At 50.6% G+C, this 275,267-nt stretch overlaps 15 protein-coding genes, 2 long non-coding RNA genes and 2 other non-coding genes across 44 annotated transcripts; 10 read left to right on the forward strand and 9 right to left on the reverse strand.

Annotated features, from left to right (window-relative positions):
* The first annotated feature begins 7,506 nt into the window (after positions 1 to 7,506).
* FURIN (furin, paired basic amino acid cleaving enzyme) lies at positions 7,507 to 20,650 on the forward strand. Of its 3 annotated transcripts, none has more exons than XM_043489895.1 (16): positions 7,507 to 7,530; positions 11,795 to 12,135; positions 12,529 to 12,627; positions 12,740 to 12,835; positions 13,141 to 13,269; positions 13,356 to 13,432; positions 13,713 to 13,801; positions 14,758 to 14,930; positions 15,451 to 15,663; positions 16,640 to 16,740; positions 16,860 to 16,963; positions 17,054 to 17,171; positions 17,280 to 17,459; positions 17,885 to 18,009; positions 18,122 to 18,232; positions 18,472 to 20,650. In XM_043489895.1, the coding sequence occupies exons 2-16, from the start codon at positions 11,959 to 11,961 to the stop codon at positions 19,080 to 19,082; spliced, it is 2,403 nt and encodes an 800-aa protein (XP_043345830.1). In that variant the 5' UTR covers positions 7,507 to 7,530; positions 11,795 to 11,958; the 3' UTR covers positions 19,083 to 20,650. The 3 variants fall into 3 exon arrangements, with proteins under 3 accessions (XP_043345830.1, XP_043345829.1, XP_043345828.1); XM_043489894.1 differs by lacking the exon at positions 7,507 to 7,530 and adding an exon at positions 8,117 to 8,310; XM_043489893.1 differs by lacking the exon at positions 7,507 to 7,530 and adding an exon at positions 8,667 to 8,974.
* Positions 20,651 to 21,572: 922 nt separating this feature from the next.
* FES (FES proto-oncogene, tyrosine kinase) lies at positions 21,573 to 33,039 on the forward strand. Of its 2 annotated transcripts, none has more exons than XM_043490387.1 (19): positions 21,573 to 21,776; positions 22,274 to 22,495; positions 22,678 to 22,851; positions 24,401 to 24,497; positions 24,627 to 24,810; positions 26,779 to 26,916; positions 26,991 to 27,110; positions 27,255 to 27,377; positions 27,505 to 27,691; positions 27,827 to 27,910; positions 28,345 to 28,554; positions 28,919 to 29,041; positions 29,667 to 29,720; positions 30,506 to 30,624; positions 30,944 to 31,038; positions 31,132 to 31,255; positions 31,483 to 31,640; positions 31,756 to 31,878; positions 32,674 to 33,039. In XM_043490387.1, exons 2-19 carry the CDS (start codon positions 22,283 to 22,285, stop codon positions 32,814 to 32,816), a joined length of 2,469 nt encoding a protein of 822 aa, XP_043346322.1. In that variant the 5' UTR covers positions 21,573 to 21,776; positions 22,274 to 22,282; the 3' UTR covers positions 32,817 to 33,039. The 2 variants fall into 2 exon arrangements, with proteins under 2 accessions (XP_043346322.1, XP_043346323.1); XM_043490388.1 differs by having other exon boundaries at positions 21,573 to 21,734.
* Positions 33,040 to 40,024: 6,985 nt separating this feature from the next.
* MAN2A2 (mannosidase alpha class 2A member 2) lies at positions 40,025 to 59,455 on the forward strand. Of its 8 annotated transcripts, XM_043434563.1 has the most exons (25): positions 40,261 to 40,628; positions 40,914 to 41,118; positions 42,321 to 42,474; positions 43,014 to 43,271; positions 43,346 to 43,490; positions 45,490 to 45,661; positions 46,099 to 46,226; positions 46,441 to 46,614; positions 46,959 to 47,145; positions 49,359 to 49,536; positions 49,837 to 50,039; positions 50,230 to 50,412; positions 50,585 to 50,699; positions 50,929 to 50,996; positions 51,147 to 51,312; positions 51,805 to 52,041; positions 52,269 to 52,391; positions 52,685 to 52,799; positions 53,042 to 53,175; positions 53,347 to 53,488; positions 55,000 to 55,133; positions 55,435 to 55,509; positions 56,960 to 57,154; positions 57,384 to 57,494; positions 58,224 to 59,455. In XM_043434563.1, the coding sequence occupies exons 3-25, from the start codon at positions 42,343 to 42,345 to the stop codon at positions 58,374 to 58,376; spliced, it is 3,528 nt and encodes a 1,175-aa protein (XP_043290498.1). In that variant the 5' UTR covers positions 40,261 to 40,628; positions 40,914 to 41,118; positions 42,321 to 42,342; the 3' UTR covers positions 58,377 to 59,455. The 8 variants fall into 8 exon arrangements, with proteins under 8 accessions (XP_043290492.1, XP_043290497.1, XP_043290498.1 ...); XM_043434557.1 differs by lacking the exons at positions 40,261 to 40,628; positions 55,435 to 55,509 and adding an exon at positions 40,025 to 40,135; XM_043434559.1 differs by lacking the exon at positions 55,435 to 55,509 and having other exon boundaries at positions 40,262 to 40,628; positions 58,319 to 59,455.
* Positions 59,456 to 62,164: 2,709 nt separating this feature from the next.
* On the forward strand, positions 62,165 to 62,271 carry LOC122419957. Its single transcript, XR_006263157.1, has one exon. It is a non-coding gene; the product is annotated as a U6 spliceosomal RNA (small nuclear RNA).
* Positions 62,272 to 67,531: 5,260 nt separating this feature from the next.
* On the reverse strand, positions 67,532 to 69,163 carry HDDC3 (HD domain containing 3). The gene is made up of 4 exons (XM_043434575.1): positions 69,009 to 69,163; positions 68,640 to 68,695; positions 68,292 to 68,532; positions 67,532 to 67,990 (listed from the first exon to the last, which is right to left on the reverse strand). The coding sequence occupies exons 1-4, from the start codon at positions 69,118 to 69,120 to the stop codon at positions 67,860 to 67,862; spliced, it is 540 nt and encodes a 179-aa protein (XP_043290510.1). The 5' UTR covers positions 69,121 to 69,163; the 3' UTR covers positions 67,532 to 67,859.
* Positions 69,164 to 70,625: 1,462 nt separating this feature from the next.
* Positions 70,626 to 72,086, forward strand: LOC122454946 (protein shisa-like-1a). Its single transcript, XM_043489597.1, has 3 exons — positions 70,626 to 70,728; positions 70,928 to 71,138; positions 71,891 to 72,086. The coding sequence occupies exons 1-3, from the start codon at positions 70,626 to 70,628 to the stop codon at positions 72,084 to 72,086; spliced, it is 510 nt and encodes a 169-aa protein (XP_043345532.1).
* Positions 72,087 to 72,161: 75 nt separating this feature from the next.
* UNC45A (unc-45 myosin chaperone A) lies at positions 72,162 to 87,855 on the forward strand. 2 transcript variants are annotated; one of them, XM_043434565.1, is made up of 20 exons: positions 72,162 to 72,295; positions 72,530 to 72,691; positions 72,878 to 72,914; positions 73,194 to 73,369; positions 76,303 to 76,395; positions 76,893 to 77,060; positions 78,205 to 78,373; positions 78,640 to 78,810; positions 79,884 to 80,055; positions 81,038 to 81,338; positions 82,541 to 82,635; positions 83,052 to 83,193; positions 83,551 to 83,691; positions 84,186 to 84,313; positions 84,487 to 84,553; positions 84,958 to 85,071; positions 85,275 to 85,390; positions 86,705 to 86,822; positions 86,929 to 87,084; positions 87,240 to 87,855. In XM_043434565.1, exons 1-20 carry the CDS (start codon positions 72,290 to 72,292, stop codon positions 87,495 to 87,497), a joined length of 2,790 nt encoding a protein of 929 aa, XP_043290500.1. In that variant the 5' UTR covers positions 72,162 to 72,289; the 3' UTR covers positions 87,498 to 87,855. The 2 variants fall into 2 exon arrangements, with proteins under 2 accessions (XP_043290500.1, XP_043290499.1); XM_043434564.1 differs by having other exon boundaries at positions 72,224 to 72,340.
* Positions 81,337 to 97,476, reverse strand: LOC122419755. The gene is made up of 3 exons (XR_006262979.1): positions 97,359 to 97,476; positions 92,082 to 92,085; positions 81,337 to 81,530 (listed from the first exon to the last, which is right to left on the reverse strand). It is a non-coding gene; the product is annotated as an uncharacterized LOC122419755 (long non-coding RNA).
* Positions 88,973 to 114,545, forward strand: RCCD1 (RCC1 domain containing 1). 5 transcript variants are annotated; one of them, XM_043434572.1, is made up of 8 exons: positions 88,973 to 89,622; positions 90,971 to 91,252; positions 91,338 to 91,722; positions 91,906 to 92,027; positions 94,438 to 94,533; positions 95,176 to 95,346; positions 95,984 to 96,013; positions 96,169 to 97,588. In XM_043434572.1, the coding sequence occupies exons 2-8, from the start codon at positions 91,078 to 91,080 to the stop codon at positions 96,237 to 96,239; spliced, it is 1,050 nt and encodes a 349-aa protein (XP_043290507.1). In that variant the 5' UTR covers positions 88,973 to 89,622; positions 90,971 to 91,077; the 3' UTR covers positions 96,240 to 97,588. The 5 variants fall into 5 exon arrangements, with proteins under 5 accessions (XP_043290507.1, XP_043290509.1, XP_043290508.1 ...); XM_043434574.1 differs by lacking the exon at positions 96,169 to 97,588 and adding an exon at positions 114,497 to 114,545 and having other exon boundaries at positions 88,975 to 89,622; XM_043434573.1 differs by lacking the exon at positions 96,169 to 97,588 and adding an exon at positions 107,655 to 107,738 and having other exon boundaries at positions 88,975 to 89,622.
* On the reverse strand, positions 102,655 to 125,133 carry PRC1 (protein regulator of cytokinesis 1). Of its 4 annotated transcripts, none has more exons than XM_043434566.1 (15): positions 124,977 to 125,133; positions 119,570 to 119,702; positions 119,094 to 119,216; positions 117,344 to 117,577; positions 116,589 to 116,759; positions 116,003 to 116,152; positions 114,972 to 115,119; positions 114,068 to 114,204; positions 111,613 to 111,708; positions 109,851 to 109,997; positions 109,524 to 109,634; positions 108,192 to 108,302; positions 106,943 to 107,119; positions 106,575 to 106,616; positions 102,655 to 104,875 (listed from the first exon to the last, which is right to left on the reverse strand). In XM_043434566.1, the coding sequence occupies exons 1-15, from the start codon at positions 124,985 to 124,987 to the stop codon at positions 104,804 to 104,806; spliced, it is 1,863 nt and encodes a 620-aa protein (XP_043290501.1). In that variant the 5' UTR covers positions 124,988 to 125,133; the 3' UTR covers positions 102,655 to 104,803. The 4 variants fall into 4 exon arrangements, with proteins under 4 accessions (XP_043290501.1, XP_043290503.1, XP_043290502.1 ...); XM_043434569.1 differs by having other exon boundaries at positions 104,741 to 104,875; positions 107,020 to 107,119; XM_043434568.1 differs by lacking the exon at positions 106,575 to 106,616 and having other exon boundaries at positions 107,020 to 107,119.
* On the forward strand, positions 111,073 to 111,179 carry LOC122419941. The gene has a single exon (XR_006263141.1). It is a non-coding gene; the product is annotated as a U6 spliceosomal RNA (small nuclear RNA).
* A 3,611-nt stretch (positions 125,134 to 128,744) lies between the features above and the next one.
* Positions 128,745 to 145,123, reverse strand: VPS33B (VPS33B late endosome and lysosome associated). Its single transcript, XM_043489529.1, has 23 exons — positions 144,654 to 145,123; positions 142,541 to 142,621; positions 142,100 to 142,161; positions 140,349 to 140,398; positions 140,098 to 140,165; positions 137,833 to 137,878; positions 136,705 to 136,799; positions 136,306 to 136,410; positions 135,827 to 135,923; positions 135,528 to 135,605; positions 134,785 to 134,858; positions 134,409 to 134,495; positions 134,161 to 134,251; positions 133,679 to 133,753; positions 133,364 to 133,428; positions 133,225 to 133,279; positions 132,076 to 132,122; positions 131,343 to 131,475; positions 130,633 to 130,706; positions 129,891 to 129,992; positions 129,634 to 129,709; positions 129,402 to 129,518; positions 128,745 to 129,112 (listed from the first exon to the last, which is right to left on the reverse strand). The coding sequence occupies exons 1-23, from the start codon at positions 144,747 to 144,749 to the stop codon at positions 129,033 to 129,035; spliced, it is 1,854 nt and encodes a 617-aa protein (XP_043345464.1). The 5' UTR covers positions 144,750 to 145,123; the 3' UTR covers positions 128,745 to 129,032.
* A 4,212-nt stretch (positions 145,124 to 149,335) lies between these two features.
* Positions 149,336 to 153,961, reverse strand: NGRN (neugrin, neurite outgrowth associated). The gene is made up of 3 exons (XM_043489530.1): positions 153,651 to 153,961; positions 153,164 to 153,274; positions 149,336 to 150,388 (listed from the first exon to the last, which is right to left on the reverse strand). Exons 1-3 carry the CDS (start codon positions 153,812 to 153,814, stop codon positions 149,800 to 149,802), a joined length of 864 nt encoding a protein of 287 aa, XP_043345465.1. The 5' UTR covers positions 153,815 to 153,961; the 3' UTR covers positions 149,336 to 149,799.
* Positions 153,962 to 163,665: 9,704 nt separating this feature from the next.
* Positions 163,666 to 176,398, reverse strand: GDPGP1 (GDP-D-glucose phosphorylase 1). 6 transcript variants are annotated; one of them, XR_006273623.1, is made up of 6 exons: positions 175,975 to 176,398; positions 169,837 to 169,893; positions 167,100 to 168,382; positions 165,724 to 165,817; positions 164,466 to 164,733; positions 163,666 to 163,931 (listed from the first exon to the last, which is right to left on the reverse strand). XR_006273623.1 is itself a non-coding variant. In XM_043490224.1 (3 exons), the coding sequence occupies exon 3, from the start codon at positions 168,371 to 168,373 to the stop codon at positions 167,216 to 167,218; it is 1,158 nt and encodes a 385-aa protein (XP_043346159.1). In that variant the 5' UTR covers positions 168,374 to 168,382; positions 169,837 to 169,893; positions 175,975 to 176,398; the 3' UTR covers positions 164,766 to 167,215. The 6 variants fall into 6 exon arrangements, 1 of the variants encoding a protein (XP_043346159.1); XR_006273624.1 differs by adding an exon at positions 174,363 to 174,386 and having other exon boundaries at positions 165,724 to 168,382; XR_006273622.1 differs by lacking the exon at positions 165,724 to 165,817.
* A 106-nt stretch (positions 176,399 to 176,504) lies between these two features.
* On the forward strand, positions 176,505 to 179,757 carry CIB1 (calcium and integrin binding 1). The gene is made up of 7 exons (XM_043490226.1): positions 176,505 to 176,743; positions 176,886 to 176,920; positions 177,954 to 178,062; positions 178,686 to 178,836; positions 178,973 to 179,091; positions 179,175 to 179,263; positions 179,502 to 179,757. Exons 1-7 carry the CDS (start codon positions 176,693 to 176,695, stop codon positions 179,521 to 179,523), a joined length of 576 nt encoding a protein of 191 aa, XP_043346161.1. The 5' UTR covers positions 176,505 to 176,692; the 3' UTR covers positions 179,524 to 179,757.
* An 858-nt stretch (positions 179,758 to 180,615) lies between these two features.
* SEMA4B (semaphorin 4B) lies at positions 180,616 to 222,539 on the reverse strand. Of its 2 annotated transcripts, none has more exons than XM_043490180.1 (15): positions 222,463 to 222,539; positions 207,144 to 207,412; positions 192,004 to 192,167; positions 191,777 to 191,839; positions 189,710 to 189,808; positions 188,926 to 189,037; positions 188,591 to 188,704; positions 188,295 to 188,446; positions 186,844 to 187,025; positions 186,585 to 186,735; positions 185,145 to 185,355; positions 184,941 to 185,056; positions 184,564 to 184,730; positions 182,585 to 182,664; positions 180,616 to 182,307 (listed from the first exon to the last, which is right to left on the reverse strand). In XM_043490180.1, the coding sequence occupies exons 1-15, from the start codon at positions 222,522 to 222,524 to the stop codon at positions 181,577 to 181,579; spliced, it is 2,673 nt and encodes an 890-aa protein (XP_043346115.1). In that variant the 5' UTR covers positions 222,525 to 222,539; the 3' UTR covers positions 180,616 to 181,576. The 2 variants fall into 2 exon arrangements, with proteins under 2 accessions (XP_043346115.1, XP_043346116.1); XM_043490181.1 differs by lacking the exon at positions 222,463 to 222,539 and adding an exon at positions 221,853 to 222,030.
* Positions 222,540 to 229,386: 6,847 nt separating this feature from the next.
* LOC122455255 lies at positions 229,387 to 270,078 on the reverse strand. 2 transcript variants are annotated; one of them, XR_006273627.1, is made up of 6 exons: positions 269,700 to 270,078; positions 247,067 to 247,192; positions 241,757 to 241,866; positions 241,226 to 241,418; positions 237,627 to 237,711; positions 229,387 to 229,446 (listed from the first exon to the last, which is right to left on the reverse strand). It is a non-coding gene; the product is annotated as an uncharacterized LOC122455255 (long non-coding RNA). The 2 variants fall into 2 exon arrangements; XR_006273626.1 differs by lacking the exon at positions 229,387 to 229,446 and having other exon boundaries at positions 237,048 to 237,711.
* LOC122455253 (60S ribosomal protein L26-like) lies at positions 249,448 to 249,975 on the reverse strand. Its single transcript, XM_043490234.1, has one exon. It carries the CDS (start codon positions 249,930 to 249,932, stop codon positions 249,495 to 249,497), a length of 438 nt encoding a protein of 145 aa, XP_043346169.1. The 5' UTR covers positions 249,933 to 249,975; the 3' UTR covers positions 249,448 to 249,494.
* On the forward strand, positions 251,288 to 253,559 carry LOC122455254 (60S ribosomal protein L30-like). Its single transcript, XM_043490235.1, has one exon. The coding sequence runs from the start codon at positions 252,680 to 252,682 to the stop codon at positions 253,016 to 253,018; it is 339 nt and encodes a 112-aa protein (XP_043346170.1). The 5' UTR covers positions 251,288 to 252,679; the 3' UTR covers positions 253,019 to 253,559.
* Positions 270,079 to 275,267: the final 5,189 nt, after the last annotated feature.

A 275,267-nucleotide genomic window follows, 5' to 3' on the forward strand; every position in this document is an offset into this window, starting at 1 on the left:
GACCACCAGGGAAGTCCCTGGTCTCCCGTTCTTACCCACCTGCCCTGATGTGTCTTCTCTCCTACAGCAGTCAGAGGGTCTTTGAAAAAGGCAAATTAGTAAAATTTCCCTCAGACTGCCCACTGTTCAGTTTAGTGTCCCATCCAGCCCGCTACACGCAGCGTGGTCTAGCCTTGCTGACCACTCTCATCCCATCTCTTCATTCTGTCACTCTCTCCCCCAATGCTCCGGAGAAGTGTCTGCTCTCCAAGTGCACAAGCTTACTCACCAGGCCCGTGCACTGTTTTCCTCCACTCACTGCCTGGGACGCCCTCTTGCCAGATCGTCACACCTTTATCTCTTGTTTGAGCTTCTGCTCAAATATCACCTTCTCAGAGAAGCCTTCCCTCAGAGAAGACCGCCCCAGGGATAGTACCTTCTGGTCCTCCAGGTACTACTACACCACCCCCTGTTATTTTGTTTCTGAGTACTTACCATGATCTGAACTTCTTATTTACTTACTGAGCTGCGCTGGGTCTTAGTCGTGGCATGCTGGATCTGCAGTCTTCAGTTGCAGCATGTGAGATCTAGTTCCCTGACCAGGGATTGAACCCTGGGCCCGCTGCATTGGGAGTTTGGAGTCTTAGCCACTGGGCCACCAAGGAAGTCTCTCAAGTGCATTTTAGCTGATGGAGACCTCCACTGAAGTTCTCAGAAGCCTAGAGTGAGGAGGGGGAGCAAGGACAGACCTTTGCAACGGGGATGTTTTGTGTGACCATAAAAACCTCCGTTTGTGGAGGGTGATTGTGCTCTGGGCATTTCATTCCTTCCTTCCTCGGACATTGATTGAGCACCTGCTGGGTGCAGGATCCCCTCCAGTGTTCCAGTTGTGAGGGTGCCAGAGAGCAGGCTAACTAAACCAATTTATAAGAGAAGCTCAGGGACTTCCCTGGTGGTCCAGTGGCTAAAACTCCATGCTCCCAGTGCAGCGGGCCCAGGGTTCAATCCTTGGTCAGGGAACTAGATCCCACATGCTGCAACTAAAAGGACTCCCCATGCTGCAAGGAAGACCGAAGATCTCCCATGCCACAACTAAGACCCAATGCAGCCAAGTAAATAAATACATTTTGGTTTTTAAAAAAGGAAAGGCACTTGAACTGTTGCCGAGATGCCCCTCACTGTTGGCCATCCCCAGCTCTTCCTCCTGGGCACCTTGGCACCCCTCCCTGCCGAAGACACTCCCTGGGCACAGTGGCTGCTGGCACCTTTCCCGTGCAGCCAGCTCCTGTAAGGCTTTCTGCTCCCCAGCTGCGGCAGCCCCACTGAGGGATAACACCCGCCCTCCTCCAGGTATTAACTGGCTTTTCCCCCAGCAATGTTTGTTTTAGGGATTAAAGGCAGTGGAGGAGCCTGTAATTTCCAGATTCATCTGTTCCTTTCCTGGCAGCCAGCACTAGAGTTGTTATTTCTTTTCCCCAAGCCCCTGATAATACCGTTCCAGACACGTTGGTCTGATAGCATCATCCAACGGAAAAACTCTCCAGTGTTTCCTCTAAACCAGCGGACAGGCTCTCGCTGGCTTCATGTAAAGAAGCTGGAGCTGAATGTTCTTGCCATCATTTTTCCCTCCTTCCTTAGATGTGCCTGCAGGTCCATGATCATTTTGTCCTTCTTTTCTGTTTCCTTTTTAAGGACTACCGTGACTGTTCCACCCCACCATTCATCTGGCACAGTCAAGATATGGCTACTTCATGATAGTACATTTCCAAAATCATGCTTTTCAAGCACTAAAATGTTAAACAATGAAATACATTTTATTTTTTTTAATTGGGTATTCGTTGCTGTGCATGGACTTTTCTCTCGTGGCGAGCAGAGGCTACTCTCTAGTCGCAGCGCTCAGGCTTCTCATTGCCATGGCTTCTCTTGTTGCGGAGCACGGGTTGTAGAGTGCGCGGGCTTCAGTAGTTGCAGCACGTGGGCTCACTAGTTGTGCTGCAACCTGGCTTAGCAGCTCTGTGGCAAGCGGAATTTTCCCAGACCAGGAATTGAACTCATGTCCCCTGGATTGGCAGGTGGATTCTTATCCACTGAGCCACCGGGGAAGTCCTGAAATACATTTTTAAAACAACTTTATTGACATATAATTGACATATGATAGACTGCATGTATTTAAGACATGCGACTTGATCCATTTTTGTTTGTTATTTTTGTTTTTCTTTTTTAATTCTGATGACTTGATCCACTTTGACATTTGGGAATACCCTGGAATCATCACCACAACCTGGGTAATGAACAGATCTGTCACTCCCCAAAGTCTCCTCCGCCCCGCCCCTCTTCCCTAAGCCACCACTTTTGTCTGCTTTCCAAATACATATTTAACGCAGAGCTGTCTCACCCGCTTCCCCACCTCAGTAAACAGAGTGTGATGGTTCCTCTCCTCAATTCAGCATTATCATTAACGTTCTTGAGAGCCGTGTCCTCAGATGTCGGGGAGATACAGAAGATTGTTTGCCCTGCACCCTAAATGGCCCCATTGTTGCCCTGCCCGGCCAGGTGGTTTGGGGTTTGGGAGTTTTCTCTCTTGCTGCCAGCTGTCTCGTTGCAGTTCCCAGCACACGGCCCCTGCTGCCCGCAACCCTGGCACACCGACCCTCTCCCGAGTCACTCCCACTTTTCACTCTGAACCAGTGGTTCTCAGCCGGGAGCAGTTTTGTCCCTCCCTGAGGGGACATTTGACAGTGTCTCGAGGCGTTTTAAGAAGGAAATGGCAACCCACTCCAATATTCTTGCCTGGAGAATCCCATGGACAGAGGAGCCTGGCGGGCTCCAAAGGGGTAAGTTAAGTCCGTGGGGCCGCAAAGAGTCGGACACGACTGAGCAACTAAGCATACGAGACATTTTTGGTTGTTATGATGTTGCAGGAAGGGGGACCCCTTCCAGGGCCTGTGAGGGGGCTTCTAACACTCGGAAGTGAACTGTCCAAGGAGACACATGAGCTGACAAAGTGAGCGGCTATACTGGGAAGAGGGGGCCGGGTGGAGAGCAGGAGGGTGACGGAAGCCAGGAGAACTGCTCTCCCACGTGGCTTGTGGTCTCGGGTTTTATGGTGATGGGATTAGTTTCCGGGTTGTCTCTGGCCAATCACTCTGACTCAGGGTCCTTCCTGGTCGCACATGCTTTGCTCAGCCAAGATGCATGCCAGCGAGGAGGATTCTGGGAGATGGAAGGACATGTGGCATCTCCTTTGGCCCTTTCCCGAACTCTTCTGGTTGGTGGTGGCTTATTAGTTCTGTGTTCCTTAGCAGGACCTCCTGTTGTAAAATAACTCACGCAAATAGTTACGATGGTGCCTGGCCAGGGTGGGCAGTTTCAGCCAGTGTGCTTCCCCTAACAATAATGAGGGTGGGGGTACTACTGGCCCCTCGTGTTCAGAGACCAGGGATGTTGCTAAACCATCCTAGCATGCACAGTACAGTTTCCCAAACAAGAATAATCTGGTTCAAGATGTCAATAGTGTCGAGGCAGAGAAATCCTGTTCTGATAATAGAACTGATAGGAAAATTCAACAAGAAGTCATGTTAACTGATTGTTTTTACATTGTTGTATCAAGAGAGAGAAGGAAGGGCAGAGCTTTTTGGAACTGCAAGGCCAGAGGGAAGGCGAAGCTTCAGGAAGCTCCTGGTGCATATCCTTCTATCTCTCCCAGGGGTGGTTGTTGGCTTCCTAAAGACAAGTCCTAAGGGGCTCAGCTTGAGGTTCCAGGGCTCAGCATTCAGACTGCACCCAAAGCACCTATTTGTTGCCCAGTCATGGGCAGCACTGGCCGGGCAGTGTGGGCAAAGCAGAAGACACAGAGCTGGCAGGAGGGAACCCTTAAGCTGAGCAGTGACTTGGGGATGCGGCAGAACCTGCAGGTAAAAGGTAAGCATGGACCTAGCCTAATAATTAGGACCAGGAGAAGGGCCGGTCGAGCTGCGATCCTGTCCCAGCGTGACCTGATACATCACCGCCACATCACTCCTTGCTCCTCCCCCCACCCACACAGACACCCAGTTTGCCTGTCGTATAAAGGAGGTTTTCCCAAAGCGGTTTAGCTAGAACTGGAAGGGCCCTGCCCTGTGACGGGACAGGAGGAGCCTGACTGTTGTCTCAGCAGCGTTCGGGATGGACCCCAGGTGTTCTGGAGCTAGTTGGTGAAGTATGGGCATGCTTTATTCAGTTTTGCATGACTTAAACATTTTAATTATCTTATTCTAAAAGTTATTGTAGAAATTTCTGAGCGTGCAGGTAAGCAAAAAGAAAACAACAGAAAGCTTTCAAATCCTGCTCTTTTAGAGAAGAGAAAACCCCAATTAAATGTTGCTGTCTGCTCTTCCACGCATGTGTGGATGTAGTGGGTGTTGGTGGAGGTGGTGGACTTCCCTGTCGATCCAGTGGTTAAGACTCTGAGCTTCCACTGCAGGGGGTGAGGGTTCATCCCTGGTTGGGGAACTAAGATCCTGCATGCTTTGTTTAATCCTGAAGGCTTTGTTTGAGGTGTCTGAGAGAGGAGGGAAGAGATTTTGAGAGGAAGGGGCGCCCGGGGGCACTCCAAGGGGACAACGGGAGTGCCTGAGGTAAGGGTGAATGGGTGGATTTTATCACAAGACACCAGTTGCTCTTGGAGGTCTCCCCAGATTGCTCAGTTGTGTCCGACTCTTTGTGACCCCCAAGGACTATAGCCCAACAGGCTCCTCTGTCCATGGGATTCTCCAGGCAAGAACACTGTAGTGGGTAACCATTCCCTTCTCCAGGGAATCCTTCTGACCCAGGGATCAAACCCTGGTCTTCTGCATTGCAGGCAGATTCTTCACTGAGCCACCTGGCTGTGTATGTGTACTCAGTCGTGTCCAACTCTTTGTGACTGCATGGGCTATAGCTTTCCAGGCTCCTCTGTCCATGGGATTCTCCAGGCAAGAATACTGGACTGGGTTACCATGCCCTTCTCCAGGGGATCTTCCCGGCCAAGGAACTGAACACGCATCTCCTGTGTCTCCTACATTGCAGGCAGATTCTTTAACCACTGAGCCACCTGGGAAGCAGAGCCACCTGGATGGTTAGCCTCAAATCCAGGGATAAAGAAAGGCCTGGTTGGACACTTCTTACAGCCCCCTGCTAGGAAGGTAGGAACTACTCACAGCCCGTTCCTCCCTCAGGCCTTACCCACGAGGCCCTGCGCAACCCCACAGGTTGTCCCCCCAGCCCCATTGCCGGGCTTCGGTCATTTGGTGCCCCTGTTGTAATAACCGCGTGTAAAACTGATAACTATTGTCCAGAGGCCCGTGAGCTTACTGAGGCCCCAAGTCAGAGGGGTTTAGCAAGCAGTTTAGCTCCTTCAGGCCTTAAGCCTCAGATAAATTCTTGGGAGTGATAAAGAGAACAAAACCTGCCTTTAGGACTTGCTCCAGGAGATGAAGTTGACTAGCAGTCACCAGCTGTGGCAAGGCGGGATTCTCTCCAGAAGGTTTTTCTCAAGGGGAGTGGCTTCCATTCTTTTTTTTTTTTTGGCCTGGCTGAGCAGCTTGCAGGACATCTTAAGTTCCCTGACCAGGGATCGAACCTGCATCCCCTGCAGTGGAAGCACAGAGTCTGAACCACTGGACCCACCAGGCAAGTCCCTCCCCATTCTTTTTTAACAACCGAATTGCTATAAAATACAACCCTAAAATAGGAGCGAGACTAAGGTGGGGATGCCCTGTGATAGGCTCTCAGTCCTCTTCTCCCCTCGGAGATGCCCCTCTGAACAACAGTTTAAAGAATTCTCCTTATGCCAAAGGCAGCATTGGAGGCGCAGGCTGGTGGGAGAAACTGGGACGCTTCAGCGCCCCTTCCTCCTCCTCAGGCCCACTGCAGCTTCCCTGGGCCAGCCTCCAGGACGGGCGGGGCACTGAGAGGCAGACAGCCCTGCTTTCTTTCCGGGCTGAATTTTCTTGTAGGCCAGGGGACAACCGGGAAGGGCACAGAGGGACTCAGAGGCGAGGTGGGGCCAGCCGAGTCCCTGTTTCCCCTCAACAGGGTTGTCTTGCTCACAGACTTGGGAAGAACCGTGACTCACTTCCTGCCTAGGTCTGACTGCAGAAGCATTGTTTTCCCTGCTGCAGCTGGGGCTGCTGGTTGGGGCTACCCCGGGGTGGCCCCGAAGAGTCTTTGCTCCCTGGTGATTGTGGTGGGGAGAACAGTTCCCATTCAGAAAGAGGACCAACCCGACTCACCTCCCTGCTCAAATATCAGGACCCCAGATTCTTCCCCAAGTTTCTGGTTTTTGTGCTGTTTATCTAGGTACCCAAATAGTATGTTATCTCTCTGGTTCAATATTATCCCCATTTTACAGAGGGGTAAATTGAGGCTCTGAGAATTAAGGTGTTGTCACTGTCGTTCAGTTGCTAAGCCAAGTCCGACTCTTTTCGATCCCATGGACTGTGGCATGCCAGGCTCCTCTGAACTACAGTATCTCCCGTAAAGTAAAAGTGTTACTCACTCAGTTGTGTCTGACTGTTTGCGACCCCGTGGACTGTAGCCCACCAGGCTCCTTTGTCCGTGGAGTTTCCCAGGCAAGAATACTGGAGTAGGTTGCCATTTCCTATTCTACCTCCCTACTATCTCCCGGAGTTTGCTCAAATCATTGTCTAAGGTTGGCATAGTTTAAAATAGTGCTGCTGCGACTTGAACTCGGGTTTGGGGGTTGACTGTCACCTAGTGAGTTACTTTACAAATGCTACTAACTTCTCTGGGCCTCAGTTTCCTCCTGTGTAAAGTGCAGATAGTGATACATGAAAGCTGCCTAAAGGAAAACTGTATCCACCTTGCAGGATCCATGGTAAGCATGGAGCAAGTTAACACATGGGAAAGAGCTCAGAACATCCTGATCCGTTTTCCTCATCATCCCCAAACCTGTACTGAAAAGGTCACAGGATAACACTGTTCTGCCAGGTTATCTCAAAGGGGGCAGGAAGGGATGGGCAGAGACCGCTCTGTGACCTTGAAATAACCCAGCCTGTGGAACTCTTGGCCACACTTCCCCTCTTTTCTTTCTCAGCTCAAGCAGTGATGGCCTCAGCCAAGTAGCACGGACGTTTTCTAGGGCAGGGACCCAGGGAGGGAGAGGAGCCGGGTGGTATATTGCAAGGAGCTCAGATTCAGGCTCTGCCAAAGCCCCAGATCTCTTCTGGGATCTGAGGCCTGTTAGTTGTGGGACATTCAGCAAGTTATTTAAACCTTGTGCGCCTCAGTTTTCTTATCTGTAAAATGGGATTAATAATGTCAGCATGAAAGGATTATGCGGATTAAATAGTGTACATAAGAAGGAGATAATATAAAGTGATTGACCTGGTGCCTCGCAGGCAGTTGGAGTTGAAAAAAAAAAGTTTAAAAAAATTAAAAGGGGATGGGCTAGTTGTTCTGCTCATCCACCTGTCTATATAAATGCAAATAAAGTCGTGAGTCTTCTAACTGTAGGCCACGAGGAAGTTTGCCCAGACGCGGTGAAGCCCGACCTCAAGGGGGGTACTCCAGGTGCGTCATCCCAGGGCACTTAACCCGGTCGTGCCCAAACTCGTGGCTTAGGAGTGGGGAAGTGGCGGGGGTGGGGGAGAAGCCCAACTCCCCCAGAATCCGGCCGAGACTGGGCTCAGAGTGACGCCTCGAGTCCTTCCCAACCTCTGCCCGGGGTGCCGAGTTCAGGTCTCCTCGCCCACCGGCCCGGGGAGATCGCGGGGCTAACAGCCGAGCCCGGGGGGCGGGGGCGCTGGCAGTGGGGCCTGGGGGACCCGCCGAGCGGCTGCGAGGGCTCTGGGATCGCCGCCCCACTTCCTACCTCTGCCCCGAGCTGGAGCCCGAGGCGGCAGGCGCCCCGGAAGGCCTCGGGGCCCCGGCGCTCCCGCTCGGAACGCGGGCCCGGGCCCCGGGCCGGGCGGCATGGGCGGCGCGGCGGGCCGGGCCGGCTGGGCGGCGGCGGCGGCGGCCGGGAGCGCGGAGGTGGCGCCGCGAGGGGGAGGGGCGCGGCGGCGGAGGAGGAGGAGCCCGGGCCGCCGCAGCCGCTGACAGCGGCCCGAGTAAACAAGCCGCGCCGCCGCGGCCCGGCCGCTGCCCCCGCCCGCGCCGGAGCCGGAGCCGGAGCGGAGGCCGAGCCCTGCCCTGGTCGCCGGCCCGGCCGAGGCCCCGGTGACGCTGCTGCCGGGCGCGGGGACCGCGCCTAGCCCAGGCCCCCAGGAGCCGGGCTCTCCGCTCGGCCGAGGGGCGCCTGAGCCGCCCCGGCGCTCGCCTGGAAAAGTTTCCCCGCCCGGGCTCCCTAGGGTAAGCAGCGAGGGCGCGGGGCCCCGGGGGGAGGCAGCGCGCCGGGAGCCGGGCCCGAGGAGACTGGGCCGCTCTGCCGGAGGAGCGGGCTCCGCGGCTCGAGCGCCCAGGCCGGGGGAGGGTCGGGGTCGCTGGCGCAGAGGCAGCCCGGGCCCAGATGCCCGCCCGGCTTTCAGAACTGGCCCGCGGGCCGGTGCGGAAGGTGGAGCCGCGGGGAGCAGGAAGGGCATCCCGCAGCCCACCTGAGCGTGCCGGGCCCCGCGGGTGCCGGTGTTCTTCCGCTTGGGGCCGGGGCGAGCCCTCTGACCCCAGGAAGCGCCCGCGGGGGCCCCCGCCGGGGGCGGGATGGGGAGAGGATTCCAGAGGCGCCGGGTGCTCCCGCCTCCTCGTCGTCCTTGGGGGCAGCCGCCGCCGGCTCGCCCACTCCGTGGCTGGGGAGGGCCTGCGCTCTCGCCGGGGGAGGGGCGGAGCGGCTGCTCGCGGCGGAGGGGATTATTCACAGCCTGGGCCTCGTCCCCGCCCGCACACCTGGGCGGCCAGACACTCAGGTGCGGGCTCTGCGGGCGCGGGGAGGCTGGCTCCTGCGAAGGCCTGGCCGAGGCCCTTGCTGCCCCCGTGGGGTGGCCTGCTTGCCAGACAGGTCTTAACAGCAGTCGGTTGTCAGGTCAGTGCCTCCTTCCCGCCGTCCGCTCACCCCTTATCCCCCGGGATGCAGACCCTCCTCCCCAGGAGGGTGTCGAAATTCTTTCTGCCTCGGGAAGTGGGAGGGAAACCCAGGTGATGTGGCCTAGTGAGGGCTGGGCAGCCGCTGGCCAGGTGTGGAGACAGCCAAGGAGAGGAGCCAAGCTTGACTCCTGTTCTAGAGCCGCCCAAGTTGATGTCCTATATTGGGCTTCCACGTAAGATTTGATTTTTCTTTTTTTTTTTTTAAAAGAGGATTCTGTGGCTTTCAAAAAAAGTTTGAAAACCTCTGGTCTAGCAGTTTTTACCACCTAGGAAAACTGAGGCCCAGACAGAGAGAGGAAGTGACCTAAGATCACACAGCAAATGAGTAATTGAGCAAAGGCTGGGATTCAGAATTTCAGGGGAGCCATCAGTGCCTGCTACAGGAGCTGGTTTGGTGTCTCTGCTGGAAAGAAGGAACCAGTCTTCCCAAGCAGCCCTGACCACGCCAGACCCCCCAGTGTCTGGGAAACAGCAGCCGGACCTGGGTGAGGTTCAGTGCGGATGCCCTGGAGAGGCTGGCTGCGTCAGGAGATTCCTGGGGCGGGAGAAGAGAACACAGCCAGGAAGAGCACCCACAGGTCTCTCTGTGGCCAGGCCTGGAGTAGAGCCCCATAGAGGGCTTCACAGGAGGCTGGAAATATGGCAAGCCTACCGGTTTAAGCCGAACAGGGACTCAGAGGGTGAGTCAGAATCTAGGATGGGGGTGGGGAGAAGCAGCCCATTCATTTATTGTTCTCAACGCCTGTTCTTTGAGGTGGGGGCCATCCTCCCTGCTTCCAGGATGCTGAGGCAGGGCTGTTTGGGGCTTCAAGCTCTGTGGAAGAGAGACGGCTTCAAGCGGTCATATCCACGGCTCAGTGTGTCTGGGGATGCTGAGCAGATGGAGGCCAGTCCTTTCTTGAAGGATTGTTTGGTTGTGCCTGAAGCCCACTTCCTTTTCGGGTGCTGCAAGGTAATTAAATAATCACCTTTATCACCAAGCAGCTGCGATTCCACCCACAATATGCCAGAACTTGGGCTAGACCCAGATGAACCCAGTCTTGATGTGTGTGTGTGGAGGGGTACAGTATGGCTCACAGCTCTGTGGTCAGGAGGTGGCCTTGCTTGACGTCTGAACCTAAGAGGCAGTTCTGGTGTCAGGAAGGGGAGACGAGAACTTGTTTCTATAAGGCCCTGCCTCTAGGGCTCTACATCCTCTGGTAAGTGAGGGGCACGGGGCCCCTTCAACCCCCGCCTCCAACCCTCACCCTCCCCAAGGGCTGCCCAGCCTTTGCTCAGACCAGCTCTCTGGAACTTGGTCGCGCAAGGCATCATGGGGCAGTGGCTTCCCGGCCCGTCCGGGAACTCTATGGACTCTGCCCATCGGGGGTGAGGAGGAGCTGCCTTGTGGGTGCCTCCTGCCATCAGCTGTCAGGTTATTTTGGTGTAAACTGAAAATACTCCAGGAATTGTGAGTTGAAGCTCTCCAGCCTGCAGGGTGGGAGTACAGGAGGAGCGGGCAGGGAGGCTGGGGGTGCTGAGGGCAGCCCCGGGCAACGTGAGTTTTCCCAGTGGTGAGCCCTCTGGTCCGCCTCCCCAGGGCCTGGATGGGCTGCGGAGCTTCACTTTGCTGTCCAGCAGAGTGACGTCCTGTGGGGCTGGGCCCAGGAGGGGTGGGGGCAACCAGGGCCGTGTGGGCAGGCTCAACAAGCTTGGCGCTGAGGCGGGACACCTCCAGGACCTTCCCCAGCTTCTCCCCACCCTAGGGGTTAGGCTTCTGGCTAGCCAGGGGCCCTGTGTGGGGACAGTTATGTGGCCCCAGGCGGAGAGGTCCCGCTCTCTGTTTGCTGAAGGAGGAAAAACAACATGCGGACTATTGATTCAGCCTCACCTTAGCGCTCCTGGCTCAGCAGCCAGTGTTTGCCCTGGCTGCCTGGGCTCAGATGACGCAAGGCTGGTGGGCGTGGAGCCACCAAAGGGGGCTGCTGGAGGCCTCCAGGCCAGGACTGGGTGGCCCTGTCGTCTCCCAGGAAACTGTGTAAAAAGAGAGCCTGAGCCCCCTGACTTTGCTGATGGCCTGGGCCATAGAGGGAGGGTGAAGCCACTGCGATCCCCCTTTCCCTTGCTCAGCCCCCAGAGCCCACACCCCATCTTAGGTGACCCCCTCTTTCTTGCCAGAGGCTATGAGTCTTTGCAGGTAACTCCCCACGGCTGGGTCTGAACCAGGAAGCCCTAGTGAGCTGTGTAGGTGCCGCCCATTAAAAAACTTTAAAAGTCAACATTTTACCCTTTTACAAAATATACCTGAGTCATTTGGAAAACATACAGCGACACGAAGAAGAAAATAACCGTTACTCGTAATTATCACCGTCTTGAGAAAACCGTTGTCAGCATGTGTCCTTCCAGATTACGTCCTGTGGTTTTATATAAATATACGTGTATGTGTATAAATAGTTTCTTTCAAAACAAAAACGGGATTGTGGGTACCTGCTGCTTTATACCCCACCTTTTGGACTTAGATTCTGGGAAGCATTTATTCCGTGGTTGCTTCTGGTTTGCAGTGACTCGAGCCTTCATCCTCATCTTCCCACTTCCGTATTCCTGTGTGTGGAAGAGGTCCATTGCTCCATCTATCTGGCTGTTGGGGGGCCAGGTTTTCACCCCTCACCCCCCAGAGGCCCTTTCAGGCCTGGAGTGAGCTGAGGGGTGGGAAAGCAGCTTTAGTGCGTGCCCGCGGGAGGGACTGACTCTCCACCTTTCCCTCCCTTGCTTCCCTCAGAGCCGGCAGCCTGCCTCCTCCCTGCACAGCCCTGCCCGTCTCGGCCCCATGCCCCCACCAGTCAGCCCCGGGCCACAGGCAGTGAGCAGGTACGCCGGAGCCCAGGCCCTGTGACCAGGCCAAGGAGACGGGGGCTCCGGGGTCCCGGCCACCTGTCCCCCCCCATGGAGCTGAGGCCCTGGTTGTTCTGGGTGGTAGCAGCAGCGGGAGCCTTGGTCCTGCTGGTGGCCGATGCCCACGGAGAGAAGGTCTTCACCAACACCTGGGCTGTGCACATTCCTGGAGGCCCAGCCGTCGCTGACCGCGTGGCACGCAAGCATGGCTTCCTCAACCTGGGCCAGGTAGGTGTTGCTCCCTCTGGCTGGCCTTGGCGCAGGACATCACCTAGGGGTGGGCCCGTGGGGGCAGGGTTGCTGGCACCTGGCACGGGAACTCAGGGGCTTGTCTTCTCCGGGCCACCTGGGTAGCCAGCGGGGAGAGTGGAGGCTTGTCCTGCCCTTGGGCTTCTAGCTTAGGTTGCTCAGTGGACTGGTGTGTCCCAGGAGGTGAGGGTGGGTGAGGCCCCCTCAGCCTCACCTGCACCTTCTTGCTGGGTCCCGGGCAGGAAGCGGATGCCCACCACCCAGCCTGCCATTCTGAGCCTCCCCTTGCAACTGGTTGTCCACCCCCGCCCCCTCGCCTCCCCAGGGACTGACAGATGGAAAGCCCAGCTCAGTCTCCCTGCTTTGTTACAGATCTTCGGTGACTATTACCACTTCTGGCATCGAGCGGTGACAAAGCGGTCCCTGTCTCCTCACCGCCTGCGGCACAGCCGGCTGCAGCGGGAACCTCAAGTGAGTGCGGCCTCGGCCCCTCCCGCCGCCAGCCTTCCCCTTCCATTCTCCGGAGGCCCGCTCTCTTTCCCTCCTCCCCCTCCTACACCGTCTCCCCCTCACTGCTTCACAGGTTAAGTGGCTGGAGCAGCAGGTGGCAAAGCGACGGGCCAAACGGGACATATACCAGGAGCCCACGGACCCCAAGTTTCCCCAGCAGTGGTACCTGGTACGTGGCCTCCCCGGCTGCCTCCATCCATCCATCTCTCCACTCAGGGGTCCCATGTGCAGACAGGGCTGACCCTGAGGCTTCCTGTCGGTCTGCCTCTGTCTGCTTCTTGTCTCTTTCTTGCCCATCTTGCTAAGCCTTGGGGAGTGCCCTCCCAGAGTTCTTGATAATTCCACGGAGCCCAGTGGTGGCATCTCAGGAGCAGGGGCAGGTGGAGAAGGGGCTTGTGGAGTGGCAAAGGGACCTCACCCAGCAACCAACCTTGTCTCCTAAGCGCTGGGTGATGGGGGTGGGTGTCTCTGCAGTCTGGCGTCACCCAGCGGGACCTGAATGTGAAGGAGGCCTGGGCCCAGGGCTACACGGGGCGCGGCATCGTGGTCTCCATCCTGGACGACGGCATCGAGAAGAACCACCCAGACTTGGCAGGCAATTATGTGAGGAGGCGGGGAGGGGAGTCCAGGGACGGTCCTGCTCTGCTGGAGTGTCCAGGCTGACCCTATGATGGCCACCTCCCTTCCAGGATCCTGGGGCCAGCTTCGATGTCAATGATCAGGACCCTGACCCCCAGCCCCGGTACACGCAGATGAATGACAACAGGTAAGAAATGGTCCCTGGCCTCTGTCTCCTTTCTCATTTCCACCAAGAAAGCAGATCAGCCCCGTCTGAGAGGCTGAAGTCTTTTCCACAGTCCTGGTCTGGCTGGGGCGCTGAGGGAGGGCCTGGGCAGAGTGGAGAGTGTCTGTGTGTGTGTGGCGGGGGGTGTCTGTACAGACGCGGGCCAGCAGGCTAAGGTGGAGGGGCGTGTGGCCCCTCCTGCTCCGCAGGCCGCCCCGCCATGCCCTGTCCACTGCTAACGCTGTGCTCTTGACCCCGGCAGGCATGGTACACGGTGTGCGGGAGAGGTGGCGGCGGTGGCCAACAATGGTGTCTGTGGCGTAGGTGTGGCCTACAACGCCCGCATTGGAGGTGGGTGTGGGCCTTGGCCACCCTGTCTTCAGGACCACCCTTTCCGGTGGGATTCTTCTTTATTCACTTCCCATCCAATCAGTGTTCCTCAGTTCCCTGCTGTGCATCCTTCTGACCACATGGCTCTTCTGTAGAGGGTTCTTAGCAACTCAGAGGGGCTTCCCAGGTGGCTCAGTGGGTAAAGAATCTGCCTGCCAATGCAGAGGATGTAGGAGACTCAGGTTCGATCCCTGGGTAGGGAAGACCACCACCCCCCCCAGAGGAGGGCATGGCAAGCCACTCCAGTATTCTCGCCTGGAGAATCCCATGGACAGAGGTGCCTGGGAGGGCCACAGGGCCGCAAAGAGTCACAGCTCAAAGAGCTGAATGCATCGCCTTCTGCTGGTGGCCCTGTGCTGCAGGGCGGGAGGAGTGTTTATTTGTTTTTAATATTTATTTGACTGCATCAAGTCTTGGTTGTGGCACATAGGATGTTTCCTGCAGCACACAGGCTCTGGCTGTGGTGTGCTGGCCCAGTAGTTCTGGCGCACTGGCCTAGTTGTGCTGTGGCATGTGGGATCTTAGTTCCCCGACCAGGGATCGAACCCATGTCCCCTGCATTGCAAAGCGCGTTCTGAACCACTGGACCACCAGGGAAGTCCCGGGGGGATTGTTTCTTAGTGGGAGTTGCCCTAAAACCTCACCTTCTACTCTGAAGGGCCTTGAGCTCCGTGCTCCTTTGAGACCCCAGAGACTTGTCCCAGTTCAAAATGTGTGGTTGAGGGCTGGAGAGATCTCTCCTTTCCCCTGGGTCTTGTCTTCAAAAGGCAGAGGCCACCCAAGAAGCCAGGGGCTCAGGGTTTCCCAGCACCAGCCTCTGTCCTCCCCCCCGGGTGCAGGGCTGGGTGTGCCCCTGGGGGTGCCCCCGACGGCTGGACCCACGCAGCCTCTTTCTCCGTGCCCCGCTCCGTGGCCAGGGGTGCGCATGCTGGACGGCGAAGTGACGGATGCGGTGGAGGCACGCTCGCTGGGCCTGAACCCCAACCACATCCACATCTACAGTGCCAGCTGGGGCCCCGAGGACGACGGCAAGACCGTGGATGGGCCAGCCCACCTGGCTGAGGAGGCCTTCTTCCGGGGGGTCAGCCAGGTGAGGTGGGGGTCCTGGCCAAGCCCTGGAAACCAGGCCCAGCGTCAGGGGGCAAAGTAGGCACTGTCTTTGCCAGGCTTTCTTCTTTGTGTTTTTCTGTTTCTATTTATTTATTCTTGTGTTTAATTTATACAAAGCACGTTTATTAAAATGTTAAGGACAGGAAGAGAAAAGTAAATGCTAATTGCCCATAACTCCCACTCCAGTATTCTTGCCTGGAGAATCCCCATGGGCAGAGGGGCCAGTCCATGGAGTCACACACAACTGAGTGACTAAGCATAGCATGCAGCACCCCTGTCTGGAATCACCACTCTGAGGAATTTGGTAGTGGACTGGGTCTCTTTTTGTGTAAAAAGAGATGAGAGAGCTCTACCAGGGATTTCCCTGAGGGAAGGGGCTGGATAGAGAGTCGCTGGAGAAGGATGCTCCAGCCTTCCTAGTCTCAAGCAGCATCTTCCCACCAGGCCCCCCCCTCCCCTAAGTCCTGTTCTTGTGTGACCCCAACCCGCTCTGTCCACAGGGCCGTGGGGGTCTGGGCTCCATCTTTGTCTGGGCCTCAGGGAACGGGGGCCGGGAACATGACAGCTGCAATTGCGACGGCTACACCAACAGCATCTACACGCTGTCCATCAGCAGCGCCACTCAGTTCGGCAACGTGCCCTGGTACAGTGAGGCCTGCTCGTCCACACTGGCTACCACCTACAGCAGTGGCAACCAGAACGAGAAGCAGATCGTGAGTCTCTTCCCAGGAGGGGGCTGGGGAAATGGGGCTGCTCGCTTTCTGGCTCTGCCCAGGGCCGCCTTTCTGACCCTACCTGCCTTCTGCCCACACGTGGCTGGGCGATGGTGGTGAAGGCATCATGGTGTGGGAGCTAGGGGACCTCTCTAAGATTCTTGAGGGTCACGGAGCCACTGGTGAAGCCCCTGATAAAACTCTCCCTAAAAACATGCATCACACTCTTTCTTTGTTTGTTTTAACAATCTATTTGGGCTTCCCTGGTGGCTCAGACAGTAAAGAATCTGCCTGCAATGCAGGAGACATGAGTTTGATCCCTGGATAGAGAAGATCCCCTGGAGAAGGGAATTGCAACACACTCCAGCATTCTGGCCTGGAGAATGCCATGGACAGAGGAGCCTGGCAGGCTACAGTCCATAGGGTTGCAAAGAGTTGGGATACAACTGAGTGACTTATATTTTCATTTATATATGTGTTTTTGGCTGTGCTGGGTCTCTGTTGCTTCTCTGGCTTTTCTGTAGTTGTGGCACGCGGGGACTACTTTCTAGTTGCCATGGGCTTTAGGGTGCTTGGGCTTCAGTAGTTTGGGCATGTGGGCTCAGTACTTGTGGTGCACAGGCTTGGTTGTTCCTGGCATGTGGGATCTTCTCGACCCAGGGACTGAACCCATATCTCCTGCATTGGCAGGCGGATTCTGTATACCACTGAGCCACGAGGGAAGCCCTGCGTTGCTCTCAGTGATCTCCAACCCTTAATTCAACCCTGTTATTCTTTGGGAAACAGGCCTAGAAAGAGCCAGGCATTGGCCTGTTGGCAGTGAGTTAGCAAGGCAGCAAGTGGGAACGAGGCATCTTGGCCCTGGCTTCCCATGCCATTTATGGTGCTCAGGGCCTGTGGGCAGAGGGAGGGCAGCCAGGTGGCCCCTCTGGTGTCCTCCCCATGTCACATGCCCGATGTCATCATCCTCCTGTAGGTGACCACTGACCTGCGGCAGAAGTGTACAGAGTCTCACACGGGCACCTCTGCGTCTGCCCCCCTGGCAGCAGGCATCATCGCTCTCACCCTGGAGGCCAAGTAAGTGGTGGGGACCGAGGGGCCAGCCTGTCCCCGCCCAGCGCCCCCTGCAGGGCAGCCCTCAGATTCCAGCTGGAGTCTCTCGGAAGAGACTGAGCCTTTCGGTCCCTCCTTTGCAGTAAGAACCTCACCTGGCGGGACATGCAGCACTTGGTGGTCCGGACCTCAAAGCCAGCCCACCTCAATGCCAATGACTGGGCCACCAACGGTGTGGGCCGCAAAGGTGAGGGCACTGTGCTTCCTGGGCTGGATTGAGGGTCCTGGGGGGCCACTCTGCGCCCCCCCAGCTGACCCCGTCCCTCTTGCCCCACAGTGAGCCATTCGTACGGCTATGGGCTGTTGGACGCCGGCGCCATGGTGGCTCTGGCCCAGAACTGGACGACGGTGGCCCCCCAGCGGAAATGCATCATCGACATCCTCACTGAGCCCAAGTGAGGGCTGGACCCTGGCTGGGAGGAGGGGCAGGGTGGACCCAAGGGTCGCTGGGGTGCCTGCTGCACCCCCACCCAGCCCAACAGCCCATCACGTGCTCCTTGCAGGGACATCGGGAAGCGGCTGGAGGTGCGGAAGACCGTGACCGCCTGCCTGGGGGAGCCCAGCCACATCACGCGGCTGGAGCATGCTCAGGCGCGGCTCACCCTGTCCTATAACCGCCGCGGTGACCTTGCCATCCACCTGGTCAGCCCAATGGGCACCCGCTCCACCCTGCTGGCCGCCAGGTACTTGCCCTCTCTCCCACCCAGCCTGTCCTGTCCCTTGGATCCACACGCATTCATTCATTGACTCACACAGCCCCGATGGTCCACAAATACTTCTCCATGGGGTAAACATTGACATTTTTGGGAGGGATGGTTTTTGTCCTATGGGACTGTCCCATATTGCAGGAGTTCCTGCATCTGCCCATTACATGCCACATCTGTGTGCCTTCCCATGAGTAGTCTGCATGTAGTTTTCCCTTGCATGTTTCCAGAATGTTCCAGCTGAGAACATTTGGCCTCCTGGGAAATAACCAGCAGGCCTTTCCAGCCCGGCGGGGTTGGTGTGGCACCAGGGGAGGGTGTGTGGTCCGTGTGCTATGGGCTTGGCACCCCCTGGCTGGGGCCCCCTAGAGGCTTCAGGCAGCTGGGTGCACCTTCCTCCCCAGGCCACACGACTACTCTGCAGATGGGTTTAATGACTGGGCCTTCATGACGACCCATTCCTGGGATGAGGATCCCTCTGGCGAGTGGGTCTTAGAGATTGAAAACACCAGCGAAGCCAACAACTATGGTATTGGGGGATGCTTGAGGGCTGGGGGTCCAGGAGAAGAACTGGTGGGGTCTGGGGGTGGTGGGCAGGCATGCTCCTGGTGCCTCCTGACTTCTGCCACGTCCCTCAATAGGGACGCTGACCAAGTTCACCCTCGTGCTATATGGCACGGCCGCTGAGGGGCTGCCCACACCCGCTGAGAGCATCGGCTGTAAGACCCTCACTTCCAGCCAGGCCTGTGTGGGTGAGTCGTGGGCGCTGTAGGGGGTTGGGGACCTGAGACTTCGGGATAGAGGGTGCCTCTCCTAAAGGAGGAAAGGGGATGTGAACGGACATCCTGGGGCCCTGGGTTGGGTTCTGGGGCTGGGAGCTCCTGGGGACAGCAGTGACTCTGTCCAGGGCTGCCCATGTCCTGGGGCTCGGGGCCCAGCAGCCTTGGCGGCCTGGCTGACGCCCACCTTCCCTCCCTCCCCTGCCGGGCAGTGTGCGAGGAAGGCTTCTCCCTGCACCAGAAGAACTGCGTCCAGCACTGTCCCCCAGGCTTCGCTCCCCAAGTCCTGGACACACACTACAGCACGGAGAACGACGTGGAGATCATCCGGGCCAGCGTCTGCACGCCCTGCCACACCTCGTGCGCCACGTGCCAGGGCCCCGCCCCCACAGACTGCCTCAGCTGCCCCAGCCACGCCTCCCTGGACCCCGTGGAGAGGAAGTGCTCGCGCCAGAGCCAGAGCAGCCGGGAGTCGCCCCTGCAGCAGCCGCCCCCGCCGCCGCCACCCCCCGGGCCGCCGCCCGCGGAAGTAGCGGCGGAGCCGAGGCTGCGGGCGGACCTGCTGCCCTCACACCTGCCCGAGGTGGTGGCCGGCCTCAGCTGCGCCTTCATCGTGCTGGTCTTCGTCACCGTCTTCCTGGTCCTGCAGCTGCGCTCGGGCTTCAGCTTCCGAGGGGTGAAAGTGTACACCATGGACCGCGGCCTCATCTCCTACAAGGGGCTGCCCCCCGAAGCCTGGCAGGAGGAGTGCCCGTCCGATTCGGAGGAGGACGAGGGCCGGGGCGAGAGGACCGCCTTTATCAAAGACCAGAGCGCCCTTTGACGAGCGCCTACTGCCCGCCCCTTCGAGCCCATCCCCTCCTTGGGCACTTTTTAATTCACCAAAGTATTTTTTTATCTTGGGACTGGGTTTGGACCCCAACCGGGAGGCAAGAGGGGCAGAAACGGCTTCCCACCCTACCCTTGGGCCCCCTGGTGGCCCGAGGTGGGACCCCAGGGCCAGCTGGGTGTCGGGGGATAGGGGGAGAGCCTGTCCCCACCCGCAGCAGCCCTCCGTGTGGAGAAAGGAGTGAAACCTTTAGGGCAGCTTTCCAAGGTCCAGCCAGAGCGCCCGGTGAAGAGGGGCGGCCCTCCCGGGATTCCTGACCAGGGCTGCGGCCCCTGCCTCTCCCCGTCCCTCTAAAGCAATAATGGGCCCCATCCAGGCAGCAGGAGACTAGCCTAGGGGGTATCGGAAGGAGGCTGCCACCTCTCTAAAGGGCTTCTGCGTCCAGACCCAGTTCTGCATTTCTGGTGAGCCTCAGGCATAAGCAGTGAGCGAAGGACGGGACCAAGGCAGGCCAGGCGCTTCCGGGGCACGCACGTGTGTGCCCACGTGCGTTCGGCCCTCTGCCCACCTCCACTACAGCGGGCGGGCTGCCTGCCTCGCCAGGCTGGCCCGGCCCCAGGCTGGCGTGCTGACCACCCTCCCCTCTCCAGCACTCTCCCCTCCTGCCAGGGCCCGAGTCCCTGTTTTCTGAGCCCGGGGCTTTCTGGGCTGTTGGCACTCACAGCCCTGGAGCCCCTGGGTGGGTGGTGGGGAGGGACGGTGGCCCAGCCGGCCTCTCCCGCCTCCCACCCAATGCTGCTTTCCCCTGTGGGGATCTCAGGGGCTGTTTGAGGATATATTTTCACTTTGTGATTATTTCACTTTAGATGCTGTTTTTTTTGGTTTTTTTTTTTTGTTTTTTTTTGTATTTTTAACGGGGGTAGCAGCAGCTGGACCATCCACCCTCCCACACCCACTGTCCACCCTGCTGTTGCCCTCGGCTGCCCTGGGCCTGAGGTGTGGGGGATGGGCTGCAGCTGAGCCCCGGATACTGACGAGGCAGGCCAGGCCAAGTGGGCCCTAGGGAAGGAGGATCACGGTGGAAGGGGCAGGCTGTCGTCCATTTGAGATGGGGCTAGTTGTGCCAAGGGCTCATGGGTCACTGGTTCTCCAAGTGCCAGGGGTGGGCAGGCAGTGGCACCGAGCCCCCTCCAACACTGTGCCCTGGTGGAGAAAGCACTGACCTGTCCTGCCCCCCAAGTCTCCCTCTTCTGACGTGCCTTTTGCACCCCTTCCATTAGGACAATCAGTCCCCTCCCATTTGGGAGCTCCCTTTTCTTTCTTTCTCTCCCCCAGCCCCTCCTGGCACCCAGCCACCTGCCCAGAGGTGCCCCCTCCTCTTCCCACACCCACCCGCCCCTCCCGTGGCCAGCCCAGCTGGTTTTGTAAGATACTGGGTTGGTGCACAGTGATTTTTTTTTCTTGTAATTTAAACAGGCCCAGCATTGTTGGTTCTATTTAATGGACACGAGATAATGTTAGAGGTTTTAAAGTGATTAAACGTGCAGACTATGCAAACCAGACCTGGTCTCCAGTGTGTGATATTCTTCCCAGGACTGTGGGACTGCATCCAGGATGGGGCAGGGGTGAGGGCTGGGGCGAGTTATGTGCCCACATGATGTCCTGCTTGCTCTAGCTGCCCAAAGTCCATCTCCCGAGGGGTTTAGGAGGGTGTGGAAGGGACAGTAGCTGGCGACAAGCCCCAGGGGTGGGACAGATGAGGCCTCAGAGTGGAACCAGCTGAGCACTTACTTCCTCCGCCACAGGCCTTGCCTCCAGCTGGGTGGAGAGCGATGACCCGGGGTCCAGTTGCTCAGGGTGTCCCTTGGCTGAAGCACCTAGGCCACCAGCTGTAGGGCTGAGGCCTCTGGTGGAGCCTAACTGAATCCAGATAGGCTTTGCTGGGGAGAACCTCAGTCCCACACTGGAAATGCCGTACCCCCCACCCCACCCCACCCCGGCACACACTCTGGCCCAGGCCCCTCGCCTGCCCCAGGTCTCCCTTGGGACAGGAAACCCCTGCCTGTGGTGGGGAGAGGAGCCAGGCCAGTTCCACCAGGATCCGTGCCTGAGAAGTAGGCCTCTCCTCGGGATATTTACTAGGAAATTTTATTCAAATAGAGGCTGGCGCCTGAGCCTTCCTTGGGGAATCCAGTGGGGTGGGAAAGGCCTGGACTAGTCTTCCCCCTGCCTCTTTGGGGCGTCCCTGGCGTGCTGCTCAAATTGCCCGCCTGCCCTTCCTTAGGTTCTGGGCCCCCAGGCCCTCCCGGCCCACCGCAGAGCCTACAGCCCTGCCCTGTAACAGCGCTCCCCAAGCACCCTTGGGCTGTCCCCCGGGGCGCTGTCTGGGCCCTGGGGAGTGCCCGGGGCAAACTGCTCTCTTCTGGGCCATTCTTTCCCAGCCCCCTCCTCCCTTCCGTTTCCGCGGGGCCGTGTGGCCGGCAGCTGAGGCAGCGGCCAGCGCTGGGCAGAGGGGGGCGGGCAGGCGTCGGGGCTCCCGCCCGCCCCTTCCCCTCAGCCGGCCCGCCCCGGGGCTTGGGCCAACTGAAACCACAGGAGGAGGAAGCGCGGAATCAGGAACTGGCCGGGGCGGTGTGGGGCCTGAGTGTAAGTCGGTCCTCAGCGGCCCAGGAGCAGCTGCCCACACCGGTAATGCTTGTACCAAGGCCCGGGAGGCGACGGCCAGCCCGGGAGGCGGTTGGGCAGGGGCCTGGCAGGCGATCAGAGAGAGGGACACGGGACAGGGTGGAGCAGGGGCGGCGGGAGGGTAGGGACTGGGGGTGGGGGTGGGGGGGTGGCCGCCTGGGGTGCCTGCAAGGGCAGCCTTGGCCCTGTTGAGGGCCCAGTGCACATCTTGCACCTGCAGCGGGAGCTGGGTGGAAGGATCCAGGGAGGGAGACTGGGAGGTTTCTGTTCCAGGCCTGGGGAGGAGACTGCCGGCATCAGGCCTCCACCTAGGACACGGGGAAGCACGGACAGCTCTCCCAGGCCAGGCGGTGTTTCGTACCCATCGCTGCGTTCCAGGGGGACAGGCGTCCACCTTCTGCCTATCTGTGGCTCTTCAGCCCCTCACCTCCCTGTCCCGCCCCTCCATCCATCTCCAGCTACTCGCCCCCAGTGGTGGCCTCTCCTCTCTCCATCCCCAGGACGACACTATGGGCTTCTCTTCGGAGCTGTGCAGCCCCCAGGGCCACGGGGCCGTGCAGCAGATGCAGGAGGCCGAGCTCCGGCTGCTGGAGGGCATGAGGAAGTGGATGGCCCAGCGGGTCAAGAGCGACAGGGAATATGCTGGGCTGCTTCACCACATGTCCCTGCAGGACAGCGGGGGCCAGAGCCGGGGCATCGGCGCCCACAGCCCCATCAGCCAGGTGGGACTCTAGACTTCCCCTACTCCCTGCCCTCCACCAGCAAATTCCCGTGGGTGCTTGGGTAGGTCCGCCTGCCCCTTCCATTTCCCGGAGCCCCCCCCGGGGAGGGCTGGAGATTTGGCAAACCCACCTCAGAAGCGAGGTTCCCCACTCCCTGCCTTGCCTGCCCCTCCCCACTGCAGTCCTGGACAGAGCTCACCAGCCAGACGGAGGGCCTCAGCCGGGTGCTGAGGCAGCACGCGGAGGACCTGAACTCAGGGCCCCTGAGCAAGCTGAGCCTGCTGATCCGGGAGCGCCAGCAACTGCGCAAAACCTACAACGAGCAGTGGCAGCAACTGCAGCAGGAGCTCACCAAGGTGGGTGGGCTTCTGTCCTCTCTGCCTACATTTTGAGCCTCAGAAAGCTGGTTTTGCAAGGAACCCCTGGATTCCCTGAAGAAGTGGAAGTGTCTGACCACAGGCTGGCCCCCAGAGCCGGCTCCAGCCTCTTTCCCTCCTTCCCGCCGCAGCTAGGACTGGCCTTTGGTGGGGGGCCCCTCTGTGCTTTTTTCTGTCACCCCACTGTGTGCCTGTGTGTGCCCATCTCCTGCACTGCACCAGCTGGCCCTTGAGAGAGAGGGAGAGAGGGATGGCGCATGGCCCAAGGCTCACTCCTCCCTGGGACCCAGAGACTCCACGAGGCAGCAGCGTGGTCCCCTGACTCTGAGGTTAAGGACTGGGGCTGTGAAGTGAGCCTGCCCACATTTGAATCCTGTCCAGCTCCTCGGTCTAGAGGCTGTTGGATAGGAGCTATTTACGTGGAGGCTTTAGCCTTCAATGTGCTGGGCAACCTTCTGTACCACACCCCTTCTCCCAGCGCAAACCTCAGCCTTGCAGCGGCCCCACAGCGGCCCCTGGTGGCCAGTCTTCACCCACTCGTCCCTCTCTCCGGGAGATCACCTAATTCAGGTGTCAGCCTGCTTTTGTAGGCAGTGTAAGCAGAACACAGACTTGCCCATATGTTTGTCATACTATGGCTACTGAAGAACTAGGGCTTCCCTGGTGGTTCAGTGGTAGAGAATCTGCCTGCCAATGCAGGAGACGCGGATGGGATCTCTGGGTGGGGAAGATCCCCTGGAGAAGGGAATGGCAACCCCCTCCAGTATTCTTGCCTGGAGAATCCCATGGACAGAAGGAGCCTGGCAGGTTACAGTCCATGGGAGTCACAGAAGAGTCGGACATGACTTAGCGACTAAACAACAACACTGAAGAGCTATAATGGCAGAGCAGAGCAATTTTAACAGAGACTGCATGGCCTATAAGCCTAAAATGTTCCCGCTCTGGCCCTGAAGGAAAAGGCTGATCTAGTCTGTGCACTTCGCTCTGTGGCAGATGAGGAAGCTGAGGTTCAGAGGAGAGGGGAGGAATTTGTTCTGAGTATCCCAGCGCATCAGCAGGGAACTGGGGTCTTCATCCAGTCTTGACCATCTGTTGTTCCTGCCACCAGGAACATAATTGGGGACCCAGTACAAAAGGAAAACACAGGGCTCCTTGTCAACAAATTATTAAGAATTTCAAGATGGCATCAATGGCGTTCAGCCAAGCACAGGTCCTTCTAAGCGTGGAGCTCTGCACAGCCCACACACACGCCTGCCACCTGATACCACCCACTCTAGGCCAAGGAGGGACAGTTGTCACCTGCCCAGTCCAGCTCTCTGCCACCCCCAGAGCTTCCCTGTCCTTAGCCCGGCTCCTCTGACCTTAACCTCAGCAACAACGGCTAAGTCCCAGGGGCCTCCAGGTCCTTCCTGAAGGATGGGCTTGGAGCACTTGCCCACCTGGACCACAGGCCCCGTCCAGGGCTGCATCTTGAGTAGGAATCCTCCAGGGACCTGCTGAACCACACCGGTCCCTCCTCTCTCCCCAGAGTCACAGCCAGGACATTGAGAAGCTGAAGAGCCAGTACCGAGCCCTGGCACGGGACAGCGCCCAGGCCCGGCGCAAGTACCAGGAGGCCGGCAAAGGTCCGAGGCTTCCCTCCCTGACGAGCGTGGGGATTCCGCCCAGGCCCGTCCACAGGCATCACGGGGGTGGCGGGCGCCACCTAGGCCTCTGCTCTGGGTAACCCTCACCTCCTTCCCCCACTCTGGCAGACAAGGACCGTGACAAGGCCAAGGACAAGTATGTGCGCAGCCTGTGGAAGCTCTTTGCTCACCACAACCGCTATGTGCTGGGCGTGCGGGCGGCACAGCTGCATCACCAGCACCACCACCAGCTCATGCTGCCCAGCCTGCTTCAGTCCCTGCAAGACCTGCACCAGGAGATGGCCTGCATCCTGTGAGCCCACAGCCCCGCCCACCCCTGCTGCCACCGAGCCCGCCACAGCCCTAACGCCCAGAGGCGGGGCCCGGAACACCCCACCCTGTGAAACTGACCATCCTGTAGTCACGTGCGAACGAGCCCTGGGCCGGTCAATTGACATCCAAATTATATTATTCGGGGCCCTTATTGCAGGCTTCTCTTATGTGTATTGGCTCTTCCCTGGTGGCTCAGATGGTAAAGAATCTGCCTGCGATGCGGGAGACCTGGGTTTAATCCCTGGGTCAGGAAGATTCCCCTGGAGAAGGGAATGGCAACCCACTCCAGTATTCGTGCCTGGAGAATTCCATGGACAGGCCCCTCTGTCCATGGGGTCGCAGAAGAGCCGGACACAACTCTTCTGAGTGATTAAGACTTTCACTTTCGTTATATATATTGAACACCATTCTAGGCTCTCTTGGGTAATCCAGCAGAGAACAGAGACCAAAATTCTGTCCTCTAGGATCATTCATTTGTGGAAAAAGAAAAAGAAATCAGCAAGTAAAGTTGAAAGCCTGTTAGAGGTGATAAATGCTATGGAGAAAAATAAGAAAATGGGGATGCAGGGGGGCAAGGTAGGAGGTTATTGTTTTTTGGGTTTTTTTTAAATAAGATAGTTCTTTATGTGTATTTATTTTTTATTTTTACTTATTTATTTTTGGCTGCACTGGGTTTTCATTGTTGTGTAAAGGGCTTTCTCTAGTTGCAGCGATCAGGGGCTACTCTCTAGTTGTGCTGTGAGGGCTTTTCTCTTGTGGAGCATGGGCTCCAGAGCGTGAGCTTTAGTAGTTGTAGCACACAGGAGTAGTCGCCCTGAGGCATGTGGGGTCTTCCCAGAGCAGGGATCGACCTGTGTCCCCTGCATTGGCAGACCTGCCCTGGACCACCAGGGAAGTCCAGGAGCTTACTGTTTTAAGGGGAATGGTCTGGGAAAGCCTCAGAAGTGCAAGGATGAGCCAGGCAGATGTTTGGAGAAGGGCCGCACTAGAGAGAGGGAACCGCAGGCTCGAGGTGGGAGAATGCCTGAAATCAAGGAACAGCTAGGAAGCCAGCGTAGCCTGTGCAGAGCGTGGGAAGGACAGAGTCAGACAAGGGACTGCAGGAGGATAATAGAAGGTCCGGCAGACCATTGTGAGCACTCTGGCTCCGAGTGGACCAGAAGAGTGGCCGGATCTGAGCCGTCTTAATAAAGTCAGTCTGGCTGCTGAGTTAAGAACAGACTTCATCGGGCAAGACAGGATTAGACCAGACAGGAGCCACTGCAGTGAGCTGGACCACAGACTACGGCCACTAGACCCAGGCAGTAGCAATGGAGGGGAGAAGTGGTCAGGTCTCGGAAGTACTTTGAAAGTGAAGCCAGTGGAATTTCCTCATGGACTGGAAGCAGGGTGTGGATAGAACAGTCAAGGAGGCTCCAGGGGCTTGGCCCGGAGCCCCTGGGAGGCAGAGGCCACGTGGAGAAGGCAAGGGGAGAAGCAGGTTCAGGGGACAGCCAGAGGAGTTCATTTTTCAGTTGGTGGAGTCTGAGTGTCTAAGGGATGTCCACCGGGACGTGTTGAGTAGGTGGATGGTTACATGGGACCACTGGAGCTCTGGGAGGTGTTGGGACGCAGGTATCAATATGGGGTCAGCACAGTGATGGCTTCGGGGGTTATCAGAGCCCCCGGAGCCCCACTGTGGGGCTGACTGCCCAGAGCAGACACATTTGTAGCTCACATTTCCCGAGCACTTCCTCACACCACACACTCCACTCATACGCTGTCCCTGGGGCCTTGTTATGACTTCCGGGAGATGCTAAGTGACTTGCCTGTGGTCGTTTGACTGGTCAATGATGGGTGAGGGGGGAGTCTAACTCTACAGTGGGCCCAAATCCAGTGCCATGGGCCCCAAGCTTCTAGCCTTGTCCAGCCTGAGGCCTCCCTGACCCAGGGTCTGGTTTGGGGGCAGGAAGGAGACCCTACAGGAGTACCTGGAGATTAGCAGCCTGGTGCAAGACGAGGTGGTGACCATTCACCGGGAGATGGCCGCAGCGGTGGCCCGCATCCAGCCGGAGGCCGAGTACCAAGGCTTCCTGCAGCAGTACGGGTAAGCCCCTCCTCACGGGGGCCGGGCGCCCGGGCGGCTGGCCTGGCGGGCACTGACGGGCACTGTTGCCACAGGTCCGCCCCTGACATCCCACCCTGTGTCACCTTTGACGAGTCACTGCTGGAGGAGACTGAGCTACTGGAGCCTGGGGAACTGCAGTTGAACGAACTGACAGTGGAGAGCGTGCAGCACACGTGTGTGGGGGCTCGGCCGGGGGCTGGGGGCCGGGGGACAGACGCTGCCCATGCAGCGCTGCAGCCAAGCCGCTGGGCTTCCTCGGCTCGGCAGGGAGGCAGCCGAGGGGCGCGGCTCTCACTCTGCCCTTCCTCCGGGCGCAGGCTGACCTCGGTGACAGACGACCTGGCCACGGCCACCCAGACCGTGCTCAGTCGGCAGGAGGCAGTCACTCAGCTGCAGCGAGAGCTCCGGAATGAGGAGCAGACCACCCACCCCCGGGAGCGGTGAGTGGGGCCCGCCGACAGCTGCCTCCTGGTCCTCCATGCCCTCCATCCGGCCTGCCTGGCTCACCCCTGGCCTTCAGCCGAGCCCCCGTCTCTCCCCTCCATCACTGCCCGCCCCTGCCTGCAGGGTGCAGCTGCTGGGCAAGAAGCAGGCGCTGCAGGAGGCGCTGCAGGGGCTGCAGGTCGCGCTGTGCGGGCAGGCCAAGCTGCAGGCCCAGCAGGAGCTGCTGCAGGCCAAGCTGGATCGGCTGGGCCCCGGCGAGCCCCCGCCCGTCTTGCTCCTGCAAGATGACCGCCACTCCACCTCGTCCTCGGTGAGCCGCCCACTGGCTGCCCCCGCACCGCCAGCCCTGCCCGCCCCCAGGCCCCCGGGGGCTGCGCGCCTCATTTTCACCCTCCCCCTCCCTCCCCAAGCCCAGCCACCCGCTGACGTCTGTCCCTGGCCTCAGGAGCAGGAGCGAGAAGGGGGAAGGACGCCCACCCTGGAGATCCTCAAGAGCCACATCTCCGGAATCTTCCGTCCCAAGTTCTCGGTGAGTGGATTCACACCTCCGCCCTTCCCTCAGGGGTGGGCTAGGCCAGGGCTCTCAGGGACATCTCCTGGAGGCTTCTCCCAGGCCACTTTTACGGGGGTGCCCCTCTCTTCCCTGGGACTCCAGATCCTGTCACCCCTGCCCACCCCTTTCTCTCCATCACCCACGTTGTGTGGCACAGTCACCCCAGGGCTCTCCCTGCTCCAGGAGTGGTCGCGGGCTGCGGCCTGGTGGACAAGGCAAAGCTTGGTTTGAGATCAGCCAGACTGGGCAAGTTTATTGCTGGCTCCGAGGGTTGCAGGCGGCTCTGTGGCACTTTGGGGGCTTGTGAGGACAGAAGGCTTGTGAGAGGCAGACAGACAGAGACGCCTCCCCCCGCCACCAACCTGGCTGGCCTAGCGACCCCTCCTTGCTCCTCCTCCATGCCTTTCCAGCTCCCCCCGCCGCTGCAGCTCGTTCCAGAGGTGCAGAAACCCCTGCATGAGCAGGTGTGGTACCACGGGGCCATCCCGCGGGCAGAGGTGGCTGAGCTCTTGACACATTCGGGGGACTTCCTCGTCCGGGAGAGCCAGGGCAAGCAGGAGTACGTGCTGTCAGTGCTATGGGACGGCCAGCCCCGACACTTCATTATCCAGTCCGCTGATGTGAGTGGACCCCAGCCTCCCCTTCCCTTCCCTCTCCTCCCCTCCCCTCCCCTTCCCTTCAGCAGGAAATGACCTTGAGGCTGTAGAAAGGAGCTGCTATGTCTTAGACGCCTCCCCGGCAGAGCTGAAAGGGGCCACAGAGACCACCCAATCCCTGCAAAAACCAACAGAGGTTAAGCCTTCAGCATGCATCCCCCCATAAGATGGGGGAGCAGGCTTGTCATGCACCCTCAGGTCTCTGCCTCTTGCCCCAGGCAGGCCCTTTCTCCCCACTGCTCTTCCTTCCTCTCCTCTCCCACGGCTCAGTGACCCCCCCACCCCCAGCAATGGAGGCCGTTGACCCCAGGTCCCCCCGCCCCTGCAGAACCTGTACCGACTGGAAGGAGATGGTTTTCCCAGCATCCCCCTGCTCGTCGACCACCTGCTGCGCTCCCAGCAGCCCCTCACCAAGAAGAGCGGCATCGTCCTGAACAGGGCTGTGCCCAAGGTGAGCCTGCGGCAGGGGCTGGGGCTGCGGGTTTAGGCCCACAGAGGATCCTAACATCGAGGGCTTTTCAGGTCCCCAGAAATACATATACATATGTGGGCTTGCCAGGTGGCGCTAGCTGGGAAGAACCCACCTGCCAGTTCAGGAGATGTGAGCATTGCAGGTTCAATCCCTGGATTGGGAAGATTTCCTGGTGAAGGAAACGGCAACCCACCCAGTATTCCTGCCTGGAAAATTCCATGCACAGAGGAGCCCAGTGTGGCTACCGTCCACAGAGTCGCAAAGAGTCAGACACAACTGTAAGCGACCTTAGCACACACATACAGGATACATATTAACACATACAGGGAGCCCAGCCAGCCTCCTGCTAGGCTTGAAACATCAAGATCACTCCCGTTTCCTGGGCCTCATACACCAGGCTGGTGCTCACCCACTTAGTGCCCCTGCCTGGTCCCCGAGTCATCTAGGTGTGATCTTGGGTCCAAACCCCGTTTTACAGACCAACATACCAAGATGCCAAGAAATGAAAGACACAGCGTTAGTGGGGGGTGTCCAGTCTGTCATAGGGCCCAGCATGTGCGCCTGCCACTGACTTCTGACCCCTCCAACCTCCTCCCTTCCTCAGGACAAGTGGGCGCTCAGCCACGAGGACCTGGTGCTGGGCGAGCAGATTGGGCGGGTGAGTTGAGTGTGCTCTGCCAGCTCCTGGCCGCCTACCTTTCCGTCCCCCAGCATCGCTTCCGTCCATCCGAGTCACACCAGCACCCCCACCTCCAGAGCTCTTTGGCCTCCGTGCCTCAATCTGATTCCCAACTTGGACCCCTGCCCACTGTCCATCCACTGCCATATACCGTCCTGCCAGAAACCAAGGGGAAAATGCCTTCCCTGACAACTCCCCAGAGACGCTTCTGCTGCCAGCTCCGCACCCTACTCCCCTCACATGCACGCACATCACGCCCACCCCCCCACCTCAAGGAGGCGAGACACACTCTATTCACGTGACCTGTAAAATACCAGCTTGTGGCCTGGCGGGCCAGTGGTGAAGACTCCATGCTCCCAAAGCAGGGGGCACGAGTTTGATTCCTATCGGGGAAGTAAGATCCTGCCTGCTGTATGGCATGGCCAAAAATAAATAGATAAACAAATATAAATGAATATAAATACATGTAATAGGTTCTTAGGGAAGAAGGCACTGTCCTAAAACTCAGAATGCTTTTCCAGCCCAAGCAAAAGTGATTTTTGAACCCTCCATGTCACGTCTCAGTGACTGCAGTCAATCAGAGGTGACTTTCTCAGCCTGTCCCCCACGTCTGCTTGGCCCCCTGAACTGAGAGCCAGAATGAGCAGGACTGAGTGCGGGGGGCACTGAGTCAAGGGCGGGTCGGGATAGGGTGGGCTGTGCTCCTGGGTGCAGGAGAGGCCCACAGTCCAGGGAAGACAGTTGGGAACCCCAGACTGTTTCAGGGGAACTTTGGAGAAGTGTTCAGTGGACGCCTACGAGCAGACAATACCCTGGTGGCGGTGAAATCCTGTCGCGAGACCCTCCCCCCTGACCTCAAGGCCAAGTTTCTGCAGGAAGCGAGGTGGGTGATACAACACTCATCACTGTAGCTCCCCCGGACGACAGGTTCCCCGGCACGTGGCAGGACATTTGACCTCTGAAGGGCTTGACTTCTGTCGTATTGTTTAATCCTCTTGGCCCCCTGTAGCTTGGCGGGGTCCAGGCTCGGGGACCCACCTGAAGTCACACGGCCTGGTCAGCTGCTCTTGTCCCCTGCTGCCTGTCTCCTGTTCTCCCTTGGGCCACCTGGCCTTCTCTGGGGCTCCTGGGGCTGGGGAGGCGAATGTGTAAGACCCCTCCCACCCTTGCCCGAGGCCTAAGCAGCACCCCCAACCCCTCAGGATCCTGAAGCAGTACAGCCACCCCAACATCGTTCGTCTCATTGGCGTCTGCACCCAAAAACAGCCCATCTACATCGTCATGGAGCTTGTGCAGGGTGAGCAGAGGGGGCTGACCTCTGGGGGTGAGGCACTCAGCCGGGCTAGGTCTCTCCCATCTCGAACCTCCCACCAACACCGCCCACTCCCAGGGGGCGACTTCCTGACCTTCCTTCGGACGGAGGGAGCACGCCTGCGGGTGAAAACACTGCTGCAGATGGTAGGGGACGCGGCCGCGGGCATGGAGTACCTGGAGAGCAAGTGCTGCATTCACCGGTGAGGGGGTGACGGATGGGCGTAGCAGGCCATCCCAACACCCCTTCCCCACCCCTGCCCCTTCACCAGCAGGCACCAGCTCCAGAGGTGGGGTGTGCCTCAAAGGGACCAGGCATCATCTCAGGGGCAGCTCTGGCCCGTGGCTGTGTTGAGCGCGCCCTGGCCAGGCAGCTGGCAGGTGCCACACGGACGTTAGCCACATGAGCCCCGTGTCCTGCTTCGCCCAGGGACCTGGCTGCTCGGAACTGCCTGGTGACAGAGAAGAATGTCCTGAAGATCAGCGACTTCGGGATGTCCCGGGAGGAAGCTGATGGGATCTACGCGGCCTCAGGGGGTCTCAGACAAGTCCCCGTGAAGTGGACCGCACCGGAGGCCCTTAACTACGGTACCTGGGCCTGATCCACGCTGGCCGCAAGGCCCGAGGCCGGGCACGGGTGCCGCCACCTGCCCCTCTCTGGCCGGTGGGCGAGGCCCACTCACGCTGCCTCACCTCCTCGCAGGCCGCTACTCCTCCGAGAGTGATGTGTGGAGCTTTGGCATCTTGCTCTGGGAGACCTTCAGCCTGGGGGCCTCCCCCTACCCCAACCTCAGCAATCAGCAGACCCGGGAGTTCGTGGAAAAGGGTAAGGGAACCTGGTGGCCTGACAGCAGTCCCAGAGCCAGGCCCTCTTCCTGGCACTCCAGCTGGACTCTTCCAGGTCTCCTGTCTATCCTCCCCACTGGGGCACAGTAAGGACAATCCTTGAGGTACCATCCAGAGAACCCCTGTTATGTGCCAGGCTATACCTTTATTTCATTTACTCTTTTTAAAAAATTTTTATTTATTTAATTATTTTCAGCTGCTCTGGGTCTTCGCAGCTGTGTGGACTTTTCTCTAGTTGCAGCGAGCGGGAGCTACTCTGTAGTTGCAGTGCTGGGGCTTCTCATTGTGGTGGTTTCTCTTGTTGTGGAGCACAGGCTCTAGGCACGCAGGCTTCAGTAGCTACAGCTCCCAGGCTCTAGAGCACAGGCTCAGTAGTTGTGGCACATAGGCTTAGTTGCTCTTCAGCACATGGGATCTTCCCAGACCAGGGATTGAACCCATGTCTCCTGCATTGGCAGGTGGATTCTTTACCACTGAGCCACCAGGGAAGCCCTTCATTTACTCTTCATAACATGTGAGGTCAGGATTAAAAGGTCCTTTTTACAGAAGGAAATTGAGATCTCACAGGAGTCACACCGCTAGCACACGGTGACTTGAGATTAGAATCTCTGTGTTTCTGGGAAAGAATAGGGGGCTCCTTAAAAATGCTGCAAAAAAAAAAAAAGGAGAACTTTGCAGCTTAAGCAGCTCCCATTGCTCCTGGCATGTCCCCAGGGGCTGCCAGGGGCCCTCAGACCCCCTCCTTAAACCTGGTGCACTGTGCTTGTCCTCACAGGGGGCCGCCTGCCCTGCCCTGAGCTGTGCCCCGACGCTGTGTTCAGACTCATGGAGCACTGCTGGGCCTACGAGCCAGGGCAGCGGCCCACCTTCAGCATCATCTACCAGGAATTACAGAGCATCCGAAAGCGGCATCGGTGAGGCTGGGCCCCACTGCTCAAGCCAGCGGCCCCTGTGGGCAAGATCATACCTCCTCAACAGGGCTCCAGCTCACCCCGCTGGACAGCTCTTCATTGTCCTGGACTCCAGCCTCCGGATTCTATGCTGCCGTGCAGGGCTGCAGCTCCCGGCCTGCCCTGCATCCCTGCTCCTTCCAGGGCTTCCTCTTCCAGGCAGAAATAATAAACCCATTTATTTGTGCTCATCAGGTGCTCTCAGCATGTGCAGTCCTCTGGAGGGCAGGTCTCAGGAGGACCAGAGGGCCTGTACCGTGGCCATGGGGAAGGAGGAGGATGGGCAGCGTTCGCAGGGCGGAACTGATGCGGTGTGGTTGGTAGCTGTTGGATGTGAGACTTGGGGAAGAGGGAGAAAGACCAGGGCGATGTGCAGGCTTCAGACCAGATGGAGGTGTTATTTCTGAATTAGAAGCCTAGGCAGAGGATCAGAGCCGTGGGAAGGATGGCGAGTTAGGAGGAGCATTTGAGGGGCCTGTGGGGATCTAAGTGTGACATGTAAGTCTGGAAGCTCAGAGGGAAGTAAAGGCTGGCAGCTGAGGTTTGAAAGTGAAAGTGGAAGTTGCTCAGTCATGTCCGACTCTTTGCGAACCCATGGACTATGTAGTCCGTGGAATTCTCCAGGCCAGAATACTGGAGTGGGTAGCCTTTCCCTTCTCCAGGGGATCTTCCCAACCCAGGGATTGAACCCAAGTCTCCCACATTGCATGTGGATTCTTTACCAGCTGAGCCACAAGGGAAATCGTTAGCTTATAAATGTTTACAGACCCTGAGTCTGTGCCCCACAGTCACATGAGATACAGGAGGGAAGAGGAGAGTGTCGGGAAAGTTGGAGTTCCACCCAGAGCAGATGGAGTGGCCGGAGAGAAAGAAAATGCTTCGCATCTCTCAAGACAAGTTTACTGAGCAATGAGGGGCCCTCACTTCCTCTCTTAAGTCCCCCTGAAACCTAAAAGCTTATCTGAAACTTTTCTAGCAGCAACAGTGAAGGTCAAAAGGACAAAGAGGGACTTTCCTGGTGGTCCAGCAGTTAAGACTCTGTGCTTCTACTGAAGTGGGTTCAATCCCTGGTTGAGGAACTAAGATCCTGCATGTTGTGCGGTGCAGCCAAAAAAAAAAAAGAAGAAGTATAAACAAGCTGAAAAACAGAAACTAGGAAGACTTTTAGCTCCAAAGGACAAAGCAGTAATAATTTTGAGGTAAAAATGGCCGTCTTTCAAGAAAGTTCAAGAAGCCGTTGATAGCTACTTTCAAAGAGATGAAAGGTGAAAGGCCTAATACTTGTTTAAACAAGAGGAAATCGAGTTAGAGTGTGACTAAGTGAAAATTCAAACTGTGTCTCCATTAGAAGTGGTGAAAAGTGGAACTGAAGAACTTCTGCTTCAGGGTAGGATGTGGTAGGTCCCCACAGCCCCCACACCCATTGCAACAATGAAGAGGAAACAGTCAGATGAAGGTAATAGTTTTTAAAGTCAATGGCAAGTAGTGTTAGGAAATAAAGAGCATATGAATTAAAATTTCAGGGAGGAGAAAGCCCCTCCAAGGTTAACTGATCATGCACAAGTATTCTCTTCCCTGAGATGTCCCTGAGATTTGGGACATCTCTGATGATCAGCATTAAGAGGTGCTGTTGGGGAGCAGGGGAAGAAATGGTGCTTACAGGGACTGTGCTATGGATTGGCACCTAGAGGAACCCCAAATGCAACGCCAGTTTCCCCCATGGAACATTCACTGAATTCTGGAGCAGTGTGGGCAACCAGGCAGGGGCTGGGCTGGAAAGGCAGAGGTTTAGAGGGAGGGGCGCTGAAACAAACAAACTGGTCTCTCCCTCAAGATACTGGCCAGGTTTTGAAACTCTGGGAGGCTAAAGAGCCAACTTTAAAATCTCTTTAGAGCAGAATTTGAAAGATTTGGAGAGACAGAGACTGGCCAGGCTTTCCCAGATCTGAGGTTTATCAGAACTATAACTCTGCCCCAACTCAGCTCAATGCTTGATCACATCAAGGTAACTAACTCCTCTGGGAATGCTTGGGGAGAAGTTGGGGAAAGGAATAACATAATATTTTACCCTTCTTTTATACCCAAAATGCAACATATGATAAACATTATAAAACATGAAAAAAGAAAGAAAAATGGCACCAATATACAAGAAAAAAAATAAATAATAGAAGCAGACCCACAAATGATTCAGATATTGGAGCTGGCAGGTAAGGATTTCAAAATAACTATGCCTAATATGTTAAACAGAGAAAAAAGTGGACAAAATAGATGCAAATACAAAGAATTTCAACAGGGTTGGAATTTATTTTAAAAGAATCAAAGGAGCAGGTAGAACTGAAAAATGTCATCTCTGAAATTACAAATTCTAAAAATTCATAGAACTAAAGGATAAAGTCACATACAGACTAAACACACAGTCCCAGGATTTGTTCCCTAACCAAAAGACAGTTAGTGAGTGAAGTTAAAGTCAGATTTATAGCATCTAAACTAAAAAAGGGCTTCCCTGGTGGCTCAGACGGTAAAGAATCTGTCTGTAATGCAGGAGATGTGGGTTTGATCCCTGGGTCGGGAAGATTCCCTGGAGAAGGGAATGGCAACCCACTCTAGTATTCTTGCCTGGAGAATCCCATGGAGAGAGGAGCCTGGCGGGCTACAGTCCATGGGGTTGCCAAGAGTCAGACACGACTTAGCAACTAAACCACCACCACCAGTATTCGTACCTGGAAAATCCCATGGACAGAGAAGCCTGGAGTGCTACAGTCCGTGGGGTTGCAAAGAGTCCAACATAACTGAGCAACTAATAGTTTCACTTTTAAACTAAGACAGAGGGAAGAAGAAATAGAACAGAGCCTAAGAAACATGTGAGACTCCAAGGTAACTGAAGTTCCAGAAGGAGAGAGAGGAGCTAGAACCAGAGTAAACTGGAAATCACCCAAATGTCTATATAGCAATAAAAAAGAACAAACCATAAGTATATGCTCCAAACACTGATGAATCTCAAAGACAGGTTGAGTAAAGAAACTGTGTGAAGCAGAGCTTGTAATTCCATTTTAGGAAGTTCTAGCACAGGCAAAACCAAGCTATAGAGAAATGAAAACAGTGGTTGTCTGAGGGGCACCAACAGAAGTGGTCAGTGCGTAGGGAAACAGCACTGCCTTGGTGTCCTTATAACCTTGCATCTCTACATTGACCACGTGGGCAAGGTTTGTGCATGGCGACTGGAGTCTTGACAGAATATACCACTGTTATTCCCGGAGCAAGAGGACACAGCCTAGAGAGGAGCCTTCCTATATTGTGGGAGACCACTTTTCATCTATCTCTGTAGTTTCATTTGAGTGCAGGCTTCCCATCTGGCCCCCTCCCCTTGTGAAGTAAGGCCCGAGGCCCTACAACTGCTTGGCCATAGTTTAGAGTTGGCTCCGTAGCTGCAGAGTGGCCCACCACCATGCCTCCTGTCATCTGTCCCTTCAGTTCAGTGTCAGCCTACAGCACTAGGAGCACTAGACAGGACTTGACACCATGCTGGTCATGCTTTTGCTCTTGGTGTGAGTAATGAGCTGTCTCGATCCTTGCGCCAGAGTTCTAGCCCACACTTGACCTGACAGCCCACGGAGCCCTGTCTTTGCTCCAGAAAAGGGATGTGACCTTTTCGGCTCCACCCTGAGTGCCAACATGGCCAAGTAGTCATTTCCTTTTAGTCCGCTGTGACCTCAGTCTGGTTTCATTATGGAGACATGCATACCCAGATGATGAAATGTGTGTTCTTAGGTGCTCAATTGTGTCCAACTCTCAGTGACTCTTCGGACTGTAGACCACCAGGCTCCTCTGTCCATGGGGTTTTTCAGGCAAGAATATTGGAGTGGGTTGCCATGCCCTCCTCCAGGGGATCTTCCTGACTCAGGGATTGAACCTTAGTCTCCTGTGTCTCCTGCATTGCAGGCAGATTCTTTACCTGCTGATTCATCAGGAAAGCCCTAATCTTTTAGTACTACACATATTTTTGAAAGCTGTCTCAAATCTTTCAGGGAGTGAAGTTGTATACTCCTAAATACGTTATTTGGTTCCACAGAAACTCTTTTTGTATGGCAGATTTTCCTATCCATTAATGAAAAAAAACTGTGGTAAAATGTAGATGATGAAATTGCTACCCCAAATTCAGATTGAACGTTTGCTCAACCCTAGCAGCCCAAGGCTGAAACCAAATCTTCTCTTGCTCTTGGGGATGTCTCTGGGAAACTCTTCAGCTATGGTGCAATCATTTTCCCAGAATGGAAACCTCGGCAAAGGTCAAGGTAACAGACTACAGGCCAGGGTAGGGAGAGAAACCTGCCATAAGGCCGTGTGTGTTTGGCTATTACACAAGGGATCCCCAAAGAGGAAAGTGGTAGTCTTTCCATGAAGACAAACTCTTTTGTTTTTTTGTTTTTGTTTTTGAATATTTAGTTATTCATTTGGCTGCAGCATGAGGGGTCTTAGTCGCTCCACAGCACAGCAAGGCAGATTCTCAACCCCTGGACCACCAGGACCTCCAAAAACTCTCTCTCGTTATTGGGCTCTGAGAGGACAGACCTGGCTAAATTCTTTTTAAACATTCCATTATACCCAAAGAATGAAAATCAGCTTGTCTTTATTGGCTTGGGTTACAATACACCTTTTCAGTGCTGTCACAGGTCTACCTGAATTCCCCTGTGATTTGCCACCAGTGGATACACCAAAATATGGAGTAGCCTGGAATCCCATTAGAAGCACCTTGGTATTATTCTATCGATGATATCCTAATTAGAAAAACTAACTAGTTCATACTGCCCTCGACAGGACGGCCCAATAGCTACCCCAAGGCAGGAAAATGTGGTGGCTTCTCCAGCTGCAGAACACGGGCTCTGGGATGTGCAGGCTACAGCAGTTGTGGGGCACAGGCTTAGTTGCCCTGCGGCATGTGGAATCTTCCCAGATCAGGGATGCAATGAGTGCCCCTGCACTGGCAGGCAGACTCTTAACCACTGGACCACCAGGGAAGTCCTAACTCTCTCTCCTGACTCACAAACAGGGAGGGTCTAAGGTTGATCCCCAGTAGCATCTGGGATACTGTGGTTTGGCTACAGATAAGGAGATTGGCTGTGGTCTAATCTGCAAGTGGGTCTGATCATCCTGCTGGGACACATAGCTGTGGTCACTCTCAACTTATGTTGCCTAAGATAGATAGGCAGCAAGTTCCTATTGGTGCAAGCTCCCACCAGTGCAATGAATCGGACTACCTCTTGGGGTGACTGATGCTCCTGAAAAGAATTCTTTGCTGGATACATGAAGGGTCAGGGTGGTGGAAGGTAGACTGTTTAGAAACGGCTCTGATACATTGCCCTGACGACTTGGCCATGGGAGGCAAGGCTTGATCACTGTCCAATTTGAGTCTTGTCAGAATACACTATGATTCCTCCTGAACAGGGGGAGAGAAGCAGCCTGGTGAAGAGCCACTTTCTTCTGGGAGATTCCACAAAGCCATTTCTCATCCCTTTGCCTAGTTTCAGTGAAGGGTAGGCCTCTCCACCTTGCCCCACCCTTCTCCCCCAACTTAGAGTGTAGCGGCAGGTCATAAAGTTGTCTGATAGCAGCTGAGTTATTAATAGTTGGCTTCTCAGCTGCAGAGAGACCTACCATCAAGCTCCCTGTCATCTGGTCCCTCCGGTTCAGTGTCATCCTATGGCTGGGGAAAGCTGGCACCAGGCTGGCCATGCTTTTGCTGTCTGTGTGGGTAATAGCAGTCTGGATCCATTGGGGCTTATCATCTCCTTACTAGCTGGATCTCATGGAAGTATGGTAGACATATCTTGCTAGGTGTATGCAGAGATTTGTGCACAATGATTTGTGGCCCTGTTAGCTACCATGCTGCTCTTAGGGAATGTTTGACCTTTTAAAAAAATTATTTATTTATTTTTGGCTGCTCTGGGTCTTGGTTGCTGCACTTGGGATTTCTCTAGCTGCGGCAAGCAGGGCTTACTCTCTTGTTGCCAAACACAGGCTCTAGGTCCTTTGGGCTTCATTAGTTGCAGCTTATGGGTTCAGTAGTTGTGGCACACAGGCTTAGTTGCCCTGCAACATGTGCTCTGCGGAATCCTCTAGAACCGGGGACCGAATCCATGTCCCCTGCATTGGCAGGCAGCTTTTTAATCACTGGACCTCCAGGGAAGTCCTTGACCTCTTGATAGAAGGGAACCTTTGGGAGCGATGAGAAAGTTCTGTGTTTTGATCTGAGTGATGATTAAACCTGTATATTCATTTATACCTGAGTTTTAAACTCATCAAACAGTATACTTAAGACTTGTGCCACATACTTAGTTGTGTCTCAGTTAAAAGAAAAAAAAAAAGACTTACCAGAGAACCAGAAAGAGCTCTTGAAACTAAGCTTATGATTGCCAAAATGAAAAATTCAGTAGACAGGTTGGAAGATAAATTTCCCAGACCACAAGGACAAAGCACAGAAACACAGGATAAACACAGATTAGAAGTCTGGATGATGAACCCAGACTACCTCTAACACTTTAGTAACAGGCATGTTAGTTAGCAAATAAACCTAGAGAAATGTTTCTGATGGTAATAAATGAAATGGGAGTTAAAACAATGAAGTGGGTTTGAAAATCTGGCTAATCAACAAAAAAGTTGCTTAAGCAATTTTCAAGTTTGTAATTGATGGTGGAAGCTGGCACAACTCTTTTGGGGAGCAATAAAATGCCAAGTATCATCAGTCTTATCAGTCCTAATCTTTTGAGCAGGTAACCTCACAGCTGCAAATTTGTCCTAAGGTAATAATTCTAATTTTTAAAAATATTTATTTAGTTTTGGCTGCACTAGGTCTTAGTTGTGGTTCGTGGGCTCAGTAGTTGCCCTGTGGCATGTGGAATCTTATTTTCCCAACGAGGGATAGAACCTGAGTCCTCTGCACTGCAGGGAAGATTTTTAACCCCTGGACCACCAGGCACGTCCCAAGGTAATAATTTTAAAAGAAGACAAGTAGAGATGTTCACTGGTGTGGTTTAGTATGCTGCAAAATTATAAACCCTGATGTCCAGTAAAAGGGCAAGTGAGAAATGCATGTGTCTTATTCCTTAATTGCAAACTCAGGGAATTGTGATTAACGCACGGTACCACCAGGAGGCAGCACTCCTTTGTCCGAGGAGCGTAATTGCATCAAGGGAAGGATACCTACACCAGAGCTGAGAGGGGGCCGGAAAACGCACTCCACCCTTCGATTGGTGAAATGGAGGAGGACTGTTTCTGCTACTGGTAGTTCAGGTGCTGACATTTAGGAAGAGTCAGAGAACATCAAGTCACGCGCCCGTCCTCGCGGCTCCGCGGCGCGCCGAGGCCGGGGTCCGGGCTGCGGCTGCGCACTGCGGACCCTCTGCCGGCGCCGGGGGTCACGGCGTAGACCGCACCGGAAGCGTCCGGGCCGGCCGGCGGGAGCCGAGCGAGGACCGCGCGTGGCCCGACTGGCCCGGCTCGGCGGGGCGCACCACAGGCGGCGGCGGGGCTGGGGCGCGCAGGCGGGGCCGGGGCGGCGCGGGGGCGCGGCAAGGCTGTCCCCGCCCCGCACGCCGCTCGGCCCGGCGGCCGTGAGAGGGGAAGCCCGGGGCCCGGGCAGTCGGGCCCCTCTGGGAACGACCGGAGGGCAGACGCCCGCCTTCGCCTGCGTCGCTTCTTCCGCGCGGGCCGCTGGCCCCGGGGGTGTGAGGGCGCGCAGCGCGGCCGGCGGGGCCCAGGGCGGCGCGGAGGCCCACCGCGGACGGTAACGCGCTGGGCGGGCGCGGACGGGGCTCCGGCGGCGGCCCCGGCCGAGGTCGGCCGTGGGCGTCAGGAGTGCATACGGTGATGGTGCTTCGGTGTCGGAGGTGGCTCCGGCCTCCTCACCGGACAGTGGCCCTTGCGGTCCTGCGCCCGGCCGAGCCTCGGAGCGCCGTGGGCTGGGAGCGCCGGGAGGGGGCTGCGGGCGGCAGGCGGGCGGGCCGGCCAGTGGCCGAAGACCCGGCGGCAGGTGCCGGTCCCCCTCGGTGATCCCACTTTCTCTCCCCAGCTCTCCACCTCCTGTGGCCTGGACCCAGCCTACCAGGGCTAAAAATATTGCCCGGAGGCTCCTGAGCGGAATCAGATCGTGCTAAGTAGGGCACAACGCTGCCGAGGCGACAGAGCGTCTCAGCCCCAGGGTTGGAGGAAGGCTCTGGAGCGGCCGCTCCCGCCCCCGCTCGCCTGGCGGCTAGAGGTCTCTCTCAGCCCCGCAGGCAAGTGCGGGCCGCGGGCGGTGGTGGAGGGCGCTGATGCTCTCAAGTTGCCCCACAGCCCCGCAGCTGTGCCTAGCTTCTCCCCACCCAGGGGATCTTCGACATCCATCACCCCGGGCTTCCGAGGGGGTCCCCTCAATGCTCTGTAAGCAGAGGCTGAAAGTTGCCCACTGTCGCAATTAGAACAGGGAGAGGACTTTCTGTTAGAAACATAAGCCGTGGCTGCTGCTGCTTCTTTGTTTGGCTTTTTTTTTTTTTTTTTAATTCATTCTGTATTCCTGAATAAGAGAGGAGCTGTGCCAGGCAGTGTTTTTGGTGAGTACCAGTCTGATCCAAGCAGGCAGGGAGAAAGGCTTTCTTGTTAGTCTCTTGGAGCTTTGACTGTATCCTTTAAATCAAAATAGATACCAGTTTATTCCTCTGAAATTAGAGACTCATGGCCAGGGCGCCTGGACACCCGCCTCCTTTCACTGGCTGTGTCTTTCTTGTAGGAAAGCTCTGTGGGCGGCTGGTTATAACAAGAAGTTGTATGGCTAGCTCAGGAGTCACAGCTGGAAAGTTTTGTGATCCGGTTGCTTTTTAATGGCATCCACGTGGGAGAGAGTGTCACATCCACCCTGGGGACAGAGCTGCTACCATGACCAGGCAGGACTGGCCTCAAATGTGCTTAGTCTTACTAGTGCTTTCTGTGTCAGCCCGGAGAATACAATCCAGGTTGGGTCCATAGCCAGTGTTAGGAGTCTGTGCTTAGAAGCTTTCTTTTCTCTTTTTAATGTATATCTCCCATATTTTAAAAAATTTTTAATTGAAGGATAATTGCTTTACAGTCTTGTTGATTTCTGCCATCACAGGAATTGTTCAGTCTCTAAGTTGTGTCCGACTCTTTGTGACCCTGTGGACTGCAGGATGGCAGGCTTCCCTGTCCTTCACTATTTCCAGGAGTTTGCTCAAACTCATGTCCATTGAGTCAGTGAGTCAACAGGAGTTAGCCATAAGTATACACATGTCACCTCCCTCTTGAACCTCCCTTCCAGCTACCTCCCCCTCCCGCCCTGCCAGGTTATCACAGAGCTCTAGAAGCTTTTGTGTCTTTGGAGTCAGGCAGATTGGTATTCCTCAGGAGCAGGAACTCATTGGGACATTTGGTGGAAAGACCACCAAGGGATTTTTGCTTGCCAGAGCTACATCTGATGTCCCTCCAGCCAGGTGTGTGTGGAAGCCAGTATGAAGCTGAAAAAGCAGGTGACTGTGTGTGGGGCTGCTATCTTCTGCGTGGCTGTCTTCTCGCTCTACCTCATGTTGGACCGAGTACAACATGATCCTGCTCGACACCAGAACGGTGGGAACTTCCCCCGGGTGAGTCAGTCCTGGCTGCTAATCTCTGCATGCGTAAATTATCCAGGATCAGGTTATTGCCCCAGCTGGAGAGTCATGGCAGCCCAGGTCAACAGGCAGATTTTTCTAGAAAGCTGTAGGCAATGATGGCAAAAAAGAAAGGAGAGAGGAAAAATGGCACTGGGTACTGCTGCTCTGTCCGCCTGAATTCTTGGCAGACATTGCTCGTGGATTGCAGCTTTCCCTCCCACTAAGCCCCGGTGCAGTCCTTGTCAGCACGGTGCTCCAGGTAGGCAACACGATTGTCGAGAATAGGCATGGGAGGTGAAATCCTTGCCATCCATGAGCTAGAGTGAGGATACTCCCAGCCCAAGTGGGCTGCAGTCCTCAGTAGTGATTCGAACCACACCCATCACCTTCTGGCCCTTTAGGCTCCTGGTCCTGCCTTTGATTAGGGAAGGAAGGATCATAGTTAGGCCTCAGGCGGTGAGCCGCATGCAGTGATCTTCCTTGTAACATAGGGAGCCGGGGGTGACTGCTTTCTGCTTTTTTGGGGGCAGAGTCAGATATCTGTGCTGCAGAACCGCATTGAACAGCTGGAGCAGCTGTTGGAGGAGAACCATGAGATCATCAGCCACATCAAGGACTCTGTGCTAGAGCTGACAGCCAACGTGGAGGGCCCACCCGCCCTGGTGCCCTACTATGTGGCCAACGGCTCCTGGGTGGTGCCGCCAGAGCCCCGGCCCAGCTTCTTCTCCATCTCCCCTCAAGACTGCCAGTTTGCCTTGGGGGGCCGCGGCCAGAAGCCAGAGCTGCAGGTAAGAGTCAGAGCCGGCAGGGACCCCCAGTGGCTGTGGCCGGGGCCCTGAGCTGCTGTCCTCCTGCCTGGCAGATGCTGACTGTGTCAGAGGAGTTACCGTTTGACAACGTGGATGGCGGCGTGTGGAAGCAAGGCTTCGACATCTCTTACAGCCCCCGCGACTGGGACACCGAAAGCCTGCAGGTGTTCGTGGTCCCCCACTCTCACAATGACCCGGGTACGTGAGTGCCCGGCAGACCCCGGGACCAAGCAGAGAGCTTTTTCTTTTTTGTTAAATTTGTTTGTGTGGCTGCGCTGGGTCTTTGTTGCCAGGTGAGCTTTTCTCTAGGTGTGGCAAGCGTGGGCTACTGTCTAGTTGTGATGTGAGGGCTTCTCATTGTGGTGACTTCTCTTGTTGCAAAGCACAGGAGGCTCTAGAGCATCCGGGCTCAGTAGTTGCTGCTCCCACGCTCTAGGGCACAGGCTCAGGAGCTGTGGTACGTGGGCTTAGTTGTCCCGAGGCATGTGGGATCATCCTGGACCAGAGATTGAACCCATCTCTCCTGCATTGGCAGGCAGATTCTTTACCGCTGAGACACCAGAGAAGCCCTGTTTATTTTATTTTTTTAATTGGAATATAGTTGATTTACAATGTTCTGTTAGTTTCAGGTGTACCGCAAAGTGAACCATTTATACATATGTATACTCTTTCATAGATTCTTTTCTTTTATAGGTCATTTCAGAGTATTGAGTTCCCTATGCTATACAGTAGGTCCTTATTAGCTATCTATTTTATATATATAGTAGTGTGTTTATGTCAATTTATTCCTCTCCCCTCTTTCTCCTGGTAACCATAAGTTTGTTTTATATGCGTGTGGGTCTGTTTTCTGTTTTCTAAATAAATTCATTTGTACCATTTTTTTAGATTCCATATGTAAGCAGTATCATATGATATTTGTTTTTCTCAGTCTGACTTAACTTCACTCAGTATGACAGTCTTTAGGTCCATCCAAGTTGCTGCAAATGGTATTTCTTTCATTCTTTTTTATGACTAATATTCCACTGTATGTATACACCACATCCTCTTTATGCACTCCTCTGTCGACGGACATTTAGGTTGCTTCCATGTCTTGGTTAATGTAAATCGTGCTGCAGTGAACATTGGGGTGTGTGTGTCTTTTTGAATTCTGGTTTTCTCCAAGCATATGCCCAGGAGTGGGATTGCTGAATCACACAATAGTTCTATATTTAGTTTTTTTTAAGGAACTTCCGTGCTGCTCTCCATAATGGTTGTATGAGTTTATATTCCCACCAACAGTGTAGAAGGGCTCCCTTTCTCCACACCCTATCTAGCATTTGTAGACTTTTTGTTGATGGGAATTCTGACTGGTGTGAAGTGATAACTTCATTGTAGTTTTTATTTGCATTTCTTTACTAGTTAACAGTGTTGAGTACTTTTTCACATGCTTTTTGGCTGCTGTCTGTATATCTTTGGAGAAATGTCTATTGAGGTTTTCTGCCCCTTTTTTTTAATCAGGTTGTTTATTTTTTTGACATTGAGCTGCATGAGTTGTTTATTTTGGAGATTAATCCCTTGTTGGTTGATTCATTTGCAAATATTTTCTTCTGTTGGTTGTCTTTTTGTTTTGTGTATAGTTTCCTTTACTGTGCAAAAGCCTTTAAGTTTAATTAGGCCCCATTTGCTTATTTTTGTTTTTAGTTTCATTACTCTAAGAGGTGGATCAAAAAAGATGTGATTTATGTCAGAGAGTTCTGCCTACATTTTCCTCTAAGAGCTGTATATAGTATCTGGTCTTAGGTTTAGGTCTTTAATCCATTTTGAGTTTATTTTGTGTATGGTGTTAGCTAATGTTCTGATTTCATTCTTTTACATGTAGCTGTCCACTTTTCCCAGCACCACTTACTGAAGAGACTGTCTAGTCTCCATTGTATATTCTTACCCCGTTTGTCATAGGTTAGGTGACCATAGGTGTGTGGGTTTATCTGTGGGCTTTCTATCCTACTCTATTGATTTCTGGTTTTGTGCTCATACCATACTGTTTTGATTACTGTAGCTTTGTAGTGTAGTCTGACGTCAGGGAACCTGATTGCTCCAGTCCCATTTTTCTTTCTCAAGATTGCTTTGGCTTGGGTGGACTTTCTGGTGGCAAAGGTAAGGGAGGGACAGTTGGAGAAGATGGTGGCATCCTCAGGGGACCCTTTGTTGGCTCCCCCAGGCTGGCTCAAGACCTTTGACAAGTACTACACAGAACAGACCCAACACATCCTCAACAACATGGTGTCCAAGCTGCAGGAGGACCCCCGGCGGCGCTTCATCTGGGCAGAAGTCTCCTTCTTCGCCAAGTGGTGGGACAACATCAGTGCCCAAAAGAGAGCAGCAGTCCGAAGGCCAGTGCCCACTGGGGAGGCGGGAAGGCCCTCTGGGTCCTCAGATGGGTGTGAAGTCCTTTCCTGGAGCTGTGGGTGCCAGGGAGAGGCAGGAGGAGACAGAGCAGAGATGAGGTGTGATGGTAGCGGGACCAGGGACGAGGAGGCAGGAACGGATTCGAGGGTCACTAGTATTAGGAAAAATCGCAGTAGTGTGAGCCCAGGGAAGAGAAACTGTAGGGCCTGGCCCTGGAAGTGCAGACCGAGTCCAGGCAGGAACAGAGCCAGTGCAGCTGGAGGTTGGCTGGGGGGAGGAGGGCGCGTGTCTATTCCCGTGGTTGGTCCTGGGTTCAGGTCAACTGGCTCAGTGAGGCCAGTGCATACAGGTCCCCTCCTCTGGTTGGCAGGACTGGGCAGAGGGTCTCTACCCCATGCTGAGTGTGCGCCCTTAACTGCAGGCTGGTGGGAAACGGGCAGCTGGAGATTGCAACAGGAGGCTGGGTGATGCCGGACGAGGCCAACTCCCACTATTTTGCATTGATTGACCAGCTCATCGAGGGCCACCAGTGGCTGGAGAAGAACCTGGGTGAGTCCGGGCTCAGGAGCCGGAGTCTGCCCCTGTCACTGGGCCAGAGGACAGCAGTGGGGCTATAAGGCCCGGGGTGGGCAGGGGATGCTTCCTTTCAAGGCTGATTGCACCAGCATGGTTGCAGGGTGATGGCAGGAGGGGCTGTGGGGCCAAGGACCCGGTGGCCAGGCCCTGGGGCATTCAGGCCTCTGACTTCTGTGCCCCTGCCCAGGTGCAACCCCGCGCTCAGGCTGGGCGGTGGACCCCTTTGGGTACAGCCCCACCATGCCTTACCTGCTGCGCCGTGCCAACCTGACCAGCATGCTGATTCAGAGGGTGCACTATGCCATCAAGAAGCACTTCGCCGCCAGCCACAGCCTGGAGTTCATGTGGAGGCAGACCTGGGGTAAGGCCAGGTAGGGTGGAGGGGGTCGCAGTGGTAGTTCTCCCGGGGGAAGGGCAGGGGTTTCAGAAATAAGATCCACCAGTCCTTCAGAGCATTGGGGTAGACCATCAGAAGTGCTAGCCTTTAGGTTAGGTGGGGGATCGCATTGATATCCCTGGCCGCTGCGGAGCCTGTCTGTCCCCTAGAGGAGCCATGGGCTCCCCTGCCCTCCCTGATCCTGACCCTGGCCAGCATGTTCTCGTAGCCTTGAGTGTAGTTCCCGCCTTTAGCTGGAGTAGTTACCTCCCCCGCCGGCTTCCCTGAGCCCAGCTCCAGGACCTGACTCTTTGGCGTGTCTTCTGTAGACTCGGACGCCAGCACAGACATCTTCTGCCACATGATGCCTTTCTACAGCTACGATGTCCCGCATACGTGTGGCCCGGATCCCAAAATCTGCTGCCAGTTTGATTTCAAGCGCTTGCCTGGTGGGCGTATCAGCTGCCCTTGGAAGGTGCCACCCCGGGCTATCACGGAGGCCAATGTGGCCGAGAGGTACTTGCTGCCAGCCCTGGACTGGGTGTGGTGGTGCCGTTCCCCCTCTGCAGACACGTCTGGGCTGTGCTGCAAGGCGGGGCTTCAGGTTCCACGTTCATCAAATGGGGGCAGGGTTGGCTGGTGAGTTCAGGCCCACAGCCCTTTCAGTGACAAATCTTTTAGTGCATTTTCCTGAAAAACCAGAGTGGCTGTAAGGAACCACCTTCTCCAGAAGGGCTTTATTTTCCCAAATGAGTGTGTTTTCCAGTGTCCTTATAAACTAATGTTGGAGCCAGTGGACTGCCTCAGAGGCAAATGATTCTCAAGTTAGTGCAGCGCCTTCCAGCCTTCAGCCTGCTGTGCCTTCATTAATCTCAGGCCTCCTGCCTTGGCTTGAAGTCCGCCAGGATCCTCAGGCTCCGTGCACCTGTAATCTCATTCAGATGCACATTCTGTCCTGCCCCACAGAAAACAAACCCATTCCCTTTGAGAAAATCCTTGGGGACCCCTAAAGGTATTGCTGAAATGGCTCCCCCAGGAAAAGGTGGGTTAAGAGAGACCTAAACAATGATTCAGCCAGAACTGGACTGGCCTTAAGAATGTAACAAGTTGAACTGGTTTTTGTGTTGCAATACTCCAGTTTCCTTGACGTCCAAGAGGTGAAACATGTGACCAAAAGCAAAAGAAAGTAGTCTTTTGTTTCTAGAATCCAAAAATCTAAATGCTGCTTTCAAGTAAAAACCTTGGGCTTTTAAGGCACACTTTTTCTTGGAGCCGCAGCTGTGATTTAAGGCCAGGCAAGGTTTACAGAGCAAGTCATGGGAGATAGTCTCATTTTCTCCTTTAAAAGCCTTACAGGGCTGATAAATTAGGGGAAGGTAGCATTTGAGGAGTCCTTAGATGGTAAAGCATCTGCCTGCAGTGTGGGAGACCCGGGTTTGATCCCTGGGTTAGGAAGATCCCCTGAAGAAGGAAATGGCAACCCACTCCAGTACTCTTGCCTGGAAAATTCCATGGATAGAGGAGCCTGGGCTACAGTCCATGGGGTCGCAAAGAGTCGGACATGACTGAGCAACTTCACTTCACTTCCTTGAGAACAAGATGGCAAAGAACAAACTGGACCAAGCACATTAGTGGCTGGTTGAACTGTGACACACACAACATGCCACTTACCAGACTTGTCTAAGAAGAGAGGCTTTAATGCGACAGGGCTCTGTTTTTCAATTGATTATATTAGTGATTGGGATGAAAAAGAAAATAACATGTTTGTATATAGTTACTACTATGTGCCAGGCACTATTTTAAGTGTTTAACAAATCTCACAATACTGTGATAGTGGGTACTGATGTCATCCTCATTTGATAGAAACTGAGGCCCAGAGAGGTTCAGTAAGTTGCCCAAGCTAGTGCATGCACAGCCGGCGTTGGTGTCACCCAGCCCGAGCCGGGGCTCTTCACTCCAGGGCCGTGCCGCATCACTGGCTGGTGCCAGAGTAAAGCTGGAGTGTCAGAGTCAGGATCCCAGAAGATCTCAAGAGGTTGAAATGTGGGCTGAATCCAACCAGATAAGATTTTTATTCGTATTAGATATAACTGTAAGGTTCAACCCTTAGCGTCCGTAAACAGGATAGGAAAGTTCAGGATGAGAAAAGGTCTGCTGGGCCGCATGCACAGAAAACATGATCCCTAACCTCAGCACCGTGGGGTGAGAGTAGGGGCTGCCCAACAGGCCTTTGTGAACACACGGCCACTCTGGCCATGCCGGGAGTGTGGCCTGCCTTCCCCTGGGCTTGCATGGTCAGTGCTGGGCCCTGCACTCTGGGATGTGGCTGATGGGCTCGTCAGAGATCTGCCGGTGAGTGGGTTCCCAGCTGCTCTGTAGGAACCAGAGAGACGGAAGAGTGGGGATGGAAGAGCGGGGATTGCAGAGCCTGATGAGGAAGCCCAGGGGCACACTTGCACATCTTGATTGTCTGAGGGACCGACATGGGCATGGAGGACTTACTTGTTCTGTGCGGCGTGCAGGGTAGAACTGGGGCCAGGGAACTGAAGCCGTGCCTCGGGGAGAACTCACTAGTTGCCCAGAGAGCCCCAGGCTCCCTGGAGCTGGGTTTCCTACCCACCAGCCGAGTGAGTCCGTGACGGGTGTATGAGGGGGCGCCTCTCAGGCTGGCCCCCCTCAGGATCCGGTGATAAGGCTCCGTGTGATCCGGTTCCCCTGCCCACCCGCAGGGCAGGCCTGCTCCTGGACCAGTACAGAAAGAAGTCCCGGCTCTTCCGGAGCAACGTGCTCCTGGTGCCGCTGGGCGATGATTTCCGCTATGACAAGCCCCAGGAGTGGGACGCCCAGTTCTTCAACTACCAGCGGCTCTTCGACTTCCTCAACAGCAAGCCTGACCTCCACGTGCAGGTGTGAGGGGACACTGAGCTGGGAGGGGGCCTCGGCGGGGCTGCAGCCCAGCCGCTCCTGTGAGGTCTGCTGCTCCCCCATACCACTCCAGAGCAGGGGTGCATTCACAGTTCTTGGGTGTGTTTTTCCTTCTTTGTCACAATTCTTTCCCAGGCTCCCCAGCTTCTGTGAGGTCCAGGCTACACAGGGACTACCCTCTGCATAGACCAGATTGCTCCCCCTCACCCCCAGCTGTGGCGGGGAGCCAGAATTCCCAGAAGACTCTGGAGCTGATGGAAGGGGGTTTTGGGGTCCCCACAGGCCCAGTTTGGCACCCTCTCCGACTATTTTGACGCTCTCTACAAGAGGACAGGGGTGGAGCCGGGGGCTCGGCCTCCAGGTTTCCCCGTGCTGAGCGGGGATTTCTTCTCCTACGCTGACCGGGAGGACCACTACTGGACAGGCTATTACACCTCACGGCCTTTCTACAAGAACCTGGACCGCGTCCTGGAAGCGCATCTGCGGTGAGATGGCCCTGCTGCCAGGCTGGAGGGAGACGGGTTCAAGGAGGGGCTGGACTGGCTGAGCGGGGACACGAAGGGCATGGTGACCACGACACAGAGAAGGGGAGGAAGGGAGAGGCGTGGGGCTTGCAGAGCGAGGGTGGGCCCAGCGGAGCTGTGTGGCAGGAGGCCGACTTGTCTATCTGGGCAGGGGCGCAGAGATTCTGTACAGCCTGGCTGTGGCTCACGCCCGCCGCGCTGGACTGGCCAGCCAGTTCCCGCTCTCGAACTTCGCCCTTCTGACGGATGCACGGCGCACGCTGGGGCTCTTCCAGCACCACGACGCCATCACGGGCACCGCCAAGGAGGCCGTTGTGGTGGACTATGGGGTCAGGTGGGAGCCCTCTCCTCTTCCCCATCTGCTCTATGCTGCTGCCCACCGTCCCCAATATGAGGATGCACCGAGTGGTCGGTGGGCTGGCCGGCTGGGGGCTCGCCCTGCAGGTGGGTGGACAGTCTCTCGGTGGTCACCTCTCCCCTGTTCACTCTCCTGCCTGCCCTCCCAGGCTTCTGCGCTCCCTTGTCAGCCTGAAGCAGGTCATCATTAACGCAGCTCACTACCTGGTGCTAGGGGACAAGAAGACCTACCACTTTGACCCAGAGGTGCCCTTCCTGCAGATGGTGAGCCCCGCTCCTGTGTCTGCCCGAGGGGACCTCTGGTGTGCGGGCCTGGGCCGAGAGCTGTGGTGCAAGGGCCTTGCTCTTCTTTTCCCTCCCTGTCCTGGGGTGAAAGATCCCTGCCCAGCACAGCTGCTGGTCCCCATCAGGACAGGTTAGGGTCTGGGGAGGCAAGTCTCTGAGTCAGGCTGAGCCATACAATGGTTCTTCCCTCCCCCTGACTTAATTCCAGGATGACACCCGCTTAAATCACGATGCCCTTCCAGAGCGCACAGTGATCCAGCTGGAATCCTCACCCAGGTGAGCCGGGCACAGAGGCAAAGCCCCTCCCTGGCTCTCCACCCCTCCCAGCTGCCGCCACACCTCTGAGAGACTGCTGGCCTGGCCATGTTCCTGCTCCCGTTCCCCCAGAGCAGGGGCCTCCTGGGTGAGCCTGCCTTCCGCTCACAGGTACGTGGTGCTGTTCAACCCGCTGGAACAGGAGCGGCTCAGCATGGTGTCCCTGCTGGTGAGCTCACCCCGGGTGCGCGTGCTTTCAGAGGAGGGTCAGCCCCTGGCCGTGCAGGTCAGCGCGCACTGGAGCTCTGCCACCGACATGGTCCCTGACGTCTATCAGGTGAGGGGGGCTCGGCAAGTGTGGCCCCGCCACAGTCCTCTGTGCTGATCCTTGGCCTCTCCCTGGGGCCTCAGGCTGTCTCTCGACACTGGCTTCCCAACCTCCTGCTTGTAGCCTTCTTACTTCCCGTGTTGGGAACTGGCGTCTTGAGGAGAGGGGTTGCCCGGAGTTTGGTCACTCCTGGGGTTTGAGTATGTCCTTGAAAGGAAGGTGAAGTTTGCTGTAGTGTGACAGTAGGAAGGATGGCAGCTACATCGTTCCATTATTCATTAATTCAGCAGATTTTTCTTGAAATCTTATGTGTGGTTACCTTTTCATGGTTTTTCGAGTATCATTGGAGACTCATGAAAGTCTTGATGAGGGGCAAGTTGCCTCACCTGCCCTTTCAGAGGTGACAGGCGCCCCCCCGCCAGTGGGTGCAGGCTTTGCTCGGGCTCTTGGGCCAGAACCCCGGGCCCGTGTCCAAGGCCCGCACCCCTCCCGTGCCTGCAGGTGTCTCTGCCTGTCCGCCTGCCAGCACTGGGTCTTGGCGTCCTGCAGCTGCAGCAGGGCCTGGATGGGCCCCGCACGCTGCCCTCCTCCGTGCGCGTCTACCTACACGGGCGGCCACTGTCCGTCAGCAGGAATGAGGCATTCCCTCTCCGGGTCATTGACTCGGGCACCAGTGACTTCGCCCTCAGCAACCGCTACATGCAGGTCTGGTTCTCAGGCCTTACCGGGCTCCTCAAGGTAAAGGGCCAGGGGCTGGGAGCCGGAGCGGGTCACGCGAGCTGCCTCCGGCCCGTGAGCGCTGCCAGCTGACTGGCAGTGGACCTGGGAGTGGGCCGTGTCGGCCCCGAGCCGACAGCACAGGGAAGCAGGGCTGGGCTCCTTGGGGAAGTTCGTCCATGCCCTCCCAGGGGGCAGGCCTGATGTGCTGGTGTGGGGCCAGGGGTCAGGGCTGTGTTTCTTGGCAGAGTGTCCGAAGGGTGGATGAGGAGCAGGAACAGCGGGTGGACATGGAGTTCCTCGTCTATGGCACCCGCTCATCCAAAGACAAGAGCGGCGCCTACCTCTTCCTGCCCGACGGCGAGGCCAAGGTACCCTGAGGACACCCCACAAACCCCAGGGGGCCCTGGGAGGGTTCACGAGCGGCGGGCAGGAGGAGGGGCGCAGGCCTTTCTCCAGGGCATCCCCTGCCTGCCAGGGCGCCTCACCCACTGCCCCCGTCGGGGGTGGGGGTTCAAGGAGCGCCACCTGGGGCCTGGGCCCGGCTTGGCCGGGGTCTCAGCCCAGAGCCTGCTGGCAGCAAGTCCTGCTGCTTGACGGCGGCTGGCTCCTCCCTGTTTTGCTCACCTGCCGTGGATTCAGCTGCCCCCTGCTCTTTCCCCAGCCCTATGTTCCCAGGGACCCACCTGTGCTGCGTGTCACTGAAGGCCCTTTCTTCTCAGAGGTGGTTGCCTGCTACGAGCACGTTCACCAGGTGGTCCGGCTGTATAACCTGCCAGGTGAGCGCTGCAGATGGGGAGCACGGGGAGGAGGGTGTGGGCTCCGTGGGCTGTGGCGCTCTCTTGCTCCTGCCTGCTGTCTGTGTCTGTTCACACATCTGTCCCCAGAAAGCATGTTGTTTGAGCAGGCATGTTGGTTAGCCTTTGTGGAGTTGAGCTTGGCCGGAAGTGCTGGGACTCACCTGGGGCACCCTCTCTGGCTGTGGCTCCCTCCACTCAGCCTCTCTCTGTCCTGCACCCAGGGGTGGAGGGGCTGTCCCTGGATGTGTCGTCCTTGGTGGACATCCGGGACTACGTCAATAAGGAGCTGGCCCTGCGCATTCGCACGGACATCGACAGCCAGGGCGCCTTCTTCACAGACCTCAATGGCTTTCAGGTGACGCCTCAGGCCCGGGGCCCAGAGACCCCGTGGAGCACAGGGCTTGACAGTTTACTGCCTGCATCACAGGCCTGGCGGTGATCTGCTCTGATAGAGGAGGAGGAATCGGAGACTGATGGGGGCCCAGAGGGGGCCGGGACGCCCCTGATCGGCCAGCCTTGCCCACAGGTGCAGCCCCGACGGTATCTGAAGAAGCTGCCCCTGCAGGCCAACTTCTACCCCATGCCCGTCATGGCCTACCTCCAGGACGCTCAGAACCGCCTCACGCTGCACACGGCCCAGGCCCTGGGCGTCTCCAGCCTGCACGATGGTGAGTGGGGAGCAGGCGCTGTGTGTGTGTGGTGGGGGAGGTGTAGAGGGCAAGCTTGAGAAGCCCATCCCTGCCCCCGAGGCCTGTCCCCTCGTGGGCCTCTCCCTCTCTGTCGGCCCCAGGCCCAGTGGGAGATGACAGGAAGGCTGCCGCCCGCTGTCGCCCCCTCTCCTTGGTGCCGGCAGCTGTGGGGGTGCCGGCAGCTGTGGGGGTGATGGGAGGGGGCGGCTTGTTGGATCCCCTCCAGAAACAGCGGGCATTGAGGGGGATTGGCAGCTGAGGTGGGTGTGCGCCTTCTCCTGGGAGGGACAGGGTAGGGACAGGCGGAACAGTGTCTTCAGGGTTAGGATGAATTATCCAGCAAAAGAGAAAAATACGTCCTGCCTTCCGTCATTAAAAGACAATGACCAAAAGAACAGAGAAGGACGGTCTTGAGAATCAAAAGGAGGGCCTGAGAGGACTGACCTGGAGCCACCACACGGGGCCAGCCCACGTGGCTCCTATGTCCTCGGGGTGCAGTGAACAGTTGGCACTTGCTGCCTTCTGAGGCCGTCAGGCTGTCCGTCTTTGGGCAGGAACGCTTGTGCAGGGGCTGAGCCAAGGGTGCCCGATCCAGGCTCCGTGGGGCCAGCAGCGAGCACAGTGGGGACCTGACCACCCTGCTGGAAGGCCTGTGCCTCTGCTGCCTCTTTGCCCACGGTCACCCCGGCTGTAAGGCTCCTCACTCACCCGACTGTCCCACCTCGGTCCCCCTGCCCTTTCGGAAAACAGTGCGTTCATGGTGGCAGTTTACATGCAAGGGATCCGTTTTAGGATTGGGGGTGTCTTTCTGTGGTTGCTCAGGGTAAAAACCAAGGAGGTACAGAAATCAGGGTCTGGGCAGGGGATACGGGAGGGTGGGTAGAGCTCTCTGTATGGGCTCCCTTCGAGAGAGTCTTGAAAAAAAAGGTGCTGGAAAAAAATCCTCGTTCCAACATATGTACGCTTTGAGCCCCTCCCCCAGGCATATTTTTAAAGGAAAGGAGAGGTGATCACCTGCTGTTTGACTGTCCTCTCGCTCCCTCCTTTTGACGGATGTGGTGGGCAGAGTTGGCGTCTGTCCTGCATAGAACCACGGCAGGAGGCATGTGTTCTACTCACAGCAAAGTCTGCCCAATCTGACAAAGCCTGGCCTGGGTCAGGGCCTCTGCAGCAGCTTCCCATGGCGGTTGACAGGGTTTTGTGGTTGCTGCTTACTTTGTTGCATGTAGGCAGCCCAGAGACGGGTCCCTGCCTGGGCACCCAGACTTGCCCTGCTCCTGAGCCTTGGAACACACATGGGCAGTGAGCCTCCAGGTCACAGCCCTTCCCTCGGCCCCTTCCAGCGCCCAGTTTCTTGGCTGCTTTGTTCCCTGAGTGACTCGCCTTCCAGCTGGGCTTTCCCCTCGGGCCTTGGGTGGGCTGCTTCCAGAGGCTAGCATCTGTTTGGGGCCGAGGGAGGCAGGCTGGGGGCTCATAGTGAACTCCCCCAGGCCAGCTAGAGGTGATCTTGGACCGGAGACTGATGCAGGACGACAACCGGGGCCTCGGCCAGGGGCTCAAGGACAACAAGAGAACCTGCAACCACTTCCGCCTCCTGTTGGAACGGCGAACCCTGGGCAGGGAGGTGAGTTCTGGGCCTCCCCCCCGGGAGCCAGGTCAGGCTAGGCCCGCGGGTGGCCCCGGGTCCCAGCCCCAGCCTGGGAGCCTCCTCGCGGCGGGCAGGTGTAGCCAGAGTAGGGCCTGATCCCGGGGTGGTGGGAAGTGAGTCTGACGCTCTGCTGCTCCATCTCACGCAGCCCGGTGCCTCCCTCTCCACAGCTCGCTCCCTCTTCTCATGCTCATCCCTTACTCCCCACCCGCCCTGTGTCCTCTTCCCCTCTCTGCTGCTGCCCCAGTCATCTCACGGCTTTCTTTGCCCCCACCAGCCTGGCTTTTTCTCCAAACTGGCAGCCATGTTTAGGGGCTTGATCTTTCACAGCAGCAGGAACAGGAACCGAGAGGTAAGGGCCAGTGACGGGTGTCAAACTAGCTTTAGTGATGTGTAGCTGGAGTTGGAGTCCCTGGTGGCAGAGCCTGCTGCCCGATCCCCCGTCTGGGGCTTGGTCACTCACTCGTCAAATAGCTGCTGGGTTCTCACTGTGCTGTGAGGGCTGAGAGGGCGGCAGATGCATACGATGCTGACTCTGTGCTCTAGGAATTGACTCGTGAGTAGGGGTGGGGGATGAGCTGTGTGTGCAAATTAAAAGTAGAAAATGGGTATGTCCACGGGTCCTGAGGAATGAGAGAACATAGTGGAATCTAGGACAGCTTTCTGGAGGAGGTGTCATCCATGAGCGTCTTTGATGAGCAGGGGTCTGCCCTACACATTTGAACCAAGGCACAGGGTGGGAGGCAAGAAAGGATGTGAAGGGTAAGAGCCGTGAATTCACTCAGTTGGACCAGAGCCACCTTTCCGGTGTGACAGCCACTAGCCATGTGTGACCATTTAGATGTATTTAAAACTAAATATAATAACAGGTTCAGTTCTTCTTTCAAACTAGTCATATTCCAAGTGGCTCAGTGGCCACAGATAGTTGGTAGCTGCTGTCCTAGTGCAGATGTAGTGTATTTCCACAATTGCAGAAAGTTCTAGTGGCCAGTGTGGGCTGCCAGGGAGGGTGGTTGGGGGCAGACAAAATGGGCCTGGAGTGCCTGGCGAAGACTTTGGACTTCCTCCTGGAGGCCAGTGAGGCACCTGAGCTGAAGGAATGCTGTTAGGACTCTGCTGTAGGCATATCACTCCCACAGAGGGGACCCGGTGGGTCTTCAGGGGTGACTGCTTCAAGGATGTTCAAGCAGGAAGCAGTGTTGGTGGCTTGAACTGAGCCCTGGGAGGGAGAAACTGGAGGTGGACATGGGGACCCTGCCAAGGGGAATGGAGATTGTCTCTGAGGGAAGGATGAGATTTGGACAACAGGGAGAAGATGCTAAGAACGTAAATCTAGAACGTGGAGGAGTAGCTGCCACGGAGGAAAGCTGAGCTCAGGCCTGTGAGTGTGACATCCCTGTCAGCTGACCAAGGGGTGCAGACTGCTGGGCTCAAGCATCAGGGCACGTCGAGCTTGAAACAGGTTGCCCCAGAGGCTTTCTCTGTCAGAGGCCCGTGGTGAAGCGTCCATCTGTCTGTCTTCCCTTCTCCCTACTCTGAGAGTCTACATGGTAGGAGACATTGCTGACAGAAGCACGAGGAAGCAAAAAGCCCCCAGAGTTAGAGGTGCGGTGGCCTAGTGAGGTCACCTGTCCTAAGCTGTGTGAGGCAGGAAGTGACTGCACTTGAAGGGTTCTGGAGTCAGGCACCCCGTGTACCCGGACACGTCAGGGATGCTCTCTGCACAGGAGCCGACAGGCTGAGCTTCATCCTCCCGCTCCCCCGGTGCCACATCCTCAGCCAGACCTCGGCCCGTCTTGCAGGTCCGCGAAGGCCCCTCCACAAGCTACCCGTCCCTCCTCAGCCACCTGACGTCCATGTACCTGAACACCCCTGTGCTCGCCCTGCCCATGGCCAGGAGGCAGGCCCCTGGCCCCGCTTTGCGCTCTTTTCACCCTCTGGCCTCCTCACTGCCCTGTGACTTCCACCTGCTCAACCTGCGGACGCTCCAGGCCGAGGTGAGTGTCCGGTTCAGCACTGGATCTCCTGAGCGGACCTTGCCTCTCCTCACCCAGACTCCTCTCCATCCAACCCTGCCTTCCTGGCAGCGGTGCTGCCACACCTGTGAGCCCCGCAGAGCCCCATCCCCGCCCCCACACCCACACGTGCACACCCACACACACGCACACACACACACACACGCGCGCACACACACACACATGCGCTGCCCTGTGTGTTTGTCTCCAGGAGGATGGCTTGCCCTCGGCAGAAACCGCGCTCCTCTTACACCGCAAGGGTTTTGACTGTGGCCTTGAGGCCAAGAACTTGGGTTTCAACTGCACCACAAGCCAAGGCAAGGTGAGTAGGGCCAGTGTGGGAGGGGAGCAGAGGGCAGGGAAACAGAGCACCAGGAACAGCGGGCAGAGAGCTTGGTGAGGCGGGCAGCCAGTGGGGAGGTGGGCAGGGTTACTCTAGGACTTCATGGAGAGAAGGGGAAGAAGCTGGTGATGTGTTTTCAAAGCCTCTGAGGCCTGGCAGGGGCCGGTTCCAGACGAGGTGTCCAGGTAGAGAACTTTGGTTCCACGTGTATGAGCCTGCGTTAAGCAAACAGAAACACCAGGAGTTAAAAACCAAAAGCCATCATACTCTAGTCATTGTTTAAGCCAGCAAAGACTAGCACTGATCAATGTGTCTGTGTGCTGGTGCCAGTGACTCAGACGTAAATCAAGACATGGTCCCTGCTGGCAGTCCCCTGGCAGTCCAGTGGTTAGGTCTCAGCATTTTCCCTCTTGTGGGCCAGGTTCAACCCCTGGTTGGGAAACTAAGATCCTGCAAAGCCTCGCACGGTGTGGAAAGAAAAAGAAAAGATGGTCCCCGTTGTCAGAAACCTCCCGGCTCAGTGCAGCGGTTCCCGCCCTGAGTCCATAGAGGGGTTCCAGCGCTCCGCAGACGGACTGGGCGTGTAGGCGCTTGCTGTGTGTGGGGGCCTGTGCTGACGTGAGGTTCACCCAGGTCACGTAGAGGAGGAGCAGCAGCACGTGGCGGGTCAGCATCCCGCACTGCCCTGTGCCTTCTCCCTCCGCACAGGTGGCCCTGGGGAGCCTCTTCCATGGCCTGGACGTGGTTTTCCTGCAGCCAACCTCCTTGACCCTGCTGTACCCTCTGGCCTCGCCCTCCAATAGCACTGACGTCTACGTGGAGCCCATGGAGATCGCCACCTTCCGCCTCCGCTTGGGCTAGATCTCCTTGTGGCCTGAAAGGAAGATTCATCCACGGAGACTGGCCTCTTCACACGAGATCGGGTTGGACAAGCCACACCCGGTATCCTGTCCCGATCTACCTCTCAGAACCATGACAGACTGGGCTCTGCCCTCATTTTCCCTTTATCGTTGCGTCTGTGCAGGGGGGCAGCCCACAGGCCCAGTGTTGGGTGGATAGGTAGGGCAGTGCCGTTGAGATGCAGCAGCGAAGGCCCTTGCTAAGAGGGGGCAGTGCTAGCCTCTGCTTTGGGGTGTGCGTGTCCACTTCATGGGGCACCGGCTCAGGCATCCACCCTGTTCCGCGAATGGGATGGAGGAGAAGCAGGGGAGGCTGAGTGGGCCACAGCCCGGCGTAGGGCTCACAGTGGGCGACAGCTGACTCTAGGGGAGTCCCGTAGTTGTGTAAGGACACATGTCCTGATGTGACAAGCAGGAGCAGAGCAACACCAGGAGGAGGGGGCTGGGTACCGAGGGTTAGCCGTGGGGTGGAGGAGTAGAAGGAATGGCTGTTCGTGTGACAGCTCCTTTCGGAAGTGCTCCCTGACCCGCACGCCCTGGCCAGGGGCTGCCGTGTGGCAGGAAGGACTCATGACTGCCGTGGCCGCAGGGCATAGGACACTTCAGGTACCAAAACCCCCGTCTCAGACTGGGCACTGGGTCTGCGTGTTGATTTGTGGGGTGAGGGAGGGCACTCTGCTTGACTCCTCTGGTTCCTGCACGCTGTCCACCACTCTCCCCAGGAGCCGCTTCCTATCACAGGGGCGTTTGATCCGGCACATTTCCTTTCCCTGGAAAGAAAGTGAAGCTTCCAACTTGAGAAGGCTTCCAACATCATCCTTGCAGGCCTGAAGCTTCTCCTTGCACATCCTTCTACAGAAGTCTTTGTGGGGAACTAGGGAGACATAGACTAAATTAGGAGGCACTGTGGCTGCTCGTCAGCCTTCATTGCAGCTTCAATTATTAGAGAAAAATTTATCATAGTCTCTATAGACGCTGAAACAACATTTGGTAAAATTTAAAATCTATTCCTTATTAAACAATATTTGGTAAAATTTAAAATCCATCCCTTGTTAAACTCTTAGTGAGTTAAAGATTAGGAAGAAACATCCTAACCTAGATAAAGGTGTCTCCATCTGAAACCCGTAGTCAGTGGCATTCTAAAGAGCCAACCACGACAGACATTCCCAGTAAAGTCAGAGATTCACCAAGGCCATACAGTTATTTAGCTGTGTTCTGGCACTACTAACCCCTGCAGTGTGGCAGATGAGACGGGTGAGCAAAAGTTTCAAAACATCCATCCAATACAATCCAAGAGGATCAACTCAAGATCTATTAAGAGCATTCTGTATGTCGACTCAAACGATGCATGTTACAGTTCTGTAAAGATTCTCGTTCTCTGCAAATCATCCTATAAATTCAGTGTATTCCAGTGAGATTGGATATTTTTTGGAATTTGACAGGTTCCAAAATTGTCAACATCTGTTGGATCATAGAAAAAGCAAGAGAATTCAAAAAAAAATATGCTTCATTGACTATGCTAAAACCTTTGTGTGAATCACAAACTGTGGAAAATTCTTAAAGAGATAGGAATGCCAGACCACCTTACCTGCCTCCTAAGAAACCTGTATGTAGGTCAAGAAACAACAGTTAGAACCAGACATAGAACAATGGACTGGTTCAAAAATGGGTATATATTGTTACCCTGCTTATTTAACTTATATGCAGAGTACATCATGCAAAATGCTGGGCTGAAGGGAGCACAAGCTGGAATCAAAATTACCGGGAGAAATGTCAGTAACCTCAGATATGCAGATGACACCACCCTTATGGCAGAAAGGGAAGAGGAACTAAAGAGCCTGTTGACAAAGGTGAAAGAGGAGAGCCAGAAAAAGCTGGCTTAAAATTCAGCATTCAGAAAACTAATCATGGCATCCAGCCCCATTGCTTCATGGCAAATAGATGGGGAAACAATGGAAACAGTGACAGACTTTATTTTCTTGGGCTCCAAAATCACTGTGGATGATGACTGCAGCCATAAAATTAAAAGATGCTTGCTTCTTGGAAGAAAAGCTATGACAAACCTAGACAGCGTTTTAAAAAGCAGAAACATTACTTTGCTGACAAAGGTCCGTGTAGTCAAAGCTATGGTTTTTCCAGCAGTCATTTATGAATTGTGAGAGTTGGATCATAAAGAAGGCTAAGCGCTGAAGAATTGATGCTTTTGAACTGTGATGTTGGAGAAAACTCTTGAGAGTTCCTTGGACAGCAGGGAGATCAAACCAGTCAATCCTAAAGGAAATCAACCCTGAATATTCTTTGGAAGGACTGATGCTGAAGCTCCAATACTTTGGCCACCTGATGTGAAGAGCTGATTCATTGGAAAAGACCCTGATGCTGGGAAAGATTGAAGGCAGGAGGAGAAGGGGATGACAGGTTGAGATGGTTGAATGGTATCACTGATTCAGTGGACATGAGTTTGAGCAAGCTCTGGAAGATGGCAAAGGACAGGGAAGCCTGGTATCCTGCAGTCCATGGGGTCACAAAGAGTCAGATATGACTTAGCGACTGAATGACAACAGCGTTCATTTGGAAGAGTAAATGTGTGAGACTACTAAGAAAATTCTGAATGAGCAGAGGGTGGGTGGGGCAGTCGTGCTGGGTAAAAGGCACTAGATTTCCCAGGGCGCTTTGGGGTGGGATCAGACTGCTGGAATCAAAGGGAGAGCCCAGCATCAGACCCAGGTGTGAGGGACTCAGTACAGGACACAGGAGTATTTTAAGTGGGAAAAAGATGGATTATTTAATAAAGACTACGATAACTGCCTATCTATTAAAACAAGAGCTCTCTACCTCACAGATTCCACAAAAAGTAGCTCCAGAGGGAAAAAACAAAAAATTGAACTCCAGAATTACTGAGGAAAATATAGGATATTTTTGTATTCCAGTGTGGAAAGGTCTTTTCTGAACAGGACAGAAAACTTAAAAGCTATAGTAAGGGAGAAGATAAATAGATTTTACTGCCAAAAATATGTGTAAAGTTTGTTTATGATGGAAACCACCAAGATTAAAACACAAATTTCTGGGAGAAAATATTTGCAGCACATTGGTGTGTATGATCACGTCAGGAGAATAACTTGCTTTGGGCTCCTTAGAGCAAGTCATGGGGCCTACTGAGCAGTGGCCAGCTGAATTTTTCTGGGTCACCCAGGGTCATTGCTGCCAGGCCAGGACATGCGGCATCCTGTCTGTGTCACAGGGAAAGAATGAAGGTTATCAGAGAATGTGACACATTCTCTGTCACACAAAGAATGAAGTGCTGAGCACAGTGCCTGGTACATTTAATATAAGAGCTCAGTAAATATGAGCTACAATCATGTTCAGTAAGGATGCTAAGCAATTACATTATAGCTGGTGTTATTTACTAGTATAACTTGTAATCCAGTTTTAAGGGAGAACCTGTGAACCCCCTAGGAAATTAGTAAAATAAAGGCTGTTCTCTTTGGAGGTATTAGATGTGCAAAGAGGTTATTCATCTGCCAGGAACTGAAGTGTTCATTCCTACATACTGGCCTCTTAGAACCCCATAAGGCAGCATTGCTCAAGGTGTGGTCCACAATCACCAGAATTACTCATTGAAAGTCTAGCTGCCCGGCCTGTGCTGGCCGGGGCTGCTCCTTCGGCCGGCACACTGGAGGGGCGTCTGTGCAGCAGAGCCATGGGTCCCCAAGACTGACTGGTGATGAGAACAAGAAATAAAACCCTCCCCCAGTGCTCGCTTCGGCAGCACATATACTGGGATTGGAGCGATACAGAGAAGATTAGCATGGCCCCTGCGCAAGGATGACACGCAGATTCGTGAAGCGTTCCATATTTTTAAAAAAAAAAAACAAAACCCTCCCCCAGCGCACAGGAGGAGAAACAGATTCCTTGGCACAGCCTGTTGAACCAATCTCTGGGAGGAGGGAGCCAAGAATCCACACTTAAAACAAGCTCCCAGGTGAGTCTGCTGCACTTATAATTTGAAAAAGGGCCTACTATTTTAAGGCTAGCAGTAACCCTTTCCCATGGAGCTCTGGCCCTCAGGCCTCACAATTCTGAGGGTTACATCAAAACCAGAACCAGATCCCTAATGTATACTTGAGGAAGTGTTTGCAGTTCAGGAAGGTGGATTACTTGTGCTTGAATGAAATTTTTTTAATATACTTTTCAGCTTCTATTTCTTAAAGGCTACTAAATTTTACACATACTTTGATCCCATTTGTTTAAAGTATTACTGCTGTATGGACTCATAACTGTACCAACTTCGTTCTGACAGATTTCCCTTTATGGTATGTGGTAGAAAAAAATGATGCCTCTTTTGCCCTTTGTAGAAGAATGCACATTTCCAGTTCAGAAATACTCAAAATATGTATGTAAGTAATCCAGTTTATAAAATGTGATGTTGAGAATACAACAGCCTTGTTAGAAACCATGGGATTAAGAGTTGGTCTCTTTCCTAGGTTAGATCAATACCTGGACTTTCCTCATGGTCCAGTGGTTAAAACTTGTGCCTCCACTGCAGGGGGTGCAGGTTTGATCCCTGGTCAGGGAGCTAAGATCCCGTGTGCCATGTAGCATGATGCGGGGAAAAAAAGATCAATGCCTGGAATTAAGAATGTAAGTGCATTAACCTATAAATCATACTCTGGAATTGGAAAGGACTTAGAGATCATTGTGTCAATATAATTTGATAACCTAATGTTTAACTTCTAATTAATATTTCTCAGTGTTTAATTTTTTTAAAAAATCAACCAGGGGCCTTAGGAGTAAGGGAGAATTTGAGAGGAAAGAGAGCCCTGGGGGCAGATACCGTTTGCCCATGAGCGAGTGCCTGCAGGATCCTCTGTTAAGGAACATGGAATTTCTCTTCAATTACAAACACATATGGTGTCCCAGAAAGGCATGTAGAGCTCATTTAGTCCAACCCTCTCATTTTACAAATAAGCTGAGACCCACAGAGGTTACATGAACTCCCCCATGTCAGTGGCAGAGCCAGTTTAGCGTTCTTTCCACTATACAATATCGATACCAGGCTATTGCACAAATCCATTTTCAGTGAAATAAAACACATTAAAAAAAAACACACACACAGAACCAGGACATGAGAGAAACAACGTCAACCACTGGCAATGGATAGGATTCTGTTCCTCTCTGCAACTCTCTACCCATGGAGAGCCATTTTGTGTCCAGGAAGAACGGAGGGCTATGTGGCCAGCTGGAACCATGAAGAGAACAACTGACTGACTGGGCCCCCCCTGTGCAGGGTGGGCAGGCCACACTGTACTCTGATTCAGTTTGCCTAGGGGATGAGTATAACCTGTGTGGAGAGACTGACATCCTTACCCTGAAATTGACCTGTGTACCACACTGTCACCATGTTTAACTAATGATGTTCATGCACTCAGAGGAAGGAAATCATAGTGTGAGTGGTAGGAATGAGGCTTCCCATCCAAAAGAGAGATTTTTGAACTAAATTTTTGCTTTTCCCTAACAAAAAAATGTGTACAAAGAACAAATACTTCAAGGAGCAATTCTTACAGGAAAAAAAAAAAAAAAACATGATAGAGGACAGACTAGATCCTTCACATCAAACCTCAGTTTTACTTAGGGTCAGAGGGAAATTGATCGTTAACAGTTGCCAGGACCAAGTGATTCTGCCAAGAGTGTCCATCCATTTTTGGCTCCTGACTTAGACATTGCTCAGTTCAGTTCAGTCTACTCAAAGTCATGTCCATCGAGTCGGTGATGCCATCCAGCCATCTCATCCTCTGTCATCCCCTTCTCCTCCTGGCCCCAATCCCTCCCAACATCAGGGTCTTTTCCAATGAGTCAACTCTTCGCATCAGGTGGCCCAAGTATTGGAGTTTCAGCTTCAGCATCAGTCCTTTCAATGAACACCCAGGACTGATCTCCTTCAGGATGGACTGGTTGGATCTCCTTGCAGTCCAAGGGACTCTCAAGAGTCTTCTCCAACACCACAGTTCAAAAGCATCAATTTTTTGGCACTCAGCTTTCTTCACAATCCAACTCTCACATCCATACATGACCACTGGAAAACCATAGCCTTGACTAGACGGACCTTTGTTGGCAAAGTAATGTCTCTGCTTTTTAATATGCTATCTAGGTTGGCCATAACCTTCCTTCCAAGGAGCAAGCATCTTTTAATTTCATGACTGCAATCACCATCTGCTAGACATTGCTAGTTGAGAACAAACCTGAACTGAAAGAACTCTGAAATTAGGAGTAGGCACAGGAAACAGTGAGAGGCTTTATTTTTTGGGGCTCCAAAATCACTGCAGATTCTGACTGCAGCCATGAAATTAAAAGACGCTTGCTCCTTGGAAGGAAAGTTATGACCAACCTAGACTGCATATTAAAAAGCAGAGACATTACTTGGCCAACAAAGGTTCATATAGTCAAAGCTATGGTTTTTCCAGTAGTCCTGTATAAATGTGAGAGTTAGACCATAAAGAAGGCTGAGCGCCCAAGAATTGATGCTTTCCAACAGTGTTGTTGGAGAAGACTCTTGAGAGTCCCTTGGACTGCAAGGAGATCAAACCAGTCAATCCTAAAGGAAATCAATCCTGAATATTCATTGGAAGGACCGATGTTGAAGGTGAAGCTCCAATACTTTGGCCACCTGATGCAAAGAGCTGACTCATTGAAAAAGACCCTGATGCTAGGAAAGATTAAAGGGAGGAGGAGAAGGGGATGACAGAGGATGAGATGGTTGGATGGCATCATCAACTCAACGAACATGAGTTTGAGCAAGCTCTGGGAGATGGTGAAGGACAGGGAAGCCTGGCATGCTGCAGTCCATGGGGTTGCAAAGGCATCTGAGGCTAAGCGACTGAACAACAACGAGGCACAGGAAGCCTGTGGGGGGGTGGGAATGAGGCTTCCTTGGCATTTGGAACACGACAGGGTTGAAGATGGAAGACACAGCATTCAGCATGGAGGCCTGCAAAGCTCACTGATGGAGGAAAGACAGGTTTCCTTTGTCAGAATGCCTGGGGAAGTGCATTCAAACTGAATGAGTAGACACTTGTCCTGTTGCCCCCTCAACTAGTGCCTCAGAATGCTACATAAAATATTAAAAATGTAAAAGCATAGTCATACTCAAGAGGAAATCTCCTTTGACTACGAAAGGAGAGAACAACTACCGCCATGAGCAGAAGATGAGGCCGTGCAGATCCGGAGAAAAGGACAGATCCTCGGAGGGGCCAGAAATCTCTGTTGACCTAATTCTAGGCCAGAAGCAAAATTGTTTTTTGTTTTGGCCATGCTGCAAGGCTTATGGGATTTTTAGTTCCGCAACCAGGGATTCAACCCAGGCCCTTGGCAGTGAGAGCACAGTCTTAACCACTGGGCTGCTTGGAAAGTCCCCAGACATATTCCCAGCCCAGCAAAAGCCAACGTAAGCATACAAGTAAATTGTGAAGCCCTCTATCTCAGAGATTTAAGGTAGTAATGTATTAATTTCCTGATGTCAATGGTTGTACTTTGGTTTATATAGACTGTTTTTGCTTGCATTGGGTGTTTGTTGCTGCTCGAAGGCTTTCTCTAGTTGTGGCAAGCAGGGGCTACTGTTTGTTATAGTGTGCAGGCTTCTCATTGTGGTGGTGGCTTCGCTTATGGAGCACAGGCTCTAGGCATGCGCAGGCTTCAGTAGATGCAGTGTGTGGGCCCTAGGGCATGGAGATAGTCATTGCTCCACACGGGCTTAGTTGCTGCACGCCTTGTGGAATCTTCCCGGACCATGGATCAAACCCCTGTACCCTGCCTTGACAGGCAGACTTTACCACTGAGCCACCAGGGAAGTCCTAGCGTGGCTGGAGTTAACCTCAATTGTGGTCAATCTTGTTTGGTTAAAAAGGCTCAGAGTGGCAAAAAGAGGGATTCTGGTCTTGACTTTGACACTACTCTGTTTAGTCATTAACAGGTCTTCTCACCTCTCTGAGCTTCATATTTCATCTTTGTAAAGTGAGAACAATAACCCGTACCCTGCCTATCTCATCCAGTTATAAAGAACAATTAGGAAACACATGTGAAAAGAAAACATCAATCATCTTGTGACCAGGAAGTGGCCTTTGACCTAACAACCCTCCTCACCCCCGCAAGTGTACCTGTTTGGAGTGGGCTAATAACCCTCATCCAACCAGTCCATCCTAAAGGAGATCAGTCCTGGGTGTTCATTGGAAGGACTGATGCTGAAGCTGAAACTCCAATACTTTGGCCATCTCATACGAAGAGTTGACTCATTGGAAAAGACCCTGATGCTGGGAGGGATTGGGGGCAGGAGGAGAAGGGGACGACAGAGGATGAGATGGCTGGATGGCATCACCGACTCGATGGGCATGAGTTTGAGTAAACTCTGGGAGTTGGTGATGGACAGGGAGGCCTGGCGTGCTGTGATTCATGGGGTTGCAGAGACGACTGAGCAACTGAACTGAACTGAACTGAATAACCCTCAGCTGCTCAGCAGTGATCAACAACACTTCACTTGATCCCTTCAGGTGGACGCCTCGAAAAGCTCTCCCCCTTCTCCCAGACCCTGATGGGTTCCAAGGGTTGGTCAGTTCCCAGGCCACTTCCTGGGGCACCTGGAAGTTCCTGTCGCTTAGCAACAAAAGGAATCAGAGATGGGATGCTGGTGAGACAGGGTGGGGTGCCAATCACAGCAGGTTTCCGTGGCAACCTGGGGTATGAGGGACCCTCCCCCCCTCACAGGCCCTATCATGTTGCCGCTGGGGACTCTGCTGAGCAGACCTGCCAGTAAGCAGGGTGGCACTTCTTTCCAATATATATGTCAACTTCTTTCCCACCCGACTTCCTCAGTGAGGAAGCCTACCAATTTCTGAGCATCTATGTGTCAGGCATGTCACCTAGCTCAACCCTGATAGTTACACAACCTATCCCACTGATAAGGAAACCAAGCTCTGAGGGGGTTCCCTCAACCTGAGGGACCTATCCCAGAGGGTACACAGTTGGAACCCTGCCCTACTGAAGGGCAGATATCTCCTCCCGACCCACACACACACACACACATCAGTTCCCCACTGGGGAGGCTGGAGGAGGAGCAGCAGCAACTCAAAGCTTTATCCAAATGTTTTATTTTGCATAATGACTTTCAGACCAGCATTTATAGATAAGCCTAAGTCCCTGAGGGGCCAGAGATCCCACCTTGCAAAACAACAGAGACCCAAGGCCTGGAGAGGGGCAGTGAATGCATTAGAAATGGATGGGGCGCATCATCCCACAACCTGGGGCTCAGCTTTGTTGGTAGATCTTCAGAGTCAGAAAAGACACGTGTATTTGGTCTCTAATATCTGTGCTGAGCGAACCAGGGAGAGAGCTTGGGAGGCATGGAAAGGCTGGAGTATGCATCTTCTCTGGCCTGGGCAAGGATGGCTCCAAGCACCGCTCAGAGTGTCAGCCCCCGCTCCTTAAACAGCTGCCTTAGGGCCTCTTCCAGCTGTCGGTTTGTTCCCTGGAGCCCCTTCACCACCTGTGCCGCCCACTCGAAGTATTCCTGGACTCGGTGTTCAGACCATCCTGCGTAAAAGTGGACAGAAAACCGCTCCTGTTGATGTCCAGGAGTGCCCTGGATTTTGCCCACTTCCTGAGGGGCTTGGCGCGGGGCCATGAGTTCCTGATGGAAGGATTTGTGCTGAAAACTTACCGTTGGCCCAGCTTCTGTATTTCTACCGTATGAAAGATCAGAAGGGTCTAGTAATATTAGTCTAGGGAATTAACAAGAACACTTGGGCTTTTATTCCAGGGGAACTGACCAACCTGTGCTTTCAAGATGGATACCCCTCCTTTTTCCCTCAGAGCAGGCGCGGGGAGAGCATACCCTCTGGGGTGCAGCGATTCAGGTCCCTCAGATTGTACAGCTTATCTGCCAGCTTCACCAGTTTAGCACCGGGGCTGCTCTGGGGTGCCTGCTCCACCTGCAGCCGCTTTCTCTCCAGCTTGGGCAGAGTCTTGTCATCTGTCACCTCCTCCACCAGGCGCCGCACTTGGTCTCCAAAGTGCAGCTCCACCTCATCCAGGGTGGTGTCTGTGTCCTCCACTGTGTCATGGAGCAGGGCTGCCTGCGGACAGGCTCCCACTCAGTCCTGGGACGCCTGCCAAGGGGTGCCCGAAGCTGAATGGGGCCCCTGATCCCCAGCCCAGCCTCCTAGCAGAGGAGGAAAGTTACCTGTAACACCACAATGTCAGTGATCCCCGCCTCGTGGGTCAGGATCCGAGCCACACCTGACGGGGCAAAGCAGGAAGTCAGGAGGGGTTCAGGGCGGCGTCATGTGGGTTCTGCAGAGCCAGAGGAGGCCGCCCCTCACTAGCGGGGTGACCGTGGGCAAGTCCTTTACTTTTTTTTTTGGATGTCCACTGTACACTGGGAACAGCCATGCCGACCGCCCCAGGTCGCTGTGAGTCTTAAACACGAACTGTGTCTGGCACAAAGCTTGGTACCGACTAGGTGCCCGAGGAGTTGCGCGCCTTCCGCGTTCCCTTCCCGGTCCCCAACCCCAGGAGGCTATAGCCGTGGCTCCCCCGGCGGCGCGCCCACCGATAGGGTGGTTGATGTAGGGGGTCCCTTCGGGGTCCTTCCGCCGCTGCCGTTGGTGCTTGCGGGCCGCGAAGTCAGCAGCCTCCAGCAGCTGGGCCACCTCGGAGCCCATCGCGTAGGTGGGGCGGGTACCTTAGGTCCCAGGCGCCCGGGGAGCGTGGACCCAGCGCCCACAGCGCCCCCTGGCGCCGCGGAGGCCCGGGAGATGGTGGAGTCTGGTCTGGATGCGTTTTTCCGGGTCTGATGGGTGGGCCTTGGGTGTGGGAAGCAGCTGCCCACAGCATCGCAGCTGCTAGTTAACTGTGCTTTGCCGAGGGTGCAAGAAGAATATGGCCTGGCTCTCTGGGAGCCCGCAGCCTGGGGGAAGGAGGAAAACAGACAAGAAGACAGTGGCCTCACTGTGTCCGGAGCAGGAAAGCGCAGAGGACTGTGGTAACTTGGAGGGAGAGCAAGTCACCTAGCCTCTGGGCCAGAGACAACTTCTCTGGGGAGGACCCTCTCCCGCCATGAAAAGACAGTTTTCAAACTGCCAATGCTCTGAACATTCTCAAAGTTCTCTAAAAATAGTTCTCCCTGCAAGAATGGCTTGGTTGCTATGGGCAAAGAGGCCTCACACTAGTGTCCAGAAGACCCCTGGGATCTGACCTTCTGGAAATTGCAGCTTACAGTGGGAGCCCTCGGTGATGGTTTCAGACGTAGGCTCCCAGGCCGCAGTGCTGTTTCTGCAGGAACTGTTTTCTTTGCTCTCAGGTGCCACGAGCAAAATCTGCATGTCTTTCTTGTGCCATGAGGGTTCCTACTTCAGTCCCCAGGCACTGCTGTGGGGCCCTGGGGCTTATGATCATTGTCACTGTTGTTCTGAGAGCATGACGTTGTCAGACCTCAGTAGACACTACAACAACACAACACTGTGGGCTGGTGGCCTCTGGTCTTTTGGAGAAATCCCCTGTCTCAGCAGACAGTATCTATGAAGTATGAGGTTTGCTGAGACCAGGAGACCCTGGAAGAGCTGTCCCTGTGAAGTGGGGTTGGCTGATTGCTAAGTTTACTCCAGTTGATTAGCAGCTTTTGTACTCTGGCTGGTAGCTGGGGCCGATGAGGACTCAGGGGACAAGTTAACGAGAGCACTCGCTCTTGCTTTTCAGCTAGTCTTGGTGGTTGCCACGATGCAGAAGTTAGAGAGGGAAGCCCCAAACACTGAATACGAGGTCTCTGGGGCCTGAAATGGAACAAGCTGAATTCCCATGGCTTCCACGGCAGCCTGAAAGTTAAGAGTGGGTGGAGAGAAACATACCTGGTTCTAAATGCGTGTCTGTTCTTCAGGCTAGTGGCTCGACTCTTGGCTCATTCCTCATTCAGCCCTCCAGCCTTCTGAGCCTTTCCCCCTTCAGCTCAGAGAACCTTAGGCAGCGTGGAGCCACAATCCCCACATTTTTCAACAGAAGATAGAAACTCAGTCACTTCCATCTCTCGCTAGAGGTCTGTGACAGAGAAGCTTCAGGTTTGTGTTAACGGTGCTTTGATTTTTATTTCCTTACAGTCTGCATCTGTGGCTTAGAAATAGAGCTGTTGGGGTTTCTAGGACCAGGGCCGAGGTGGAAGTGTAGGTGACCTCTCATGGGCTTCCAGAGGCGGTCAGGCCCTCTGCTGACAGGCCTGTCGGTGGGGCTACTGCTGTTCTTCAGCTGGATGATGCGTGCTCAGCCGGCCTCCCTCTCAGGTACAGCACTCTCCTCTGCCCACCACCCCTTCCAGTACTTACTCTTTTAGCAGGTATAGGCTACTCTGGGGAGCTGGTGAGGAGAGAGAAAGCCTGCCCTTTTGATAATAGTTGACCCCTTTTACTCTCCAAAAGGGGTGAGTGGGATGTGGGTAGATCACTCCTGCCTGTCTCCAGCCCCCCTCACCCTTCCCTTCAGCTTTGGCCCACCACCCCCACCTGTGCCAGACCACCTGGGATGCTGATGGGCGTCACTACCCGGGTTTCTTCTGCCCTCGTCTCTCTGACACCCCGGAGGAAGCCTACTGCTGCCACCTGCAGGCTGCAGGGGGCTTCTGCTGCACTCAGGCTGAATTTGAGGCATTGAACCAGGTCAATCTGTCTGCCCTCCGGCCTCCTCCCATCTTCAGGTGAGAACTCCAACTCCAGAGCCACTGGTACGCTGACAGGGTGTTCCAGTATCTTGGACTCTGTTCCTAATTTCTGTAGTGGGAGGCTTGTAGTTTACAGACAGATCTCAAACATAAAATCACCCAAATACATGATTACAAAACAATCTGTGAAGGAAAAGTTCAGGGGGCTGTGAGAACGGGCAACAGGGAGTCACTGTAGGTGTTGTGTGGCAGGTGAGGTTGGATGGATGTCAATACTGAAAGGATCTTGCAATCTGGAGTACATGTATCTGGAGTTCAGTTCAGTCGCTCAGTCATGTCCGACTCTTTGCGACCCCATGGACTGCAGCACGCCAGGCGAGCTTGCTCAAACTCATGTCCATCGATGCCTTCCAACCATCTCATCCTCTATTGTCCCCTTCTGCTCCTGCCTTCAATCCTTCCCAGCATCAGGGTCCTTTCCAGTAAGTCAGTTCTTCGCATCAGGTGGCCAAAGTATTGGGAGTTTCAGCTTCAGCATTAGTCCGTCCAGTGAATATTCAGGACTGATTTCCTTTAGGATTGACTGGTTGGATCTCCTTGCAGTCGGGGTTTTCAATCCTAATCTGTCCGTGGATGACTTCAGGGTACCTGTGAGCTCCCTGAGTTTGTATTTACACATTCTGCACTTTTCTGGGTAGCTTTCTCCAGACTCTCGGGGGCTCTGTAACACACACGAAGCGGCGAGAACGGCCGGGGCCTGCATCCTGATACCCTCCCCTCTCTCACAGGGGTCCGGGCCCGCTCCTAGCGCTGAGCCTTTACAGCCTGCTGCTCGTGGCCCTGATGACGGCAGACCTTGTGCATTTCTGCCGCGTTCGGGGTCGGGGCCGGGACCGATGCAGAGACCTGGGCTCCAGCAGCCACCGGCGTCCCTCTAGGTCCTCCACCGCGCGCCCCCTGCAGGTCTCGGCGGGAACAGACTAAGCGCGCCCGGGGCGTCTTTGCGCCTGCGGACCGGGGCCCAGCACCGCCCCGCGCCTGGCGCGCTCTCGCCTTCGCCCCGCCCGTTCCCCCGCCCCCGCCTCTGACGCAAGACGGGGGCGGGGCAGCCGGCGGCGGATTCCCGAGTCTCGACCCACCCTGCTTCGGAGACTGCGCCTGCGCCCGCCCGGGACGTCTGTTGAACGATGACTGTGAGTGGTCCAGGGACCCCCGAGCCCCAGTCTGCCGACCCCGGAGTGCGTACCCATCTACCCATTCCTCTGGGCCATCTCCACTTCTCACCTGCTCGGGCGATTGCCGGGCCGCCTCCTCCCTCTCAGTTTGGCCCTCCATGGGACTCGCCCGCGACCCCCAGCGTCCTCTCCCAGTAGCTCCCCGTCTCACCCTGAGCCTACCTGCGACGTTTCCACGCGTTCCCTCCACAGGCCAGCTCAGTGGAACAGCTGCGGAAGGATGGCAACGAGCTGTTCAAATGCGGGGACTACGAAGGTGCCTTGACGGCCTACACGCAAGCCCTGGGTTTGGGCGCAACGCCCCAGGACCAGGCCATTCTGCATCGGAACCGGGCCGCCTGCCACCTCAAGCTGGTGAGGGAGCCGGCTGCTCTTCTCCTCGCCTGCCCGGGCCTCTTTTTCCCACCCCGCCGCTGCTCGGGCCCCCACACTTGTCACATGGCCTTTGGGCCTTTAGGTGATTCGAGAACAACCCTGTTGCCCAGTTTTGCCCGAAAAAGGAGATGACCAGCATCTCAAGCCCTGTTCTTTCTGTTCTAGGAAGATTACGAGAAAGCAGAAACGGAGGCAACCAAAGGTAGGGGAATGAGGGCCCTTGGGTGGAGCTGTGGGGCTTCTGGGGTGGGCAGCCCTCACTTTTTCCTTCTCTTTTCAGCCCTAAAACACATCTGCCTTCTCCCCACCACCCCCACTGGGCATCTCCTTTTCTGCAGCTACCCTCACCTTTTCTGAGGCTGAAATACTGAGCCCCACATCCGTCCCCCCACCTTCCTCTAGCCCTCGAGATCTTTCCCTACTGCTCTTGCCTGGAGATGGTGGCCTCTCGGGTGCTGACAGAGCTCCTGTTTGTGCTCAGCCATTGAAAAGGACGGCGGGGACGTCAAAGCACTCTACCGGCGAAGCCAAGCCCTAGAGAAACTGGGCCGCCTCGATCAGGCGGTCCTTGATCTGCAGAGATGTGTGAGCCTGGAGCCCAAGAACAAAGTTTTCCAGGAGGCCCTGCGGAACATCGCGGGCCAGATTCAGGAGAAGGTATGTGAGTAACTGGGAGAGCGAGGCCTTGACCAGTGGTAGAAGGGCACTGGAAAATGGATCTGGAGCGAAGGTATAATCACAGATCTCTGAAGAGGGGATACTGATGGCAAATGACCTTATAGAAGGATGCGCAACTTTGTCAGTGGTCACGAAAAAGCACATTGAAAGAACAGCAAGGTGCTATTCTTTTCAGTGGTCTGTTTGGCAAACATTTTTAACATTTAAAAAAAAATTATGTTTATTTTTGGCTGCTTTGGGTCTTAGTTGCTGCACGCAGGGTCTTTGATGCATTGTATGGGCTTCTCTCTAGTGATGCGTGGGCTCCAAAACAGGCGGACTTTGTAGTTGTGGTACGTGGGCTTAATTGCCACTCTGCATGTGAGATCATAGTGCCCTGACTAGGGATCAAATCCATGTCCCCTGAATTGGAAGGCAGATTGTTAACCACTCGCCACCGGGGAAGCCCTGTTTGGCAGACATGTAAAGTTTGTACACATTCCTAGAACGAGGAAGACAGACACTTATAGGGTGAGGTTGGGGGGATTGCGGGCTTGTTCACAACTGCTTTGGGGGGTGTAAATTGGTGCAGCTCCTTTGTAAGTCTTTTAGCACATCTCTTAAATTTGAGCATATCCTGTGATTCAGTATGTTTACTTCTTGCTATCTTCCCTAGAGAAGCCTCGTCCATGTATGCAAGCAGGTGTGTGTATGTTTGTTTCAGTCTTGTTCGTAGTAATGAAAAATTGGAACTTGTCAAAATGCCAAGCAATAGGGGAATGGCTAAACAGATTGAGTCACAAACTTATTACAGACACCTATACAGGTCAGGGAGCAACAGTTAGAACTGCACATGGAACAACAGACTCATTCCAAATAGGAAAAGGAGTGCATCAAGGCTGTATATTGTCACCCTGCTGTTTAACTTGCATGCAGAGTACATCATGAGAAATGCTGGGCTGGAAGAAGCACAAGCTGGAATCAAGATTGCCGGGAGAAATATCAATAACCTCAGATATGCAAACGACATCAACCTTATGGCAGAAAATGAAGAGGAACTAAAAAGCCTCTTGATGAAAGTGAAAGAGGAGAGTGAAAAAGTTGGCTTAAAGCTCAACATTCAGAAAACTAAGATCATGGCATCTGGTCCCATCACTTCATGGGAAACAGATGGGGAAACAGTGGTAACAGTGTCAGACTTTAATTTTTTGGGCTCCAAAATCACTGCAGATGGTGATTGCAGCCATGAAATTGAAAGACGCTTACTCCTTAGAAGAAAAGTAATGACCAACCTAGATAGCATATTAAAAAGCAGAGACATTACTTTGCCAACAAAGGTCCGTCTAGTGAAGGCTATGGTTTTTCCAGTGGTCATGTATGGATGTGAGAGTTGGACTGTGAAGAATGCTGAGTGCTGAAGAATTGATGCTTTTGTACTGTGGTGTTGGAGGAGACTCTTGGGAGTCCCTTGGACTGCAAGGAGATCCAACCAGTCCATCCTAAAGGGGATCAGTCCTAGGTGTTCATTGGAAGGACTGATGCTGAACCTAAAACTCCGATACTTTGGCCACTTCATGCGAAGACTTGACTCATTGGAAAAGACCCTGATGCCCAAGGGGTTGAGGCCAGGAGGAGAAGGGGACGACAGAGGATGAGATGGCTGGATGGCATCACCGACTCGATGGACATGAGTCTGAGTAGACTTCAGGAGTTGGTGATGGACAGGGAGGCCTGGCATGCTGCGGTTCATGGGGTCGCAAAGAGTTGGACACGACTGAGCAACTGAACTGAACTGAACTGATGTGTAGTTATTGAGAATAGGCAGATCGTCATGTATGGAGGTGGAAAGCTGACAGTGTGATATCATTTACGTTAAAACAATCCCCCATATATGCACCCAAAATAATACCACGTTTTTTTCCATAGGTTCAGTTGGGTATGTCATTACAAGGGAAAATTTTTTAAAAGAGAGACATCACAATGATAACAGTGTGACTGCTAGGGAAAGGAATGGGCTCGCAGGGGCTTTTCAAAAGAGATTTTGCTTCATCTGTTCATTGTTTAAAATAAAGAGACAATGTTTGTATGATTCACATATTTAAAAATTGAGAAGAGAATCTAAAGAGCATCATTAACTATTTTCAAGTTGGAATTAGCCTGACAATTGGGTGTTAATGTGCTAACCCAGTAGAAGCAAGTAATATGATGGCAGACACCTTATCAAAAGATTGAGACCTGGGAAAGCAAATTATTTTCCTCTCAGCTTCAGCTCTGATCTGCGGGGGCTGCCTCGACCTCTGTGTTGAGAAGGATTAGGAGTCAGGTCACATGGGCCTCGGAGGGTATGGATCAGTGGTGTCTACCATGGATGCAGGAGGGGCAGTGGGGACACACATGTTAGGCATGTACGCTATCCACGCCCAGAACCCTGGGGAAGGAAAAGGCCTAGGATGAGGTTGGTCATCAGATTATTTTAAAAATCCATCAAAAAGAGAATCCTTGACCTAAACAGAGTATCAGCAACTTCATCATGACCTGCTGGCTCCCTTGCAGGAGGTATAAATGCCAATTCAGCGCCATGGGCGGTGCACCCAGACCACCACACAATACATGGCCCCCTGGGAGTGGGTTTTCTTGTGGCTAACAGGACGCCACCCTTCTGAATGGCACTGCCTTCAGCGTTGGCAACACCCCCTGCTGCCCAAGGAGGAAATAGCTCAGAGGAGAAAATAGCCCAGGGAAGTTTGGGAGAAGCTACCAGGCGAGTCTCTTCCTGCCCAAGGAAGCTGGGTGTGAGACCTGGGCCCAGACATCTGTGCTGTGCCCTCTGGAGTCAGGAGCCAGGCCTGGGGAGGAGCTGGAGAGAACAAAGAGGAAATGTGTTGTCTGGGGCCAAGCGGCAATTCCTCCCATGCTTTGCTGGTTTGTTGTAGGTGAGATACATGTCCTCAACGGATGCCAAAGTGGAGCAGATGTTTCAGATACTATTGGACCCACAAGAAAAAGGCACCGAGAAAAAGCAAAAGGTATGGACCTGGGCGAGTGGGGGCGGAGCTCCCCTAGTGCTGCCCACGCCTGCCTGTGTGTGTATGATGTTGGCCTAGGAGCTCCTGCTGGCCTGGTCTGCTGGCACATCACCCCTTAGGTGGTGCCGCTGGGCTCACAGAGCCTGAGTGTGGGCTCAGAGGGCCTGGGGCCTCAGTGTGGGCCACGGGGAGGGAGCCAGTGCTCCTGGAGCGCCTACTGGTGCTCAGGTCTCATGCCAGGAGCCAGGTGCCCAGAGGTGGCTGAGTCACAGACTTGGCCCTTCAGACTTTGCCAGGCACTTAAGACTCCATTTATGCCAACCATCAACTCCCAGAGCGAGCTCTTCCCTCTGCTCATAGAGGCGGAAGCTGGTGCTCAGAGTGGTGAAGTTCATGGCCACGGTCCCCGAGCGCAGTGGAAGCAGTGAGGTTCAGGCTGTCCTCTGTCTCCATGCCGTGTGCCGTGTTCACGTCACGATGCACTTCCTTTGACGCAGGCGTCTCAGAACCTGGTGGTGCTGGCCCGGGAGGATGCCGGGGCCGAGAAGATCTTCCGGAGCAACGGGGTTCAGCTCTTACAGCGCCTGCTGGACACGGGAGAGCCCGACCTGATGCTGGCAGCCCTGCGTACCCTAGTCGGCATTTGCTCTGAGCACCAGTCACGGGTGGGTGTGGTGGAGGGTCTAGCTACTGCCTCGGTCAGTCTGTCTGTCCATCCACTCATGTGGGATCTTAGTTCCCTGACCAGGGATTGAAGCCATGCCCCCTACATTGGGACCACAGAGTCTTAATCACTGGACCCCCAGGGAAGTCCCATAGCTCTCAACTTACAGGGCAAAGTATAAGGAGATACATAACAACGTAACAAGAGAGGCAACGTTAAAATGACAAAAAGACCAACGTGATTTGGGACAAAGTGAGGCCAGGAAAGAGTGTAAGCAGCCCGGGGACACCTTCTGAGCACGTGCGTCAGAAGGCTCACAAGTGTCGCCCTTGGCTCTCCTCAGAGATGCCTGGTCACTGATGCCCTCCTTGTCCGTGGTAAAAGCATGCTGCTTGCAAAGAATGGGGCACCTGTCCTTCCCTCGCCACCAGGCTGGCATTTTGCTTGGACAGAGGTCCTCACAGTGTGTGACATGGTGGGTCACCTGACCCACAGCATCTTCACCATCGAGTCACTGACCGGATATGCAGGGCAGGACCCTGGGATGATTCTCCATGGAGATGGTGGGTGTCCCGCACAAACGGTTCAGCCAGCACACCCTGTCCCAGGCCGGTGTCACCAAGTCCCTGCTCCGGCTCTTGCCTGCGCCAGCTGGACTCCAGGAACAAGGACTTGACCCTCAGTAGCTTTTAGAGGAGCCCACAGTTCCTAGATCAGGGGTGGAAATGTGAAACATCCTGTGAAAACTAGTCAGGCCAAGATTGGACTCTGTTTCTGGGTCTCCCAGAACTAAAACTGGTAAAATCACGTGAATTCTGCCCACCTCCTGCAGCCTTCCTGGGACCCTGTGGGATCTTAGTTCCCCGACCAGGGATTGAACCAATACCCCTTGCAGTGGAAACTCAGAGTCTTAACCACTGGACCGCCAGGGAAGTCCCTGGACTGTTTTCTTTAGGAAGCCCTTCCAACAGAGAATCTGGGTATCACCCAGGTCTTGCCCTTAGGCAGACCCACTTTGCTTTCCCAGGGAGCTGCTCTGTCCACTCACTTGTTCTCCCTTCTGGCCACCCTCTCCGACCCCGTTAGGGATCTCTGAAGCTGCCCTTTGCCAACCGGAGCTCTGTCCACCTCTCTCCCCCCACCAGACAGTGGCCACCCTGAGCGTGCTGGGAACCCGGCGGGTGGTCTCCATGCTGGGCGTGCAGAACCAGGCTGTGTCCCTGGCTGCCTGCCACCTGCTGCAGGTTATGTTCGATGCCCTCAAGGAAGGCGTCAAGAAGGGCTTCCGCGGCAAAGAAGGTGCCATCATTGTGGGTGAGTCAGTGGAAGCTGGCCTATGTCCTATGGGTGTTGCTGTCCTGGTGGGGAAGGGCTGAACTAGCCAGGCTGGCTACACCTGCAGGGTGTTCAGGAAAAGGCTTGTTGACAGTATCACACTCTAGGTTCTAAGGACCTGGGGTGCCTCTGGGGTAGGCTAGAAACCAGCGCCCAGGCTGCAGGTCCCCTCGCCCTACCAGGGAAGTTCAGGGTCAGACGGGGCTGGACCACTGTAGAGCTGGTGAATGTCTTCCTGTTGCCAGATCCTGCCCGGGAGCTGAAGGTCCTCATCAGTAACCTCCTGGAGCTCCTGACGGAGGTGGGGGTCTCAGGCCAAGGCCGAGACAATGCCCTGACCCTCCTGATTAAAGTGGTGCCCCGGAAGTCTCCCAAGGACCCCAACAACAGCCTCACCCTCTGGGTTATCGACCAAGGTAGGTGACAGAGTTTGAAAAAGAGAAAGGTACTTCCCTGGCAGTCCTGTGGTTAGGACTGTGCTTCCACTGCCGAGGACCTGGGTTTAATCTGTGGTTGGGGAACGAAGATCCCACATGCCAAGTGGCACAGCATATAAATAAGGAAATAAATAGAAACACAGGTAGATAGGGCTTCCCTCGTGGCTCAGATGGTAAAGAATCCTCTTGTCAATGCAGGAGGCGTGGTTCAGTCTCTGGGTTGGAACGATCCCCTGGAGAAGGGAATGGCAACCCACTCCAGTATTCTTGCCTAGAAAATCCCGTGCACAGAGGAGCCTGGTGGGCTACAGTCGTTGGGTCCCTAAGAGTTGGACGTAACTGAGCGACTAACAGTTATTGGCCATACACTGGAAGGTAGGTGAATAAATAGACCAAGCACATGTGTGGCATGTTGCTCAGATGGCTGGGCCTGCGTGGCCGCAGGAGCGGTTGCCCCCAGCACGTGTGTCTGCGCTGAAGTGCGTGTGCCCTGCTGTACCCTTCGGCGACATCGGCTCCTTCAGCCGTGTACGTGTGCGCTCGCCCACACGTCGAGCAGGCCCACGAGCAGGTTAACAGGGAGGCTGGGTCAGCCTTCTGTGTCAAGTTGTTTTCATTGTGTGTTACTTCTGTACATGGGGGGAAAATTCTTACAGTTAAAATAGAAGTTCACACTTCTCCTTTCCCCTAAAAAAATATAAGGAAATGTCGGCAGAGTCCCAGCGTGAGCACGCCTGTTGGGAACTCATCTTTTCTTGTTATCCCAATGATCCTATGAGGCATGAGGTTATTTTCCCTGCAGTTTTGCAGCCGTGAGGAACCTCCAAGCCCCAGAGCATTTGGCTCCACAGGCAGGACCAGCCCACAGGCCTAAGCTCTGAGGTCCTTCGCTGACCCCACACCTGCCCACCCACCCCCGTAGACAGCGGGTCTGCCAGCCCGATTCTGTGAGCCTGCCTGTACTCTGTGAGCTTGTGCCAGTGGAGACCTCTTCCCTTTGCCCATCAGGGTTGGAACTCGTGTTCTGCTGTCTGAATAGGGTGTCTTTTCAGGTCTGAAGAAGATCCTGGAGGTGGGGGGCTCTGTGCAGGACCCTCCTGGGGAGCTCACAGTGACAGCAAACAGCCGCATGAGCGCCTCCATTCTGCTCAGCAAGCTCTTCGATGACCTGAAGTGTGATGCCGAGAGGGAGAATTTCCACCGACTCTGTGAAAACTACATCAAGTAAGGGGGCCCTCCTATAGCCAGGGCTCCCTCGAGAGTGCTGACTCTTTGGGGAGAGACAGCAGTGAAAGGTTTCCCATCAGAGAAGCAGCCGTGGGGAGGACTTGTGAGAGTCAGAGCGGTCCCAAGGGCCACTTGTTGTTTCAGAGTCCCTCTGCGGGGACGTTCTTTCTTATTTATTTTTTTTTCCACACTGCTCAAAGTATCAGATCTGTCCCCTGACCAGGGCTCACACCCATTCCCCCTGCTGTGGAAGCACTGCCTTAATTACCGGACCGCCAGGGAGGTCCCCAAGGATATTCTTTCTTACGTCAGTTCTGCTCCAGTGCAGGCGGCTCATTGCTGCAGAATCTGCCTGCCAGTGCAAGAGATGAAAGAGACACGGGTTCAGTTCCTGGGTCGGGCAGATCTCCTGGAATAGGGAATGGCAACCCACTCTAGTATTCTTGCCTGGAGAATCCCACGCACAGAGGAGCCTGGCGGGCTACAGTCCACGGGGTCACAAAAAGTTGGACACAACTGAACATGCACAAGCGCTCAAGCCATCCAGTGCAGCCAGTGTCCTCTAGCACGTAGGGTTCACTGAGCACACGCTGTGTGTCCGTCCCGACACACCAGTGCTGCGTCAGTCCTCACCTTAAGGGCTCACAGCTAGGAGCAGACTGATGGACGACAAGCCATGGAGTAAGTGGCCCAAGTTCGGACCTCAGTGACTACAGGGAAGGAGACAGCGTGTGTGAGCGACAGCGACCTGCATTGACGGCAGGTCATCGGGGGTGGGGGTGGGACGTGAATGAAAGCCTGGATGCAGAGCCTCGGTGGCTGCCGTCCAGAGGGGTGGTGTCCTGGTCTTCCTGCTGGCAGCTTTTCTTGCTGTTGTTGCCCACATCCTGCAGATGCCTGGCCAGTGGAGGAGGCGGGAGGGAAGGGCAGTCTCTCTCTGCTGGCTGTGATGTGACAGCTGCCACCCTGTGCCCCGCAGGAGCTGGTTTGAGGGCCACGGGCTGGCCGGGAAGCTGCGGGCCATCCAGACAGTGTCCTGCCTCCTGCAGGGCCCATGCGACGCCGGCAACCGGGCCCTGGAGCTGAATGGCGTCATGGAGAGCGTGATTGCCCTGTGTGCCTCGGAAAAGGAGGAGGAGCAGCTGGTGGCCGTGGAGGCCCTGATCCACGCGGCCGGCAAGGCCAAGCGGGCCTCGTTCATCACGGCCAACGGCGTCTCGCTGCTAAAAGACCTGTACAAGCGCAGCGAGAAGGACAGCATCCGCATCCGGGCGCTGGTGGTGAGACGGGCAGGCCTGGGCTGAACCAGCAGGCGGCCAGGCCAGGGGCCCTGGCTGGCCAGTGTCTCAGGGTGCAGCCTCAGCACACGCTTGGTGAAAACAGGGGATGTGCAGGGCCTTGTTGAAGGGCCTCCCTGATCGCTCAAGACAGTAAAAAATACGCCTGCAGTGTGGGAGATCTGGGTTCCATCCCTGGGTTGAGAAGGTCCCATGGAGAAGGGAATGGCAATCCACTCCAGTATTCTTGCCTGGAGAATCCCATGGACAGAGGAGCCTGGCAGGCTACAGTCCATGGAGTCGCAAAGAGTTGGACACGACTGAGCCATTTTCACTTTGAGGGCCTTGTCAGGGCCAGAGCAGGGCCCTGGCTCCTCCTGGGGAGGAGGAGGAGGTGAACCTTGAACAGAGAGGACGCCTAAGAACGCAGGGCAGCCCGGGCTGCCCGCTGTGGGCAGTGGGAGCGTCTCTGGGAGGAGTCTGGAGGACACACTAGGCCAGGCAGGTCCGTGGCTGTGTGAACAGGCTGGGCTGCCAAGCAGCCCCCAGAGCCAGTGATCTAGGGAACACCTGACCCCTGTGAGCCTGTTGCAGCCCTGCCCCTGGAGGAGGCCTCCTCTTTGGGGGAGGAGGACCTTGTCCTGGGTTTCTCCCTCCCATGGGGGTCCTGGCCTCGGCTGAGGCACCTGTCTTCTCTCCACACATATCTTAGCTTTGCCCGTCAAGAGCTTCCTTGATGTGAGGTGGGAGGGAACACAGCAAGTCCCGGTGCACATCAGGAGGGGGGCCCGGGCCAGCACAGTGGTCAGCATGTCAGTCTCTCCCAGATTCTATCACATGGCCACCCTAGCAGCTGGTTTTGTGGGCTTCCCAGGGGGCACTAGTGGTAAAGAATCTGCCTGCCAGTGCAGGAGACGTAAGATACGCGGTGTCAGTCCCTGGGTCGGGAAGATTCCCTGGAGGAGGGCGTGGCAACCCACTCCAGTATTCTTGCTTGGAGAATCCCATGGACAGAGGAGCCTGGCGGGCTGCAGTCCATGGGTCGCAAAGGGTTGGACACGACTGAGCGACTTAGCACAGCACAGTCCAGCTGGTGGCCTGGTGGGGGTGCGCCTGGCCCCCAGGGAGCCTGGCAGAGTGCCGGGGGGGAGCTCTGCCCTGCCTCTGTCCCTTGGCCAACAGCTGGTTCTCACCCTCTCTTGCAGGGGCTCTGTAAGCTCGGCTCGGCTGGAGGGACCGACTTTAGCATGAAGCAGTTTGCTGAAGGCTCCACTCTCAAGCTGGCCAAGCAGTGTCGAAAGTGAGTGGTTTATGGAGAAGGAAATGGCAACCCACTCCAGTATTCTTGCCTGGAAAAATCCATGGACAGAGGAGTCTGGCGGGCTGAAGTCCATGGGATTCCATGACTGAGCATGTGTGCACGAGGGTGGAGGGAGATGGGTTGGTAGCAATAAACTGGTAGAACAAAAAAAAAAAAAAAAGTGAGTGGTTTAGCACGGCCGTGGCTCCCTGCCTGCTGGCCAGACCTCAAGAGGAGAGGGGAATCCTCACTGCCCTGTCCTCCCCAGGCAGACCCTCCACGTGAACCACTTCCGTATGTGGTGGGGTTGCCCCAACCACTGGCTTTTCCCCCCTGGGTCCTGGGGCGCCCCTCCTGCCGCCCCCCGCCGCCCCCCTGCCCGTTCCGGTAGTCACCAGTGCCCTGCACGCCCCCAGGTGGCTGTGCAATGACCAGATGGACGTGGGCACGCGGCGCTGGGCGGTGGAAGGCCTGGCCTACCTCACCTTCGATGCTGACGTGAAGGAAGAGTTTGTGGAGGATGCAGCTGCCCTGAAGGCTCTGTTCCGGCTCAGCAAGGTAGCCCCTGGGTTCCTGCAGTCGTCCAGGGACGCTGACTCGGATTAGAGCCCAGAGGGCTTTCTTGGCAGGTTGTGGCCCACGGCGTTCGTGACACAGGTCGGTAGCCCGAGTGACTGCCCTGTGCAGCCTGGGCCTTCTGACCTGCACCAGCCGTGTCAGAAAGGATGCCCTCTGAGGAGGAGTCGGGGAGGTCTAGTGCATGAGCTCCCAAAGGCCACCCTGGGGCCTGGGAGGTGCCCGGATTCATCCTGGTGCCCAGGATGAGGGTAGAACTGGGAGCCTGGGCAGCGCTGACCCCAGTCCTGCTCTGCCCCGGGGCTGGCCGCTAACAGCCCCTCTGCCCCCTCCCGGCAGTCCGAGGAGAGGTCGGTGCTCTTCGCGGTGGCCTCTGCGCTGGTGAACTGCACCAACAGCTACGACTACGAGGAGCCGGACCCCAAGATGGTGGAGCTGGCCAAGTATGCCAAGCAGCATGTGCCCGAGCAGCACCCCAAGGTGAGGGGACCTCCGTGTCGTGGGGGCCAGTTGACCCAAGCCATCCACAGCAGATGCACCTTCTGTTTAAGCGGGTTTCTTTCTCTTTTAATCTTTTTTTAAACTTAGTTAATTTATGTAATTTATTTTTGGCTGCACTGGGTCTTTGTTGCGGCTCGGGCTTTTCTCTAGTTGCGGTGAGCGGGGGCTGCTCTCGAGTTGCCGTGTGCAGGCTCTCACTGCGGTGGCTTCTCTTGTTGCGGAGCATGGGCTCTAGAGCTCAGGCTCAGTAACTGTGACACACGGGCTTAGTTTCCTGCAGCATGTGGGATCTTCCCAGACCAGGGATGGAACCTGTGTCCCCTGCATCGGCAGGTGGCTTCTTAACCACCGGACCACCTGGGAAGTCCTCTTTCCCTTTGTTGCCATGCCCATCAACATGTGTCGTGAGAAGGGTTCCCCTTTCCCCTGCCTAATCAGCTGAGGTCCCTCTGCTCAGCTGCCTCGTTCCCCAGGACAAGCCGAGTTTCGTGCGGGCTCGGGTGAAGAAGCTGCTGGCGGCTGGTGTGGTGTCGGCCATGACGTGCATGGTGAAGACCGAGAGCCCTGTGCTGACCAGTTCCTGCAGGGAGCTGCTCTCCAGGTGAGCCTGCCCCCTGCCCATCAGCCTCCCTGCTGCTGATGAAACTACAGGGGGAGCCGTTGCTGAGGCAGTGGGCTCCTGGAGCAAGAGGGGCCACCCACCTGGCAGTCTTCCTTTGCTGCACCCGGGCCAGAGCTCTGACCTGCCTGCCCAGCTCGGCACTCTCCCCACAGGGTCTTCCTGGCTTTGGTGGAAGAGGTCGAGGACCGCGGCACTGTGGTTGCCCAGGGAGGGGGCAAGGTAAGCTGGCTCAGGCTCCTTCAGGATGCGCCATAAAACATGACTCAGTGGCTGCCACAGCAGAGGTCGGTGTTGGATGGGGACAGACAAGTGTCATTAGCAGCCAGCAGGAATGTATTCCTGATGCGTGAGTGATGCTGAAGGGCCCTGGACTTTGTGCCTATAGGGGTCTGAGCACTCCTGTGTCATCGGCCTTCCTGGCCCGTGCCCGGCACAGTCCACATCTAGCCCTTAATAAGTGTTTTCCAGAAGTGTCTGGGTAGCTTGCCGGAGGCCTCAGAAGTGAGAGGGTGTGAGTGGGCGTGTGGTCAAGCCCGGGGAGAGAGACGGGACAGGTGAGGGCGGCACAGACAGGGCCTCACGATCCTGGCTGCAGCCTGAGTGCTCATGGGCCTGTCCCACAGGCTCTGCTCCCACTGGCCCTGGAAGGCACCGACGTGGGGCAGACGAAGGCAGCCCAGGCTCTCGCTAAGCTCACCATCACCTCCAACCCAGAGATGACCTTTCCCGGCGAGCGGGTGCGTGTCTTCCTGCCCCAGCCCCGGCCTGTCCTCCACTCCCTGAGTGAAGGGCCCTCCTGGCCTTTCACTCAGGCTGTGGCTCCTCCACGGGGCCGTGGGGTGGGGAGGGTGACCTCTCGGGGGCTGGACTCCCATCTGCAGGGCCGGTGGGGTTGGGAGAACTGGGGTGGGTAGCCCTGATGCATGGGTGTGTATTCCAGATCTACGAGGTGGTCCGGCCCCTCGTCTCCCTGTTGCACCTCAACTGCTCCGGCCTGCAGAACTTCGAGGCGCTCATGGCTCTGACAAACCTGGCGGGGATCAGTGAGAGGCTTCGGTGAGGCCCTCGGGGATGCAGGGCCTGGGCAGGGCACCATGGTTTAGACCATTCCCAGGAAAGCACTTTACAGTTCTTTTTGTTGTTATTGTTAGTCAATTACTGAATTTATTTTTGGCTGTGCTGGGTCTTAGTTGCTCCACGCTGGCTTTCTGTAGGTGCAGTGAGCGGGGGTTACTCTTCATTGGGGTGCACGGGCTTCTGATTGTGTTAGCTTCTTTTGTAGCAGAGCACAGGCTCTAGGCGCCCCAGCACAGGCTTCAGTAGTTGTGGCACGTGGGCTTACAGTTGCTTCTCAGCATGTGGGATCTTCCCGGACCAGGGGTCGAACCCATGTCCCCGGCATGGCAGGCAGATTCTTATCCACTGGACCACCAGGGAAGTCCAACACTTTACAATTTGGAGTGCACTCCTCAGTTACTTATTTGCCAGACAGGCCGAGAGGCATGACTTGTGCAGTGTTCTGCGAGAGGGCAAGAAACTAGGCCGTAAGAGTGCAGGCCCTAGAGTCAGACCACATGGATTCAAATCCTGGCTTTACTGGTTATTAGTGTCTAACCTCACAAGTAACTTAACTCCTCTGTGCCTTAGTTTCCTTTGCTGTGAAATGGAATGGTTATATACCTATCTCATGAAGTAGCAGTGAGGAGGATTAAATGAGAAAATCCAGGTAAAAGCATTTACTACCTAGATGCCTGACTCCTAGCAATGTGTCCAAGCAGCACGTATTAGCTGCTGTCACTAATGATGAGACTACTCAGTCTCAGGCTCCCCTTCTGCAAAGTAGTAGTGATAATCACATGTGCACCTTTACCACAGGGCTGTGGTGAAGATTTTTTTAAAAATATTTATTATTTGGCTGCGCCAGGTCATAGTTGCAGCATGCAGGATCTTAAGTTGTGGCACGTGAGATCTATTTCCCTGACCAGGGATGGAGCCGGGACCTCCTGCATTGGGAGCATGGAGTCTTAGCTACTGAACCGCCAGGGAAGTCCCTGTGGTGAGGATTAAGTAAGATAGTCCAAGTGCTGGGTCAGGGTGAGTGCTCAAACGTTAGATGTTAGCATCACCATCATCACCCCCAGGTATCCTAACTCCTAGTTGAGAGCATTTTCCAAGGTCCCTCGTGCTGTCTCCTCGGCCAGGTTAGAAGGCTGGAAACCACTGCCCGGTGGCTTCAGACCTGCGCAGGGCGGTCTCTGCATATTGCCCAGGGAAATCTTTGGCCCAGGGCTTGTTGTATGGGGAAACGGGCTGGGAGTGATGGATTCAAACGCCCTGGTGATGCCAATGCTTCCGCCCCTGGCCCCACAGGCAGAAGATTCTGAAGGAGAAGGCCGTGCCCATGATCGAGGGCTACATGTTTGAGGAGCACGAGATGCTCCGCCGGGCGGCCACGGAATGCATGTGTAACTTGGCCATGAGCAAGGAGGTGAGGGCTGGTCCAGGCGGTCACGCCAGGCAGGCACGCAGGAGGACCCGGCCCTGGCTGGGCTTCTGCCCCATCTGACTTGGTCCTGCCCCACTTGTGGCCACAGGTGCAGGACCTCTTTGAAGCCACGGGCAACGACCGGCTGAAGCTGCTGGTGCTGTACAGTGGCGAGGACGACGAGCTGCTGCGGCGGGCGGCCGCCGGGGGCCTGGCTATGCTCACCTCCGTGCGGCCCTCGCTCTGCAGCCGCATCCCCCAAGTGGTCAGTGCCTCTTCTTGGTGGAGACAGGGGCGGTGGGCCAGGAAGCCCCAGCCTGCTGGCGGTCGGCTGGTGGAAGGCAGCCCCAGGGTGTGTGGGTGGTGTTCGCTGCCAGGGTTCCCTGCTGCTCTGTGGTCACACTGCCCTGTCTCCGGCAGACCACACACTGGCTGGAGATCCTGCAGGCCCTGCTGCTGAGCCCCAGCCAGGAGTTGCAGCACCGGGGCGCTGTGGTGGTGCTGAACATGGTGGAGGCCTCGAGGGAGATCGCCAGCACCCTGATGGAGAGCGAGGTGCTGGAGATCCTGTCGGTGCTGGCCAAGGACAAGGAGAGCCCGGTCACCAGGGCAGCCACAGCTTGTCTGGGGAAAGCGGTGGAATATGGCCTTATCAAGCCCAGCCAGGACGGAAAATGAGGGCCTGCCTCTCACACACGCTACCCATCACAGCACAAGGAGCAAGGACAGACTGGCTGGTGGGGGCTGGGATGCAAACATCTGGTCTCTCCTCCCCAGCTGCCCTTTGATGTCCTCTGTTCTGAGTCAGGGAACACGTTCACAGCCCTGCTCTCCCAGCACAGCCTCTGGCCTCACATGGCAGGGCACTTTTTCCTGTACTACTAAGACAGTTGGGAATGGGGATGGCGTGTCCTAATTCAGCCTGTGGGTTCCTGGCATTGGGAAGGACACAGCAAGCAGCCTCACCAGCTATGAGCATCACCCAAGCCTGCTAGCAGGACCACCTCTGATCTTCTAATAAAAGCTTGTGGAGGAATTTCATTGTGGTCCAGTGGTTAAGACTCTGTGTTTGCAAGGCAGGGGCTGCAGGTTCAGTTCCTGGTCGGAGAACTAAGGTCCCATGTGCCAACGTGGACAAAAAAAGAAAGTGCATGGAACTCAAGTATGTGTTCTGTCATCGGCAGGGAGGGCTGGCAGTGGACCAGACTATGGAGCAGGAGCTAGGCATGATTGAGTAGTGTGGGCAGCTTTACAGCAGCACAGCCACCTCTAGGGAAGGAATCAAATGGAATCCTACCCCAGGTCTGCTGAGTTGCTTATCCCTGTTAGAAGGTCAAAGGGTAAACATTGGGGAGCAAATCAGTATTTAGTCACATGGATATAAATGCGTTCAGTTTAGTTGCTCAGTCATGTCCGACTCTTTGCGATCCCACGGACTTCATCATGCCAGGCCTCCCTGTCCATCACCAACTCCCGGAGTTTACTCAAACTCATGTCCATTGAGACAGTGATGCCATCCAACCATCTCATCCTCTGTCATCTCCTCCTCCTCCTGCCTTCAATCTTTCCCAGCATCCGGGTCTTTTCCAATGAGTCAGTTCTTCACATCACGTGGCCAAAGTATTGGAGTTTCAGCTTCAGCATCAGTCCTTCCAATGAATATTCAGGACTGATCTCCTTTAGGATGAACTGGTTGGATCTCCTTGCAGTCCAAGTCTCAAGAGTCTTCTTCAGCACATCAGTTCAAAAGCATCAATTCTTCGGCACTCGGCTTTCTTTATAGTCCAATGCTCACATCCATATGTGACTACTGGAAAAACTGTAGCTTGGACTAGACTGACCTTTGTTGGCAAACTAATGCCTCTGCTTTTTAATATGCTGTCTAGGTTGGTCACAGCTTTTCTTCCAAGGAGCAAGTGTGTTTTAATTTCATGGCTGCAGTCACCATCTGCAGTGATTTTGGAGCCCCCAAAAGTAGTCTGTCACTGTTTCCATTGCATCCCCATCTGTTTGCCATGAAGTGATGGGACAGGATGCCATGATGTTAGTTTTCTGAATGTTGAGTTTTGTTTTTTTTTTTTTGAATGTTGAGTTTTAAACCAGCTTTTTCACTCTCCTTTTTCACGTCCATCAAGAGGCTCTTTAGTTCTTTTTCGCTTTCTGCCATAAGGGTGGTGTCATCTGAGCTAATAGGCCTTTCAATACTTCTGCCTTTGTATTGAGAGTTCTCATTGGTCTCCAGTTAGGGAGAACGCGGGATCTAGGGTTGGGAAAACGCTGAAGGGAACCCCAGTAGCTGAGCCGGGCTGGAGCTGGGCGCCGCAAGTACCCCCACCTGGCTGGGCGGATGGTCCCAGAGCGCCTGCTTCCGCTCTGCGGGTCAAGCCCAGCTTGACTCTCATTGGCTCACGGAGGTAAGTGACAGACTCTAGAGCCAATGGATGGTAAAAGCTGCCCGCCGCCAGCCTAGTACGACTGCGGCACGTTGGGCAGACCCACGAGAGTTAAGAGAGCTGCGGCCGCCCCAGACTGAAAAGGACAGGCAGCACTCGTCCCTGGGGTCGCTCGTAGCCGACCCCTTAGTACTTTGTGAATGTCCCCCAGATGCTTTTAATACGGGCTCCACGGCCCCGTGCGAGTCTGCGGGGGGCGGGACCATCTGGTCCAACCTCGGTTTCGAGCCACGCCCGCTGGAGGTTTGGCCCACTCCTCGCCCGGGGCCTCCTGGGCCTAGCGGAGGGCTCGGGACCGGTTCGACCGAGTTAGGACTGAACAGGCCGCGGCCAGAATTGCCCGAACCCAGGTAAGCAAGTCCACGGCCGCCCGCCCTGCCCGGGGAGGTCACGCCGCTCGCCGGCGATTGGCTCCGTGGAGGCTTCCGAAGCCAATGGGCTTAGGGCGCGGCTCTTCAAACTTTAACTTCCTGGCTGCCAGCCGAGTCCTGGTCCGGCTGTCGACCGGTTCCTGGTCGCTGCCCTGCCTCCCGGCCTTTCCTCCCTCTAGACGGCCCATTGGATCGAGCTGCCTGAGGGGGTGGAGGACACAGGGTCAAGATTAAGATCAGAGGCCTTGGGCTGGGATTGGCCCGGAAGGAGTAGGAGCCCAGGCCTGGGTCAGGGAGATACTGCAGGATCTAGCTTCAAAGACTTAAAAATGCCAACGATATTCTGATTAAGCCGAACATGCTGTACGCAGAAAGTGGCATCACCGTGTCACTCGACTCTGCCTGTTTCCCCATTTATGCGCGAGTGCCTTGAAAGCAGACAGCGGTGCTTCTTATTGACTTAGAGTAAGGGATTAATGCAGTCCATGGGGTCCACAGGGTCGCCGAGTCGGACATGACTTATCGACTGAACAATGACAAAAAGGATCAATAAATGCGTGCGGGATGAATAAATGAGTAGACAAGGTCCAGTTGAAATTGTGTTTACATAGGTCCCTAAAAACCCAGTGACCATTTCTTTTTTTAATTTTATCAACTCTTAAGTCCTGGATTTAATAAGCTGACACTGTCCTTACGATGCCGTGTGCCAGCTCTTGAAACCTTTATTTGTATCTGTTCGTAGCAATTCCACAAGGTAGGTACAGACATCACCCTCCACTTCTGCCCAGCTTGTACAACTGCACAGACTGAATTGGATTGAGAGAGCTCAAGTAAATTGGCTAAGGACACAGGCGTTGCTAGCTGCAGAGGCAAACATGTGAACCCTGGAAGTGGTCCTGCCCCTTACAGGGCATTGTCTTTGCCTTTCACTGGTGGGAAATGATGGATCCTGAGTTCAGTCTTCTGCCCCTCTCGGTCCTAAGCTTGTGTAAGGGTCACTTTCTCTGGGAGTCTCCACTGTCAAACGGAGACAATTCTAGTTCCCAGGATTACATGGGATAATGTGTCTGACATTGAGAATTTGGAGTGGGAGGGACTCAGAGTCCTAGTCCGATGCCTAAAGGAGAGGCTATTTAACTACCTCGTGCCCACTTTGCGGGACAGTGAATGTGCTTGAGTCAAAAGGGAGGACAGGGAAAGGGCCCCACTTACACAGCTGAGAATCGTTCTAAGTCTGGTAGGACGCCCGCTCAGCGAACGTGGGTGGAATGCACGTCGTGTGCCTCTGTGGTTAGAAGGGTGGCTTTCCTCCCCTTTTACCCGTAAGGCAGCTGCAGTGTCTCCCAAGGAAGAATCTCTCCGGGTTCTTGCCCTAACCTTCCGTCTCGCCGGCCGCTCCAGTCAGGTCGCAGCCAGCCGAGGGCGCTGCGAGGCATGGACGAGGAGCATCGCGGGACCTGGTTCGGCTTCGGTTTCTGCGGCTTTGGGCAGGCGCTGGGCTCGGGGCTCGGGCGCCAGGTACACAGCCCCGAGCCGCTGAGGACGCCGGGCGGCAACCTCGACGTCTGCCGCGTGAGCGCGAGCTGGAGCTACACCGCCTTTGTGACCCGTGAGCGCCCCTCTCCGTCCCCGCCTCCGGCCCCCGGCGCGCACGCCGCCCCCTCCGTCCCCAGCCCGCTCTCCGCCCCCCGCAGGTGGAGGCCGGGTGCAGCTGTCGGGCGCCGCGGGCGGCACGGCGGGCGGATGCACGGACGCGTGGGCGTCGGAGGAGCTCCTGGTGCTGCTGCGCGCGGGGCCGGGAGCCGGGGCGGAGCTGCAGGCCTGGGCGCCGGGTTCCGCGCTGCGCGGGGAGCCCCTCTGGTCCCAGGCCGTGCAGGAGGCGGAAGGCGGACCCAGCCGTGATGAGACCCAGGCGGGGCCGCTGCCGCTGCTGCCCTGCACTCGCGCCTACGTGAGCCCGCGGCCACCCTTTTACCGGCCTCTGGCCCCCACGCTGCGGGCACGTCGCCTGGAGCTGGGCGCCGAGCACGCGTTGCTGCTGGACGCCGCGGGCCAGGTGTTCTCCTGGGGCGCGGGCAGGTGAGTGGGGCTTGGCCAGGTAGGCCAGCTGGCCTTTTGCAGGGGTGAGGGGGGGGGGGGCTGCGATAAATGTGACCTCGGAGTGGGAGGTCAGCATCCAGGGGCCAGGAGGGAGTGTTTGGGCAAGGATGGGGAGGAGACCTCTTGGTGTGAGCATCGCTGACTGGGATCTTCTTTGCTAAGGCATGGACAGCTGGGCCACGGGACCCTGGAGGCCGAGCCGGAGCCCAGGCTGTTGGAGGCGCTGCAGGGCCTACCCATGGCTGAAGTCGCCGCAGGCGGCTGGCACTCTGTCTGCCTGAGTGGTGAGTGACCTAGGGCTTTCACAAAACCAGCTCAGGGTCTCCCAGATGCCAAACCTTCCTCCTCCTCGCCCCAGTTAGATGGGTGGCCTAGCCAGGCCTCCTTCCAAGCTCCTCCCGCATCCATCAGCCCAGTCATTCCTGACTCCCAAACGCCTTACAGATTCAGCCCCCACCCCCATGACCACCCTCACAATCCGGGCTGTTGGCAGTTGTTTCCCGTCTTCTGGTCTCACTACTCCTCCCATCCGTCTGCCTCCAGCCAGGGCTGTCATTTTGGAATACTCCCCAAGGGAGAATGGAGGGGTGAGGGGCAGCTGAGACAAGAAGGATGGAGAAGAAAGGCAGCAGCTGCCCAGGTGGCCGTGATGTGTGGCACACAGTGGGCACCAGGAGGCCCACCCGGAGGAGGACGGTGGTCAGTGTGAGCTCAGGTGGCGCCGTGGCTGGTCACCCGGGATGGGATTAGCATCAGTTGAGATTGTGTTCACCCCTCTGGCAGGAGATCAGGTGCAGCTGATAGCTAGGCTGTGGGGTAGGGCTGGGAGCAGATGATTTTTGCAAGGATCTGCATCTGGGCACTCTGGCTGCTACTTATATTGTTACTGACAAGGTCGGGCTGCACAGCCAGCCAAACGCTGAGATGCCAAGGTTGACAGCCAAGAAAGAGTTTATTCACAAGGCAGCCAAGTGAGGAGATGGGAGAATAAGCCTCTGATCTGCCACATTGAAGGGCTTGGGGTATTTATGGCATAAGCCAGGTGGTCTTAGGCATGGAGAAAGGTGATTGGAGGTAGGGAAGAAGGTGAGGTAATCAGTGTTCTGAGCAGGCATACCTGAGTCAACATGGTTCTGCAGATTTCAAAGTGGAGGCGCTTTGGGACTTCCCTGGCAGTCCAGTGGTTAGGATGCAGAGCTTTCACTGCTGGAGCCTGGGTTCAATCCCTGGTCAGGGAACTAAGATCCCACAAACCACCAGGCAGCAGGGCGGGCGCGGGGAGGGGGGGGAGGCAATTAGCATGATCTAAGGGTGGAGTTTTCCAGCCCTCTGACATTAGAAGGTCATTCATTGGCCATGTGCACAAGCCCAGTTTTAGGGTCGGTGGTCCCATCGAGTCTCCAGATTGCTTTTGCTGGGCAGGCGCTGACTCCAAGTTCCTGTGAAACAGCTGGGTTGTATGAAACTGTATACAGTTAAAGGGGGAAAAAAGCAGAAAAACCAAAGTGAACTTAAAGAAGGCACTTTACAAGCAAAGGGGTTTTTAATAGTGTGTTCCTCATCTGTTCTCCAAGGAAAGTTTAAGAATTTCTCCGTAGTTATCACCTTCTGTTAAATCCGTGGGGCATGGTTTCACTCGGGATCTTTAAAAATGACTTAGGCCTGCACTCTCCCCTTCCTATTCTAATGGGCCTGGGTTGGCAGCCAGGCTTGAGAACTACTGGGCGGGAGGAGAGACGAGAGGACCAGAAAGTGAGCACAAAGGGAAGTCTCACACTAAGGTCCAAAAGGAGTTTGAGGCCTCGGTGTAGTGTGGTTGGAGCACTGATGCTTCAAACCAGACCTCCCAGGTTCACATCAGCATCACTCTGCCCCTGGTGATCTTGGGCAGAACACCTCACCACTCAAGTTTCTCTGGAGTAGAGTGGGGATATGGTGCTTAATATCCGTGCTGGCACGGATTAAATATTTGATAAAAATCAGCTACTACTGTTAGTGAATTTTTAGTGTTAGGGCTCTTGCTCCAGCCAACAACCCTATATAGTGTTGTGGGAGGAGGCAAGCAATGTTGAGAGCTTCTAGAGGCCTTCAGGGATGGGGGAGGGTGTAATGGGTCAAGAGGGTCAACTGTATGGCGACAGACGGAAACCGACCTTTTGGTGATAAACTGTAGTGCATACAGAAGTCAAAATATATGTAATGTTGTAAATATGAAACTTATACAAAAACTTTCATGCTGTGTCAATTAAATCAATGCTGTGTCAGTGTAAAAAAACAAACAAACACATTTTTTAAAAAAGGTCTTCAGGACCAGTGATGGGTAGGGCTGAAGAAAGGAGCCTGGGCTCAGTGGATGTGAAAAGAAGACACTCGGAAACTTCCAGGGACTCATTTCCAAACTGCATGTTGGGGGTGGTGGCTGGGATTTAACAACAAAAGGGAAAAGTGACCCTGGAGAGGAAAGCCTAACAAGAGGTGTCCTTTAAGAATAGGGTGACCGAATGCACGTAAGGGGGAAAGGCCCTGCTGAGACAAGAAAGCTGCTGGGCCCTGGGGGAGGTGCTTAATCTGGAACGCTGACTTGGGTGGGGCAGGTAAGAGTTGTCTTTCAGGAGCCACACTCCTACAGGGAGTGTGGAGGGATGCAGGGGTGATCTGAGTCTGTTTAATGGGACCCTATTCTCTCTGAGACAGAGACAGGAGATATTTATATCTGGGGCTGGAATGAATCGGGGCAGCTGGCCCTGCCCACCAAGAGCCTGGCAGAAGATGGAAAGACAACTGCAGGAGGTGAGGGTCAATTTTGTTAAAAATTTATTTTATTGAAGTACAGTTGATTTGCAATGTTGTGTTACCTTGTGCTGTATGGCCACATGATTCAGTTATACCTACACACACATTCTTTTTTATATTTTTTCTATTACGGTTTACCGCAGGATACTGAGTATAGTTCCCTGTGCTATAGATTAGGACCTTATTGTTTTTTCCATTCTATGTATAATAGTTTGCATCTGCTAACTCCAAACTCCCAATCCATCCCTCCCCCACCCCCTCCTCCTTGGCAAACACAAGTCTGTTGGTGAGAGTCAGTTGTTGATTTCCACACATTCTGTCATTCCTGCCTCCTGGCCATAGGCTGGCTCGAGAGCTACAGGGCTCAGAAGGGGTATGTGACATCCTTGGGACCCCAGGACACACCGAAGGACTCTGAGCCCCTTATGAGAGGGAGCACGGCACGCCCCACAAGCCTGTCAGCTCCAGCACTTCCCAGGGAATTCGGGGTTGGAAGCGACAGCTTTGGAGCTAGAGTAGAGGCTTCAGCTATTGTATGAATGATGCTTATTATTTTAATTATTTTTTACGATCGAGGTGTAGATCAGGTCTCAGTGAGTGTTCACCATCATTATCATAACTCTTACTGCTTCTCTGAAGCCTCAGGACTGGATGAAGATGGTTCTGAAGTAAAGAGAGTCTCTACGGGTGAGGATGGAGCCCCTGCCCCCTTCATAGCAGTCCAGCCCTTCCCAGCTTTACTGGACCTCAGCCCGGGCTCAGAGGCAGTCAAGGTCAGCTGCGGATCCCGGCACACGGCAGTGCTGACAAGTGAGTGGGGCCAGGTGGGCTGGTTCAGGACGGAGCAGGAAGCCCCCTCCGCCCAGCTGGCGGCTGCAGGAAAGGGTGTGGTCACTTAAAAGGCTAGCAGCCTCACTCCCTCGGGCCTTTCACAGAGGCTACCCAGCCTGTCAGGCCCTGAAGGTTCTTCCTTCCGGAGGGAGGCTAGTGTTTGCCAGCCTTGCATCAGATGAGGATCTGCCCACCCCTGCTCCTGAGACTCCAAACTCAGTAGCTATGAGTCACAGCCATTGGGCATATAGGAAGGTGAACTTTTTCAGTCTGGATCCTTTACCACCCCAGACATGACTAGTGTGTGTGCATGCCGTGCGCTAAGTCGCTTCAGCTGTGTCCGAGTCTTTGCAACTCTGAGACTCTATGTAGCCTGCCAGGCTCCTCTGTCCATGGGATTCTCTGGACAGAGGAGGGGGTTGCCATGCCCTTCTCCACAGGATCTTCCTGATATGTGACTAGACTGTTGTTAAAAAGGGAGAGAGTATGTGTTGCTCCGCCAATCAAATCAGACGACGACCACAGTGAGCTGGCTGTGGGTTGTGGCAGGCTGAGCTTTTCGCATGCCCTGTCAGAGAGCATGGCAACAGCCCCTTTACTGTCCTTTCGGTTGCAGGAACGGGGGAGCTCTACACCTGGGGCTGGGGTAAGTAAAGGGTTTGCTTTTGTGATGCTTAAACAAAGGGGAGGAAAAGACCTGCGGGTAGAGGGCAGGTGACAACAGCTGTGAAGAGGAGTGGAAGCAGGGGTCTCAGCACGACCGCTGGAGTGAAAAGCCGTCTTTTCCCTTCTCTGGAACAGATCTAGGCACACTCAGAGGGGCAGAGCTCAGAGAAATAGGAAGTATCAGTATTTCCTATTTACCTTTCTGAAAAAGTATGTGTCCCAATGGAATATTTCGCTAGCATTTCTGAGACCTCTTTTGGTCTGGCCCCGGGAAGAGAAAAAGGTAGAATGAAAATCTCTGAGCATCTGAGCTTGGGAGTGGGGAGCCTGGATGATTTGCCCGGCTCTGTGGTGCTGGTCTGAACTCACAGAGCAGACACCAGCAGGGTGGTGGCCTAAGCCCAGCGCTTCAGTCAATGGGCTGGTTTTCCTTCCTGGAGGGGAGAAGTCACAGGGCCCAGCAGAGGATGGCAAAGGGCTCATTTCACTTTAGGTAAATATGGACAGCTTGGCCACAAGGACACAACCACTTTGGACCGGCCCTGCCGTGTGGAGTACTTTGTAGATAAGCAACTCCAAGTAAGAACTGTGAGCTGTGGGCCCTGGAACACCTATGTGTATGCTGTGGAGAAAGAGAAGAGCTGACCTATGGATAAGGGTATAAAATAACAGTAGAGTGGAAAATTATAAAGCCAACACCTGTGAAACTCCCCACAGGGCAAGGAAAACCACTGCCAGCACCCAGAGGCCTCACCTTTGCCCCTCCCGTTCACAGCCCTCTTGCTCCACCTTAGAGCAGGTGGCATCTTCAACTTTGTCCCCCCATTAGAAACACCTGGAGGGAACTCCCTGGTGGTCCAGTGGTTAGGACTCTGCGTTTTCACTGCTGAGGGCACAGATTCAATCCCTGGTCAGGGAACTAAGATTCTACAGGCTCCAGGGTTTGCTGTGCCCCACACTCCCAGAAAAAAAGAAGCACCTGGAGATGTGTAACTGGATGCCTAGAGACGGCATCATGAAGAGAAAGTGAAAGTCGCTTAGTCATGTCGGACTCTTTCGACCCCGTGGACTACAGTCCATGGAACTCTCTAGGCCGGAATACTGGAGTGGGTAGCCTTTCCTGTCTCCAGGGGCTCGTCCCAACCCAGGGATCGAACCCAGGTCTCCCGCATTGCAGGCAGATTCTTTACCAGCTGAGCCAGGGCCAGCACCTTAGACATGATGAAATCGTGAACTTAAGGGTGTAGAACATAGATGTGGGTAGATTTTTGAAGGGCTTCCCTAGTGGCTATGACAGTAAAGAATCCACCTGCAATGCAGGAGACCTGGGTTGAATCCCTCCCTGGGTCAGGAAGATTCCCTAGAGAAGGGAATGGCTACACGCTCTGGTATTCTTGCCAAGCTGCCCCATCCCAGGTGATTTTTGAGGTAGTGCTAAGACTGGGAACCGCTAGAGGTCATCTTTTGTCTATTCATCTGGACTGTTTTCGCTTTGAATTTTACCATTCCATGTATACCTCTTTATACAGTAAAATTTGTCTGCTTTTGAACTTTAGGTAAATAGTCATTCTGTGTATGTTCTTTTATGTCTTTTTTCATCAGCACTGTAAGATTCATCTGTGGTGACCTAAAGTTTATTCACTTCCATTCTATTACATGAATTATACCTCAGGTTTATATATTCTCTTGTTGATACTGATTTCTTTTTTCTTACTGAGTTAAAATACACATAACAAAAAACTTATCTTCACATTTTAAGTGTACAGTTCAGTGGTCCTGGACACTCCCATTGCTGTGCAGCCATCAGCACCATCAGTCCCATCTCTTATCTTGTAAGTCTGAAACCCTACAGCTATTCAACAGCGACTCCTCATTCTCCCCAACCCCTGACAACTGTCATTATACCTTTTGTCTCTCTTTGTGATCTTGACTACTCTACCTAATGTAAGTGGAATCATAACAGTATTTGTCTTTTTGTGACTGGCTTATGATCAGTTAGCATAATGCCCTCAGGGATCATCCATGTTGTGGCATACTGCACAATTTCCTTCCTTTCTAGGCCTTAATAATGTTCCATTGTATGTATAGGCATGTTTGGTTTATCCAGTCATTGGTTGATGGACACTTGGGAGGCTTTCATATTTTAACTGTTGTGAATGATGCTACTGTGAACATGGATTTACAAACACCTCTTTAAGACTCGGCCTTTAATTCTTTTGGATACATACCTAAAGTGGACTCAGAGTCATACGGTAATTCCATTTTTAAGTTTTTGAGGAGCCTACATTACTGTTTTCCACAGTGGCTTTAACATTTTACAATCCCACCAATAAATAGTGCACAAGGGTTCCAATTTCTCTCTATCCTTACCCAACACTTTTTTTGCTTTAAAAAAACTATTTATGTATTTTTGGCTGCGCTGGGTCTGCGTCGCTGTCTGTGGGTTTTCCCTGGTTGTGTGTGGCCTTCTGTTGCCGTGGCTTCTCTCGTAGTGGTTGGGCTCAGCAGCTGTGGTGCACAGGCTTCCTTGCTCCGCAGCATGTGGAATCTTCCCAGACTAGGGATCCAACTGTGTCCCCTGTGTTGGTAGGTGAATTCTCAACTACTGGACCACCAAGGAAGTCCAACTTCTTGCTTTTTTGACAGTAGCCATCCTAATGGGTATAAAGTGGCTATCTCATTGTAATTTTGATTTGCTATTTCCCTAAAGATTAGTGATGTTAAGTATCTTTTCATGTGCTTATTGGCCATTTACATATCTCTTTTGGAGAAATGTCTATTCAAGTCCTTTGCCCATTTTGAATCAGGTTTTGTGTGTGTGGTGTTTTAGGAGTTCTATATATTCTAGGTATTAATCCCTCATCAGACTGATTTGGAAGTATTTTCTCCCATTCTGTTGGTTGCTTTTTCACTCTGTTGATAGTGTCTCTTTTGCTTAAATGTTTGTTTTTCGGTTGCATTGGGTCTTAGTTGTGGCTTTTGGGCTCAGTAGTTCGGTGCATGGGTTCTAGTTGTCATGACACATGGGCTTAGCTGCTCCGTGACATGTGGGATCTTAGTTCCCAGATGAGGGATCGAACCTTGTCCTCTGCATTGCTTTTAATTTTCATGAAGTCCAATTTGTCTATATTTTCTTTTGTTGCCTGTGCCTTTGGTGACATGTCTAAGAAATTATTGCCAAATTCAGTGTCTTGAAGCTTTTGTCCTATGTTTTTATAAGAATTTTTTAGGTCTTATATTTAGGTCCTTGATCCATTTTGAGTTAAATTTTTGTATACAGTGACAGGTAAGGGTCAAACTTCATCCTTTTGTATGTGGATATCCAGCTTTCCTAGCACCATTTGTTGAAAAGACTGTCCATTCCCCAATGAATGACCTTGGCACCCTTGTCATAAATCATCTGCTTATATATTCAAGGGTTTATTTCTGGGCTTTCTATTCTATTCCTTTGATCTATATGTCTCTCTTTTTTATGTCAATACTGGCTTGATTACTATAACTTTGCAGTAGGTTTTGAACCTAGGATGTCTGAGTCCTATAGTTTTGTTCTTTTTCAAAGTTGTTTTGACTGTTTGGGGTTCCTTGAGATCCCATGAGTTATAGGGCTTTTCTATTTCTGCATAAAGGTTCTTGAGATTTTAGGGATTGCTAGAATCTATAGATTTCTTTGGGTGCTACTGATATTTTAACAATATTAAGTCTTCTGATCCATGATCATGGTATGTGTTTCCATTTATTTATGTCTATAACTTTTTTTTCATTTATTAGTTGGAGGCTAATTACTTTACAATATTGTAGTGGTTTTTGCCATACACTGACATGAATCAGCCATGGATTTACATGTGTTCCCCATCCCGATCCCCCCTCCCTATTTATGTCTATAACTTCTTTCAGCGGTGTTTTGCACTGGGTTGGCCAAAAAGTTTGTTTGGTTTTTTTGGTAACACATTATGGAAAAACTCAAATGTGCTTTTTAGCTAACCTAATAGTTTTCATCATACATGTCTTTCACCTCCTTGGTTAGTTCAGTTCAGTTGCTCAGTTGTGTCCGATTCTTTGTGACCCTATGGACTGCAGCATGCCAGGCTTCCCTGTCCATCACCAACTCCCTGAGTCTGCTCAAACTCATGTCCATCAAGAAGGTGATGCCATCCAACCATCTCATCCTCTGTTGTCCCCTTCTCCTCTCACCTTCAATCTTTCCTAGCATCAGGGTCTTTGCAAATGAGTCAGTTCTTCTCATCAGGTGGCCAAAGTATTGGCGTTTCAGCATCAGTCCTTCCAATGAATATTCAGGACTGATTTCCTTTAGGATGAACTGGATGGATCTGCTTGCAGTCCAAGGGACTCTTAAGAGTCTTCTCCAACACCACAGTTCAAAAGCATCAATTCTTCAGTGCTCATCTTTCTTTACAGTCCAACTCTCACATCCATACTTGACTACGGAAAAACCATAGCTTTGACTAGACGGACCTTTGTTGGCAAGGTAATGTCTCTGCTTTTTAATGTGTTGTCTAGGTTGGCCATAGCTTTTTTTCCAAGGAGCAAGCGTCTTTTAATTTCATGGCTGCAGTCACCATCTGTAGTGATTTTGGAGCCCCCAAAAATAAAGTCTGTTGCTGTTTTCCCATCTGTTTGCCATAAAGTGGTGGGACCAGATGCCATGATCTTAGTTTTCTGAATGTTTTAAGCCAACTTTTTCACTCTCCTCTTGCACTTTCATCAAGAGACTCTCACTTTCTGCCATAAGTGTGGTCTGCATATCTGAGGTTATTGATATTATTGATATTTCTCCTGGCAGTCTTGATTCCAATGTGCTCATCCAGTCCAGCATTTCTCATGACGTACTCTGCATATAGTTAAATAAGCAGGGTGACAATATACAGCTTTGACATACTCCTTTCCCAATTTGGAACTAGTCTGTTGTTCCATGTCCAGTTCTAACTGTTGCTTCTTGACCTGCATACAGATTTCTCAGGAGGCAGGTAAGGTGGTCTGGTATTCCAATCTCTTGAAGAATTTTCCACAGTTTATTGTGATCCACACAGTCAAAGGCTTTGGCATAGTCAATGAAGCAGAAGTAGACGTTTTTCTGGAACTCTCTTGCTTTTTCGATGATCCAACAGATGTTGGAAATTTGATCTCTGGTTCCTCTGCCTTTTCTAAACCCAGCTTGAACATCTGGAAGTTCATGGTTCATGTACTGTTGAAGCCTGACTTGGAGAATGTTGACCATTACTTTGCTAGCGTGTGACATGAGTCCAATTACGTGGTAGTTTGAGCATTCTTTGGCATTGCCTTTCTTTGGGATTGGAATGAAAACTGACCTTTTCCAGTCCTGGCCACTGCTGAGTTTTCCAAATCTGCTGGCATATTGAGTGCAGCACTTTCACAGCATCATATTTTAGGATTTGAAATAGCTCAACTGGAATTCTAATCACCTCCACTAGATTTGTTCGTAGTGATGCTTCCTAAAGCCCACTTAACTTCACACTCTAGGATGTCTGGCTTTAGGAGAGTGATCACACCATCGTGATTATCTAGGTCATGAAGATCTTTTTTGTATAGTTCTTCTGTGTATTTTTGCCACCTCTTCTTCTTAATATCTTCTGCTTCTGTTAGGTCCATACCATTTCTGTCTTTCATTGAGCCCATCTCTGCATGAAATGTTTCCTTGGTATCTCTAATTTTCTTGAAGAGATCGCTAGTCTTTCCCATTCTATTGTTTTCCCCTGTTTCTTTGCACTGATCACTGAGGAAGGCTTTTTATACCTCTCCTTGCTATTCTTTGGAATTCTGCAATTAACCTCCTTGGTTAATTGCTGAGTATTTTAGTCTTTTTGATGCCGTTATAAATCATTTTTGTAATTTCCTTTTCAGATTGTTCATTGTGTATAGAAATACAACTGATTTTTGTGTATTGACTTTGTATCCTGCTACTTTGCTGAAGTCATTTATTAATTCTAACAGCTTTTTGGTAGTCTTTAAGATTTTTTACATATAAGATCACTCACCTGCAAATATAATTTTATTTCTTTCTTTTCAATTTGAATGCCTTTTATTTCTTTTATGGCCTAATGGCTCTATGTTGATTAAAAATGTTGAAAGTGTGCATCCTTGCCTTGTTCTGATCTTAAAGCAAAAGTATGTTCACTGTGGGCTTGTCACATATGGCTTTTATTGTGTGGAAGTAGTCTCCTTTTCTATTTTATTGCGTTTTTATCATGAAAGGTTGTGGAATCTTTCTTTTTCTACATCAACTGAAATCATCAGTTAGGGAGTTAAAGCATAACACATGCTCAGGGTTGGATATTTGCTCAAAAATGCCTGAGAAAACACTTGAGTTTTCATTTCTGTCTAGGATTCAGGCTCCACAAATAAGAACCGAAGGCTAAGGCACAGTTGTTTATGGCCTGAAAGTGAAAGTTGCTCAGTTGTGTCCGACTCTGTGACCCCATGGACTCTATAGTCCATGGAATTCTTTAGGTCAGAATGGCCTGGCTAAGCATTAAAGACTTGCTCCAATACAATGAATATTTTTTTCCCTCATTTTCCTTTAGTGAGTTTAGCAAGTTGTAGGATATAAGAACAATATACAAAAATCAACTATATATATTTATGTAGCCAAGTAACAACCAGAAATTTTAATTAAAAGATACCATTTACAATAGCATCAAGATATGAAATACTTAGGGATAAATCTGACAAAGATGTGAAATATTTGTACACGTGACCTATAAAATACTGCTGAGAAGAAAACCGAAATAAATGGAGAGAAATGCCTTGTTTGTGGGTTGTTAGTTCTCCCCCAGTTGGTCTACAGGTTCAATGTGATGGCAATAAAAATTCTACGAGATTTTTCTGTAGAAATTGACAAGCTTTTTCCCCTAAAACTCATACAAAAATGCAAAGGACCTGTAACAGACAAAATGATGTTTAAAAGCACAAAGTTGGAAAGTTAACATTACCTGATTTTACAAGTTCATATAAATCCTCGTAATTAAAACAGTAGTACTGTCATCAGGACAGACAGATGAGTGGAACAGAAACTTACAGGAGATAAAGTTTAGCTTTTTAGTTAATGGTGCTGGACAACTGGGTACTGTATGAAAAAGAATGAACTCAGCAGGTACTTCACCAGAGAAGAATGATGGCAGAGAAGCACGTGAAAAGATGTTAAACAGAATTTAAAAAAAAAGTTAAACACCATCATTAGGAAAATACAAATTACAACCACATTGAGATACTATTTCACAGCTACTAAAATGGCTAAAATCATAAAGACTGACCATACCAAGTGTTGCAGAAGATATGAAGAAACTGGAACCTTAATATATCATGAGAGTGTAAAATAAGCCATCCACTTTGGAAATCAGACTGGCAGTTTCTTAAAAAGTTAAAATATACACCTACCATATGTATGATCCAGCCATTTCACTCCTAGGTATTTACCCAAAAGAAAAATAGAGCTGTACACAGAGACTAGCAATGAAAACTTGGGAGTTAGGCTTTTTATTTCTCTCAGAAAACTTTTTCTCAGCACATGAGATGTTCTTAATTTAGAAGCACTCAAAGTAAAAATCATGCTCCTGACTAAAAATTTCTTGTATGTTCTTTTAGTCCTGTTTTTCAGACAAAAACCAACCAAAAAGTGATTGGGAAATCAATGAAAACACCACTACAATATATGTTTCTGAAATATAAGTATACATTTTAATTTAATATATTTTAAAATCAGTACATGTATACACATGACTAACAGACCAAATCCACACCTGTAAGCTTCCAAGAACCATTTACTGTGCTGACAGTAGTAGGGGTGCAGGCAGAGGGAGAATAAATAATAGTGCTTTGGGGAGCGCAGTAGTGATCGATAGGGTAGGTAAAGAAGGAGCCTCATCGTGGACATTACGGCAGGAACAACTCCCCAGTACTGACATGTGCAAAGTTCCAGGTCTCCACGACAGGAACAGGAATGGCCCAGCCAACCAAACAGCCTCCCTACTTGGCTACCAAGTGCAGAGGGTGGAGGGACTCAGGCACCAGGGCGCCGGGATGGGGGAGCTGGACCCAGAGAGTAGAGTTCAGACAAGCACGTGTGTTCATACACACACACACACACCCCCCCCCCTCCCCCACTGACCACAGCATCACCCCACATGACAAAACTGTACACAGTTGAACAAAGGTGCTCCCAGCCTCCCTGTCACCTCTTTGGCAGTGAGTCAGGCCATCCCAACTTCCGACACACAGACATCTTCATCAGTAGGAAGGCTGTCCTGTGTGGTGGGGACAGGCCTTTAGCTGAGAGCAAAGCTACTGAAGCTGTAGCATTAAGTGAACATCCCTAAACAAAAAAGATGTTAGTTGCTAATTATAAGTGTACAGACAGAAAACTGCTTCATGTCCCATACCCCAAGGATGGACACAGTCATTTTCCTACATAAAGATGAAATATAACAAGCCCTTGATCATGCTTCAGCAAGTACAATTATGGGGCAGGAAAAGAAATTAAGTTCCATATGCTAAAATTTACACTTACTGCTATGAACTAAGTTTTAATGTATTTCTTGAGTCAAAATAAAACCAAATGTCTGAGGACACACTAAGCTTATGATAGACTTTCATCTGTAACTCATTCACTTCTCTCAGTTAGACTCATGGTAATGGAACGTGTCCAGGCTTTCAGGCATCTAAACTGAAGAAACATTAAAGCCACCCTGTATAATTAGGCACAGAAAACTTCAGAGGGGTGACTGATCAGGGCTTCTCAGGACTGGATGTTGGTTGAATTGAGGATTCGGGAAGCAGCATCAGATTTGGAAGCCTTTGAAAGTTCGCGCTGTTGAAAAATAAATAACATCAATGGCAGTACTGCCCCCTCTCATGCATGCCCTGCCCTGGTAAGTAAGCATGAGTAAATGTCAGCACACAGCCCTCTGAGGGCGTTTCTCTAAGACGGTGGGCCCTAGCCCAGCACAGGCTGTGTTAGGAATCCAGGGGAAGGGAATGCTTAGTCACAGATTAAGCAGGTGCACATATGCCCCTTGACTGCTTTCCTCAGCCAGTTTTTGTTAAAACTTCACAGAGGAGAAATCCCTTAGACTTCACCAAGTACTCTGAGTTGTCAAGCTAGATAGGCAACAAGCTTTGGCCTTTTGAGCCCTTTATGAAACAATGGGCCAGAGTGTGTATCTACCAATCCCTGGGGCTGAGGGCCTGTTAACCTGCTGGTGATTTCATCTCATGCTGGAGCACATGGTATTGAAGCAGAAGACAAAGCATGAGTGACCAGTGAGGAAGGACAGGTGTCAGTAGAGGTTAGTCTGCTGGCTTCAGTGCTGCCTGGTGGAGCCTGCAGCCACAACAGCCCAAACCAGAAGAGCCTTCCTGACCGAGCCAAAGACAGATATGTGTAAGTGCCAAGTGGATGAAGCGGGGCTGGCTGAGCAACAGGAAAGAGAAAGTTGGACTTGGTGGCCTGCAGTCAGCTAGCCACAGTGACAAGTACCCACTTCTGTAGGAGAACCACAAAGTCAAGTACTTGATAAGGAATTCCCTGGTAGATCAGTGGTTAAGATTGAGCTTGAGGTTCAATCCCTGGTTGGGGAACTAAGATCCCATATGCCACACAGCACAGCCAAAAAAAAAAAACAAAAAACATAAAACAATTCTTAAAAAAAAAAAAAAAGTAATTTGACAAAATATAAAACGAGCTTCAGAGCTCAAAATGAGCTGTAGCTTTGGGCAGCTGTCACATTCTCCATTACTGCAGCAAGACAGTTGATGCCCTAGGCTTTCACTCAATATCCCCCACAAGGGTGAAGGACAGCCTTGCCTCTCAATAATTAGATACTCAGACAAGAGAACACATCCCTAAGGAGAGGGCACTGCAGTTAAGTGTTGGTAAATGTGAAGTAGGTTACTAGGAGCTGAAGAGCATTGTGGGGAAAAAATAACTTTCTTCCAGTGCCTCCTATGTGCTTTAGCAGCTCAATGTGGTAGAAATAGGCAAAGGCAAAGAAATGAGCATGGGCTAGCCCAGAGCAGACAGAAAGTTGGCAGTGCAGCTCTGAGGGGTTAGTAAGACATATACTCCAGGAAATAATCAGCACACAGGCCAAGAACCTTATAGGCAGCACACAGCTGGGGCTCCCCTCCCCACGTGATGGGGCCTCTCTTCTTTCTAGCACACTGGAGGCCCTTAATGTCACAACTGGGGAGGGTGGAAATTCTCTGTTGTGAAATAACAGGATAAAAAAACTTTGCCTAACTTTAGATGGGGCTGAGAATCCAAGTCTGAACAAGTTAATCGGCAGATTAGTCTGTTTAGTCAGTCTGTTGGGAACTTAAGCCAGATATTTACTCTTTTTGAAATCTGTATTAGGGATTCCTGCTTCCTTTGTTTAAAAAAAAGTCTTATGACAGTACAGCTGAGATGACTGGTTAGTGCAGCCCTGTGCCCACGTGGGAAGGAAGCCAGCAGATGACAGATCAGCTTGGAAAAGGGACATGGGACATGCAGGGGTTGCCATACAGACCTGAAGCCCAACAGTGGAGCTGTCAGAGAGGGACGGATCCTTCTAAGAACAAAGAATTAAAGACAATTACCAAGACTCCACCAAGAGAGCACCAGGGCAGTGATTAGAAAGGTCACCTCCTGCAGCCAGGGAATGGTATTTCTTAAGCAGAAGGATCCAGGTTAAATGTCTGTTTGCTGCTGCCATCTTTCTTCCTGTATACCACCCTTACACCACCCCCACCTCATGCCATGGTCATTTTAGGAAAGGGATTCTCAGCCTCCAAAGATCCGTCCGAACTAACAGCCTGGGTGCCCCTGGGGAGATGCCCCCTCTGCCCCAACTGTGTGCTCCCCAGGGACTGGTAGATATTAGAAAAGGTGAATTACCGCAAACTCAGAATAGGTGCTGGCAACAGAATTAATGCTGAAGTTGCGCCGTGGGGGGGCCGAGTCAGGGTACCCACCGCTGAGGATGCTGCCATTGAGTTCCAGGTTCTCCTTGTTGGCTCCATGCTTGACGGCACGGGGTGTTTTTTTCCCCGAACAGGTGGAAGTGATGACTGGCTGCAGAGGAAAGGAAGATCCTTCAATGTATCACCCTTATAATTACCATACATACACAAATTATCAAAGGCTGACACCGTCTTTATTCACATGTCTGTAATCCTATACTTCTGGTTTAATAAATATAAATTCATAATGACTTGCAGAACCCCTATCTTGAGCATAGTCTGTGGAATACTTGAAAGACTGAACACGTTTTAGCACACCTCACCCCTGTCCTGGGGTGAGTTCCTGTCTGCACCCAGTCGTCCAGTGTCTGGGCTGGAACCCACATGCAGGGAGCAACTGAAGACCAGGCTTTGAACTGAGCCTACGGAGACTTCAGTTTCCCAGCCACCCCAGTGCTTCCCACAACACCAGTCAGGGCTCAGGAAGACCATTTTCTTCTCTTCTCTCATTGAGCCTTTGAGAGACTAGTTAGTTTCCATCTGTTAACTCTCAGCATCTCAATAATAATCAGATGAAAGGATCTTAGAAACTGGAACAAGTAGGTGGGGCCTTGTGTGGCTGAACCACACTGACTCCTTTTTTTCAGCTCCACCTTAGGCCCGCAGTCCCACCCTCTCCCCGTCCTGCATGACTGACCTTCGATCTTCGCACAAGGAATGTGCCCAAGCCAGATAAAGCCCCTATCAAGTCTGACCCTTGCCTTCACCTGATATGAAAACTGGAAGAATGCCTTTTGCTGAGGCAGGTGATTGGTGGTCTTGAGACCCTGGGAGAAGGAAAACTGCACAGCGCCCATCAGTACAGACGTGCTGCTCCTAGATGTGTCCTATAGATGTGTCTACATTTTTAGCTTTGGCCCCTTTAAATCCCTCTGTACCCCTTTCGGAGCTTGAGTGCAGATGCAAATGCCTCTGGGTCACTGTCCGCCGGATCCTGCCTGTATGTAAATCACCCACAGTAAACTTCATAATTGCACTTTATGAAGCTATCTGCTTTGTTTTTCGGTCTCAAAGCTCCTTCTCAGTCCAGAGGGAAATATTCAGTATCTCTGCCTCCCAACAGACCCTGGAGTGCATAGGCCGGGCTGGTGTTGCAGATGTGCTTGTACACAGAGCATACTGACCTTGCTGCCAGAAGGTGGAAGTCGAGACACAGGGGAGCGGTAGACTGTCCCCGAAAAGACAGGCCGAATGCTGCTGTTGGCCGTAGCATTGGACATGGTGGTAGTGTTCAGCTAGGACAAGAAACAAGATTACTGACATGAGACAACGTGCTGAGTAACCCATCCCTACACTACAGAGGAGTGAGGACGGGAAGCAGTCTAGAAAAGTGTTCAGTGTTCCATCGAGCAGGTGGAATTGTAAAATGGGACAACCATATTGTTCCGAAAAGTTAAACAGGCAACTATCCTAAGATGCAGCCATGTCACTGTTGGGTATTTATCCAAGAGAAATGAAAGCATATATCCATACAAAGACTTACACATAAATATTTATAGCAGCTTTATGTGTAGTAGCCAGATATAAGCTAAATATCCATCAACACAGGCAACTAGATAAGCAAATCGTGGTATATACATCCAGTGGAATACTGTTCAAAGTAAAAAGAATAACCTACTGACGTAACACAGATGAAAAAAGCCAGACACAGAAGTACACACACTGTGTGATTCTATTCTATAAAATGTTAGAAAATGCAAACTAATCAATAGTGACAGCGCAAACAAAGATGTAGCTGCCAGGAGCTGGAGGGGATGGGTGAGGGAAGCAAAGAGAATACAAAAGGGCAAAAGGAAACTTTGGGTGTGATGGGTAAAAATTTATAACATGTTTTAAAAATTTCATCACATTATTTTTTTCCTAATAAAAAATTAAGTAATATCAAACAATAGGGAACTAGTTTAATAAATGACAGAATGCCAAAAAAATAGAATATACCAGCTAATAATGAGCATATTTAAAGAAAGTTTAACTTTCTGAAAAAGCAGAAATCAAAATTATATATGTGATCTCTATTTTATGAAAATACACTATTTTAAAAAGCTTTTTATAAAAGCAGGAAAAACACCAAATATTCTCATTGGTGCTCCTGGAGTTATACATTATAGGTGATTTTTTAAAAACATTTTATATGTAATAAAGTATGAGTTGAGGATCGAAGAGGAAAATAGCACTCCATTTATCAAAGAAAAGGTTTAAAAAAAAAAAGGATGGAAGGGGAGGACGGACTCCCTGATTTCCTGCTCTAGAGATTAAGGAGTATTGGCTATTCTATTTGCCAAGCATGAATGTCTTCCTTCACACAGTGCCATGGTCACTTGTTGGAATTACAGAATGAACCTCTGAAGGTTTTCATCATTACAGAATGTTGGCAGCTGCCAGCACCCCCGAGTTTAATCGGGGACTCAACAGCTGATACACATCAAAGCCCAGCAGTTCGGGCAGCTCCGCCTCACCTTGCGCACTTTGCCTGGAGTGCTGGGTGCCAGTCCTCGCCGCTTGTTGGGTGTTCGCGGAGTACTGCCATAGAGCATCTCTGTCTCTGTCTGCTTCTTGTTCTTTAGTTGCTGTGTGAAAGTCAGGGGCAAGAATGATAAATCCCAGAAGGAGAGCAGCTCTGGGATGGGGGCAGAGGAAGGGCCAGAAATACAATGCAAGTGTTTACACCTAGAGCTAAAAAGAGCTGCCATGAGCTGCAACTTCTTTAGCCAACTTAGAGCCCTGGCAGACTCTGGGCTGCTCGCTCACTGCTCTTCCCCGCTTCCCAAGTCGGGCTCACTTACTCGTTCCTGCTTGGCCCTCTCCTTCTCCAGCCGGTGCATCTCCCACTGTTCTGTTACGTACTGCATGAATTTCTGCCCATTCACCACAAATGCCTTTGAATGCTCCTGTTCCCATATTTCAATTCTTGCTTTCAACTCCTCTTCCAACTGAGACCACAAACAAGGACATGTTAATCATGGCAAAGCTTTGGTGTGAAACCTGAAAGAAATGATTCTCCCAAAGAATGCCTCTCCCCGCCTCAGAGTATCATTAACCTGACTTCAGGTAGCTGCACCCATATGGGAACAGGCTGAAGTGGCCAGGAATCAGTCTGGGCATGGTTCATTCATAACACGCTTGAAGGTGGGAAAAGGTGAGAACCCAGAGCCTGAGCACTAAAGTTCTGGTGCCGCAAGCTGGAGGCAGCACTGGGGGAACCTGCAACAATAAGCAGGCAGTGTTCACGGAGCAGCACAAGCTGGGCTGCAGCCTGGGATCCACCCCTCACTGACTCTGAAGAGGTGGGCAGGGTACATAAGTGCTCAGTCCCTCAGTTTGCTCATCTGTAAGAATGGAAATAATGCCAACTTCTTAAGGATGTTGTGACGATTAAGTGAATTAATAAATGGAAAGAACTCTAAAACAGTAGCTGGCACTTAATTCAATAAATGTTAATTATTAAAATAGAGAATAGTAATGAAGTCCAAAGCACTTTCTCAAAAGGTCACCTTGTGTTATGGGCTCAATTATGCCCCCTGCCAAATTCATATGCTGATGTCCTAATCCCCAGTACCTCAGAATGTGACTCTATCTTAACACAGATGTAATTAAGTTAAAATGAGGTCATAAAGGTGAGTCCTAATCCAACATGACTGTAGCTTTGTAAGAAAATTTAAACACAGACATATACAGTAGGAGGACTGTGTGGAGATACAGGGAGAAGATAACTATGTGGAGGCAGGAAAGAAGCCTCAGAAGAAACCAGCCCTGCTGACACCTTGATTTCAGACTTCTAGCCTCCAGGACTGAGAAAATGAATTTCTGTTGTTTTAGCCACCCAGTCTCTGGTACCCTGTTGTGGCAGTCCTAAAAACGTAATAAAACTTGATATTCGGTTATCAAGAAATACTTGATACTAGGAAGACCCAGCATGTACTTACTATCCTTGCCTAACCTTTGGAAGAGAATACAGTTTGGGGGCAAAATGATTCAAAGCAAGGGATATATAAAAAGTGAGATATTGTGCTCGCTTCGGCAGCACATATACTAAAATTGGAACGATACAGAGAAGATTAGCATGGCCCCTGCGCAAGGATGACACGCAAATTCGTGAAGCGTTCCATATTTTTTGTTGTGAAGTAATTAGCCTCCAACTAATAAAAAAAAATAAGAAAAAAAAAAAGAATGCAATTCTCCTTGAAAATAATCCTGAAGAACCACAATGTTGCAGCTACTAGAGACCCTAGAGATAAAAAAGGAAGAGTTCCAACCCCTTCATTTTTCAGATAAGTCAATGCATCAGAGCAAGAAGTGACCTCCGTGGATTTCCAGTTCAAGAGTCTGATTCCATTCATCAAACTCTCGGAGAGCTGGGGGCTTTCTCTTGTTCCTCCAGGAACTGCCTCCTCTGTCCACTTAGTTCGTAAAACCACCAAGATATTAACAATGACACAATATCTCAAAGTGTTCACTTATTAAAGCCTACTATATTATAAGCAAAAAAAAAAAAAAAAGTGAGATATTTTGTAGCCATGCACCAAACACTTTCAGCAACAATATTACCTTAGGGAGTGTTTTTTGGAGCTTGGCTCTCTGCTTTTCCTCTTTTAGAAGATTTCCTCCACGATTTGTAAATCGACTTGGATCTGAAGCTTTTCTCTGTGAAAAACACATTTTAATTAGAGTAGATGCCTGACAGTCAGTCACTTCTGCTAGAATCCATGCTCTCATAAATGGATGCATATTTGTAAGGAGACTTGAGAGTTTTCATCCCCACCCACTCTGAGCAGTGAGACATGGTGGCTTTCTAAGGCAGGGAGTGGGGTGTGAATACTCCCAGAGAGATGCAAGGTCATACACTGGGGTGCAGGAAAACTCCTGTTTCCTTTTCTAAAGAGTAAGACAGGCTTTAATATTTACTGCACAATGTCACTGGCTCCTTTCCTTGGTTCAGAGGTCACCAAAGGGAAATGGGGGGGTTCGGGGGGACAAGCAGAAGGTCTACACTCAGAGGGCTTGCTGGTGGCTCCCCCACTTGCCCACTCCCACTGTATTAAGACAACACAGCTTAAATGTGCTCAGTGAAAGGGTTTATAGATCATGTGATTTTTATTAAATTAATCCTCACAAAATGGACAAAAAATAGAAAATGTTAGGCTTCTTATTCTTTTTAACTTTTCTGTTTTTAGTTACGTTCTACAATATATCAGAACAGTAAAGTAAGTATATAATTTATAAATGCAAATTAGGTGAATACACTAAAAAATGGGGCAGATAATCAAGAAAGTTTAGAAACAGTCTCAACAATTTGGGGGCCAAACTGATAAATTCTGTTTCCTTTCCAGGCTGTTTGATTAGTAACTTTCTATAAGCATATCTAAAAGGAATGGTAATTAGTTTATTTTTCCTTAAACATTGGCATGTAAACAAGGGTTGCATATTTGGTTCTTTATTAACTTTATATATATATGTTTTTAAATTATAGTTGATTTACAGTATTATATAAGTTTCAGGTGTACAACACAGAGATTCACAATTTTTAAAGGTCATACTCCATTTATAGTTATTTTAAAATATTGGCTATGCTCTACAGTGTTCCATGCATGCTGTACAATGTATCCCAGCAGCTTAGTTATTTTATACATAGTAGTTATACTTCTTAATCCCCTACCCCTGAATAGTCCCGGTTTCCCCCTCCCCAGTGGTAACCATTAGTTTGTTTCTATGTCTGTGAGTCTGTTTTTTTTTGTTATATGCATTAGTTTATTTTATAGATTCCACGTATGAGTGGTGTCTTACAGTAGCTGTCTTTTTCTCTGAGTTCTTTCACTAAGCATAATACCCTATAGGTCCATCTAAGTTGTTGCCAGTGGCAAAATATCATTCTCTTTTATGGTACTTTCACTACTTTCACTACTCCTCCTCCTTTCTTTCTGTCAGAAGTAAGGAGGAATGGAGGCCTAGAACACCTGCTCTTAAACAGCTGTGAGATCTCACACAGTTTTCTCTACTTCTGAGTCCTAGTTTCCTGCCTATAAACTTATAGTTAAACTCTGGATTTGCTAAAGGGCTGTTCCAGCTCTAACAGGACTGGTATGGACCTGAGAATAAATCTCATGAATTTCATGCCCGAAGTGCCTCTCTTGCCTCAACCCAGTCCCAGCTCTGAACCCTAAAATGCTCTAAGGGAACCTATTTGTGTGTCTATCAGAACAAAAGGAACTCAGGGTACACAAATGTGCCCCAATAACCAGGCAATTTTCTAAGATAATAGTTTAAACAGTACAGAATGTTAGTTACCTGCCCCTACATCCATTCTTCTCTCCTTCCTTAGAAACAGACCCTGGATTTATCTACGGTAGCAGTTCTCCCAGCCTCGCCAGTAGTTGGTGTGGCATTTAAGTGGAGGTGCTATGAAGAGAGCCTGGGAAGGGCTCTTAGAGGGAAGGAGGGGCAACGCCTTTTGTGCTCCCTCCTTCCCATGCTGTATGAAACGCTATGGTTGGAGCTCCAGAACCACCATGGACCTGAGCTTAAGACTCACCCCTGGGACTTCCCTGTTGGCCCAGTGGTTAAGACTCTGAGCTCCCAATGCAGGGGGCCCAGGTTCAATCCCTGGTCAGGGAACTAGATCCCACATGCTGCAACTAAGACCTGGTGCAGCCAAATAAATGAATAAAAAAAAAAAAAAAAAAGACTCACCCCTTAGTGGTGGAGGAGCTATAAACTGGAGAAGCCTGGGACCCCACTGACTATGGAACAGCCATACCTGCCTTGCACTGCCTACCTCTAGACTGCCTTTATGCAAGAAACTTCAGCCTTATTGAAAGCATTAATTTGGGGTCTTTCTGTTACATGTTTCTAAGCTTGACAAATACAGATGGGTTAGCAGTAATTTACAGATCTAATGATAAAACCTGGTAAAGAGCAAAGGAAACAGGCTCTGACTCCATGCAGAGGATGCTTGCTTACCACCACACTGTACTCTAAGGAAAACAGACAAAAACTAGGGCAGTACCTCAAACTCTAAGAAAAGCCTCCAGCTTTCTTCCCACTTCTGGACACCTTCAAAGAGTTCTTTGTGAACCTCATAGTAGTTTCTTAACCGCACGATCTCGGCATCATGGAGCTGGAGCAGATTTTCTGTGTAGTCCTCTGCAAGATACAGGCCCAGTAGTTTTAAGAAATCCCTCCAGTGTTTAGTATCCCAATTTACTAATCCCTCATCCCCCTAAAATGGAAGCAGATTTTTCTCCCTTACCGTAAAAGTGATACACGAGTAATTGTATGCTGTAGCTAATAAAAGTCAGGTTTGTCACCATCAGCCTGGTAGGACTGGAGACTGACTAAGGTGTAGAATAATATGACTAAGATTCTCAAAACTTCTGTCATCTTTTGCCTTGTCTTATGTTTCTTTCATATTATTTCTTTTCATGCTGCCCAATAGAGGACTGAGTCACAGAAAATGTACAGAAACATGGAATTCAGTAAAGACAGCAGCATCTTTATATTCAATTTAGACCAGAATTCCATTGGGCCCTTGGGGGCATACTCCTGGGCTCAAAAGTGGGCTCTGCCATTTACCTGCTGTGTGTCTCTGGGTTAAGTTGTGCAACATTTATGTGCCTCAGTGTCCTTCCTCATCCCCTAACGTGAGTATTAAGTGAGAAAATCCTGTTAAGAGTCTGACATTGCACCTGGCAGCACAGAGTAAGCACCTGATAAACCTGAGCTTCACACCTGTAGGCCACAGGGTTATACCGCTTCAGAGATCCCTCATTTCCCAGTAGCATTTGCAAATGCTTATTTGAACAGGAATGGCAGTTTGTGCCTCTGTTGCAGAGGAAATACTCCCCAGCGAACGTCTGCACTCATGAATCACAGGTGAGCAGCCACACAAAGGGCGGCACTTCTGTACGAACCCGAGTAGTAGGCGGCGAACGCCTGCCTCTGCTCCTGGCTGTAGAAACACTTGTCCCAGTGCTGCGCCACCTCCACTCGGATTGCCTCGATCACCTTCTTCATGTTTTGCATTTTTAGTTCTTCCAACCGATCCACTTCTAACTGCAGCTAAAACAAAAAGACCTGTTAAAAGTGCTTGTCATACTTGTATATTTATGTAAATTTGCAAAATATTTTCCCCTTTTTTAATAAAGTGAAGTGAAAGTTGCTCAGTTGCGTCCAACTCTTTGCAACCCCATGGACTATAGTCCATGGAATTCTCCAGGCCAGAATACTGGAGTGGGTAGCCTTTCCCTTTTCCAGGGGATCCTCCCAACCCAGGGATAGAACCCAGGTCTCCCGCATTGCAGGCATTACCAGCTAAGCCACAAGGAAAGCCCTTTTAAATAAAATTACAACACAAAACCACAGTGGCAAGTCAACACTCTATAACAATGATATCCTAGGAGCCAGAAATCTAAGAAACATACACAAAAAATAACAGATGATCAGGCTACTGCCACCCTTTTCTGATGTTTGTCTTAAAAACAGGCTCACTCAGGACTTCCTTGGTGGTCTAGTGACTAAGACTCTGTGCTCCCAATGCAGGGGGCCCAGGTTCAATCCCTGGTCAGGGAACTAGATCCCGCATGCAACTAAGACCTGAGGCAAATAAATATTTTTAAAAAAGAAAGAAAAAAACAGGCTCACTCAAGGCAGAAGCTGGTAAAGACATCAGTGTGTGCTCACGCTCAGTCGCTCAGTTCTCTGCGACTCTTTGCGACCCCATGGACTATGTAGCCTGCCAGGCTCCTCTGTCTATGGGATTTCCCAGGCAAGAATACCAGACTGGGTTGTCACTTCCTATTCCAGAGGATCTTCCTGACCCAGGGATTGAACCCACATCTCCTGCACTGGCAGGCAGATTCTTGACCAGTGAGCCACTAGGGAAGTCCCAGAGACATCACACTTGACACCAAAAAGCTGACCCAGTGCCCTTAGGGTTCCTTACCGCTTTCCGGACCTTGGCCTTCGACCCAGTCATAACCGTGGCCACAGCTTCTCTTTCTTCTGCAGGTATTTGCAACCTATCCCAGAGCTCTCGTATCTGAGCACGCAGCCCCTCACACACTGCTTCATTTTGTGCTTTTCGCACTTCCAGCTGTATCAAGGAAAGCCAGTGGTTACAGCAATGACAGAGGCAGAGAGAAAGCTGGCCCTCTGGCTTCACACAAAGATACATCTCTACCCGCATGGAGAAGAAGCACTTTCACAAGACTGAAGAGCTGTGTTTTCATGACTTCTGAAAACAAACTATAAGGCTGTCATTATGGTAGTAGGGTCTCAGATCTCCAAAATTAGGATTCAAATTTTAACTAAAAAAAAAAATTTTTTTTTTTTTTTTTTTCAGTTAAACACTAAACTAATTAAAATAACTTACTTTTTCACCCAAATCCTGAATTTCATATTCTGAGAACTACATATAAATTAAGGTTTTTGTTTAAAAAAAAAAATTCAAGGTTGTATTTCATACAATACTCTCTTTATCTTAAACCGCAAGTTTTTTTTTCCCCAGGTCATAATCTGAGCGACATTACCTGCCGGAGCAACTTCTGTAGTGTTGCAATATTTTCCAGAGATAAACAGAAGGCTTCTTCATCTTCACACACCACGTCTCTTTCAAAGCTTGTGTCTGGAGTGTGCTCTAATTCCTCCATACACAGTATGATTTGTCTCTTTATGTTAACAAACTGCTCACGCCTAGATGCCTATGAAAGAAGATGATTATAAGATACCTGGAGGAAAGTCAAATGACTTTTAGGACATATGAATGTTGACATAAAGCTATGACAAACCTACACAGAATATTAAAAAGCAAAGATATCACTTTGTTGACAAAGGTCCATATAGTCAAAGCTATGGTCTTTCCAGTAGTCATGTATGGGTATAAGAGTTGGACTATAAAGAAGGATGAGCGCCAAAGAATTGATGCTGTGGTGCTAGAGAAGATGCTGCAAGGAGATCAAACTAGTCAATCCTAAAGGAAATCAGTCCTGAATATTCATTGGAAGGACTAATGCTGAAACTGAAGCTCCCAATATTTTGGCCACTTGATGCAAAGAGCCGATTCATTGGAAAAGACCCTGATGCTGGGAAAAATTGAAGGCAGGAGAAGAAGGGGGCGACAGAGGATGAGATGGTTAGACAGCATCACTGACTCAATGAACCTGAATTTGAGCAAACTCCAGGAGATACTGCAGGACAGGGAAGCCTGGCGTGCTGCAGTCCATGGGGTCACAAAGAGTTAACACGCTACTTAGCAAACTGAACAGAAACACCAATGTTAGCATACCTTTGTTTCCCTCAAAGTTGCCACATGTTGTCTAAACTGATTCAGCTCTTCTAAGCTGGGAACTGAGGTGCTGTCGATTTCATAATGGGGCATGCAAAGAATTTCACACAGTTCTTGATCTTGTTCTTGAAGAATTTTCAGTTCTTGTTTTCTCTCCTTTTTCTGTTTTCTCCTCAGTTCTACCTGAGTACGCAAATCCTTTTCTAGTTGCAAGATGGTTGTCTCTCCTTCTTCCTGTAGGAGACAACATACCACTGTTAAGGTGCCAAGTGGATTTCTTCAAAGGAGGAGAAAGATAATGAAAAAAAAAAGACTAGGATGACAGACTTTTAGTTAAACTTACAAATAAGTTAACTTATTTGTTAGCCTAACAGAATAAACCTAACCTAACAGAACATGGCACAGAGAGGGCCCCCTAACAGAGTTCCCCAACAAGGAAAGGTACCGGGGCAATCTTACCAGAGGTAAAAATGGCTGAAAACTTGCTTTGAGTTAGCTATAGTTATTTAGCTCCTAACTAAACGTTTATCCCAAAAATCCTAAGAACATCACTTAACCATCCCAATAATCGAAGGTCATCATTTAACCAATAAAAATCCATTTTGTACTCCTTGCTCTACTCCTAACTGATAAGCAGGAGAAGAAAAAAGTGGCAGTTATATGTCCTATAAATTTTATTCAACATTGAACTAGGAACTGTAATATAATTTAAGGGAGATATACTACTGAATACCTAACTTCTCATCCAATTTCATATCAAAAGTTTAAAAAAAAAAAGACTAAAGAAGGAATCTCAGAAAACAACAAAATTCTGTAAAGCAATTATCCTTCAATTAAAAAATTTTAAAAAGGAATCTCAAAATCAATGATATTTATGCCATTTGTGTTGATGTCAGAGTCTGCCTGATTGCTCACGGCTACAAGACATTAATTATCCTTAACTCTTTAAACACAGTGTCCTCCTCTGCTGACTCCATCTAGATACCCAGGCAGTTCTTTCTGTAACAGGGAGAGGGACCTGAGACCTTACTGGTACCACATCAGCCCCCTGTGTGCTGTCCCTGCTCCCACCTCTATTCTAGTTACCTTCCCAACCCTCACATTTGTCTTCATGTTTATGATCCCAACACTGTTTTTACTTTTTCTAACCCAGGCTATGTTTCGGGGTCCCTCTGTCATTCATGTCATGCTTGCTGGTGTCTGCATTCATGTCTGACTCGTGCTGGAGCACGGGACAGCAACCTCTCAGCAAGAAACACAGATGAGCATCCCTGGGTTTGACCTCACTCTCCTGATATTCCTACTATGGAAACATTTCTTCTCATGTGGCCACTCTGGCTGGTTCAGTGCTGTGCAGCTTTCAAGTATGAAAAAAACCCACAAAGGCAGGTTTTGGGGGTAACTTTCCCTTATATCACTTGTCACTTTTGTTTAAGTAGCTCTTTTCATTTTCTTTCAAAGAAAGAATGGAATGATATCATCTATTCCTCTTTTAACAAAGCTCAGAGTTAAAAAAATTTTTATGTCCTACAAATTGATAGGAAACTTGTTTTTGATTAAAACATTGCAACACTTAGGTGTTTAGCCTCTCAACAGGGCAACTTATTTATATAAGTGAAAAAAATGGCTTTGCTGGAACCAAGTAACTAGGCAACATGCTCCACCCATTTCTCACGTCCAGTACCAGCCCTACAAAGTTCTTCCCTAAATCTCAGACCCAAACAGGATCCCCTGACACCCTGCCACATACATGAAAAGGCTCAACATTTAACTCGCTGCACAGAGTGTTCAGTTCTTTTTGACAGACGGCTATGCTTTTTATAAGTCTTTCCTTCAGGCTTTCCTCTTCAGCAATCATCATATCCAGGAGGTCCTATGAGAGAGAAAACAGTCCTATAAAAGTTCTGGGTTTTCCCCCATTTGCGTCAAACAACAAATAACACCAAAAACCTCACAGTTTCAAATTTTTAAGAAAGGACTTAAAAAAAAAAAACAGGACTTCCCTGGTGGTCCAGTGGTTAAGACTCTACACTCCCAATGCAGGGGACCCAGGTTCAATCCTTGGTCCAGGAGCTAGGATCCCCATGGCTTGGCCAAAACAAACATGCAAACAAAACCAGGAGGAGCCTGTGACATCCTAGTGTCACTTCTATATGCTATTTTAGATGAGACACCAACATCCTTTCCCCTGTCCCACTGCAAAGAGGCCAGTGCTACTAAACTCACCTTGATGTGCTTCTTTACAACCTCAGTTCTTTGTAACCGCTGGTCCTCTGGAATGCCAATCAATTCCCATATTTCCCGAAGGTGATTCAGGGCTTTCTGGAGACATAGTATGGACTCCTCTGCCAGCACCTCACTAAAAACCAAAAGAGAAGCCAGAGACATGAGTCACTGCCTCCAGTCTAAAAACTGTATTTACAGAAACTAAAACTAGTTTCTCAGTGGGCTCAAGGCTAAAAAAATTGGAAACAAGCGTTCAACTTAAAATTCATCTTTAACTACTCGCCTATCCTTTCCCCTACAAACACCACAACCCTGGCAAAGCAAAATCCAGTATCACATTACATTTTAGAAATTCAATCTTACATTGTGTAAATTCAATCTTTTGAATAATACTCAGAATCTGGACTTCAATCAATGATTCTACTTATGGCAGTATAATACGGAAAAACAGACAAAAATGTCAGCTCCTATAAAACAGCTGGAAGTTTACTGCGAATTTGTTACTCATCTTTTTCCCTTCCAGTTTTATTAAGCTATAATTAATATACAGCACTGTATAAGTTTAAGGTATACAGCACAATGATTTGATTTACATACATCATGAAGTGTTATCACAATAAGTTTAGTAAACATCTATCATCTCATATAGGTAAAATACTAAAGAAATTTTAAAATTATTCTTCTTATGATGAGAATTCAGTATTATTCTTTAATAACTTTCATAAATAACATACAGTGGTGCCAATTATATTGATCATGTTGTACATTACATCCCTATTACTTATCTTTTTTTTTTTTTCCTATTACATATCTTAAAACTGACTTATCTGGACTTCTGTGGTGATCCATTGGTTAAGAATCTGACTGCCAATACAGGGGACGTGGGTTTGGTCCCTGCTCTGGAAGGATTCCACATGCCACGGGGCAACTAAGTCTGTGCACAACTACTGAGCCCACACGCCCTAGGGCCCGGGCTTCACAACGAGAGAAGCCGCTGCAGTGAGAAGTCCGTGCGCTGCAGCTAAAGAGTAGCCCCTGCTCACAGAAACTAGAGAAAGCCCACGGAGCAACAGAGACCCAACATGGCCAAAAATACATTAATTAAATACAAATTTTTTAAAAACCTGACTTACCTTATAACCTTTTGACTGCCCTCATCCAATTCTTCCTTCCCCCTACCCTCAGACTCTGGTAAGCTAAAACTATCTCTTTTTCTCTGAATTTGCTTGTTTCTGAAATGTAATTGACCTATAACACTATGTTAATTCCTGCTAGAGAACACAGTGAATATTAGTGAACATATTTCTATACATTTCAAACAGATCACCAGAATAAGTCTAGCTACAATAGGTCACCATACAAACTATTACCTAGTTATTGACTACATTCTGCACACTGTCCATTTCATACCTGTTAACTCATTTATTTTGTAACTGGAAGTTTGTATTTTTCTTTTTTTTTTAATTTGGCTGCACTGGGTCTTTCTTGCTGTGGGATCTTCATTGCAGCCTGCAGGATCTTTTTGTTGTGGCATATGGGATCTCAGTTCTCTGACCAGGAATCAAACCAACATCCCCTGAATTGCAAGGCAGATTCTTAACCACTGGACGGTCAGGGAAGTCCCTGATAGTTCTATATTTAATTTTCTGGGGGATCGCCAACTGTTTTCCATAGTGGCTACTCCAATTTACATCCCTACCAATAGTGCACAAGGGTTCCTTTTTCCCAGTATCCCTGCCAATTCATGTTATCTGTTATCTTTAAGAAAAGCCATTCTGACAGTTGTGAGGTGATTATCTCATTGTGGTTCTGATCTGTATTTCCCTTTTGATAAGTGATGTTAAGCATCTTTTCATGTGCCCGTTGACCATGTGTACGTCTTCCTTGGAAAAATGTCTATTCAGATCCTCTACCCATTTTTAGTAAGGGTGTTTGTTTTCTTAATGTTGAGTTGTATACATTCTTTGTATATTTTGTATATTAACCCCTGATCAGTGTTGATGAGTATATAGAAAAGCTAGAACCTTCACACACTGCTGGTTGGAGTGAATTAGTACACCACCTTGAGACTGTTGGCAGTATCTGCTAAAGTTAAACTCTGGATGTGCTTTGCTACCAGTCAGCCAGGAGGCCTGGAACAAGTCACTGAAGCTCTTCTGTGCGAGAGATGAGGCTAGAGGCTCTCACTGGCCCCCTTTCTGTTATAGCATATTCAGGGATTCTGAATCACCAGACTAGATCTCCAGGAACATCAGTTTCTCCATAGTTTTAATATACTCATTTCCAAGACATTTTTCTAGCCAAGGAATCCCAATGTAAAGGTTTCCTGTGCTAGTTGCAGAAAAGCTTTTGCACAAATACTAGTTGCCTATGCCAGATGGCAATATCAATACACACATAATGAAGAGTGTTTAAAAGAATTTACTGGGACATCCTTGGTGGTCCAGTGGTTAAGAATCTGCCTGCCAACACAGGGGACATGGGTTTGATTCCTGCTCTGGGAAGATTCCACTGCCATGGGGCAACTAAGCCCATGTGCCGCCACCACTGAGCCCACGCTCTAGAGCCTGTGCTCTGCAACAAGAGAAGACACTGCAACGAGAAGTCCAGGCAGCGTGTACACCTCAACTAGAGGAACAGCCACAAAAACCCATCACAGCCAAAAACTAGTTAATAAAAAAAATGAAAAGAAAAACCTACAGAATGGGAGAAAATATTTGCAAATGATGTGACAGACTTGGGCTTAATCTCCAAAATACACAAACAGCTCAAACAACAATAAAAAAAGAGAAACAACCCCATCAAAAAATGCACAGAAGACCTTAATAGACATTTACCCAAAGAAGACATACAGATGGCCAGTAGGCACATGAAAAGATTCTCAGCATCACTAATTAGTAGAGAAATGCAAATCAAAACTATAATGAGGTACCACCTCATAACTGGTCAGAACAGCCATCATTAAAAGTCTACAAATAACAAATGCTGGAGAAGGTGTGAAGAGAACCCTCCTACACTACTAGAGGGAATATAAGTTGGTGCTGCCTCTATGGAAAACAGTTTGGAGATTCCTCAAAAGAAAAAAGAGAGAAAAATGGAGTTGCCATATGATCCAGCAAGTCTACTCGTGGGCACATACCCAGACTAAACTATAATTTGAAGATACATGCACCCCTAGTGTTCACAGCACTACTACAATAGCAGGAAACAACCTAAATGTCCATCAACAGATGAATGGATAAAGAAGGTGTGGTGTATATATACACATATACATACCCACAATGGAATATTACTCAGCCATAGAAAAGAAAATAATGCCATTTGCAGCAACACAAATGGACCTAGAGATTATCATTAAGTGAAGTAAATCAGAAAGACAGACAAATACCACATGCTATCATGAATCTAAAATACGACACACGACAGACTCACAGATATAGAGAACGTATTTGTGGTTGCCAAGGGGGAAGGAAGGATTGGGAGTTTGGGATTAGCAGATTCAAACTGTATAGCACACAAAACTATATTCAATACCCTGGGAATAAACCGTAATGGAAAAGAATACATGTATAACTGAATCACTTGGCTATACAGCAGAAATTAACACAAAATTGTAAATCAACTGTATTTCAATAAAACTTTAAAAGTAAACTAAAAGCATAAAAAATGTAAAAAAAATTATGGTACAATTATGCACTGCCTTGCTAATTGGTTTCAGCTAATTCCTGAAAAGTGCAAATTTGAGATTTTTTTCTTATACTACATCACTTGAAAAACTGAGGGTGCTTACAAGAATACCATTCAAGAACACAGAGGTTGAAAGGGGCCAATTTTTCCAGTCTCGAGACTCTTAAGTCACTAGCCCAGAAGATATCCTAAATGGCCCTTTAAATGATTTCCTACCTTCTGGCAGCATTCCACTGATCTACTGTCCTATTTTTTTCTAAATAGCCCTCCAGAAAAGCTTGTTAAGCTCCTCTGTACAACCTGCTTCAGAAATCAAGCCAATAGCTAATTCAGTGACCATTCTGATAACCATATTTTTCAGGCATATTTCTTTCAGTCTTCTCTAAATATGAATACTTGACACCAGATTACCTGAAAGTCTGGTTTTGTTAGCATAGTAATTCCAGTTGTCCTTTTAAAGCCTAGTTAGATCTGTCAGGCTGGAACCAAAGTTAATTGATAACTTTTCCTTCCTCATCATTCACTTTCTTGAAAGCAGTAAAATGCCTGAACAATCCAAAAACTGCTAACGGACGTGGGAGTAAGAGTCTTCTGTAAAATGTCCTTTAAAATTTTACCAGTCTTCAGAATGTGTCATTAGCTGAAACACACAGAAGCTTAACTGTGCTCTCTTTTAAATAAGTTATTTGTCATCCACAACCTGACACCCAACAACTGTTTTCCAGTGGTGCCAGTGATTTGTACTCCATTCCCATTCTCCCAAGGATAAGCATTTGAAAAAGAACTGTCAGAATCAGCAACCATGGAAGGAAGAACCTTACAAAGCCATACATTAACCAGTTTGACCAATAACTATAAATTACTTAATAATGAATTATCACAATGCTTCACTCACTACTTTCCGAAAATAAGGTTAACAACTGTATCACTTTTAACACAAAAATCCTAGCACTGGCATTGTTTTCATTTTAGAGATGAGCAAACGGACATTCAACATCATTGCCCAAAGTTACAAGGCCAGTAAGAGGCGGAGTGATGAATCTGGTCGCAATTTCAATTCGGACACTCCTTCCCCCCCACCCCCGCTTCTCCCGCAATGCCTGAAAAGTTGCTAAAACGACCGGACACGTATTCCTTAATTGGGAGTTTCTGAACTTGCAAGAAAACCAAGCTATGTTTCCAATTCGAGTAAAATATTAACACTGCAACCCAGAGACACTGAAATGCAACGCTAAATTAAAAGCTTAACGGCTTTATTGAAACCCTGACTACAAAAAACTCAGGACATACATAAAACAAGCCGTCGGTGCCAAGAAGCAGCACCTGAGACGCTAGGCGGCCGGAGAGGGTGGGGCTCCCGGACTCCAGCTCCGACCGGCCCGCACCCGCGGCGCCGCGGGCCCGACCCGACCTCCCCACCCCGCCGCTGATTCCGGGCACCTGCGCTCGGGCCGCTCGGGGCGGCTGGACCTGCGGGGGCCCGAGGCCGCCGGGGAAAGGGTGTGTCAGGTCTGGCTTCTCCGCCGCCAGCGGCCCGCGGCCCTCGCGCCGACTCACAGCTTCCCAGCGGAGCCCGGCCGCTCCCGGCCTCACTCGGTTGCGGCTGACAGGACGCCCCGACCCCGGGTGGAGGGCGGCCCCTCGGACCCCGCACCGCCCCGCACCCAGAAGGGGAGTCGCTCCTTCCCGCGCCCCCTCGACACCCCCCACAAACATGCACCTTCTCCTCATGACGGACGCTCCAAGCGGGCGGGCGTCGAGGCCCCCGACCTTCTCCACGCGGGCCGATCGCAGAAACCCCCGGCAAGCACCAGCGGCGTCCCTCCCGGTCGCAGCTGCACGAGCCGTTAGGCCTCCGCAGAATTTCAAACCGAACCGGAGGCGGTGAAAGCCCCATGATTGGTGCCCCGTCCCGTCGCTCCTCGCGAAGCCCCGCCCTCGCCCCGCCTACCGGCGCGCCGCGGTTTGGGGCGGGGCACCTGCGCACTGGGCGCGGTTTTCAAAGTGCGCGTCTCCTCCTAGAGACCGCCGAGTCTCCCGGTCTCCCTGGCATGGTGCGTTTAAAACGCATTGCCGCCCTTGGCCGGCGAGGTGACGGGAGCAGGAGTCACAGAAAAGCCTGGCGCCTTAATGTGTTTCCCTCGCTCTTTCAGGCAGCAGTCCTGGAGACCAAGCTGTGGTGGCCGTTTCCCCAGATACAGGAAAGCAGGACCTAAAGGGGAGAGGGAGTGACGTTGGACCTTGCTCACCGGCCGGTGCTTTTCTATTTAATTTTCCCAACCATCCTGTTTTTGTTGTTGTTTAGTCGCTAAGTAGTGTACGACTCTGCGACCCCAATGGACTGTGGCCTGCCAGGCTTCTCTGTCCATGGGATCCAACCTGCCTCTCCAGCGTTGGCAGGCGGATCCGTTACCACTGAACCACTGGGAAGCCCGACCATCCTGCTAGGTAAACACCGCCGTTCTACAGAAGGAAGTATCTCCAAAAGGTTTGTGACTTCCCAGGTAACGATTGGTAAATAAATGAGATTACCTGGATCGTGGTTTTCTTTAAAACTACATGGGTTTATATAATTGTCCTATGAAAAATTAGACTCAAAACTCGACAAAGTTGCTTGCAGCTGTGCGCTGTGCTCAGTCGTGTCCGACTCTTTGCTACCACATGGACTGTAGCCTGCCAGACTCCTCTGTCTTTCGGGATTCTCCAGGCAAGAATACTGTACTGGATTGCCATGCCCTCCTCCAGGGAATCTTCCCAGCTCAGGGATCAAACCCAGTTCTCCCGCATTGCAGGCGGATTCTTTACCATCTGAGCCACCAGGGAAGCACTTAATGCTTACACATCGCTTTTTCATGGTTGTGTAATATATGGTCGTGTAGATTCATAATTCAACTCTTTTACAGTTGATGAATATTTAGGTGTCATTTGTACAGATAAATGTTTTCATACCTCAATCTCTGCATCTTGCATTCTTTCTTAGGGTTAGTTCCTAGAAGTGTAATTACTTTATGCTCCCTCTCCAGACAGGTTGTATTTATTCACTTGCCCTCACCACCAAGGCATCCTCACTGTTAGAATACCTTCCTTACCCTCAGCAGCATGGAGTACTGTGGTCCTTGTGACATGTCTTTGCTTGATAAGAATTGTTGCTTGCTTGATAATAATGGAAATTGCACATTTCCCCCATGGTTTATTGGCCAACAGTAGTGTCTGTGAGTTCTCTTCATTTGCCTTTTCCATGAAAGAAAAGTAAAGGGTGCTTGTTTGCTTAGCCTTCATGACAGTGTTTTTTTTCACTTTCAGAAGAACTTCACTGTTGCTTTCAACATCCTTTAACTTGTTCGGTTCAGTTCAGTTGCTCAGTCATGTCTGACTCTTTGCGACCCCATGAATCGCAGCACGCCAGGCCTCCCTGTCCATCACCAACTCCCGGAGTTTACTCAAACTCATGTCCATCGTGTTGGTGATGCCATCCAGCCATCTCATCCTCTGTCATCCCCTTCTCCTCCTGCCCCCAATCCCTCCCAGCATCAGGGTCTTTTCCAGTGAGTCAACTCTTTGCATGAGGTGGCCAAAGTATTGGAGTTTCAGCTTCAGCATCAGTCCTTCCAATGAACACCCAGGACTGATCTCCTTTAGGATGGACTGGTTGGATCTAACTTGTTAACAGTGTGCCAAACATTTGCTCCACTATGTGGCCTACAGGCACCACTTTTTAAATTTTCTTGCTCTCTTTGTTGATCAAGTTGAGAGTTTTCCAGAAAGCATCAAAAACTTGTGATCTTCAGACAAGTGTCCAGGGTTATAAGTTTCCAGAGATAAGACTATTTTGCTATCATGTGCTTTACACTGTAGTTCTGAAACCAACAAAGTCATAGAACCGTTGAAAGATAATTCAGGGCACATACTCAGCATGTAAAACACTTTGAAATGTATGTATACAAAAGGATCATATTATGGTCCTAGTGAACTGCACTGTTCTAGAATTTAAGTGCAGTGCACTGCTACCGTTTATTCATTTGGCCAAAGAATGTTTTTCTGACTGTATAATTCTTTTTACAAACTAACAGTCTTGTCAGTAGTGTCTCTCATCTTGCACACTAGTTTGGTGTAACCCTGTCAAGCTTCTAGCTAGATACTTGAGATATGCATTTTCCTTGGAATTTCAACACAGCATTGTCATTTTCCTGTGGAAAGAATACTTTTGATGACCTAACAACACAGGTTTGGGTCTTCTTTTTTTTTTTTTTTAAATTTATTTATTTGGCTGCATTGGGTTTCAGTTGACAGACACGGGATCTTTCATTCTGGCATAACTCTAGTTATGCGTGCTTAGGTGCTCTGAGGTATGTAGGATCCTGGTTCCCTGACCAGGGATCGAACCTGTATCCCCTGCATTGCAGGGCGGATTCTTAACCACTGGACCACCAGGGAAGTCCCTGATCTTTCTTTTAAGAAGTGGCAGCACTGTGGACCTGGGAACAGACTGGAGGCAAAACAAATGGAAAGGACAGTTTTGCAAAAAGCCCGGGCCAAAAACAAGTACATCTGCCATGGGGATGGTGAAGAGAAATGAACTAGAAGCATTTAGAAATAATGGGTAGGGGGACCAGCTGAATGTGGTGGATAAAAAGGAAAAAAATCTAAGGTCAATGATATAATTTCTTGCATGAACAAAACCAGGGCAGATGATGACAATGTCAATTAGGGAAACAGAGGAAGAGGAGCAGGTTTAGGGGCCCCATGTGGTGACACGAAGTTCAGTTTGAGAGTTTAATTTTAGACGTGCTGAATTTCCACTGCCCACGGAATGATCACGTTGGAAATAACAGCGTGAAGTTCAGCAGTGAGACAAAAGCTTGGCATGGGCAAGCGGATAACAACAAAAGACAGAGAAGGAGATGGCAACAAAGGAGGATCCACAGACAGGAAACAAAGGAGATGGAAATGCAGCCTAGGAGACGCAGGAGGACAAAATTGTCATGGAAGCCTTACAAGAAGGAAAAGGGGATTAAGAGTGAGATCAAGTTAGAAGACAACCACTAATAGATGGTGGTTAGAGTTCACCATTTTTAAAGGGTGAAGGGAAAGAGAAGCCATTAGAATTAGCACTTACAGGGGCACTAGTGGCCTTTAGAGGAGCACAGTGCCTAAAACTGCTCTAAAGGGGGGCGCAACCTTTTCTTCTGCAATGAGAAACCGAAGGTTTAAAATTCAAGCGCCTCCTTATGTTGAAACGATAGCAAACTCATTTTTCCTAAAATACAATGAATCACCGAATTTTAGAATTGGAAGGGTGCTTACTGATCATCTAATCCCTGTTTTATGATTGAGGAAAGTGAATTACAGCGCAAGTTTCAAGGAAGAAACAGACCAGGCCCAGAGCAACTACCCAGTCCCGGCCGCGGGGCACACGAAGCTGCTATATACAGCCCCCTCCACCTCCCCCCAATAAACTGTGGAAGTGCCTGTCCAGAACTAAACATGATACGTTGAGAGTAGAGGCTTTATTTACAATGATACTCAAAGAAGATTTAGCAAAAGATCCTCCTTATCTTACTAGCAGGGGCTGTACTTCATAAACAAAAAAGAAACATCCTGGGGGCAGGAGGTGAACTCTCTCCTCAGATAGGTTCTCTAGATCCCAAGTAAGTTTCCGGCTCCCCAGCTCTTAGGAGGGTAGTTGGTAGATATTTTCTTAGCAGCTGGGAGTCAGACTCCTGCATCCCACTGAGGAACATGTCCAGGGAAGACATCAACACTGGCAGGGAAAACTTCAGGCTTTCACCTCACTCATGGCCTCCATGAGGCGGGCACTGTTGGTGACTGCTGTTGTCAGAAAAATGAACCTGTAACCTAAGGAGTAAAAGCACCACCGAACGTGACCGAGGGCAGATTTGAGCCCCTGACACCAGCCATGTGGGGCCCCTCCAGTTCCACAGCCCGGGCTGGGTCAGAGCACCAGTCTGTAGTCACAGGTACACCAGCACCACACTCTCGGGCCCAGCAACTTGCCACGCTGGATCCGGGCTCCCTGCTATTCAGCCCCCAGCAAGATGGCAGCAGGTAGTACCCAGAGGCCTCTAAAGAAGCTTTCCTGAGGTCTGCCCTTGGCCCCCCAGATCCCATGGAGGCCTGTTCTCACCTTTCTCTCTGCCCAGGAACCGGAGGGCTGAGATCTCAGAGAACGTGCAGCCACCCAAGAACACCACCAAGATGAGACGCAGGGACTCGCTGGAGGCCTTGTCATCCTTGGTCATGTCTGCAAAGACCAGACCAGACTCGGCTCTTCACTGGCCACGCAGGCTCGTACTGGGCAGTGCATCGGGCCCTCCCCTTGTTCCACCCGCCCCCACTGGGCAAGGAAGGCCATGCACCTGTGAAGGCCAGCTCACTGCAGTTGAGCAGCCGCACCACTTCGTCCAGGCCCTGCCAGCCCCGTCGCTCCAGCACCTGGGAAGGCACAAGAGCTAGTTTCAAGTCCAGCTGTAGCCAGACTGTAATGTTCCTTGCTAGTTGCTCAGGTAGTTACAAGCTGGGCCAGGCCAGGCTGGGCTCTGGGCTCTGACCCAGGCCAGGGACTAAAAGAAAGCAGAAAGCATGAAATATGAATGGGAGGGGGCCACGTTCTCACCTGCTCGATGATTCTGCAGCTGAGGGGCACGTACGCACCGCTGAACACGTACGCCATGTCACGCGGCACTTTCAGGTCATACTCGCCATCCACGCGTGGGATCTGGAGGGTAAAGGGGAACGCAGGAGGCAAGTGGCAACTCAGCCTTCCAGTCTTTTACAGAGTCAGAGGAAAGTGGTATATCCCTAAGAGCTGTTCTTACTTCAACGAAAGGAAGAAGCAGCAATAGCCCTGGGGGGGGGAAAGACTCCATAATCAAAGACGGAAGCTGTTCAGTACCTGCCAGTTCTGCTGAATGAGGGCCCATGTGCCCTGGCAAGAGTGCCCCTTTGTGACCCTCCAGCAGTGACATGGGACACGCCTGTCACTGAAGCAGCACTTGGCACATTCTGATACTCGTAGGTGTGTGTTACATGTTTACTAAGCGAATGAACCTTTGTGTTTTGTCTCATTATTAAATTAAGCTCATGCTATAATGCTACCAAACGAATCTTCTTTTTTTCCTTTAGTTTTTAGTTTTTGGCTGCATTTTGGTAGTATATGGGAACTTAGCTCTCCAACCAGGGACTGAACCCACACTTCTGCTTTAGAAGCATGGAGTCTGAACCACTGAACCACCAGGGAAGTCCCCAAACAAAAGGATCTTTATAAAAGCAAAGCAACAGAAAGGGTTTTGTGGGCTCAAAGTACTCCACAAAGGACTGAACCCACTGCCTCCCCTATCCACTCCTGATCCACATACCAAATTCAGCTTCTTGCTGATGGCTCGGAAATTGCTTCTCTTGGCCAGGGAACTGAAGGCATCAGTAATCTTTCCTGGGAAAGAAATTTGTGCCGGGTTTTATCTAAGGTTTATGGATTAATGATGCTGCTGTGGGTGATACCATTCAGGAAGTGACAGGACCGCCTCTCCTCAAAGAGCAGGACCTATCACACCTGAAGACCCTCCTCAAAGCTGATCACCTACACCTATAGCCGATTACCTGAAACTGATCAAGACATTCACTGCCTTTCCCTCCTCACCCAGTCTTCCTCCTTCTATAGGGGACCAACTCTCTAGTAAATGCAATCCATAGGGTGATCTACAGTTTACTGCTTAAGTGTGTGGCCTTTGGAGTCAAACCTGACTGACTGGGGGGCCCTGAACAAGTCACTTAACCTCCCTCTGCCTCGGTTTCCTCATGTGTAAAATGGAGACAATACAACTTACCATGAAGAAGGTTTGGTAGGATTACATGAGAAAGTATATCTAAAAGGCTTAGCACATCAGTGTTCACTAACTTGAAGCTGTTCTAACAAGAAAGCAGGAGTGGCGGTAAGGACAGTGACAGTAAGGAATCGCCTTCTCCTTCCCCAGCTCATTCTCCCCTTGCCCAGCGTGCTCCGCCTGTTGAGAGATGAGGCGCCGAGGACCAGGGAGGGCAGAAGGGGCTACCTGCGCTCCCTGCTCACCTGCGGCCCTGTCCGTCACCAGCTTGCTCACTTTACTCTCCACGGCTGTGAGGGTGTCTCCTGGGGCCTGCTCTGTTAGGAGCCCAGCTCGCCGCAGGTTGGAGAAGGTCAGCAGGTGCTCGGGGCCATAGCTCTGAACAAAATGCAATTCAGCTCTCTACCAAGCATCCACCAAGGGCCTAGCCCTGTGAGGTGATACGGAGGTGGGGGAGAGGAGGATTATGTGGTCTGTGTCCTGAAAAGCCCACACTTGTTTGTGGGGAAGAATTTTTTTTTTTTTCCAATCAGGGGATAAGTGCTTCACAGTGCTGTGCTGGGGAAGTCACATCAGAAATAAGCAAACACCAAACAAACAATAAAAGCAGCACGAAACAATTAACACAGAAAATTATGGATGGAAGGAGGTGGGGAAGGCTTCACAGAGGAGGCAGAACTTGAGAAGGACCTGGAAGGAAAGCTGTATAGATGCCTCACAAGGAGCTAAAGGGAGGGAGAGTCCAAGGGCAAGAACTCACCACTGGTTCCAACAGCTGAACTGTTCAAATTCCCTCCCATACTAGCCACATAAAGCGGGGAGCAGAGTGAAATGAGGGTGGTGAGAAGGGTGTCTGTGCTGAGAGGCAGGCCGCATGGGAACAGAAGGGTGACCAGGGCCGGAAAGGGGCTATTTCTTCTTCAACTCTTTCAAAAATGTCCACCAAATTCCCTCGAGAACACATTCTCCTGGCCTTACCTGCAGGTACTGGGTTTTCAGGGATCGGTAATCCTTGGGGATCAAACCTGAGGGTAAGAAAAGTAAAGGTTTAGGAGCCAGTTGAGGTGTCCTAACATGTACAGCCAAACCCACCAACAAACCCTCCTCCCCGCAGGAAAAAAAACACAAACCCTAATGAGAAGGAAGGAGTTGGACTTCATGTTAACTTTGCATCCTATGCAGTCAATTCTAAATTGACTCCTGAACTGAAGCCTGCTTTTTGAAAGATAAAGCCTGGATCTGAGGGTTCCAAGAGCCCTGGAAAAGGGACACTGATGAATGCCAATCTCATCCATGGGGGGTGGGGAAGGGGAATGCAAGCGCTGGGAGAAGGGCCTTCCTGTGCGTGTGTTTCCCTGGCTAGGGGCCAGTCCTCCCGGGAACTGCTTAATAGCAAGTGAGGAATGGGAGAAGTGTTCACATGAGTTCCCAAAGTGCAACAGGGAACTCTTAAGGTGTAAGAGGAAATGGGCTTCCAACTACAATAAAGGGGATTTAGAATAAGCAAATGACTTCTTTGGGTAAAAAGCAACCTTAAAGAATATTTGCTGAGATTTCCCTGGTGGTCCAGTGGTTAGGAATCCACCTGCCAATGCAGGGGGCACGTGCTAAGCCCATGTGCCACAACAAGAGAACCCTGAAACAACAAAGACCCAGTGCAGCCAAAAATAAACAAATTAAGATAATAATAATATTTGTAAACTGGAAGACTTCAACACTCAGAACAAGTTGCCATGAAGAGTTGCGGAATCCGAGCTTCTAAAATGCTTATGAAATTGGTTTTTCCTGAACTGTATCTTGATTATGAAATCGTGTTGAGGGTAGGAGGCCAGATGGAATAACGAGAGACATGTTGCTCAGCTCTGCCCTTTACAGTCCTATGATGGGACAGGACTTACTGCAGAGAAGAGAACTAGATGCAGATGTCCTTAGAGTTGGTACGATAAATCACCTTAATGACCTGGGGGTGTTTCACCCCAAACAAAAACCTACTTTATTACAAGGGAAAGAATCCATAAGATTACAGGGGAATGAATGTTCTGCCTGTTAGGACATTTCTCTTTCTTTCAAAATGACTTTTTCTGTCCCTAAGGTACAGCTCTTCAACCTTTGGTCCCTGGGACTCACCATTCTCCGTGATGGACAAAAGGCACATAAGACGGAGGCTTTCTATGGGTGACACCTGCACAGGAAGAAAAAGTCACAGAGAATTCAAGTTTCTTAACACACGTTCTCTCTTCTTCCCTCTGCTTGAGCCCCGCCTCACCTGCCGGTCGATGTGCTCTTCAATGTAGTTGGTGCTCTCCCGGATGTTGAACCCCTCCAGTAGCGCTGCAAGGAATCAGAGGAGAACCTGTGACTGGGGGAGTGGCTCTGCTTGTTGCCATCTACGCTAATGGGCGTCTGTCTCCCCATCTCCTTCTCCATCCTTTTGGGGTGGGTTAAGGGGCCCCCAGGACTTCTAGCAGGAACCAGCATTCCACATGGCCACCATCAGCTGGAAAGTGCCAAAGAGCATGTTTTCAGGGCGGGCTGGGGCTGGGAGTCCAGGAAGCAGAAGCAGGAGAGGCAGCCAAGTCACCATGCTCAGTCTTGATGAGCTCCTGGAAGTCCTGCTTGGTTTTCTTCTTCATGATGGATTCACAGGCCCCAATATCTGCAGATGGGACAAAAGGGGAGCAGACACATTCCTGTTTATGGAAGGAGGTCGCTTTACTGTCCAGGAGAATAAAAACTTCCTCAGGCAAAGGGCAGGAGCCCTTCTTCCCATTTCAGAACAAATAAGAGCACTATTTGGGACTTCCTTGGTGGTCCAGTGGCTAACATTCCCAATGCAGGGGGGCAGAGGTTCGATCCCTGGTCAGGGAACTAGATCCCACGTGCCACAACCAAGGCCCAGTGCAGCCAAATAAATAAATAATTTTTTTAAAAAGCAACCAGAAACACTGATATTATTAAAATAATTTTTTTTAAAGCACTATTTGATAGATGAACGGGATCTCCTCCCAGAGGCAGAGCTCCTCTGCAGCCCTCCCCTCACCCTGGCCTCAAGCTGAAACGTACGGAGGCTCAGCAGGCGGTGCTCCTGTTTCAGTCCCTTGAGCTCCTGAGACACGAAGTTCTTCATCTGCTTGATGTCCATGCCTCTCCGGCGCTGTGGGGATGTACCCGAGAGGTCAGGCCTTCTGCCCTCACGTGGGAGTGACCACTGCCCGCCCGCAGGTCCCACCCCCTGCTGCGGTAGCATCAGGGAGGCAGCAGCCTGGGGAGCCGCTGAGGGAACAGACAGAGGCCCTGGGCGGGAGCCTCACATCATACTGGGCCTGCAGATTCCGGGCCTTCTGGCTCAGGAAGCCGAAGACATTGGAGAAGTGCTCGTTCCGAATCTCATTAAACACCTGTGGGGGGAATGCGACAGGAACAGATGACTGCACAGACTTGGACCTCCCGTCTTCCTGCCTGCTCGGTGCAGTGATAGCACAGGGCGCGTGCTCGGTGGTTCTAGCAGAGAAAGCTGAGCCGGTTTCGATGAGGACGTGTCCTATCCCTGCTGTGCACCCTGGGGTGCCCTCTAAGCTGGCAAGGTGGCCTTCTCGCTGGGACTCCGCCTCCCCTCCCAGCACCAGGGCCCTCAGCCTTGTGGTGGCAGCGGCCTGGGAAATCGTCTGCGGGCACCTGTGTGCTCACCTTGTCCTCGGCATTGAGCAGCACCTTCAGGCTCTTGTCAGAGGATGTGACTTCCGGGCCAAAGTCAACACTCCCTTTGAGAGCAGATGGGATAGCTCTGAGGATCTCCAACGAAGCCTTCCTTCCCCACCCTTTTCTGAATTGCCATGAAAGGTATCCCCAGGACTTCCCTGGCAGTCCAGTGGTTAGGACTCTGGTTAGGTCCACTGCCAGGGGCCCGGGTTCGATCTCTGGTCAGGCAACTAAGATCCCATAAGCAGGGTGAAAAAAAAATGAGTTAAAGGTCCCCCAAACTTTTTGGGGGCTTCCCTGGTGCCCCATGGAGTAGGAAATGCTACCCACTCCAGTATCCTTGCCTGGAAAATTCCTTGGACAGAGGAGCCTGGCGGGCTACAGCCCATGGGGTCGCAAAGAGTCGGACATGACTGAGCACACAGTGGTGGCTCAGCAGTAAAGAATCCACCTGCCAATGCAGGAGATGCAGGTTTGATCCCTGATCCAGGATTCCCTGGAAGAGGAAATGGCAACCCACTCCAGAATTCTTGCTTGGGAAATCCCATGGACAGAGGAGCCTGGTAGGCTACAGTCCACGCGGTCATAAAGGAGTCGGACTTTGCAACAAAACCACAACAAACCATTTGGAAGCCAGCATTTCACTCTGAGCCTGAGTTTCCCCCACAAGTCCTCCCCCAGGGAGGCCCAAGGACTCGAGCACACCTCTGTCTCGCCGAGATGCCACTTACCACACTTGATGCGGAAAGTGTCATCCACCAGGCCCTCATAAACCACCTGGGAGCAAAGTGCCGTCACAAAGTCCATGTCTGAAATCGAGACCCCCAACCGTAAGGGTCTTCCTCAACTTAGCCTACCACCCAATTAGCTCAGTATCCATGGGGCCCAAGTGCCCACGCTGCCCCGGTCAATGCTGGCATTCACAGACCCCACTGGAGGATTCCAACTGTGCCACCGTGTCTGCTATATTTTGTAATATTCTTATGTCTTCTCGGGTCCACGGAAGAGAGGAGTGCTGAGCACAGCTCACCTCTGTCCAGGAGAAAGATATGTCCAATTTCTGGCCTTCGGCCCTTGGTTTCACCATCCTCCTCCTCTTCCAGTCTCTTCCACAGTTCATATGACATCTGCTAGGGCCCAACACGTCCTCAGTCTTGAGTCCAGGTCCCTTCTGCAGCCCCACACCTACAGAACCCAACCCGTTCCATGCAATCCTTCTCCTTGACCCCAAGGAAGAGCTCATTATAACATGATTACCTCTTCTACTCCATCTGCTCCCATCCTTCCCCATCCTTCCCCACAGCAGTGAAGGAGTCTCGTTGCCCTCAAATATTTAGGAATGCTACCCAGAGGTGTCCTACTGTTCTGTTAGCCACATGAGTTCTCTGCTCTGGGGACCTCTTCTGGAGCAACAAAAGCCTATACATCACATCACAGATGCCCTCGAATAATCCTTAGTGGGCAGAAAATGGGTGAAATACAGGCTATCTGGGCAACAGAACTGCTCACCTTGGCACACCTGCCAATTCCATAGCAGTTGGGGAAGGGTCCATAGAGGGTGCTGAGGAGGTGCAAAGCTTGCGCCAGAGTGTTGATCCAACGCTGATCTCCTTCCTGCAGGGACCATGTGGGCCACAAAGCTATGGATCAACCTGACAGATTCATCTGGAAAGGGGCGAGGCCTAGAAGCCCCGGAGCAGAAGGGCAGGGTTTTGGCAATGCTTCAGAGGGTTCATTTTCATTGGCCCCAAAGGAAGCCTCGTGAATATCAGTCAGCAGCGTTCCACCTCCAAATCAGTATCACTCATGATACATGAGATGAGCTGGAAGAAGGTTGAATCCATAGCCCACAGGACCCCATGTTTGTCCCCACTCCTTGATGCCAAGACCCGAGTGCCTTGCACTCACCAGGAAGTAGTCCCTGAAAAACTCTGGTAGTTCCATGCTCAACAGATCCACATCAAGAGGCAAGAGAGAGAAGGCCCATTCGTCACAGCTCACATCTGTGGGTACAGAGAGCGTCAGCCTTCCTGCCTAAGGCACCCGGCTCCACATGAAGAGGGAAGGTCCACCGCAGTCATGTGAGACTTCCCGAGGGCCTTCCCCACTGCCTCAGGTACCACACTCAGCATGGGATGCTCAGAGATGAGTAAGATACAGTCTCTTCCTGGAAGGGGCTCACAGGCTGATAAGGAGAGGACATGTGTATGTGACAGCCTGTAATACAATGTGGTAAGTGGTGTGTTTCCATTAGAGTGCCGACCAAAAATGCTGATGAAACACTTACTGCATCATCTGACAGTACTGACTGAAAGCTGTGTATGTACAGGCACTAGGCTACTGGGAACACGCTCCTAACTTCTGGAGCTTACAGTGAAGTGGGAGGGTGCACAGCAGACAAACGGGATTCCAGTTGCAGGCTCCAAAGACAAAACAGCAACCTAAGAGCACAAACAGCTCACGGATCTAACCCCAACTGGGGATACAGGAAAGACTTCCTGAAGAAGTGACATTTAGGCTTAGAATTCGAGTATGATTCAGGTAGGCAAAGAAGCTGCAGGGTGAGGAATATTCTAGGCAAGGGGAACAGATGTGTGAAGTCCCCATGGCTGGAGGGCGGTGACTCAGGAGAGCGGAGCACACGAGTCTAAAGGGCAGGAAGGGGCCAGACCGTGGAGGTGCAGGAGGCCACACTGAGGGTTCTGGGCTGTATTTGGAGCAGGATTTCCAGCAGGAAGGACTGGGGACCAGGTCTGTGTTGCACACGAGGAGGGAAGGCACACTGTTTCCTTGTGGGGGTCTTGGGAGGGAAGAAGAGAGCACGCGTGGTTTCCAACTACACCCCCAGGACCCCTTCCTTACTCTCCCACTAGTGGCCTAACCTGGAGTCCTTCTTCGCACTCTAAGGACACTCTCCTCCTGCAAGGCCAACAGGAATGAGAGACAGCGAAAAGGAGGAGATACGGCAGGGGGACAACCCTCAGGGCCTGCTCCCACACATCCTCCCCCTTTCCACTCGCACCCGCCTCCTCTCACCTCCATAGACGCCCTCTTCCTCAAGCACCATCTCACACGCGTAAAACTGAAAGACCAAGGGAAGCTGATTAGTAACCCCCTTCTCTGTTCTTTCCACTTCTCTGGATTCCTCTTTGGTCTCTGATGATGACCACAGTTACTGAATCCAGGGAAAAAGAAAAGAGAACCCAGACTCTTAGATCTAGAACGGACCACTGGAATCATCCGGCCTAACACTATGTTTCCTTTCCATCCCATCCATTTTATCTGTTTACTAAGCCAATTGCTCTTTTCTTCCTGATTGACTGGAAAAGCTTTACAAAGGAGAGGGTATTCAGCTGTCATGGAAGGGTGAGTCCTGCAGGTAGAGCTTGGAAGAAGGGCGTGACAGTGCTATAGAAACAGAGGAAGAGGAGCAGGTGGAGGTAAAGAGCAGTGGGGTGCGTAGGGGAGGGATGGAGTTCTGGTTAGGACATGTCCCTGGGACCTCTGCAGACACCTGGGGGAGGTCTGGACAGACAGCCTTGGGGTTCATGGCACATACATTACATTTAAAGTATGTAGTTTATTCAAAAGAACACAGAGAAGAGAGCTAAGGACAGGACTCTAGGGAACCAAAATTAAGAGTGCACAGTCCAAGACCTTCCAGAGAAGGCTAAGAAAGAATACACAGAGGCGGGAACAGAGAAACTAGCGCCTCTAAATAGCACCTCTAAAGGCAGAGGTTCAAGGAAGAATGGGCAGCCGTATCCAACGCCAGAGATGTTAGGTAGAAGAGCCCGACACAGACATCACTGGGTTTGTGAAGAATTATCTGCTACCACTGCTTCTGCTTCCTCACACCCACCTTCATCTTTTTATCTAGATGCCCTAGATCTCTGTGGTCAAATCCAGTGATGTCTCTGTCAGGCTCCCAATGCAGGGGGCCCGGGTTCGATCCCTGGTCAAGGATCTAGATCCCACATGCATCAACTAAAGATGCAGCATGCCACAACCAAGACCCTGCCCAGCCAAATAAATAAAAACTGAAATCCTATAGGCCTATTTTTAATTCTAACTAATGAGATTCCTTTGCCCACTTGGAAAACTGCCAATCTTCATAATTAATAGAGGGAGCTCAGGAAGAAAGAGATCTCCTCTTCCCTTACAGCCACTAAAGAAGGGACGGTCCTGTGATGGAAAATCAGGTCAAAGAATTTGCTTAGATAGGGTGTTAGAAAGAAAAAAATTCATTAAAATCTCAGTTTTGTTTTTCTGTGTGCTACGGAGGCTTGCAGCATTATTTGAAACTGTTACCAACCTGTTCTGTTCCCTATCTAAACAAATCTGTCCTTGGAAGTATAACTGGAAAAAAAGGGTTCTGCATGACTCCAAAAACTAGAAATTACTGCTATAGCTCCTTTCAGTTCAGTTCAGTCGCTCAGTCATGTCTGACTCTTTGCAACCCCATGAATCGCAGCACGCCAGGCCTCCCTGTCCATCACCAACTCCCAGAGTTTACTCAAACTCATGCCCATCGAGTCGGTGATGCCATCCAGCCCTCTCATCCTCTGTCGTCCCCTTCTCCTCCTGCCCCCAATCCCTCCCAGCATCAGGGTCTTTTCCAATGAGTCAACTCTTCGCATGAGGTGGCCCAAGTACTGGAGTTTCAGCTTCAGCATCAGTCCTTCCAATGAACACCCAGGACTGATCTCCTTCAGGATGGACTGGTTGGATCTCCTTGCAGTCCAAGGGACTCTCAAGAGTCTTCTCCAACACCATTAAAAAGTAACCGGTAATCCTGATTAGTTATTTTACTCAATAATTTTCTTGCCCTAGTAATAATGTTATACTTCATATATTTATATTCCTAAACAGGATAGCTTCCTAGGTGGCACAGTGGTAAAAGAATCCACCTGAAATGCAAAAGACATAGGAGATTCAAGTTCGATCCCTGGGTCGGGAAGATCCCCTGGAGGAAGGCATGGCAACCCACTCCAGTATTCTTGCTTGGAGAATACCATGGTCAGAGGAGCCTGGAGGGCTACAGTCCATGGGCTCACAAAGAGTCAGACACAACCAGGCATACACACACTCACATGTAGAGGCCACCTCTCACCACTGTACAATCTGTATTTGAGGTAATTTGATAGGAGACTCTCTGCTACATTAATAAAAAGACAATGGCAGGTATTTTGTTCAGTCACAGAATTCGCTTAGAAGGAGATACAGCTGTTCGTCCCTTACCCCGTCCCAGTCCCCCATGCTCTTCTACCTTATCTCACTCCCACATGGGTCCAAACTCACCTTCTGAGGACTGAAGATCACTTTGTATTTCCGAGTTCGGCCAGCCACTTTGTCAGCATTGACGAGACCTACAGACAGAAGGGATGCAGCCCAGAAAGCCATGGGCCTCATGTTAGAGTAGAAGCAAGGAAGTGAAGAGCCTTGATGAGGGGCATGGCCAACCCGAACAATTCTGTTCTCACGGCCGTGGCCCTCAGACGTTCCCACCCTCCCCCGGGCCTTAGTGACAGTGGACGCTGTGACACACTCACTGGCAATGTACCGCATATTCTTGATGCGAGGTCTGACCAGGAAGCACAACCTACGGGAGAGAAGGGGGAAAAGATTCCTAGTGAAGAAAAATCATGAAGTTGGTGATAGTGATGCCAGCTCTTCCACCAGGTGCTACAGTTCTCACCCCGGCCAAAGCCATGCCAGCTTTCTCGGCTGCCTCACCACAGAAGACTCCCCTCAGTAAAGCAGGTATAGGTACAGAAGAACCTACTTGCAGGGCAGGAATAGAGATGCAGAGGTAGAGGACAGACTTGTGGCCATCGCAGGGGAAGGAGAGGGTGGGAGAAGCTGAGAGAGGAGCATCGAAATATATCCACTACCACATGTGAAAGAGATAGCTAGTAGGAAGCTGCGTGTAACACAGGGAGCTCAGTCCGGTGATCTGTGACAACCCAGAGGGGTGGGATGGGGTGGGGGACAGGAGGGAGGTTCAAGAGGGAGGGGACATATGTATACTTGAGGCTGATTCACACCGTTGTATGGCAGAAACCAAAACAACATTGTAAAGCAATTATCCTCCAATTAAAAATCATAAAGCAGGTATATTGTGGTGAGCTGGGGGTACTTATTGGCCTTATGGTGGACCCAGAAGTTTCTACTCTCAAATAATTTACAGTTTATTGGGCAAAATAAGACACACCTATGCATGGAGTATATTAACAAGTATTCAAAAATAATACAAGGAAGTATATGACATAATGTTTTTCTCCATGTATCTAGGGGGGTTTTTTCCTCTGAGGGAGGGTGTACGTGACTTAAATTGAGAAATACTGAAAATAAAAACAAACGCCAGACAAACGCCAAGCAGCATGTGACCGAGTGCCAGGTGAACAGGACAAACACTGAGCTCCGTGCAAATCCAGGGGAGGAGACAATCACCCAGGGCGGCGACCCCGGGGTGGCTCCGTGGAGGAGGCGGGGCTGGGCTCTGAGGCTAGGTGTCTGCCACGAGAACAGCGAGGAGGTTTGTGCGCAGAGCGGGGAAACACGTGAAAGTGCATCAGGTAAGAGGGGATGTGCAAGAGGCCGGGCTGGAAAGAGGGTGAAAGGCCTTCTGGGAGGCAGCTTTGGAATCTATGATGAGCAATGCAGACCTTAGTGGGTAAGTAAGGGAAGGCTTGAAGGTTCTGGAGGAGATCACAAGGAAATTATCTGTGAAAGACTAATCAATGTGGTAGGGGGGTGCTTCCCTGATAGCTCAGTTGGTAAAGAATCCACCTGCAATGCAGGAGACCCTGGTTCAACTCCTGGGTCGGGAAGATCCTCTGGAGAAGGAATAGGCAACCCACTCCAGTATTCTTGGGCTTCCCTTGTGGCTCAGCTGGTAAAGAATTCACCTGCAATGCAGGAGACCTGGGTTCAATCCCTGGGTTGGGAAGATACCCACTCCAGTATTCTGGCCTGGTGAATTCCAAGGACCGCATAGTCCATGGGGTTGCAAAGAGTCAGACATGACTGAGCAACTTTTTCACTTTCTTTTCAATCAATGTGGTTAGAACTGGTAGATTGGGTTAGAGAGAGAAGAGGACAAAGGAGGGAGAAACTGCAGACAAGGAGACCAATTAGAAGGCTAAAGCATAACCTAGGGATGAAACTGTAAAAGTGCAGGGAAGTGAATGTTTTGCTATCACAAATGTCACGGGGCTAGATCTCAGCCGAGGACGGATCAAAGGCAAACATGCAGGGCCCTCCTCCAGCCTGGAGCAGAGCCCGAGGCTCCCGGACTCACTGTTCACTGGAGCTGAGAGCCGGCTTCTTCTCCACTTTGTATAGCTTGTCTACTTCGTGCTGCTACAGACAAGAATCAAACGAGACAACGGAAGTAAGTGTGCCTGGGAACCTGAAGCCTGATGCAAAGACAGGGGGCTTCTGAAAGGGCTTCCTCCTATTTACACTAATTCTAGGAGTCAAAATGCCTCCCTAACAACCATTCCACTGAACCTTCCTTAAACTGTCAGTAGAAAAATCAACATTAAAATAATTTAAAAACAATACGAAGAGGATCAATCCCCCACCCCCACCCCGCCCCGCTCCAGTCCACTCAACTCTGCCATCCTATATTTACCCTAGAAGGGTAGTCACTCCTCAGTAATTTGTACTATTCATCAAAAGAAAAACTGCTTAATGAGGAAAGAGGGGCCTGATCCACCTGGGAAAGGGAGCAAGGTACCTTTAGGATGGAGACATTGGCAATTCGATCCAAAGGGCTCATGAGATCTGCCTCAATGAACAAGTCTTTCTTTCCTGGAAGCTGAAGGAGACACAGTATCTTGGCTCACTCTCAGGTCACACAAGCCCCTCAGTCATCCATTTAATAGAAGTCTCTGAGCTGGGGACTTCCTGGTGGCACAGTGGATAGGAATCCACCTGCCCATGCAGGGTACATGGGTTTGATCCCTGGTCCAGGAAGATTCCACATGCCATGGAACAACTAAGCCCGTGTGCCACAACTACTGAAGCCTGCATGCCTTAGAGCCCATGATTTGCAACAAAAAAAGTCACCACGATGAGAAGCCCATGCACTGCAACGAAGAGGAGCCCCCGCTTGCCACAACTAGAGAAAGCCCCAGGAGCAGCAACGAAGACCCAGCACAGCCACAAGCCAATAAAGAAAATTATTTTAAAAAAACAAAACAAACTCTGAGTTCTCTGGAAAGGCACTAGACCTCACCTAACCCAGCATCTTATTTATTGTCTATATCCACAGTTGACATTTCCCTACATATTCACCTATTTTTGCCTTCTATTCATTATTGGTTCCAGTGGAAAGGTAGTTCATCTTTTTTTATGGCCACGCAGCATGTGGGATCCTAGTTCCCTGCTCAGGGATCCAATCCATGCCCCCTGCACTGAAGCTCAGAGTCTTAACCACTGGACTGCCTAGGAAATCCCTCACCTTCTTTCTAAGGTCACATCCTTGTCACTCAACCCTCCTGCTCGCCTGTGACCCTGTTCTACATCACTGCTCCTCTGTTCCACTGCCTCCTCCTCTACACCTCCTGATAAACCAACTGATCTCCTGCAAAACAAAACTGCACTGTGTATCCTGCAACCCCACAACTAACTGCCAAATATCTCTTCAAATGGCATTTTACTTCTAATTACAAAAAGAACCAATGTTCAAGGCAGAAAACTTAACCCAGGACAGTCCTCATCCTCCCACCCACTTCCTGCTTCACCATTCCCGATGCTGCTCTCTCATTTGTCCAGAGGAAGGAGAGGTCACACTGAGCAGAAGAGAGGGTGAAGTCGTTGAAAGGTTCCTGTCAATATGACTTTGACAAATAGGTAGGCTGTAGGCAGTGACAGATCAAGATGACAGTTCAACCAAGGCCAGGGAAAGCTAACAGGCTGAATGGTGAGGGCAGTTCAGTTTGCCTGATGGGTAAGGTGCATGTAGGCAGTGGTCCTCAACCAGGACTGATTTTGCACTTCAGGGGCTATCTGGCAAAGTCTGGAGACATTTAGGTTGTCCCACCTTGGGCCAGGGGGTGTTACTGACATCTGGTGTTACTGGTAGAGGTTAGGGATGCTGCTAAATATCCTACAATGCACAGGACAATTCCACCACAAAGAATTAAGCAGCCCAAAATGTCAGTGTTACCAAGGTTGAGAAATCTTGGATGTCGGGGAATGGTGGGAAACAAGACTGAAACATTTACAGGAATCGGGGATAAACCTTCAGTAGCTACTTAATGCTTACTGTGTAATTTTTCATCCCTCTCTTCCATGTATTACATGCCTTGTCCTTTCCTGGGTCTTCAACTTTGCTCCCACCCGTACATCTGGAATACCCCCTCTCATCTCCAAGGAAAGTATGATTATCTTCACACTCCAGTCCTCAAAACTCCTAGATTACTCCAGCTAGAAATGACTGTTTCCATTCACCCTAGCTGTCACTCATTTACCACAGGATACCCTATGTGTGGTAATTTGTGTTTCATATGGCTCCCAGTAATGCTATGAATAGATCAGGAAGTAAGATCCCTAAGCACAAAGTTGTTTTAACCCTGTTTCCATCCCCAGTGATGCCTGACACTAGTGGTGTCTCCCTTGCTCGTATTAAAAAAAAAAAAAAGGATTTCCAATAACTCTCTGGCCAGGTCGTCCCAAGAAGCTCTTACTGCTCTCTGATTTTTCTCCCTGAGTGCTTCATTTTGGATCTGCCACAGAAGCTCCAAGGACCAAGGCAAGCTCAAGGGAACTCGGTAAGAAAGAACTAGGCATCCAGTGAGTGCTAAACTGCTGATGCAGTAAAGGTCCCCGACATGGCGGGCACTGACCTGCTCCAGCAGGTAGATGAGCTGGTCTCGGGCCAGCCTCTTGAGCATGGAGAAGTCAGGCAGCTCTGGGGCGTCCGGTCGATGGGGAAAGGCCATGACGGCGGTCACCGGAGCCACAGGGTGGAAGAAGGGGGACGCCCTCCGCTCCGAGGTGGCCGGCAGCGGCCCGGGTAAGTGCAGGATGGCTCTCCTTCAGGTAAGGGCACAGAACCCGAGACCCCCCAAGCGGCCCTCGCTCGTCAGCCACACTGGAGGAATGAATGGCCGGCCACCTCTCGGCCAGACAGCTGCAGCCAAAGGGACCTTGCTTCAGGCCTGCAGCCACTGTATCCCGCCCCGCCCCTCCCGGTCCACTTCGCCCTTCCGCAGGATTCTGGTCTACACCTGCAGAGATACCAAAGAGAGGGGCGGCTTCCTAGACCTCCCGGAAGTCCCGCACTCTCGAGCACCGCTCAGGGTACCCGGAAAAGGACGGCGTCCTGGAAGGGACATTTGAAAACGCGCGGCAACGCGTCAACGTTCCAGTTTCTTCCCGAACCAGAGGCGAGTGTTCCTGTGATAAAACGATTTTACCTTAAACTAACTTTGAAGGGTACACCCAATTCTCCTAGCTCACGCAAGCAAGCGTTGGGCACTTGCTCCATTTTCAGAACTTCGTGAAATGGGCGAAACCAACTTGGAATCCGGAGGGCACTCATCACCGGGGATCTTGACTGTCGATCACATCTATTCCACAAAGAGCGGCGAGCTTTGAGCTCTCCAGCTTCTGACCTGCGGGAGGCTAGACGCCCGAGATGGAGGCGGGTGTGAAGGGAGAGAAGAACGCGTTAGGAGCCAATGGAAGCTAAGTCTCACCGCTGTGACCTTTCAGTATCAGAGTTCTGACTCATTAATGCTTTTCGTGGGAAAACGGATAAACTGTGACATATTCATACAATAAAAATAAGTGAATAAATGAAAAAAAAAAAAGCGAATAAATGAAAGAAGCCAGGTACAAAAATGGCTTCTATACTATTTACAACAGGTTCTTGAACAGGAAAAACTATAGTGAAAATTTCAGAAAAGTGATTGAATTGGGGCAGATTAGGGAATTTCAGGGGTGATGATAAAGATCTATATCCACCTTGTTTGGGGTTTTTGTTTGTTTGTTTTTAAAAAGCTTATGAGAGACATTATAATGGACAGGCCTGGCTGACAATACCTGAACTCACTAATCAATCGTGACATCACAAACTCATCTGGTGAGATGTATAGGAAGTACAAATTGAACCTGATCAAGCCTCAAGATCTAATTGCCACTTCATAGGAAATACAGAAGGTAGTGGAAACATGATAAAAGACATCATAAGGATAAAATCAAGCATATCCAAAATGCACAAAATTTTATGGGTCAAATAACCTATCAAATGACAAAGAGAAGAAAGTGGAAGGGGAAATCACTTTAAAATCAGACTTCTGGGACATGACACAATGCAGTTTTGCAATGTGTGGACTTTGTGTGAATCCTAATTCAGAGAAATCAACCAGAATATTATCAGGATATTAGCTGATAATAAGGAATTACTGAAACTTTCAAGGTATAGAAATGGTTCATATGTCTTGTGTTAAAATGGAGTTCCTATCTCTGAGACACATACTGAAGTACTTACAGATGAAATAATTTGATGTCTCAAGTTTGCTATTTTTAATATTTATTTTTATTTATTTGGTTGCACCGGCTCTTAGTTGCAGCATGTGGGGTCTCTGACCTTCGATGAGGCATGCAGGATCTTTAGCTGTGGCATGTGGAAACTCTAGTTGCGGCATGCATATTAAGAAAATTTGGCTATTTGCTAAATGCTGAAGCTGGGTGATGGGTACACAGGGGTTTGTTGCATTACAATATTCTGCTTTCAAATATTTGAAAACCTCAAAAACAAGACAACACAAAACTTTTATGCTCATCAAGTGTTTTTTACTGAGCTTCCTCTCACCCCTCACCTTTAGTTAGATCAAATCTCAGCTGCACAGAAAGGAAGAAGCTGCCCTTCACAGATGAGTGACATATACACCCTCCAGGTCACAGGGACTTTAGTCCCTTCTATCCTGTTTGCTAGCCTCTTGAGTCTGGCCCCAAAGTTGCTCTGAGTTGTCCACTCCGCCCACAGTCTCTTTCATTCCAGCTTGGGGATCTTGCCTTCTGTTGCCCCCGTGGAGGCATCTGTGCCCCCTAATGAGCTCCCCCTCATCCAATGTGATGTGAAAGTCCTTTGTGTCTAGAACTAGGACTGACTGGGGAGAGGGCACCATGGAGTCCTCTGACCCATGCCCAAGGAATCCCCATCCCCCTGTCCAGCCTCCCAGCTTGGGCTGGGGCAGTGGGGGACCAGGGAGGAGAGGACGACAGTATCCCCAAACATCTCTGTGCCAGTGAGTGAAGATCCAAGACTCTGACCATATAGAGCAGGGATGGGTTGACCTGTAGGAAGTGTAGGCCTTCTTGATAGGCAAAGGTAAAAGGCTGGACTTTCTGCCATTGTGGATTGACTGATGGATTGGGTTTCCCAGGTGGGGCTAGTGGTAAAGAACCCACCTGCTAATGCAGGAGACCTAAGAGGCTTGGGTTGGATCCCTGGGTTGGGAAGATCCCCTGGAGGAGGGCATGGCAACCCACTCCAGTATTCTTGCCTGAAGAGTCCCCACGGACAGAGGAGCCTGGTGGGCTACAGTCCCCAGGGTTGCAGAGTTGGACACTGAAGCAACTGAATACACACCTAAGGTTTCCCAGCCAGTTTTCATTCACTCAACCAATTCTGAAATCTCTGTTAGGGGGATTCCCTGGAGGTATATGGTTAGGACTCCACTGGAGGGGACATGAGTTCAGGCCCTGGTCATGGAACTAAAATACCACTTGCCACTCAGCAAAAAAAAAAACAAACCTCCTCGGGTTGGAACTGCAGCAATGAATACAGACAGGTCTCCTGCCCTTATGGGAATGGGGCAAGGAAGGTGATGACAAATAATACATTACTGCTGCTGCTGCTAAATCACGTCAGTTGTGTCCGACTCTCTGTGACCCCATAGATGGCAGCCCACCAGGTTTCTCTGTCCCTGGGATTCTCCAGGCAAGAATACTGGAGTGGGTTGCCATTTCCTTCTCCAATGCATGAAAGTGAAAAGTCAAAGTGAAGTTGCTCAGTCGTGTCCAACTCTTCACGACCCCATGGACTGTAGCCTACCAGGCTCCTCTGTCCATGGGATTTTCCAGGCAAGGGTACTAGAGTGGGTTGCCATTGCTTTCTCCAATACATTACTAATACATTTCAAATACTGGGGAAAATTAAACAGGACTAGGGTGATTAGGGAAAGCCTATGAAAGTAACATTTGACCTGAGACCTGAATGGTAAGGACCTAGCCAAATGAAAATCTGGCGACAATGAACTAGTAAGTGCAAAAGCCTAAGATTAGCATTTACAATGGAGAACAAAAGATTTAAGCTAGTGAGCATTAGGATGCTAGGGGATGAGGTAAATGGAAAAGGTATCTAGGCTAGTAATAAAAGGTTCTATTTTTTTTCATAATCCCCTGGGGAAAGGGCATAGTCAAATGATGTGCAGGAGTTAGAAATGCCTGTTTAAGCAAATAGTATCTTGCTGCTCAAAGGTTCTCATGGCAAATTACTTTTTCAAATCATAAAAATATTGGTTTGTAAATTACTTGAAAGTGACAAAGCAGTGACAAGGGCCTTGTGTGTCCACTGCTCTATTACTAAAACCTGGATTCCCCAACTTTGACTGGTATGTGATAGGGCCTTGCCGACTTATACCGAGCGAATGCTCCAGTTAACAGCAATCAGTGATATAATTGCTATTAATGACATCTGAAACAGCAACAAGATACATGAACAGACTATCAATGACAGGATTGGGATATCTACGTCTCCATTAGAAAAACATTCTGCATATAGTTAAATTCTGACTAGCCTATTTTTGCTGGTAAATTGTTAAAGCGAGACATTGTTGAGAACTATCACTGGACTCTTATGTTGCCTGAATATATCTCTATTTGTCTTTTGATAATCACTTTTTGGTGATTATATTCATCAAATACTTCTAAAACAATCTGTGAATTAACAGAAATGATGCCAGGCAATGCTGGATTCCAGGAATTTAAGATGACTTAAGAGTGAGACCTGGGTTCAAGGGCCTGTGCTGTGCTGCCACTCACTCACAGCTACATGGCTGTGGGTATATCCAAAAACCTTGATACCAAATTTGTAAAAGTGATCTATTATCTGTTCTTGTCTAGATCACAAGAGCCTTGTAAAAATCTGATAAAAACTGTAAAGTAAGATTCTATTTAAGCTTTTGGAAGTGGCTAGAGATTATGTTGAGAGCCTGTAAAGCCTGTGCCTGCCCTGTATTTCTGTTTGGACAGACCCCCACACCCCGATCTTCTTCAGGGCCCCAGCAACTAAAAGAGTGACTTTAGACTGGGTGTTTAGGGGAGGCCTAATGTCGTTTTTAAAAACGTGTCAAAGTCTGTAACTAAGCAGGGCTGATCAGCACAGAGCCCTTTGCTGGCGATACCTCTGGCCACATTTCTCTCCCAACATTTAGGGACTCTGTTTTTCTTCCCTTCCCTTCCCTTTCCTTCCCAGGTAAACAAACCCTCCCAATCCCACAGAGCACCAATCAAAACAGACTGCTTCATTTTGCTTTATTTTGCACATAATGAGGACAACCAATTGACTAAGCAGTTCCAGAACTGTTAAGTGTTCATTAATCAAGAAGTAAATGAGGCGAGAAGACAAACTTAATCTCCTCCCAAATATACTGCAAGTATCACAGAAACTTGTAACAACACATGCAATACAGGTTTTTCAACACACAGACAGCCCAAGGGAGAAGGGTGAAATCTGCAGATGGCTGTGGGTCAGAGCAGGTGCTGTGCTCCAGGAGGCTACACTCTACCTGGTGGATCACTGCTCTGCTCCCAGACACATCTGCCCTGTGAAGTCATCTGCCCTTTGTCAGGTTCAAACCTTTCATCCCACATTCCAGGCTCATCATTCCCCCTCACTTCCAAGGTGGAAATCCGTACACAGAAATCCAGGCAGAACCAAATATACTCGCCCGGCTGTGTGTCACGTGGCACATCCCCGGCTCAGATTCTGTACAGGAAGTTCCCATTACTGTCAAAGAACTCTCGTCCCCTCTGCATGACTCTGTTGCTGAAGATCTGGTCACCTGCCTCCCCTGCCTTCAGCTCTTCCAGCTTCTTGTCACTGGGTAATCCATCACTGTCAATTCCTCTGGTGCCCCTACAAGTGCCGGTAGGGTGACCTGCAGCAACAGGCACAAAGTTCTTCCCCTCCTCCAGGCCCTGGACTCCTTTATTCCTTTTCGTCTGTCTCGTTGGTATATTTGTACTCTGAGTGTTCAATTCAATCACTTTCAAAGCTGTGCTGTGACCATCGCCTTTGGATGAGGCTTCATCCCCAGGCATCAGCAAAGAACCTGATACAGACAGGCCTGCAGAAAGTGGTTTGGAGGAATCTCCAGGGCCTGGGAGCTCCGGAAGCAAACGGCCAAGTCCAATTTTCTTAAGGACTTTTTGATCCTGCTTTAGTTTCTGTTCCAATGTGGGTACGAACTTGCTTTTTAAAACCCTTCGGATCACATCAGTGCTGACATCAAAGCCTTCAGCCAATCTGGGAACTGACCAAGACTCTGCAAATTCCCTGTGTAAATACCTATGGAAAAAAGAAGCAGATTTTCCATCTGTGAAGACATCTCCTATCAGAACAGTTAACAGATTATGTAACACTAGTGATACATACATGAAAAGAAGAAAGCTTGGAAAAACTGCAAACACAGTCTCTGTCGTGCACCACTAAATGTCTACAGCCAATTCTTCTGTGCTTACAGCAATACCCAACTACTTTTAGTCATTTAATGTCAACTGGATTTCTCTCACTGCATGACAGGCCCCAGTAAGATCCAGGGGATGCAAGACAGTCTTTCCCTTCAAAGAATATACAATCCAGACATGCCTGACAGTGCAGTGATGAAGACTCCATGCTTCCAATGCAGGGAGCTGGAAGACCCAATGCAGGCAGGTTTGATCCCTGGTTAGGGAAGTAAGATCCTGCATGCCCCACTATGCAGCAAAAAAACCAAAAAAGACTGCTGTGTTGATTGAATAATAAATTGATTATTAAATTGGCTATTAATAAATTGATTATTGATTGTATAATAAATATCCAGCCCAGGGCCTATCCCTAAATAGACATTCATTAAAAAAAAAAACATACAATCTGGTGGTGGAGACAAATGTATTAACACCCAGCAAAACCAGCAACACTATGAGAAGGATCTCAGCAGAGGATGCTATGAGAGAACCAGGAAGGGAGAGGCAGGGACAGGCTAGCACCACACCTATGGGGCAGCCTAAGAATTCTTCAGGAAGTCCACCCTAGAGCTGGTCTGAAAACATGAGCAGTTGTAACAAGCTGGGAGAGGAGAGTAGAAGAACAGGGGGTCAAAGGAACTGATGGTAGAGGAGGCAGCAGATGAAATACAAAGAAGCACATCACCTTTGTTGGGAAGAGTTCTAGCTGTGTGACAGTGGGGGAAGGAGCAAGACCATGTCTTGCTTAGGGATTCTGGAGTTTATCTCAGAGCAACAGTGAACAAAGAAAGAATTTTAAGCACATGAGCAAATTTTCATTTTGAAGCTCAATCCAGTGACAGTGAAACAGGGTGCAGTCATCAGTTAGATTCCTTGAACTGTAATCTGTATATTAATGAACAATAATAATCTGTAAGGGTCAAGGGAGAATTTCAAGAATGCAGACAAGGTCAAATGCTGAGAAGTATTAGACAAGTTAAAGTGTTGAGAGTCAGTTATGCCTAGCACTGAGGAAGTCACTGGTATATTTGTGAGCAGTTTCATTGTCATGATGAAACAAACAAAAATGAGAGCAGGGAACCAGGAGGGAACTAAAGGAGGAGGGCGTGTTGAGTAAACTTGACAGTTGGGTTTCCTTTTTTTTTTGTAATCCAAGTGACTGACTTAAGTTTTGCTTGCCAAGGCATGCACTCTGAAGATGGCTGTCTTCAATAAACACACTGCCAGCCACACAACTAGATAAAAAGCTGGGCTCCAGCCACCCCACTGAGGCACCTTTGTTTCAGAGATCATGGTTGACTTCAACAACTAACCACGTGGGCCACTTGCCTTTTCTCTTCCTGTGCTTTAAATTCCCACTGAATTCACCAATAAAGAGTAAGCCCTCAAAACCCTACCCCTCCCCACCCACCGCCAAAAAAATCTCAGGCCCCAGTGCTCAACCCCAGTAAAAGTAGAACTCCAGGCCCTTGCAACTCTCTCTAGCCATGGCCTTGCTGTGTGGCCTCAGGTGAGCTGTGTAATTTTCAGGTCCTGTAAGTAATAAACTTCCACCCACCCCCAGCCAAAGTTGAGGTCATTGAAGGGCATGTTGTAATCTTAAGACACAATAGCTGGTCCAGCCACAGCACTGGTTATTGACAGACTGGGCCCAGCATACAACACAGACAACTTTAAGTTGACAGAAAAAGGTACCTGAGGAATTAGGTGGGGATTTGACCTAGAGCACCCAGAGGACCGGTCCTAGACAAGTGAAGAACTGCCACTTCCCCAGTGATATGACTAGAGTACAAGACTGAAAGTGGAAAGAGAGGAGGAGTCCAAGAAGCTTTAATAACTTTTAACCTAATGGCCTGATTTTTCTCTGAAATAAAAAGATTATTTACTGATCCCCAAAGGGGAGGTGACAGGTAAGAAGATGGAAGGGTTAAAAATGCTGGCATTCAAGACAAGAGAGGAAGCTGATAGAAGAGAGGTGTTGCAGGCTCATAAAATCTTGATCATCTCTATAACACCCCCTTATTCTAAGTCTCAACTCCAGAATTATTCTGGTGAGAATGAAAAACGGAACATAACCTTTGGAAGAATATTTAACAATATTTACCAAAATGCAAATTCATTTACTTTTGGCTTCAGCAAACCTACTTCTGAGAATGTGTATAATGCTTCTGGCAGGTATGTACATTGATGGGTACACAAGGTCATGCACCGGAGCACTACTTGTTACAGTAAGTGAGTGGGAACAAATCAAGTGCCCACCATAAAAGATCAGTAATACAAACTACAATTTACTAAGCATCTACAAAAGAGAATGAGGTCTTTCTTGGGAAGTTGAAAGATCTTCGGAATATATTAAGTGAACAAAGTAAATTGTAGAAAAGTTATTTATAAATTCTGTTTGAGACTACGAAAGTGAAAATAAAATTCTACATTCACATGAGCTTGCTTGTATGTGCAGAAGGAAACCTAGATAGTGACACAAGAAAACTATTAAAAATACTATCCATAGGAGACTAAGAGGGTTAACACTTGTCAACACATATGCCGTTATACTGCTTTAATTTTGAGCCATATGTAATGTACTATGTATTCAAAACAAAAATCATAATGGTCTTACCGGATCTGCTCCATGGCTTCCCACGTCAGGGTCCTGGGCGGGGCACCTGACGCCTCCATTTGCCTCCGAATTTTCTGGAACCGAATGGCTTTTTTCTGTCGTTTCAGGGTGCTGGGGGAGAGAACCAATTGCAGAAACCATGCCTAGACGCTAGATGGGTGGTTTAGGAGCCTTGGGGTCAGTCACAGAGCGTCCAGCGCACTTCACTTTGGAAACACTACCTGGCCATGTCGGCCAGCCAGAACACCGCCCCAGAAGTCTAACACCAAGAACAACAGCCCATAAGCTGTTGCTGAATTCTTTAGTCGGGTGATGAAATACGTCCTTGGTGAGGACCTGTGGTCGCAAAGGATCTAACACCTGCCCCTGCGCCCCTAAAAACGGGTGAGAAGGGCTGCTGCAGGACGCCCAGCGCCAACCAGTCGCGGACAAGGGCGCCCAGACCAAGGCCCTGCTTCAAGCTGAGGGCCCGGGAAGGAGCCGGTACCTCTCCACTTCCTGCAGTTCTCGCTCCTCCGGTTCCCAGTCGAAATCGGGATCCGGTTCTCGGCTGATAGAGCCCGGGATGGTCACCCCCCGGGTAGCAAACCCACAGCGAGCGACAGCTGCGCGGACACGGCCGCCCCGGAAAACCTTCAGGGTGAACGCCATGTTTACAAAAAAAACCTTCACGACCCGCGGAGTGGCAGCACCGGAAGCTAGGGACGGAACCGGAAGTACGCTTGGGCGAGAGCTGGGGTAGGTCGCGGTTCTTTCCGGCTTCAGGCTGAAGGCGTGGCTTTTGGGTTTAAACCGCTCTGTGCCCCAGCCATCTCCGACAATAACTACAGGGCGGGGCGGGGGGTGGGGGTGGTGTTTTCTCTGCAACTCCCGGAACCGGAATGAGGTAGAGGACGCTCCTGCCAAACGCGATAAATTTTTAAGACGAGATCATTGGCCAAGAGCCGCCAGACCCTCTACCCCAAGGGCTACTTAGGCCGGCCTGCCTCCGCCATGGTCACAAGAAGGGCGTCCCCTCAGCGGTTCTGTGATGGCGACAGCCCCGAGCTGTGGAAACTCGACTCCTCTGGGAAACGGACTTCTTGTCACCTGGATGACCTCTAGCCCCGGGCTGCACCCAGAGTCCAGATTTAGCAGTAAATCTACGCTAAGGTTTGAAGGACGGAGGTGACAAGTTGTTGTGTGGCTGCCAGGGCTAACACCATGACAGGCGGCCCGGACCTAAGTCTCGGTTTCCCCCGAAATGGTAAGATTCCCTACCCCCATCAGGCCACCTGGAGCCAGCCAATCTACATGCGCCCAGTAAGAAAAAGGGAACCTATCAGGGGAAAGCTGAAAAGCCCGCAAACGCCGAAGTTTGAAAAAAAGCCCGCGAAAGTTTGGACCAATAAAATTGCTTTGCAAACATGTAACCATGTTTGCCTGGTTAAGCCAGCTTAAGCTTATGCCAGCTACCAACTGCTTATGCTCACCCTATAAATTTGTGTAACAGCTTGGGCTCGGGGCTCTCTGACCCCGCACCACTGCGTTGGATGCGCCAAGAGTCAGCAATAAACTTCCCTTTTTGCAAGTTGCATTGTCTTGGAGGCCTTCTCTCTTCCCGCTCAGGGATTCAGACATTGGGCATAACATTTGGGGGCTCATCCAGGATCCCTTGACCGGGGGAAGAGAACACTTACAGGACAGAGGGGAAGGATAGATAATAGCACCGGTGCTCAGGCAGGACAAGAAGTTCAGCGTAAATCCGAGGCCCTGCTGTGAGGCAGGAAGGTATCTGGCACAGGAGAAAGCTTTCTATAGGGGGTTAAGACGTTCCAGCCGGCGTAAGACCGAGGCCAGCGGACGCGCTGGAAGGCAGCCGGCTCTGCAGGAAGGAGAGTTCCTCTCCTGATCCCGAGTCTGGTGAGCAGTGGACGCCATTCGGTAAGGTGAACCTAGTACCAGGGGGGCAAGAAAACTCAGGGGGCCCGAAAACCCAGCACTGTGTTGTCGGCCGACGTTTGTCTGTCCGTGTGTTTGTCTTCGGCTCTCCATGTTTGTGTGTGTGCTGGCGTTGTCTCTGGTCTCGTTCCCTTCTGGTGCATCGTTCTCTTCTCTCTCCTCTGACTTATTCTCCTTCTCCTCTTCTTCTGTGATCTGCTCTCAATTCCTTTTCTTTTCAGGAGTTTCAGTGAACAGGCGAACGGTTGTGGGGGCAATTGATGAGTCCCGGCCAGGGCTACACTCTGGCGGACTCTGATGGCCCTACAATAAGTGAGCATCAGTAACTAGAGCCTGACTGGGTGAAACTCTCCTTTAACATCCTTAACTGAGGACGTGGCCTAAAATTCTTCGTGTGGGCACGGGTCAGGCACTTAAAGGCCATTAGGGCGCCTGCCACTTGAAGACTCCTGTGAGAGGATAAGGGGGTCACGGAACGGGCTAGAAACCCCTAGGGTGCCCGCCCCCAGCAAGAAAACTTCTGTGCAACGACACAGGCATATAAACAATTCCAAAAGCATACCATAAGCCCAACCTCTTGGCCGCCACCACTCCCGGTAGGATTTTTGGTGGTCGTTCTCAGTGACTTCTTCTCTCTCCCACTCTTCCCTACCATTTATTCTTTGACCATGGGTCAGGGAGAATCTACTCCACTTTCCCTCATGACTGACCATTTTTCGGATGTCAGGGCCAGGGCCCATAACTTGTCTTTGCTAGTCAAGAAAAGTAAATTAATAACATTTTGCTCTGTAGAGTGGCCCGCCTTCCAGGTTGGATGGCCTCCGGAAGGCACCTTTCAACCGTCCATCATACAGGCTGTGAAGGAGAAGATTATGGCTCCGGATCCCTGGGGCCATCCGGGTCAGGTCCCCTGTCATGGTTTGGCAGGATCTAGTGGAAAATCCGCCTAAGTGGTTAAAACCTTTCGTTCACAAACCTCCTAGTTCTTCTAATTCACAGGTCCTGGTGATGGAGACCCCCCCCGGAGGAAACCAAAAAGAAACAGGACCCAAAACTAGTCTTACAGGAATCCTCTTATCCAAACCTGATAGATCTAGAAATGGAGATGAGGCCTCCGCCATATGTGCCCCCCTTGCAATTCCCTCCGAGGAGAGAAGCTCCCACGGGTGAACCGAGAAGACTAAGAGGGCCAACGGGAACTGACCATGAGGGGGGACCAACATTGGGGACCCGGGGGAGAGCTAGGGGAGAGAGAGAGGGGTGGGCAAGACCCTGGGGACCCAGAGTTACCTTCATCCACTGTTCAGGCGCTCCCCGTCCGAGTGGGACCAGCTGACCCGGAAGGAGAGCGAACCTATCAGTACTGGCCCTTTTCCACGAGTGACCTGTACAATTGGAAGACCCAAAACCCTCCTTTCTCAGAGAAACCCCAAGGCCTCACTGACCTCTTAGATTCCATTTTGTTCACTCACAACCCCACCTGGGATGATTGTCAACAGCTGTTGCAGGTGCTCTTCACCACAGAAGAACAGGAGCGAGTTCTGGCAGAGGCGCGGAAATGGGTCCTGGGGGCCGACGGGAGGCCAACCGCCCAGCCTCATCTCGTGGACGAGGGGTTTCCTCTGTTGTGGCCTAACTGGGATTTTGAGCGAGCGGAAGGTAGGGAGCGTCTTCGTGTGTACCGCCAGACTCGGATGACTGGCCCGCGGGCCGCAGCAAGAAAGCCGACAAATTTGGCAAAGGTAAATTTAGTAAGGCAAGAGCCCGCTGAGAGCCCGGCAGCCTTCCTAGAGAGGCTGATGGAAGCGTTCAGACAATATACACCTATGGACCCCCAGGCTGAGGAGTCACGCACTGCAGTTCTGTTAGCGTTTGTAAATCAGGCAGCCCCAGATATTAGGAGGAAATTACAAAAGATAGAGGGATTGGGAGAACAGACAATACAGGATCTACTGAAAGTAGCTGAAAAGGTATTTAATAATAGGGAGACCACAGAAGAAAAGGAAGAATGAATTCGACGGGAGGAAAGGGAATTAGCTGAGAAAATCAGGAAGGAAGATAGGGAACATAGGGCGAGGGAAAACTGGAAGAACCAGAGGGAGCTAGCCCAGATTCTTTTTGCGGGGATAAAGGCCGGGACAAAATTGAGGGAACCTCGAGACCCCCGGACGGGAGAAAAAGAGAGACCAAAAAGGCAGGCCTTAAAGAAAGATCAGTGCGCCTACTGCAAAGAACAGGGGCACTGGAAAAACGAGTGCCCTAAGAGGTACCCGAGGAGAGGAACGACCCAGAGAGAGAGAATCTCCCCTGGAACTCGAGTTCTATATGCAGGGGAAGACAGTGACTAGGGGAGTCAAGACTCGGCACCCCTCCCCGAGTCCTGGGTAACCATACATGTGGAGGGGAAACCCGTTGGCTTCATGGTAGATACTGGCGCCCAACACTCTGCTTTAAATCAAAAACTGGGACCAATGTCTAAGAAAACCAGCTTGGTGCAAGGAGCCACGGGGACAAAAAGATATTGTTGGACCACAGAACGAAAAGTGAATCTGGAGACCCACCAGGTGTCCCATTCGTTTTTGGTGATACCAGAATGCCCAGCCCCTCTACTTGGAAGAGACTTGTTGACTAAAGTTAATGCTCAGATTCATTTTGACCCTGGGGGAATGACAGTCACGGATGGACTGGGACAGCTGATACATGTCTTATCCCTAGCCTTAAGAGATGAATACAGACTTTTTGCACCTAAGCCCTCAGAGACCATAGCACCAGATGTACAACCGTGGGTCCATAAATACCCACTGGCCTGGGCAGAAACGGCAGGAATGGGACTGGCCAAACAGAGACATCCAGTCATCATCAAGCTAAAGGCCGAGGCAATTCCTGTGAGGGTGAGACAGTACCCCACGAGCCAGGAAGCTCGGCGGGGGATCACCCCCCACATTTGACATCTCATGGATGCTGGAATTCTCAAGCGGTGCCAATCCCCTTGGAACACCCCCTTACTGCCCGTGAAGCAGCCAGGGGGGACAGATTACAGACCTGTCCAAGACCTGTGAGAAGTCAACAAACGGGTGAGTGACATACACCCCACTGTCCCTAACCCGTATACCCTCCTGAGCAGTTTGCTGCCTGAGTACACTTGGTACACTGTGTTGGACTAGAAAGATGCCTTTTTCAGCCTACCCCTGGCGGCCCAGAGCCAGGAGATATTTGCCTTTGAGTGGACCGAGGGGGAAGGCCAACCAGTAGTACAATTAACTTGGACCCGCCTCCCACAGGGGTTCAAGAACTCCCCTACCTTGTTTAATGAGGCTCTGAGTGAGGACCTCTACGAATATCGGGCTTGCCACCCAGAGGTCATTCTGCTACAATATGTGGATGACCTTATGTTGGCTGAAACCACAGAGGAGGCATGCAGCTGTGCCACCGGGGACCTCTTACAGACCCTAGGCACCTTGGGGTATCGCGCTAGCGTAAAGAAGGTGCAAATAGCCTGGCAAGAGGTCACCTATTTGGGGTACAAGATCAGGCAGGGGCAAAGGTGGCTAACCCAGGCCATGAAGGAAACAATATTGCAGATACCAGAGCCCAAGACCCCCCGCCAGGTGAGAGAGTTTCTGGGGACTGTTGGATATTGCAGACTGTGGATCATGGGGTTTGCTGAGAAGGCCTGGCCCTTGTATGAGGGAAGTAAAGAGACCCCAAACTGGACTTGGACTGAGCCAATGAAACAGGCTTTCCAGACACTCAGACGGGCCCTACTAGAAGCCCCAGCCCTTGCCCTGCCTAACCCAAATAAGCCATTCCAGCAGTTTGTAGATGAAAAGCAAGGAATAGGAAAGGGGGTCTTGACGCAACAATGGGAACCGTGGAAGCGGCCGGTGGCATACCTTTTGAAGCGATTGGACCCGGTGGCCGCTGGGTGGCCCCCTTGCCTTCGCATCATCGCAGCCACTGCCCTCCTTGTCCGCGACGCTGACAAGTTGACGTATGGACAGCAACTCTTGGTTTACAACCCCCCACGCCATTAAAGGGGTTTTGAAGCAGCCGCCGGGTAAGTGGATCTCCAGTGCCCGCTTGACACATTACCAGGCCTTGCTGCTCGATGCCCCACAGGTGCGTTTTCAGACCCCTTGGTCCTGAATCCGGCCACGCTTCTACCTAACCCAGAGAAAGACCGCCCTCTCCATGATTGCAGTGAGATACTGGCTGAGGCCCTGGCGGCATGAAAAGACTTAACTGATGTACCCCTAAACAACAGTGAGCTAGTATGGTTCACCGATGGGAGCAGCTATGTAAAAGATGGGAAAAGGAAGGCGGGAGCCGCCATAGTTGATGATTCAGGACAGACGATATGGGCTGAGACACATCCCCCAAACACTTCTGCGCAAAAAGCAGAATTGATTGCCCTAATACAGGCCCTGGAGCAAACCAAAGGGAAGAGAATCACCATTTTTACTGACAGCCGATACGCTTTCAGCACTGCCCATATTCAAGGTCCAATATACCAAGAAAGGGGATTTCGGACAGCTGAGGGGAAGGAGGTCAAAAATTTGCTCGAGATTTGCAGGCTCCTGGAAGCTGTCCAACTGCCCCGGGCAGTAGCAATAGTACATGTCCCCGGTCACCAGAAAGGAGAAGACCCTAAGGCACGGGGCAATCGTGCCGCTAATGCGGCCGCTCAAAGAGCGGCTAGCTGGGACTACGCCGCCCCCATATTAGCCGTGGGACTTCCACCTCCTGGTATGGGGACCTTGCCACCAGTTCCCAAATATTCCCTCCCTGATCTCGCCTGGATCAACGAGGATACCACCCTCCAGAAGGATGACAAAGATGGATGGTACCGAGATCAAAACAACAACCTGATATTGCCTGCCACCCTGGGTCGTCACCTGTGTGAACACCTGCACACAACTACACACTTGGGAGAAAGAAAGACCCTAACACTTCTCCAGATGGCCTGCCTGAGGTTCCCTCGACAAAATGCAACTGTACGAGAGATAATTTAGGCTTGCAAAGCATGCCAGTTAATGAGGGCAGGGAAGAAGCAGCACAGGGGAATGAGATACCGAGGGGAAAAGCCAGGCCAACACTGGGAGATAGATTTCACTGAGGTAAGGCCAGGCAAGTAAGGGTATCGCTATCTGTTGGTTCTGGTAGATACCTTCTCGGGGTGGGTGGAAGCCTTCCCCGCTAAGGGAGAGACAGCAATAGTGGTTGCTAAAAAGATCTTAGAGGAGATAGTGCCTAGGTACGGGCTGCCAGTGACTATGGGCTCTGATAACGGACCTGCCTTTGTGAGCCAGATTGTACAAGGGCTGGCCCAAGCTCTGGGGACAAAATGGAAGTTACATTGTGGATATAATCCCCAGAGCTCAGGACAGGTTGAGAGAATGAATCGGACCCTAAAAGAAACTTTGACAAAGTTGGCAATAGAGACTGGTGGGGACTGGGTGACCCTCCTTCCCTTCGCACTCTTTCGGGCGCATAACACCCCTTATAATCTGAATCTTACCCCTTTTGAGATTCTGTATGGAAGACCCCCTCCTGTGTGTCCTATTTTCGAAGGAAAATGCCTGCCACCCCCTACTTTGGGACAATTCCAGCAAACTCTGATGGCATTAAGAAAGGTGCATAACCATGTTTGAAAATTGATTCGAGAGATACACGAGGGCCAAAATAAGGGGGCCATCCCCTCACATAATATTGGCCCAGGTGATTGGGTTTGGGTAAAACGGCACCAATCTAAAGTATTAGAACCTAGATGGAAAGGCCCTTATGTTGTTCTCCTTACCACTCCTACCACTGTCAAGGTCGACGGGATTGGACCCTGGGTTCACTGCAATCACGTGCGGCAAGCCACACCGGAAGAACAGGAAAAAGCACGAGCAGAATGGAAGGCGAGTCCTCACCCGTCAAATCCTTTGAAACTGAAACTCGCCCGCCGGGAGGCCTCCTAATTCTCCTGCTGATGGCAGCTCTCATCGACCCAGGAGCGACCAGTCATAACCCCCATCAACCTGCTAAGATCACCTGGAAACTCAACGACGGGCAGACTCATGAGCTGCTCAACGAGACCTCAGGAATCCACCCTCCAAACACCTGGTGGCCAGACCTATACTTCAGTCTCTCGGGCCTCTTCGCTAAGCAAGATGGTCTCTATGATAAGTACTATAGGGATGGGATAGAGAACCATAGGTTGGGGTTCTGGGCTTGCCCGGGCAACATAAGTAATAACTGGAAAACCTGTGGTGGCATAGGAAGCTATTATTGCAGGAGCTGGAGTTGTGTGACCTCTTGTGATGGACCCCAGAGGTGGGATGTCGGAAACAGAGATCTAGTTAACTTCACCTTCAATGACCACAGACACCAGGGGCCTCAGGTACGGGTACAGTTTAACCAGGAACGGGCGAAAAAGGAAAACCGCTGGACCTCAGGACTAACATGGGGCTTTCAGCTTCACGTAAATTGGCCTGGCCCCTACCCAGGTGAGCTTTTAATCATTAAACAGGTTATTGAGCCGGTGCAGGTACATAGTTTAGGTCCCAATCTGGTCGAAACATCACAGGGGCACAAGGCGACCCCCAAGCCAACCACCTCCAGACCAAGCTCACCGAGAACATTTAACATCTCCTCCACCCCAAGCCTCAGAGGCAACCTGACGGAAACCCTTGGCCCTCTGACTGTTACTACTAGCTCAGCAATTCAGGACTCCCTATGGGCCTTAGTGAATGCAGCCTTTACAGTCTTAAACCATACCAACCCTAATGCGACCCAATCCTGCTGGCTTTGTTATAATCTTCGCCCCCCCTTCTATGAGGCCATAGGCCTCAATGTCTCTTACAACTTGTCTTCAGGCCAGAACCCACCCCAATGCCGATGGGAAGAACGCAAGGCTGGCCTCACAATGAATGAGGTCTGGGGACAGGGACTCTGTTTGGGCACAGTGCCACGTGATAAAGCTCCCCTTTGTGCCCAGACTATTGGTAACCTAAGCTTACACGGCAAAAATTGGATTGTGCCAGAGGTTGGGGGTTGGTGGATTTGTTCACATACTGGGCTAACCCCATGTTTAAATGTGAAGGTTTTCAACCAGAGTCAAGAATTCTGTGTCCTGGTTGCTGTAATGCCAAAAATCTTATACCACTCTAAAGAAGTTATGTACTCACATTGGGACCGGGAAATGCTAAGACAAAAGAGAGAGCCAATCAGTGCGATCACCATGGCAACCTTGTTCAGTCTTGGGCTGGCAGGAGCAGGGACAAGAATAGCTTCACTATCTCTGCAAGGCCAAGGGTTTTCCTCCCTACGAGCCGCCATAGATGAAGATATAACTCGCATAGAAAAATCAATCAGCCACTTGGAGAACTCTCTGACTTCCTTGTCTGAGGTGGTCTTGCAGAATAGAAGAAGATTAGACTTGATTTTTCTCCAACAGGGTGGGGTCTGCGCGGCTCTGGGAGAAGAATGTTGTTTCTATGCAGACCATACAGGAGTAGTAAGAGAATCTATGGCAAAAGTGAGAGAAGGACTGGCGCAACGAAAGAGGGAACGGGAGGCCCAGCAGGGATGGTTTGAGTCCTGGTTTCAACGCTCCCCCTGGCTGACCACCTTAGTTTCCACCCTCCTGGGCCCACTTATAGTGCTATTATTAATACTCACGTTTGGCCCTTGTATTTTAAACCGGCTAATGTCATTTATTAAAGAACGTCTAAATACCATTCAGATTATGGTATTGAGGCAACAATATCAGATGGTAGCCCAGGATGAAGAGAAGGATTCCTCTACAGAAACAACAAGACAGGGGGGAATGTGAGGCTGCCAGGGCTAACACCATGACAGGCGGCCCGGACCTAAGTTTCGGTTTCCCCCGAAATGGTAAGATTCCCTACCCCCATCAGGCCACCTGGAGCCAGCCAATCAACATGCACCCAGTAAGAAAAAGGGAACCTATCAGGGGAAAGCTGAAAAGCCTGTGAACGCCCAAGTTTGAAAAAAAGCCCGCAAAAGTTTGGACCAATAAAATTGCTTTGCAAACATGTAACCATGTTTGCCTGGTTAAGCCAGCTTAAGCTTATGCCAGCTACCAACTGCTTATGCTCACCCTATAAATTTGTGTAACAGCTTGGGCTCGGGGCTCTCTGACCCCGCACCACTGCGTTGGATGCGGCAGGAGCCCTGACTCGAGTCAGCAATAAACTTCCCTTTTTGCGAGTTGCATTGTCTTGGAGGCCTCTCTTCCCACTCGGGGATTCGGACATCGGGCATAACATTGTAAGTCAGCCTAACGAATTGATGCTTTTGAACTGTAGTGTTGGAGAAGACTCTTTAGAGTCCCTTGGACTGCAAGGAGATCAAACCAGTTAACCCTAAAGGAAATCAGTCCTGAATATTCACTGGAAGGACTGATCCTGAGGCTGAAACTCCAATACTTTGGCCACCTGATTTAAAGGACTGACTCACTGAAAAAGACCCTGATGCTGGGAAAGATTGAAGGCGGGAGGAGAAGGGGACGACAGAGGATGAGATGGTTGGATGGCATCACTGACTCGATGGACACGAGTTTGAGTAAGCTCCAGCACTTGGTGATAGACAGGGAAGCCTGGCATTATGCAATCCATGGAGTCACAAAGAGTCGGACTCGACTGAGTGACTGAACTGGACTGAACTGAACTGAACGAGATCCAGGGGCTAGGAGCAAATTGCGAGAACCATCTTCAGAGTAAAAACTGCAACCCTAAATATCCTCTGATGCCCAGTCATTTGAGTGATGAGCTAGGTGCTTCTCTCATACTTGCAGTTGGTCAGACTGATGGCCAGGGTTCTGGAATGGAGGAAGAGCAGAAATCAGGGAGTGAGGGAAAAGGACCCTGTGGTACCAGACATCCAGATGAAGAGAGAGCCCACAGATTTTATCTAGAAGCCACTTAAAGGGAAGACCGTGCGTGTTAAGTGGCTTCAGTCATGTCCAACTCTTTTGCAACATTATGGACTGTAGCCCTCCAGGCTCCTCTTTCCCTGGGCTTCTCCAGGCAAGAATACTGGAGTGGGTTGCCCTGTTCTCCTCGAGTGGGTGTTCCCGACTCAGGGCTCAAACCCATGTTTCCTGCATTGGCAGACTGGTTCATTACCAGTAGTACCACCTGGGAAAGACCAGGATGATATAAATATGCTGAAATTCTAAATTAAGCCAGCCCAAATGGTTCTGGATTTTGTTGTACCACAAGGCTAATGATCTCTTGTATTTCCTGTCCTCTTTCCCAGGCGAAAGGGAAAACTTTGGATTCCACGCCCAAATGCAGAAGGGTAGAGGGTTACTCTCGAGCCGGGCAAGTGAGGGGGTCCAGGGGACAGTTACCTCTGTTTCTGCCTTCTCTTTCTCCTCCCAACTTCTAAGACATCTGGCTCAGCTGGGGTTACGATTTTCTTTGGTATTTTCTTGGCTACAGTGTATAAAGGAACTCTGTTCCTAAATGTATTGTAGTCAGCCTTTGAGAGTGCCTGCTGAAAAACATTAGAAGGGATAGCAGCTTCCCCTTTTACACACTCCTCAGATTCCTCTTCTTCACTGTAGCCTTCCTCTGATTCACTGGTCTTCCAGGTATTCAGCTCCATCCTGTTAGAATCTGAGGGGAGAAGGATGGGGGTAAGGACCTTTGTGGTGTTCTAAGGGGATGTTCCTTAAGGACAGAACAATCCACTACAGAATGGGATGTTTTCCACTAGGTTTGGGGTCTGGGGTGGGGGGGGGGGCTGTGCAATGTTAGGTTTGCTGATAAGCCCCACTCATCCAACATCACTCCATACAGCACTCTGGGGTGCAGGAGCTGAGCTGGCTGTGACCTGAGCTTTCTTTGTGACAGGAGATCGCTGGGAGCACTAGGGGTACCTTCACTTTGAAAAATAGAGCTGAAGACCTATCGGCCCAGTGCTAGACTCAGCTGGTAGCCCATGATGGCCCTTCGGCCAGCTCCTGCTCTTTCCCAGGTGTTGCTGGGCCTCTGGGACCTCCTCCTTGCTCCTGGAGCAAGCAGTGGAAACGCAATCAGGCACACTGCACTCAAGAGTGGATTCTTGCCACAGCTGACCCAGTGCATGACAGGACTTATCCTTCTTTTTTCACACCAGTTCACAAAAGTCCCACCCCCATCCTTTCCTGAACCTGCAGGGCAAACCCCTGAAATTAGGCCAACTCAGTGTTCGGGACGAATATCTGCTTGCCTTCCTTCAATGTTTTTAGTAACCACATTTTGGATGGTCTCAGCACTCGGGAGGGACAGCCGTGATTAGCACACATGCCCTTCAGGTGCTCATCAGACTGTTCCTTCACCATCACCATCTCTTCCTGAGGTGCACCCACTCTGACTTCTGATTGCTACCTCCGCCAAACTCAGCCCAAATTTGTCACTTTAAGATTATACCATGTGCCTACATCTAAAGGACACTTTAAAAATGTCTCTCCTTTAAAAAGACATGGACATTTCCTGATTCCTAGATTTCTGGATCCTCCTTCAGTATATGATACTCTATTACCTCCTTCTTAAATGTTTTGGAGTCCCTTGCCTTGCAGGATGTGCACTTTTCTCACTTTTTAGACAAATATTTTGTTCTAGTACCTGAACTATCATCATTGCTTGTCTGAATTGCCAGCATTCAGCAGGATCTTAATTGGATTCCGTCTTCCCTCCTTCATTCATCCATCCATCACAGCTAAAATGCAAATTGGTTACCCCTCAATTTAAAACTCTTCAAGGTTTCCCATTAGCTCAAGTCCAACACCCTTAGGACAAGAGACCCTCCATCAAAAAGCAAGAAACAAACATACAAACAAACAAAAAGCAAGCAAAGAGGTGGAGAGGTCCTGAGCTGGATCACCCCTTCTTACCTTCCTACTGTGCTCAAAGCCCAGGGCCCTGGGTACAAAGCAGCTCCTAAATGTTCCATATTTAACCTTAGAGAAGGCTTCCATAAATCCCTTTCTTGATCATTCACAAAGTACACATGGCTAAGAAGTACAACCATAAAGAAAACCTTTTAATTTTTGTGTAAAGATTTATTTGGGGCCAGAAGAAGGCCTTCCTCTGAATATCAGTCCTAAGGGAAAGCTAGGGAAATCCTGGTATTTGGACCTACCACCTTAGGCACTCAAAGTCCACTTTGCTATAATGGTCACTGCACTCCCTTCAGAGAGTAAGCAAGCAAAATAAAGTGATCTTTCTAGAGCCTGTATTTGCAAAGGCTTGTAGAGAGAGGCACTGAGCTAAAATTAGTGCAGTTGCCAAAAACAGGCATATTGAGGGTGACCAAAATGTTCAGAGGAGTTTCAGTTAAACTTTCTTATGAAATGGATTGTGATGCGTATTCTGCCTCATCTCAAGAAGACTTTATTAAAATGATGGTCACAGGTGCACAGCCCCAGCTCAGCTTCATGGTGTCTTGACTGCCTGTGTTGCCATCCTGACTCCACTACTTTTGAGCTACATGACCTTGGATGGGTTACTAAACTTCTCTCAGCCTCCATCTCTTCAATAGCTGCTAAATGCAGCTATTAAAAGGACCTGCAACGCTCAAGTTGTGAAGACACCTTGTTCTCACACGAAATAATGTATGTGAAGAACACTTAGCTCAGCACTGGGGCTGGAGGAAAATTTGAGGTGCCCAGGTAGGCAAAATATGTCCTACAAATACAGTATATGGATGGAGGGGATGAATACAGGAGCAGAATGAAGAAACACAGCTGCGTGGTGGGCACAGGCAGGACCAGCAGAGGCAAGATAGAACAAGTGATAAACTATTACTTTGCTAACACTTAAAGAAAAGTCAGCATACAGAGTCAGGAGCGTGTAACTCCTGTACATACTCCCTTCTTAGTAACAGGTTTGACATCCCTGGGACTTGTCCAAGAAGCAAGGTGAAAAGCGGCAGATACATCCAAGAGGGCTCATTCATGCCATTTATTCCAACAATCTCCCTCTTTAAAGAGACCACTTACCAGTTCTTTATCCCTCCCCTTATGCTGAAAGCAGTGAGAAGGCATTCATGAATGCGCCCACAGCACCACGATGGACAGTTCTCCAGATCAGTTAAGAATAAATACTGCTGGGAGGATTACTGTTCCTCCTGGCCTATCAAGGCCACCAGCGCCGCCTGCACGTCTTCTGCCTGGGCTGGGGGCAGCAGACATTCTCTGATGAGGGCCAGAGCTGCCGCCTCGGTCAGGCTGCTGAAGTCCTGGGCCGTTTTGACCGGGAGGTGCCCAGCCAGCTCACAGAGGGCAACGTTGAATGCCTCACCTTCCTTTATCCCAAAGCTGGGCTTCCGGGGCCACAGAATGACCCGGACTCCCGAGAGAGCTGAGGAAGATGATGTCTTTCCAGGTGGGGCCCCCCGGGTGACAAACAAGTTATGCGCAATGTCACAGTCAGTCAGGTAGTCAGTGGCCCGACACACCCTGCTTACCAAGGCTTCCAAGTCAGGCCCTGGCCTACTGGTGTAAAAGAGGAAGCCCGGAGCTGGGAGGGCCTGGAGCACATGCAGACGGCCCCGAGGGTCCAGGGGTTCACTGGGGGCCCCCTCCACGGGCAGCCGGTGGGCCAGGTAGTAGCCATGCAGGTGGAGGTGGTTCACCGAGGCCAGGCCGCCCAGGCTGTTGAAGCCCACGCGGAAGCCTGGGTGTGAGCTCAGCAGCACAGCCTCGACCCCAGCCCGCAGTGCCCCAGGCAGCAGGCGCTGGGGGAGCCCTCGGGCAGGTTCGGGCACCAGCAGCACGTGGCCCCACTCCAAGGGGCTGACGTTGATCACCACCAGGATGTCCTCTTGCTGGACAGTGCCGGGGCAATCCCGCTTCCCGTGCAGACGGAAAAGGACCTCTCCCGGCCGGATCTGGTTGAAGTTAAACTGTTCAGGGTCAAACTCCTGCCTCACGCTCTTGATGTTCTGGGGGCGCCTTCTCTGCACACCTCGCTCCACGTTCAGCTGAACCACAAAACCCACGGTCCCAGGCAGGGTTTGGGTTGGCAGCGCCCCCAGTGGGTAGCGGAAAAGCCCCAGCTCCATCCGCTGCCTCCAGGCCGAGCAGAGGGCAGAGTCAAAGTGAGACAGTGGTGGCGTGTTCAGGAGGCTGAGCGCGCCCCTTGGCCACTGAACCCCTTCCATCACGAGTTCCTCCTGCCCATAGACAAAGTCAGGAATGCCATGCCCTTCCCAGTCTTCCTTGTTTGGAGGCAGCAAATAGGAAGTTTCATTTGAAGCACGTGGAATAGCCATGGGGCTGACCTGAAACAATCATAAGGTGAAAAATACATGATGCCATCCCATTTCTAAAGATTTTATTTTTTTTTAATAATAAACTCACTATATTTTACTTATGTATTTTTTTTTTTTAATATTTTTTGGGGATCTCCCTGGTGGCTCAGATGGTAAAGAGTCTGCCTGCAATGCAGGAGACCTGGGTTCCATCCCTGGGGCAGAAATATATCTTGGAGAAGGAAATGGCAACCCACTCCAATATTCTTGCCTGAGAATTCCATGGAGAGGAGAGCCTGGTGGGCTACAGTCCATGGGGTTGCAAAGAGTCGGACAAAACTGAGCGACTAACACACACAAAGTATTTTACTTATTTGGCTGTGGGGGGTCCTAGCTGCAGCACAAGTGGTTTTCCACCTTAGTTGTGGCATGTGAGATTTTTATTTGTATTATTTATTAATTTATTTGGCTGCACCACTCAGCTTGCAGGATCAGTTCCTCGAGCAGGGACTGAACCTGGGCCATGGCAGTGAAAGCCCAGAATCCTAACCACTAGCCCACCAGGGAACTCCCCTATTTTAATTTTTAAATAAACTTTACTCTTTGTTCTGATTACAAAAGTAATATATGCTTTTGGTAAAATATTTTGAAAACACAGAAATCACTCATAATTCTATCACCTGCAGGTTAGCATACATTTTTGCTGAATTAAAGATACAAATCAAATTCTTTCTCTTTCTAAAAATTACACATAATGAATAAACTTTCTTAGTGGAGAAAGAAATACGGATAAATTACAACACTTATTCCAACGCCCAGGGAAAAATCACAATTTATATATGTAGCCTCATATTCATATGTAGATAGATCTTGATTTTTTTTTTGGCCATGCCATGAGGCGTGCAGGATCTTAGTTCCCCAACCATGGATCAAACCCATGCCCCCTGCATTGGGAGCACAGAGTCTTAACCACTGGATTACCAGGGAAGTCCTGGAACTTGTTTCTTTTTTAACTGATTTTAACTCTTGTACATTTAGGTTTTTCTGACTTCTTACTACCATACACAATATTGTGATGGACATGTGCATCTATCTTTGCAGATGCTTTTATTTTCATTTAAAATAAAATCTTAGTTGGCCACGGGTTCAGAAGAGGCTCATGGCTCAGGCTTTCAGTACACAGTCCGGCAAACTGCCCTCCAGAAGACTGCACCAGTGTTCCAGTGCCTGAGAGTGGCCACGGCTTCAAAGCTTACTACTCCTTTTATGGGAATAGCTTGTCCACTGTTGTGTAGTAATTCCAAATGGCCATGCATACAACCACCTGCGTGAGGATGGCCAATTGTGAGGGCCCAGGGCCAATCCTTTAAGGTGGAAATAGGTGTCAGTCTTCCTCTCTACTGGGTCCCTGAAGCCCAGGGGACCCAAGGGGTCAGGGACATGACCTGCTGTTGGCCCAGAGGGGACTTCAGAAGGAAGCTTACCTCAGTAGAGTCGCCTCAGCACAAGCTTAGGTACCCTCAGCTCTGCTGGTCCAGAAACTTTACATTAATAAAACAGAAAAACAATGTTTTGTTAAAAGTCAAGCTGAGTTTAATGGGTATAGAGTTTCAGTTTTGTAAGGTGAAAATATTCCAGAGATTGGCAACACAATAATGTGAATATACTTAATACTACTAAACTGTATGCTCAGAGATGGTTAAGATGGTAACAATACTGAACTGTATACTCAGAGATGGTTAAGATGGTGGTAACAGTACTGAACTGTACACTTAGAGATGGCTAAGATGGTAATACTACTGAACTGCACACTTAAGAGATGGTTAAGATGGTAAGACTTTTGCATTTTTTACCACAATAAACATTTTTTTAAAAACTTGAGCTTAAATTTTATAATTTACTAAGCATAAAAATTTATGCATAATTTATGCATAATTTACTAAGCATAAGTAAAATATAAAGTCTTAAATTATTCTATTAAAAGTGAGTCTAGGACACTTCTCCAAAGATACACAAATAGCCAACAAGCATATGAAAAGATGCTCAACATCACTAAGTAAGGAAATAAAATCAAAATCACAATAAGATACCACTTGACATTCTTTAGGATGGCTACTATCAAAAACAGAAAATAACAGGTGTTGGCAAGGATATGCAGAAATTGGACCCCTTAGGCACTATTGGTGGGAATGTAAAGTGATACAGATGGAAAACAGTAGAGAGGCTCTTCAAAAAAATAAAAATAAAATTACTATGTGATGCAGCAGTTCCATTCCTGGGGGTATATCCAAAAGAACTGAAAGCAGGGTCTCAAAGAGGTATTTATACACCCGTGTTCATAGCAGTATTATTCACAGTAGCCAAGAGGTGGAAGCAACTCAAGTATCCACCAATAGATAAGTCGATAAACAAGAGGTGGCCTATACAGGCAATGGAATGTTATTCAGCCTTATAAAGAAGGCAGTGCCAACACAGGCTACAATATGAATGAATGTTGAGGACTTTATGCTAACTGAAATTAGCCAGTTACCAAAGGACAAGTTATTTATGATTTCGCTTATATAAGGTACCTAAAGTGCTCAAATTCTGGGATTTCCCTGGTGGTCCAGTGGCGGCAACATTGCACTCCCAATGCAGGATGCCCAGGCTGGATCCCTGGTTGGGGAAGTAGATCCCACATGCCACAACTAAGACACAGTGCAACCAAATAAGTAAATTAACTTAAAAAAAAAAAAAGCTCAAATTCATAGAGACAGAAAGTAGAACAGTGGTTCCCAAGGGTTGGGGGGAAGGGGAAATGAGAAACCGTTTGTTGTTTAATGGGCACAGAGTTTCAGTTTTGCAAGAAGAAAAAAGTTCTGGAGACTGGGCTACCAAATAATGTGAATATACTTAATACTACTGAACTATACACTCGGAAATGGTTAAGGTTTTAAAGTTTATGTTACTTTTTAACCCAATTTTTAAAATGTCAAGATGGTAAATTTCACGTTATGTGTATTTTGCCACAATTCAAAACAATTTAAGTGATTCTCAAAATAGATTTAAGAAATCCAACAATTTGCTGAATTAAACCTCAGCAGGATGGCATCACTGGCTCAATGGACATGCATTTAAAAAAACTCCAGGAGATAGTGAAGGACCGGGAAGCCTGGCATGCTGCAGCTCACAGGGCTGCAAAGAGTTGGACATGATTGAGCGACTCAATGACATTCACTTAAGTGTTTCTCATTCATTCATTCAGAATCAACCCACTTCAACCCCACTGTTGACATTCTAGGGACACCTCTTCTGTGCAACTTGGTCCATGTTCTGCTGAGCCACAAAATCAAAGTATTTAGGAAGTAACTGCTGTGTATGAGGCAATGAAGACATGGTAGCAAATAAGGAGAACCAAGTCCATATCCTCATGGAACTTACATCCTGGGATGAAGTTAGGTGATAAGCAAAAGGAAAATATTAACTACCTGTGGTGACAGCATCTTGTTGGAAACAAGTCATAAAACAGGGGGTGACTAAGCGGTGGGATCAGGGCATCCCACTTCTGTAAGAGGGATGTGCCAGCTGAACTGAGACAGGAAGGATAAGATGAGGCCTACAAGGAAGAGCTGAGTGTACTCCAGGCAAAAGAAACTAGAAGTCCGAGGCCACGAGTCTTGCAGGCAGCTGGTTGGCCTGTTCTAGGAACAGAAAGAAGGCAATGTTACTGGGGTATGGCTGACAAAGGGGAGAGGACCTCCCCAATCAGTGAAGCTTGATGAAGGCAGAGGTCAGATTAGCTGCAGGGCCTTATGCATCATGGACAGGAACTTGGATTCTATTCTAAATGGAGTAAGACATCACTGGTAGGTTCATAAGGACCATCTGGTATTTTATTTTTTGGCCGCACCACACAGTATGTGGAACTTCTCTGACCAAGGATTGAACCCAGGAAGTCCAGGACTATCTGATATTTTACAAACTTTTTTCTAACTGTTATGCGGAAAGTGGATTGTAGGGGAGCAAAGGGGAAGCAGAGACCACTCTGGAGGCCACTCTGGTGGCCAGGTGAGCAGTGAGGTGACTGTACAACACAGATGGCAACAGAGTTAGGAGGAGTTGGGGATATGGGTCATGTTTTAAAGACAGAACCAACAGGGCCTGCTGACATGCTGACTATGGCCACTGAAGGAAAAGGAAGAACTGGGAGTGACTCAGCTTCAGGAACCAGGCCCTGCAGTGGCATTTACAGAGATAGAGAGGGTGGAGATGGGGTGCGGGCGGGAATAGGTGACTAGAGGAAGGGAGAGATCAAGAGTTCAGTTTTCATTACTGAGTTTGAGATATCGCCTGGGCATTCAAGACAAGTGGTGTAGGCAGCTGAACAGTCAAACCTGGAGGTCAAGGTTGAAGTCTGGGCTAGACAGAAATTTAGAATAACATTAAGACCCAAGGGCTAAGACCAAGGACCCAGGGCCAAAATGGTACCAAAAGACTAAAAATATGAGTAAAGACATATCAGTCAACAGAACCAATAGAAAGTGGGTCTGGTTGTACTGATATTCAAGTGAAAGAATAGAAAGAAAGAATTGAAGTCGCTCAGTTGTGTTTGACTCTTTTCGACCCCATGGACTGTAGCCGGCCAGGATCCTAAGTCCTTGGGATTCTCCAGGCTCCAAGAAAACTGGAGTGGGTTTCCATTTCCTTCTCCAGGGGAATCTTCCCAACCCAGGGATGGAACCCGGGTCTCCCACACTGCAGGCAGACTCTTTACCATCTGAGCCACCAGGGAAGATATTCAAGTGAACTAAGAGGCAAAAAACAATACCTAGAAATAAAGAGGAATACTTCAGAATAACAAATCATAGTGAGCATGTGACAGGACTGAACCTTCATAGGAAAACCAGGAGGAAGGGAACACAGGTCCCATGTCTCTCCTATGCCAGGCATGGGCTGGGGTCTTTCCAAGTTTACGTAGGTGACCCTCACAACAAGCCTGTGTGGTGGGTATCATCTTGGCAGGAAGGTGAGAGATCTGATTTTGGAGGCTGACGAGATGTTTGAATTCTGAGTCTTCTATTCACTAGGGATGATGTGACCTTGAGCCCCTAAAACAAAACCCATTTCCGCACCATGGGCTCTGGGCTCTCAAGGCTTAGCTGTGCCTCCTCCTCACCTCCTCTTAGACCACTCTTCCCCTTGCCTACTCTGCTCCTCACTCTTCCTAAACCTGTTCCTGCTCAAGGCTTTGGTGCTTTCTGTTCTTTCAGTCTAAAATACCCTTCTCCCAGATTGTCTTAACATGCCTGTCTCATTTAAGTCTCAGATCAAACAGTACCACCTCAGACATGGGTTTCCCTGGTGGCTTAGGGAAGCAAGCAGGAAACCGAGGTTCGATCCCTGGGTCAGGAAGATCCCCTGAAGGAAATAGCAACCCACTCCAGTATTCTTGCCTGGGATATCCCATGGACAGAGGAGCCTGGCAGGCTACAGCTCATGGGGTCACAAACAGTCGGATCTGACTTAGCAATTAAATCACCATCACCTCAAACACACCTTGGTGGCCATACCATCTAATGTCTCAAGGGAAAGAGGAAGAGGGAAATAATATGACAAGTAGGGAAAGAAATATCTTGGAAAACAAACACTAGGAGCTATTTTTAAATCAGCCACTCAGTTTTATCACTGTTATCAAGGGTTCATTGAACACAGGAAGCTCATATTTTAACCAAGCTCACCAGGGACTGCTAGATGACTCAGAATGCTGATTTAATAATTTATAGTGAGAAACATGGCAAAGAGCACAAAATGTTCTTGGTGGTTGGTTGCTATAGACCTTCCTCCGTACAGAAATTTACCAGGAAGCAAAATTATAATCAAAAAACTGTTCAATGAGGAAGGGTTCAAAGTCAAGTGAGGTGGCTGAGCAATCTACATCACAGCTGGCCACTATGGAGGGGCGGTGTCAAGTCCCACACCTTCACCATGAAAAGATGCAGTCTCATCCTGAAGTCCAAGGATGTGCACTCACCGGTTGGTGCTCTGTCTTCTTAGCCTAGCACAGGAGACACAATGACAGCTTCTTGTTCATTGAAAGAAAATGAAAGTTGCTCAGTCGTGTTCAACTTGCAACCCCATGGACTATACAGTCCATGGAATTCTCCAGGCCAGAATACTGGGGTGTGTAGCCGTTCCCTTCTCCAGGGGATCTTCCCAACCCAGGGCTCGAACCCACATCTCCTGCATTGAAGGCGGATTCTTTACTAGCTGAGTCACCAGGGAAGCCCAAGAATACTGGAGTGAGTAGCCTATCCCTTCTCCGGGGGATCATCTGACGCAGAAATCAAACCGGGGTCTCCTGCATTGCAGGCGGATTCTTGTTCATTGCCTTTTGTGAACTGAAGACCAACTCTTTCTTGGACAGGAGTCTATTCTCAAGAGACTACACTCCAGTCGCTTTGACTGGCTTTGGTGTTCCCACTGCTCTGTAGCCTCTACTTTCTGGAAGGTAATATTTCTACAGTGGTGGGACTCACAGGTTGATACAATGAGTCTAACTAAGTCATTCTCCAATGATCACCTTATCATTATTGAGTGCTGGGAAAATTACAGTTACTCAGCAAAAGCATTCACTCAACAACTGCCACAGCTTGTGTCTGAAAATCATGATTCCCACTGCTCCTCATGGAGCTTGCAGTCTAGTGGGAGAAAAAGACATTAATTCAATCATCACACATGTAAATATAGATGGCAAATATGACAAATGCTGTCAAGGAAAGCACCGGATCCTCTGTGAGTGTAATACAGATTCTTAATCTAGTCTAGGAAATCAGGGAAGGATTCCCTGAGAATAAGATGGAGGAGGAATGGAGAACCCATAGTGGCTGAAACCCAGAAAGCCTGAGGAGACTGGCAGACAGATAAAGAGAGGTTGAAGTTGAATTACAGGGGGTTGGTTTGGGTATTTAACTCCTTAATGGCTTTTAACAGACTGACATGCTCATATTTAGACTTTACAAAGATAAGCTAGTGGAATGAATTAAAAGAATCAAGAACTATATTTTGTCTGTTATACCGTATTAAAGTAGAAAACAACAATAAAAAATAACGAATCTCACTACCACCTCCATTCAGTAGTTTGTAACCCCTACCTTTCAGGATACTCATTCATGCATGCATCCAATACAAACTGAGACGGTACCATGCACGTGTCAAGCACTGTCTTAGGGGCTGAGCGGGGACAAGAGCAAATAGTTCAGTTTCAATTCCTACTCCCCCAGCATGCAGTCTGGGTGCAGGTCACAGGGCAGCATGCAGGCTGGGGAGAGTACAGCAGTGGGGATCCTTGAAAAGGGCCTTAGAATGGAGCCACCGCTTTTTAAAAGCTCGTCTAGACAAGTCACTAGACTTGGTGGGTTCCATACCTAGGCTGGAAGATCCCCTAGAGGAGGGTATGGTAACCCACTCCAGTATTCTTGCCTAGAGAATACCCATGGACAGAGGACCCTGGCAGGCTACAGTCCATGGGGCCGCAAAGAGTCGGACACGACTAAGCACACGCGCGCGCGCGCACACACACACACACAAAGTCACTGAACTGCAGTGAGCCTTTGTATTTCCCCCTTTGGAAAACGGTAACTCACCTTGCAGAGATGTAAGAATTGAAGCTAATTATGCACAGCGCTCGGGACTCAGTGGGCCCTCAATAAACAGCCTCAACAGGCAGCAAGGTTATGGTTATTTCTGCAGACGTGGCATGAGGGTTGCAACTAGTACGGCAGGTGACGAATGGCAACGTCCGGGTGGAAAAGCCCTCGCTAGGCAGAGAGGGTAGCCGACCGCCACGGGCCACTCAGCGAGCCACGAGCTTTCTCGGTTACCCCGGCTCCAAACACTCCCCCGGTGCTCTTTACCAGACTCCGCCCAAGGCCGCCACGGCCGTCACCCCCGGCACCTACTGTAGGTGAGGCGGACGCACCGCGCGACTTCCCCAAACTCTACCGGGGCCATCGCGGGGTCGTGGCGCCCTCAACGCATGCGCGGCCTGGCACGCCAGCGTGCGAAGACTCCCAGGCCCCTCCATCCTGGAGGCGGGGCCGTGAGGCCTGGGCCCCGCCCCGGAGCATCCGGCCCCGCCCCGGGCCCCGCCTCCAGCTCTCCAGGGACCGCCCGGAGCCGGGAGCCAACCGGCGGAACCGGGCTGGGAGCGCCTGGGAGCCTTAAGGAGGGGGCGGGCCCGGGGGGCGGTGGCCCCAGGAGCGGTTGCCGCGGGCACCGGGTGGTGACGCGGCCCGAGGGCGGAAGTGAGAAAGTTGCCGGCGTCCCGAGACAAGTTGGCGGAGCTGTGTGCGAGCGGCAGCGATGGGGGGTTCGGGCAGTCGCCTGTCCAAGGAGCTGCTGGCCGAGTACCAGGTGCGCGAGACGCCGGTCCCCAGGGAGTTTGCGCGCGGCCTGCGCTCGGGAGAGGACGGTCCCCGAGCCGCGGCCGGGCGGGTGGGCGCGGCCTCTGGCCCCGGGCGGCCTGCTGACCCTCCTCTCTCGTCTTGCCTTCCAGGACTTGACGTTCCTGACCAAACAGGAGATCCTTCTGTAAGTGCTGTTTCGAACCTCACCTCTGGGATGCTCTCGGAACGGTTTCGGGAGCCGGGGAGGCTCCGTCTTACTGATGGGCAAACCAAGGCCCCGCCAGCGGGAGGGGCAGGGGCCTGTCTGAGGTCAGCAGCTGAGCCGGAACTGGAGGCCGGGGCACCGGGCCCTCGGCTGTGCCCTCTTCCCGGCACACCCTCCCATCTCGCGCCGGCGGCCCCAGCGGTGCACCGCGCGGAGCAGCCTCCAGCCGGAGTTGGGTGCTCTTTGACCCCGCTCCCCTGACTTCTGCAAAACGGAACTTCCTGCCCCAGTCCGGCAGGGACTGCTGTAGTTCTGGGCTGCTTTGTCTGCTGGCAAAGCTAGAGAAGCCTTGGGGAGCCCTCTGACTCCTCCTTTATCTGAATACTACCGTAACCGTTAACGCTTACTGAGCACCTGCCATGCTCTGCTAAAGGGTTGTCTACGTTTCCTTTGTAACCCTCACGAGGGAGGTATGGGGACAGTGAAACAGTCGGATAACTTGCCTAAGACGACATTCTTTTGTAAGAGGATTTGACCTGGGGCTGGAACCCCCTTCCTAGCCAGCTTTATGTGGCCGTACACCTGAGCAAGAAGGTTCCTAGGCTTCTCTTGGCAAAAAATAATCCCAGTGGGAATGAGGCGGAGCCTAAGGGGGAGAAAGTTCAGGGTAGCTGCTTTGAGGAGCAGCGGGAGATTCCTGAAATGAAATTAGATTTCAATTTCGCTCTTTTTTGCTTGCTCTTTAAGGCCAACTTCTGGCCCCTTCCGGGACCTCTCCAAACCTGGGGGAATCTAGAATTGGCCAAGCACAGTGCCTGGGACACGGGGTCCTGCAGTAAACCCGCAAGGATGGACTCCCAGGCTCCCTGTACTGTCTTGTGATGTGTCTCCTCTTGCCTTAGAAGTCCCGAGGGCTTAGCTCCTCAGCTGGTCATGATGGGTATTCAAGGACAGGAGGAGGGATGTGGTACACTTAGGAAAGCACATTAACAGTTTCTCTTCCTTCTGCCAGAGCCCACAGACGGTTCTGTGAGCTGCTTCCCCAGGAGCAGCGGAGTGTGGAGGAGTCACTGCAGGCTCGGGTGTCCTTGGAGCAGATCCTCAGCCTTCCAGAGCTCAAGGTGCCAGCCCCCCAGCCTCCCTCTGCTACTCCTTCTGAGGTCACATGGTCACTGCTCCCCATTCTAGTCTTCTTTCTGTTTCACCCTAAGTTCCTGGGTGCTTTATCAAGGTCATCCGGGGGAGTTATATAGTAACAGAAGAATGTTTTGCACACTGGGGTCCTCAGACATATTCTTGGAGGTTCAAAGTTTTGTCCTTTAAGAAGAGTTGAATTACCTTATTGAAGTTTGAGAAACTCTATTCCAGAGGCTAATTGCCTCTCCATAGGGCTGCTGTGAAAATTTCTATGCAAAGGGCCTGGCCTATAACACAGTAATTGCTTGGTTCAATATTTATGTTTTAAAATAACCAGCTCATCTTGTTCTCTTTGCTTAGAATGCCTTCCTCTTTCCTTCCTTCTCTGCTCCCAGGCCTGCCTTTAGGTTAAGCTCTGATGCCCAGAAAGCCATTCCTGTCTCTTCCCCAGTGGGGTCATGGGTCCTCCTGACTTCTGTGCTGGCCCCAAAGTGGTGATGGTTCTCCCCTGAGAGGCTGAACCACTCCGTCCAGTTTCCTGGTGGCGTTTGAATGTGTGATTTGGGCTGCTTCGTGTGTGGCGTTCACAGAAGGCTTTCTTGCTTAGGCCAACCCCTTCAAGGAGCGAATCTGCAAGGTCTTCTCCACTTCCCCGAGCAGAGACAGCCTGAGCTTCGAGGACTTCTTGGACCTCCTCAGTGTGTTCAGTGACACAGCCACCCCAGACATCAAGTCCCACTATGCCTTCCGCATCTTCGGTAAGGAGTAGGGGGCCGGGTGGAACACCAGCTCCTCCGACGTGGTCTTTGTAGAGATGCCTGGGAGCTCAGGGAGTCACGAGCTGGGTGCTCATCCTGACCACCTCCTTTTGGGCTTCCTGTGTCTGCTTTCTAGACTTTGATGATGATGGAACCTTGAACAGAGAAGACCTGAGCCAGCTCGTGAACTGCCTCACAGGAGAGAGTGAAGACACACGGCTCAGTGCTTCAGAGATGAAGCAGCTCATCGACAACGTGAGCAGTGGGGTTGGGCTGGGCTGGGCCGGGGAGCAGGCGGGGAAGGCTTGGGCTTTGGCCTTGAAGCTTCCCTTTTCCAGATCCTAGAGGAGTCCGACATTGATAGGGATGGGACCATCAACCTCTCCGAGTTCCAGCATGTCATCTCCCGCTCACCAGATTTTGCCAGGTATGACTTGGTCCTCACCTGCTGCACCAGGTCTGAGATGTTATTTCCGGAGGTGGTCCGTGGGGTAGGAAAAGGCCTCCTGCTTCCTCTGAATATATTAGAGTAGCTCTTCTTCTAAAGGGGACTCACACATGTGGGATATAGCCCATTCCAAGGGGTCTTGGGGGAGGGGTAAACCTAGGGAGGAACCTAGGGTTTCTTCCAGCAGAAAGCCCCAACACACTCTTCTCTTGTTCAGTTCCTTTAAGATTGTCCTGTGACGGGAGCCACAGCATGTGCAGCAGCACCCTGTTGAAGAATGGCCACTGCTGAGCTGTGGTCATGGTTACCCCCTGTGTTGTCAGCACCGGCCAAGCTGGTCCAGCCTGGAGCTGATACTGCGTGGTCTTGCCCGGGGCTGTGGAGCGCCCTCCACGTCAGGGCCTTTCCCCTTCTCACTGTCATTGCTCTGTTTGTGTTCCTACTAATCACTAATAAAGGTTTAGAAGTTTTGAGCCTTTGTGCAACACTAGAATTACTGGTGTGAAGGAGTGGACTTTTATGAGCCCTCGGTCACCCTGGGGATAAGTAGGACTCAAAAAGGGGGATGGCTGATGGCTTATATGGTAAAGAATCTGCCTGTAATGCAGGAGACCCAGGTTCAATCCTTGGGTCAGGAAGATCCCCTGGAGTAGGAAATGGCAACCCATTCCAGTATTCTTGCCTGGAGAATCCCACAGCCAGAGGAGCCTGGTGGATTACGGCCCATGGGATCACAAAGATTTGGACACAACTGAGCAACTAAGCATGCACGCAAAGAAGCGGACAGCAGGAAGTCAGACTGTATCTGCCTGTCCCACCCTCCCTTGTGAAGGGGGTATGAAGGAGAGCACGAGGGGTGGAACTCTTTGTATCCTGATAGTGATGGTGGGTACATGAACTTCTACATGTGTTAAAACTCATAGAACTATGTACTAAAAAAAAAAGTCAGTTTCACTGTGATTATTTGAACAGCTCCTGAGCTCATGCTCTAGAGCCCACACGCCACAACTACTGAAGCCCACGACCATGAGCCCTAGAGCCCGTACTCTGCAACGAGAAGTCACCGCAGTGAGAAGCCAGCGTACCACATCTAGAGTAGCCCCCACTTGCCACAACTAGAGAAAAGCCTGTACAGCATCGAAGACCCAGCACAGCCAAAATAAGAAGAAAAAAAAAAAAAAAGAACCTGGCTCCGCGGGGAGATGTGGTCAGCCAGGCTGGGCTGGCGTTAGCCCACTAGCACCTGAAAGAGGTGGCCTAGAACCTCCCAGAACTCAGAGAACTGGACCAACCTCAAAAAGCAACAGTCCTTTAAGAGGAAGGGCCCAGGATTCAATTTCAATTCTTTAGATTTTATTTAAAAAAAAAAAAGTAAAGTGCATTTTTATTTAAAAAAAATATATATAAAACCCACATAAACTCAGGGTCCCTGTGTTGGGCAGTTATCAGTGGTGCACGGGTTTAGCTGTCCCTTAAGAGTGGAGGCTGCAAGGTGTAGGGGTGAACTGGGGGCTGGGTTTGAAGGCCAGGGCAGGTATGGGAAAAAGGGACACAGGTTTGTAGACTGGAGGAAGGCAGGCAGCAGTCTCTTCCTAGAATTCCGAGGGATGATGTTCATTGTCACAGACTCTTCTGGGCTGGTGCTGCCCTGTCTCTATAATGTGGCCGCAGCCTGATACAGGCCGGGAAAGTCCAGGAGGAGGTGGGCCTGAGCCCAGGGCCTTGGGAGGGCTGCGGGGCCAGCGTGGCCCTCTGGTCCCTGAGGTGACAGGATGATGGCTGCAAGGACTTGGCCAGCTGGGGAGGCTGGACCGCTTGGAGCCCAAGCTGGCCCCTGTCTCTGCAGCGAGCAGGGGCAGCCCGTGACAGTAGGGGAAGGCGGAAGAGGCCAGTGGGTGCGCCATTTCCAGCTCGTCTCACACAGCCACTTTGGGTGCGTCCTTCCAACCTGGGAGCTGGGAGCTGGGAGCCAGGCGCTGGGCTGGCCACAGGTGTGGCATCATCCTGTCTCTTTTCCTGTTTCACATTTTCGACTGTTTTTAAACAAAGGGCTCAGTTCTCTTAAGGAGCATCCATCTGCTCACTTGGGCAGGCCCCCATCTTCAGCCAGGATCCACAGGGACATGGCCATCTGGGGTGGAGGGTCAGGGGGGCCTTGCTACTTGGCAGCCGGCTCTGTCGCTCCCGAGGGGTGGACACCGTGGCTTCTTCCACAAGGAGGAGCAGAGGTCCAGCCGACCAGCTCTGAGCACTCGGGGCCCCCAGAGGGAGGCCGCCTTCGGAAGTCTGCTCTCACACTACTGAGTCCCGGATCACAGAGCCCAGGCGGACCCGGGGTCGGGGGCACACTGGAGACACCTCCACGAAGCTGTCCTGGACGCTCAGTGGCCTCTTCTCCGACTCCGTGAAGATGCGGGTCCCCGGGGAGCTGTCCAACAGGGCCTGGTAGCCTTGGTCGAGCGGGGTGTTAGGGGGGCTCATGCCATTGAGCGGCCGGGTCTCAGGCGGCAGCACCACTGGGCGGGTCTTGGGGTGCACGCTGGCACACTCCCCCTGCTTCAGGAAGACCTTCATGCCACCGCGATGCCGGTAGAGGAAGAATAAGATGAGGAGCACCATGGCGAACACGAAGAGCGCACACATCACCAGGAACTCCGTCCAGTAGGACTTGTCCGCGCCCCAGCTGGCCTTGCTGCCCGCGCTCACCCGAGACGTGTTGATGATGACGGGCACACTGCCGCTCCGGCCCGCACCGCCGGTCACCTCATCCACCACCTTCGGGCAGTAGCTGGCCTCCAGCTGCTTGATGCCTCCCTCCAGTGACCAGCACTGGAACAGCCCCAGCTCCTGCTGGCTGCCCACCAGCAGCAGGTCCCCGGTGGCCAGCACGCGGCAGGAGGCCGAGGCGTTGATGGGGGCCCCATTGTGCAGCCAGAGCCGGGTCGCCAGGTTGGACAGGAGGGGGCAGGCCAAGGTGTTCACCGTGTGGGGCTGGAAATGAACCTGCTCACAGGGCTTCTCACCTGCAGGCAGAAGAGGCACAGTCCCCGGTCAAGGGCAGGCTGGCGTCTACGCCCGCCCCAGGCTCACTCACCCACCTCCCTCCAGGCTGTGCACCTCGTTGCTATAACGGCAGCTTGGGGACTTTGGGGACTGTGGATCTCACTTGCCAGGACCCTGCTTCCAGGGCCAGAGGGATGAGTAAGTGAGGAAAGGCATTTACACCCATCAGTGGCTGCAGGAGCCTGCCAGGCAGACTTGACCCCTGCCTTTCCTCCATCTTTTGGTGGGGCACCTTACCTTTTGGTACAGACGCCCGGGCCTTGGAAGGGCCACAGAGGTTCGTGGCATTGCCCCCATCGATGTCCTGGATCCACGGCCTGGGGACCAAAAAGTCTGGGATGGGCCAGGAAACCCCACCAGCCTGCATCTGCCCCCCTCCTCCTCCGTGCAGTAGACACTGGCACACAGCCCTGCAGACGTGGGCCTGGGGAAGGGCTCAGGGACCACCAGGACCAAGGCAGGGGTGAAAGGCAGGCGGCCTCCCTTCGCGATGCCCCAGCCCACAGGTTCTGTAGACAGACCTGGCATCTCCTCTGTCTACACAGTATTTACTTCATATAAAAGTTGCTGTGATACTTCCTTAATCACAAAAGCAGAGTGAGCCCCTAGAGAACGTCTGGAAGGACAGCCAAATCTGTATGTATTAACATGTATCTGTCTCTTTTGCAAAGCACAGGCACTGACTTGATTTTGGAAAACACAGAACTCAACCAAGCACAAAGGCTAAAAACATTACAAAAATCACAATCAGAGGCTTCCCTGGTGGTCCAGTGGCTAAGAGTCCAAGCTCCCAATGCAGGGAGCCCAGGTTCCATCCCTGGTCAGGGTGTTAGATCCCACATGCTACAACTAAGACTCGGAATAACCAAATAAATACCTAAGTATTAAAAACAAAATAAAACTTTACGGAGCTAAAATATAATTAAAAAAAATACAATTACCCAGTCAACAATAACGGTGGCATTTTTTTGGAGTGTTCTTTCAGATATACATATGTGTACACACACACACGTGATGTTTTAAAATATAAAACTGGAAACAGGTATGCACTTGAGTGAAGTACAGACACTACAAATAGGACAGATCCAACTTTTACTTAAAACGTATGTATTTGGGACTTCCCTCATGGTCCAGTGGTTAAGACCCTGAGCTTCCAATGCAGGGGGCCTGGGCTTGATCTCCGGTCTGGAAACTAGATCCCACATGTCACAGCAAAGATCAAAGACCAACTGCAGCCAAATAATTTTTTGTTGTTGTTAAAAAACTAAAGCTTTTTTTTAACTTAAAAAAATTTTTTTTCTTTATATTACACATATATGGAAAAATCTGGGAGGATATATATTAAATCTAAGTCTCTCTAGGTTGTAAAATTTGGGTAGTTTCTATTTTGCTTGTGCTTATCTCTATTGTCTAAGTTTTCTTAGACGAAATCAGTTATTTTGAAAACAATTTTTAATCGGTCTGTTTTTGGCCATGCCGCTTTCGAGATCTTAGTTTCCTGATCAGGGAACAAACCCTCGTCCCCTGCAGTGGAGGAGCAGAGTTCTAACCACTGGACCACCAGGGAAGTCCCTTAATGGGTCTGTTAATGGACTGTTACAGAGCCCTTATTTTCTGTTATTTAACTACATTCACGTGTCAATCCAGTCTCCAGCAAATCTTTTCACAGTTATGACATTTCATACCAACTACCAAATCCTGTCCCTGCTTTAGAGATGGGTAAGGCAAACATAATTTACTGTCTGAACTACAACTCTTTTGAGAGTCAGGAAAGGAGCAGATTAATAATTATGCCCAGAGCTTCCCTCAGTGGTGAAGAATCCACCTGCCGATGCAGGAGGTAACAGCTTCAATCCCTGGTCCAGGAACATCTCACCTGCTGCGAAGCAACCCGTGCTCTACAGCCCGAGAGCTGCAACTACTGAAGCTCACACTCTAGAGCCTGGGGTCCCCAGCAAGAGAAGCCACTGCAAGGAGAAGCCTGTGCACTGCAATGAGAGTAGCCCCCGCTCGCCACAACTAGAGCAAAGGCTACAGAGCAACAAAGACCCGGCACAGTCAAAACTAAATAAATAAAATTATTTTTCAAAAAATGATGTCCAGACAGCAGACACAAATGAGGCTGTGTGGTGATTCCACAGAGGGTCTAAAGCAGAGGGACTTAGAGGCGGGTGCACCAGGAGGAACAAGGGGAATGGGCCTGAACGAGCTCTCACCTGGAGGCCACCTCCGGCTGGTAGAGGGTGATGGGTGCACACCTCGAGCCGTTCCAAGCGCAGTACGGGTCCCGGGCCAGGAGGCAGTCCCCGCAGCTCTGGTACAGGCTGCAGTTGGCCACAGGCACCTTGACTACGCTCGAGTGTGAGGCAGCGTACAGCAATCCCTGCAAGAGACACGCAGCATGGGAGGCAGGCCCCGGCTCCAGCGCCCCACAAAGCCACCTCCGGGGAGCCGCTTCTCACGCACCTGGCCCGCCCCCCCCCCCGCCGCCACATTCCGACAGCTCATGCCTGGAGCCTAGATCTTTCCACCCGGCTGGGGCAGGAGGGCGGGGCATCCCAAGCCCACTGCCCAGACTCCCCACTCTGCTCACCCTGTCGGCGTCCAGGAGCAGGTGCTGCACGGGCTGTCCTGCTGGGAAGACCTGGAGCTCTTCGATGATGTGCATCGTGGTGCCCACGCTCACCGCCTTGTGCACCCAGCCGTCACCTGCAATAGGGACATTGCTCAGGCCCGGAGCGAGAAGCCTGCCGCCCATGCCCCCTCGACCCCCAGCCAGCCTGCTGTGGGCACTTACCAGTGCCCAGGAAGAGGACGTCGTAGGTGCGATTCAGGGTAGGCACTCGGTGGACGGTCACGCGCTGGTAGTGGGCCTGGGGCTGCAGCAGCAGCATGCGGCTGCGGACCTGTCCGTCCATCAGGAAGTGGTCCTTGAGGAAGTTCAGCACGCGGTCGGGGAGCTGCAGCGACGAGTTGATCTTCCTCTCCCGGGCACTATTGGTGATGCACTGAAGGAGAAGGCATTGGCTTGAGATGGGCGGCACTGGGGTGGCCAGCAGGATGGGTGTACTACAGATCCCGCCAGGATTGCCAAGCCCTGCCTCCCCAGTGGACAGCAGGGATTCCCCCACCCTCAGAAGCCAGGCCACAGCATGGCTCTCCAGTTCTGTGGAGTCAACACGCTTATCTGCAGGTCCAGGGATTTGGGGCCATGGGCCCTGGCTGCCAGGGTTTCCCCCTCTCTGCCCACCAACCACCCCTCCTTCCTGCCCATCCTTCCCCCACCCCCTCCCCTGGGCATGACCGCACTTCCTGCTCCTATGGCATCCTTTCAGCAGGAAGTGAGAGTTCCTTTCCCAAGAAACCCTGGCTGAGCAAGGTGTTCTAGTGTAGGGGCCACAAGGGCGCCTGCAGCTAGTCTGCCATATTGCCAGAGGCTTCCTGGATTTCCCTGGTAGCTCAGCTGGTAAAGAATCCGCCTGCAACGCAGGAGACCCCAGTTCGAGTCCTTGGGTCAGGAAGATCCCCTGGAAGAGGGCATGGCAACCCACTCTAGTATTCTTGCCTGGAGAATTGCCATGGACATAGGAGTCCGCCAGGCTACAGTCCATGGGGTCGCAAAGAGTCGGACACGACTGAGCGACAGCACAAGGGTTCCTGATTCTCTCTGCCCAGGGGCATTCTCTGTAGCAGCTCCAGGAATTAACATCCCAGAGTGACCCTCAATCACTGAGGCCCAGCAGTTAGTAACAAACACCCCAGTGGGACAACACTGAGATGTACTCCATGTAGCCTCCCAGGGCCCCCGGGGCCTCAGCTCCAGGCGCCCACAGCCCTCCGACCCCCACTTTCTTGGCTCCACCCCTCCCTCCACAATCCTGTCCCCTCTTTGCTGCTTCTGGGGAGTAGCTCCCCTAGAAACTGCCAGCACCCACATCCTTGTCTCAAGGTCTGCTTGGTGAGGACCATTTGCCCACAGCCAGCCACTCAACAACGAGGAGCTCACGGTGGGGCAGGAGAGAGGCTCGCGGCAGGCGGCGCTCTGATGGGACAGCCCTGTCCAGCCCACTGCCAACCTGACGGCCACGGTCACGTCGAACTTGGAAAGACAAGCAGCCCTGGGTTCTGCCCCCACTTTCGAGATGAGACAACAGACTTAGAGAAAGCAAGCAAGCCCAGCGTGGGGTGTGGACCCGCCCTCCCAGCATGCTGCCCTGGGGCCGGGAGCAGCACTCACCGCGCCCGGCCTGGGCGAGGGTACTGGGTGGGTCACTGTGTACCACTGCTGCGTCTCGCGGTTCACCTCCTTGAAGAAGCCGTTGAAGGTCGACTGCACATCCTTCATGGTGAAGACACAGACGGCAGAGCCCTCCGTGGTCCCCCCGTTCCTACCGAGGAAGTTGGCTGAATGAGCCCCAGGAGCCTTGGGGTTCCCAGTGAGGCCAGCCACTCACCCCTCACCCGGCCCGCTCCCAGCTAGGTCCCGGGGGGCGCACCACTGGGATGTGAAGACCCCGTAGAAGAGGGTGTCCGGCCAATCCTCGGGGCGGGGCGTCAGCGTGAACACGTCCTGTAACACGTTGAATGGGAAGCCGTCGTCAGGCCGCAGGCACACCAGCTGTGCCTTCAGGAAGGATGTCCAGCGCTGCTGCAGGACGCGCCCGCCCCCCTCGTCGCCCTGCGTGAGGGAGAGAGAGGCTGGGCTCAGGGACGGCTCCTCGCTTCCCCTCCCCAGCAGTGGCTGAGACAGACACCAGGAAGGGCCTGACAGACACAACACCAGGCCTTGAGCTCATCTCAAATAAAGAAGACAGGGCACTTCCCTGGTGGTCCAGTGGTTAAGACGCTATGCTTCCAGTGCAGGGGACGCTGGTTCAATCCCTGATCAGGGAACTAAGATCCCACATGTTGCATCCCATGGCCAATACATGTGTGTGTGTGTATATATATGTAGAGAGAAAGAGCGCCTCTGGCTAAATCTAAATTTCACATAAACAATAAATTAAAAAAAAAAAGACTTGAAGTGGCAGCCTTCAGTTCCCCCTTGCCAGAAGGCTGGCTAGGTAAATGACAGTGCTTCCCTAATTGCAAGGAGCCAGAAAAAAAGACGAAGGGAAGTCTGTCTACAAACATGAAAAGACCTCACGATTTACTGCTGAGCAGAAAGGGAGGCTAAAGAGTTGCATTACAGTATCTCTTTGTTTGCACATGGTTTTACGTAATATAAATATGTACCGTCTTTACACATGTGCAAAAGAATAAAGATTAGCAAGGAACATTCTAAATTGTTAACAGTGGTCACTTCTTGTGGAAAGATGAAGAGATTTTAACACCGACAGTCACCATCTAGTGGATCCTCAGCACATTTCTAAGCACCCTACATGCTGAACAGAGGAGGGAACTGAAACAGATTTCTCAGCAAGGAAATTGCCCAAGATCACACGACCTGCAGGGTTTGAACCCAGGCAGCTGGGCTCCAGCGTCGACACTCTTAATCACCATACCAAGTTGCCTCTTTATTTTGTGATTTTTGTGTGTACTTTGCTATGTCTTCACATTTTTTTAAAATAAGAAAAAAACCAGACATTTTAACTTAAGAGAAGACTTCTCTGGTGGTCCAGTGGTTATGAATCCACCAGCCAATGTAGGGGACACGGATTCGATCCCTGGTCCAGGAAGATCCCACATGTCTCAGGGCAACTAAGCCCGTGCACCACAACCACGCAGCTCCAAGTACAGCCTGGGCTCCGCAACGAGAAGCCCGTGCACCACAACTAGAGAAAAAGCTCCCGCTCACCGCAGCTAGAGAAGAGCCTGGAAGCAGTGAAGACGTAGCTCAGCCAAAAATTCAAGATAAAAAGAGAAATGCCAGCAGCCAAGCTGTTCCTTCTGGAGGACAGGAGAAGGCCGCAGACGTGGAGCCTCTGGGGTGGCCCAGCCCCCTCACCTTGCAGATACGGGCGATGCGGGACACCACGGTGTTCTCAAAGAATTCCAATTCCTGGCCAGTCTCGCTGAAGAAGAAGTAGATCTTGTCATCGTCCCCTTCCGAGCTGCCCAGGCTCTCGGGAATGTGGGCTGAGGCCATAAATGCTGGGTCTGGGGGGGGGAGCCAGTGGGGAGCACCATCAGCCCAGAGATCCCAGACAGGCGAAGACTCTGCTCTCTGGCCCTGCTGAGGGTACAGGGCCCCCTCCCTGGGGCCTGGGGACTGCCCCCGGGCGGGCGGCGGGAGGATTTCACCTCGAAGCCAGTTGAGGGAGCTCTCGCTCTTGATGGGGCGGAGGCCTTGGCTCCTGGAGATGGTCGGGTCATTCCCCAGGAAGCTGCTGGCTGTTGCCGTGTACAGCTCACCATCTGCCAAGAGAACATTTCCCATGGGAATGGGCCCTGGGCACAGCCCCTTCCCGCTCAGGGCCCACAGTGACCTGAGTGCGGCCCTTCTTGCTTGAAGAGGACAGAGGAGGGAATAAGAACTAAGAAGAGCTGAACTGAAAGCCGCCCGAGGTCGCCGCACCCCTGGGAACCAGCATGGCACCAACCACCCGGGCCCCTCTGATGCCCTGCCCCCCACTCACCGACTACCAGGGCCGTGGACTTGAAATTGGGGTCAAAAGGACAACGGCCCTTGCCATCTTCCAGGAGGATGCCCCCCCGCTTGTCCTGTGCGAGCGTGAAGTTCTCCACGTCCTGCAGGGGAGCAGAGCGGGGAGGTCAGGGCCACACCAGAGAGTGAGCGAGCTTGGCCAAAGAGCAGGGAGGTGTTTAGAGTGAGGGCAGTGGCCCGAGGGCCTCTTCCCCATCCTGGCCCCGGGCCATAGTCCCCACAGCGCCTCGCTGTGACCCCTCATGGTGGCTGTCCCATGGGGCAGAGAAGAGGCTCAGAAAGGCTACGTGAGCCGGAAAAGGGCAATGATGTAGTTCAAACCCAGGAACATCTGACTCGGAACCTGGCTGCTCTGACCCACGCCCTGAAAATGCCACTCTCCACGAAGTCATGCAAAGGGCAGAAACGCAAGGGTGTGCGTGTGATGAGGAGGGTGGATGAGGTGGGCTGGCGGGGATTGAGCGAGAGCTGGAGGAAGTGAGAGAGAGTTGGAGGAAGTGAGAGGGTGTGATCGTGGGTCAGCCAGGATCTTTGTGCCCAGGGAATCCTCCTCTCCCTGCCCCCTGCAGGGAGACCCACCCATCAGGGCTGGGGCAGGGTCCCGGGGCTCTCAGGGCCCTTGGCCTCCCAGGAGCCTCCCACCAGGGCCCTGCCCTTCACCAGTGGTCAGCACTGCAGACCAGTTCCCTGGGGCAGAAAGAGGGCTACTTCCTGGGCCAGCCGGGGGCCGGCCTGGGGTGCAGAGGGGCACTCACAATGTAGGTGCACGCGGGGCTGAAGGCCTCCGTGCCGCAGGCGATCAGGTGGCTGCTGTTGAGAGGCAGGAGGATCTTGATGTAGTTTTGACAGTCCCGCTGGAGGGAGGAGGAGGCTGTCAGGCACAGACAGGCCACTAGGGGGCGCCTCTGAGCCCCCCCCACCAGACCCAAGGCACAGCGCCTCCTGGAGCAGAGGATCATGGAGCGTGTGTGTGTGTTTGTGTGCGTGTGTGTGCGCACGTGTGTGTGTGCGTGCGTGTGCATGTGTAGGAGGGGACCCTCGGGCTCAGTTAGCTCTGTGACTGGGAAACTTCACTTCAGTCTGGGGTGAAGGCACAGAACATCTCCCTTTTGAGCTCTCCTAACCCCACCTGGTGAGGAAGTTGAGCCCAGAACAGGAGGAACACACAGCCCTGAACCCTGGACTCCAGACTCTCGGATTGCCTCTGAGAGGGTGTCCTAACAGGCATCTCCTGAGCTTCTGACTGTTCCCCCAAAACTCCCTCCTCAAGGGTCTCCCCACTTTCACAGACGCCAACTCCATCTTCTCAGGCCCCAAACCTCACAGCATCCTTGACTCCCCTCTTATACCAACCCCACCCTGGTTCTTCCATCAGGAAATCCTGGTGGCTCCATCTTCAAGATACGTCCGGGATCTGACCAAGACTTCTTGCTCCCTGTGTTGGTCCAACCCTGGTCTGGGCTACCATCCCTTCTCGCCCCTCACTGGTCTCCCTCTATCCCTGCCCCCAGGAGTCTGCTCCCCACCACGGTGGTTAGAGCAACTTTCTGAAAACCCACACTAGACCACGTCACTGCGCTTGCTCAGTCTGTCAGAGGTTTCCCAAATACCTCCCTCAGAGTGACATTCACAGTCCTGTTCTTTACGTCAAACCCCTCAACCCTCCTTCTAATCGTGGCTTAAATGTCTCTTTCTAAAGGAAGTGTAACCTGACCACCCTTAAAACAAGACTGATTTCTTCCTTTTCACAATGATATAATAATCAGGAGATCAAACCAGTAAATCCTAAAGGAACTCAACCCTGAATATTCATTGAAAGGACTGATGCTGAAGCTCCAATACTTTGGTAACCTGATGTGAAGAGCCAATTCACTGGAAAAGACCATGATGCTAGGAAAGACTGAGGGCAAGAGGAGAAGGGGTCGACAGAGGATGAGATGGTTGGATGTTATCACTGTCTCAATGGACATGAATTTGAGGAAACTCAGGGAGATAGTGATGGACAGAGAAACCTGGCGTGCAGCAGTTCATAGGGTCGCAAAGAGTCGGACACAACTTTGTGATTCAACAACGATAATAACCAGTGTCTCAAAGCACCCAGGCACAGAGTAAGTACTTAACACATTTCTGTTGAATAAAAGAAATCAAAAGCAGTCAGGACTTGAACCTATGTTTTAAAAAAAAATTTGGGGGGCGGGGGGTCATGCCACTGGCTTATGGGATTTTAGTTACCTGACCAGGGATTAGGAGTCCTAACCACTGGACCCCATAAAATTCCCTGAACTTGTATCTTGACCCCAAGACTGGTGTCTTTTGCCTTCACCTTAGCTGCCCCCTGCTGCACTCAGGACCAGGAGGCCTCTGGGAATGGTGGGGAATCTTCCCAAAGAACTCTGGGCTGACTGGTCCCCACTCATTGGTCTGGCCAAAACCAAGCTGAGATATGTCAGGCCTGCCACATCAAACACTATCCTCAAAGGGACAGACTCCCACCCCCACCCAATCACTGCTCCTGCTGGAAGCTGATGTCTGTTTGGCCCTCATTATATGTATTAGCTCACTGAATGCTCATGTTGAGTCCAGCGAGACAGGCATCCTTACCCCCATTTTACTAAGGCTCGGACAGGCAAATCCATTTGTCCGAGGTCACAGAAATAATAAGTACAGGGTCGAGACACAAACCCAGGTCTGGCCATCTCAGAAGCCCATGTCCTTTCCACCACAGCTGGCAGCATCTGCTCCCGCCTCCGGCCTCCATCCTGGAGCCAGACCTACGCCTCCAGCCCTCCTTCAGCCCAGGTTACTTCCAGGTGCTGGCTCACCTCTGGGTCCTTGCCCTTGAAGCTGCATTGCTGCTTTCTCTCTGCATCGGCGGGCCACTGCAGCTGGGGAGCCAGAAAGGGAAAGGTCAGCGTGCACCTGGGAACAGAGGCTCCGCCTCTCGATTCTTTGCCCCTCCCCCATTTACATTATCCTGGGACCCAGAAGTCCCATCCCCCACCCACCCACCGGCACCCTCCACCCAGCCTACCCCTGAGCATCATCTGACCTCCTGGTACTCCCCGCCTGGCAGGAAGCTGACGCTGCTGTTGAGTGCCAAGAGGGCCTCTCGAGCACCCACGTACACAGTCCTGCCATCCTTGCTCAGCAGGAGGGCTGTGTAGTTGAAGATGTTTTCAGCTTCAAATTTGAGGAATGACCGCTTTTCAGAGCCTGGAGAGAAGATGATGGACATTACCTGGGGGCCACTCCTCCCAGGAGAATGCTCTTACACCAACCTCTAGAACAGACTGATGCGGTTGAAGGTAGATCAGCAAGGCAGTGGGTGCATGGGGCTGAGGACCGGCAGTCAGATTTAAAAGGAGCAGCACTCCCGGATTCTCAAACATTATGTATGAAACAAACGCACAATGATGAATGTCAAAGAACATTAGTTACAGCACCATTCATGTTAATGAAAGACTGAAATCACCTCAAATCCAACTACAGGGGGCTGGGTGAAAATAAATCTCAACACTTTCTATGTCGGAATGCCATGCAGCTGGTAAAACGCTGCTATACTAGCAACTCCAGACAAACAAGCAAAGTTATCCAAGAAAGGCGTGGTCAAGATATTGAGTAGCTGAAATAGAAAGTGATGGATTTTGAGCATCTAACAGAATGTAAGAAACGAAAGTCTCTTTAACATTCTCCTTTGAGTGGCATTAGACGCAAAGAAAAGGACTTGTAAGCACAGCCCACTCCCGTGGGCAGCAGTGAACACGATTCACAGAGGAACGCTAACCCGGGGCGCCAGCCTTCAGTTCTCAGCACTGCTTCGTGTCACTCATGGGCGATTTATGGTTATTAAACAGAATGGAAATGCTAATAACCTTGCCCTCAGAAGCCTGAATCTACATCAGACAAGCACTATGATGCTGGGGGGTGAAAGGAAATCAAGGAAAATGCAGTCTCCGTATCTTCCTCTGAGAGGAAGGGCCTCTGAGAATAAGGGCCACAAGAGACTATGGTTTGTAGAACAAGAACTTGAGGCTTAAGTATATTACTTAAATTTTAAATTGCAAAGGTAACCAAATACAGAGGCAGACAATGTTTGGAGGAAGTGGGGAAGGGTGATGGAAGTGATGGAAACCTTTACTTTTTCTTAGGGGCAAGTCAGTAAATCCAATAAACCAAGAAATCGTGGAGTAAACATTTTATTTAAGTGGAGGGAACCACTCTGTAACAACAAGTCTAAATGATTAAAATTGCCCCTCTTACCCAGGCCTGTGACTGGGGAAGACGGAGGCAATTACTGCTTTTCACAATAAGTCTTCTATGCTTTAAAAAAATAAAAACAAAAAAACTATGTGCATGTATGTGTCATATAAATTTCAAGTATCTTTCATTGTTGTAGAATATGTAATAACAAGGAAAGATACTAGTTATCTACCATTAAATGAAAATGAAAAAACACTATGCATAGTTAGATTCGCATTTTTTGTGGGAAAAACATAAACATAGAAAAATTCAAGAAGGATGAATCACAAAATACTGAAAAGTGGTATCCTGGTAGAATTCTTGGTCATTTTTTTCCCTTTGCACTTGTTATCATTTTTTTGATTCTACAGGTTACACTTGTGCAATGCTAAAGAAATAAATTAGAAGGAAAGGAAGAAGAAGATATACACACACATCTATCCACCAGGGTACCGCCTGTGCTCTCAGTGACTAATGGATTTGGAGGGAAATTATTTTAAAAATTCTAGGCAGCTGATAAGAAGAGAAAAACAAGCAAAAAGCAGCCACCGTGCCCAACCCCAAGCATCTTGTAACTGACCAGTGGACTGCAATCACGCTAACAGTTTCATGAAGCTGAGGAAGAAAAAAAAAAAAAAAAATGCACCATGCCAACAAAGCAGTTGTGAAGACAGCTTCATGTGTGTTTACAGGGTGAGCATTTTTACATACCCCCAGCCTGGCTCCACAAAGGGCAAGGAAACACGAAGAAAAGAAGGTAGTGAAATATAAATGCTAAAAATCAGGAGCGGAGGGGGAAAAAAATCTGAAGAAAGCATCTAAACCAGAAAGGAAGGACAGGTTCACATCAACAGGTCATAAAGTCCTCAGGCAGCTACTGGACATGGGCTGTGCATTTAGTGTTGAGCCTCCCAGTGGCCAAAGAGAAAAGGAAAATCAGTTTACCTTGTCCTCACGGTTCAAGAGGAAGAACACATACCAGTCTTTTTGGGGGGAGCCAGGCTTTTTACCTGGCTGTTCATGCTGAAGGAAGCCCTTCAGCAGGACCCCCCAGCACATAAAATGGGAAATCCCTCTAGCGAATAGGAATGATGGAGTTCCCAAGGCTGTTGTTCGTCACAAGGTCTCCTGATGCGGTAAGGCAGTATTACAAGGTGCCAGTGTGGGAGTCTACGAGGGAATCTGCAGCTAGGAGGCCTGTCAGTCTAGAACCAGAGCGGAAACACGGGCTGCGTTGGCAACTCACAGGGCAAAGTCCTGCCCACTGTCCAGAGCCTGAACTTTGCTGCATAAACCACGTAGGGCAGCTGTGGTCTGGAGAAGTGAAGGCCTCTCTGAACTCTTACGTTCAGACTGGAATTACACTGGATTCCAAGTCTTTTGCCTCAAATTCCCAACTCCTCACCACTTCCTCTTAGCACTCTACACATTGGAATGGGGACTTCTCTGGTAGGCCAGTGGTTAAGACTTCAAGTTCCCAATGCAGGGGGTGCAGGTTCGATCCCTGGTCAGGGAACTAAGATTCCACATGCTGCTTGGCGCAGTGTGAACGCACACACACACACACACGAAGGATACGCTGGCAGGCCCAAGGAAAGTTTCCAGCACTAACCCCCTATTTTTCCCAACCGTAAAACCCAACACATAATTGAGGCCCAATTATGTTGCTTGTACTTTGAGCTGATGAGCTGGTCAGCCTTTTGGAACAAACAGCCTGGTCATTTTGCATTCTGCTCTGGGAAGAACCATCCCCCTCCCTCCCCAACCAAGAGACCCCTCTGTCTGGCCACCACAGATGCTGCCAGGAAAGTGCTGGGTCAACGTGTTGTACTTATTAAGTCCCTGGATACCCAAGATGGTCCTGTGAGATAGAAACTGCTGCCATCCCCAGGTTACAAATGAGGAAATTGAAGCTCAGGATCACGTTTACACAAAGCCCCACAGCAAGAGTCTGTCATACAGAGTGAAGAAAAGAGAAAAATATAACATACTAACACATACATGTGGAGTCTAGAAAAAATGGTACAGACGTACCTATTTGCAGGGCTGGAGTAGAGAGGCAAACAAGTGTGCTGACAGGGGGTAGGGTGGTGGGATAGATGGGGAAACAATGGGAACAGTGACAGACTGTTTTCTTGGATTCCAAAATCACTGCAGATGGTGACTGCAGCCACGAAATTAAAAGATGCTTGCTCCTTGGAAGAAAAGCTATGACCAACCTAGACAACATATTAAAAAGCAGAGACATTACTGTGCCAACAAAGGTCCATCTAGTCAAGGCTATGGTTTTTCCAGCAGTCATGTATGGATGTGAGAGTTGGACTATAAAGAAAGCTGAGCGCTGAAGAATTCATGCTTTTGAACTGTGGTGTTTGAGACGACTCTTGAGAGTTCCTTGGACTGCAAGATCAAACCAGTCAATCCTAAAGGAGATCAGTTTTGAATATTCACTGGAAGGGCTGAAGCTGAAGCTCCAATACTCTGGCCGCCTAATGCAAAGAACTGACTCATTGGAAAAGACCCTGATGCTGGGAAAGACTGAAGGCAGAAGACAAGGGGACGACAGAGGATGAGATGGTTGGATGGCATCGCCGACATGCGTTTGAGCACGCTCCGGGAGTTGGTGATGGACAGAGAAGTCTGGCGTGCTGCAGTCCATGAGGTGGCAAAGAGTCGGACACGACTGAACTGAAATGCCTGAACTGAGGGTGGTGGGATGACTTGAGAGACTGGGACTGACATGTATCCACTGCTGTGTATAAAACAGATAGCTAGTGGGAAGCTGCTGTTCCCAACACAAGGAGCCCAGCTCGGGGCTCAGTGACGACTTAGAGGGGTGGGACTTGAGGCGGGCGGGAGGTCCAAGAGGGAAGCGGATGTGTATACATACAGCTGATCGACTTTGTTGTACAGCAGAAACTAACAACACTGTAAAGCAACTATATTCCAATTAAAAAAAAAAAAACCACACCAGAAGTGTGATGGAAGGCCAACTCAGGGGGTCTCCTCCCTGGACTCCTGGTCTACAAACTGCAGCAAAACTACCTGGAAGACTTAAACTCTAGATCCACAAGCTGACCCTGAAGACTCTGAAGATGCTGGCCCATGATGGGGCCTGAGAACGCGAAAGTTTTTGAGCTCCCAGGGATTTTGAAGTAGGAGGCTCACAGAACACACTTTGAGAAGCACCATGTTTGCAGGGCAGGGTAGATGCCATCTCACCGAACTGGAGTTTTCTCATAATGCAGATAATGAAGAGAAAACTCACAGCGGGTTCACAAGGAGTCAGTGAGACCAGAGCAAATAGCCACTGCAGTCCCTTGTCTTTTATTTTAGCATTTTTAATTTATTTTTAATTAATTAATTAATTAATTTCCGGCTACACTGAGTCTTCACTGCCATGTGGGCTCTCTCTAGTTGCAGAGAGCGGGGGCTATTCTCTAGTTACAATACACAGGCTTCTCACAGACCAAGATTTCCTGCTGCAGGGCATGGGCTCTCAGAGCGCCGGGCTTCAGTAGCTGTGCGCACAGGCTCAGTTGCCCCGAGGCATGTGGAATTTTTACAGACCAGGGATCGAACCCGTGTCCCCTGCATCGGCAGGCAGATTCTTAACCAGTGGACCATCAGGGAAGCCCCCCCCCCATCCCTTCACAGCCCTCCAGTTTCCTGACAGTGAGGGCTTATCTGCTTACTGAGGAGGTGCATTTCTACCGAGGCGGCGGATCCCGTAAGCCTGGGCAGAGGCTGCTCTTGGAATCTGTCCAGACACAGGAATGCCAAAGGTCAGAGATAAGCTTCAGTCCAGGTGGCAGCTCAGCCTTGCTCAGGCCTGGGGACATGGGGGGCGGGGAGACTTGCCAAGGGTCACAGCCAGATGGGAGGGGCAGCCTAGGCGCCAGCTGCCCAGCCCTGGTCCAGCCCCGCCCTCCAAACGCACCAGCTGCCCAGGAGCCCCCACGCCTCCCTGGTCACACTGGGAGTCAATGCAACCACCACAGGACAGAAAACACCTTGAAGAAGCAGGCGAGGGGTCCCCTCACACACATTCCCATTCTGGGGATCCTCCCTCCGCCCCACGTCTCTCAGACTCAAAGTGCCACGGTGTCCTGAAGGCCTGGCCATCCACAATCCTTCTTGCCCTGTGGCCTTCACCAGAGCCAGTCAGTGGGGCTCGCTTGCCAGCAGGGAGTGTCAGCAAGCCAGAAGTTAAAAACACAGACTCAGAGGGACTTCCCAGGTGGTCCAGTGGCTAAGACTCTGCGCTTCCAATGCAGGGGGCCTGGGTTCGATCCCTGGTCAGGGGATTAGATTCCTGCATGATGCAACTGAAACCCAGCACTGTCAAATAAATAAACAGCACAGACTCAGAGACCCGGGTTCAACGCCTGCCTCTGTCACTTACTGTCTGGGTACCACTAGGACCAGCCACTTCACATCTAGGAGCCCTGTTTTCCTTATCTGTGAAATGAGGGTAATAGCACCTTGCCTCTCAGGGTAGTTACAAGAAATGAGATTAGACACGTAAATAGTAATACACGTAATAACCCACATTTACTGAAAGCTTCGCTCAAAACAACTTTGCACATGTTATCGCGGTGTTGGCACGGTGTCTGGCACATGATCAACACTCCAGCAGATCAAAAACAGAATCAGAAAGCCCTGCAGGAAAATCCAGCCTGGCGAGAGCTGCCAGAGGAGCAGGGCTGTTTGGAAGAGCTGGGCTTCCCGGGTCCTCACCCTGGGCGCCTCTAACCTCGGCCTCCGCTGAGCCAGCAAGGGTCTCACGGCCAAGCAGAGAGCGTGGGCTCAGACAGGGGCTGGGGTCACGGGCCCATGTGGGGCGCGCGCACGCTCTGGTTCCTGCTCAGCGGTGTTCTGAGTGGGGTTCCTGCCTGAGCTTGCCTCTCTGTGAGTGTGCGTCTGTCTGTGTGTGTGTGTCTGTGTGTGTATACACCCTACTGCAGGGCTTGTCCGTGCTTGTGCGTTCGCTCCGGGGTGCCATCTTCACTCCGAGGTGACTGAAGGGGGAGGGTGTTTATGCACTCAGCTCCCCAAGCGCTGGGGCACACAGCAGGGTCAGTCTTAGCGTGTACCCTGCCCTGTGTGCGGCAGAGAGTGTCCCGTTCTGCTCAGACACCCTCCACGTCCTCTGCCCAGCGGGTTAGTCCAGTGCAGAGAAGGTCAGGCTGCCTGAGCTGTGGCCGGTTCTCCCAGGTGGAATGAAACCTTCCCGTCCAGCCTAGGGCCGGCCTGAGTCAGTGGCTTCTCCAGGGCTCCGAGATGGCGAGATGGGGGCTGACCTGGACGGGTGGGGAGTGTGGCTTGGGCTTGTCAGGGCTACCTGCAGGGCCCCCGCTTCCATACCCTCGGGGCCTGCGCTCTCAGCCGGAAGTGATGCCGAGACAGCTCAGCCCCCAGCCTCAACTGGAGTTCCTACCCTGGGCCGTGACTCAGCCGGAAGCCCGGAGCTGTCCGGGGTGAGCCGGGAACAGGCCTCAGCTCCGTCCCCACCCCGGGGCAGTCCCACCCTGCCAGTCAGGCGCTGCGGCAGGCCCCCGTGACTCAGAGCCCCACCCCACCTTTCCCGCACTGCGGGGTGGGGGGGGGCCACAGCGGACGCTGACCTGGCCTCAGCAGTCCGCCCTCCACAGGCCCCAGCAGGACTCAGCCAGAAGACATCAGCTTCCCTGCGGAGTCAGAGCCCAGAAGTTGCCCCCAGCTGGCAAGGGGGGTGATGGGGTGGGGGGCGGCTGGCTGCCCGTCAGCTTGAATGCCAAGGTCCCCAGAGAGGGGTCTGTCTGGGCCCTGGACAAGAGCCCACCCCCGCCCGAGAGGCTCTGCTGGAGCACCTCTTCCCCAGGGAGTCACACGGAGGGACCCTCGGACCCACCTGCGCCCGCCGGAGCACCGCCCTCCTGGACGGGGCTGACTCAGCACCGACCTGCATGTCGTGTCCTCCTCTCGCACCACCCAGCGCCGCGCTGGGCGGCCCGACGGGCTGCAGGCGGCCTGCCAACTCCGCTGTCACCAGCCCCGGTGCCAGGGCAGAGTCCCCAGACCAGACAGGGAAGGGTCAGTCGTGGTGGGGGAAGGGGGCTAAGTGCCGGAAGCGCTTCCTATGGACTGAACCCCGCCTGGAAGGGGCGGGCACACTCAGGAAAAGCCTGGCTCCTGGCTCGCTACTGCTCCAAGCCGGCCAAGTGCTCCTGCCACCCCCAGGCAGCCCCCAGCCCCTTACAGACACCCTCTCCTTGTGTCCATCTGGCCAGGAGAGTCTTAACCCAGGACCTGTCATGAGCAGCCGTCATCTTGGGAGCCTGACCCCCACCTACCCCACCCAGGACCAAGGTCAGCTCCTACAGCCCTCTGCTTCAGGGGCTGGCTGTCCCCTCTCTGCTGAGGCCTGTATCCCTACCTCCTCCTCTCAGAGGACCCCCACTTTCTGAGGAAGCTGGGCCTTTCAGGCATAAACAGCCTCAACTTCCCGCTGTTCACCCCGGTGCCCCCTATCTCCTCAGAAACCAAGTCCTGGGTCATCAACCTCCACCGCTCATCCCAGAAACTGGTGTGCTCCCCTCCTCACCTTCTCAGCCCAACTCCTGAGAAGAGCCACCCAGAGCCGTCTCCACTCCTCACCTCCCACTCACTCCCTAACCAGAGTCAGGCCTTAGCCAGCCCCACGCTCACCGGGCCCAGGCATCACCTCCCTGCCAAACCCCGGCGCCGAGGGGCAGGGCCTGGCGGGGGTCCCTGAGCGTCTGCCACGCCGGCCTTGGCTGGGGGGACCGGGGGGGGTCTCCTCATGTCTCCCTCATCCTCCTCCTGGGCCTCATCCCTCCAAGCACTGACTCAGCACTCTAAATAAAAGGGCGGCTGCCGGGCATCCTGGCCGGGTCACTGTGAGGTAGGAATTACCATCCGCTTTTCGCAGGGGAGAGAACCAAAGCGCACGTGAACTGACATGCCCTCAGTAACGCAGTGAGGAAGAACGGTGGAGCTGGGATTCGAACTTGGGCCACCGGCTCCAAAGTCAGTGTTACAAATCACCTCCAGCCTCTCCAGCCTTTCTGCTTTTGAATCTTCTTGTTCCCTGGGGTTGTTGGGCCTTTGGACCTTGGGCCACACATTCATTCTCACTGTTTCAATGTCCTGGACGCTGGTGACCCCCAAGCCTCTTCATCCAGTGCAAGCCAGACCCCATGATGCGGAGACCCTCCATGGGCGCCTCCCCGCCTCTGCCCCTTCCCAGACCACTCCTCGACTTGGGATCTTGTGTCTGTGGGGCATCCCTCACCAGGAGTCGCACTTCCTGCCTCCCTTTCTCTCACCACGGACATCTGGTCCACAGTCACATCCTGACAAGTCCCCTCCTTAATGCCATCCAGGTCTGTTCCCTTCACCACCCCCTGCCCTGCTGCTGGGAACTGTCACTGTCCTGGGACCCAAAGCCCCAGCCCCTAACTCACCAGTTCATGCCACGTCCCCCTCCCATTTCAGGAGAGCTAAGTGCAACTCAGCGTCCTATTTCTCCTCCCCAGCCTTCTCCCAGGCAGTCCCCTTGCCTGGAATGCTCTTCCTTTTGACTAACTCCTACTCATCCTCTGAGACCCAGCCCGCTTTCACCTCCTCCAGGAGGCCTTCCTGAATCCCTGGCTGGGCAAGGGCCCTCTGTGGACCCATCACTTCCTGCTCACACTCTGGCCGTGCACTGGCCACACTGTCCGACGAGGACGGGCCTCTGGTGCCTGTCTCCCTCACCAAGCTTGGATCCTTGAGGGTCGAAACTGTCTTACTGGGACTTCCCTGGTGGTCCAGTGGCTGAGAATCCGTCTTGCAATGCAGGGGACTTGGGTTTGATCCCTGGTCCATGAAGACTCCACAGGCTGCAGGGTAACCGAGCCCATGTGCTACAACGAGACAGCCCTCATGCCACAACAAGGACCGAGCGCACCCAAATAAACAAATAAATAAAAACAAAGTGGCCCTTAAGAAAAAAAAAAGCTATCTTATTATTTGTATCCAGTATTTGTATCACCTGACCAGGTGAGTTCCAAGGAGTTGTTCAATAAACATCTGTTGATTGAATGAATGATTCACAGAGTCCCAAGTCCCGGTTTGGGGTGCTCTGGTCCAGGGATGGACATCAAAGGGGGCAGTCCAGAGGTCCTGAAGCCTCACGTTCTCGAGACTATGTCTGAGGAGCACAGCCCCTCCCTGTCCCCTCCCCAAAAGCTCAGTCCTAGGATCCCAGGGTCCAGAGGGAAGCATGACAACTAAAAGTGCCGCAGAGAGGCAGGGAATGTCACAGATTGGAAGCAAGTCAGAAGACCTGTGAGTCCTGACTTTTATCACTGACCAGCCAGACAAGATAACCTGCCTTTTCTGGGAGGGAGCCACTTTGCAGGGCTGCTGGGAAGACCAAAAAAAAAAAAAAATGCAGTCCATGGAAGTGACACGCTCCCAGATTAGGGGCCACCAACAATTAGGATCAACCTTACCCATTCCCCCCGCTCCAAGTCCTCATCTTTGCCCCTGGCCACCTTGAAGCCCCCTAGGAAGGGAGACAAAGGGGACAGATGGGGGTGCAGCCTCCTACAGGCAGGCACCCCTCTGAAGGGGTAGCTGCTGCTTCACCCAGACCCTCACTGCTCAATGGAACAAGGACCAAGCCTCAACAGGTCTTCAGAAGAGTTGGAAATCTGGATTTTTATAGAAAATTTCCTGAGTTTTAAATACTGCTGACTAAATAAAATTTTTCTAAAACACCTGGAGGCCAGACAAAGATCTATCTCCAAGCTGGCTCTAACCTATTGCACAAACATCTGGCTGAGACATTTGCCCCAGTCTCCAGAGAACCACATTCCTGGTCAAATCTGCTCCTTGCTTGCTTGCTAAGTCACCTCAGTCGTGTCTGACTCTTTGCAACCCTGTGGACTGTAGCCCGACAGACTGCTCTGTACATAGGATTCTCCAGGCAAGAATACTGGAGTGGGTTGCCATGCCCTGCTCCAGGGGATCTTTCGGATTCAGGGATCAAACCATGTCTCCTGCATTGGCAGGTAGGTTCTTTACCACTAGCACCACCTGGGAATCCCCTAGGAGTCTGCTGAGTCTACCATACTTCCGACCATCGCTGGGCCATCAGGGCATCAGTTGGCTCCTTTGTCCAATCCAAGCAGTGACCTCAGTAGTTTTTTCACCAGATGGAAACACACAACCTATTACTTATTCAAGGACCACATCAGAAGCTGCTCTTCCAATCCTAAGCACCCAGGGATGGGGGAATGGGCTTACAAGTCCTAAGAAGCGGACAAAGGAAAGAGTGACAGACATGCCCGGAGTCCAGCTTTTTCTCCAGGCCCCGTGCCATCCCCCCTTCCATGCTGGGAGATGAACGTGCAGGTGTATCCAGCTGTGGACCAAGTTACGCAACCTCAGAGTATTTTTTTGCTGGGCTGGCACACGGGCATTTCAACACCCAGACAAATGTGGGTTATTCAGAGGGCAGAGTGGAAGCAGCGAGGGGCAGGGAGGAGGGAGAGGTGTGGTCCAGCCCCAGGCAGACCAGGTTCTGGGGCAGAAGAGGACTTTGAAAGAGCTGAACCAGGAGCACTTGAAAGGTGGACTGAGTTAAGCAGGACCCTGAGGGATGGCCTCAGATCAGCCCTAGGGCAGTGGTGGCGGGAGGTGTGTGGAAAGGATGGACTTGCTTGTTGTTCTACCCCCAGGGTAGGCAGGGGGTCTGCACTACTTCATTCCTGGGCCAGAAGGTCTTAGCAGCAAGCAGAGGGCCTACAGACAGCCAGCGCTCAGACTATATCGACCAAATTGATGCAAATAACCTCACCCAAGAAGGCAGGCAGAGATCACCACCACAGAAAAAGCCGCTACCTTCTACTGGGGACGGAGCACGTGCCAGGCACCAGGCCAAACACTTTACATACATTATTTCATGTAATCCTCTCAGAACCCGGAGAGGTGGGTCCTGCTATTATTATTCCCATCTTGTCAATGTGAAATCGGGCCTGCAAGAGGCAGGCGCTGGCCCCAGGTTGTGCAGTCAGCTGGCTGTTAGCCCCACAGTTACAACTCGGCGCTGAGGGGCCATGGAGATGCCAGCCCACCAGACAGAGCTGAAGACAAATGTTCACCTTCAAGTTGAGGCCACCTCAAGGAGGGAGGCCAGGAAGCAGCCAGGAAAAGACTCTGAAAGCCGCTCGGGGAATTCCCTGGTGGTGCAGTGGTTAGGACTCTATGTTCTCATTGCCGAGGGCCTGGGTTCGATTCCTGGTCAGGGAACGAAGGGTCCCAGAAACCAAGTGGCCTGGCCAAAAAGAAAGAAAGAAAGAAAGAGAGTGGCTTGCATGGGACTTCTCAGGGCAGCCATGACCTTGAGTGCCTGCTTGGGGTCAGAGGACAAACAGCTGATTCAGGCCAATGCCATGTCCTCTCTGCTCAATGGGGTTTTGTTGACTGAAGTTTGCAGGCTTATGGGTTTCTGTGCAATCTAGATTGGAAACACTGTGTCCAGAGTTTTCCAGCCAGGCACTTCTGAGGCAGCTGGGGGGGGGGGCGTGGGGGGGGGGGCGGGATACATAGCTCCTTTAATTGCCCAAATAAGGGGACCCAATGTGACTTTCACAAGCAGAAGAGCAGGTTGTTTTGTTTCTGCCCACATGGCCAGGCTGGACGCACTGCACACCCGGGGCCCTGTTTCCACTCCGCATCTCTCCCCTTCCTGACCACACAGTCTCTGATGCAATAGAACCAAGTTTCCACACTCCCCTTTGAAGCATTCCTTTCACAGGGACAAGAGACTTCCTCTTAAGGCCTCTGCTGCCTGAGCTGACCCTGGAGCCCCCAGTCCTCCTCCCTCCATCCTGATCACTGGATGAGACCACAAGCGGGGCACCCCCTTCTGACGGCCCTAGGCATTTGCTGCTGATCAACAGCAACCAGGGCTCCATACAAAGGGCACAGACTCAGACTTTCAAGGATTTTGCTTTAAACCACAGACACAGGCCATTAGCCCTAGGCACCCTGGGCCTTTGGGGAGTTTCGGTAGGAATTCAGAATAGTGAGGGCAGGTGGCAGGAAGAAGGGTGTATTCTCCATGAGGGAGGGGCCTGGGGCTTCAAGCCCAACATCCCATGGTCACCACAGGCCTGGCCAGCATGGGCTCACTGCCAGGAATATCTAATGAGCCCCCAGGGATGAGACAGGAAACCGCGTCAGGCCACACTCTGAGGGTGCGCCCGCTCAGTCCCCAGGGCATTCCCCTCTGGGGCTACCAGCAGCTGGGAGGACCTGCATGTAGACGGCAGCGGGGCAGTGGGGATTCACGACCTGGAGCGAAGTCAGGGAGGCGAACACTCTGGGTGCAATGCAGCTTAGCAAAGTGCGGATACTCACACTCACGAGCTCAGGTGCTACTCAGTGATGCCAGGGCTTTGGTGGGACTTCCCTGGTGGCCCGGGGGCTAAGACTGCACGCTCCCAACGCTGGGGGTCTGGGATCGCTACCTCATCAGGGAACTAGATCCCACAAGCCGCAACTAAAGACCCTGTGTGCCACAACAACCCTGAAGACTTGCTGCAACTAAGACCTGGTGCAGCCTATTAAATAAACTAATTAAAAGAAAAAAAGAAAAAGAGGGCCCCTCTGCATAGACCCGGCTTCAAGCACACAGCGGAAAATCTTTTTCTTGAGGCTCCACAGCTTGGAAAGCAGAGTATACGAACTGCGTTTCAGGCCCTCAACCCCTCAGCTGGTCGCCTCTGTGCCGTGAACCAAATGCATGCACCTGCACAGTCCTCCCAGGTGAGCCTGAGTGTCTTCTTTTAGGGGGTTAGGATTTTACCACACGAACTGTGGGAGTACACAGACACCCACACCGCAGCACCAAGCTGACCTGCGCAGGGGGTGCTGGCGTGTGACAGAAGCCTGCACTACGGCCTGGCCACGGGGCCGGATGTGTGGACGTGGGCCAGGCCTTCGGTGTGGGCAGTTAACAGCCAAGTGTTCTAGCCGCTCTCAGGAAGCAGGCCCTCTCAGTTCCTCCTCACAGCTCCCCTCTCCGCCGTTCCTTCCCTTCTCTGTCGTTAATCACCCTATGAGTGGTCCCCCGCCAGCTTCAGAGGTGGACCCAATACCTGCTACAGTTGACACACCCCCATGAGCCGGCCCAGCTTCCCCAGGACGGAAGTAGCCCATCAAAGCCTTTGCGCCCCTCCTCACCTCACCATCGCGCAAAGGGAGGGGCAGCAAGGCAGCAGGCCTGGGTCCGGATGCACCTGTGAGCCTCAGCCACCCGGCTGGAGCGCTCTTCGGGCTGTGGTCAAGCTAACGCCCCAGCACGGCCCTCCCCCACCCCGGGGGCAGAATCACCCCGGCTCTGGGCAGCATGTGTCGAAGCCCATGCTGACACGTGGCAATAATGATAGCTAACACTTATGGAGCGGGTTTTATGTACCAAGCCCTGTCCTAAGGACTTTTCAAACAGAAGCTGATTTAATCCTCTCAATTCTGAGGTGGGTGTTATCATTATCTCTGTTTTACAGATGAGGAAATGAAGGCCCAAAGGGGTTAAGCAGCTTGCTCAAGGTCACATGATTACCTAGTGGCAGAGGCAGAATTTGAACTCTGGGCATCTTCTCAGTACTATCCTGCAATGTTTCAGACAGGGTTTCCCCAGTGACCCAGACTTACTTTAAGGACCGATTCTGCTCCTCTTTCTTATTGTCAATGGAATGCTTTTAAAAAATTTTTTGGCCATACTGAAAGGTATGTGGGATCTTACTTCCCTGACCAGGGATCGAACCCCACCCCCTACATTGGAAACTCTTGAGTCTTACCCACTGGACAACCAGGGAAGTCCCAGTAAATGAAATGCTTTTAGAAGTGGAGATGCTGTAAAAACAAGGAAGCCTGGTACAGTTTTGATCTGTAAACTCTATTTTATACATCCTTTATTCTAATTCACTCAGTATGACAACCAACAAGTTGAATGGCTTGGAGAAACAACATCTGTTGGGCACCTATATATGTTGCCTAGTCTCATGAAATCTCCAAGATAGCCTCGCAAAAAATCCTATGACAGTGTCCATTTTATGGATGAGCAAACTGGGGCACGGGGAGAAAGGACTCACTTGTTCAGTGGCAGAAATGGAATTGGAATCCAGGTGCTTCTGATTTCAAAGAGTTGGAACAGCAACCAGACAAAAGGGGAAGTAGGGATCGGGAAGAGTGGAGGGCTGGAAGGGAGGGGGCCAGATGTGAGAAGCAGATGTGAGCACCAGACAGGGGACCTGGCCAAGGAGGATGGTGCCCCCGGGTGACTCCGGGGTGGGGGTCCTGCGGTGGCTTCCAGGCCCTGGGGGTATCCCACCACGTCTGGGCAGGGGGCGCAGGCTGCGCCGTCTCGCTAGAGTGAAAAGGCGGAGGGAGAATGGGGCACCCGCCGCGGTTCCCGAGTCCTGCTCTGACTTGCTGTAACACCAGAACCCCAGTGTTTACTGGACGGCATCAAGGGCCCCTCCACCCCGCGCTGCCCTCAGGGGGGCGGCGCCGCGGCAGACTCTGGTCAGCATCAAAGACAAGCAGGCGGACCAGCGGGCAGCCAGCACCGGGGGTGGGGGGCATGGGGGTAGCGTCACCGCCGAAAGGGCGCCGTACCAGGGGGCGACGGAGCGGCCCAAAGACCCCCTCCCTGCCCATTAAAAGAATGGAAGAAAGAGACCTGCGGTTCCACAGCTCCCCTCTCCTCTCCTCCCTCCCTCCCAGCAGCTTGCTGGAAGGAGGAGGGCTCCTCATGGACCCCAAGCCTCCGACAGACCCCCTCCCTTCCCCTCTCCTTTGTCACCACCACCTCCGCCAGAGCCACCTCTCCGGCCCCCTCCCCTCCCCCAGACCCCTGCCGCGTCCTCCGCGGGGTCGCCCAGCACTCACCGAGAGGCAGGCTGATCCGAGGGGTGAGCGCCCGAGAGGGAGACGGCGGTAACAGCGGCAGCAGCAGCAGCAGCAGGGGCGGCAGCGCGCCCAGCGGGGCGGCCGCTCGGCTCCCCCGGCCCATCGCGGCGCGCCGGACTTGGACCGCGGGGAGCGACGGCGTCCTCCGAGCTCGGCTCAGGTGGCTCTCCGGGACTCGCGGGCAGCAGCCCCGCCCCGAAGTCCGGCCCCGGAGTGGGCCGGCCGCCCCCGCCTCCGGACCTAGGGGGCTGGAGCGGGGTGGGAAGTGGGGTCACGTGGCTGCGCGCACGCTCGCCCCTCCGCCCGCCCCCTCCCCTGCACCACTGTCCTCCGCCGGCCCCGCTCGATCGAAGCTCGCCCGCGAGCGCGGCAGGGAGGGGCCGAAGGAGGAAGTTGGGCGGTTGGTCCAACCCCTCCCGGCTCAGCTCCCGGCCCGACCCGCCCCTTTCCCCTTCCTCCTTCCTGGGCGCTGGAGGCTCCAGGGGCGCCAGCGGGGGTGCACCTACCTCGGTGCGCGCCAGGCAGGAGCCGAGCCGGGCTATTAGCAGCAGCAGAGGCCGCGGCAGCGCGGGGGCGCGGAGGAGAGCAGACCCCTGGTTCCCCGCCCCTACCTCTCAGGCCCTCCCACCGCCGCCCCGGCCCCTTCCGGCCCCTCGGGGACCCTCAGCGCGTTTGTTTGGGAAAACGTGTGGGTCTCTCCACAGTGAGCGCGTGTCTTCTCCCTTTATCCCTGTCGACCCCCGCCCCCTCACCGCCCCCCCCCGCCCCCCGCCAGCGCTCCTGGCACCCACATGTCGGCAACCAAATGAACTCCGCCGAGCTGCTGCGGACTCCGGGCTAGCTGCTTCTGCACCTAATTTTTGCATGGGTCAGTCCACTTTAGGTCTTGGCTGAGGGTTCACTCCAGGCTTGACACTTAATCTAGACGCCCGCGTGGTCATCCACGCTTGGAATTCTGTCCACACGAAGCCAGACCTCGGATGGGGGGGAATCCGGGCAAAATTAGCTTAAGTGGGATAATAGGATTTAATGTACTGCCAAGGACGTGAGACTTTCTCCACAATTGCACGTGGCCTGGCAGCGGATAGTACTCCCTAAGGCTGGAATCCCAGAGGCACCCACCCCCGGTCCTCCCGCGGTCTGAGTCCCCAGGGGTGGAGTTCAGTAGTGCTGAGACCAGGGGTTTCAAACTGCGAACAGGATCCCTTAGTGGATCCTGAAATCAAGTTAGTGAATCCCTATCAACATTAACAACAAAGAAACTGAATGGAAGATACCGAAGTGCAATGATCGTAGAAAGGATAAGGAAAATTCAGGAAGCCTGGTTCAGCTTTTCTCAACTGAGCACAGGATCCCGTGCATGCATCCTGTGGTGCTGTTGCTTGGGTCGCGTCTGACTCTGCGACCCCATGGGCTGTAGCCCTCCAGGCCCTCTGTCCATGGGATTCTCCAGGCAAGAATACTGGAGTGGGTTGCCATGCCCTCCTCCAGGGCATCTTCCCAACTCAGGGATCAAACCCGTGTCTCTTATGTCTCCTGCATTGGCAGGAGGGTTCTTGACTAATAGCGCCACCCGGGGAAGCCCTTGCACAGGATCACAGCAAAATGTAATTCTTCCTGTAGTCCAAGTCAAAAGGACTTGGGAAACCTCTGCCAGTCATTTCCATGGCAGTAGGGACAGTTTCTCCAGGAATTAGCTGCAATGACTGGAAAGTTCCTCTTCACCCCCAGCCCACAATGAGCTTTCTCAGAGCCAGCATCATTGGCTCTCACCCTATTCCCAGGGCCTCCCACAGGGTGACTGACAAGGGGGGGGCTCAGTGCTCACATGGTCCCAGGTCTCCTCATGAACACCCAAGCTTCCATGATCTCTGTATCTCCACCTTCTAGACTGGTGGCACCCTTTTTAAAGGGTCGTCCAGCACTGAACACAGAATTCCGCCTGGCACGTGGGCAGCACCCACTACCCGTAGTTCTCGCATTACCCAGGCCTGGGACAATCTGCTGTATCAATGGTGTCGAAACATCTTTAGTCAGTGATATCCATTCTTCTATCTGTAGCTAGCTATGTGCTCAGTCACTCAGTCATGTTGGACTCTTTGTGACCTCACAGACTGTAGCCCACCAGGCTCCTCTGTCCGTGGGATTTTCCCCGGCAAGAATACTAGAGTGAGTTGCCATTTCCTCCTCCAGGGGATCTTCTCAACCCAGGGATCGAACCTGAGCCTCCTGCATTGGCAGGTGAATGCTTTACCACTATGCCACCCGAGAAGCCCTGTAACCTAGGACCTTTGTCCTAAATTCCAAATGGCCTTGACATTTCTACAAGGCTGTCTTATCTGATAGGTATCTAAAATTCAGTGTGGTTCCAGATGCTCCATTAATGTGAGCCTCCTCCATCCCATTTAATGGCAAGTCTGTCTTTGAATTGCTCAGGTTAAAAACCTTAATTCCAAAAAAAAAAAAAAAAAAACCTTAATTCCTTTCTCTTCTCTTGCTCCTCATACTCAATCCACTAGCAAATCTATAATCTGACCACTTACCACCTCCTGGGGTCCCAGTTACTGCCCGCTCCTCGTGTCCGACTCTTTGTGACCCCATTGACTGTAGCCCACCAGGCTTCTTTGTCCCTGAGTTTTCCAGGCAAGAAAAGGAGTGTGTTGCCATTTCTTACTCCAGGGATCTTCCCAACCCAGGGATCGAACCGGAATCTCTGGCATCTCCTGTGTTCAGGCAGGTTCTTTACCGCTAGCACCACCTGGGAAGTTTCTACCCTTGTTATTGTTCAGTCGCTCAGTCATGTCTGACTCTTTGCAACCCCATGGAGTGCAGCATGCCAGGCTTCTCTGTCCATCACCAACTTCCTGAGTTTGCTCAAACTCACGTCCATCGAGTCGGTGATACCAGCCAACCATCTCATCCTCTGTCGTCCCCTTCTCCTCCTGCTTTCAATCTCTCCCAGCATCAGGGTCTTTTCCAATGAGTCAGCTCTTCGAATCAGGTGGCACAAGTATTGGAGCTTTAATTTCAGCATCAGTCCTTCCAATGAATATTCAGGGTTGATTTCCTTTAGGATTGACTTGTTTGATCTCCTTGCTGTCCAAGGGACTCTCAAGAGTCTTTTCCAGCACCACAATTTGAAAGCATTGCATCTTCAGTGCTCAGCCTTTTTTATTGTCCAGCTCTCACATCCGTACGCGGCTACTGGATTCCAAACCATAGCTTTGACTACCCTTGGGCTTTCCTGGTGCCTCAGCTGGTAAAGAATCTGCCTGCAATCCGGGAGACCTGAGTTCGATCCCTGGGTTGGGAAGATCCCCTGGAGAAGGGAACGGCTACCCACTCCAATATTCTGGCCTGGAGAATTCCATGGACTGTAACCTATGTGGTCACAAATAGTCGGACACGACTGAGCGACTTTCACTTTGACTACCCTTGAGCAGTTCTCAATCTCTTCTCAACTCAGCAGCCAGAGCGAGTTTTTCAAAACCAAAGTCAGGTCATGGCACTCCTGTGCTCAGAACCCTCCAGTGGTTCCTTACAGTGGTGGGCAAGGCTCCAGGTTACCTCAGCCCCACACCCACTGCATCATCCACTGCTCTCCCCACCCCTCACTCACTCTACCCCAGGCACTCGTGTGGACGAACACTCTTGAGTTAAGACCTTTGCCCTGGCTCCTCCCTCTGCCTGGAGTTCTCTACCCAGAAAGTGATTGAGTTCCTCGTTTCCTTCAAATCTTTCTCAAAGATCACCTTCTTAGTCATAAAAAAAGAACAAAATAATGCCATTTGCAGCAACATGGATGCACCTTGAGATTATCATACTGAGTGAAGTTAAGTCAGACAGAAAGACAAATATCACATGATATTGTTTATATATGGAATCTAAAAAAAGGCTACAACAGACTTGTGGACACAGCTGGGAAGGAGAGGGTGGAATGAACTGAAACCTATACATCACCATACGTAAACAGATAGCTAATAGGAAGCTGCTGTGTAACACTAGGAGCTCAGCCCAGCGCTCTGTGACAACTTAGAGGGTGAGATAGGGGGTGAGATGGAGGTTCCAGAGGGAAGGGCTATATGTACACTTGAGGCTGATTTACTTTGTTATACAGCAGAAACCAATACAACATTTAAAGCAATTATCCTCCAATTAAAAATAAATATAAAAAGGCTACAAATGAACTTATCTACAAAACTGAAATAGAGTTACAGATATAGAAGATAAACTTACGGTTGCAGGGTAGAGGGGAGGGCGGGATAAACTGGAAGATTGGGGCTGACACATACACACCACTATGTACAAAACAGATAACTAATAAGGACCTACTGTATAGCACAGGAAATTCTACACAATACTCTGTAATGACCTATATGGGAAAAAAAAATCTAAAAAAGAGTGGATGCATGATTTTGTATAAAAGATTCACTTTTCTGTGCTCTTGAAACTAAAACAACATTGTAAATCAATTATACTCCAATTAAAAAAAAGAAAAAAAGATCACCTTCTTGAAGAATCCGAAGTTCCCCCAATATTCCCCTTTCCCTGAGATGTTTTTTCGAAGTGCTCATCATCTTCTAATACACTATATGATTGGCTTATTTGTTGTGGTTTTTCTTTATTGTCTGAACCTCCCACCTGCCTTCTCACCCTCAAGAAGTGTTGACTGAGGAAGGCAAGTATTTTTGCTCCTTTGGCTTGGTAAATAAGCTATCCATAGCCTCTAGAACAGTGCCTGCCATATGGTTAACCCTCAGTCAGTACTGGCTGAGTGAATGAATAAATGAACGCAGCCTCAGAGTCACGGAATACTGCTGTCCCATGTCAACTAACAGCTAGAGCTCCTTATTGATATTCAACTTTGGTTTGGAATTCCCTGAAACCAGAAATGATGCAGTTAACTTTTTTAACCTATGCATAAGACTTTGTATTGATCTCCTTTAAATCTTTTGGTTCTGGTCCAGATCTCATCCTATTGAGGTCATTGTGAATATTGATTCTATCATGCAATTGGCTTCCCCTCCCAGTTCTGAGTCATCTATAAATCTGATAAGCATTCTTGACCATTATTCAAGTCACTGATAAAAATATTAGATGAGCAGACCTAGCACCCACTTCTTGGTTTCTAAATATCACTCTTCAATAAAAGGCGACAGAACTCCTTGGAGAAATGAAAGGGAAAGTACAAGGTGAACCTGGGACGTTGCATTGGGCCGGAAAACAAGGAAGGGACTAAAGACTAATGGGGTCATGTCAAAAGGATATAGGGCCAGCTTGATGACCAAACTTAGGACAATTTGAGCATCAGAAAGCATAATGAAGTAATGGATTCTAATGCATAAAAATAAAACAATCCATTAGTCTACAGTAAAACTCAGCAAAGCAGAGAGAAAAAAGAAAAAGGGCTAGAAAGGATGATTTTTCTCTATAGAAAAGTGCTGCCTGATAGACGTAGAGGAAATGATAGACTTAGAAAATCTAGATTCAAGCAAGGGTAACTAATGGATGCTAAACCTTTGGGTGGAAGATTCTTAGGAAACTACGTTAACAAGATCTCTGAGATTTCCCTGGTTGTCCAGTGGCTGAGATTCAAAGCTTCCAGTCTAGGAAGAGTGGGTTCGATCCTTGGTTGGGGAACTAAAATCCTACATGCTGCCTGGTACAGCCAAAAACAAAAAGGAAACAAAGTCTCAAAGTCTGTCCCGCAGATGACTTACTAATGACCAGTGGGAAAATGCTTCTCTCAGGGAGCACACTGGTGGCCACTATCTTTTTTTTCCCCCAGTGGCCACTATATTAATCAAGTGGCCAAAAGTAACATCATTGGTAGTGGGACTACCTGATACTATTCACCTCCTGATATGATTCAATAAAAAATACACAACTCATCAACAATTGTATCAAAAGTATGTAACCCAGATCTAATAATGAGGACGCAATAGGAAACATTCAGCTTGTACAAGACAAATAGCTTGGGTTCTTCAAAAAGGTCAAACTGATGAAAAGACAAAAAGGACAAGAGAACTGTTTTAGGATAGAAAACGAAAAAGACATGATAATCAAATGCAATATGTGAACCTTGGTTGAAATCCTGAAGGGAAAAAAAAGAAAGCCACAGAGCAATTGAGAAAATTTAACATGCACTGTGTATTAGATGATATTATGGCATTATTGTTCATTTTCTTAGGTACAATAATGGTACTGTGTTCTTAGGAGAATGTCGTTGTTGTTTGGAGACGCCTGCTGAGGTTTGTCGACATGAACTATCATGATGTCTACAACTTACTTTCATATGATTAGGCCTAAACAAGTGGGTTGTGAGTGTGCATTTGTGTATTAGAAAGAGTGTGAGTGCTACTGTGGCAGAGTTTTAACAAGTGGTTAATATAGAAAGTTATGGGTGTTTTATAAATTTGCAGGGAAAAATTGAGGGAGACACTTCCAAAAACAGAGCCTACTGGAGACCTCCATCCAGGTTGAAACTGATCAATATCCTTTGTAGGCTGAATCACATGTTAGCTATGGTGTCTTCCTTACCGCACCATTCAGCCCACATTTCTTCATATTATCCATAAGAATAATATGAGGGCCTTCCCTGGCAATCCAGTGGTTAGGACTCCGCAGTCTTGCTGGGTTCAATTCCTGGTCAGGGAACTAAAATCCAACAAGCCACATAGCATGGCCAAAAAAAATAATAACAACAACAATAATAATAATATGAAACAATTATAAGAAATCTTGCTGAAATCAAGGTCCTAGCTATAGCTATAGCACTGACTCATTGGAAAAGACCCTGATACTGGCAAAGATTGAAGGCAAAAGAAGTGGGTGGCAGAGGATGAGATGGTTACATGGCATCACTGACTTAATGGACATGAATTTGAGCAAACTCTGGGAGATAGTAGAGGACAGAGGAGCCTGGTATGCTGCAGTCCATGGGGTCAAAGTCTGACACCACTTAGCTACTGAATGATGACAACTAACTATAGTGTTTCCTTCTATCTTCTGCTTACTGCTATTACCTAGAACAGGGCCTGATGAGTGGCATATGTTTGATTAGAATTTGATGAGTGCCTGAATCTCCATGTCAGGTCTCCCCTCAAGCACCAACCAGGCTGGTTTGCCCGAGTGTCTTGGCAACACATGGGTTGTCTTAACTTTAGTGCTCATCTCTGAGAGGAGGCAGGGGCTGATGCAGTCTCACTTGGTAGTTAGTTATATCCTACTCAAACACTCCGTGTGTCTTCTGCCAACCCAGTGCAAGCCCCTTGAAGACAGTGACGGGTCTTGCCCCTGAACCCCCACTGCCTCACATGGCACTCCAGTAGGACCTCCACGGGGCGGACAAAATGAGGGCCCCACCTGTTGGCCTGGAGACAAGCCCTCTAACTCATGTCCCAGCACGGCGGCCTTGGACCTTGTGGGCTCCCCTGTCTTCCGCTGGCATGCTAATTTGTTCTCCCCAGGGTGAAAAAAAAAAAAAAAAGGAGGATAACTGACAGAGAAAAACCTCATTTGAGCTGACTTCCTGTGGGCTGAAGAGTGGTTCCCAGGCCAACACTGTGTCTCCTGTTCCCCTTTGCCACCCTTGGATGTAGGCAAGTCTTTCTCAGCCAGAACGCCGGTGTTTATAAAGAGCTCAGGGGGGCCACTTGGAAAGAGTATAGAAAGAGACAAAGCGAAAACCAACGCTTCCTCTGTGCCCCCAGCCAGGAAGATGCAGTCAAGTCTGGCTTCCTTTCTCTGTCCACATTCACACAGTCATTCCCCATCCATCCTCTCTCTCCTTCCTTCTCTCTCTCTCTCTGAGGTTCTCTCTCCTGTACACACTACCACACACATCAGAAGGATAAAAAGCAAGAAGGAGAGGTAAAATGTGCACAGGGATCAAACCCAGGTCTCCCGCATTGCAGGCAGATTCTTTTCCAGCTGAGCCACTGGGAAAGCCCAAAATATGCACAGGAATACATGCAAAGAGGCCAGACAAAATGGGGCCACATGTCTCATAGGCAGCCAAGGAAACTTTAGGGATGACAAGAGTATTTTGTATCTTAATTAGGATGTTGGTTTCCCAAGTGTAAACAGATTAAAATTTTTTGAGCTGTACACTGAAGATCTATGCATTTTCCTGTATGTAAATTTCTACCTTATACCTATTATCATGGGGTGGGGGTGGGGGTAAGCAAGGAGACCAAAAGGTAAAAATATAATAAAAATAATAATAAAACACCTCATCTGCAGGATCAGGTGAAAGAAGAAAATGAGACTAGCTATGGGCTGGAGTTGGGGGTGGGGATGGGAGGGGATGGGAGGGGATCTTTTCCAGGTTTTCTAGGTGGTGAAGAACCCACCTGCCAAAGCAGGAAACATAAGAGGTGCAGGTTACATCCCTGTGTTGGGAAAATCCCTGGAATATGAAATGGCAACCCACTCCAGTATTCTTGCTTGGAGAATCCCAGGGACAGAGGAGCTTAGCAGGCCGTGGGGTCTCAAAGAGTTGGACAACACTGAAGCAACTTAGCATGCACATATCAGGGGGAGGAGGTGAAGAGAAATAAGAAAGGCTACAAGAGAAAATGAGGCTTTCTAGGTGGTGCTAGTGGTAAAGAACCCACCTGCCAATGCAGGAGACACAAGAGACATGGATTTGATCCCTGGGTCAGAAAGATCCCCTGGAAGAGGGCATGGCAACCCACTCCAGTGTTCTTGCCTGGAGAATCCCATGGACAGAGGAACCTGGCAGGCTACAGTCCATGGAGCTGCAAAAAGTTGGACACAACTGAAGCGACCTAGCATGCACACACACAAGAGAAAATAAAGCAAAGTGTGGCTAAAAATATAAGGCCGCTGTAACCTGCTCAGTTACAAAGGAATAAGGCAGTGTGGGCTCAGGGCAAGTGCTGGCCGTGCAATGGTTCATCCAGACCACAGTCAGCCTCTTGAGCCGTCAGTACTCATTAATCATCTATAGGTACAGCCTCCGCCCAGGCATAGGCCAGCCCTGACCTGGGGCACGGATGGCTCCTGCCAGCCTGCCCCTAGCCCGGCCTGCCGGCTCTCATTTCCACCCAGGGGATCCTGGCTCTCACACAGTCCTACTCTGGGAGTCATGGCTTTGCTGTTTCCCGGCCGTGGAGGAGGGGCCTCTTGCCAAGCCCAGTGGAGCTTGAACCCAAGGTCTCCCCCGCCCCGTCCTGGAGTAGCACTCAAGCTCCTCCCATCTCTGGGTTCTGGCTGGCAGGCTGCCCAGCAAGGCCTCGCAGACACGCACTGGCGGTAGCCCAGCTCCCCGGGCCTTGGCCCCCTGCCACCATCCCCTCGTTGTCCTGAGCCCTCCTCTCATGCCAACTTGCAGCTGCAGCTCCCCTCCCTGCCCAGATGGGCACAATGCGGCTGTCTCCTCCCTAGGGGTTGGGCTGCAGCATCAATACATTTTGATGAGAAAGCGACACCAGCTGGCACACCCTGCGTGTGCTTTTAAATCGGCCAATGACTTCCAGATCTCGGGGGTTGGGAGTGTCCCTGGGGCAGTACCCTCTGCAGCGGAGGGCACTCACGGGGCCAGCACGGACACTGCCTTCGAGTCTCACCAGCAACTTTAACCAGGGTCTAGCAATGAATGTAAACGGCCTCATCTCTGTTCTGCAAACTGTGCTCCTCTCCACTGATCCCTTATGTCTCTTTTTCAGAAATGTTTATTTACTTATTTGGCTGTCCCAGGTCTTAGTGGCAGCATGTGGGATCTAGTTCCTTGACCAGGGATTGAACCCAGGTCGCCTGCATTGGGAGCACGGAGTCTTAGCCACTGGGCCACCAGGGAAGTCCCCGTCCGTTATGTTTCTTGATCTGCGAAGTGGTTTGAATCCAGGGATGAAGCACACCAGTTCTTCCATAAGAAGTAGAATTTCAGCACCATCTGTTATTTGGGGGACTGTAGCAAGCCACGGGATCTCTCAGAACCTCAGCTTCCCCATCTGTGAGATGGGAATGCTAACAGTACTGCCTGGGCTGTCAGGAGAGCTGAGGAGACAGGGCGCACGAGGCGACAGGCAGTGCTGCGCATGGTGAAAGCCCAGCAAACAAAGCCACGCGCGTTGTATTACGGGTTCGCCTCATTTACCTAAACGAGGCCACAACCATCCTACAACGTCCAAGCTAGAGGACCCTTTTCTGGGCTCCCTGCTCAGGTTCGGCCACCTCCTACCAACCCAGTGCTGAGGCTGCAAGTCTCACGGGGAGAAGGAACCGGCCCTCCCGGCCCAGGCCCTGGGTGCGCCTGCTGCGCCCGAGCGCCACCCCCACCGGGGCCTGTCGGGGCCTGAGCTGGCCGCTCCCTGGGAGGGGACCCCCCTGCCCCACAGGGCTGTGGCGCAACCAGCCAGGCTCAGCTTGTCCCTGGCTCGACACGGTAGAACACGGTAGGTTGCCACCATCATGCCCGTGCTCCCAACGCAAGTTCCAGAGGGGCTGTCTGCCTGGGCCCCCAGGCCTGTCCTCCAGGGGGCCTGGAAAGCCTGGCTGATTGGCCTGGCTGACGCGTAGCACCTGTCACCCCGAAGGGGCACAATTACTGTCCAGTGACTCTCTTTCCCCTGAAACCGCTGCAGCCACTCAGACGTATGAGGCAGATATCCTAGGCCGGGTGAGGATGGGAAGCAAGGAGCATAAGCCTCCAGGACAGTCTGGTTTCAAGTCTGGCTTATGAGGCCCTTCCAGTCCCAAGATCTTGAGAAACCAGGAATCTACCTCTCCATTTGTCCCCCAGTTCTTCCTCTTTAAGTCCCACTCTGAGCCCTAGACCCCTGACCATTGCTACATGGAGGGAGAGAAGATCTAGCCAAGGCCCTTCATCACTCCCGGGAAGGAACCTTCCTATCCAGGGAACCAAGGCTCTCTCGTCCCAAAGAGGTGGGGCCCTCCGACCCCCGTGGTTCCGTCACCTTAGGTCACCTGGTGGCTCCGGCTCTTACTCCAAGAGAGCCTTGCTGTTGGTCCCAGCACTGCCTTCGGAGAGTGGGCCTAGACAGGTGAGCCCATTGGGAGGGGGATGGAAGGGTGGGTTCCACTGATTTCCTGTGGCTCCAAAGACTGCTCTGACAGAATGGAAGGAGGAATGTGTTACTGCCGCGGTGTGCCCACCTGCCGGCGTAGACCATGGCACCAGAACAAAATGCTCACAAAAAGTCGGCGTGCAGGTAGCACCCCAGATCCAGGGTCAGACAGGGATCTAACACAGCAGCTACCCAGGCTCGAGACTCCTGGGATGCCTGGCAGCACCCCAGTGCTGAGCACCAGGCGGCAGGACACCATAAGGCTCTGAGTGGGCGCAGCTCAGTTCTAGCAAAGGAGTTGGGGAAGGAGGACTTGCCTGGTGGTTCAGTGGTTACTGATCTCCCAATGCAGGGGGCCCAGGTTCAACCCCAGGTCAGGGAACTAGATCCCACATGCCACAGCTAAAGATTACATATGCCAACACTAAGACTGAAGATCCCACATGTCGCAAGTAGGACCCGCCACAGCCAAATAAATAAACAAAAATATTAAATAAATAAATAAGGAGGGGCTCTAAGGGGCCTGGACCCAGGGCCTGATCCACCCAGTCCTCTCTGCAAGGGAGCAGACCCACCTTGCTCCTCTCAGACTTTTCCTCTATGAACACTGCCTTCACTCTTTCCTTACAGCCTGTGAGCAGTGGAGCAGAGCAAGGAGTCCCTTAACCAACAGAGTCGGCTTCAGTGAGCTGTGAACCCCAAGAATGATGACAGCAATCAGAGCTTTTATTTGATTTCAAAGAGATTGTTGCCCTCCTCCCCTCCCCAACACAAAAAAAGTGAAGATAATTTCTTTGGGGTGTTTTTGTCTGAAGACACAGGAACTTTCAGAATTAGTCTTTATAGAGTTATTTATATACCTTGACATGAATTTTCAGGCAAATTATGCCCACCTAAGGGCTTCCCCAATGGCTCAGCCAGGAAAGAATCTGCCTTTAATGCAGGAGACACAGGAAACTTGGGTTCAATCCCTGGGTTGGGAGGATCCCCTGGAGGAGGAAATGGCAACTCACTCCTGTATTCTTGCCTGAAAAATCCCATGAACAGAGGAGCCTGGTGGGCTATAGTCCATGGGGTCGCAGAGAGTCGGATTTGATTAAGCATGCACGCCCACCTAAAGCAAAGCTGACATTTATAAGGCTAACACTTATTGAGTACTATCTATAAGCAAGCCACTGAGCTGAGCTTTTTTATACCCAATCATTTACTTACATCTCACAACAAGATGAAACAGGAATTATGATATTCCCGCTTTATAGTTGAGAAATGGGGGCAGAGAGAGGTTCGGGGATTAGCTAAGGTCACATATGTGACAAGTCAGTACAAGGACCAGAAATTGGATCAGACTCCAGAACCCCGTGGAGATGCTCTACGTACGGTAGAATTTCAACCAGGGTTTTGTCTCAAGCTATAACCATCCCCCTCTTGATAACATAAGCTACTGTATTTTCCTCCCTCTCTCCCTACCCCTTTTTCCCCTTCTTCTTTCACTCACTCAATATTTCTTGTGCCCTTGCTGCCTTCTCAGCATCGCTGAAGTTGAAGAAACTGATATGGTTCTGCCTTCACAGAGCTTCCAGTTCATCAAGATTCCTTAAACTCTTCTTCCCAGAGAATACCCATTCTTGTCCACATTTCTTTAGACACTTTAACTCACTTATTCCTTTGTCTCCAACAAAGGGCCAGCCTGGCAGAGCTCCAGACATGCTGCCAGGCTTCGAAGGCTAAAATTGTGCCATCTTCAACTGCCATTTCTGGAGTGGCTCCTGAGCTGCCTCTGCACTCTGCTCAGATTTCCATTAAGGCACTCATGATTCTGTAGTGAAATACTCATTTACACATCTCATCCCTCTCTTCTACTACAAGCTCCTTGAGTGCAGGGACTAGGCCTTCATAACTCAGGTTTTTAAATCTCCATCCCCAGGGAAGAGTTTGGAAATAGCAGGCGCCCAGGTGGCTCAGATAGCAAAGAATCAGCCTGCAATGCAATGTTTGATCCTTGGGTAGGGAAGATCCCCCGGAAAAGGTAATGTCTACCCACTACTGTAATGACTACCCACTCCAGTATTCTTGCCTGGAGAATCCCATGGACAGAGGAGTCTGGTGGGCGACAGTTCATGGGGTTGCAGAGCTGGACACGACTGAGCGACTTTCATTCTCAGTAAATGTTTACTAAAGTGAATAAGTGAATTTTCTGTTCTAGCTGACTGTCTCAAATCATTTCCAAATGATTCATCCAAGTGTTCCTTCCTGGATCTTTTTTTCCACCTTCCTCTTAACCTTTTCAAAGGAAAGGCACCTCTCTGATGTGGGAAGTCCCACTTCCCTGCTTTAGGGCAGCCAAAGGATTTCTTGCTCACACAGTCTCAACAGATTTCTTGGCTTCACAAGAGACAGTATTTTGGAAAGCTGCTGAATGCTTGTTTCCTGGGGTTTTTTTAGGGCAATCCCATCAGATGATACATTAAAGCAAGAGTTCCAAGGTATAGGACCAGGGAGAGAAACTCTGTTTTCCCCAAGATGTCAGCCTCCATTCCCCATCTTCAGTTCACCCACTGCCAATGTCCTAATCTTTAGACCGCCTGACCCCAAAAGTCTGAGCCCCAGTTGCGAAGAGACACATCCCAGATTTCCCTGTTGCTGTTGTTCAGTTGCTAAGCTGTGTCTGACTCTTTGAGACCCCATGGACTGCAGCACACCAGGCTCCCCTGTCCTACACTATCTCCCGGAGTTTGCTCAAATTCACGTTCATTGAGTCAGTGATGCGATCTAACCGTCTCATCCTCTGCCACCTCCTTCTTCTCAGATTTCCCTGAACTTTAGTAATAATAAGCACCAGTGCAAAGAATCGCCCAGCCTGAAAGTCAGGAAACTGGGTTCAAATCCTGACCTTCCCAAATCATTATCGTCTTGGGAAGTAATTTAACTTCCCTGGATTCTATTTCGCCTATGAAAATAAGGGGGTGGGACTGGGTAGATTTCTAAACCAAAGGCTAAACCATCTCTGGGCAAAAAAATATCTTAATTGTGCACTTCCCAGTCCTTACGGCATTCGACCCTTATAAGAAACTTGCAATTCATAAGCCAAACAACATATTACTGGTGAGGAAATGTGAGTAGAGATCGATGACCTTACTCAGGTGACCCAGGCCCCTGACGCTTTTTGCCAGACCAAGATGGTTCCAGAGAGTCCACTAGGGCACCCTCGGTTTCCAAGACCCCAACTTCCCTTCTCTCCTAACCCCTACATCCACGTTGTCACTCAGAGAGTAGAAGCTATGACAAAGAACCCGATTCAAGGGTCATAGCCAGGGCCATATGAGGAGGGGCCCGGGCCTTCCCCAAATTCCTAATTATCTGCCTCCAGGAGGATCAATGCCTCTGAGTTGCAGTTTTGGCCCAGAGGCCCTGGGTGGCCATGGGAACATGGGCCCAGCCTCCCGCGTTCCCATGACAACAGGCTCCCCCAGTGGCGGCGCGGGTGCCCATCAGAGCGTGCAGGTGGCGCCGTTTGGGAGAGGGGCCCGGCGGGAAGTGGGGGGCCGGGGCGGCGGCTGCCGCGGGGTGGCCTCCCCACTTCCGATCTCCTCCTCCCGGGGCCGCCGTTCCCGCCCGCCCTGTGCCCTTCGCCTACCTGAGAGTCGCGGCCCGCGCGCCACCACCGCCCACCACAGGGTCACCTCCGCGCGGCGGGGCGGCCCTTCTTCTCGCTGTTCCCAGACTCGTCCCTGCTTCCAGGCCCCGCCCGACGCACTTCCCGGGCACCCGGGATGTCCCCGCAAATACCCTCGGTCTGGCGCCGCGTCCCCGGAAATGCAGGGCAGCCGCCAAGCCCCGCCCCTGCCCATGTTGATGGAATTGTCCGGAGGCGCCCCCCGGGGCTTGCTCGCTGTCCAGCGGTCTCCCGCCTCCGCCCCCAGGCACTGACGGCGACAAAAGTCTCGCTGCTAGTCCCAGTCGGGACACGTCCCCGCGACTGCTTGGCTGCCCTTAGGCCATGGGGCCTATAGCCCCCCTGCACCACCCCCGTCTTCAGAGCCTGGCCTGGCCTCACTTATGCCCCGCAGGCAGCAATCTCACTAGCTGGAATTCAGAGGATGGGGGTTGTTATCCTAGATCTGTTATTGAAACAGACTTGGGTTGCCTTATCTGCACAGGCTTGGTAAAGCCAAATCACTGACATCTACCACCACCCCGGATTCCCTGGTGGCGCAGTGATTAAAAAAAAAAACAACAAAACCCACCTGCCAATGCAGGAGATGAAGGTTCCATCTCTGGCTGGGGAATATCCCCTGAAGTGGGGCATGGCAACCCACTCCAGTATTCTTGCCTGGAGAATCCCACTGACAGAGGAGCCTGGAGGGCTGCAGCCCATGGGCTCAGAAAGAGTCGGACACAGACTTAGCCACTTAAGCAACAACTACCACCGAACTGGCTGTGTTACCTAGGGAGAATTCCTTAACCTCTCTGAGCCTTGAGCTCTTCATCTGGAAGGTAGGCCTCAGAGCAGCAGGGACCTCACAGGGTTGCAGTGAGAAGTGCAATTATGTAGGCACACGGCTGGCACATGGTCAGCTCTTTATAATGGTAGCATTGTTTACAGTCAGAGACAAGGGAGAGCGAGCTTTACAGAGCCACCTGCATGAAACCACTCACTTCTCCACCCAGAAATGCTGCTCACCGCGTCCCCTAACCTGCCATGGGCCGGGCTGTGGGAGTGAAACGAAAAGGAGGAGATCTGCGGGAGGCGTGAGAGATAGTTATAAATAGTATCTAGCATTTATCAAGTGACCTTGGCTCGTCCCTCTCCAGCCCTTGCCTCCTGGCTTTGCTGTCTCAGGGTGGTTCCAGAAACAGCCAGTTCTGGGTGTGTGAGCTGAGCTGGCCAGAGCGGGCCAGTCAAGGAGCTGGTGAAACCAGAGGCCGAGAGCCAGCTTTCTTCCAAGGCCAGACTAGGCCTAGGTGCCCTCTGTGGCCTCTCCTCTGGACAGAGGGCCTGGGGACTTCCCTGGGGGTCCAGTTGGTAAGGCTTCTGCACTTCCAATGCTGGGGGCGTGGGTTCCCTCCCTGGCGGCAAGGTCCCACATGTTCTGTTGTTCTGGCAAAAAAAAAAAAAAAAAATAGAGAGGGGTAAGGGACTGCCAGACTCCCCACAGAATGCTCTTCCACACATGGTTATTCTGTTATCCATCAACAAACATTTGTGTGTGTATGTGTATTAGTTGCTCAGTTGTGTCTGACTCTTTGTGACCCCATGGACTGTAGCCCCGCCAGGCTCCTCTCCATGGGATTCTCCAGGCAAGAATACTGGAGTGGGTTGTCATTCCTTCACCAGGAGATCATTCCTACCCAGGGATGGAACCTGGGTCTTCTGCATTGCAGGCGGGCTCTTTACCATCTGAACCAATTGCCCCTAGGACAGAAATATATCACAGATGTTTTCCTGTAACATTAGAAATTCTCTCATACCTTCATTTTTAGTGCATTCTATCATAGGGATGTGGCACACACGTTTAAGCAAATCTCTACTACTGGACATTGAACTTGTTCCTATTTGTTCATTATCATAAGTAAGAGTTCCACATCATTTTCTTTTTAAAAATATTTATTTACTTTTTGGCTGTGTTGGGTCTTAGTTGCAGCACTCGGGCATGGGGGCTTAATTGCTGCAAGGCATGTGGGATCTTAGTTCCCCAACCGGGGATTGAACCCAAGTCCCTCACATTGGAAGGCAGATTCTTATCCACTGGACTACCAGGGAAGTCCTCTCAATCATTTCTTTCTTTTCCTTATGTTCTTCTTTCCTGCTCATAGTCTCCAATTAGTAGTAGCTGTGTTTATAGCTAAGATGGTGCACTTCATTTGTGCAAATGGCTTTAAAAATAGTCCAATCAGACTTCCTTGGTGGTACAGTGAATATGAACCCAGCTGCCAATACAGGGCACATGAGTTCGATCCTTGGTCCAGGAAGATTCCACTTGCCAAGGATCAGCTAAGCTCAGGACCACAAGTACTGAGCCAGTGCTCTAGAGCCCCACAGGCTGCAACTACTGAGCCCACCCACCCTAGAGCTTGTGCTGTGCAACCAGAGAAGCCACCACTATGAAAGGCCTGTGCACCGCAACCAAGAGGAGCCCCCATTCACCCAACTAGAGAAGGCCCGCATGGAGCCACAAAGACACAGTGCAACCCAAAATTAATTAATTAATTAATTAAAACAATTAGTCCAATGGCTTTACTAGCTCTGCCTTCCAAACACCGCTGAGGGTGGGAGGGAACAGGAAGAGAGGCAAAACATCAGCTCTGCCAAGTTCAGGCACCGAGGAGCACGTCGTGTCCTGCTGAGCCCAGGCTCTCCAGAGCAGCTCCTGGAATCTAGGCCCCCTCCCCCGTGGGGCCTCAGAGCTCCAGAGGGCTTGAGGCAACCCTGACCTTTCCCTGTCCAGCCCAGCCCAGTGCCTCCAGGAAAGAATGCTGTCCACCTCCACATTACTCTCACCTCCTTTGGCTCTCCACCATCTTTTCTTCCTTCTCCCTCCTCCCTTTTCTGCCCCTTCTGCCCACTCCCTTTTCCTGCCTCTCTTCCTCCTCCAACCTGCCTCCAGCTTTTTATGGAAAAAAAGGAAACATCTTTGATGCACTTAAAAAAGGCCTTATCTTTAACATTATTGATCCCCCTCCACCCACCCCCTTTCCTGGATGTGGGACCTCAGGTGCAGAGAGGCTTGAGTTAATCGCCTTCTCAGTTCACAGCCTTATCACTGTGGTCTGCATGGGGTCCCTTGATTAATGTGGCTGTTCATTTCCTTTTATCTTTCCACGCCTCCTCCCACCCCTCCCCCCACAGGCTACCATTTTAAGGTGTGTAATATATGCTTTTGTTTGTGGGCATTCTTGCAAGATATATAGAATTGTATACGAGTACTTTAAAAAAAATTTTTTTTAACTGAAATAATTATAGGCTCACAGAAAGTTACCAAAGAATAGTACATAGTGTCCCGTGGGCACTTTATCCAGCTTCCCTCATCGATAACATTCTACAACTGTGTGTGTGCGCTCAATCGCTCAGTTGTGTCAGACTCTTTTTATGACCGCATGGACTGTAGCCCTCGGGGCTCCTCTATTGTTGGGATTTCCCAGGCAAGAATACTGGAGCCGGTTGCCGTTTCCTATTCCAAGGGATCTTCCTGACCCAGGGGACCCAGGGATGGAACCCGTGCCTTTTGCTTCTCCTGCATTGTCAGGAGGATTCTTTACCACTGAACCATCTGGGAAGCCCTAGAATTGTAAAACTGTAGTACGATAGCAAAACCAAGAGATTGACATTGGGATCATACTGTTAAATAGAGACCCAATTATTCAGTTTTCTCTTGCACTTGTGTGTGTGTGTGTGTGTGTAGAGTTCTATGCTATTTTGACCCCATAAATAAATTAGTGTAACCGTCACCACAGTCAAGATACAGAAGGTCCCATCTCCATGGGGATCTCCTGGTGGTATCCTTTTATAGTCACGCTCCTCCACTCAGGTCCCTGCACTTGGCAACCACTAATGTCTTCTCCATCCCTATATTCCTGTCATTTTGAGAATGTTATGTAAGTGGAAGCTTTCTTTTTAAAATTTTTATTGGAGAATAGTTGATTTACAATGTTGTGTTAGTTTCTGCTATAGAACAAAGTGAATCTGTTATATGTACACACTTATATCCACTCTTTTTTATAAAATATTTTATTTACTTATTTACTTACTTATTTGCATCAGGTCTTGGTTGCAGCACTTGGGGTCTTCACTGCTTCTTGCAGGATATTTCGTTTCGTGGAAATGGACTCTCTATTTGTGGTGCTCAGTAGTTGTGGCACATGCACTGAGTTGCCCCAGGCATGTGGGGTCTTAGTTCTCCGACCAGGGATCAAACCCCATCCCCTGCATTGGAAGGTGGATTCTTAACCACTGGACCACCAGAGAAGTCCCTATCCACTCTTTGCAGATTCTTTTCCCATATAGATCATAACAGATTATTGAGTAGAGTTCCCTGTGCTATACAGTAGGTTCAAATAGATGCTTTTGAGACTGGCTTCTCACTCATCATATTGCCCTTGAGATACATCCATGTTGTTGTAACATGGGCAGTTCTTTCCTTTTTATTACTGTTTTGTATTCCATGGTATGGATGTATCAGAGTTTAACTGTTCACCCACTGAAGGAGATTTGGGTTGTTTCCAGTTTGGCTATTACAGATAAAGCTGATTAATGTCCAGGTTTTTACATGGATGTAAGTTTTCATTTCTTTGGAATATAGGCCAAATTTGGGATTGCTGGGTTTGTTTGTTTTAAAGGCATTTTATTTCTGTATTTATGACTGCACTAGGTCTTCCTTGCTTTGCTCGGGCTTTCTCTAGTTGTGGCGAGTGTGGGTGTCTCTTCACTGCGGAGCACATGTTCTAGGCGTGTGGACTCCGTAGTTTTGGCACACTGGCTTAGTTGCTCCACGGCGTGTGGAATCTTCCTGGACCGGGGATCAAACCCACGTACCCTGCATCAGCAGACAGATTCTTATCCACTGTACCACCAGGGAAGTCCTGGATTGCTGGGTCTTATGGTAAATGCAGCTGTAGTTTTATAAGAAACTGCCACACAATTTACCAGGGTGGCTATACATTTTATAAGAGATCCAGTTTCTCCACCTCCTTGCCAGCAGTTGTTGTTATCACGGTTTTCTATTATGGCCCTCCTAATAATTGCATAGCAAGGCCTCATTGCGGTTTTAATTTGCATTTGCCTAATGGCTAATGATGATGAACATCTTTTCAGGTGCTTATTTGCCATCCCTATCTCCTCCTTAGTGAAACGTCTGTGGCCCATTTTCTAATTGGACTGTTTTGTATTTTTAATCTACATAAATAGCATTTTGTCATATACCTCATTCTGGTTTTTTTTTTGTTTGTTTGCTTTTTTATTCCACAGACCCATCCATACTGCTCTGGACACATCTTTTTTTAAAAAAATTTTTGGGGGGCTCTGCTAGGTGGGTCTTTGTCACTGCTTGGGCTTTTCTCTAGCTGCGGCAAGCAGGGGCTACTCTCTAGTTGTGGTGCACAGGCTTCTCGCTGCAGCGGCCTCTCTTGTTGCGGAGCATAGCCTCCGGGGCACGCGGGCTCGGCAGCTGTGGCTCCCCGTCTCTGTAGGCGTAGTGCGCTTAGTCGCTCCACTACATGTGGGATCCTCCCAGATCAGGGATTGAACCCGTGTCTCCTGCATTGGCAGGCAGATTCTTTACCACTGAGCCACCAGGAAACCCTGGACACATCTCATCTACTGCTTCTAGCTGCTGTGGGGTATTCCAAAGTGTGAATCTGCCACATTTTATCCATCTACTCCCCAAACTGCCTACAACCTCCCACCCCCATGAAGAAGTCTGCAGTGACTGTCTTCTTCCCTCTTTACCATATGGGCCATGTGAGAATCTCTTGCAGATTCTTCTAAGGGTATGACTTGCTGTGGGTCACAGGGCACCCTGTCCACATGCCCACCAGACATGGACCCCTGCCCTCTGCCAACTCCTAGCATTATCCAGCTGCCTAACTTTTCCAGTCTAAATGATATGAAGTTTTAACATTGTATTTTTAAATCTCTTTATTATTTCTTTTATTTTAAAAAAAGATTATCTATTTATTTTTGGCTGCACTGAGTCTTCACTTTGCTCAGGCTTTGTCTAGTTGTGGTGAACTGGGGCTTCTATTCACTGTGGTACTCGGGCTTCTCATTTCGGGGGCTTCTCTTGTCTTGGAACATAGGCTCTAGGCACACAGGCTTCAGTAGTTGTGGCTTAGCTGCTCCGCAGCACGTGGAATCCTCCTGGATCAGGGATTGAACCTGTGTCTCCTGCATTGGCAGGTGGATTCTTTACCACTAAGCCACCAGGGAAACCGCAACATTTTATTTTTAAAATTAAGTTTGTATGCGTGCTAAATCCCTTCAGTGGTATTTCTGACTCTTTGTGAAACTATGGGCTGTAGGGTTCCTCTGTCCATGGGATTCTCCAGGCAAGAATACTGGAGTGGGTTGCCATGCCCTTCTCCAAGTTTACCAAGGCATAATTTACACACAATGATAGTGACACATTTTACACTCATTTCCTTGAATTTTGACAAGTGGATATATCTGTAAACACAAGACAAATCAGTCCCATCAACCCTAAGCGTTCCCTTTGTGATCAGTCTACCCTCCCCATCTCCACAACCAGTGATCTGATTTTTATCACTAAATTTTTCTGCCTCTTCTAGAACTCCATACAAATAGAAGCATACAGTATGTACTCTTGTGTCCAACCGCTTTCACTAAGCATAATGCTTTTGAGAGCTGTATCAATAGTTCATTCTTTTTTTTTTTAATCACTGAGTAGTATTTATTGTATGAACATCAGTTTGTTTCACCTACTAATGGACATTTGGGTTATTTCCTCTTTGGGAAGTTTGGGGCTATTATAACTAAAACTGCTAACATCTATTGCTTTAATTTATATTTCTCTGATTTCCAATACATCTTAACATCTCCTTCTGTATTTGTTAACTTTTAAATTCCTCCTGTAAATCACCTTTTTTTCTTTGCCCATTTTCCTGCCATTTGACTTGCAAGAAGATTTTCTTACTGACTTGCAGAAATTACTAGTATATTCTGAATCTAGATATTAGTTCTTTGTTGGCTTTAGATATCATAAATATATTCTCCCAATTTTGTCATTTGTTAACCTTGTCAATGAACTCATACTTGGGCAGTAATGATTTTTTTTTGCCTTATGGTTTATGCTTTTGAAATTTTGCTTAATAAGTTAATTCCTATCCCAAGGTCACAAAGATATTCTTCATTATTTTACATTACTAACTTCATAGTCTTCTGGACACATTTAGGTCTTTAACCCAAAATTCACTTTTTCATGTGGTGGTAGATTTCATGAGATTCAGTTTTGTTTGTTTTTCATAAGGTGAATCACTTTTCCCATTATCACATTCCTGTGGCTCTCAAACTTGAACATATATAAAAATCACCAAAACCTTGTTGAAAGCACAGATTGCTTCTCACTCTTGGGCATATACCCAGTGTTCAGTCGCTCAGTCGTGTCCAGCTCCTTATGACCTGATGGACTGCAGCCAGCCAGGTTCTTCTGTCCGTGGAATTTTCCAGGCAAGAATACTGGAGTGGGTTGCCATTTCCTATTCCAGGGGGCATATACCTAGATAAAATTATAATTCAAAAAGATACATGAACCATTATGTTCATAGAAGCACTACTTCCATTAGTCAAGATATGGGAACAACCTAAATGTCCATGGACAGATGAGTGGATAAAGAAGATGTGATACACACATACAACACACACACAAAGATACACACAATGGAATATTACTCAGCCTTAAAAAGAGTGAAATAACGCCATTTAAAGCAACAGGGATGGACCTAGAGATTTTCATACGAAGCAAAGTAAGTCAAAAAGAGAAAGACAAATGCCATATGATATCACTTATATCAACATATAGAACCTAAAATATGACACAAATGACCATATTTATGAAACAGAAACAGATTCACAGATATAGAGAGCAGACTTGTCGTTGCCAAAGGAGAAGGGGGTGGGAGAAGGAAGAACTGGGAGTTTGGGATTAGCAGATTCAAACTATTGTATATAGGATGGATAAACAAGGTCCTACTGGACAGCACAGGATATTGTCTATTCAATATCCTGTGATAAACCATAGTGGAAAAGAATACAAAAAAGAATATATATATAAAACGGAGTCACTTTACTGTATAGCAGAAATTAGCACAGCATTGTAAATCAACCATACTTCAGTAGATTTTCTTTTTAAAAAGCACAGATTTCAGAGTTCTCTGGTGGTCCAGTGGTTAAGAATCCACCTGCCAATGCAGGCTGCACGGGTTTGATCCCTAGTCTGGGAAGATCCCACATGCCACGGGGAACTAAACCTACACCACAATTACTGACCCCAAGCTTTAGAGCCCATGAGCCTCAACTACTGAAGTCCCTGCACCCCACAGCCATGCTTCACAAGAGAAGTCACCACATTGAGAAGCTCACGCACCACAACTAGAGAGTATCCCCCACTCACTGCAACTAGAGAAAGCCCTCACATAGGAACAAAGTCCAAGCCATAAATAAATAAATAAGTAGCACAGATTTCTGGGCTCCACCCAGCTGATACAGGTGGGACCCCAAAATTTACATATCTAATAAGTTTCCAAAAGATGAGATGAAGCCACTGCTACAGGTGGAAAAAGCGAACTTTGAGAACAACTGCCAAAAAAAAAGTAAGGAAAATAATTTAAAAATAGGAAAAAAAAAAAAGAAGAAGAAGAAAGAGAAAGAAACAAATAGAAAAAAGAAATGAGAACAACTGCTATATACTTAAAACCTTTACCTCACTGGGTTTTTTTCCCTGCCTCACTGGCATCCTCCATAATACTGGGCACTTCTTGGCTCTCCTCCATCCTGCACCCCACCCCCCATCTCCCCCGGGTCTCTTGGAACATGAATCCACATCCACACATTTCAGGATCACATCCCCATGGCTCTCCTGAACCACACTCTTCCACCCTCTGGTAAATGCCCTGAGGTTGTCCACCCACCTCCCAGCCACTCCCCTGTAGTCACTGGAGACTTAGGCACGTGGCTCCCCGTTTTCCTCTCCAGCTAAAGCCCTGTCATTGTCCTTGATGACTTCAGCATCCACGTGGGAGACACGTCCTAAATCTGGTTCCTCAAGTCTCCAAGGACCTCTCTCCCTCACCTCAGCCACCGCGCCCAGTTACTGGAAGTAATTGGCCCCATTACCAAGGTCCTCAGTTCAGGAATCACTTTCTCTGGCACAGTCTCTTTTCCTTCCAGCTCTCTTCTTTAGCATACTCCCTCTGAGCCTCCTTGGCTTCCCAGGCGGCTCAGGGTTAAAGAATCGGCCTGCCAGTGCAGGAGACACAGGAGTCAGGGGTTCAGTCCCTGGGTCAGAAAGATCCCCTGGAGAAGGAAACGGCAACCCACTGCAGCATAGTTGCCTGGAGAATTCCATGGACAGAGAAGCTACATGGACTGGTGTGCTGTATAGTCCATGAGGCTGAAGAGTCAGACACGATTTAGGGACTAAATGACAGCGACAATCCATGGTTCTATATCCCCATATTCAACCAACCACAGATTATGTAGTATTGTACATATTTATTGGAAAAAATGTGCATGTAAGCAGACCTTCACATTTCAAACTCTTGTTGTTCCTGGTTCCACTGTACATACATACACTAATAGCCTTTGACTCCCATCCCTCCCATCCCCCTGCCTGCTCCTTCCCATCCCAGAGCTCTTACCCGGAAGGTTCTCCTCCAGTTTCAAGGTATACCGAGACTGGGAACTCCTAGTTCAACCCTTAGCAACGCTTCTCAAACTTTCATATATAGCCGGATCACCTGGGTATGTGTATCAATGCTAAGTTGCTTCTGTCATGTCCAACATTTTGCAACCCCATGGACTGTAGCCCTCCAGGCTCCTCTGTCCCTGGGATTCTCCAGGCAAGAATAGTGGAGGGAGTAGCCATCTCCAGGGGATCTTCCTGACCCAGGGATCACCTGGGGGATCTGATTAAAATGCAGATTTAGATTCTGAAGATCTGGAATGGGGACTAAGATCCTGCATTTTAATAAGCTTCTGTGTGCTGCCTGCAGGGGTTGTGCTCAATCATCAAGCAGTAACCCTTTGGACCCCCGCTCCCAGGTGTCAGGAACGCCTCCTCTGACCTTCCCATATTATATCTCCACCATCAGACACTCTGGGCACCATTTGTATCCTCCCTAGCACTTTACCCTATTGTCATTTGACATTTGAGCTTGTGATTATTTTTTTAACTCTTTTTTTTTAAATAAAAAAATATATATTTTTAAATTTTTTGACCACATGGCATGTGGGATCTTAGATCCCCAGCCAGGGACTGCACTGGAAGGTGGATTCTTAACCATTGAACCGCCAGGGGGGTCCCTGTTCTTATGATTATTTCATCACAGCCTACGCCCTCAGAGGGCTTCCCAGGTGGCACAGTAGTAAAGAATCTGCTTGCCAACGCAGCAGATGCAAGAGAAGTGCGTTCGATCCCTGGGTTGGGAAGATTTCCTGGAGGAGGAAATGGCAACCCACTCCAGGATTTTTGCCTGGGGGTCCATGGACAGAGGAGCCTGGCGGGCTGCAGTGTATGGGGTCGCAAAGAGTCGAACACGACTGCCTGACTCAGCACACACACACTCTCCCAGAAAATGAACCTTTCCAGAGGCATAGAACATTTCTCTCTTGGTTTGTTTGCCATTGTGTTGGCCTTGTATCACCTCACTCACTGCCTGATACCCAGCAGGTGCCCTGCTATACCCAAATGTAAACCTTTGTAGGAAATATGAAGGCATACACTGTTCGGTCGGTCAGAGGAGCAGTTCCCACTCCCACCCTGAAGTCCCAGGCCCCTTTGTTCTCCTTTCAGCCCCTCTCCTCCCTCTAAGCTCAGGCTCCTGAGACCAGGAACTGAGCAAGTGAGGCAGGAGACTTCTGGGCTCAAAATCTCTGCTCTGCACCCCAGACAATCCAAAGGAGAGAGACCCAATGAACCTTTCCTGTTCCTTGGAAACTGATCTCCTTTTTTGTTGTGGTTGTTAGGATTGTTGTCCAGGATTGTGTGGAAAGGGTTAAAGCACTTACAGAAAGGGAAGGACCGCCCTCCAGCCCTGCCTGAGATGCTCTGCGAAAGGTCAGATGTTTCCAGAATCTTAACAGACAGCCTGTGTCTGTTTAAAGGGAAAGACAACAAGTTCTTGGGCTCCCAGCCAGCCCTCGTGGGCAATTTTCGCCCGGTTCTGCAGGCACCCAGCCAGACGCCTGGCCAGAGAGCACACCCACCCACCCCCTGCCCCCTCTAGATGGCCCTGGGCAGGCCAGGAGCTCTCTCCAACCCCCAGCCTGGAGCCCCTTCCCCTGGGGAAGGCTGGCATCTGATGAACAGGGCATGCATACCAACTCTGGGGCCTGTGATACACCAGGAATGATGGGGGAGGGGCGACTTCCTGCGGACATTGAATCTTTTCAGCTGAAAGGGACTGTATTCTGACCCTGTCATTTTAGAGATGAAACTCAGAAAGGGGTGGCTGTGATGTAATGTAAGAATATCCTGACCCAGAATCAGGAAAACCCCGGGTTCAAAATGCAGTTCAGGAGCCATGAGCTGTGTGATCTCAAGTACAAGCCTTTCTATGTGTCTGTATCTATTTGTAAAAAGTTCGTACAAATGCTTCCCATCCCAGGTAGCTTGCCCAAGGTCACACACACACACACACACACACCCCCCAAGGTTTTCTGACTTCCAGACAAGGGCCAAGTCCCCTCCGGAGGTGAGCAGGTTACATTAAATGATCACAAAATGTACCTGGAGACACAGTTAAATAACTTGGCCTTTTACTACTTAATCATGTTCTTTGTGCGAAGAAAAGAATTCCTACTCTTCCTACTCCCTGGAGGGAATAATCGCTAATATTCTGGCTTTCCTAGTGGCTCAGATGGTAAAGAATCTGCCTGCAATGCAGGAGACCTGACTTCAATCCCTGGGTCTGGAAGATCCCTTGGAGAAGGGAATGGCTACCCACTCCAGTATTCTTGCCTGGAGAATTCCATGGACAGAGGAACCTGGCGGGCTACAGTCCATGGGGTCACAAAGAGTCGGACTTGACTGAAGGACTTTCACTCTCACTTTCCTACCCCCTGCAGGCAATAATTGCTAATATTCTGGCATTTATCCTTTCAGAATGTCAAAGCATATATAAGGTATATACTCTTTTTTTTTTCCCCCCGAGCTAAGCAGTTTGTGAGATTCAACCTGAAACAGGAATTGAACCTTAGCCCTCAGCAGTGAAAGCATAGTCATCACCACCAGGAAATCACCAGGGAATTCCCTATATATTCTTTTCAACAATGAGATCATAGGAGATCTATCTATGTACTCCTCCATCTACACTTTTACATATATATTGCTCTTTCTCATGTAACTTTTCCATGGACAATTGACATCCTTTCATGTCTGGATATAGCTGGATAAACAAAAAGCATTCTATAGTTTGTTTCAACCCCCATGTCAAGACATTTAGGTGTTCAGTTTTCCATTATGAGTAGTACAGATCCATCTTTACTCATTTGTTCTGTCATTTTCTTAGGATGAATTCCTCACTGAGGACTGCTGGATCAAAGGGTCTGATACATGCCACAAAATTGTGCTCTACAAATGCTGTGAGGATCATTATTTCCTCAAACAACAGATTTAATATGAATGCCGGTCCTCCTTTAAATAGAAAGTGTTCTCCCTCACCAGCACACTCAGCTTCAGATGGGAAGCAGCAGAGCCCAGATGGGCTGAATGGGGCCGGTTGATGCAGGGCAGATATTTTGCACCTGACCCTTGGCTACATCTAAGCAGGCAGTAGCCTGGCTAATAAGATGCTCCCATCTCCAAGCCCACAGCATGTCTGGGGCCATGGGATACACAAGAAACTGATCCAGATATTTTCCATCTAATAGATGGAAAGGGGCTTTCTTTCCCCATATTTCCTGGTCCACCTGACCTCCAGCCCACCAAACCACCACCCTCAAGCACTCTTTATTTCCTAGTTAGATAGCATTACTTGTGTAAACTACTGTTTATTATAGGTTTCATTTCCACTATTACATTTCATCTCTACGTTGGCCCGGAAAGCAGGTGCATGCGTGTTCAGTCATGTCCGACTCTTTGCAATATCATGGACTGTAGCCTGCCAGGCTCCTCTGTTCATGAAATTCTCCAGGTGGAAATACTGGAGTGGGAAGCCATTTCCTTCTTCAAGGAAGCAGGTACAGGTGGGAAAATTGAGTCTTGGGCAGATCAAGATCTTGTCTAAAGGAACACAGCAGGTAATTAACCTACTTGGGATTCAAACCTAGGTCTTACTACCAAACCTGTGTTTTACTTTAAAATTACTATAGAACTAGTATGTATATCAGTTCAGTTCAGTTCAGTTCAGTTGCTCAGTTGTGTCTGACTCTTTGCGACCCCATGAACCGCAGCATGCCAGGCCTCCCTGTCCATCACCAACTCCAGGAGTTTACCCAAACCCATGTCCATTGAGTCGGTGGTGCCATCCAACCATCTCATCCTCTGTCGTCCCCTTCTCTTCCTGCCCTCAATCTTTCCCAGCATCAGGGTATTTTCCAATGAGTCAGCTCTTCGGATCAGGTGGCCAAATTATTGGAGTTTCAGCTTCAACATCAGTCCTTCCAATGAACACCCAGGACTGATCTCCTTTAGGATGGACTAGTTGGATCTCCTTGCAGTCCTAGGGACTCTCAAGAGTCTTCTCCAGCACCACAGTTCAAAAGCATGAATTCTTCGGTGCTCAGCTTTCTTTATTGTCCAACTCTTACATCCATACATGACCACTGGAAAAACCATAGCCTTGACTAGATGAACTTGTGTTGGCAAAGTAATGTCTCTGCTTTTTAACATGCTGTCTAGGTTGGCCATAACTTTTCTTCCAAGGAGTGTCTTTTAATTTCATGGCTGCAATCACCATCTGCAGTGATTTTGGAGCCCAGAAAAATAAAGTCTGTCACTGTTTCAACTGTTTCCCCATCTATTTGCCATGAAGTGATGGGACTGGATGTCAGGATCTTAGTTTTCTGAATGTTGAGCTTCAAGCTAACTTTTTCACTCTCCTCTTTCACTTTCATCAAGAGGCTCTTTAGTTCTTCTTCACTTTCTGCCATAAGGGTGGTGTCATCTGCATATCTGATGTTATTGATATATCAACGTAAACACAAAAGCCTCGAAAGATGCAGCTGGTTTGCAGTGGGTAGTAGACATTACCAGGGCTCACCAGTATTTCTAGCCTCCTTTTTCTGGATACATAGGAGGACTGTACTCTCTGGAAGTTAGGTGCAGCCACATGATCTGTGGTCAGTGAAACGTGACGGAAAGTGACACATGTCCCTTTGGTGGGGGGGTGATTTGAGAACCCCTGTGTGGTTCTCATGCCCTCTTCCATGGCAGTGGTGAACCCTGAAGCCTCTTGGGGGCTGGTGACTTCATAAAAGTCTAATGATGACTAAGGTGCTGAAAACAAAGTCCTGAGCCTATGCAAGCCACATTGGGAATTCAAGTGTGGGCAAGAAATAAATCTTGGTTGTTTTAAGCCAAAGATGTTCAGAGGTGTTTGTTACCACATCATAACCTAGTCTATCCTGACTGCTGCCAAGTGGTGATGGGAAGTTTCATGTCTTGGTCTAAATTCTTCTGTAGTTTTTATCCTTTAACAAGATATCTATTTATAATTTTAAAAAATGAGTCATAAATGGATACCAGGCAAGAACCTAGGGTCTAACACAGGGAACTCTGCACAATGTCATACGGCAGCCTGGATGGGAGGGGAGTTTGGGGAAGAATGGATACATGTATAGATGGCTGAGTCTCTTTGATGTTCACCTGAAACTATCACAACATTGATAATCATCTATACCCCAATACAAAATGAAAAGTTAAAAAAAAGTCATAATACACATTCACAAAATTGACAGCATAATACACACCCTGCTATGCAACTTCTTTTATTCTTTTTTTATTTTTTAATTTATTTTTTGCAGCCCTTGGTCTTCCTTGCTGTTCTCGGGCTTTCTCTAGGTGTGGCAAGTGAGGGTTACTCAAGTTACAGCATGTGGGCTTCTCCTTGCTGTGGCTTCTCTTATTGTGGAACACTGGCTTAGTTGCTCCGAGGCATGTGGGATCCTCCTGGACCAGGGATCAAACCCGTGTCCCCGGCACTGGTGGATGGAGTCTTATCCACTGTGTCACTAGGGAAGTCCCTATTTCATTAATTTTAATGGCTTTATAGTATTCTATTCTCTGAATATACCATAATGTTTTACAACTGATTACTATTGACAAATACATTGGTTATTTCTGGTTATTCTCGAAATACATGCTCCAAGCTACAGCTAGGCTGTTGCAACATTTATGAAAAGGAAGGATTACTATTTACTTTCTCTTTTTTTGGTTCAGATCTTGTGGTTAGTTTCCAGCCTGAGCTCAGCCCTCTTAAGAGAGATGAATAAGCCAAGTCTGCCCGCACCCCTCCCAGGATGTATGGAGAAGGAGGCTGAAGGGCACCTGTGCGTGTGCATGCGTGAAGGCTGGGTGCTGGCCCGGAAGAGCAGGGCAGGCGAAGCACGTACCGGTACTACCTGGGCTGGACTGACCCTGACTCATATGTTCAGGAAGATAAGTTAACGGCCTGGAAACTCCAGAGCTCTGTGTGAGCTCTGACTCACTGACAATTCTCCATAAGCAAGTCATCTCACCTTTCAGTTTTCTTCCCAGTGCCACCACACGATCTTTGGGGAAGGGCTGTGACATACATCCTTAGGAGCTTGAGAAAGATGAGAGCTGTTCAAAGAGAGTGCCAAGAGGGTTAGAATTGTTGGTCTCATTCATTGGAAGGTGTCGAATGACTCATCACATTCGTAATTTTGAACGGCCCCCCAGTGGAGGGTCTATGAGTGGCTGACGCAGGCTTTACCTGCATTACATTCCCAGAGTGACTGGACTGAAAACAACCGTCACATGCCTATCAAGACCTCTTTCCACCCTTTCTCTTCAGCGCGTGAGTGCTAAATTGCTTCAGCCATGTCTGACTCTTTGAGACCCCGTGAACTGTAGCCCGCCAGGCTTCTCTGTCCATGGATTCTCCAGGTGAGAATACTGGAGTGGGTTGCCATGCCCTCCTCCAGGGGATCTTCCCAACCCGAGTCTCTCATGTCTCCTGCAGTAGCAGGTGGATTCTTTACCATTAACACCATCTGGGAAGCCTGTACTATTTAGAGACACTGCTATAATTCCAAGGTAGGGAAGAAACTGGGGTTTCTCAGCCAAGAAAGAGGGCATATTTTAGAGTTTCCCTGGATGTGACTCAAGGGTTACATATAGATCACAGAGCTCAAGAAAACCTTAGAATCAATTGTACTTCAATTTAAAAAGATTTTTTTAAAAAATAAAATAAAATGAAATAAATAAATAAATAAAAATAAAATGAGAAAAAGAACGTTGAAGACCAGAGTACTACCCCCTCATGCAGTAATTCTGAGTATGTGCTTATCTGTAAGACAACCTAAGGGAAAAATAGGTTTGGAATGTGGATTTTTCTCTTTTAAGGCATTCTCATATCTGGTCTGGAGTCCTGAAAAGAGTTTCTGAAGTCTCTAGTCCTGGTTTGGCACCTATGACACATATGACCTTAGGCATGTTCCTTAAGCCTCTGGGCACCTCAATTTTCTCATCTATAAAACGGGGCTTCTGATCTTGCCCGACCTGTCTTACAGGTAGGTGTGACATGCGGTTTAGATGAGGCACTGCGTAAGAAAGTGTTTTGGAAATCAAAGCAACTTCATACCTGCAGAGCTCCTTCACTACAGCTCCGGTCCACTGCCCAGACCACAGAGGCATGAGGGACACCGAGACCTTCATTCACAATGGGTCTTGGGACCTCCCTGGTGGCCCAGTGGCTAAGACGCTGTGCTTCCAGTGCAGGGGGCCTGGGTTTGATCCCTGGACCAGGAACTAGATCCCACATACTGCAATTAAAATATCCCTTGAGCAGCCAAATAAACAAATAATAATAATAAAAAATATTTTAAGTGAGTCTTATATAGGACTTCCCTGGTGGTCCAGAGGCTAAGAGCCCACCTTCCCAGTGCAGGGGGCCTGAGTTTGATCCTTGGTCAGGGAACTAGATCCCACTTGCTGCAACTAAAGATCCTGCATGCTGCAACTAAGACCCAGGACAGCCAAATAAATAAACATATTTTTTAAAGTGAGTTTTACAGAGCAGGTATCTAGAGAGAGTCCCTGAGCACCAGGGACTGTTCTAGAACTGGGGAGGCAGCAGAAAGAAATAAAGACTAGGCCCTTCCCTCTTGGAGCTTATGTTCCAGTGGAGAGGCAGACAACAGAAAGGGAGACAAATTAAAAACAAGGACAGAAGAGCCTGGCAGGCTACAGTCCATGGGGTGGCAAAGAAGTCAGGCACAACTGAGGGACACACACAGACACACAGCTTCAGAGAGAGGTGAGTGCTTCGAGTGAATGGAACAGGATGAGGTTGTCAGGGAGGGATGAGACAGGGGCTAGATTAGGGGGTGACCAAAGAGGGCTTCCCTGAGGAGGTGACACCTGAGAACTAGGATCCAAGTGACAAGGACAGCCCCTAGAAGACCCAGAGCACGAAGTGTCCCAGTGTCAAGGGACGGCCAGCGCACAAGCCCCGAAGCAGGAAGAGACTCCTGTTCACAGAACCTGCAGAAGCTGACGGCTTGGAGCTGCAGTGGGATAGGGCGGGCAGGGCCACAAGCCAGGGCTTGCAGCGTGTTTTCTGGAGAGGGGAATGACACAGGATCTCGTTTTGTGTTGTACTAAGATCAGCCTCCAAAGGGTTGGGAGTTCTGTCTCTCACAGGCCGTGTTGGGGGCCCCGAGAAATGTTTAGGGCCGTCAAGGGCTTTATCCAGGAACCAGCCCAACCTCCTGAACAGTCCATGGGGTCCCTAGTTCCTACTAGGGAAACTGAGAGGTATAGAGAAAAAGTCACTTGCCTAGGGGGACCCACTATTTCCTTCCCCGGCTGGCATTCAACCCCAGGTCTCAGATACTGGCCCCGAGGCCCAGCCTCTCTCCGCCCCACGGGGCCACCCCATAGATGGAGGATGGGAAGGGAGCCAGAAGATGGGCCCAGTGCCCCAAGGCTTCCTGCTTCAGCCAGTGAAATCCCTGGGCTGGGCTCCAGAAAGGAAGGGCCTTGTCCAGCTGGGCCCTGTCCTGCATCACCAGGCCCAGTCCTCAGCCCTCAGCTGGCAGGGATGGGGGGGTGAGGGGGGGCGGTCAGCTCCAGGAGCTGAGCCAGCCGAGAGCAACCTGATCGAGCAGGAAACAGGCCTGCCACCAGACAAAGCATCACCCAGCACCTGGAGCCTTTGTTCCCTAGCTGCCCGTTGCAAACTTTCCCAGGCACCTGCAGCCGGGCCTCAGGAGCACCTGGGCCAGGAAGGGGCTCCCACGGGATCTGGTTTTTCTGCAAAAGGGAGTGGCCTGACTTGTGACCCGGAGGGAGGTCTTGTGACATAATAACAACAACAAACAACAATAGGTCCTCTACGTGTAAGAGGCAATTCATCTAACCCTCCCAACAAACCCAGGAGGTCTCTACTAATTATTCACGTACTACAGATTACGAAATGGAAGCACATGGAGATAAAGTGACCTGGGCCAGGTCATGCAGTATCAGGAAGAGAAAATAATACGGGCTTTTGAATCAATGAATCCCAGCCCTACTTGTGCCTGTGACCCTCGGCAAGGCATTTAAAATTTTCCAAGCTTGTCATCTTGTTCTGGTCTCAGAGGACTGCAGTGCAGATTAAATGATACGAGATATACAAAGCCTCTGGCACATGGCTCCCCATCCAGACAGGTTTTGCTCCCCACCTCCTATAGCTCTGTGACCATGTTACCATCACTGGGCCTCAGTTTCCTCATCAAAAAAATAGGTACAATAACATTACCCAATAGGGCTAGTGAAAGCCTCATGCTCTTCAGATAGGAGTGCCTCATCTTTTGAAAGGAGGCGACAGAGGATGAGATGGTTGGATGACATCACCAACTCAAAGGACATGAGTTTGGGAGATGGTGAAGGGCAGGGAAGCCTGGCATGCTGCAGTTCGTGGGGTGGCAAAAAGTCGCGCACTTAGCAACTGAACAATATCTTTTCAAAAGGCCCCATTCCTGAGACCATCCTAACAACTCCATTTTACAAAATTGCCATCTCTGCTTTTTACCAAAACAAAGAAACACAAATAGAAAAACCAATCTTAGAGCCATTCTCCTTTTTGAGACAAAAAGCCAATATTACTCACACTGCTTGGCTTGGAAGATTTTCTCAGAAGGAAAACCAGAAGTCACAGGTTCCAGGATTGTCTCCAGTTTCACACTCTGAGACCGACGACCCACCCATAGCAGCTGTGACAGGACAGACAGCTCATGCAAAGTGCAGGGAAGATCCACTGGGGATTTCAGCCCAAAACAAAACAAGACACTAAACTCCTTTTCCTGTAAATGAGCCAATATTGACCAAGATTTTATTATCAGCAAAGGCACTATGTACATGTATGTTTCCCCAGTATCATGGAATATATTGATATGTGAGAACACAGTACCACCACTGTTGTGGATACCCATCAGGGTGGTGGCCTCAGCTCTTCCCAAAGGCCACATCTGTTTTTCTCAATCACCTTTTGGGGGATCAACTGCCCTTTTTCTAGTCCAACTCAGCCAATCATGTAAGGGCTGCCAATCAACCTACCTCACTGCCCCTGGTTAGCGTGACTGGTCCAAGAGAAAGGTAGGGAATAAAAAACAAAACAAAACAAATCTAGCAGAGTTTTTACCAGAATTTCAAAATTGGAGCTGGAGAGGAAAATCCTATTCTTCTTGGATTTGGTGAGCTTGAAGGATGTAAGTCCGGACCACTGACAGCCATCTTCTGGGTGGAGAAAGCCTGTTTGCAAAAGCAAGGGATAAAGATATCAAAGAGAGAAGCCATTGTGAATAGTAGGGGATCCTGATATAGTCCCAGATTGCTGTTGTCCCCTAAGAAAGTGAAAGTGAATGTCGCTCAGTCCTGTCTGATTCTTTGTGACCCCATGGACTGTAGTCCATGGAATTCTCCAGGCCAGAATGCTGCAGTAGGTAGCCTTTCCCTTCTCCAGGGGATCTTCCCAACCCAGGAATCAAACCGGGGTCTCCTGCACTGCAGGCGAATTCTTTACCAACTGAGCTCTCAGGGAAGCCAGGTCATCCCGTAAGGTAGGCTCAACCCTTCCTGCCCATCTCCTAGTATGTGTTTAAATGAGCCAATAAATTCCTTCCCATCCCTTGTGAGTGAAGAGACCTGCCTAACCCAGCCACAAAGCATCGGGTGGTAATAAACACAGCAGTTGAGTAGGAGAGATGTCACAGGCAGGACCTGATGACTTGCCAAGTGAAAGTTTTAGGCAATCTGGACTGTGAAATCCGAGACAGACAAGATCACCTGATTCATTCAAATCAACAAACACTTATCGAGCCCCTCCTTACACCGGGGATGGTATTAGGCATTCAGGATGTAACAGTGAATGGGACAAACCAGGTACTTTTCCTCCCTGTGGAGTAATCAGAAGGGACTTCCTGGAGCTGGTGAGGTTTGAGGAAGTCTCCAAGAGTGGTAAAACCTGGCCAGACTGAGGGTGATGGGGAGAAAAGTGTGAATAAAAATATGGAATATGGAGACATAGGACTTCCCTAGTGGTCCAGTGGCTAAAACTCTGAGTTCCCAATGCAGAGGGCCCAGCTTCGACCCTTAGTCAGGGAGCTAGCTCCCCCATGCCATAACTAAAACATCCCACATGATGCATCTAAGACCTGGAGCCACCAAATAAGTATTTTTTAAAAAGAATGAAAAAAACGAAAAAAAGATATGGTAGCACAACATAAGTGTCCATGAGGGCCCACTGTCTTGTATTTCCATGGTGCCTGGCTACAGGCCACACTCAACACAGGTTGATGGCCTGGTATGAGTAAGTGAATGAATACGTGAATGAAGCAAAGTCCAAGTCATTTGGAGGAAGGGCAGCCATTCAGCTTGACTGCAGAAGAGCTACTTTTAGACAAGGTAATGCCAGACCGTAGTGGACCTCAATGAAAACCGTGGTCTCTGCCTGGACCACAGCACACCATCCCAGTTCCGGCCGGGCTGGGCAGAGCTAGCAGGGCAGCACAGTGGATCCCACAGGCCCCTTGGGGCCTCCATCTCTGTTGTGGTTGCCACACCCACGCGCTCTCAGCGTCACCAGCCAGGCTCTGCCCAACACCCTAACCAGCACCCCAGCCACCCAAGGTCATGCCCCAGACACCACCGCCCTCCTGGCTCCTGGGCGAAGCTGCCAACACAGCACTCCTGCCACAGTCTGTAATTTGAACAGGACCTCCTCCCAGCCTGACGTCTCCTGGCCTCCTGCACCCCAGATGTACCCGCTGTGGGAGCTGCCCGGAGAGGAGTGGCCTGTTGTCCATCAAACCCCTGCACCTGGGCTGCGGACAGGAGAGGATTGAAGTCCCTGCTACGCTGAGCCTGGGCACCGTGGGGTCATCAGAGGCCTCTTCTTAGCCTAGAACTAGGGAGACTACGCCCCCTTGTGGCCAAGAGCCACCCAGCACCTTGGTCTTCCCGGTTCAGTTCAGTCGCCCAGTTGTGTTCGACTCTTGACGACCCGATGAATCGCAGCACGCCAGGCCTCCCTGTCCATCACCAACTCCCGGAGTGTACTCAAACTCATGTCCATCGAGTCGGTGATGCCATCCAACCCTCTCATCCTCTGTCGTCCCCTTCTCTTCCAGCCTTCAATCTTTCCCAGCATCAGGGTCTTTTCCAATGAGTCAGTTCCTTGCATCAGATGGCCAAGGTATTGGAGTTTCAGCTTCAGCATCAGTCCTTCCAATGAATATTCAGGACTGGTGGGATCTCCTTGCAATCCAAGAGACTCTCAAGAGTCTTCTCCAACACCACAGTTCAAAAGCATCAATTCTTCAGCACTCAGCTTTCTTTATAGTCCAACTCTCACATCCATACATGACTACTGGAGAAACCATAGCTTTGACTAGACAGACCTTTGTTAGCAAAGGAATGTCTCTGCTTTTTAATATGCTGTCTAGGTTTCTTCCAAGAAGTAAGCATTTTTTAATTTCATGGCTGCAGTTATCGTCTGCAGTGATATTGGATCTCAAGAAAATAAAGTCTGTCATTGTTTCCATTGTTTCCCCATCTATTTGCCATGAAGTGATGGGGCCGGATGCCATGATCTTAGTTTTCTGAATGTTGAGTTTTAACTCAGTTTTTTCACTCTCCTCTTTCAGTTTCATCAAGAGCCTCTTTAGTTTCTCTTCGCTTTCTGCCCTAAGGGTGGTGTCATCTGCATATCTGAGGTTTTGATATTTCTCCTAGCAATCTTGATTCTAGCTTGTGTTTCATCCAGCCTGACATTTCGCATGATGTTCTCTGCATATAAGTTAAATAAGCAGAGTGACAATATGAGCCTTAATGTACTCCTTTCCTGATTTGGAACCAGTCAGTCTGTTGTTCCATGTACACTTCTAACTGTTGCTTCTTGACCTGCATACAGATTTCTTAGGAGGCAGGTCAGGTGTTCTGGTATTCCTGTCTCTTGAAGAATTTTTCAGTTTGTTGTGATCCACACAATCAGGTCTTCCCAGATTATGAAAATTTGCACCATTAATTTGGTGTGTGTGTGTGAGCTCAGTTGTGACCAACTCTTGCGACCCCATGGACTATAGCCTGCCAGGTTTCTCTGTTTATAGAATTTTCCAGGCAAGAATACTGCAGTACGTTGCCATTTCCTTCTCCAGGAATCTTCCCAACCGAGAGATCAAACTCATATCTCTTAAGTGGTTCTAACTAGCAGACGGGTTCTTTACCACTAGTGCCACCTGGGAATTTTTATTTTTATTTTTTGGCCCAGTCACATGGCATTCAGAGCTTCCCTGCCCAGGGATCAAATCCACATCCCCTGCATTGGAAACTCAGAATTCTAACCACTAGACCACCAGGGAAGTCCAGGGGAGTTTTTAAAAAAGAAATAACAATTTTGAAAAGCTGAGAACACAAATCACTTAAGTGGATATCTCAAGGAAACTCATGGTAAAGACTCTGGGGAAAAAAATAAAGCAGACTGTTGGAAAAAGCTATTTTAGAATTTCCAATGCCAAAGTAAAATTTTCTGACTGTAATTTCTTTTACATTTATCTGCTAAGGCAGGACGATGTGATGTCTGAAGATTGTTCTGAAAGAGCAATCTTTTCCAGTTCTATGCAGTCTTCTCATGTTCCATGTTCTTATGGAACATACCTCCCACTTCTGTGATTCTTAACAGCCCTGTCAGGCCAGATGGATGGTAAAGAACTCTCTCCCCCACATTCTTCAGCTTTGAAAACTCAGTTTTCCACCTCCATAGTGTTTGTTTGCAAGGCGGACAAACCTCTGAGCATCTTTATGAGCATTTTTGTCTGTGATACGTAATACCCTGTACTCGATGCTCATTGTTATTGCTGGTAGTGTTTGTGAGGGAGGAGAATGGAGATTAAAAAACAAAACAAAACGAGAAGACAGATCTTGATCTCAGGGGCCTGTCTACCTTATAGACAATACACACACATGACACAACTTGCAAAGAGTCACAAATTAACAGCAGGGTGTAAACTAAACGTACGAGTGCTGAGAGCAGTACTCAGCGTGAGTGGAAGGCTGCAGACAGGACACTTGCTGGAAATAGCGTCTGAGAGGAGTCTGGAAGAATGCCAGGCCCGCAGACTAAGGCTGTCTGGGCTTGGATAGATGTCAAGGAGGCCAACATGGACGTCCGTAGTGGTTCAGGGGTTAAAAATCTGCCTTCCAACACAGTTGACATGGGTTTGATCACTGGTTGGGGGACTAAGATCCAACCTATTACAGGACAACTAAGCCTGTGTGCCCCAACCACTGAGCCTGTGATCTACGGCCCGGCAGCAGCAACTACTGAAACCTGTGTGCCCTAGAGCCTGTGATCCGAAACAAGAGAAGCCACCACAAAGAGAAATCTATGCACTGCGATTAGAGAGTAGCCCTCACTCCCTACAACTAGAGAAAAGCCCTTGCAGCAGCAAAGACTCAGTGCAGCAAAAAAAGAAGAAGACAGTCAGATGAACCAAATAGCTGAAGACATCAGGCCAAGAAAGCCTAGTGGTCTAGTGGCTAAGAAAGACTCTGTGCTCCCAATGTAGGGGGCCTGAGTTCGATCCCTACTCAAGGAACTAGATCTGCACATGCAACAACTGAGAGTTGGCCAGCTGCAACTAAAAGGTCCTGCATGCCGCAACTAAGACGGCACAGCTAAATAAATAAGTAAACAATATTAAGAAAGCCCAAGGCAGTCATCTTACCCCAAGTTCCAACTTTTTAGGATCATCTCTACATTTGGATTCCACCAGGCTTCTTAACCACTCAGGAGGCAGTCCCTGCTCACAACGGGTAAGGATTGTCTATTACCCTAGGCAGTTGCCCACCCACTGCTTTTGGAACAGCTCACAGTTCATTCTCTGGGCGAGATGTTGCTGTCAGCAATGATCTCAGCATTTGGACCTCTACCTGTCTGGATCTGGCTAGTCCCTGGATGACCCAGTGAGATTTTGTGATCTGGCTTCTGGACAGACCCAATTTTGCTCCTGGCCTCAGGGCAGGGGGCAGGGCATGATTCGGGATATTTTTGGTTCTCAGTAACAGACACCCTACTCGAGCCGGTTGAATCAGTGAGGACGTTTATTGTGTCACTTAATAGGACATCCCACAGAAGGGTGGTCTCCAGGTAAGTGGATACAGCATCTCAGGGAGGACGTAAAGACCAAAATTCATCAGCTTCTTTGTTTACTCCTCCCCTGACATTGAAGATTGTGCCATTCTGCCCTTTGTGCATGAAAACACCTGCTTGCTCACGGCCTTACCAACAGAATGTATTGTCAAACATTTGGAATTTTGCCAATCTGATAGGGGAAAAGTGGTATAACAGTGTCATTTCAATTTTAATTGCTCTTACTATGAACGAATTGAGCATTTTTTCATATACTTAAGGGCTACTTGTTTTTCCTTTTCTGTGACCTTTGTCTTCACCTACCTTGCTCATTTGCCATTCAGGTTGTTGACCTTGGATGCAGGTTTTTTTCCATCTCTCTGCTCTGGCTTTTTCAGTGCTTGCTTCCTGCTCAGGTTGGAACTGAGAGGGCAGCAGCAGTTTCCCGACCTTGAGATGATCAGAAATCAGGAGCGTTACTTTCTGTTTGTCCCTAACCCAGTTCTACTTCCCAACCCTCTCTCCCTTTTCTGTTTCTTCTTTGGTTTCTTATTTGTTGTTGTTATTTGTTTCTTCGGCTGCAAACCATGTGGTTTGCAGGATCTTAGTTCCCTGACCAGGGCTGGAAACTGGGTCCTCTGCAGTGGAAGCTCCGAGTCCTAACCACTGGACAACCAGGGAAGTCCCATCCTGTTTTTCCTTTGGCTAAGGAGAAACTGACTTGCCCAGTTTGCTTTGCAGTGAGGAGTGGCCACGGGGCCCCGTCCTGCCCAATGAGATGAAGGTGGGAACATGTGAGGGACTTTTGGGGAAAGATGTGGTTAGAAAAAGCACAGGTGTCGGGCTTCCCTCCTGGTCCAGTGCTTATGAATCACCTGCCAATGCAGGGGGACATGGGTTCGAAGACCCCGCATGTCGTGGAACAACACATCCCATGAGCTACAACTACAAAGCCCACGTTCTAGAGCCCTCGAGCTGAAACCACTGAAGCCCGTGGTGCCTAGAGCCTGTGCTCCTCAACAAGAGAAGCCACTGCAGTGAGAAGCCTGTTCTCTGCCAACTAGAGAGTAGCCCCCGCTCTCCACAACTAGAGAAAGCAATGAAGACCCAGCACAGCCAAAAATAAAATAAAATAACACAGGTGTCATGGGCATAGCCTCTTTCTTCTTGTCTTAATATGGACAGAATGGCTGGAGTGGCAGCCTTCTTGACACCATAAACAAAGACAAAGACGGTCACAGAGATGTTGATCTTAGTATCACTAGAACCACCAAACCAATGCCAGGAACCACCTAGCCCCAGACTTTGTATATAGCTCACTGAGTATCTTCACTCCTAAACTATATCTGTTGGTATGTAGGTGGAAGGAGGTATGTTCTGTTACCTGCTGATGAAAACATCTCTAACCAGTGCACTGTGGCTTCCTCTTAGCAGAAAAAACTTCCCAGAAGTTCACCCTTCCTCATTCCCTGGACTTTTCCTCCAGATATTGGTCACACTGGTCCCGAACCAACCACCTCAAGGGGCATAGGATTTCCCTTAGGCTGATGGGGTCACTCATCACTCCTGGGCTGGGGGCAACATTCCCTGAGGCATATGGACGCGGGGAGGAGAGGTGAAAACCAGAGGCGAGAGGTTTGCGGCATTTTTAGAAACGAAGGGGGTGAGAAATGGCTGCTGGGTGGCCAGGCACGGGGTGTCCTGCAGTGAGTGAGACAGTGGGCTCAGCTCGGGGCTGTGACTGGGGGAGCGACTTGTGTGTTGCCTCCATGGACCCACTGCCCCGTCATCCTGCTCTAGGGCACTGCTGGGCTCCACCTGTGTGCAGAGGTTGGCAACCTGTCCCACCTGTCCGGCAATCGGGTCTTGTAAACCATGAATGCACAGTTACATGAACTACATACACCTCTCTCAGTGAGGTCAAAGAAATAGTTGTATTCCTTTAAGACAAAAACTTTCCTTGATAAATGAATAGATTATATTAGTTTATAAAGTCCATGAGGACAGGAGTGTATCTTTCCTGTTTTCTGCTATACCTCTAATCCCTAGCAATTGGTTAAAATTGTTGAACAGAACAGCGCTTTTTGACATAGTTTTTTTTGGGGGGAGTGGGGGGTGCCAAGCAGCATGTAGGATCTTAGTTTCCTAACCAGGGATCAAGCCCATGCCCCTTGCGTTGGGAGTTCGAGTCTTATTTTAAAAATATTTGTATTTATTTATTTGGCTGCGCCAGGTCTTCGTTGCGGCACGAGCAATCTTAGTTGTGGCATGTGGGATCTGGTTTCCTGACCAGGGATTGAACCTGGGTCTCCTGCATTGGCCGCACAGAGTCTTAAGCCACTGGACCACCAGGGAAGTCACCAACATAGACATTGACATCAATCGACCCACTAATCTGGGGGCTCTGGTAATTCAGTCTGCTATCCTCTGACTGAATTACACTGGTATCTGCTCTGTACTTCAGCCTCTCCACTGCCAGACAACAAAAAGAAGTCTGTTTGGAGACCTACTAAATCCAGGATATCTGCTTTTAGCATTTCAAGCCAAGGGTGCTATGGAGCTGGGGACGATGAACCCATTCTGGCACCCAGGGATCATCGTTTCCTTTTCCGGGCCTTCCCAAATCACCCCTTTATTCCTGTTCAGCCCTCTGGCTCAATGTTTGAAGTCCCCATTTTCTTTCCTTTTATTTATTTATTTATTTATTTTTTCATTTTAACAGTTTTTAATGAAAGCTGTAGACAAGATGACTTTATTCCTGCATCTTCTCAATTGTTTCTTCCTTATATTTGCCCTTTTCCTTTCCTACTTGGCGAGATTTGGCTTTACATTCGAGGATCTTTTTGCGGTCTTTGTCCAGTTTTAGTCTGGTGATAACCACCTTGCTGGGGTGAATGCCCACATGAACAGTTGTGCCATTAGCCTTCTCCCGCTGCACTCGTTCAATGTAGATGACGTATTTCTTCCTGTAAACCTGGACTACTTTGCCAATTTGCTGCCCTTTGTAGTGCCCTCGTACAACCTGAACTTCATCATCCTTTCGGATGGGCATGGATCGAACGTTGTACTTCTGTCTTAGCTCTTTAGAAAGAGGAGAAGACATAATTTTCCTGCGAATGTGGGAAGGCGCGTTGAAATGCCTCTTTCGATTCTTGCTTCGGTCAGAAGTCACAAAGGGATTGAACTTCATTTTGGCCGCCGGCGCTTCAGCGATGGCCACAGAAGGGAAGAGGCATTTTCTTTCCTTTTAAAATCAAGACCGGCCTTTCCACTCTCTCCAACCCTCCAGCTCATTTTCTGTTGGAATATTTCCAAGACCACAGGCACTGACTCAGCGTCCCATTTCTCGGTGGGAGGGATATAATTAGTCCAGGCCAAAGGACCTTGGGGGCTTCCTTGGTAGCTCAGCTGGTAAAGAATCTGCCTGCAATGCAGGAGACCCCAGTTCGATTCCTTGATCCCGAGATGCCTGGCGGGCTACAGTCCATGGGGTCGCAAATAGCTGGACACGACTGAGCACCTAAGCGCAGCACGCAGCACAACAGACCTTGTTTCAAGGAGCTTGAGGTTCATTCACAAACTTTCCAACCCACCTTGGGGATAGCTAAGAGCTAGTTCCTCCCTGAGTTGCTCGCACACTTCTCCATGCCTGAAAGGCAAAGGTCCCATTGCTGACAGGTTCTGACCTTCCAAGATTCCACTCCCAGCATCTAACGCAGGCCTGCTCTTCCTTTCATCTCTTTGGTCTAAACAAAAGCTCCTTTTCTTTGTCCTCCCTGACAATGTTCTATTACATTTGTTTATTTCCTCCATTATAAAAAATAATATAAGCTCAGGGACCAGTGGTTAAGACTCCAGTGATCCAGTGGTTAAGACCGTTCTGCGATTTCAGTACAGAGGGCATGGGTTTGATCCTTGGTCAGGGAACTAAGATCCCACATGCTGCACAGCATGGCCCAGAAAAATAAATTAATTAATTAATTAAAAGGTAACTTAAAAAAAAAAAGGTAATAGCTCATTTAAGAAAATGTAGGATATCCAGCTGGGCTTCCCTGATAGCTTGGTTGGTAAAGAATCAGCATTGCAATGCAGGAGACCCAGGTTCAATTCCTGGGTCAGGAAGATCCCCTGAAGAAGGGATAGGCTACCCACTCCGGTATTCTTGGCTTCCCTTGTGGCTCAGCTGGTAAAGAATCCGCCTGCAATGCAGGAGACCTGGATTTGATCCCTGGGTTGGGAAGATCCCCTGGAGAAGGGAAAGGCTACCCACTCCAGTATCCTGGCCTAGAGAATTCCATGGACTGTAGAGTCCATGGGGTTGCAAAGAGTCAGGCACGGCCGAGCAACTTTCACTTTCAGAAAAGCCAGCTAAGTAGGAAGATGGAGTAAGGAAAACAACATACTTCCTCTTTTACTTAAAGTCAATCACAGTCAATGACGAGCTGTTGAGGCAAGGAATATTGTCATGGTCCGGGCACGGGTTAGAAAAGAATTTCCAGACATGAGACAGAATGTGAGGGAAATAAAGTTTATTAGAATGGGAGATGTTGTTAGAACAGTGGACCAGTTCAAGGGATAACTGATATTGAACAGGGGTCCTTAGTCCATTTTTATACCCAAGGTACAAGGAGTGGGATAAGGGTCTTGCGGGTCATTTGGTGATTGGCTGAGGCACGTATACTGGGTGGGGGAAGAGTAAGGCAAATACCTTCTCCCTGAGTGGGGTAGGAGGGGAGACATGTTATACTGCTCAGGAGGACCAGAAATCTGTTAATAGCTACAACATGGGGGACAGAAGGACAATAAGGGTCTGGTTTTTCCATTCCTGCGTTCTAAGACTCTCCTTGGTTTTATCTGCTCTTTAGTCCTTGGGTTACCACAAATATGGCTTTATTTGGAAAGTCCTCAGATGGAGAAGATGGCAGACTAAAGTCTCAAAATAACCATCTAGTTGGGGTCTGGATGCCAGATTCTTTTACAGAACCAGAGAGAGAAGTGAGGAACCAAAATCAAAAGGCAGAATAAAGATGGAGAGGCAATGAGGAAGTAAAGTAAAAAGAGCCATCAGTCTTGCAAAACATCTCAGGAAATGGCCAGCCTCGGGGAAGGGTGTGTTAGTCTTTTCTTTCATGCAGCCAGTCACAGGTGGGCAGGGTCGGATTATCTCCCTGTGAGCTCAACAAAGGCACTTTTAGTCCCACAGTCAGGCTGACGGGCTGGGTTTTCTGAGGCAGGCCATTATGTATGATGATAATAACAACAGCCACGAAAAGCAAGTCAAAAAAACAGTTCCAACGTGAAGTCAGAATTAGTTTTTCTCTGCATTGGGAGCACAGAATCTTAGCCACTGTAAAATAGGAGGGAAGGGGGCCAGGCAGAATTTTTGAAACAATGAGATGTTTCAGGGAGAAGATGTTGTTCAGTCGTTCAATTGTGTCCAACTCTTTGCCACCCCAAGGACACAACATAAACCGATTGAAATCAAATGGGTCCAAGATGGCAGACAAGTCAACTTTGACTAGACCTTGATCCTCAATCAGCAAGCTAAATGACACACTCAGAGGTGCCATGATGGTTCCAAAGTTGACCATCAAAGACCAAAAAGCAGGCAGTAGTCCAACCCCTGGAAATCCCCTCCCTTTCCTCAAAATAGTTGGAATAATCCTCCCACTCATTAGCCTATGAAATTACCCAGCCCATAAAAGCTAACCACAACCCCTTTCAAGGCCACTGTATTCACCCCCTTTGCGATGGTGATGGCCCATGCTCTGTGGAGTGTGTTTCTCTCTGAATAAATTCACTTGTTACCTATCACTTTGTTTCTCACTGAATTCTTTCTGCTATGAGACATCAAGAACCTGAGCCTGGCCTTTCTTACTCCCCTCCCATCTTGGTGGCTGCTCTTGGTTGGAGGCATCCCGCACCTAAGGCAGGGAGATGGTGGCCGCCAAGAAGGTGAAAAAGTTACTGGAGTCAATCAACTCTAGGCTCCAACTGGTTATGAAAAGTGGAAAGTATGTGCTGGGGTACAAGCAGTCTCTGAAAATGATCAGACAGGGCAAAGTGAAACCGGTCATCCTCACCAACAATTGCTCAGCCTTGAGGAAATCTGAAATAGAGTATTATGCCATGTTGGCCAAAACTGGTGTCCATCACTACCATGGCAATAATACTGAATTGGGCACAGATGTGAAAAGTACAACAGAGGTATGCACATTGGCTATGATTGATCCTGATATCATTAGAAGCATGCCAGAACAGACTGGCGAAAAGTGAATCATATACAATTTTTCTTTAATAAAACTGGCAAGAAAGCGCTTGTTAAAAAAAAAAAAAAAAAAAGAACCTGAGCTTGTAACCAGGTCTGTGATCTCAGTTTGAAGACTGTGGGTTTTGGGTCAGTTCAAGTTCCAATCTGGGTTTTGGCTGGGTGTGAGTCCTGGCATATGAGTTCAAGTCTCAATCTAAGGTAAACGGCTTCAACTGGACCACCAGAGAAATCCCTTGCAGAGATTCTTACCTTAGTTTCTTCACCTCCGGAAATTTTCTATGGTGACCCCTATGTTGCTTTTGTAATCACAGAAATGTAACAAGTGTTACAGACTGAACCATGCCCCTCAAATTCATATGCTGAAGTGCTAACCCCCAGTACCTCAGTATGTGGCTGGATTTGGAGAAAGGGCCTTTAAGTAGGTATTTAAGTGAAAAAGGAGGTCATTAGGTTGGGCCCTACTCTGATATGGACCCTACTCCACACTTCCCAAGTGGCACTAGTGGTAAAGAACCTGGCTGCCAATGCAGGAGACCTAAGAGACATGGTTCGACCACTGGGTAGGGAAAATCCCCTGGAGGAGGGCATGGCAACCCACTCCAGTATTCTTGCCAGGAGAATCCCATGGACAGAGGAGTCTGAGGGCTACAGCCTATGGGATTGCAAAGAGTCACACATGACTGAAGCGACTTAGCAAGCATGCAGCACTACTCCAATGTGACCGGTGTCCTTCTAAGGAGAGGGGATTAGGACACAGATACTCATAGAAAGAGGCCCAGGGAGAAGATGTTGTTCAGTCGTTCAATTGTGTCCAACTCTTTGCCACCCCATGGACTGCAGCATGCCAGGCTTCCCTGTCCTTCACCAACTCCCAGAGCTTGCTCAAACTCATGTCCATTGAGTTGGTGATACCATACAACCATTTCATCCTCTGTCGTCCCCTTCTCCGCCTGCCTTCAATATTTCCCAGCATCAGAGTCTTTTCCAGTGAGTCAGTTCTTCACATCAGGTGGCCAATGTATTGGAGCTTCAGCTTCAGCATCAGTCCTTTCAATGAATATTCAGGACTGATTTTCTTTAGGATTGACTGGTTGGATCTCCTTGCAGTCCAAGGGACTCTCAAGACTCTTCTCCAACATCACAGTTTGAAACTATCAATTCTTCTGCACTCAGCCTTCTTTACGGTCCAACTCTCACATCTATACATGACTCCTGGAAAACGCCACTTTGACTATACTGACCTTTGTTGGCAAAGGAATGTCTCTGCTTTTTAATATGCTGTTTAGGTTTTTCATGGCTGCAATCACTGTTCACAGTGATTTTGAAGCCAGAAAAAATAAAGTCAATCTTTGTTTCCCCATCTATTTATCATGAAGTGATGGTATCAGATGTCATGATCTTTGTTTTTTGAATGTTGAGTTTTAAGCCAGCTTTTTCACTCTCCACTTTCATTTTCGTCAAGAGGCTCTTTAGTTTCTCTTCTCTTTCTGCCATATGAATGGTGTCATCTGCATATCTTAGGTTATTGATGTTTCTCCTGGCAATCTTGATTCCAGCTTGTGCTTCATCCAACCTGGCATTTCACATGATGTACTCTGTAAGTTAAATAAGCAGGGTGACAATATAGAGCCTTGACGCACTCCTTTCCCAGTTTTGAACCAGTCCATTGTTCCATGTCCGGTTCTAACTGTTGTTTCTTGACCTGCATACAGGTTTCTCAGGAGGCAGGTAAGGTGGTCCAGTATTCCCATCCCTTTTTTTTTTTTTTTTAGTAATTCCAAATATTTATTTTACTCCGTTATTCAAATTCTTTTGTTTGCCTTCAGGCTGAGACTTTACAGACTGTTTTGCAGTCCTCTGTATAAAATACGTCCCAAGATGGACACCTATGAAGGAAATCACAGCTACAAGAAGCCAGTTCTTTCTGATCCAACTGCTATTTTTCATCTTGTCTTTCTAGCTCAAGCTCTGACTCAGAGCTGCTTCTTTCTGAAACTTGCAAGCCTGCTACTTCCCCTGGGAGGTGGTTCTTCTTAGGACTTGTAATTGCCAGAGTGTCTGGTTCAGAGAAGTTGTCCTTACTAGGAATTTGGAAAACAAGGCTGCTTTTGATCCTGTGCCACCCCAAATGTATGAACCCAATCAGAGGTACCATAACAACCAGAACTTTGTAGTCTTTCCAGAAGTTCTGAAAGCTCATAGCACGTCAGCATCAGTGTACCTGCCCACCGGCCGCCCCCCATAGCCCCCGAGGCCGCACCCCGCGCCGCCGCCGCTCCCGGAGATCTATTCCCATCTCTTGAAGAATTTTCCACAATTTGTTGTGATCCACAGAGTCAAAGGCTTTAGAGTAGTCAATGAAGCAGGAGTAGATGTTTTTCTGGAGTTCTCTTACTTTTTCTAATATCCAATGGATGTTGGCAATTCGATCTCTTGTTCCTGTACTGTTTCTAAATCCAGCTTGAACATCTGGAAGTTCTTGGTTCACATACTGTTGAAGTCTAGCATGGAGGATTTTGAGCATGAACTTGGTAGCATGTGAAATGAGTACAATTGTGTGGTAGTTTGAACATTCTTTGGCATTGCCCTTCTTTAGGATTGGAATGAAAACTGACCTTTCCCAGTCCTGTGGCCACTGCTAAGTTTTTCAAATTTGCTGGCATATTGAGTACAGCACTTTCACAGCGTCATCTTTTAGGATTTGAAATAGCTCAGCTGGAATTCCATCACCACCACTAGCTTTGTTCGTAGTGATGCTTCCTAAGGCCCACTTGATTTCGCACTCCAAGATGTCTGACTCTAGGTGAATGATCACACCATCGTGGTTACCTGGGTCATGAAGATCTTTTTTGTATAGTTCTTCTGTGTATTATTGCCACCTCTTCTTAATATCTTCTGCTTCTGTTAGGTCCATAACGTTTTGGTCCTTTATTGTGCCCATGTTTGCATGAAATGTTCCCTTGATATCTCTAATTTTCTTGAAGAGATCTCTAGTCTTTCCCATTCTATTGTTTTCTTCTATTTCTTTGCATTGTTCACTTAGGAAGGCTTTCTTATCTCTGCTTGCTACTCTTTGGAACTCTGCATTCGGATGGGTATAGCTTTCCTTTTCTCCTTTGCCTTTCACTTCTCTTCTTTTCTCAGCCATTTGTAAGGCCTCCTCAGTCAACCATCTTACCTTTTGCATTTCTTTATCTTAGGGATGATTTTGATCACTGCTTCCTGTACAATGTTACGAACCTCTGTCCATAGTTCTTCAGGCACTCTGTCTATCAGACCTAATGCCTTGAATCTATTTGTCACTTCCACTGTATATGCATAAGGGATTTGATTTCAGTCACACCTGAATAGCCTAATGGTTTTCCCTACTTTCTTCAATTTAAGTCTAAATTTTGTCGTAAGGAGTTCATAATCTGAGCTATCCTCAGCTATCAATGCAAAGAAATAGAGGAAAACAACAGAATGGGAAAGACTAGAGATCTCTTCAAGAAAATTAGAGATACCAAGGGAAAATTTCATGCAAAGATGGGTTCGATAAAGGACAGAAATGGTATGGACCTAACAGAAGCAGAAGATATTAAGAAGAGGTGGCAAGAATACACAGAAGGACTGTACAAAAAAGATCTTCACGACCCAGATAATCATGATGGTGTGATCACTCACCTAGAGCCAGACATCCTGGAATGTGAAGTCAAGTGGGCCTTAGAAAGCATCACTACGAGCAAAGCTAGTGGAGGTGATGGAATTCCAGTTGAGCTATTTCAAATCCTAAAAGACGACGCTGTGAAAGTGCTGCACTCAATATGCCAGCAAATTTGAAAAACTCAGCAATGGCCACAGGACTGGAAAAGGTCAGTTTTCATTCCAATCCCAAAGAAAGGCAATGCCAAAGCATGCTCAAACTCCACACAACTGCACTCATCTCACACGCTAGTAAAGTAATGCTCAAAATTCTCCAAGCCAGGCTTCAGCAATACGTGAACCGTGAACTTCCAGATGTTCAAGCTGGTTTTAGAAAAGGCAGAAGAACCAGAGATCAAATTGCCAGCATCCACTGGATCATCGAAAAAGCAAGAGAGTTCCAGAAAAACATCTATTTCTGCTTTATTGACTATGCCAAAGCCTTTGACTGTGTGGATCACAATAAACTGTGGAAAATTCTGAAAGAGATGGGAATACCAGACCACCTGACCCACCTCTTGAGAAACCTATATGCAGGTCAGGAAGCAATAGTTAGAACTGGACATGGACCAACAGACTGGTTCCAAATAGGAAAAGGAGTATGTCAAGGCTGTATATTGTCACCCTGTTTATTTAACTTATATGCAGAGTACAGCATGAGAAACGCTGGGCTAGAAGAAGCACAAGCTGGAATCAAGATTGCCAGGGAAATATCAATAATCTCAGATATGCAGATGACCCCACCCTTATGGCAAAAAGTGAAGAGGAACTAAAAAGCCTCTTGATGAAAGTGAAAGAGGAGAGTAAAAAAGTTGGCTTAAAGCTCAACATTCAGAAAACTAAGATTATGGCATCTGGTCCCATCAGTTCATGGAAAATAGATGGGGAAACAGTGGAAACAGTGACAGACTTTATTTTGGGGGGCTCTAAAATCACTGCAGATGATGATTGCAGCCATGAAATTAAAAGACATTTACTCCTTGAAAGGAAAGTTATGCCCACCTAGACAGTATATTAAAAAGCAGAGACATTTCTTTGCCAACAAGGTCCATCTCGTCAAGGCTGTGGTTTTTCCAGTGGTCATGTATGGATGTGAGAGTTGAACTGTGAAGAAAGCTGAGTGCCAAAAAGTTGATGCTTTTGAACTGTGGTGTTGGAGAAGACTCTTGAGAGTCCCTTGGACTGCAAGGAGATCCAACCAGTCCATCCTAGGGGAGATCAGTCCTGGGTGTTCATTGGAAGGACTGATGCTGAAGCTGAAACTCCAGTACTTTGGCCACCTGATGCGAAGAGCTGACTCATTGGAAAAGACCCTGATGCTGGGAGCGATTGGGGGCAGGAGGAGAAGGGGATGACAGAGGATGAGATGGCTGGATGGCATCACCGACTCGATGGACATCAGTTTGAGTGAACTCCGGGAGTTGGTGATGGACAGGGAGGCCTGGCGTGCTGCAATTCATGGGGTTGCAAAGAGTCAGACACGACTGAGTGACTGAACTGAACTGAATCTGAGCCATCATCAGCTCCCAGTCTTGTTTCTGATGACTGTACAGAACTTCTCTATCTTCGGCTGCAAAGAATATAATCAATCTGATTTCGGTACTGACCATCTGGTGCTGTCCATGTGTAGAGTCGTCTCTTGTGTTGTTGGAAGAGGGGGTTTGCTACGACCAGTGCATAGGGCTGGAGAAGATGGCCATCTGCAAATGGAAGCCTCAGAAGGAGCCAACACCTTGATCTTGGACTTCTAAGCTTCAGAAGTGTAAGAAAATAAATTTCTGTTGTTGAACCACCCAGTCTCTAGTATTTGTTACAGTAACACTAGCAGACGAATATACCATGTCATTAAAAAGAGGGAGAAGGCAATCAACACAAGTTCTTGGCGTTTCAGATGTTCACACTGGAGGTTACCGCTGGTAATGAGAAAGGCATGGGGTTAGGAAGTAATTTTTAACTTTTTTTTCCTGGCTGGAATTTGAGCTTCAGCCTGTGGGGCAAGCAGAGGATCCAGCAGAGCCAAGGTGAGGCATCTTTACTACAAGCTGCCACTGGCATCCACCTACACAGGCACTGTAGGCATGTCTCTTCCTGATGAATGGGCCTGAGTAGAAAGCCTGCCCCTGGGGCAGGGAAGAGAAAGGGAGGAACAAAGAGAAGGGTGGTTCTTTTGAAAAAGTCTTCAAAAGAGCAGACAGTGCAAGGTCCAATCTGGTGATCACTCAGGCCCACCACATTCTCTAGGCGTGGTTCTGATATCCTGTGGGTCCCCATTGTTGTTGTTCAGTCACTAAGTCATGTCCGACTCTTTGCGACCCCGTGGACTGCAGCATGCCAGTCTTCCCTGTCCTTCACCATCTCCCAGAGTTTGCTGAAGTTCATATCCATCAAGTCAGTGATGCCATCCAACCATCTCATCCTCTGTCGTCCCCTTCTCCTCCTGCCTTCAATCTTTCCCAGCATCACGGTCTTTTCCAGTGAGTTGATTCTTCCCATCAGGTGGCCAAAGTATTGCAGCTACAGCTTCAGTATCAGTTCTTCCAATGAATATTCAGGGTTGAGTGGGCCCCAGACACTTCTAGAAATTGAGCAAAAGTAAGAGAAAGATGCCTAGGCATAAATCGGGCAGGGGTTGTGTCTTCCCCTTCCAATATTCATGTACCCTAATTGAACTTCCTTTCTAGTTAAAAACATAGAAAGGCAATTAATGGCACTGTTTCAGTTGAGATCCTGTCAGCAAACAAACTGCCCACCGAGTAAGAGGTAAAACCTGACTGAAGGGTAAAAGGGCAGTCAGATGGAAACTGGGAAGAAGCCAGGAACCAGAACAAACATTTCCACGAAACAGGAGGCAAAGGCTCCATGGAGGTCTATCCTGATTCTCCAGAGAGCAAGGTTGAGTGGAGGACCTGAAAAACTATCTTTTTTGCATACTGTGTCCTAGGAGAGGGGCTTCCCAGGTGGCGCTAGTGGTAAGGAATCCCTCTGCCAATGTAGGAGTCACAGGAGACATGGGTTCCATCCCTGGGTTGGGAATATTCCCTGGAGGAGGAAATGGCAACCCACTCCAGTATTCTTGCCTGGGAAATCCCATTGACAGAGGAGCCTGGAGGGCCACAGTCCACGGGGTTGCAAAGAGTTAGACATGACTGAGCAACTGAACACGCACGCTGTAGCAGGGGCATCCTGGGCTGACCTTGTAGCCCAGAAATGTTTCCTCTTGAGCAGAAGCACATCAGAGAGCAGGAAGCTAGGTGGAGCCAAGTGTTGGACACAGGTGAAATGGGGCTGTGCGATGAGAAAGTGAAATTACAAATATACAGGTAAGTGGCCAAGTTAAGGGATTCTTCTATGCATGGGAACATGTGAGGCTTGCTACGTTCACTGGACTCCCTCCTATACGCCTTGAACACCAGACAATGAAGTAGTGGAGATTAAAATCTTCTTGCCTTGTTGGCAAACTGGAAAGTACAAGAATGTTCATACCAGAGCTATTTATATTTGTGAAAAAATTGTCCTCAACTAGGGGCTGCTGAAATAAATGACTGTGCATTGTTTGAATGACTTTCAGGCAGCCATCTAAAATGATGGTGTAAAAAACGGTCTAAAGAGCTTTCTCACTCCTACTTTGAGCCATGGGGTTATTTTTCCTTTGAACTTTTTTGTGGGGGGTATGGCAAGAGGCATGTGGGATCTTAGTTCCATGTCCAAGAATCAAACTTGTGCCCTCCACAATGGAAAGGCAGCGTTTTAACCACTGGACCACCAGGAAAGTCCCTGCATTGAACTTTTCAAAGCAGATTCAACCTTCAGGGTGGGATGCAAGTAGCCACATCCTTCCCTTCCTTGACACTCACTGCAGTGTGAGATGATGTCTCCCAAGTGTTCACTCCACGTAGGTTAAGATCACACTGGGACCACCTACAGGGCAAGACCCTTTAGCTTCTCTTATGCTCTGTTCTGGGCTTCCTTGGTGGCTCAGTCAGTAAAGAATCCACCAGCAATGCAGGAGACTCGGGTTCAGTTCCTGGATTGGGAGGATCCCCTGGAGAAGGAAATGGCAACCCACTCCAGTATTCTTGTCTGGCAAAATCCCATTCTGGACAGAGGAGCCAGGCAGGCTACAGTCCATGGGGTTGCAGGAGTCAGACATGATTTAGCAACTAAACCACCACCAGCATCCTCTGTTCCACTCTGTAAAGCAGAGGGAATAAGCGCAGATAGCCTTTTACTTTATGTCCTAAGGGAGATGAGACGCATAGTGGTGACAGCCCAGAATGTTTATTATAGGAGACCAGGTCCCCATCCCCCTCTTGCTGAGCTTGTGGCTCAGATCTTGACTTAGCTACCTTCCTCCCGGGTGGCCTTGGACAAAGAACTTCTGCCCTCTGTAAAATGAGGATAACCAAACATGATAATGGGGGCTAAACGCTTTATGTAGCTAAAGTGCTTATATTGAGAATTAATATTAATATATCTAAACTATTCTGTCCAGTAGAGTAACCATCAGCTACCTGCATCCATGGAGCACTTGAAAAGGTGGCTCCTTCAGACTGAGGTGTGCCCTGAGTATAAATTCACGTTGGATTTTGAAGACTTAATAAGAAAAGAGAGTGCAAAATATCTCACAGATAACTAATAGTTTATATCTTTTAGGTTAAATAGAATATATTTTAGAGTTACTTTCACTTAAAAAAAAACTTTTAATAATACAGAGCAGTTACTAATTTTCCCCTGGATATCTCCCATATATTCATTAGGTGTACATGTTTATTACTTGGAGAGTTGAACATGACTGAGCAACTACTACTTTCACTTTTCTTCTTCATACATGCTTGTATTAACATACATGTCTGCTTGTATTTCTTCCTACTGAAAATTTTTTTGGCCATGCCAAACAGCATGTGGGATCCTAGTTCCCAGGATCTGAACAGGAATTGAACTTGCACCCCTTGCATTAGAAGCTTGAAGTTTAACCAATGTAATGAACCACTAGTGAAGTCCCCAGAGACATTTTGTGTTTTTTTGAGGGGGTTAGGGTTAGGGATCTTACTTCCCTGACCAAGGATTGAATTTGAGCCCCCTGAAGTGGAAATGTAGCATCCCAACCACTGGACCACCAGGGAAGTCCCTTGTTTGTATTTCTTAAACAGTAAATAAAATAACATGCAGCTACTAGACTATTTTAAATCACCTAATTGGCTGGCACTGCAAGTTTATTAGCTGGCTTGGAAGACGGCCAACCTGGCATGTAGCAGGAGTAGTTGAAGCTACTATCAGACAGTAAAGAATCCACCTGCAATGTGGGAGACCTGGGTTCGATCCCTGAGTTGGAAAGATCTCTTGGAGGAGGGCATGGCAACCCACTCCAGTATTCTTGCTTGGAGAATCCCCATGGACAGAGGAGCCTGATGGGCTACGGTCCATGGGGTTGCAAAGAGTTGGACATGACTAGTGACTAAGCACGTTAGTGTTTAGTGCTTGGCACTTGGTAAGCACTTATCAAGTGGCAGTTGTTGTTCTGAAGACTTCTCAGGGGCCCTCTCCTGCCTCTGCTTTGGAGATCAATGCCTAGGAGGCACTGTCTGTTTCCCTGCAGGGATTTGTCATAATCACCCAGCCACCCAACGGGAGAGCTTCCCCATGTTTCCTTTAATCTTCCCCACCCCCAAGACCTCTCCAGGGATGTCTACACACACAAGCACACGCGTGCGCACACACACACACACATATACACGTAGGTGCAGACTTTCTTGGTGTCCAGTCCTCCATCATCTCCTGTCACTCCTGTGGTTCTGGTTCCCAATCACTTCGTCCCATACTGAGTTCACCTGGCCTGGGCTTGGGGATTCTTCATTCTCTGCTTTATGCTCAGGCCCTGTGCTTCTGAGGCTTGATCCCTGATGCTCAGACAGATGGAACATTGCCAGCAGGGGCTGTTTGCAAGCTGCCCAAAGGATGCCCAGAGAGGCCTTTACTCTGACAAATTCACTCCTGGGGCCCCCAGGTCTATCCTCAGCCTCGCAGCTGGTGGAGAGAAGATGGCATCTCAACTGTGGACTTGGATGACTCAATTCTTCAGGGGGCCAAAGTATACACCAGATGCCACGTTCCCATTTGGCAGCGTGAGAACTGTTATTGTTTTGGTGAGTATCTGGATCAGTCACTTTGGCTGAGGAAAGGGAGGTGCCAGGGACATGGTTAAACATAGGAGGAACTGAACAGCTTTACTGGGGTCTTAACAGGAACTTGGGGGAGAGGGACCCCCCATAAAAGAGGAGAAGACAGGGGAGAAGATCAGAAAAATGAAAGGGGCCAGAACAAAATAGCAGGAGCCTCAGCCTGGGAGGTGTGTGTCCAGTGAGAAGTCCCCAGTGGCAGGAACAAAGGACATTTTTTAAAACAAGTGCGGTAAAATACACATGGCTTCCCTGATGGCTCATCAGGAAGACACAGGAGATGTGGGTTCAATCCCTGGGTCAGGAAGATTCCCCTGGAGGAGGAAATGGCAACCCACATAATAGACGTAACATAAAATTTATCTTTTTAACCATTTCTAGGTGTACATCCTCCTTGTTTAGAGCCATCACCCCATTCCGTCTCCAGAATTCTTTTCATCTTCCCCGAACAAAATTCTGTACCAATTAAACAATAACTTTCCATTCCTCCAGCCCCTGGCAACCACCATTCTATTTTCTGTCTATGTGACCATTCTCAGTACCTCATATAAGTGGAAACTACTGTATTATGTTTGGCTTATTTCACTTAGCATACTGTCGTCAAGGTTAATCCATGGTGCAGCATCTGTCAGAATATTCTTTCTTTTTAAGGCTGAATAACATTCCATCGTATTGTTGTTGTTGTTCAGTCACTAAGTTGTGTGCGACTCTTTGCGACCCCACAAACAGCAGCACGCCACCCTTCCCGGTCCTTCACCAGTATAAGCACATTTTGTTTATCCTTTCACCCATTAGTAAACCCTTGGGTTGCTTCCATCTTTTGGCTGTTATGATTAATGCTGCTCTATGAACATGGGTATACAAATATCTCTTTGAAACCCTGCTTTCAATTATTTTAGGTATCCACCTAGAAGTGGAATTGCTGCATCATATGGTAATTCTACTTTTAATTTTTGAGGACTGGTATACTATTGTCTACAGTGGCTGTGTTAGGGGAAGCACACTGACTGAAACCGCCCACCCTGGCCAGGCACCCTAGTAACCATTTGCATGAGTTGTTTTACAATAGGAGGTCCTAGTAAGGAACATGGAACTAATAAGCCACCAGCAACCAGAAGAGTTCAGGAAAGGTCAAAAGGAGACACCACGTGTCCGCCCACCTCCCAGAATCCTTCTCTCTGGCATCCATCTTGGCTGAGCGATGCATGTGCCACCAGGAAGGACTCTGAGTCAGAATGATTAGCTAAAGACAACCTGGAAACTAATCCCATCAACATAAAACCCAAGATTGCGAACCACGTGACAAAGCAGTCCTCCTGGGTTCCCTTACCCTCCTGCTCGCTGCCTGGGTGCCCCTTCCCAATAAAATCTCTTGCTTTGTCAGTACATGTGTCTCTTTGGACAATTTATCTCCGAGTGTTAGACAAGAGCTCACTTTCGGGCCCTGGAAGGGGTCCCCCTTCCTGCAACAGCTGTATCATTTTACATTCTCACCAACAGTGCATAAAAGTTCCGATTTCTGAAAAGACAACCTACTGAATGGGAGAAAATATTTGCAAATTATATGACCAATAAGAGTTAATATCAAATGAACATAAAGAGCTCATACATCTCAACATAAAAAACCCCCAAACAACCCCATTGAAAAATGGGTGGAAGAGCTGAATAGACATTTTTCCAAAGAAGACCTACAGATGGCCAAGAGGCACATGAAAAGATGCTCAACATCATTAATCATCAGAGAAATGCAAATTAAAGCCACAGTGAGAGATCACCAAACATCTGTCAGAATGGTTATCATCAAAAAGACACAAATAGATGTTGGTGAGGATGTGGAGAAAAGGGAATCCTCATACACTAGTGGTGGGCATATAAACTGGTGTAGTCACTGTAGAAAATGACATTGAGGTTTCTCGAAAAACTAAAAATAGAACTACCAAATGACCCAGCAATTCCACTCCTAGGTATACCTCCTAAAAAAATTAAAACACTAATCTGAAAAAGTGCACACACCATAATGTTCACAGCAGCATTATTTATAATTGCCTAGATATAGAAGCAACCCAGGCGCCCACCAACAGATGAATGGATAAGGAAGATGTAGTATAAAACAACAACAACAATATAATGGAATATTACTCAGCCATAAAGAAGAAAGAGAATTTGCCAGTTGCAACAACATGGTTGGACATATAGGGTATTATGCTAGGTGAAATAAGTCAGACGATATCATTTATATGCGTAATCTAAAAAATAAACCAGTGAAAAAAGAAACAGACTCATAGAGATTAATCTAGTAGGTTAACTATGGGAAGAGGGACAGGGGAGGGAAAAGATAGCGGTAGGGAATTAAGAGGCACAAACTTCTAAGTATAAAATAAATAAGCTGCAAGAATATATTGTAGGAAACAGGGAATACAGCCAATATTTTGAAATAACTATAAATGGAATACAGCCTTTAAAAATTGTGAATCATGGCCTTCCCTGGTGGCTGAGTGGTAAAGAATCCTCCTGCCAGTGCAGAAGATACACGTTCAATCTGGGCAGGTCCCACATGACTCAGAGAATCTAAGCCGGTGTGCCACGACTATTGAGCCTGTGCACGCTAGAGCCCAGGAGCTGCAACTACTGAGCCCACGGGCCACAGCTGCTGAAGCCTAAATGCCCTAGCGCCCGTGCTCTGCAATAAGAGGAGCTACTGCAATGAGAAGTCTGCCAACGCAACTAGTGAGTAGCACCCACTCGCTGAAACTAGAGAAAACCCCTCACAGCAACGAAGACCCGGCACTGCCAAAAATAAATAAATAAATAAAATTTATTAAAAAAAATTGTGAGTCACTGTGTTGGACACCTGAAGCTTATATATTTTACATCAAGTAATACCTCAATAAAACACAAAAGAGTTATGGGAATTCCCTGGTGATCCAGTGGTTATGTTAGGGGAAGCACACTGACTGAAACCGCCCACCCTGGCCAGGCACCATAGTAACCATTTGCATGAGTTGTTTTATGACAGGAGATCCTGATAAGGAATACGGAACTAATAAGCCACCACCAACCGGAAGAGTTCGGGAAAGGTCAAAAGGAAACACCGCGTGTCTATCCACTTCCCAGAATCCCTCTCGCTAGCATCTATCTTGGCTGAGCGATGCGTGCGCCACCAGGAAAGACTGAATTAGAATGATTGGCCAAAGACCACCCGGAAACTAATCCCATCACCATAAAACCCAAGACTGCGAGCCACGTGGCAGAGCAGTTCTCCTGGGTTCCCTTACCTACTGCTCTCCACCCGGGTGCCCTTTCCCAGTAAAATCTCTTGCTTTGTCAGCATGTGTCTCCTTGGACAATTCATTTCCAAGTGTTAGACAAGAGCCCAGTTTCAGGCCCTGGAAGGGGTCCCCCTTCCTGCAACAGTTAGGACTGGGCGCTTTCACTGCTGTGGCCCACATTCAATCCCTGATTGAACTAAGACCCCTCAAGCCACGCAGTGGACCAAAGCGGGGGAAAAATGTTCCAATTACTCCACATCCTCACCTACATTTGTCATTTTCTTTTTCTTCTTCCCTGACTCTGAATCCAGGATGGGTGGACAGCAGAGGAAAGAGAGAGGATGGAGAAGTGAGAGGAAGGGGCTTGGGAGGGCAGTGGCGCTGGACTCGGGCCACCGGGGCCTGGAACACAAGGCTTCTTGAACCCTTGAACCTGGGAAACAGTGAGGAAGATGCTAGGGGTCCCACTTCCTGTGATGGGAGTAAGAGGAGATTCTATTTAGGTCTCAGGGGCCAGGGCCATCCCAGCTGGCACACAGCTCACGGCCTGGGCACTTGGTCCCTGCCTGAACTTACCTCGTGGGCAGACCATCTCCAGGCCAAGCGAGGAAGGCCTGGGCGGGCTGGAATCAGAGCAAGGGGCCATAAGGGGCTGCACACCGGGGTGACTGTGTCTGTGGTCGGGTGAGAGACACCACAGCCAGGGGCCTGCCCACCGCCCCTCTCTGAGTAGACACTGCCACCTTCTGGCCCTTGGTTGACCAACTGCCCCACCCCATCCCAGGAAGAGCTTTGTCTTAATCAAGAAAGGGAACTGAAATGAGGGTTCCTTTACGTAAGTGAACGTGTGTGTGTGTGTGTGTGTGTGTGTGTTTAGTCACTGACTGTGACCCTATGGACTGTAGCCCACTAGGCTCCTCTGGCCATGGGATTCTCCAGGCAAGAATACTGGAGTGGGTTGCCATGCCCTCCTCCAGGGGATCTTCCCAAGCCAGGGATCAAACCTGTCTACTGAGTCTCCTATAATGGCGCCACTGAGCCACCTGGGAAGCCTGAGGTTTCCTCTACTTGTTTACAATCCCATCTTCCTGGGGCCCACCCAGGTTGCCTGCCTCAGAGCCTTTTCAACCTGTTGGTCCCACCCACTAAGAGCTTAACACAACGGCTGCAGCTATACTCTTCCAGAGATAGCTTTGTCTGCCTTAATTTTCCATTGACTGGGGGCAGGGTCTGACTGTAGACTGCCATCATTGCTGGGGTGAAGGGTCCAGCCACAGCCGCTGTTTCCAGGGTCTCTCCATTGTTTCTTTGTTTGCTGGCTGGGTGGTTGGTGTGTGGGTTTTTTTTTTTTTTTGGAGGGGGCGGAAATCCTCAACTATTGTTCCCTCTTAGGCAGGCCCGCTGGGATCCCATGACTAGTTAACCAGTTTCTCAAGTTTCTCAAGGTGTTTATCTCTTTTTTTTTTTAAACAGTTTAACTTCCCCCCCCCCCCCCCCCCCCCCCCCCCCCCCCGCTCTTTGTCTCATTACTTGAAGTGTGGACAAACACTTTCCTCCAGGTCCCATAAGAACCAAGGTGACTTGGCCCCAAGTCCTTTGAGGGACTTCCCTGGTGGTCCAGGAATGGACCAGGTGGCTAAGTCTCTGAGCTTCCAATGCAGGGTGCCAGGGGTTAGAGCCTTGGTCATGGAAATAGTAATAGCTCCCACATGTTGCAACTTAAGATCTTCTTGAATGCCACAACTAAGACCTGGTGCAGCCAAATAAGTACATACTGAAAAAAAAATTTTTTTTTTTTAGGAAGCCCTTTGTTTGGATGTCTCAAACTCAGTGTTAAAACCCAATTCCTCTCCAGCAGCAGACCCCACTGAAAGACCAGCTCTTCAATCTTCACCAAGACCAGCTCCTGGGTCTTCCCATTCCCGAGTCCCAAATCGCTGGACTACCATGTTGACTGGTTTCTTGTCTTAGATTCCAGGATGTCCAATAATGTAGTCCTGGCCTTGTCCAAGGAGGCCCTGAGTCCCTGGGGATTCAGTGGGGGAAAGGAGGAACCTGGCGGAGAGGCCAAGGCTTCCTGGGTAAACACCGTATCCACCGATGGTCTGACCCCACTGCCCACCTCCTTCCCTGACTTGAAGATTCTCTTCCCACTCCACATTTCCTCCCTCCTCACCACAGGGCAGATCTATTCATTAGCCACCTGCAGCAATGCAATTCCTTCTTCTTCCCCTAGGCGGCATGTTTCAGAGGTTCCTATGGAAATCGACCTTCTGGAGGTTGAGAGGTCATGGTCAGACCACATGTCCCAGCCAGATCGCAGCCAGTTGTTTGGAGGGTGTCCTTCCTTTCTACCCAAAGGTGGTGACTGTCAGATATTCTGGAAACAAGGGTGCTCACTCCTGGAGTTCTCATGGGTTGCTAAGGGGACCTTGGGGCTTTCCAGGTGGTGCTACTGTTAAAGAATCTGCCTGCCAAAGCAGGAGATAGAAGAGATGTGGGTTCTATCTCTGGGTTGGGAAGATCCCATGGAGGAGGGCATGGTAACCCACTCCAGTATTCTTGCCTGGAAAATTCCATGGACAGAGGAGCCTGGAGGGCCACAGTCCATAGGGTCACACAGAGTCAGATATAACTGAAGCGACTTTGCATGCACACATACAAGGGTGCTCTGAGGTTGTCTCTATTCCGCAGGTTCGACCCAGGGCTTCAGAAGCTGTCCAGACTGTGACGGCCAGCAATGCAGACACAGATCAGCCCTTTTGCTCCCCAAGGGCCCGTGGGGTGAACGTGAGTGACAGTAACAGGGAAAGAGACATGGTAGGAGATGGGAGGAACCACCCCTCTGTTCCTGGGGCCTGCCCCTCTGACCATCAGACCTAGAAGGACCAAGTCCTGCTAACACACCCCCGCCCCCACTGGCCATCCTCTTTCTGGAATTTTCTGCAAGCCATTTTTTTTTTTTTAATGGTCTTTCAGCCATGTCTGACCGTTTGCAACCCCATGGACTGTAGACCACTCGGCTCTTCTGGCCATGGGATTCTCCAGGCAAGAATACTGTAGTGGGGTTGTCACGCCCTCCTCCAGGTGATCTTCCTAACCCAGGGATCGAACTCAGGTCTCCTGCAGTGCAGGTGGATTCTTTACCATCTGAGCCACCAGGAAACACCACTATAAAGCTCTTTTAAAAAAAAGAAAAAATATATAATATATATATTTCATACCTAAGTATGTGGGACTGGAATTGGGTTTATAAAGTTTCCTTAGTTTATTTATTTTTTGGCTGCACCTTGGGGCATGCGGGATCATAGTTTCTGGACCAGGGATTGAACCCTTGCCCCATGCATTGAAGTCTTAACCACTGAACCACCAGGGAAGTCCCTTTAATGTTGATTTTATATTTAGTCTCACTTAAAAGTTTTCAACAGCCTCCCGCAGATCCTGGAATAACGGAGTCCTTACCGAGTCTTCAAGGCCCAAGAGGAACCAGCCCCTGCCCCGTCCCCTGAACTCACCACCCAGCCCTCTCCCCTGGCTCACCAATCTCCAGGCACACACACCTTCTCGCGGTCCTGCCATTCCAAGCCTGATCCGGCCCCAGGGACTTGGCACTGTTCCTTCTGCTCAGAATGTTCTTCACACCGGTGGCCTCATGGCCGGCTCCTGGTTGTTTGGTTTGTAGCTCAGACGTCAGCCTCCCCAGACTACTCCAGTCTAGAGTAGCCTCCCCTTCCGTAAGCTCTATCTCCTCATCCTATTTCACTTTTGTCTCCACACATAACCCTCTCTGAAGCTTACACTTCAGGATCCCTCATTCAATAGGCTCCTTTAAAGGGTCTCCCTAATTTTGTATTATTTTCTCAAAAAGGATCCCCTTCTCGGCCAACCCAACAGTGTAAGCTCCAGGCCCCTCAGAATCTAGACTCATCTGCACCCAGAGCAAAGGACCAGGCTGTATTTGGTACATCCTGTGCCTACCACTGGCAGGAAGACAGACTCAGCATTCCTCCTGCCAGGCTATTTCAACAACCATGGCCTCCCTGATCTCTTCGGGTCTGGATGCCAAGAGGAAACCTTGCCCAGAAATCTGGGTAACTGCCCTGCCCACTGTACCCAGTATTCAAGGTTGGGGTGGAAGGCAGAGTGGGAGTGGTAGGGGGAAGAGAAGGAGGGATGTCCAAACTCCAAAGGCGGCTCTCTGTGCATCTCCCTTCTGGACACCCCTGCCCTGACTCCCCCAAACAGACATAAACATTCTCAATCAGCAGCCATACCGTTCTCTATTTAGTGAGGAGACTGAAAAACATACACTTCTGTAGAATCTTTAATCTCTTTCTTTTCTAAGATTTTTTGGCAAAGCTAATCCTAAGGTCTATCACTGACTCCTCCTCTCACCAGCTTGAGCATATATTCAGTGCGCAGGTTTTAACCCTCCTCCTGCCTCACCCTTGGCGGACCTGGCTAAGTGATCACACAACTTTTCCACTGGGCCTTCTGCATAACCACCACCAATTAATTGGAGAGGAAACCTAATTACCTCCTAATGAAGTTCAGGTCTAAATGATTGAAGGAGACTTTCCTGGTGGTCTGGTGGCTAAGACTCTGTGCTCCCAATGCAGGGGGTCTGGGTTCAATCCCTGGTCAGGGAACTAGATCCCACATGCCACAACTAAATGATCCTGCATGCCCCAACTAAGACCTGGTGCAGCCAGATAAATAAAAATAAATAGTAATAATTTTTTTTAAATGACTAAAGAGGTAAATCTGGTTCAAAGGAAAAGAGCTAATGTGTCCAATCAATTTCTATATCTATGCTGAATTCAGGGAGGCAGGTTCCAAAGACATATTTTCTATTTAATTAAGTGAGGGGAGTCTTGGGGAGACCACAACACTGTGTGGTACATCCCGTGACACAGTGGAAAACTCACTAACCTGCAGTTGAAAGTCCTACTCTGTTCTGGGCAAAATGATTACCTTCCTCATGGAGTTACTATGCACGTTGTCTCAGTCAGCTCAGGCTGCTGTAACAAATCACCCCAGACAGATGGCTGAAACATGTAACTTGTACTTCTCACATTCCTGGAGGCTGGGACTCCAAGAACAAGATTCTGGCTCATTCCATGTCTGATGAGAACACATTTCCAAGCTGCAGACACATGGCTTCCCCTTATAACCTTACATGGTGGAAAGAAATTCGGAGACATCCTCAAGCCGTTACTGGGAGCCACGGTGAGCTGTCCTTAGAATCCAGAGAGGCTGTCACCTCCTGGTGGCCAAAGCAGTAAGAAAGTTGATGGTGAATGAGCTTATTGAGCTTAAGGACTGCAGACACATAGCATTCACAAAGACTCCCGTCTGTGATGTTGGGCAGTGACTCCTGTGAGACTGTGCCTGACCCCACCCCACACACGTGTTACTTCCGACTCCAGCTCATCTCTTCTTAACTTCCCCTGCCCAACTGGTTGTCACAAACTCCACCAGTCTCCTGCATGTTCCCAACTATTCACCCCTCACTCTCTGCCTCCCACTTGTCAGAGGAAATAGATGCCACCAGGTAGCCACCTCCTCCCCAGGAAAGAAGGGGGAGATGCTCCCGTCTGCCGTCGGGGGCTCAGACCCCTCAGGGGCTGGGGTCTCAGCCACCTCTCGCCTTCACACTTCTCTCTCGCTGGCATATTCAGCCTCACCTCGGCCAGCTCCTTTTCCTATGCATTTAAATTTACCAAAGGTTGGGAGCTCTCTGGCGGTCCATTAGTTAGGACTCTGACCTCTCAGGGCTGAGTCGGGGACAGGGTTCAATCCCTGATGTTGTTGTTGTCGTTGTTGTTCAGTGGCTAAGTCGTGTCTGACTGTCTTAAAACCCAAATTCCCAAAGCCCTCCCTCCACCTCGGCTCTCCCTTCTGACTCCTTTTCCCTGAAAGAGGTCTACACTGGTTGACCCACTTTGCTAACTCCTAGCCTTTCCTCAACCCACCGCTGGGAAAGCACCTGCTTTCCCTGCAGCAGCCACTGTACCACCCAGCAGAGAAATAGAGGAGTGCCCACTGCCAAGGTCACAGATGGCCTCTGATTTTTCTTTTTGGTTGAGCTCCATCTTTGTTGCAGCACACAGGCTTTCCTCTAGTTGCAGTGAATGGGCTCAGTAGTTGAGGCACTGGAGCCTAGTTGCCGTGCAGCAATTGGGATCTTAGTTCTATGACCAGGGATCAAACCTGTGTCCCCTGGATTGGAAGGCAGCTTCTTAACCACTGGCTCACCAGGGAAGTCCCACAGATGGTCTCTGGATGGCTAAACCGAGGGAACACCTCTCAGCACTCCATTTCTTGTCCATTCTGCAGTTTCCCCACTTCGGTCCATCCTTTGGGAATCTCACACTTTCTGTGACAGCCCTTCTGGGTCTCCTCTTCCTCCAGGGCCCTCAGATGTTGCTGCCCTGCAGGGTCTCATCCACATTCCCGCCTCCCCTCATCTCCTCCATCCTCACAGCACATTGTCTTCCTGAGCAATCTTTCCAGACCCAAGGCTTCCACCACTATCTCTAGGCTGAGAACATTTAGGAGGAAGTAACATGTTGAAGGTGCTTCCCAGGTGGTGCAGCGGTCAAGAATCCATCTGCCAAAGCAGGAGACGTGGGTTCGATCCCTGGGTCAGGAAACTCCCTTGGAGGAGGAAATGATAACCTTCTTCAGTATTCTTGTCTGGGATATCCCATGGACAGAGCAGCCTGGTGGGCTACAGTCCATGGGGTCACAAAGACTTGGACATGATTAGAGACCAAACACACTCACAGTATGTTGAAGAATGCAAAATAAGCATATTTGGGACTTCCCTGGAGGTCTAGTGGTTAAGATTCTATGCTTCCAATGCAGGGGGCACAGGTTTGATCCCTGGTTGGGGAACTAAGATCCCACATACCACATGACTCAGCCAAAAATGAAAAAAAAAAAAAAAAGCACATATGAACTGAGACTACTTTGTGAAGGAAGACAGTTGAGGGAGAAAGGAAAAACACTGGGTCCTTCCCTTACGACTGTGGGCAGATGAGCATGCCAGTCTACGTCCTGGATTTCTCACAGAACTGGAATAAAAATAGTACGCACTTCATAGTGTTGTTATGAGGCTTAAGCGGGATAATTCTAGAATAAGCACCCAGGGTCTGTACTTGTCAACATCATGACTCTATTATTTGCAGGGGTAGAGAAGCAATAGGGAGAAGAGGTTAAGCTGAGAAATGGTAGCTTGGATCCAGGTTTTGAAATATATGAAGGCGGTAGACTGATGGGGTCTCTTTGCCAAGGGCATTCCTAACCCAAAAACACGGGCACCATGGGGCTCAGAGCCCAGGAACTGGAAGCTCCTTCCCAGGCCTGCTGCTCTCCTTCTGGCCATCTGGTTGACCTTGTGAGCCCCTGATGTGGGTTCAGCAAGTGGTTGGCTACAATGCCCTACGTGCATGTCCCAGGCATTCCCCAGACAGTCTGCCCTGAAGCAGGGGGAGGTGCTGGGGGCTGGGAATGATAAACAGCTTAGAGTCAGGGAAGGAAAAGTCACCTCTGGGCTGTGACCTGGGGGAAGGGACACTTGGACAAGCACTAGTCCTTAAGAAGTACATTGAACCTGCGCTTGGCACTTGTCCAGTCTCCAGGTCTTACACACAAACGCTACTTGTCGGTGACACAGGCTTTAAATGAGGACTCGTAGGCTAGTTTGTGCTAAGTGTGCTAAGTCACTTCAGTTGTGTCTGACTCTTTGCAATCCTATGGACCATAGCCCACCAGGTTCCTCTGTCCATGGGATTCTCCAGGCAAGAATACTGGAATGGGTTGCCATGCCCTCCTCCAGGGAATCTTTCCCACCCAGGGTTTGAACCTGAGTCTCTTATATTGCCTGCCTTGGTAGGTGGGTTCTTTAACACTAGCTCCACCATCAGCCTGCAATGCAAGAGACGTGGATTCAATCCCTGGGTTGGGAAGATCCCCTGGGGGAGGGCAAGGCAACCCACTAACAGTATTCTTGCTAGAGAATCCCCATGGACAGAGGAGCCTGGAGGGCTACAGTCAGCAGGGTTGCAAAAAGTTAGACACGACTGAGTAAGCACAACACACAGGCCACCAATTCCATGATGGCTGCAGCCAACTTATACAGGCTCAAGAGAGCCAATTGTTAAATTTTCAGGAATTCTGTAAGGCAGTTGTTAAACATAGGCACTATCAAAAATTAAGTTATGTAAACTCACAATGAAATAAACCATATTGAAAAACTCTAAACTCATTGATTCTTATTTTATGGTATTTTACTAGTATTTCTCCTCTTCAGGATATTTACATGTATTGTATCTATCTGATGGAAAACTGTAACGTGGAAATACTATACAACTTTGTGTTCAGTGATGTTATATTAGTAGTTTGAAATTGGCCATGGTGGAAGTATCTATACTACAGAAATGCTACAAATCAACATATATACACACACCCTCCATAGAGCTGGTTGTTAACATTTACTGGGGACTTTCCTGGTGGTCCAGTTGTTAAGTATCTGCCTTGCAATACAGGGGATACAGGTTTGATCCCTGGTGGGGAAACTAAGATCCCACATGCCTTGGAGCAACTAAGCCTGCGATCCATTGCAACTACTGAACTCATGCGCACCAGAGCCCACACATCACAGCTAGAAAGTCCGTGCACCGCACCGCAGAGCCTATGTGCTGCAAAACTAAGACCTGATGCAGCCAAATTAATTAATTAAAAAAACAGAACATTTACCAGTACCCCCCTGGATAAACTGATGTCTAGGAAAAAAACTTTTTTTTGGCCATGTGACTTGTGGGATATCAGTTCTCAGACCAAGGATTTTTGTCTTTAGCCACTTCTTATGGGCTTCCCTGGTGGCTCAGCTGGTAAAGAATCTGCCTGCAATGCGGGAGACCTGGATTTGATCCCTGGGTTGGGAAGATCCCCTGGAGAAGGGAACAGCTATCCACTCCAGTATTCTGGCCTGGAGAATTCCATGGATTGTATTGTTCATGGGGTCGAAAAGAGTCAGACATGACTGAACGACTTTTACTTCTTATGAGTTTCAGTAGTCTCCATCAGCTCCACAGAAACAGGACCTTCTAGTTTTGGTAGTG

The sequence above is a fragment of the Cervus canadensis genome, chromosome 17 (assembly GCF_019320065.1).
Source record: "Cervus canadensis isolate Bull #8, Minnesota chromosome 17, ASM1932006v1, whole genome shotgun sequence".
Lineage (NCBI taxonomy): Eukaryota > Metazoa > Chordata > Mammalia > Artiodactyla > Cervidae > Cervus > Cervus canadensis.

What these genes read in the sequence shown, in the direction of transcription:
- FURIN (XM_043489895.1), top strand. Translation starts at nt 11,959, where the DNA reads ATGGAGCTGAGGCCCTGGTTGTTCTGGGTGGTAGCAGCAGCGGGAGCC. An exon ending in ACGCAGATGAATGACAACAG is followed by an intron (nt 13,433 to 13,712) that starts GTAAGAAATGGT and finishes TGACCCCGGCAG; the next exon opens with GCATGGTACACGGTGTGCGG. An exon ending in CTACAACGCCCGCATTGGAG is followed by an intron (nt 13,802 to 14,757) that starts GTGGGTGTGGGC and finishes CTCCGTGGCCAG; the next exon opens with GGGTGCGCATGCTGGACGGC.
- FES (XM_043490387.1), top strand. Translation starts at nt 22,283, where the DNA reads ATGGGCTTCTCTTCGGAGCTGTGCAGCCCCCAGGGCCACGGGGCCGTG. An exon ending in TCATTATCCAGTCCGCTGAT is followed by an intron (nt 28,555 to 28,918) that starts GTGAGTGGACCC and finishes CCGCCCCTGCAG; the next exon opens with AACCTGTACCGACTGGAAGG. An exon ending in TGAACAGGGCTGTGCCCAAG is followed by an intron (nt 29,042 to 29,666) that starts GTGAGCCTGCGG and finishes TCCCTTCCTCAG; the next exon opens with GACAAGTGGGCGCTCAGCCA.
- MAN2A2 (XM_043434563.1), top strand. Translation starts at nt 42,343, where the DNA reads ATGAAGCTGAAAAAGCAGGTGACTGTGTGTGGGGCTGCTATCTTCTGC. An exon ending in AAGAGAGCAGCAGTCCGAAG is followed by an intron (nt 45,662 to 46,098) that starts GCCAGTGCCCAC and finishes CCTTAACTGCAG; the next exon opens with GCTGGTGGGAAACGGGCAGC. An exon ending in TGGTCCCTGACGTCTATCAG is followed by an intron (nt 51,313 to 51,804) that starts GTGAGGGGGGCT and finishes CCGTGCCTGCAG; the next exon opens with GTGTCTCTGCCTGTCCGCCT.
- HDDC3 (XM_043434575.1), bottom strand. Translation starts at nt 69,120, where the DNA reads ATGGGCTCCGAGGTGGCCCAGCTGCTGGAGGCTGCTGACTTCGCGGCC. An exon ending in CTGACATTGTGGTGTTACAG is followed by an intron (nt 68,533 to 68,639) that starts GTAACTTTCCTC and finishes GCCTGTCCGCAG; the next exon opens with GCAGCCCTGCTCCATGACAC. An exon ending in GAATCGCTGCACCCCAGAGG is followed by an intron (nt 67,991 to 68,291) that starts GTATGCTCTCCC and finishes ACTTTTACGCAG; the next exon opens with GATGGTCTGAACACCGAGTC.
- LOC122454946 (XM_043489597.1), top strand. Translation starts at nt 70,626, where the DNA reads ATGGGCTTCCAGAGGCGGTCAGGCCCTCTGCTGACAGGCCTGTCGGTG. An exon ending in TCAGCCGGCCTCCCTCTCAG is followed by an intron (nt 70,729 to 70,927) that starts GTACAGCACTCT and finishes CCTTCCCTTCAG; the next exon opens with CTTTGGCCCACCACCCCCAC. An exon ending in CGGCCTCCTCCCATCTTCAG is followed by an intron (nt 71,139 to 71,890) that starts GTGAGAACTCCA and finishes CCTCTCTCACAG; the next exon opens with GGGTCCGGGCCCGCTCCTAG.
- UNC45A (XM_043434564.1), top strand. Translation starts at nt 72,290, where the DNA reads ATGACTGTGAGTGGTCCAGGGACCCCCGAGCCCCAGTCTGCCGACCCC. An exon ending in TGACCTTTCCCGGCGAGCGG is followed by an intron (nt 85,072 to 85,274) that starts GTGCGTGTCTTC and finishes TGTGTATTCCAG; the next exon opens with ATCTACGAGGTGGTCCGGCC. An exon ending in GGGATCAGTGAGAGGCTTCG is followed by an intron (nt 85,391 to 86,704) that starts GTGAGGCCCTCG and finishes CTGGCCCCACAG; the next exon opens with GCAGAAGATTCTGAAGGAGA.
- RCCD1 (XM_043434570.1), top strand. Translation starts at nt 91,078, where the DNA reads ATGGACGAGGAGCATCGCGGGACCTGGTTCGGCTTCGGTTTCTGCGGC. An exon ending in CTACACCGCCTTTGTGACCC is followed by an intron (nt 91,253 to 91,337) that starts GTGAGCGCCCCT and finishes CGCCCCCCGCAG; the next exon opens with GTGGAGGCCGGGTGCAGCTG. An exon ending in TGGAAAGACAACTGCAGGAG is followed by an intron (nt 94,534 to 95,175) that starts GTGAGGGTCAAT and finishes GCTTCTCTGAAG; the next exon opens with CCTCAGGACTGGATGAAGAT.
- PRC1 (XM_043434566.1), bottom strand. An exon ending in TACAGAAGTTGCTCCGGCAG is followed by an intron (nt 116,153 to 116,588) that starts GTAATGTCGCTC and finishes TCCTTGATACAG; the next exon opens with CTGGAAGTGCGAAAAGCACA. An exon ending in GTTCGCCGCCTACTACTCGG is followed by an intron (nt 114,205 to 114,971) that starts GTTCGTACAGAA and finishes TGTATCTTGCAG; the next exon opens with AGGACTACACAGAAAATCTG.
- VPS33B (XM_043489529.1), bottom strand. Translation starts at nt 144,749, where the DNA reads ATGGCCTTTCCCCATCGACCGGACGCCCCAGAGCTGCCTGACTTCTCC. An exon ending in TTTTCAGGGACTACTTCCTG is followed by an intron (nt 136,411 to 136,704) that starts GTGAGTGCAAGG and finishes TGGTCCCTGCAG; the next exon opens with GAAGGAGATCAGCGTTGGAT. An exon ending in AAGAGCACATCGACCGGCAG is followed by an intron (nt 133,280 to 133,363) that starts GTGAGGCGGGGC and finishes CTTCCTGTGCAG; the next exon opens with GTGTCACCCATAGAAAGCCT.
- NGRN (XM_043489530.1), bottom strand. Translation starts at nt 153,814, where the DNA reads ATGGCGTTCACCCTGAAGGTTTTCCGGGGCGGCCGTGTCCGCGCAGCT. An exon ending in GAACTGCAGGAAGTGGAGAG is followed by an intron (nt 153,275 to 153,650) that starts GTACCGGCTCCT and finishes TCTCTCCCCCAG; the next exon opens with CACCCTGAAACGACAGAAAA. An exon ending in GAAGCCATGGAGCAGATCCG is followed by an intron (nt 150,389 to 153,163) that starts GTAAGACCATTA and finishes TTTTTTCCATAG; the next exon opens with GTATTTACACAGGGAATTTG.
- GDPGP1 (XM_043490224.1), bottom strand. Translation starts at nt 168,373, where the DNA reads ATGGCTATTCCACGTGCTTCAAATGAAACTTCCTATTTGCTGCCTCCA.
- CIB1 (XM_043490226.1), top strand. Translation starts at nt 176,693, where the DNA reads ATGGGGGGTTCGGGCAGTCGCCTGTCCAAGGAGCTGCTGGCCGAGTAC. An exon ending in ACCAAACAGGAGATCCTTCT is followed by an intron (nt 176,921 to 177,953) that starts GTAAGTGCTGTT and finishes TCCTTCTGCCAG; the next exon opens with AGCCCACAGACGGTTCTGTG. An exon ending in CGCTCACCAGATTTTGCCAG is followed by an intron (nt 179,264 to 179,501) that starts GTATGACTTGGT and finishes TCTCTTGTTCAG; the next exon opens with TTCCTTTAAGATTGTCCTGT.
- SEMA4B (XM_043490180.1), bottom strand. Translation starts at nt 222,524, where the DNA reads ATGCCCCACTTCAGGGGATATTCCCCAGCCAGAGATGGAACCTTCATC. An exon ending in TCAAGGGCAAGGACCCAGAG is followed by an intron (nt 189,809 to 191,776) that starts GTGAGCCAGCAC and finishes TCCTCCCTCCAG; the next exon opens with CGGGACTGTCAAAACTACAT. An exon ending in CGTCCTCTTCCTGGGCACTG is followed by an intron (nt 185,057 to 185,144) that starts GTAAGTGCCCAC and finishes TCCCTATTGCAG; the next exon opens with GTGACGGCTGGGTGCACAAG.
- LOC122455253 (XM_043490234.1), bottom strand. Translation starts at nt 249,932, where the DNA reads ATGAAGTTCAATCCCTTTGTGACTTCTGACCGAAGCAAGAATCGAAAG.
- LOC122455254 (XM_043490235.1), top strand. Translation starts at nt 252,680, where the DNA reads ATGGTGGCCGCCAAGAAGGTGAAAAAGTTACTGGAGTCAATCAACTCT.